Source organism: Rana temporaria, chromosome 1 (genome assembly GCF_905171775.1).
Source record: "Rana temporaria chromosome 1, aRanTem1.1, whole genome shotgun sequence".
In the NCBI taxonomy this organism is placed as follows: domain Eukaryota; kingdom Metazoa; phylum Chordata; class Amphibia; order Anura; family Ranidae; genus Rana; species Rana temporaria.
The window spans coordinates 34,770,259-35,025,135 of NC_053489.1; the positions used below are offsets into that span (position 1 = coordinate 34,770,259).

At 46.9% G+C, this 254,877-nt stretch overlaps 2 protein-coding genes across 2 annotated transcripts; one reads left to right on the forward strand and one right to left on the reverse strand.

Annotated features, from left to right (window-relative positions):
• The first annotated feature begins 22,130 nt into the window (after window positions 1-22,130).
• SIGLEC15 (sialic acid binding Ig like lectin 15) lies at window positions 22,131-37,378 on the forward strand. Its single transcript, XM_040335807.1, has 5 exons — window positions 22,131-22,379; window positions 25,935-26,318; window positions 27,034-27,405; window positions 31,614-31,644; window positions 37,125-37,378. The coding sequence occupies exons 1-5, from the start codon at window positions 22,328-22,330 to the stop codon at window positions 37,171-37,173; spliced, it is 888 nt and encodes a 295-aa protein (XP_040191741.1). The 5' UTR covers window positions 22,131-22,327; the 3' UTR covers window positions 37,174-37,378.
• Window positions 37,379-54,055: 16,677 nt separating this feature from the next.
• On the reverse strand, window positions 54,056-240,309 carry EPG5 (ectopic P-granules autophagy protein 5 homolog). The gene is given in 47 exon segments (XM_040336244.1): window positions 54,056-54,739; window positions 59,563-59,677; window positions 67,250-67,465; window positions 70,181-70,400; window positions 74,608-74,850; window positions 78,118-78,262; window positions 85,177-85,386; window positions 89,696-89,881; window positions 92,861-93,036; window positions 93,158-93,261; window positions 95,601-95,676; window positions 96,962-97,169; window positions 103,803-103,963; window positions 110,229-110,310; window positions 110,312-110,332; window positions 110,334-110,387; window positions 110,390-110,446; window positions 111,809-112,003; window positions 116,667-116,823; window positions 119,784-119,926; window positions 125,658-125,820; window positions 128,780-128,954; window positions 131,635-131,733; window positions 139,261-139,405; window positions 148,284-148,407; window positions 154,015-154,242; window positions 155,924-156,090; window positions 170,050-170,169; window positions 170,396-170,506; window positions 171,842-172,039; window positions 173,231-173,375; window positions 177,623-177,763; window positions 180,368-180,606; window positions 185,657-185,776; window positions 189,656-189,820; window positions 191,094-191,234; window positions 200,044-200,198; window positions 203,387-203,544; window positions 205,589-205,744; window positions 208,083-208,233; window positions 212,164-212,278; window positions 213,424-213,529; window positions 217,422-217,495; window positions 222,601-222,708; window positions 230,500-230,636; window positions 234,085-234,328; window positions 239,424-240,309. Coding segments are annotated over 47 exon segments (7,338 nt in total). The 5' UTR covers window positions 239,925-240,309; the 3' UTR covers window positions 54,056-54,556.
• Window positions 240,310-254,877: the final 14,568 nt, after the last annotated feature.

A 254,877-nucleotide genomic window follows, 5' to 3' on the forward strand; every position in this document is an offset into this window, starting at 1 on the left:
AAATTATAGCGTTTACAAAATAGGGGATAGTTTTATTGCATTTTTATAAATTATTATTTTTTTACTACTAATGGCGGCGATCAGCGATTTTTTTCGTGACTGCGACATTATGGCGGACACTTCGGACAATTTTGACACATTTTTGGGACCATTGTCATTTTCACAGCAAAAAATGCATTTAAAATGCATTGTTTACTGTGAAAATGACTATTGCAGTTTAAGAGTTAACCACAAGGGGGCGCTGATGGGGTTATGTATGACCTCATCTGTGTTTCTAACTGCAGGGGGTGTGGCTGTAGGTGTGACGTCATCGATTGTGATTCCCTATATAAGGGAACACATGATCAATGACGGCGCTACAGTGAAGAACGGGGAAGCTGTGTTTACACACACCTCTCCCCGTTCTTCAGCTCCGGGGACCGATCGCGGGACTCCATCGGCGATCGGGTCCGCGAGTCCCGCGGCCGTTGTCACGGAGCTTCGGAGCTTTGCGACCCCACGGCTGGGATTAAAGGGCAACGTACAGGTACGTTGATGTGCCCAGCTGTGCCATTCTGCCGACGTATATCGGCGTGAAGGGGTCCTTAAGTGGTTAAGGCTTACCTGTAGGTGCTCGAAAAATCACCTAAACCTACACGGTTTAGGAGATATTTACAAAAATGACGGGCGCTGATGCCTACGGCGCATGCGCCGTAGAGAACGCACAGGCTCACATTAGCAACGGCGATCGTGCCGTCCCTAAAGGATGCCGCACCGCAACTGCGTAGGAGTGATGTCATTGCGGCTCCAGCCAATCACTGCGCTGGAGCCGAGATACCCAGAACTAACCCCCGGGAGAGATGTCGGCCGCCCGTGCGGTGCACGAGGACGGCTGCAGGGGCTTCGATCTGAAGTGAGTATTACATAATGAGCTAGTATGCTATGTAAGAGGGTACTTCACCACTGATCACCATTCCCCTGACCAACAGTGTAAAGGGGCACTTCCTCAATGCCCACCACTGACCACCAATGTAAGTGTGTCATTCCACTGGTCACCAGTGTAAAGGGGCACTTCCTCAATGCCCACCACTGACCACCAATGTAAGTGTGTCATTCCACTGGTCACCAGTGTAAAGGGCCACTTCCTCAATGCCCACCACTGACCACCAATGTAAGTGGGTCATTCCCCTGACCAACAGTGTAAAGGGGCACTTCCTCAATGCCCACCACTGACCACCAATGTAAGTGGGTCATTCCCCTGACCAACAGTGTAAAGGGGCACTTCCTCAATGCCCACCACTGACCACCAATGTAAGTGGGTCATTCCCCTGACCAACAGTGTAAAGGGGCACTTCCTCAATGCCCACCACTGACCACCAATGTAAGTGGGTCATTCCACTGGTCACCAGGATAAGATCAGGTCACCAGCCTTGCTGTACTATCTGACAGTATACCACCGAAGTGCCTTTTTTATATTATACTGTACAAAACTTAATTATTTTTCTATAATATCGCAACCAAATTTTCCACCTTGTAACTTCTGTTTTGTCAACATGAAACTATTTCGGAGTTATTTTTACAAGCTGGCAGTGCAAGTCATTGTGTCACAGGAACCACTGACAGAATTATCTCCGATCTCAGATTGGCGTCTGTCCTCCCTGGAGGTGTGCACCTTAATGGTAATGTTACTGAGTATTAGACCCCTTTCACACTGGGTCATTTTGCAGGCGCTATTGCATTAACCACTTAAGCCCTGGACCTTTAGGCAGCTAAATGCCCAGGCCAGGTTTTGCGATTCGGCACTGCGTCGCTTTAACAGACAATTGCGCGGTCGTGCGACGTGGCTCCTAAACAAAATTGACGTCCTTTTTTCCCCACAAATAGAGCTTTCTTTTGGTGGTATTTGATCACCTCTCCGGTTTTTATTTTTTGCGCTATAAACAAAAATAGAGCAACAATTTTGAAAAAAATGCAATATTTTTTACTTTTTGCCATAATAAATATCCCCCAAAAACATATATAAATTTATTTTTTTCCTCAGTTTAGGCCGATACGTATTCTTCTACATCTTTTTGGTAAAAAAAAATCGCAATAAGCGTTTATCGATTGGTTTGCGCAAAATTTATAGTGTTTACAAAATAGGGGATATTTTTATTGCATTTTCATTAATTATTTTTTTTTACTACTAATGGCGGCGATCAGCAATTTTTTTTCGTGACTGCGACATTATGGCGGACACTTCGGACAATTTTGACACATTTTTGGGACCATTGTCATTTTCACAGCAAAAAATGCATTTAAATTGCATTCTTTATTGTGAAAATGACAGTTGCAGTTTGGGAGTTAACCACAAGGGGCGCTGTAGGAGTTAGTGTTCACCTAGTGTGTGTTTACAACAGTAGGGGGGTCTGGCTGTAGGTCTGATGTCATCGATTGTGTCTCCCCTATAAAGGGAATGACACGATCGATGCGCCGCCACAGTGAAGCACGGGGAAGCTGTGTTTACATACGGCTCGCCCCGTTCTTCAGCTCCGGGGAGCGACCGCGACGGAGTGGCTATAAACGAATAGCCGCGCCGTCGTCCCAGATCGCTCCCCGAGGGAATCCGCACGCAGCGGGGGGGGTCCCGATCGGACCCCCCACCCGCGCAAAGGCAAGGACGTATATATACGCCCATCTGCCTGTCCGTGCCATTTTGCGGACGTAAATAGTCGTGCGGCGGGCGTTAAGTGGTTAAAAATAGCGCCTGCTAACCGACCCGAAACAGACGCTGCTGTCTCTCCAGTGTGAAAGCCCTCGGGCTTTCACACTGGAGCGGTGGGCTAGCAGGACGGTAAAAAAAGTCCTGCTAGCCGCATCTTTGGAGCGGTGTGTATACCGCTCCTCCACCGCTCCTGCCCATTGAAATCAATGGGACACCACGGCAATCCCCCCGGTAATGCGCCTCTGCAGAGGGCACTTTGCGGTGGTTTTTAACCCCTTCTCGGTAAAACCGCCGACGCACCTCCCGCCCCAGTGTGAAAGGGGCCTTACCGAAACCATGCACAGTAACCAACTTCTGTTACTAGCTCCCAAATGTCCTCCTATATGTCATCAGCAGGAATATTTCAGAGGACCATTCACATTAATACAGCGATCAGTGCTATAAAAATGCATTGATTACTGTATAAATGTCACTGGCAGGGAAGGGGTTAACACTAGGGGGCGAGGAAGGGGTTAAATGTGTAACCTGGGAGTGATTCTAACTGTGGGGGGAGGGGACTGACTGGGGGAGGTGACCGATACTGTGTCCCTATGGGACACAGCATCTGTCTCTCCCTGACAGGACGTGGAGCTCTGTGTTTACACACAGAGCTCCACGTCCCTGCTCTGTCATTGCCGATCGCGGGTACCTGGCGGACATCACGGCCGCCAGACGGGCGCGTCGGCATCTCGGGGACGCGCCGGGTGCACGCGCGCCCCCCAGTGGCCGGAGGACGCGAAGACGTCGTCCCGGATTTATAGAGCCACCTTGAGGCCGTCATTTTACTACGGCCCGGGACTCAAGTAGTTAAAAGACTTGCAATCAATAAGCATAAGACAGGTATATAATATACATAAATACAGTGGAACCTTGTATTGTGAGTAACGCGGTTAACGAGCATTTCGCAATACGAGCATTTTATTTTTAAAAAATCCTAACTCGGTTTGCGAGTAATGTCTCGCAAAAGAAGCAGGATTCAAGCCAAAGTGGTGTGCAGTACCGCGTTTGGCCTGAGGTGGGGGGGGGGGGCATCGGCGCCCGAACAGTGTAGTTTTGAGCCGTTCGGAAATGCTCAGAAAGACTCAGAAATACGCCGTTCCCGAACCTTTCCAAGGTTTGCCGAGGTCAGCCGAGCTGTCCTCGAGCCTCTCTGGTTGTTCCCGAGGCTCTCCGGCGCCCCCCCACCTCTGGCCACATGCGGTATTGCATGCTATTGGAGTCAATGCAGAACTAATTGTTTTCGTTTCCATTGACTTTAATGGGGAAACACGGTTTGATATGCGAGTGCTTTGGATTACGAGCATTCTCCTGGAACGGATTACGCTCATAATCTGAGGTTCCACCTACATATTTACATGAAAAAGGAAAAGAATTGGAAGCAAATTCTGCTCTCAAAGGATGGCTTTACAGCAAATGCAAAACTCTCATCATGAACATGTCATTACCGGGGAAATAACCTTACTATGGCTCACACCACTACACCAAACAAACCTGCGCGGTCAAACCTGCGATAATTAACCACAGAGGCGAGCCGGGGGTAGCACTTAGGTGTGTGTTCCAGTGAGCGTATTAGTTACACCTAGAGCAGTGAGTTATTTTCATTTAATCTGGCACTGTGCATTCCATGTGAAGTAACGAACAACTATACCAACCAGAAAAAGTGTATCCAAATCAAAATCCCAGCGAGTCGGGAATGCCCCGTACACCCACTCCACATATCTCATGCGATAGAGAAAGGGAATGCCTAGAGCCCTCCCCCACCCTTTTATACACCTCTATATTAAAGGGACACTGCAGCAAAAAGTGGTCCATAGACTCCACTTTACCAACACACTCCGCTCTAGGAGAATCCGGATCATCCACAGGGCGATGCTTCAGGTTCCCTCTCACAGAGCCTTCTATGGAAAGCAAGCCAGGCTTGATTCCTAAACTTCAAAGGGATTCTTTCCAAATTGATTTAACGCAACACCTCCCTCATTCCAGAGCCTGGGCAATCCCTTAAAGCGGAGGTCCGGCTTAAAAAAAATAAAAACTTAAAGTCAGCAGCTACAAACACTGTAGCTGCTGACTTTTAAAAAGGACACCTACTTGTCCAGGGTGGCCGCGATGTCGGCAGCCGAAGCCGAGCAATCGCTCGGGTCTCGGCTGCCCCGCTGCCATCCTCGGTGAGGGAATCAGAAAGTGAAGCATTGCGGCTATCTGGTGGTGTACTCAATGTTAAGTATGGCCGTCGTTCCCGCGTATAATTTTGAAAATTTCACGTTGTTTGCGTAAGTCGTCCGTAAATGGGGCTGGACGCCATTTACGTTCACGTCGAAAACAATGACGTCCTTGCGACGTCATTTGGAGCAATGCACCCTGGGAGTTTTGACGGACAGGGCATGCGCAGTTCGTTTGGTGCGGGGACGCGCTTCATTTAAATGAAACACGCCCCCTACCCGCCCAATTTGAATTCCGCGCCCTTACGCCGCGAGAGATACACTACGCCGCCGTAACTTACGGCGCAAATTCTTTCAGGATTCAAAGAAAAGAAAAGTAAGTTACAGCGGCGTAGTGTATCTCACATACGCTGCGCCCACGCAGATGTATGTGGATCTGCCCCATAGTGTTTATAAAATAGGGGATAGTTTAATGGCATTTTTATTAATCATTTTTTTTATTTACTACTAATGGCGGCGATCAGCGTTTTTTTTTGTGACTGCGACATTATGGCGGACACATCGGACAATTTTGACACATTTTTGGGACCATTGTCATTTTCACAGCAAAAAGTGCTATACAAATGCAGCGATTACTGTGAAAATGACAATTGCAGTTTAAGGAGTTAACCACTAGGGGGCGCTGTAGGGGTTAAGTGTGACCTCATGTGTGTTTCTAACTGTAGGGGTGCGGGGCTGGACGTGTGACGTCACTGATCGTCTTTCCCTATATCAGGGAACAGACGATCAGTGACACTGCCACAGAGAAGAACGGGGAAGCTGTGTTTACACACACCTCTCCCCGTTCTTCAGCTCCTGTGACCGATCGCGGGACACCGGCGGGGATCGGGTCCGCGGGTCCCGTGGCTGCGGACATAGAGCTTTGGACCGGGTCGCGTGACCCACGGCTGGGCACTTAACCGGTTAACGCCCGCCGCATGTACATATACCTCCACAGAATGGCTCGTACAGGCAGATGGGCGTACATGTACGTCCCCTCCTTGCCGCGGGTTGGGGGTCCCCGACCCCCCGGTAAATGCGGCGGGCGCTTACCCGCGGGGAGCGATCCGGGACGAGGGCGCGGCTATTCGTTAATAGCCACCCCGTCACGATCGCTCCCCGGAGCTGAAGAACGGGGAGAGCCGTATGTAAACACGGCTTCCCCGTGCTTCACTGTAGCGGCGCATCGATCGAGTGATCCCTTTTATAGGGAGACTCGATCGATGACGTCAGTCCTACAGCCACACCCCCATACAGTTGTAAACACACACTGGGTGAACCCTAACTCCTACAGCGCCCCCTGTGGTTAACTCCCAAACTGCAGCTGTCATTTTCACAATAAACAATGCAATTGAGCCCTGGTTCACACTGATGCTACTTTGAAATCGTGCTACTTTACTTGAAGTAGCGCGATTTCAAAGTAGCAAGGTCAGCGCGATTTCAGGTGCTACTTGATTGACAATTGTGTGGCTTCATACACAGATGTCTATAGAAATCGCACCTGAAATTGGCAAAAGTAGTGCAGGAACTACTTTTGCAAATCGGTGCGGCGCCGCAAAATCGGTGTCGCACCGATTGGAACAGTGCCATTGCCGCCAATAGGCTGCGACTTGTCATGCGATTTGATCTCTCAAATCGCATGACAAATCGCTCCAATGTGAACCTAGGCTTAAATGCATTTTTTGCTGTGAAAATGACAATGGTCCCAAAAATGTGTAAAAATTGTCCGAAGTGCCCGCCATAATGTCGCAGTCACGAAAAAAATCGCTGATCGCCGCCATTAGTAGTAAAAAAAAAAAAATAATAAAACTATCCCCTATTTTGTAAACGCTACAAATTTTGCGCAAACCAATCGATAAACGCTTATTGGGATTTTTTTTAACAAAAATAGGTAGAAGAATACGTATTGGCCTAAACTGAGGGAAAAAAAAACATTTATATATGTTTTTGGGGGATATTTATTATAGCAAAAAGTAAAAAATATTGCATTTTTTTCAAAATTGTCGCTCTATTTTTGTTTATAGCGCAAAAAAAATAAAAACCGCAGAGGTGATCAAATACCACCAAAAGAAATCTCTATTTGTGGGGAAAAAAGGACGCCAATTTTGTTTGGGAGCCACGTCGCACGACCGCGCAATTGTCTGTTAAAGCGACGCATCGCAAAACCTGGCCTGGGCATTTAGCTGCAAAATGGTCCGGGGCTTAAGTGGTTAAAGAGGACGTACAGGTACGTGATTTTGCCGAGCCGTGCCATTCTGCCAACGTATGTTGGCGTTAGGCGGTCCTTAAGTGGTTATGGTTCAAATGAAAGAGAACGGCGAGATTGCGGGCAGCCGGTTCTCAGGCCTTCGGTGTCTGTTTTGTAGCAAAGTCAGCGGACCTTATCTGCTGTCATTACACCGCGCTCCCTACTAATCCCATCATTTCATCATTTCTTGTTATGTCAACAAGATTGGGAACATGCGGCAGATTTACTGCATTGTGCCAAGAGAGATGAGAGGAGACCGTCGCATACTGATCTGATGTCCCTCCTGATCCTTCATCTCACTACAGTTATTTATTTCCTCCGTATAACTGATCTCATTCATGAAAAAAGACGACTGGGTTGTGTTTTCTTTAGCAGCCATAATAAGAGAATGTAATAAAAGGAAGCGCCCAGAGGCGATTCAGTTCGCATGCGTTGCGCTATACAAGTCATTCATTCATTCAAAAGGCCTACGTTTAGGAAAAAAAAAATATATATATATATTTTTACCTACTTTAAGACCAGGCCTATTATTATTTATATTACCTTTTATTTTTATACTGTTCTTCTTAACCACTTACCCCCCGGACCATATTGCTGCCCAAAGACCAGAGTACTTTTTGCGATTCGGGACTCTGTCGCTTTAACAGACAATTGCGCGGTCGTGCGACGTGGCTCCCAAACAAAATTGGCGTCCTTTTTTTCCCACAAATAGAGCTTTCTTTTGGTGGTATTTGATCACCTCTGCGGTTTTTAGTTTTTGCGCTATAAACAAAAATAGAGCGACAATTTTGAAAAAAATGAATATTTTTTACATTTTGCCATAATAAATATCCCCCCAAAAATATATTAAAAAACATTTTTTTTCCTCAGTTTAGGCCGATACGTTTTCTTCTACATATTTTTCGTAAAAAAAAATCGCAATAAGCGTTTATTGATTGGTTTGCGCAAAAGTTATAGCGTTTACAAAATAGGGGGTAGTTTTATGTCATTTTTATTATATTTTTTTTACTAGTAATGGCGGCGATCAGCGATTTTTTTTTTCGGTACTGCGACATTATGGCGGACACTTCGGACACTTTTGACACATTTTTGGGACCATTGGCATTTTTATAGCGATCAGTGCTATAAAAATGCATTGGATTACTATAAAAATGCCACTGGCAGTGAAGGGGTTAACACTAGGGGGCGGGGAAGGGGTTAAGTATGTCCCTTGTGTGTTCTTACTGTGGGGGGGGGGGTGGATTCACTAGGGGAAACACTGATCCTCTGTTCATACATTGTATGAACCGAAGATCAGCATTTCCCCCGCTGACAGGACCGGGAGCTGTGTGTTTACACACACAGCTCCCGGTCCCCGCTCTGTACCGAGCGATCGCGTGTGCCCGGCGGTGATCGCGCCCGCCAGGCACACGCACGGGAGTCGGGGGCGAGCGGGGGGCGCGCGCCCCCTTGGCGGCGCGAGCGCGCCCCTAGTGGCGGCTGGGAGAGAGGACGTCATATTACGTGCTCTCGCCCAGCAGAGCCACCTTGTGGACGTATTTCGACGGTGCGGCGACGGCAAGTGGTTAAAGTGGAGTTCCACCCATTTTTTTATGTTTGTCTGTGCTGCATGCTCTAATCTCATAGTGTTCAGAATGGACAATTTTTTTTTAATTTGTTGCTTGTAAATACCTTTATTTTGTAGTCCTTCATTACTTCCTCCTCCTTATTTGCCTAGGCTATTTGCAAGTAGTGTTGAGCGGAATACGCCATATTCGATTTCGCGATATATCACGAATATATAGCCGAATATTCGAGAAATATTCGCTAAATTCGAATATTCGTGATATTTTATCGAAATGAAATGTTTGCGAAATTTCGCTATTGCGAATGCTAAAATAATTGCATAATTTCGACAACTGCGGTAGGAGCACTCTGATTGGCTCAGAATATTCGTGATATTTTATCGAAATTTCGCAAAATGCGAATGCGATATTTATTGCGGAATTTCGACAACTGCGGTAGGAGCCCTCTGATTGGCTCAGAATATTCGTGATATTTTATCGAAATTTCGCAAAATGCGAATGCGATATTTATTGCGGAATTTCGACAACTGCGGTAGGAGCCCTCTGATTGGCTCAGAATATTCGTGATATTTTATCGAAATTTCGCAAAATGCGATATTTATTGCAGAATTTCGACAACTGCGGTAGGAGCCCTCTGATTGGCTCTGATGCAAAAGAAGGGCGGAGAAAATAATCGCGCGATATTCCGATTGCCGAATAATCGCATTGCGATTTTTTCGGCAAGATAAAATGATTGCTTCAGCTACTCGGCCCAAGGTCTCTAATCATACCAGCAATGCTTTTAGACGTCGATGGAGATCTCTAGGATGTGATCTGTTCTAAAAATAAAATTGAAAAAATTCGAATATTCGGAATAGCGAATATTCACCGCGAAATTCGAAATATATCGCGAATACTCGAATATGCCATATTCGAGCCGAATATTCGCAATACGAATATTCGTGAGCAACACTATTTGCAAGGGTTTCTGGGATAGGCATCACGTTTCCCAGTAGTCCTTGCAAACCTGACTGAAACCTATTACATTTCTTGTGCACTGAGCATGTGCGAGATATGCAAAGCTGAAATCCAGGAAGTCATACAGTCTGGCTTCATGATGCCCACACTTAAGATGGCCACGGTCTATTTCTAGATTATAAACTATCTAAATGCTGTAACAACCTAACAAAACGGACCTTAGTTTACAGACTAACTTTACTAGAATACATTAACCACTTCCATACTTACGCAGCTTCCCACCCAAGCCAATTTTCAGCTTTCAGCACTGTCGCACTTTGAATGACAATTGCGCGGTCATGCTACACTGTACCCAAACAAAATTGGCGTCCTTTTTTCCCCACAAATAGAGCTTTCTTTTGGTGGTATTTGATCACCTCTGCGATTTTTTTTTTTGCGCAACAACTAAAAAAAGGCTGAAAATTTGGAAAAAAAATTACGTTTTTATTTTTTTCTGTTAATTTTTTTGTAAATAAGTTTTCTCTTTCAATTACGGGCACTGATATGGCGGCACTAATGGGCACCGATGAGATGGCACTGATGGACATCGATGAGGTAGTACTGACGGGCACAGATGAGGTGGCACTGATTGGCGGCGCTGGTATGCGACACTGATGGGCACTCATAGGCGGCACTGATGGGCACACATAGGCGGCACTGATGGGCACACATAGGCGGCACTGATGGGCACACATAGGCGGCACTGATGGGCACTCATGGGCGGCACTGGGCACTCATAGGCGGCACAGATGGGCACTCATGGGCGGCACTGATGGATACTTATGGGTGGCACAGATGGGCACTGATAGGTGGGCACTGGGCATGGATGGGCACTGTGGGGTGGCACTGATGGACACTGGGGTGGCGCTGATGGACACTGGGGTGGCAGCACTGATTTTTGCCAGGTTGCCAGTCAGTGCCCATTTGTGGGCACTGACTGGCATCTTTTTTATTTTTTTTAATGCTTTTTTTTTATTTATGTTTTAGACTTTTTTTTTTTTTTTTCGGGCTTTTTTTTTTTTTTTTGCCCACCCTGGTGCTCCAGGGTGGGCATCCCTGGTGGTCCAGTGTGGCGATCCGAGGGGGGGCTGCGCTGATAAACAATCAGCGCGAACCCCCCCTGTCAGGAGAGCCGCCGATCGGCTCTCCTCTACTCGCGTCTGTCAGATGAGTGAGGAAGAGCCATCGGCGGCTCTTCCTGTTTACATCGTGATCAGCCATGGTTGGACACGGCTGATCACGTGGTAAAGAGTCTCCGCCGGAGGCTCTTTACCGAGATCGGAGATGCAGGGTGTCAGACTGACACCCCGCATCACCGATCGCCGCGATGCGCGCCCCCACGGGCGCGCGCGGCATGAAATCCTGCAGGACGTTCTAGAACGTCCTGTCAGGATTTCATAACCACTTCCCGGACGTAAATCGGCCATAGGCCGGGCGGGAAGTGGTTAAGCTTGTGTATTACAGGGGTATTTATATTTAAAAAGTGAAATTGTGGGTGGAACTCCCCTTTAAAAAAAAATGATGTCAATTTTATTCCTATTACAATGAATCTAAACATCCCTTGTAGTAGAAAAAAAGCACAACAGGGTCTCTTAAAAAAAAGATAAAAAAAACCTCAGATGTCATTTTTGCACTAACATGCAAAGAAAAATAAAATAAATATTAAATGTCATTTTTTTTATTATTATTATTTATATTACCTTTTATTTTTATACTGTTCTTCTTAAAAAAATTATGTCAATTTTATTCCTATTATAAGGATTTTAAACATCTCTTGTAATAGGAAAAAAGAGACCCTAGGCAATAAAATAGCGGTTGTTGCAATATTTTATGTCACACGGCATTTGCGCAGCGGTCTTTCAAATGCAATTTTTGTGGAAAAAATACACTTTAATGAAAAAAAAAAAAAAACAGTAAAGTTAGCCCGTTTTTTTTTTTTGGTCCAAAAGTTTTGATTACCTGTTTTTGTGCCTGCTTCCTAATTCCCTTACTGAAGATGGCCGAGGGAGAGATCGGCTTCGGGTGCCGACATCGCGCGCACAGGACAGGTGAGTATCCATATATTAAAAGTCAGCAGCTGCAGTATTTGTAGCTGCTGACTTTCAATATTTTTTTTCCGGCGGAACTTCCGCTGCTTTCACACTGGAGCGGGCAGGCTTTGACGGTAAAACACTGCTACTTTTAGCGGCGCTTTACAATCATTTTAGCGGCGCTATTCGGCCGCTAGTGGGGCGCTTATAACCCAGCTAGTGGATGAAGAGGTTAAATGCGCCTGTGTAGCACCGCTGCAGAAGCGCTTTGCAGGCGCTTCGGCAGCAGTGCCCATTCATTTCAATGGGCAGGAGTGGTGGAGGAGCGGTATACACCGCTCCAGAGATGCTGCTTGCAGGACTTTTTTTTTAACGTCCTGCCAGCGCATCGCCTCAGTGTGAAAGCACTCGGGCGTTCACACTGAGACTGCAGGGGAGTAGTTTTGCAGGCACTTTACAGGTGCTATTTTTAGCCCAAAAGCGCCTGAAAAAAACCCAGTGTGAAAGGGGTCCAACTGTTAGATTTTATAAGATGAAGGAAAAAAAAAATCGGCCTAACATATCGGGCCAAAAAAAAAAAATCAGCATCATATATCGGCCGCCGCAATTTCTAAATATCGGCATCGGCCAGAGAAAAACCCATATCGGTCGACCTCTAGTCCTTAGGCTGCATTCACACTGAGCGTAGCGTTTTTGGTCGTTTTTTTCCGGCGTTTTGTCGCGCGTTTGCATACAGCGTCGTCCGACGTTTTTGAACTTCAACGTTTTTTAGCCAATAGGAAAAATTATCATCTTTTCATCACTTGTTGCTATGTTTGTAGATTTTTTTATCTTCTGCCTGGGTGAAATATTCTATTGATTAAAGCGACAAAACGCCCATAGAAATGCTAGTTGTCTCGCTAGACGCTTAAATTGAGCGTTTCCATTACATTCTATGGGAATACAAACGTTTTAAAACACCCAAATCCGCCCAATTCGTGCGGCAAAAAAGGGTCCGGAACTTGTTTGAGCTTCAGGCGTTCGGCGTCAGGCGTTTTGGAGTGGAGATGTGAACCATCTCCATAGAGAATAATGTATTTTTTCCCCTCTAGCGTTTTGGAGCGTCGCGCTTCAGGCGACAAAACGCTCAGGTGTGAATGCAGCCTTAGGCCCCATACACACGAGAGGATCCATCCGCTGAAAAATCTCAGCGGATCGTTTTCAGCGGATGGATCCCCTGGTATGTATGCTCCAGCGGATCTTTATCCGCGGATATTTCCGAATTCCAGCAGATAAAAATTTGTTGACATGCCAACAAATCTATCCGCTGGAATCGGATCCCACGGATCGATCCGCTGGTCTGTACAGACTCACCGGATCGATCCGTCCGAGGGGATCCCCCGCATGCGTCGTAATGACTCGACGCATGCGTGGAATTCCTTATATGACTGCGTCGCGCACGTCGCCGCGTCATCATCGCGGCGACAGCGCGACACGTCATCGCCAGAGGATTTCGGCGCGGATTTCGATTCGATGGTGAGTACACTCCATCGGATGGAAATCCGCGCAAATCCTCGAGAGGATTTATCCGCGGATAAATCCTCTGGTGTGTATGGGGCCTAAGACCTTACAGCTCACAGTGCATGTCGGAGCAAATGAGGATCCTGAGGTCAAAGGAACTGCCTGAAGAGCTCAGAGACAGAATTGTGGCAAGGCACAGATCTGCCCAAGGTTACAAAAAAATTCTGCTGCACTTAAAGTCGTGGAATTCACCACACAGAGCGTCACGACTTCCCGAAGGAAGCTCGGGTCGGCTCGGCTGTATTCGGTGCCTGCGCACCGGCGCCGAATAGAGCCGAGCCGACCCGAGCTTCTTTCGGGAAGTCGTGACGCGCTGTGTGCGCCGTCGTTTAGCATGTCAATCAATTGGCATGACAATAGGAACGCCCACTCCCGCGGGATTCCCTACCCGGAAGCCGCGGTGAATTCCACGACTTAACGCTATCTACGGCAAAGAAAAAAAAAAGGTCAGTGTCATTTTATATGCAGGACTGGGTTGGATTTAGTGTTAGAAATTTTTTATAGGGTGAACCTCCACTTTAAGGTTCCTAAGAGCACAGTGGCCTCCATAATCCTTAAATGGAAGACGTTTGGGACAACCAGAACCCTTCCTAGAGCTGGCCGTCTGGCCAAACTGAGCTATCGGGGGAGAAGAGCCTTGGTGAGAGAGGTAAAGAAGAACCCAATGATCACTGTGGCTGAGCTCCAGAGATGCAGGCATGAGATGGGAGAAAGTTGTAAAAAGTCAACCATCACTGCAGCCCTCCACCAGTCGGGGCTTTATGGCAGAGTGGTCCAACGGAAGCCTCGCCTCAGTGCAAGACACATGAAAGCCCGCACAGAGTTTCTAAAAAAAAACACCTGACGGCAGAGGCGGCTCTCTAATTAGGCAAAGTAGGTGGTGGCCTAAGGCCTCGCCCCCACAAGGGCCTTGCACCCGCCTACTTTGCCGAATGTGTGAAAGGGAATATGCCTGGCAGAGGCGGCTCTCTAATTAGGCAGATTAAGGCCTCGCACTGCCAGGGGCCTCGGGCCGCCTAATCTGCCTTACACATGTGTAGCAGTGTCAGGCAATGTCCCCCGAATGCCAGGGCCGTCCTTAATGCGGGACCCGCAGGGTGCCTGCGGATAGTTTTCTCTGGCCAGGGGCGGGCACTGCCTGTCTGGGTAAGTGGGTGGCTAGGAGCTACTCCCTTCCTCCGTCTCCTCATCTTCTGTCGCACTCTGCGGATCTCTGCCATGTGCAGAGCACAGATAATGTCCGCAAGTTTAACAGCCATGCAGCTCAATAATCTTCTCTCCAGGATGGACCTGTAACCTGCAGAGCTGGCGCCGCAATCATCGAGGAGCCAGTCAGCCTGGATAGGAGACGCTCCGGTGGATGGATCGCCTCCATGCGCCTGCTGCTGCCTTGCCGACCACCCAGAGAGAAGGTGAGTGCAGAGGCGGCTCTAGGCTTTGTGAGGCCTTAGGCAAAACTTAGACATGCGGCCCCCACTCACACCCATGATGGGAAAAATAATTCAAGCAAGAAAAATGGCTGCAGAAAACGCACGGATCTAGCACACAGGTGATCAGCACCACTTCTAGGGCACGTTCCTCACCCATCAGACATATTCAGCCAATGCAAGAGGGGGGGAGGTGAGAAAGAGAGAGGGGTGATAGAAAGATCCGATGGCGGCGACATTAGTATTCATTACAGGCAAATTAGGCGACCGCGAGGCCCATGTGATCGCGAGGCCTTAGGCAACCACCTAATTTGCCTAATTAGAGAGCCGCCTCTGCTGTCACATTTTGAATGACAATTGGGCGGTCATGCTACACTGCAACCATGTGACATTTTTATCATTTTCTTCACACAAATAGAGATTTCTTTTGGTGGTATTTACCCACTTCAGCCCCGGACCATATTGCTGGTCAATGACCGGGCCACTTTTTGCGATTCGCACACTGCGTTGATTTAACTGACAATTGCGCGGTCGTGCGACGTGGCTCCCAAACAAAATTGGCGTCCTTTTTCCCCCACAAATAGAGCTTTCTTTTGGTGGTATTTGATCACCTCTGCGGTTTTTAGTTGTTGCGCTATAAACAAAAATAGAGCGACAATTTAAAAAAAATATATATATATTTTTTACTTTTTGCTATAATAAATATCCCCCAAAAATATATATAAAAACATTTTTTTTCCTCAGTTTAGGCCGATACGTATTCTTCTACATATTTTTCGCAAAAGAAAAATCGCAATAAGCGTTTATTGATTGGTTTGCGCAAAAGTTATAGCGTCTACAAAATAGGGGATAGTTTTATGGAATTTTTATTAATATTTTTTTTTGTACTAGTAATGGCGGCAATCAGCGTTTTTTTTTCGGTACTGCGACATTATGGCGGACACTTCGGGAACTTTTGACACATTTTTGGGACCATTGGCATTTTTATAGCGATTGATGCTATAAAAATGCATTGATTACTGTAAAAATGTCACTGGCAGTGAAGGGGTTAACACTAGGGGCGGGGAAGGGGTTAATCATGTTCCCTGGGTGTGTTCTAACTGAAGGGGGGGTGGGACTGACTGCGGGAAATGACAGATCGCTGTTCATACATTGTATGAACATACAATCAGTCATTTCTCCCCCTGAAAGGACCGGGAGCTGTGTGTTTACACACACAGCTCCCGGTTGTCGCTCTGTAACGAACGATCGCGGGTGCCCGGCGGAGATCGCGACCGCCGGGCACGCGCGTCGGGGTCAGGGGCGAGCCCATATTGGCTGAACGGCGAGATGAGGTATAGCTATGTGATCTCGCCCAGCCGTGCCGACCTGCCACCTTATAACTGCGGCGGCTGGTCGGCAAGTAGTTAATCACTCCTAGGTTCTTTATTTTTTTTTAACCAAAAAAAGGACCAAAAATCTTGAAAAAAAAAGTTTTTCTTAGTTTCTGTCAGTAAATTTTGCAAATAAGTAATTTTTCTCCTTCACTGATGGGCGCTGATGAGGCGGCACTTATGGGCACTGATTAGGTGGCACCGATAAGGAGGCACGACTATGCCGCGCTTATGGGCATTGATAGGCGGCACTGGTGGGCACAGATAGGCGGCACTGATGGACATTGATGGGCAGCAGTGATGAGCATTGATGGGTAGCACTAATAGCCAGCACTGACTGGCATCACTTGTGGGCACTGATTGCTGGCACTTTTGGGCACAGATTGGTGGCAATTATGGGCACTGGTTGGCACTGACTGCTGGTAGTGGTGGGCAAGTATTGCCAACACTGGTGGCACTTAATTGTAATCAGGGCACTGATAATTAGTGCCCTGATTACATCCCTAGATGTCCCCTGTGAGGCGATGTCGCTGATCGTCTCTCCGCTCCACACTCTGTCAGTACGAGGCGATGAGAGCCGATTACCGGCATCTCCGTGTTTACATGTTACCGGCTGTGATTGGTCACAGCCAATCACATGGGTCAAGAGCCACGGGCCTTTACACCGATCGGGGTCGCGCCGTGTTGCTAGAATCGCCGCACTGCCCGCCCCCGGGGGTGCGTGAGAGCAGTCGTTCTGGGCGCCCGTCAAATGACGTCCACCCAGAACGAGAGCCGCGCCGCCCCGCCGTCATATGACGATGGGCGGGTGGCAAGGTTAAGTAGTGGAATGTGTATGGATTCTTTTTGGAAAATAAGGAGAGTGTTTAACCACTCAAGGACCCCTTCACGCCGATTTACGTCGGCAGAATGGCAAGGCTGGGCACATCAACGTATATGTACTTTGCCCTTTAAGCCCATCCGTGGGGTCACGCGCCAGCACGCAACCTGGTCCGAAGCTCCGTGACCACGGCCGCGGGACTCGCAAACCCAATCGCCGCAGGAGTCCCGCGATCGGTCCCCGGAGCTGAAGAACAGGGAGAGCTGTGTGTAAACACAGCTTCCCCGTTCTTTACTGTGGCGCATCATTGATCGTGTGTTCCCTTTTATAGGGAATCACAATCGATGAAGTCACACCTACAGCCACACCCCCCTACAGTTAGAAACAGACATGAGGTCACACACAACCCCTTCAGCGCCCCCTTGTGGTTAACTCCCAAACTGCAATTGTCATTTTCACAGTAAACAATGCATTTTTAATGCATTTTTTGCTGTGAAAATGCCAATGGTCCCAAAAATGTGTCAAAATTGTCCGAAGTGTCCGCCATAATGTCGCAGTCACGAAAAAAAACGATGATAGCCGCCATTAGTAGTAAAAAATAAAAAAATAATAAAAATGCAATAAAACTATCCCCTATTTTGTAAACACTATAAATTTTGCGCAAACCAACCGATAAACGCTTATTGCGATTTTTTTTTTACCAAAAATAGGTAGAAGAATACGTATCGGCCTAAACTGAGGAAAACATTTTTTTTTTATAGATTTTTGGGGGATATTTATTATAGCAAAAAGTAAAAAATAGGTGAGATGATCAAATACCACCAAAAGAAAGCTCTATTTGTGGGAAAAAAAGGACGCCAATTTTGTTTGGGAGCCACGTCGCACGACCGCGCAATTGTCAGTTAAAGTGACACAGTGCCGAATCGCAAAAACTGGCCGGGTCCTTTAGCTGCCTAAAGGTCCGGGTCTTAAGTGGTTAATGTCATTTTAGGTAAAAAAAAAATCAAAACAATGGCAGATGTCCGCCTCTTGAAAATTTTCTATTAACATTTTTTTTATCTTTTTCCAGCCAATTTGACCCCAAAAATACACAGGTAGCTCTAAGATTGTGAACAGAATTCTGAGCATAAAACTTTTCCTCTGCACTGTAGATGTAGATTGTGGCTTCATCCTGCCGTATGCGATTCTCTTCTCGCTGATCTTCTCTGTAGATGTGAGTCACGTCATGTGACTGCGGTTATGGTGATTGTCTGATGATGGCCACCCCTGGCTGCAGCAAATTCTTGTCATTTCAACTTATCTTGGACTGAACAATGTCTCCCTCTAGTGGCAAAATAAGACTATTACACCTCTGTTTTATAGTCTGAAAGAAGTGTTAGGACTGCACCTGTGCCCAGACTATAGACAAATAAGGCTTTCTTTTGGTGGTATTTGATCACCTGCATTTTGTATTTTTTGCGATATTTAACCGCTTAAGCCCCGGACCATTATGCAGGTTAAGGACCTTGCCCCTTTTTGCGATTCGGCACTGCGTCGCTTTAACTGACAATTGCGCGTCGTGCTACGTGGCTCCCAAACAAAATTAACGTTTTTTTTCCCCCCACAAATAGAGCTTTCTTTTGGTGGTATTTGATCAAAAAACAAAACAAAAATAGAGCGATAATTAAAAAAAAAAAACTGTATTTTTTACTTTTTGCTATAATAAATATCCCCGAAAAATATATAAAAAAAAACAAACATTTTTTTCCCTCAGTTTAGGTCCATACATATTCTTCTACCTATTTTTGGTATAAAAAAAAAAATCGCAATAAGCATTTATTGATTGGTTTGCGCAAAAGTTATAGCGTTTACAAAATAGGGGATAGTTTTATGGCATTTTTATTAATAATATTTTTTCTACTAGTAATGGTGGCGATCTGCGATTTTTTTCATGACTGCGACATTATGGCTGACACTTCGGACACTTTTGACACATTTTTGGGACCATTGTCATTTTTACAGCAAAAAAGTGCTATAAAAATGCACTGATAACTGTGAAAATGTCAATGGCAGTGTCAGTGGCGCTGTAGGGGTTAAGTGTGTCCTATTGGATGTTTCTTACTGTAGGGGGGCGGGGCTGGATGTGTGACGTCACTGATCGTCGTTCCCTATGACAGGGAACAGACGATCAGTGACAGGCCACAGAGAAGAACGGGGAAGGTTTGTTTACACTTACCTCTCCCCGTTCTTCAGCTCCTGTGACCCGATCGCAGGACACCGGCGGCGAACCGGGTCCGCGGGTCCGGCGGTCACTGAGCTTCGGGCCAGGTCTCGAGCGTGCCGGCGTCGGCACGCTCGCGATCCATGGCTGGGTTCTTAAAGGGGACGTACCTGTACACCCTTGTGGCCAGCCGTGCCATTCTGTCGACGTACATCGTTAAACAAAAAAGTTTGAAAAATATATATATATATATATATATATATATATTTTTTTTTTTTTTCCGCTATAAAACAAATCCAACAAACAAAAATCGTAAAGAAATTTCTTCATTTTGGCCATAATCTATTCTACTACATGTCCTTGTTTAAAAAAAAAAAAAAAAAAAAATCCCAATAAGTGTATATTAATTGGTTTGCATGAAAGTTATCACGTTTACAAACTATTGTGTATATACTGGAATTTTTTTTTTTTTTTTTTTAATACTACTAATGGCGGCGATCGTACGACGGCCAATCTGACATTAACTGACGCTGGGGGACGATGACGACGACTGACTAACTGCCACTGACATCACCAGTGAGATTAACCACTTTAGCTCCGGAAGATTTACACCCCCTTCATGACCAAGCCATTTTTTTGCGATTCGGCACTGCATTACTTTAACGGACAATTGCGCGGTCGTGCGACGCTGTACCCAAATACAATTTATGTGCTTTTTTCCCCACAAATAGAGCTTTCTTTTGCTGCTTTTGATCACCTCTACGGTTTTTAATTAACAATAAAAAAATATATATATATTTTTTACTTTCCGCTATAGAACATATCCAATAAAACAAAATGTAGAAAATCAAATTTCTTTCCCAGTTTTGGCCGATACGTATTCTGCTACATATTTTTGGTAAAAAAAAATTCCATCAAGCGTATATTGATCGTTTTGTGCAAATTTATCGTGTCTACAAACTATGGGATATTTTTATGGATTTTTTTTTTTTTTACTAGTAATGGCGGCGATCAGCAATTTTTAGCGGGACTGCAACATTACGGCGGACAAATCCGACACTAACTGATACTTTTTGGGGACCAGGGACACTAAAGCCGCGTACACACGATCAGTCCATCCGATAAAACCGGTCTGATGGATCGTTGTCATCGGTTAACCGATGAAGCTGACTGATGGTCCGTCGCACCTACACACCATCGGTTAAATAAAAAAACGATCGTGACAGAACGCGGTGACGTAAAACACAACGACGTGCTGAAAAAAACAAAGTTCAATGCTTCCAAGCATGCGTTGACTTGATTCTGAGCATGCGTGGATTTTTAACCGATGGACGTGCCTACTTACGATCGGTTTTGACCTATCGGTTAGGAATCCATCGGTTAAATTTAAAGCAAGTTGGCTTTTTTTTAACCGATGGTTAAACCAATGTTTCCCAACTCCAGTCCTCAAGGCACACCAACAGGTCATGTTTTCAGGATTTCCCTCAGATGAAACGGCTGTGGTAATTACTAAGGCAGTGAAACTGATCAAATCACCTGTGCAAAATAATGGAAAGCCTGAAAACATGACCTGTTGGTGTGCCTTGAGGACTGGAGTTGGGAAACACTGGGTTAAATAACCTATGGGGCCCACACACGATCGGTTTTGACCGATGAAAACGGTCCATCAGACCATTGTCCTCTGTTTAACCTGTCGTGTGTACGAGGCCTTACACAGTGATCAGTGCTAAAAAATATGCACTGTCACTGTACTAATGTCACTGGCAGGGAAGGGGTTAACACTAGGGGGGCGATCAAGGGGGTTAACCGTGTTCCCTATGCATGTTCGAACTGAAGGGGGGATGGGACTCAGTAGGGGAAATGACAGATCACTGTTCATACATTGTATGAACAGACGATCAGTCATTTCTCCCCTAAGAGAACCAGGAACTGCATGTTTACACACACACACAGTTTCCGGTTCTCGCTCTGTCACGAGCGATCGCGGGTGCCCGGCGGTCATCGCGCCCCGCCGGGCACTCGTATCGGCTCCAGGGGCGAGCAGCAGGCGGGTGGGTTCGGTGGCGAGCGCGCGCGCCCCTAGTGGCCACAGGGCGGAGCGACGTAACATAACGTTGCTTCGCCCAGCCGCACCATGTTGCCGCAGTAAATCTGTGGCGGCTGGTTGGCAAGTGGTTAGTAAATCCCCCCCCAAAGTGATTTATTCATATAATGTGAATTTCTAAGTCTAGTCACTGTGGGGGAGATTCAGATAGAGATACGACGGCGGATCTCCCGATACACCGTTGTATCTCTGAGTTCCGTCCGTCGTATCTATGCGACTGATTCATAAGAATCGGTTACGCATAGATCTCCCTAAGATCCGACAGGTGTAAGTGACTTACACCGTCGGATCTTAGGCTGCAATCTCCCGCTGGCCGCTAGGTGGCGCTTCCATTTGTATACGCGACGAATATGCAAATGAGGAGATCCGCCGATTCAGAAACAAACGCCCGCCCGTCGCTTTTTTTTTACGTCGCTTGCGTTCGGCTTTTTCCGGCGGATAGATACCCCTGCTATATGCGGCGTATCCAATGTTAAGTATGGCCGTCGTTCCCGCGGCGAGTTTTGAATTTTTACGTCGTTTGCGTACGTCGATTCAGAATATGGCCGGATGCAAGTTACGCTCACGCCGAAACCACTGACGTCCTAGTGACGTCGTTGGGAGCAATGCACGCCGGGAAAAATCGCGGACGGCGCATGCGCATTTAAATCGGCGCGGGGACGCGCCTGATTTAAATACTACACTCCCCCTACCCGTAGAATTTGAATTCCGCCGGGGGATTTACGATCCGCCGGCGCAAGTTTCGAGGTAAGTGCTTTTTGAATACTGCACTAGCCTCTCAAAATTGCGCCGGCGGATCGTAAATCAGATAGATTACGCGGATCTAAAGATCCGCTAATCTATGTGAATCTACCCCTTTAATTTCTTCCTTATTTTTCCGCAGCCATAGATAAATGCACAGAGTCCCTCCATTAATCATCATGATGAGAAGGATGTGACTAAGCTGGAAAATGACAATCCTGAAAATAGCAGCTCTGAGAGTCACAGGGTGTCCGTTACAGAGGCACTTCCCGATTTTCTAGAACTTCAGTTTATTATAGCAAAGCTATTGAGTCCGGACAGACAGACAGCCTGGAACCCAGAGATGAGGACTCTTCTATTCCTGCCCGTGTTCTTCATCATCCCTCTAAGTGGTGGTAAGTCTCTCTGTTTGGGTGCCGTGTACTTTTACATTTTCATGTCGAAGTGTCATTAGTAGAATGATGAGTGTGACGGACCGCCGTACTCAGGATGTGTCTGTCCGCCGTTTCGCTCCTCTGTCCGGTACCACACAATCCAACACCCCCTTAGCTCTCCCATTCACTAGTCGTAGCTCAGTGTAGGGTACAACAGCAGACAGTTTATTAGAACCAGAATACAGTCTTATATACAGTAGAAGAGGAGGAGGTGCCCCCCTCCTGCTCATATTACTCTAACAATACACCTGTAACCAAAAACATAAATTGACATGAGCTAATTAACTAATCCCTTAAAGCAGCCAATGTGACTCCCTAACTACAATACACATTATCATACATATCAACACAGAACTCCTTCATACAATTGCAGGGTTAATTAGCACAACCAACAATGGGTGAAAGACTCTTAGAAGTTTTACTAGACTCATTTACAGTGCTATAAAAATGCACTGATTACTGTGTAAATGTGACTGGCAGGGAAGGGGTTAACCACTAGGAGGCGATGAAGGGGTTAAGTGTGTCCTAGGGAGTGATTCTAACTGTTAGGGGGCGTGGCTTACTGTGACATGTCACTGATCGATGCTCCCGATGAGAAGGAGCAGACTATCAGTGTCACTAGGCAGAACAGGGAGATGCTTGTTAACAGAGGCATAACAGAAGTCCAACCTCTGGAGTATGAGGTACCTGTAAATGTAACTTGTTAGCAAAAAAATCAAACATATCTGTCAAAAATGCCTGAAAGCTCTGGACACGTCCTAGTGCAGTCCTCCTTCACTTACCTCATCCTTCCACATTTTGCTTTTAAATGTCCTTATTTCTTCTGAGAAATCCTCACTTCCTGTTCTTCTGTCTGTAACTCCACACAGTAATGCAAGGCTTTCTCCCTGGTGTGGAGTGTCGTGCTCGCCCCCTCTTTTGGACTACAGGAGAGTCAGGACGCCCAATAACACACAGCTCCTTTCTCTATCTGCAACGTAGAGAGCGTCCTGACTCTCCTGTAGTCCAAGGGAGGGGGCGAGCACGACACTCCACACCAGGGAGAAAGCCTTGCATTACTGTGTGGAGTTACAGACAGAAGAACAGGAAGTGAGGATTTCTCAGAAGAAATAAGGACATTTAAAAGTAAAATGGAAGGATGAGGTAAGTGAAGGAGGACTGCACTAAGGTAAAGGAAGATATTTAGGAAAAAATTGTACCTTTACAACCCCTTTAAGTGGTTAACAAACTATGAAAATTGTATTTATTTTTCCAAATTTCCGTTTGTTTTTTGTTTGTTTAGATAAAAATAAAAAGCTCAGTGGTGATTAAATAACATCAAAGAAAGCTCAATTTTTGTGAAAAAAAGTCATATGGGTACAGTGTTGTTTCAGGACCGCGCAATTGTCATGTGAAGTGTGACAGCGCTGAAAGACAAAAATTGGCCTTAGCAGGAAGAGGGTAAAAGTGCCCGGTAGGCAAGCGGTTAAGAGTATGGGGCGTTATGTGGTCTCCTTTCCTGAAGCTGAAGCCTAGGGGACAATAGCTAGGTGCCAGCACTTGCACATTATGGAGGGGGTGATGTCACTGGTTCCTCTAGGCCCTCAAAAGGGCCGGTTGTATCTGTAAGATTAGATGTCCAGTACATCCCCTCCCCATACATTAGATGTCAAGAGCCACCCCCACCATCAGAAGTTGAGACCCCCACTCTCCCTTACATCACAGTGCACCCCTCTTTCCTTATGCTGCTGCTGGGAAGAAGCTGGATGCATTGCTTGAAAGCAGAAAGTAAGGGTCCGGAGGAGGACCAGAGGAGGGCTGGAGCGTTTCTGCAGCTGCAGGAGAGGTGCGAGGGCCACATAAAAAGGCCTGAAGGGCCGGATTCGGCCCACGGCCCTTGTGTTTGACACCTGTGCTCTAGGCTCTGACATCGGGGTCAAGTGGTTTGCTTGTTGCATTGATGTGTGGAGGACTTTTAATCTAGTACGACCAACAGTATGGCAAAAGAGAATATATGCCACAAAGTATACATGTGCAATGCTGAAAAATGTGTTTTTGTTTCATTCTTTTTTTTGCTTTTTTCGGAAATTCAGGAAATTCGGAATTCCGAAAACGAAAAAAAAAAAAAAAGAATTTTTCGAATTTCTGAAAAAAGCAAAAAACGAATGAAACGAAAATGAAAAAAACGAATTTTCGGAAATTCAGAAAATTCAGAAATTTACCATTTCCGAATTTCGAAATTTCGAGATTCACAAATTTTAACCACTTAAGCCCCGGACCAAAATGCAGCTAAAAGACCAGGCCAGGTTTTGCGATTCGGCAGTGCGTCGCTTTAACAGACAATTACGCGGTCGTGCGACGTGGCTCCCAAACAAAATTGACGTCCTTTTTTCCCCACAAATAGAGCTTTCTTTTGGTGGTATTTGATCACCTCTGCGGTTTTTATTTTTTGCGCTATAAACAAAAATATAGCGACAATTTTGAAAAAAATGCAATATTTTTTACTATTTTCTATAATAAATATCCCCCAAAAACATATATATAAAAAAAAAAAATTTCCTGCGTTTAGGCCGATACGTATTCTTCTACCTATTTTGGGTAAAAAAAATTGCAATTAGCGTTTATAGCGTTTACAAAATAGGGGATAGTTTTATTGTATTTTTATTAATTGTTTTTTTTTTACTACTAATGGCGGCGATCAGCGATTTTTTTCGTAACTGCGACATTATGGCGGACACTTCGGACAATTTTGACACATTTTTGGGACCATTGTCATTTTCACAGCAAAAAATGCATTTAAATTGCATTGTTTATTGTGAAAATGACAGTTGCAGTTTGGGAGTTAACCACAAGGGGGCGCTGTAGGAGTTAGGGTTCACCTAGTGTGTGTTTACAACTGTAGGGGGGTGTGGCTGTAGGTCTGATGTCATCGATTGTGTCTCCCTATAAAAGGGATCACACGATCGATGACGCCGCCATAGTGAAGAACAGGGAAGCCGTGTTTACATACAGCTCTCCCCGTTCCTCAGCTCCGGGGAGCGATCGCAGGGGGGGGGAGGGGGTGGCTAGAAACTAATAGCCGCCCCCTCATCCTGGATCGCTTCCAGAGGATTACCGACCGCTGCATGTACCGGGGGGGGGGGGGGTCCCGATCGGACCCCCGACCCACGTCTAGGCAGGGACGTACAGGTACGCCCATCTGCCTGTACGTGCCATTCTGTGGACGTATATGTACATGCGGCGGTCGTTAAGTGGTTAAAATTCAAAATTTCGAGATTCGAATTCTAAAATAAAAAAAATTTGAAAATGCGATTTTATGAAATTTGGAAATACGAAAATTCCGAAATTCTAAAATTCGGAAATACGAAAATCTGGAAATTTGAAAATTTTGGAAATCCGAAAATTCGGAATTAACGAATTTCTCAAAAAACGAATTAGAAACTAAAGGAATTGCACGTCTACCACAAAGTTAGCTGACCAAATATGGAAGTTCTCTCCTATTTATTACACATTTGTGTTCTTTACTTTGTCTTACAGGAGTATTCGGAAACTCTTGGTCTCTTCAAGTATCGAGAGACGTCAGCGGCGAGATCGGTAAAGCCGCCTCTTTGCCATGTTCCTTTTCTCCCCCTCACAAGAGCCACCCTGGTGGGCTGACTGTCATCTGGCGAGTCAGACAACCGTACAACGGAACTGTGGTCTTTAGGTGCTCCAGCGACCACATGAACGAGCCGTGTAAAACCACCGTGAACTACATGAACAAATTCCGGCTGATCGGAAACCCAAGAAACAACAATATCTCCATCAGCATTGGGAACCTGACTTGGGAGGACAGTAATCGGTATTATTGTCGGGTTGAACTGTCTAGTGATCGACACGACAAATACGAGACCAAATCTGGGACTTGGCTGCATGTATCTGGTAAGATCTGTGCTTCTATTATATATAAGCTGGCAACATGATCTGACTATACTGCCTCTTTCAGATCTACCAACAGTGGTGGCTGGTGCTCAACATTTTTGGGGGGGTGCAAACAAACACTTAAAAAAATAAATAAATCATCAATTGCAGCCACTGTTCCCATCAAACGCTGCCACTGTGCCCATCAAACACTGCCACTGTGCCCAAACACTGCCACTGTGCCCAAACACTGCCACTGTGCCCAAACGCTGCCACCCTGCCCATTAAACACAGCCACTGTGCCCATCAAACGCTGCCACTGTGCCCATTAAATGCTGCCAGTGTGCCGCCTTGGGATACCATGCATGGGAAACCATGCAGTCTGTATTGCGGAAGGAGAACCTGCCCCCTCTTTGCTCTGCCACTGTGCCCAAACACTGCCACTGTGCCCAAATGCTGCCAGTCTGCCCATTAAACAAAGCCACTGTGCCCATCAAATGCTGCCACTGTGCCCAAACACAGTCACTGTGCCCAAACACAGTCACTGTGCCCAAACACAGTCACTGTGCCCATTAAATGCTGCCAGTGTGCCCATGAAATGCTGCTTGACTAAATACAAATTGAATAACTTCTATTAGAGGAGATTGCGCCAAGGTTCCCTGTATACCCCCCAAAAGACAGAAATATAAGCGAGAACTAGGCAGATGGTAATAATAAATTCTGCATCTCTTCTCAGCCCCTCCCAGGATCGTCAACATCTCAGTGGGATTTGACCACAGGCGGGGATACCATGCAGTCTGTATTGCAGAAGGAGAACCTGCCCCCTCTTTGCTCTGGATCGACCCTCAGAACCATCACCATGACAAACTCCCAAGTAGCTCCACCTTGAAGCATCAGATGAGCACAGAGCTCCATTACCTGCACCAGGATGGGAAGTATACCTGTGTGGCCACCAACAGTCATGGCAGAACGGAGGGCACTGTGTTCTTCTTCAAGTTCAGACCACAACCCAACAACAGCTCGCCATATGTGGCGCTGTGGGCCGCTCTGGGAGCCAAACTGCTGATGTTGCTACTGATGTTTGGTGCAGCGAGCTACTACAGCAAAGGTAGGTAGCTATGTCTTGTTAAAGGGGACCTTACAGGGGGATTACAATGTGGCTTAAGCATTAAGCAGCATGGCAGGAACTGGGAGGCGGATGGAAGTACCTGTTGGTTGTAGCAACTAACGAAGGGGGAAAATGACAAATCAGTAGGGTGGGGGGGGGTGGCGCTTGTACTGGAGACCGACAGGGGAAGGAGGGCTTGTGGGGCTGCCTCTGCTGACTTGAATCCTCAATCTCTGAAAACTGAGGATATGCCACTAGGCCTAGCTGTGGGTCAGACAGGGCAGCCATCGCAAATTTTGGGGCCCCTTACACAGCTTTAGGAAAAAAACAAGCGTAATCTCTTCTATCCTGATGTGAGATAATAAGCGTGTGGGGGGGGGGGGGCCTGGGGGCCATCGGGCCCCTTACAGGTTTAATGCAAAAAAAAACGGGAGGGGGCCGGCCCTGTAAGGGGCCCTGGGGATCCTTGGGCCCCTTACAGGTGTAATGCAAAAAAAATAAAACGGGAGGGGAGCCACCCAGGCCTGTAAGGGGCCCTGGGGATCATTGGGGCCCCTTACAGGTGTAATGCAAACAATAAATAAATAAAAACGGGAGGGGGGCCACCCAGGCCTGTAAGGGGCCCTGGAGATCATTGGGGCCCCTTACTGGTGTAATACAAACAACAAATAAATAAATAAAAACGGGAGGGGGGCCAGCCGGGCCTGTAATGGGCCCTGGAGACCATCGGGTCCCTTACAGGTGTAATGCAAAAAAAACAAAAAACGGGAGGGGGGCCGGGCCCCTGGGGATCATCGCCCTTCCTTCTTCCTCTGCCGCCGGGCCTGTTAGATAGCGTGGCGCTGTAGGGAACCGGCTGTGAACCTACCAGGGAGAGCTGATCCGAAAATCGGTTGGGGTGCCGACATTGTGGGAACCTTGGACAGGTAAGCATCCTAATATAAAAAGGTCAGCAGTATGTGTAGCTGCTGACTTTTAGTTTTTTCGTTTAGGGGGGGGGGGGGGCTCTGCTTTAATTATCCTTTCACCTGCACCTGCAGTGAAATGTTACCATTTTAGCAGAACGCATGGAGTTCTTTAAAGTAGAACTATGCCCCTGCCCCCCATTAAAAAAAAAACGATGTGCTGCAGCACTTAATTTATAAGCTCGGCCGCACTTCGTTTTCTCTTGGTCGCTCACCAAAGCCCCACCAATATCTTTGGATCCAGCCACTACGCTACTAAGTCCACCTAAGGCAGCTTCCTGTGATGGGGAGGAAATGATGATGCCCTGCTCCTGAATTCAAAGTCACTACTTTCATGCAGGCTGTGCCCATTTGTACTATAGTGAGAGGAGAATATGTAGCAGGGGGCGTAGTCGTCAGCATTGGCACTGTTGATTCATAAACCAGTAGCTTGTCCATCAACACCAGGCCACGCTCCAGTCCTGCCCACGGCTTTCTGGATTGCCAGCACTGCCTCTGCTAATGAAACCCTCCCACTGGGAGCTGCAGTGTCTGGGAGGGGGGGCATATGAGACACAAATGAAGGAGGATTTGGCTCAGTTAGGGAAGGTAAAGGAAGATTTAGGCCAGGTTCACACCTATGCGAATTGAGTGCGGCTTAAACCGCATCCAATACGCAGAACATTTCTAAATACATTGTTTTCAATGAGGCTGGTTCACATATGTGCGATGCATTCGCACTGCGCATTGCAGTAAAACCGTGTGCGTCTTTTAGGCATTGCGGTGCGGCTCAGGTGCGAATTCAAGCCCATTATCTTCTATGGGTACGCAGCTGATTCGCAGATGTGTTCAGTTCTCTTCAGGAATTTCTCTCATTCAGCTCAATACACTTCTCCCCCACTCTCCTCTCACCCGCAACTTCTCCCAGGTCTCCAAATTCGCATCTAAAACGTTGCTAATCTGCTGAACACTTCTCTTATCTCTCTGCAGAGATAAGAGAGCTGAAATTCGCACCGCACAAGTGTGATTCCGGCCTTACACTGTAAGTTCAATTGAGCTTTAACTGGTTCCCGCCCAGCCTATGGCAAGGTGACGCCGGCGGGAAACTCTCATCAATCCATCATAAGTATTCTAAATACCTTGGACTGTCTACTTTCCAAAAAGGGGTCAATTGGGGGGGGGGGGGGTGTGTTTGTATTGTCCTGACATCAAGAAATTAGATCGGCCGTCAGTACATCAGGATTGATACATTTCCAGATATATATCATAGTTTGTGGACTCTAGAACTTTCCTACACACTAAATAATATACACTAATTTGGGTTATTTTCACCAAAGAAATGTAGCAAAATACATTTCAGCCTAAATTCATTAAGAAAGAGCATTTATTTGCACGCCTATTTACGCCGACAGAATGGCATGGGCAGGCAGATTGGCTTACAGGTACATTTGAATCTGCCGCCCAGCGGGCGCGCGCTGCGTGCCTCTCGAGTGCGGCCACGGGTCCCATGGAACTCGATGTTCCCGGGAGTCCCGCGATTGTAGTCGGCAAAAGCAGAATGGGGGAATGCCTTTGTAAACAAGCCATTCCCTATTCTGCCTAGTGACATGTCACTGATGACCGTTCCCTGTGATCGGTCATCAGTGACGTGTCACGTGTAGCCACGCTCCCTAACAGTAAGAATCACTTCCTAGGGTACACTTAACCCCTTCACTGCCAGTGTAATTTTTACAGTTTTTCGCTGAAAAAATGACAATAGTCCCAAAATAGTGTCAAAGGTGTCCGATGTGTCCACCATAATGTTGCAGTCTTGATAAAAATCGCAGATCGCCGCCATAACTTGTAAAAAAAAATAATAATTATTAATAAAAATGCCATAAATCTATCCTATATTCTGTAGAAGCTATAACCTTCACACAAACCAATCAAAATGTTTATATATATATATATATATATTGTTGGGGGATATTTATTATAGCAAAAAGTTAAAAATAATGGGGTAGATTCAGGAAAGAATTACGCCGGCATATCCATAGATACGCCGCGTAATTCCAATGCTGCGCCGGCGTATCTACTTTCTGTATTCAGAAAGCTAGATACGCCGACAATAGCCTAAGATACAACTGGCATAAGTCTCTTACGCTGTCATATTTTAGGGTGCATTCTGACGCTGGCCGCTAGGGGCGCTTCCGTTGTTGTCGGCGTAGATTATGCAAATTAACTAGATACGCCGATTCACAAACGTACGTACGCCCGGCGCAATTTATTTACGTCGTTTACGTTAGGCTTTTTCGGCGTAAGGTTGCTCCTGCTATTAGGAGGCGCACGCAATGTTCAGTATGGACGTCGTTTCCGCGTCGAAATTTGAATTTTTTATGTAGTTTGCGTAAGTCGTTCGCGAATAGGGCTGGACGTAATTTACGTTCACGTCGAAACCAATACGTCGTTGCGCCGTATTTGGTAGCAATGCACACTGGGATATGTACACAGACGGCGCATGCCCAAAACGTCAATCACGTCAGGTCATCATACATTTACATAAAACACGCCCCCCCTTCCACATTTGAATTAGGCGCGCTTACGCCGGCCCCATTTACGCTACGCCGCCGCGACTTACGGAGTAAGTGCTTTGTGAATACTGCACTTGCTCCTGTAAGTTACGGCGGCGTAGCATAAATACGATACGCTGCGCCGCCGTATCAGTGCGCGCCCCTACCTGAATCTACCCCATTGAATTTTTTTAAAAAATTGTCACTCTTATTTGTATATAACGCAAAAAAAAAAAAATGATCAAATACCATCAAAAGAAAGCACTATTTGTGGGAAAAAAGGGACGTCAATTTTGTTTGGGAGCCACGTCGCACGACCGCGCAATTGTCGGTTAAAGCGACGCAGTGCCGAATCGCAAAAAGTGGCCCAGTCTTTAACCACCCAAATGGTCCGGGGGCTTAAGCAGTTAAATACCACATAAAGAAAGCTCTATTTGTGGGAAGAAATGTATAAAAATGTCCATATGGGTACAGTGTTGCATGACCGTGCAATTTTCAAAGTGTGAGAGCGCTGAAAGCTAAAAATTGGCCTGGGCAGGAAGGGGGCGAAAGTGCCCGGTATTGAAGTGGTTAAATACTTTACTTTGAGGGGGGGGGGGAACTTGCTTTTAATTGCAATTCTTTAAATCAAACATCAGTCTTCTCCAGCAAATAACTGATTCACAAATTAGTATTCTTGTATAATGATATTTGTTTTTCTTTTGTTGCCATACAGACACAGCAGAATCTAAAGCCGACTCTTTTCCGTAAGTAGCAGCTTTTAATGTTGATATTAAATTGTTGCAGAAATGGGATAAATTAAAGTAAAATTCCAAGTAAATATACGTTTTGGGGGGGCTTCATAGAGATCCCCTCACAAGGAAAAGGGTTAAAGGGTTTGTACAGATACAATTTTTTTCCCCCCTAAATAACTTCCTTTACCTTAGTGCAATCCTCCTTCACTTACCTCATCCTTCCATTTTGCTTTTAAATGTCCTTATTTCTTCTGAGAAATCCTCACTTCCTGTTCTTCTGTCTGTAACTCCACACAGTAATGCGAGGCTTTCTCCCTGGTGTGGAGTGTCGTGCTCGCCCCCTCCCTTGGACTACAGGAGAGTCAGGACTCCCACTAACACACAGCTCCTTTCTCTATCTTCAACGTAGAGAGCGTCCTGACTCTCCTGTAGTCCAAGGGAGGGGGCAAGCACGACACTCCACACCAGGGAGAAAGCCTCACATTACTGTGTGGAGTTACAGACAGAAGAACAGGAAGTGAGGATTTCTCAGAAGAAAAAAGGACATTTAGCCCTGGTTCACACTGGGTACGATTTGGAACGATTTGAGATGCGATTTGACATGTCAAATCGCATCTCAAATCGGCGGCAATTGTCGGCAATGGCACTGTCCTAATCAGTGCGACGCCGCATCTGCGATTTCAAAAAGTAGTTCCTGTACTACTTTTTGCGATTTCGGGCCGCGATTTACATTAAATTGCGGCCGAAATCGCGTCAAAATCGCGGCATTTTACCGCGATTTTGAATTCGCAGCAGTGTGAACCTAGGCTGAAAAGCAAAATGGAAGGATGAGGTAAGTGAAGGAGGACTGCACTAAGGTAAAGGAAGCTATTTAGGAAAACAAATTGTACCTTTACAACCCCTTTAAATGCTTGCTATGTCCAGGGATACAGGAATCGGGTGTAAAGCCTCGTACACACGACCAGTTTTCCCATCGGGAAAACTGCCATGACAGCTTTTGGCTGGGAAAACCGTCCGTGTGTATGCTCCATCGCAGTTTTCCCAACAGGAAAACGGCCGGGAATCCCAGCGGGAAAAATTAGAGCATGTTTTCTTTTTTCCTGCCGGGATTCCCGGCGTTTTTTAAGCCGGCAGTTTTTCTATGGGGAAAGCCTGCGGTGGAGCGTACACACGGCCGGGTTTCCCGACCAAAGCTCTCATGGCAGTTTTCCTGCCAGGAAAACCGGTCGTGTGTAGGGGGAAAAATCTAGCGAGCAGGTCCTCGGTATGCCTTTTTACCGACAGGAAAACCGATCACGTGTACAGGGCATAATACCGTATTCCTGGATGCTGTGGGCTCCCTCTATCTGTGCAAGCTGGTCCCTGCAGCCTCTTCTTTAAGCCAGTCGCGGACAAAGTCACACATGTGCCACTTCCACACACAATGTACGGTTACTTGTAGTCCTGAATTGTACATGATGGGCCAGATCCACAAACAATTTATATCTATTGATACGCCGCGTAATTTAAAAGAAGCGCCGTTGTACGTTTTTTCCGTATCCTCAAAGCCAGATACGCCTGAATGTTGGCTAGATCGGACCGACGTAAGTCTTAGTACGCCGTCGTATCTAGGCTGCATATTTACGTTGGCCGCTAGGGGCGCTTCCGTAGATTTCCGCGTCGAATATGCAAATGAGCTAGATACACCGATTCACGAACGTACTTGCACCCGGCGTATCAATATACGCGGTTTACGTAAGGCGTACGACCGGCGTAACTTTACCCCCCATAAAGCAGGGGTAAGTCATGTTAACGTATGGACGTCGAAACAGCGTCATTAGTTACATCGTTTGCGTAAGTCGTACGCGAATAGGGCTGTGCATAAGTTACGTTCACGTCGTAGGCAGTGTTCGACGTATCTTAGGCATTCTATCCGACGCATGCGCACTGGGATACGTCCACGGACGACGCATGCGCCATTCGTTCGGCCATGCATCTACAAGGGGTCACGCTTAATTTAAATACAACACGCCCCCTACCTGCCTACTTGGAAATACGCGCGCTTACGCCGGCCCATTTACGCTACGCCGCTGTAACTTAGGACGCAAGTGCTTTGAGAATACGGCACTTGCCTCTCTACGTTGCGGCGGCGTAGCGTAAAGAAGATACGCTACGCCTGCACAAATATACGCTCATGTCTGTGGATCTGGCCCGATGACTGTGATGACCCAATCACATCCGGGAGCTTTGGGGAGAAGAGGACAGCACCAAACCTACTGGAGCAGGGAATTGGGGTAATACTGCTACCCCCTAGACATTACAAACATTTAACCATTGTAGTGTGGGGGGGACCCCACTGTAAGGGTATTATTTTCTTACAATCCCGGAGTTCAATTTTAACACATTTACATTAATTCCTGGCATGGCACAATATACCCAAACCGTGTCACTCCAACTTTTAGAATTATAAACAGTCCTTGAGGTTTAGCCCAGTGTCTTTCTCCTCCTCCTCTATCCCCAAAGTAGCGTGGATTACTTTGAGGGGTCCCCCTACCTCTTAGAGGCAGCATCTGTCTCATTTTCCTCTTCCTCAGAATCTGTCCCCTCTTGAGAAGTATCCTGGGAGGTCGGACCTTCCATCTGTATCAGAAAATCCCCCCCCGAGACTCCGATAATGGCTGCAGAGCCCTGGGTTCCCCTTAGGGACTTTTCTCTCAGATTTGACCTGAAAGCTTGAAAGTTGGCCCGGAGCTCTTCCTTAACCACTTAACCCCCGGACCATATTGCTGCCCAAAGACCAGAGCACTTTTTGCGATTCGGGACTGCGTCGCTTTAACTGACAATTGCGTGGTCGTGCGACGTGGCTCCCAAACAAAATTGGCGTCCTTTTTTCCCACAAATAGAGCTTTCTTTTGGTAGTATTTGATCACCTCTGCGGTTTTTATTTTTTGCGCTATAAACAAAAATAGAGCGACAATTTTGAAAAAAATGAATATTTTTTACTTTTTGCTATAATAAATATCCCCCAAAAATATATAAAAAAAACATTTTTTTCCTCAGTTTAGGACGATACATATTCTTCTTCTACATATTTTTCGTAATAAAAAAAATCGCAATAAGCGTTTATTGATTGGTTTGCGCAAAAGTTATAGCGTTTACAAAATAGGGGGTATTTTTATGGCATTTTTATTAATATATTTTTTTTACTAGTAATGGCGGCGATCAGCGTTTTTTTTTCGGTACTGCGACATTATGGCGGACACTTCGGGCACTTTTGACACATTTTTGGGACCATTGGCATTTTTATAGCGATCAGTGGTATAAAAATGCATTGGATTACTATAAAAATGCCACTGGCAGTGAAGGGGTTAACACTAGGGGGCGGGGAAGGGGCTAAGTATGTCCCTGGGTGTGTTCTAACTGTGGGGGGGGGTGGGACTGACTAGGGGAAACACTGATCTTCTGTTCATACATTGTATGAACAGAGGATCTGCATTTCCCCCCCTGACAGGACCGGGAGCTGTGTGTTTACACACACACAGCTCCCGGTCCCTGCTCTGTAACGAGCAATCGCGAGTGCCCGGCGGCGATCGCGCCCGCCGGGCACCCGCACGGGAGTCACGGACGAGCGGGGGGCGCGCACGCGCCCCTAGTGGCCGCAAAGAGAGCGGACGTATAGCTACGGGCTCTCGCCCAGGAGAGCCGACCTGCCGCCGTATAATGACGGTGCGCGGTCGGCAACTAGTTAATAGTTGTAACCAGATCTCCACAAATGGACTGAGACTCATCCTTGACTAAATCCGAGATCTAATTCGCACAAAGAGGCTTTGTCCAGCATTCACTTAAAGGGTTTGTAAAGAAAAACATATTTTTATGGAAAATAACAAACATGTTATACTTACCTCCACTGTGCAGCTCGTTTTGCACAGAGTGGCCCCGATCCACGTTTTCTGGGGTCCCTCGGCGGCTGTCTCTGGTCCTCACCGCAAGAACTCCGCACATTCATGCGAGCTCCCTCGCATTGTGCGGAGTCTTTGCGGGCGCGCTCCCGTTATACAGCGAGCGGCCATGGCCGCTCACTGCATCACTCGGCCCCACCCCTCGGTGCGCCACGTCATTGGATGTGATTGACAGCAGCGTCAGCCAATGGCTTTTAATCCATCCGCTCTATCCGCTCCATCCGCTAATCAATGGCCAGGCTGAGCGGCAAAGAGAATGTCGGTGCCGAGCGTGGGACTTTCGAGGGGTCAGGTAAGTATAACGGGGGGGGCGGTACAGTTGGATGTTTTTTCACCTTAATGTATAGAATGCATTAAGGTGAAAAAACGTATTCCTTTACAAGTCCTTTAACTTCTCTTTACTGGCTGAACAGAACATTGCCTCGGCTAAGGTGATGTCATCATTTTGCTGCACGCAGACGTAAGCAGTTTAGTCTCCTCTTAACCACTTAAGGACCCATTCACGCTGATATACGTCGGCAGAATGGCACGACTGGGCACGTACATGTACGTGGCTCTTTAAGCCTAGCCGTGGGGTCGCGGGCACGCGACCCGGTCCGAAGCTCCGTGACCGCGGGACTCGCGGACCCGATCGCTGCTGGAGTCCCGCGATCGGTCCCCGGAGCTGAAGAACGGGGAGAGCTGTGTGTAAACACAGCTTCCCCGTTCTTCACTGTGGCGCTGACATCGATCGTGTGATCCCTTTTATAGGGAACCACAATCGATGACGTCACACCTACAGCCACACCCCCCTACAGTTGTAAACACACATGAGGTCACACATAACCCCATCAGCGCCCCCTTGTGGTTAACTCCCAAACTGCAACTGTAATTTTCACAGTAAACAATGCATTTTTTGCTGTGAAAATGACAATGGTCCCAAAAATGTGTGAAAATTGTCCGAAGTGTCCGCCATAATGTCGCAGTCACGAAAAAAAAATCGCTGATCGCCATTAGTAGTAAAAAAAAATAATCAATAAAAATGCAATAAAACTATCCCCTTTTTTGTAAACGCTATAAATTTTGCGCAAACCAATCGATAAACGCTTATTGCAATTATTTTTATACCAAAAATAGGTAGAAGAATACGTATCGGCCTAAACTGAGGAAAAAACATTTTTTTTAATATATTTTTGGGGGATATTTATTATAGAAAAAAGTTAAAAATATTGAATTTTTTTTTAAATTGTCACTCTATTTTTGTTTATAGCGCAAAAAATAAAAACCATAGAGGTGATCAAATACCACCAAAAGAAAGCTCTATTTGTGGGGAAAAAAGGACGCCAGTTTTGTTTGGGAGCCACGACGCACGACCGCGCAATTGTCAGTTAAAGCGACGCAGTGCCGAATCGCAAAAACTGTCCGGGTCCTTTAGCTGCCTAAAGGTCCGGGTCTTAAGTGGTTAATGATCAGACTACTGCAGCAAGGATTGATCTGTGTCAGATATTTGTGAACACAGCCAAGAAATTAATAGGCACCAGAATTGGCATGATTGTATACATGTCTCTGTTTTAGGAGGGCGCAGGATTCAACCTATGAAAACTACACTCAGAGAACTCCATAAAGAATGATCTGCAGCATCTGAGGAGCGATCTTACTGAAGAACTCCAGTCTGTTAGTATTTCTTCTCTTCTTGGGTGATAAATGGCTATAACACAGTTCCAGATTTACAGAGGCATACTTAGCTTGGCCAGGTTTGTCCCTGGAAATTGTCTATCTTTGAATGTAACTTCACAATAAAATTGGGAATACTGGTTTTGGGAATGTTACATGCAGTTCTGTCTTTTTTTCTTATTGTGTAAGCCAGGGAATGTGACAAAGGTGCATCTCTAGCCAAAACCTCTTGTTTTCAATAGAGAAGGGGCTTTGTCCTGTTGGGGTTTTTGTTACGGCATTGTCCCATTGGGGTTTTACATAAAGTTACATAGTTTAAAAAAAAAGACACAAGTCCATCCACTTCAACAGATTTGTTTTGGCTAGAGCAGGGGCTGTGTCCTATTGGGGCTTTTTATTTCAGCAAGCTCAGGACCGTGTCCCATTGGGGTTTTCCTTTCAGCGAGAGCAGGGGCCGTGTCCCGTTGTAGTTGTTCTTTCAGATAGAGCAGAGGCGGTGTCCCGTTGGAGGTGTTTTGGCTAGAGCAGGGGCCAGGTCCCGTTGGGGCTTTTCTTTCAGCGAGAGCAGGGGCCAGATCCCATTGGAGTTTTGTTTCAGCCAAAGCAGGGGCCGTGTTCCGTTGTTTTTTTTTCTTTCAGCGAGAGCAGGGACCGTGTCCCTGTTGGTGTTTTTCTTTCAGCAGGAGTAGAGGCTGCTTCCCGTTTTTTTTTTTTTTTAAAAGGGACCGCGTTCCGCTGTAGTTGTTCTTTCAGCGAGAGCAGAGGCGGTGTCCCGTTGGAGGTGTTGTTTTGGCTAGAGCAGGGGCCAGGTCCCGTTGGGGCTTTTCTTTCAGCGAGAGCAGGGGCCAGATCCCATTGGAGTTTTGTTTCAGCCAAAGCAGGGGCCGTGTTCCGTTGTTTTTTTTTCTTTCAGCGAGAGCAGGGACCGTGTCCCTGTTGGTGTTTTTCTTTCAGCAGGAGTAGAGGCTGCTTCCCGTTTTTTTTTTTTTTAAAAGGGACCGCGTTCCGCTGTAGTTGTTCTTTCAGCGAGAGCAGAGGCGGTGTCCCGTTGGAGGTGTTGTTTTGGCTAGAGCAGGGGCCAGGTCCCGTTGGGGCTTTTCTTTCAGCGAGAGCAGGGGCCAGATCCCATTGGAGTTTTGTTTCAGCCAAAGCAGGGGCCGTGTTCCGTTGGGGTTTTTCCTTCAGCAAGAGCAGGGGCCGTGGCCCGTTGGGGTTTTTCCTTCAGCAAGAGCAGGGGCCGTGGCCCGTTGGCATTTTTCTTTCAGCAAGAGTAGGGGCCGCTTCCCGTTGGGGTTTTTGTTTTTAAAAAAAACAGGGACTGTGTCCCATTGTAGTTCTTTCAGTGAGAGCAGGGACCATGTCTCTTCTGGGTTTTTTATTCTAGCAAGATCAGGGACCGTGTCTCATTGTAGTTTTTTCAGATAGAGCAAAGGCTGTGGGAGGTGTTTTTTGGCTAGAGAGCAGCGAGAGCAGGGGCCGTGTCCCGTTGGGGTTTTTCTTTCAGTGAGAGCAGGGGCCATGTAACAGTTTTTTTTTTCAGTCAGAGTAGGAGCCGTGTCCTGTTGGGGTTTTTCTTTTAGCAAGAGCAGGGGTCGTGTCTTGTTGGGGTTTTTCTTTCAGCGAGAGCAGGGGCTGTGTCCTGTTGGAGGTTTTGTTTTTGGCTAGAGTAGGGGCCATGTCTTGTCTGGGTTTTTACTTTAGTAAGATCAGGGGCCGTGTCTCATTGTAGTTGTTTTTTCAGATACAGCAAAGGCTGTGTCCTGTTGCAGGTGTTTTTTGGATAGAGCAGGGTTTTTCTTTCAGCGAGAGCAGGGGCCGTGTCCCGTTGGGGGTTTTCTTTCAGCGAGAGCAGGGGCCGTGTCCCATTGGGGGTGTTCTTTCAGCGAGAGGAGGGCCGTGTCCCGTTGGGGTTTTTCTTTCAGCGAGAGCAGGGGTCGTGTCTTGTTGGGGTTTTTCTTTCAGCAAGAGCAGGGGCCATGTAACATTGAAGTTTTTTCTTTCAGCCAGAGTGTGAGCCGTGTCCTGTTGGGGTTTTTCTTTTTGCAAGATCAGAGACCGTGTCCTGTTATAGTTTTTCATTCAAATGGATCAGAGGCTGTGTGCTGTTCGGGGGATGTTTTGGCTAAAGTAAGGCCCATGTCCTGTTGGGGTTTTTTTTTTAGCGAGGGCAGGGGCCGTGTCCCATTGGGGTTTTTCTATTCAGCCAGAGCAGGGGCAGTGTCCTGTTGGAGGTTTTGTTTTTGGCTAGAGCAGGGGCCGGGTCCCGTTGGGGTTTTGTTTCAGTTGGAGCAGGGGCTGTGTCCTGTTGGTGTTTTCCTTTCAGCGAGAGCAGGGGTCATGTATTGTTGGGGTTCTTCTTTCAGAGAAAGCAGGGGTCATGTCCCGTTGGGGTTTTTGTTTTAGTGAGAGCAGGGGCCGTGTCCCATTGTAGTTGTTCTTTCAGATGGAGAAGGGGCCAGGTCCCATTGGGGTTTTGCTTTAGCTAGAGCATGGGCTGTGTCCCCATGGGGTTTTTATTTTAGGGAGAGCAGGGGCTGTGTCATGTTCAGGGCTTTATTTTAACAAGGACAGGGACCATGTCACGTTGGGGTTCCCACCCACTGTCATTTCAATCTTGATCTCTGTGTATACTTGCTCACACTCCTCATTGCTTTTGGTAAAATTCATGACATTTCTTTTGATTTGACATTATAATTCTTTATTTTTTGGCCAGGTTTCCAATGTCTGCAAAATGATTATAATTGAAATGATTAAAAAGCTAATTTACCCCAAAAAATATAAAAATAATAATAATAGGGACATGCATGAGATTATATTTTTTATTTTGATGCTTATCACAAAATACACAATAATGGCTACTGGACACAACTGAGCAGCTTAATTCTCACCAACATGTTTACATTGTCACAGAATGTAAAGGGAACCTGTCACCTACGCAAGTCATGGAGGCCTTGTTGTGCAGTGAACCAATGTTCATGAGAATGCAGGCCTATCCATTTAAGAAACAGTGCTATTGCTGAGGCACGGATTTTAGGTCATAGGAACCCTTAAAAAAAAAATTAAAAAAAAACACATACAACTGCTATTCGTGTTTTTTGACAACCAGACTACCTAAAAAGTGATATTTCAGCCTCAGGTAGATGCTGGCATTTTAAGGTCAGGGTCTCCAGTGGCAAAATCTCTCCCGAGTCCCCCAGCTCCATCTATAGTATAAGGAAGTCTCACCTACCCTGTTATATATATACTCAATCTGATTAACATTATGGCAATCGCAGTAAGCATGCTGAGACTCCTCCCATTTAGCGGAGGGGAGAGGGCAGAAGACCAATGGAGAGATAATGCTGCTGGATTCTTATGTACACCCAGCCGGTGAGTAATTCATCTCACCATAATCACCAACCATAACAGACATTTCATCTAAAAGGTATATGCAGGCATCATTGGCTGCCTGCTATAGCTATATATTTTTTTTATTGTCTTATAAAAAATTTAAATGTATCCAACGTTGACCCACCCCCTTATTTCTCAGATCACTCGGGAGCAATAAAAAAAGGATTTTTGTACTCACCGTAAAATCCATTTCTCTGAGTTCATAGACGGACACAGCCTTCATTGACCTTAGGGTTATGCTTCTTCCTACCAGGAGACTCCTGGTAGGAAGAAGCATAACCCTAAGGTCAATGAAGGCTGTGTCCGTCTATGAACGAAAGAGAAAAAAGGATTTTTGTACTCACCGCAAAATCCATTTCTCTGAGTTCATAGACGGACACAGCCTTCATTGACCTTAGGGTTATGCTTCTTCCTACCAGGAGACTCCTTGTAGGAAGAAGCATAACCCTAAGGTCAATGAAGGCTGTGTCCGTCTATGAACGAAAGAGAAAAGCTTTTTTTTTTTGTTACGCACTGGCATTTGTGAATTTAAAGCGGAGGTTCACCCTAATCACATGTATATCTGACCAACTTCCTTACATTCGTAACAAGCAATTTTTTATTATGCTTTACGTACCTTGTAATCCATTTTTCAATCTACTTCTCCCCGCGGGAGTAGGCGTTTCTATGCCTAGGGGGATTGTCATCCAGGTCGCCCAGATGACGGACGTCTTCCCCCGGCGGTTAAGGCCCCGCCCCCCGTATTGCGTAGGCCTGCACGAGTTGCAGGGTTTCCGAAAGAAGCCGAACATGCAGAGATGTGAGTCGGCTCTATACGGCGCCTGCGCTCTCCATGTTCGGCTTCTTTCGAAAACCCCGTAACTTGTGCGCGCCTACACAATTCGGAGGGCGGGGCCTTAACCGCCGGGGGGAACAGACGTCAGTCATCTGGGCGACCTCCCGGATGACAATTCTCCTAGGCATAGAAACGCCTACTCCCGCGGGGAGAAGTAGATTGAAAAAAGGTGGATAACAAGGTACGTAAAGCATAAAAAAAAATAAAAAAATTGCGGCCTATACTTGTTACGAATGGAAGGAAGTTGGTCAGATATACATGTTATTAGGGTGAACCTCCACTTTAAGTTGGAAAGTGCTATAGGTAGATTCACATAGAATGGCCTATTATTAGGACGGCCTAGCCTAGTCTTTTTAGGCCACACCGCCTTAAACGAGCCTAAAACAAGCGGGCGTAAGCGCGCCTAATTCAAATGACTGGGAGGGGGGCGTGTATTATTGAAATGAGGCTTGACCTCACGTTTTTGCGTACTGTGCATGCGCCGGGCGACTACATTTCCCAGGGCGCATTGCGGCTAAGTACGCCGTACGGCCCTATTGATTTCAACGCCGACGTAACTCCCGATTCGCGGACGACTTACGCAAACGACGCTAAAAATTCGAACCTCGCGGCGGGAACGGCGGCCATACTTAACAATAGTTAGTCCACTAGAGCATAGCTCTAAATTTAGGCGGCCTAAAAGGACGTAACTCGGCGGTGTAGGCCCGGTGTACGCTCGTAAATCGTCGGGAATCGGCGTATCCCCTCATTTACATAATCTAGGCCGGCCGCATCTAGCGGGCAAAAGAAACATTGCAGCCTAAGATAGAATGGCGCAAGCCAGCCTATCTTAGGTATGTTTAAGTGTATCTCTGTTTGAGAATACACTTAAACATAGGCCGGCTTAGATTCAGAGTTAGGTCGGCTTATCTGTAGATAAGCCGGCCTAACTCTTTGTGAATCTACCTACTAGTTTGTAGCTTTAAGTAAGCTTTTAGCTGAAGCTCCTGAAACGCGCTAAGATCTTGTTAAAAGCTACAGCCTGCACTTCCATCAAGATCTGTATCCATCAATGGAAGCTGTACATTTACTTTGAGGGCTTCAAGAAAGCTTCTCAAAGACGGTTAATGTTTTGTAAGCGCTTTATTAAATATGATGAGTGCGCTCGCAAATGCCCGTGTTCTCATGTCCTAACCATTTAAAATATTTCACACAAAAAAAAAAAAACTTTGAGTTATAATGCTCATCAGTTTATACATTAAATATACAATCACAACTATTATAACACACATATCTCCACAATGTCATGAGATGTAAAATGTATAAAATTAATATATATCGTAATTACATATAATACACCATGTAAAGATTATAAGACATCTGGTACTTCACAATGAAATAAAAATTGCACAAAAAAAGGAAAAAAAACAGCAGTTTAAATGAAGATGCATAAAAAGTAGGCGCACCTCCCACAACACGCCTGGCAGCTACATCCTCCAGATGGCACAGACGCTGGTACCGCTTGTGAAGCTCCTGCCTTGACTTAGAACTGGCAGGGCAAGCTGGGACTTGTAGTAGCTTAGTAAAAGGTGAAGTAATCCATCCTTGCTCTAAAGCAGAGGTGTATGGATAGTTGTTTGGGACCCCAGAAATAACGGCCAACATTCTCAGATCAATACAACTATCATTTCACCAGATTCGGTTAGGGGCCCAAATATTTTGGGGTCTTAAAAAATAAAAAAAGCAGCCATTACTAGGTACCCGTCTTTTCCTGGCCTCAATACTTTCAGAAGTACCGACTGGAACAACCCTGCCACCTTTTATTAGTTCTTTTCCCTTCCTCACCCCTACTTTTTTATTTTCCTTCCTCACATCCCGTTCCTAATTTATCATTTTTTCCACCCCATCTCACCATCCAATCCACAGAGTACCCCACCCCCGAGAGGCCTTTCACACATTATGTTGCTGCCAGTACTCTGGAACCCAGGGCCGGGACAAGGGGTGGGCAGAAGGGTTGGCTGCCCTGGACGCAGCATGTATTGTAGGGATGCGGGTGCCGCAAGTTCCTTCTACTATAAAGGCTGAAAGGAGTAGTGACAGCGCCATCATTACGTCTATCAACCCAGTGCTGGAAATGGCAAGGACAGGAGGAGAGAGCCGGGAGAAGGTGCAGGTTGTGCTCTTCTGCCCCCTTCACCTCATAAGCTTGCACATAATGAAGAGGGGGAGAACTTGGACATCTTTGATCTTGTCCCGGCACTGCTAGAATCTATTCTGTCCCACCCTGTTGGAGTTTATTACTCCTCTATGTCCTCTTCCTTCCACTAAAGTTGTCTTTTTGCACTGTTAAACAGTATACAGAATGCACATGTATGATGCTGCGCCCACATGACCGTTTTTCATGACGAGAAAATAAGCATTAAAAATTTAGAACCTGCTCTATTTTCTCGTAGTTTTTCACGTCGTCGTTTTTCTCGTCGTGAAAAACAGTTGTGTGTAGGCTTTAACGACGGGGGAAAAAAAACAAGCATGCTCAGAAGCAAGTTATGAGACGAAAAATTAGCATATTCAGCCCAAAGAGTGGCGCCATTCGAATGGAACTTCCCCTTTATAGTGCCGTCGTACGTGTTGTACGTCACTGCGCTTTGCTCGAGCATTTTTTATCATGATCGTGTGTATGCAAGGCAGGCTTGAGAGGAATCTTGTCGAGAATTTTTTTTTTCTTTTCCATGTCTTGAAAACGGTCTTGTGTACGCGGCATGAGATTGTCACAATTCTATGAAATCTTTTGCTATATGGTTGTCGGTGTACAAACTGTACACCTAAAATGAATAAAAACATATTACACATCTAGATACAGAGCTCAAAATATTGCACAAACCTATAACAAATAATCAAAATTTGTCGAATATTAGTGAGAAAATATTTATATTGGCTGCAGGTAGGTGTAAGAGACAGTCATCTTCTACATCTACCTCCTGGTGGTCCATGGGGAGGACAGAGGGAGACATCTCCAGACTGGGGACATTCCTCCTCTTTCGGAGGCATGAGTTGCTTGCCATTTGTAAGGATAGTTGTATCCTACTGGAAGGAGGACATTTGTGGCCCATTTTGAGATCGATACTACAAACACCACACCAGTTCCTTTGTAGAAAAGGACCTTTCAAGAAACACATGAAGAACCTAAAAATGGTTCTATGTATTAATGTAATTCAGCGAGGAAAAAAAATAAAACATGGATGATATAATCATATCATACCTCGATGGTCTGTACCGGACTCTTTACGCCTGAAGAACCCTTGAAATCATTTTTAGGTCTTGGGGAAACCCTACTGAACAGGATTATATCTACAGCTCATTGTACATTACCGTGATCAAAAAGCTGAATGACAATCAGCAAACGTTGTTGTGTCCTCTTACCCCTTAAAGGGTTACCCCCCTACTTTGGTGGTTAGTGGAAATCGCCCCATTGAATCTGTGGTCAATCTAGAAGTAACCCCTTGCATTTGTGATCAGTGTAAGTGGGAAATCAATCCACCGATGTTCACTGCTCAATGAATCTCTACCAAAACTCAAGAGGGACTCTTTAGCCCTGTACACACGATCGGTCCATGCAATGAAAATGGTCTGATGGACCGCTGTCATCGGTTAACCGATGAAGCTGACTGATGGTCAGTCGCGCCTACACACCATCGGTTAAAAAAACTATCGTGTCAGAACGCGGTGACGTAAAACACAACGACGTGCTGAGAAAAATGAAGTTCAATGCTTCCAAGCATGCGTTGACTTGATTCTGAGCATGCATGGATTTTTAACCGATGGTCGTGCCTACTAACAATGTTTTTTTTTCCATCGGTTAAATTTAAAACAAGTTGGCTTTTTTTTAACCGATAGATAAATAACCTATGGGGCCCACACACGATCGGTTTGGACCGATGAAAACGGTCCATCAGACCGTTCTCATCGGTTTAACCGATCGTGTGTATGCGGCCTTAGGGCTCCACGGAACCTTGATCAATAAAAACTAAAAAAAAATAAAAAAACTTTAAGGAAGCTGGATTTGTGAAAAATCTAATTTTCTCCAGTTCCAGTCCAGGCCAATTCTGACATTCCTCTCCTAAATTTTCTTATTTTTTTTTTGCTAGAAAACTACTATAAAATGATGGGTGTTGCAAATTTTTATGTCACACGATATTTTTGGGCAAAAAATACACTTCAATGAATTTTAGTGCACAAAAACACGGTAAAGTTATGACAGGAAAGCCCAGTAAAAGTGGTGGAAGGAATGGGGGGCTCTTCTGCCGCCTGTGAGGTCCAGTGCGCTGTATAGCCCTTTGGAATACTTTTAATAGAAACAAAATAGAAAAAAAAAAAAAAAGAGTTGTTGCCTCAACCGTAATCCCGTTATAAACACTTCAATGGTTTGTAAATGAACCAAGGACAGTAAGAAAAGAAAAAAAAAAAAAAAGATTTTAAGGTTTTTTTTCCTTCCATGGTTTTCCAGGGGGCACCGTTTGGTGCAGAATATTCATTTTTAGAAATTTGATCGGCACTCTAAATCCAGGTGATTGGTAAAATGGCAAATTGGATCACGGACATCTAAAACACCTAATAAGATACTTACGATTAAATACAAAACACCTGATGGCTCCACAATTCCAGGTCTGTATGGTCAGAAAACCGATATGGGTAATTGTCCTAAATTTTTGGCATAATTTATGCCTTCAAAATTATAAATATAAATTTTGCCACACAAGCCAACCTGTCAATTAATATTAACATTTCCTTTTTAGTCTACAAACTGGCTTAATTTTCTAAAAATTTGTCGAAAAACTCTCTTCCTTCCAACCGTATTCTTTACACGGAATCCCCTCCCCAACTCAAGTGATTGGCTCGCTGTTTTTTCCAAAAGCCTGCACACAGTTTGAAGTCACATTGTAGGCAGTCCCTGCACCAGGAGTTTCATCTTTGGTAAGATACTTTCTAAGACAAGTACTGGGAAGTTTATCTGTAAGTGTGTACCCATCAGCTGTTACCGGCCTTTTGGGGCAAGTCCCTGCCTGTAATCCTACACCAGTTATAAATGTGCCCAGTGCTGGGTGGGAGACTTGGCAAGGATAAACAAGATTTCATGCGACAGGTACCTTTAACATGTATCATTAAATTAAAGCAGAGTTCCACCCAAAAATTGAACTTCCGCTTTTCGGAAATTCTCCCCCCTCTCCGGTGTCACATTTGCTACCTTTCGGGGGGGGGGGGGGGGGGCAGATACCTGTCTAATCCAGGTACTTGCTCCCACTTCTGGGCATAGATCGCCACAGGCTCCACGGTGATCTACGCCATGTTCGGCACCTCCCGCCCACACAAAGGTCCCAGAAGACAGCAGCGCATGCGTAGTAGGGAACCAGCCTGTGAAGCCACAAGGCTTCACTTCCTGATTTCCTTATCGAAGATGGCGGGCACCTCCACCTGAGACTTGAGGGACAATTCAGCTTCGGGGGAGGACATCGCAGGTGCCCTGGACAGATAATAAGTGTCCATATTTTTCTAAAAGCCTCCAGTCTACAACAGCCCCATACAGCATCCAAAGCAACTTGCCTAAATATGATACTTTCATTCAAATAAAGTATACATCCTTATGGCAGCAGTCCCTGAGAGTTATATAGTGAGCCTAGGTGCGGAGCCAAAAGCTGGGAAGTGGGGTCCCATGATGCACATTTTGGGTCCCCAGATTGCTGGAAATGGAATTTGCTGAGAAAGGCACACTAAGGGAGCAACAATGATGGCAAATGTGGAGACCCCAGAGAATGGTCTATAGCAGTGGTTCTTAACCTGGGGGTCGGGACCCCCTCGGGGGTCAAATGATGATCTGCCAGCGGTCACCGAATCCTGGGCTGTTCCTGAAGCCTGCATCACTCTCCCAGCCTTTTTGGAGCCACCCATCAGGGGCTATCCCTGGAACCCGCGGCCGCCCACTCAGCCCTTTCGCAGGTGCCCATTCAGTTCACAACATGGCTGGGGGGCAAAGACTAGAGGTCAGCTGACTGGTGAGGAATGTGAAATAGGAGGGGCTGGAGGAGACCCTATCTCCTGATTTCAGCATAGGTGTCACTGCTACGATACACCACAAAGTCGGAAACACAGTGAAGCCGGAGACAGTGAGTGACACTACCTGCGATTATAGTTGCCATTAAAAGGACTCAGAGAGCGCTAAATGTCTGTGGGTTAGGGGCGCAAATTACTTTTCTTGCCTTGGGTGCTGACAGCCCACGCTACGAAAATAATTTTACTGTTAGGGGTCCCCACAACTTAGGAAATTTTATCAAGGGGTCACGGCATTAGAAGGTTGAGAACCACTGCTCTATAGACACGTGGGGCCACTGCCTCTGCTTTATAGAAGATACTTCAACTAGACTACGTCAATATATCAGCATCTGACATTTATAGTACACAGATCTTTCTGTGATTAAAAAAAAAAAAAATCATATACTTATTATTATATTTATATAGTAGCTATCTCTCGGTTATAGAATACTGATTAAACTCTGTTTTCTATTAAAGATTATATAAATACAATAAGATTCCAAAGGCAGCCACAGGCTTAAAACAGCAATTGGCACAACCATTCGGCAAACAACCTCCTAGTTTTAGGTCTTGGCAGAATCCACCATGGAAGGTTGGTTCTTTCTCCAAGACTGGTTAACCCAAAGGCAGGTTGACAGAATCCAGCACAGAAGGTTGGTTCCATCTCCAAGACTGGTCAACCCAAGTCGAGGAGAAAGCCACCACCATAGATCTGAGGATTCTCAGCCAGACTGAGCAACATCTCAGGTATCTGGGTGCCAATACAAAGGCCTCTTACATGTTGCATCGATTTGAGATCAGTCATTTACCAGCAACAATCCGTCATCTTCAGGGAACAATAGATGTAGACATATTAGCAAATTATTTAAAGTAGGGGCTACAGCAAGTGGCATGAGTTCTGCCAGATGTCCAACAGAACTGTGTACTTGTCTCTGGTCCGTATGGGATGGAGGCAGTGTTCCCGTCTGCTGATATTCCTAGAACACAAGTGCAAGCATCAAACCCGAAGTAAGGGTGGTTGGTCCAATGGCAAACCTTACACAGTCTCCCCATTTGCCTCCCAATACTCACCCCTTGTGTTAGTACAAGAACGTGAGCAGATGGCAACACTGCACCGGCCACTCAAAGGACAGGCAGCTGGATCAGCTACATATGGCAACCCCTTCCATTTTTTATTTTTAACCCACATTTACTCTTTGAGACATGCACGAGTACTCGTCCACAGCCACTAAAATAATGCTTACAACAAAAATGATAACTGTGCTTTTAAAGCACATTATCTCCTGTAAAATAACCAGGAACAACAACTACCCTTGCAAATATATAGGTCCAAGCCTATTGCTTTGCTTGCATTAAAGTGTTACTAAACCCAGGACTCTGAATTCACTATATCTGGTCTCCCACAGTACACAGAACATGGAAATGCAATTATTTTAGTAAATATAAATTGCTAAATATTTTTTTCTCATCAGCAGTATATAGCAGTCATGTGACTTCTATCAGTGTTAAAGCGGGAGTTCACCCGAAAAACAATTTTTAACATTAGATTGAGGCTCATTTTGTCTAGGGGAATCGGGTGTTTTTTTTTAAATCGAAGCAGTACTTACCTATTTTAGAGATAGATCTTCTCCGCCACTTCCGGGTATGGTCTTCGGGACTGGGCGTTCCTATTTGATTGACAGGCTTCCGACGGTCGCATACATCGCGTCACAAGTAGCCGAACGTCGGTGCGGATCTATACGGCGCCTGCGCACAGACGTTCGGCTACTTTCGGAAAATCGTGACGCGCTGAATGCGACCGTCGGAAGCCTGTCAATCAAATAGGAACGCCCAGTCCCGCAGCCCATACCCGGAAGCGGCGGAGAAGATCTCTCTCTAAAACGGTAAGTACTGCTTCGATTTAAAAAAAAAACCACCCGATTCCCCTTCACAAAATGAGCCTCAATCTAATGTTAAAAATTGAGTTTTTGGGTGAACCTCCACTTTAAAGCTTGTAGGAAGAGTTTTCATTCTACTCTGACTGTCCTATAAGGCTGCATGACCACGACCTTCTGTCTGGACAGTGGTGATTGGCCCTGTGCTGATCACATGCACCCTTCCAAAAAAAAAAACTCTCTAGCAATACACAACAAACTGAGCATGTGCAGAGTGCCCCCAAGGATCTTTACTATCAGCAGATGGATTGGGGACAATAAAATAAGCTGAGGATTAAAAAAGACAGGATCAGACAGCCCCACAGTTAGTATAAAAAAGCATGCTTTAGTGCATATACAGAATGATTTTACTGTTGTGGGTTTAGTAACACTTTAAACCTGTCTGCAGTTCATACTAATCAACAGCACAGTGTAAACAGCAGCACATCTTCTGTGGTTATGACTAAGGCCGTATAGGCTGAAACGCGTCAACTGTTTTTATGTGCGTTTGTTCACAGTGGCTTGTCAATAAAAACAGATTTTTTTAAAGAGCAACGACCGGAGTGCGGATCATTTTTTCTTCATTACTGTACTCAGCCAGCGGGTGTGGATCGAGCACCCGGGACCTTTGCTATCTATGTGGTGTATGGGTAGTAGCACTGACATTTCTGTTTATACTTGGCACATCTTCTGTGCCAGGCTGAGAATAAGGAAGGCCTCTCGATCCCTCTAGTTCAGGGGTCTCAAACTGGTGTCCCTCCAGCTGTTGCAGAACTACAATTCCAATGAGGCATTGCAAGGCTAACAGTTACAAGCATGACTCCAATAGGCGGAGGCACAATGGGACTTGTAGTTACCCAACAGCTGAAGGGCCACCTGTTTTAGACTTCTGCTCCAGTTATTCATTCAAATTTCTGGTATTGGCCGGCTGGAATTACACAGGAATGAGAGGAGCTTATCCAATATCAAGCGGCTTCTCATCTGAGTCTTCAGTGACTACATGTACTTCCTGAGTGCAGTGCAGTGCAAAATCATGTATGGCTCTAGGCACTGAAGATATTCAATCAAGTAGGTACAGGGGGCATATGGCTTTCTTGTTCTCAGTACTTCACTAAAGACTTGCTGCTGCTTCTTACACCATAAAGTAAAGCGTACAAACACTTAAATGGAGAGCTTGTCTGCAGCTAATACTATGTAGATATTTCCCAATAGGAATATGCTGGGCAGGGGCAGGAGGTAAAGAAATGATGAGGCATTTTATTTAATAATCTGCTGTCTCCAACCCAAGGCAACAAAAAGAAAATTTCTTAGTATACAACAGAAACATTTTGCTGGTATACAACAGTAAGCAAATGCACCAAGTCTAAGGCCGACCATACACAGTGCACATTTCTTTCCTTCAGCCACATAGACAGTGCTGACAGCGGAATCCCTCCTGCCCAGTAACAGCGAATGTCGCAACAGAATCTGGTAGTACATTCAGCCTGCCCCTCAACGGAGAAGTCCAGCCTGAGCTCATTTTGGCTGAGCTTCTCCTATGGGTCACAGGAGTGCAATACATTTTTAGCGGAGAGTGGTCTGAAGTCCGCTCTCTGCAGACGCCACCAAGATCAGTCCAGGCATCACGTCAACCCGACAGAGTCTGGATCCGCCAGGTGCCTGGACTGATATCAACGAGCTGCTGAGACACTGAGATGGCCGCTCCCCACCCCTCCACAGCTCAGCGCTCCAATGAGCGTGGAGGAGCAGGGCAGGAGAGCTGCTGGTTGACAGTCAGCAGCACTCTGCTCGGGAGGTGAGAGAACTGAGCCATCGGCGATGTTTGGTGGCTCAGCTCTCAGTGTAGAGGTGCCGGGGGACAGATACAGCATTGGACCAATGCCGCATCCACCTAGGCAAGTATGATTATGGGATAAAAAGAAAATCCCGTACTTCTCTTTTAATGGTTTGAATCTCGGCCGGTTCCTGATAAACTGGCTGAGATTTAAGCCGTGTATGGCCAGCCTAAGTTGGAGTTGGGTAGAATTGCAGCTTTTGGGAAACTACAAGTCCTAGCTATTACACTGTTGCATAAAAGGTTCTTCTGAATTGGATTAGAACACAAAATGTATAATAGCATGGAGCTGTCTTACCAAATGTTATATTTCTCCAAGACTTTAGTAGCTAAATTTCATTGCTGTAGCCAAGTGTTAAGTCTCTGCCTTCTTTAAGTTTTCAAAGACTATGTCTGACAGTTTGATTGCTGAATTATTTGTACTATCTAAACAGGGATGCCATCATTTGCAATTGATGCAGCTGCTAAAATCTGGCGGATGTATTTTACCAACGGAGTTCCCGAGAGAAAAAAGAATGGCCGTGAGGATTGTGAATTATGGCCATGAGGATTGGGAAATATGGCCGCGAGGATTGGAAATTATGGCCATGAGGATTGGGGATTATGGCCATGAGGATTGGGGATTATGGCCATGAGGATTGGGGATTATGGCCATGAGGATTGGGGATTATGGCCATGAGGATTGGGGATTATGGCCATGAGGATTGGGGATTATGGCCATGAGGATTGGGGATTATGGCCATGAGGATTGGGGATTATGGCCATGAGGATTGGGGATTATGGCCATGAGGATTGGGAATTATGGCCATTCGGTTTGGTGAGTTGGCTGTCCCTGGCAGACAGCATAGCCAAGTCCTTGACCACTAGAGCAGCAGAAGCTCAAACATTGGCCATATACACACCCCTGGCTATCTGATTGGACAATAAAGAAGCAGCACAACTGTGAGGTCATTCCTCTGCTCACTTTGTTCCCTGCCGACACATGTAAAGGAGATTCCAAGAGGTAACATTGAGGCAGACTTGCTTACACATGCCTTGCCTTTAAATACATTTTATGACTACACAGCTCCATTAATTGGTGCTTTTTTATATATTCATTTGCATTGCCCAAGCTAGGAGAAGCAACAGGTTCACTTTAATGATGGCTTCACCCGCAGCTTCTACTGACCATCCCTTGGCTACTCTATTGCACTATTTGCCCCTCGAAAGCAAAGAGAGGAATCCCTGAGTATGTTCCAAATCCTGTCTGACGCAGGGCCCGAGGACTTCCGTCACACTCATGAGCAAGCAACCACCAAATCATCAGAACTGTCACATGGGAGCGGTTCCCACATGCAAAAGCACTGGGTATTTGTCTTTGCACCCAGTAGCTGAGCAGAGTATTGGGGGAGTAAATAAAAGAAAAGGTATGGGGCCAGATTCACAGAGACGTGCCTATCTATAGGCGGGAGTAGCGTATCTCAGATACACTACGGCGCCGTAACTTAGTGAGGCAGGCCCCGTATTCTCAAAGAACTTGCGCCCAAAGTTACGGCGGCGTAGTGTAACTGTGCCGGCGCAAGCCCGCTAAATTCAAAGTAGGTTAGTGTGGGCGTGTTTTATGCTAATAAATCGTGACCTGACGTGATTGACATTTTTAATGAACGGCGCATGCGCCGTCCGTGAACGTATCCCAGTGCGCATGCTCAAAATTACGCCGCAAATAGTCAATGCTTTCGACGTGAACGTAACTTACGTCCAGCCCCATTCACGGACGACTTACGCAAACGACGTAAAATACGACGCTGTTCATACGTTTCCGACGTCCATACCCAACATGACTTACCCCTGCTTTATGAGTGGAAACTTTACGCTGGCGTATGTCTTATGTAAACGACGTATCTTGCTACGCTGGGCGCACGTACGTTCGTGAATCGGCGTATCTAGCTAATTTACATATTCAACGCGGAAATCTCCAGAAGCGCCACCTAGCGGCCAGCGTAAATATGCAATCAAGATACGACGGCCTAAGAGACTTATGCCGCTCGTATCTTAGCCGAATTTATGCGTAACTGATTCTAAGAATCAGCCGCATAGATACGACGGCTCTCATTCGGACGCCATCGTAAGTCCTTTGAGAATCTGGGCCATGGTGGTTTTTTTTGGTCGGTAAAGACAACAGGAGGGAATACTCACAGTCCATAGTCAACTTTTTATACTCTTACTTTACTCTTAAGCCTCGTACACACGATCAGATTTTCAGACTGGAATTGTGTGATGACAGGCTGTTGTCGGAAATTCTGACCATTTGTATGCGCCATCGGACAATTGTTGTCGGATTTTCCGCCATCAAATGTGAGATAGCAGGATTTAAAATTGTTCACCAACAAATGTGGGATAGCATGCTTTAAATTGTCCACCAACAAATGTGTGATGTCGGATTATCTGATCGTGTGTACACACAAGTCCATCAGACGAAACTCCAAAGTACAAACACGCATGCTCAGTAGCAATGCTCACCATAACACAACATTAGCAGAAGTTGCCCAAAGGGTGGCGCTAAAAAACGGAAAAACCACTTAGTTTCATGTTTGTTGACAATTCTTTGCCGTTTGTATGCAAGACAAGTTCCTGGCAAACGCCCTTCGGACAAAGGTCCTGCGCAGAAAATCCGATCGTGTGTATGAGGCTTTACTTGTAGCCACACATATACAGCAACGCTGGTAAAAATGGCAAGGGTCCTTCTAGGCTACTACTACTCTTCTAGTGCAACATTTTTTTCTTTAATACAGAATCAAAATGGTTGTGCCAAGGCAAATTCACAGCCGACATTTTAATTTGATACTGAGCATAAAAAGTTGATAGGCAAAGGGTGATTGGACAGTAACGTAAGACTTCACTTACTTTTGTGTTCTGTATCGCACTGATTCCTTCTGTACTATGCCAAGCACAGAATGGCCGGCAGGAGGTGAGGGTTCTGCCTTTCTCCTTGTGGATTACTTTGCATCATTAATGGCTAATAGTAAATGAGCCCAGTGACCGACTTTTATGAAGAGGTATGTAAACAAAGATTGCACACACTACATACACAGCAGGACTTACAATATTAACTCTTACCTATCTATTAAAAGCGCTGGATGTTCTGCCTGTACAACCCCCTTTTAAGAATAAATCACTACATCTGCATTCACTTCTAATGTCTCTTACATGTGAGCACACCTATACAGGATGTTGTAAAAAACATGAAATGCGTGATATAAATAGCTACAAAAACTGAAAAGCATTTTAAAAAAGCTTCCACGGGTGGGAGATTGGCAGTTCATCGTATGATATTCAGATAATGCACTTCCGGGTACAAAGAGTTGATGAGCAGAGCCAGCAGTGTGTTTCCGTCCTGAAGGCAGTGACCTGGGTACCGGATGAACTGCACGGCCTGGGAGATCTGGTCCTGGTACTCCGCATACTGCTTGCTCGAGGTCAGAGACTCCACCGCACCTAAAGCCTGTAAAACAAGTCATTATTTAGAAGTACAAAAAAAAAATGATAGGACATTGGCTTCAGTGTATAAAGCATAGCAGATGCACTACAAAGCTATCGAAGCAAAGAAAATAATATCTATACAATATGGCCACACGTTTGTGGACACATGACCATCACACCCACCTATATTGACCAAAGTTATGTGGACAACCCTCGAAAGGACGAAGTTCAGGGATTTCCAGTGATGGGTAATGTTCGACCCCCTTGCACACACGTGTCATCATTTACTGATGTGACGCCTGTGTGGCCTGAGTAATGTTGAAGTGACTGTAAAAGCTTGTTTAAAAAACAAAAATGTTATACTTACCTGCTCTGTGCAGTTGGTTTTGCATAGAGCAGCCCAGATACTCCTCTTCTCGAGTCCCTCTTCGGTGCTCCTGGCCCCTTCCTCCTGTCGAGTGCCCCCACAGAAAGCAGCTTGCTATAAGGGCACCCGAGCCGAGTCACAACTCTGTGTATACATTCAGACACGGAGCGGTCATTCGGCCCCACTCCCTCTCTCCCCTGATTCGCTAACTGACTTTGATTGACAGCCACGGGAGCCAATAGCCCAGCTGCTGTGTCTCAACCAATCAGGAGGGAGAATCCTGGATGGCTGAGGGATTCCTGGACATCCCTGGGCAGAGAGGGGGCTCAAGTAAGTATTAGAATGCATTAGGATGAAAAACCTTCTGCCTTTACAACCCCATTGAGTATAGACAAGTAAAGGTGTGCAATTGTATAGACAAGTAAAATTCTTCTTCATTGCTAGTGTTGTAATATATGCACTTATAGTCACATATACATTAAGCTCCTTTCACAAGGGAAATAAGATCAGGCGTGCTTGTTAGTTTTGCAGGCGGACCTAATTAGACTTTCCAGTCTCTTCAATGAAGTGGCAGATATCAGTGGACACATGTCCGCTGACACCCACCGCCATCCGATCCAATCCGCCAAAAACAGACGGATGGGGGACCTATTCCCCCATCGGTCTGGTGGATTTGATTGCATGGCATTGGATGGAAACGGACAGGTGGTCCATTTCCATCCGATTGCCCCATAGACGAGAGCAGGCTGTGTCTGTGTCGGCTCTGCATAGTGAGGGAGGGAAGGGGAGGGGGGGAGGGGGGAGGAGGGAAGGAGGGGAGGGGAGAAGGGAGGGAAAGGAAGGGGACGAGGGAGGGAAGGGAGGGTAAGGAAGGGGAGGGAAGGGAGGGAAGGGAGGGTAAGGAAGGGGACGAGGGAGGGAAGGGAGGGTAAGGAAGGGGACGAGGAAGGGAAGGGAGGGTAAGGAAGGGGAGGGAAGGGAGGGTAAGGAAGGGGACGAGGGAGGGAAGGGAGGGTAAGGAAGGGGACGAGGAAGGGAAGGGAGGGTAAGGAAGGGGACGAGGAAGGGAAGGGAGGGTAAGGAGGGGGATGAGGGAGGGAAGGGAGGGTAAGGAAGGGGACGAGGGAGGGAAGGGAGGGTAAGGAAGGGGATGAGGGAGGGTAAGGAAGGGGACGAGGGAGGGTAAGGAAGGGGACGAGGGAGGGAAGAGAAGGGAGGGAAGGGAGGAAGCGGGAAGGGGAGGAAGGAAGGGGAGGGCGGGAGGAAGGGGAGGGCGGGAGGAAGGGGAAGGGGAGGGAGGAAGGGACCCCCCCCCCCCCCCGGTACACAGAAAGAGAGCTGAGGCTGGTAAATCACAGGCTATGTGCTGGAGATCCCTCCCCTGTTATCTTAGTGTCAAGATAACCTGTCAGAAGTGGAGGTAACAGAGGAACAAAGCAGCAGACAGAAATTACACTTAGTGCTCTGCATTAAGACAAAGACACAGTTTGTTTGGCTGTATTTCTCCTGTAGATCACAGGAGTGCAGTTTGTCCTGCACTCCTGTGAACCATATTTCAGCAGACAGCGGGCTGAAGGCTGGGGCAAGATTGCAACAATATAGTTGGGATCCGCCCACAATCCTGGACCAGCACCCGGCTGTCTTAGCCCCCACGAGAGCCTGAGCCAGCCGCTCCTGCCCCCTTCACAGCCCAGCGCTCCAGTGAGCAGGGTGGGAGAGAAGTCGGAGCAGTCAGTGGAGACTGACAGTGACCAGTTCTCTGCTCATGGAGCTCCGAGAACCCCTCGATCAGCGCCAATTGATCGCTTAGCTCAGAATCCACCTAGGCTAGTATGATTTTGAACAAAAAAAAAACATAACTTCTCTTAAATGTAAATAGCATCCCTTAGGCAGATTTAAAAAGAATATTCCTAAACTTAATACTAATAATTTCTGAATAGGATGTCAAAAGTTCATATATGTGGGCTAGTGAGATGTCCACAAAACATCTGGTCATATACTGTGAGCCAATTATCCCGAATAAGCGGGCAAAGCAAAGAAATAAGACTTCACTGGCTTTAGGATCTCTTCAGGTCACATGGCTCAACAAATAGTGGACATGGGTGGCAACGTGTAAGCCTACAGAAATATTTGTGATCTTATGGTTCACTTTAAAGCCCGACTTATTTTTTATTTATTTTTTCAGATTTGGATAGAGTAGTTTCAACCAAAGCCCTGAAGAAGTGAGAGCTGTAATTCTCCAAAACACATTGGCTATTTTTTATGTCATACACTTATAAACCGATCATTCTTCTCCAACTAGCTGCAGTTTACAGGACTTTCTATTCACACACACTACTCCTCACTCACCTCCACAACCTTCACAGGTTTTTCATTTTTGTCTGTGACCCCACTGGGGAAACTTCCCCTTACTTCCTGTTCCTGTTATACACATACAATGAAAGTAGGGAGCAGTTATCACCAGAACAGGAAGGAACAGATACCAATAATAACATTGTGTGACAGACCCAACCGGGACGAACCTACGAACTATGGGCCCTTTTGAGGGGGGGCTCTATTCTTTAAAAGCTGCGTGCTTGGGGGACCCTTGGCGTGTTTTTTCTTCGGATTCGGGTCCCCCCGAAAAAAACACAGACTCTGGGAACCGAAGACTTAGATACAGATTTGGGGCCTTTGCACCCAAATCAGCAATGACTGCTTCCCTCCCTTCCTAGACTAAGAATAGATGTTGAAATAATCATCTCAAAACAACCTGATGCTGAAGTCTCCTGCTATAATCTGTTTATCAAGAGGTCTTTCTCTCATTGTATAATGCCCCTTTGTGTGTCTCCTAGTTGTGAATCTCCATTGTTAATTGAGTCACCTATTGTTTCTGACTGTCTTCTAGCATTGTGTGCACTTCACCTTGTTACCGCACCATTGTGCGATGTTTATGTGTTTATGTTTACTGTTCATTAGATGTACTGAACATGTTACGGTTTACATTTTGCACTGTTTAGGATAATGTGATCAAGCTCTTATCTGATTTTGTGTGGTATACATTCTGTATGAGTTTACAATAAAGTCAGTTCCAGTTTGCACCTAAGCTAGTGTTGTCTAGTTCTTGGGTGCAATATTCAGCTATAATACCTGGTTCCTGGTTCTAGAGTAGAGAAAGCTGCATCTTGAAGGAAGTACCCAGGCTGGGTGCCAGGTGATCCGTTACACATTTTTTAAAGCAGAACTTCACCCAAAAGGGAATGTCTTTTTATTGGGGGGGAGTGGGTACCCGATTTTGACAGGTACCCACGCTAACCACCTAGGTGATCAGAGTGGAAGTTGACCCACCCCCCTCCCTCACAGCCTCTTGGGACACATTACAAGCTCCAGGGGACTGCGGAACCATTCATGGGCCACAGTGAGCAGCCGGCTGTGAAGCCGCAAGGAGTCACAGCAGGCTGCCCAGGGTTTCAATGCTGCCGCAGGGGACCTGAAACCTGGCAAAGCCCCGGGTTAGGTGAGCACTTCGCTGGAACCTGGTACAGGTAAGTGTGTGTTTTTTTAAAAGTCAGCAGATACAATATTTGTAGCTGGTGACTTTGAATTTTTTTGTTTACAGGGTAAAAAAAAGTGTCCTTGCTGGAGAGATTTCCTAAGACTTCCTGCCATGACCACCTTCCTCTTAAAATTGATTAAACCAAACTGGCCCTACAAGATGTGTATGAGCACGGCCTGAACATTACCTTGTAGATCAGGGATATGCAATTAGCGGACCTCCAGCTGTTGCAAAACTACAAGTCCCATCATGCTTCTGCCTCTGGGTGTCATGCTTGTGACTGTCAAGAGTCTTGCTATGCCTCATAGGGGTTGTAGTTCTGCAACAGCTGGAGGTCCGCTAATTGCTTATCCCTGTTGTAGATCATTTGGAGCAACTGCTTTCATCTGCACAGTGCTTCTGCAAAGTGTTGGCTCTGCAGGTTTAAAAATAAAAAAATCTGCTCTTCTTGACTTGTCCACTCAGCAATATGCATAAAAAAAAAAAAAAAAGGATATTTTTTAGCAAACAATTCTTGTATGACAGTGGTAGAGAAATTGGAGTGTAAGCCCAAGTCAGCAGTTACAAATACTGTAGCTGCTGACTTTTAATATTAGGACACTTACCTGTTCAGGGATCCCACAATGTTTGCACCCCAGCTGATTTTCCGCTCTCGGGTGCTGCTGCCGCCATTCGTGGTAAGGGAAACCGGCAGAGAAGTCTTTCGGCTTGACTGCCGATTCTCTACTGCGCATGCGCGAATGCACTGTGCTTTCTAACTGGCCAGGCAGTGGATGAAGGAGGCCGAACTTCTGGGGGGACCTCGCCGCAGCCAGGTCTCCCGGAAGTGGCCACGGGTACTTCTCCCCCGAAAGGTGCCAAATGAGGCACAGGAGGGGGGGGGGAGCAAACAAGCAGAGCTTCCAGTTTTTAGTGGAACCCTGCTTTAATTTGATTTGCTTACCTGTTGAGCTTTTGGCGACATGTAAAGGCCAGATCCCGCCCTAAGGCGCACTTGGTTTTCGGCAGGAATCTGAGCTAAAATGAAGGCAGCCAAGCTACGAGCGATAATCCGAAATCTGAAAACAAACAGGACATATGAGACACAGAGGGTAAATATTTGAATGATGTAAGAACAGACATTCACTTGGCTGCACTAGTTCAGAACTGTGTATCACTCATAGAACATTTCTTAAAGCAGACATGAACTCAAAAGGAGAACATTTTTAAACATTATAGGGAACATTTAAAAGTGTTGAATTATGCCTAACCAGTACCCTAAAAAACACAATTTTTGTACTCACCATAAAATACTTTTCTTGTAGTCCAGTGAGCTACACAGAAAGTCTTAAGGTAGAAGTCCGGTCAAAGTCTGAAGCATAAAACTACTCCCACCTTCACTGTAAACCCTATGCTGACTACCCTATAAAAGGAAAGATGTGTTACTTACCTAATCCCGTCCAGTCACATGATCTCCTCAGTGGCCAGGTTCAGTTTAGAGCAATGGTCTCCAAACTGCGGCCCATTGCTTGCCTTTATCCGGCCCTTGGGGCACTATCCTTCCCACTGATACAAGACCCTATTCTGCTATCTGACACCGACAATGGAGCACTATTTCTCCCACTGACACCACTAATGGGGCACTAATCCTCCCTATGATACCAGCAATGGGACGGCACTATTCCTCCCCCTAATACCAGATGTTTACTCCCACTGATCACAAGAAAATTTCCACTCCCACTGGCCAAAGTCCGGCCCTCCAAGAGTCTGAAGGACAATAAACCGGCCCTTTGTTTAGAATATTTAGAGAGGCCTGGTTTAGAGAAAAGAACAACGACAACAGCAGTAGAGCCTGGGCAGTGACATCACCCATTGGATTACTATGGAGTGTCTGCTGTCCCTCCTCTCCTCTGAAGCTGGTGCTTGGGGCCTGATCACGTGACCGGAACGGACAGGAGCGCCCTTAGATTGGGTGAATCCAAACATCTTTCATTTAAAGGGTAGCTAGTCCAGGGCTTGGAATGGGGCTGGGAGTAGGTTGAAGCTTAGTAAGATTTTGACTGGACTTCTACTTTAAACCTTCAGGTTATACTGCCTGCCAGGATGTTCAAAAGTAGTCTGAAGGGTGGGCAACACAGCACACTAGAGGTGCACAATTAATCGTTATTAAATGGTGATCTCGATTCAACCCCCCGAGACGATCTCCAATCAGTGGCGGCCGGTGCTCAAATTTTTTGGGGGGGCGCAAACGGAAAGAAAAAATTGCAGCCTCACTGTGCCCATCAATTGTCACCACTGTGCCATGCCATCAAACGCAGCCACTGTGCCATCAATTGTCACCACTGTTCCATGCCATCAAACGCAGCCACTGTGCCATCAATTCGCACCACTGTGCCATGCCATCAAACGCAGCCACTGTGCCATGCCATCAAACGCAGCCACTGTGCCATCAATACGCACCACTGTGCCATGCCATCAAACGCAGCCACTGTGCCATGCCAGCAAACGCAGCCACTGTGCCATCAATTGTCGCCACTGTGCCATGCCATCAAACGCAGCCACTGTGCTATGCCATCAAACGCAGCCACTGTGCCATCAATTGTTGCCACTGTGCCAATTGTCACCACTGTGCCCTTTAATTGTCACAAGTGTGCCCATTGTCGCCCTTGTGCCCATTGATGTCACTGTGCCCTTTAATTGTCGCCACTGTGCCCATTAATGCCGCTGTGCCAATTGTCGCCACTGTGCCCATTGTCGCCACTGTGCCCATTGTCGCCACTGTGCCCATTGTCGCCACTGTGCCCTGTATAAGCTTCCGGGGACCCGAGGGCTGTACTCGGAAAGCCTATCAGAGCCGCTGGCTCTGATAGGCACTTCTGTACAGCCAACCAGCTGCCGTTATTCAGATGGCCGGCGCTCATGTCTGGCCATCTGAATAGAACAGCAGGAGCGGCGACAATAACATAGATTCGTGCAATGCATAAATCTATGTTATTAGACTCAGTGGCGGTATTAGCCAGAGGGGGCGGCTCTCCAGCTCCCTCTATGGACGAACCGCCACGGTCTCTAATGCAGTTTGCCGATTCTTCCATATAACAAGTGGAGAGACTTTATCTGCTCACTCAGCTGTCAAAAGAAAATATCCGGGCAGTCTGCCAAGTTTAGATCAAAGGGATAAACTTCTGTGTGTGTGTGTAAAGAAAAAAATCAGGCAGACTGACAAGTTTTTAACAACATGAAACATTGTAACTAACTTCCTTCTTAGATCAAACTTCGGTGTGTAAATGCATGAAGTTTAACCACTTAAAGTCCAAATCTTTTTCTGACACTTGTTTAAGTTAAAATCAATATTTTTTGCTAGAAAATTACTTGGACAGCAAAACATTATATATATATATATATTTTAGCAGAGACCCTAGGGCAGTGATGGTGAACCTTGGCACCCCAGATGTTTTTGAACTACATTTCCCATGATGTTCATGCGCTCTGCAGTGTAGTTGAGCAACATGAGAAATGTAGTTCCAAAACACCTGGGGTGCCAAGGTTCACCATCACTGCCCTAGGGAATAAAATAGCAATTGCTGCAATATTTTACGTCACACTGTATTTACCCAGCGGTCTTTCAAAAGCAATTTTTGGGGAAAAAATACACTTCAATGAATAAAAAAAATAAAAATAAATAAACAGTAAAGTTAGCCTAACTTCTTTTGTTTTTATGTGAAAGATGATGTTTCGTGAGAGAATTGTGATCTACCTTCTAAACAAAAAAATTGCGATTCTTATTTTAGCCAGAATCGTACAGCTCTACAGCATACAAATGGCTAACAGGTCCACGATTAGCAACAAGAACTGGGGACAATCTAAAACTAAAAGCAGCCCCTGATGGACCTTTCGCCAAAAGCTGGAATCAAATAAGGCAGAAGTGCCAACCTGTTAGAACTTAAAAAACATGTAAACAAAAGACCAGGTGGCAGGCTTGAAAATCTGGGAAAGAGGCCTGATGCCAAAAAGCCCAAGAGGGGCTCTCTGCCCATTGCCCAGGAAAGGGGGGGAACCTGATACTTTATATGAAGAACCTGAACAATGGTCTGTCTAAAGCACCTAGAGATGGTGGAACAAAGTCAGGGTGTCCTTTCACAGGGAATTAATCAGTGAATGAGGCATACTGTAAATCTGAATAGCCACATCCGGATAATTGGAATATTGCCTTTTGATGAACTTAAGCCAGACAATAGGATTGGAAGGCAATGGCTTGGGTAGGGTGAAGCCTCGTACACACGATCAGTCCATTCGATGAGAACGGTCTGAAGGACCGTTGTCATCGGTTAACCGATGAAGCTGACTGACGTCACGCCCACACACCATTAAATAACCGATTGTGTCAAAACGCGGTGACGTAAAACACAACGACGTGCTGAAAAAAATTAAGTTCAATGCTTCCAAGCATGCGTCGACTTGATTCTGAGCATGCGTGGATTTTTAACTACTAATGATCGGTTTTGATCTATCGGTTAGGAATCCATCGGTTAAAATTTAAAGCAAGTTGGCTTTTTTTATAAACCGATGGTTAAATAACCTATGGGGCCCACACACGATCGGTTTTGACCGATGAAAACGGTCCATCAGACCGTTGTCCTCTGGTTAACCGATCGTGTGTACGAGGCCTTAAAGGCACAGACTACCTAGGGGCAAGAAGGAAATCCTAGGCCTCAACACCGTCATACCCCTCATGCAACCAGCTCAGACACTCATCCTTGCAGAGGTGATAGCTACAAGGAATACCATCTTATGGGTGAGAGTAGAGAGGAATGTATCCAACTGGTTCAAAAGGCATTTTTTAAAGTGCTGAAAGAACCGATTCCCATCGCATGGAGACAAAGGGGAGACCCTATGGTCTTAATAATGAAGGAGTCCAGAAGGGTTAAGACATAGGTCCAAACCCACCTGAGCTATCCCGCTAGGAACCAGTTAAATCAGACAGCCAATCAAAGGCGGCGGAAGCATGCTCTGCGCCACACAGCCACATGTATAAAGGGGGCATGTATACATGCTGCCACAGGGCAGAAAATGACTTGCCTTGTGAAGCTTCCAGAGGATGGGAAGAAACGACTCCCCTCACTATAAAGCTAGACTCGAGAGCCACCAATCCAGGGATAACGAGAGACAGGATTGATTTGTTCCATAATGACTGAATATCTTGCTGCAGGTGTCTAGTGTGAAATTGGGCAAAATGAAATACCTTGAAGGGCAGTGCCATCAGCCCCACTACCCTTAAGCAAAAGCAGAAAGTTGGACAGCTTCTGGATTGATAGGTTTTTTTAAACACTCATGAAGCATTTTAAACCCTGGAAGAAGGGTTTCTCCTGAGGAAGGAACACTCTGGCCTGAGATATTTCCAGGACCAAACACAGATACCCCAAGTCATAAGTCAGTTCCATTGATAATTTCTGAAGGTTTAGGATTAATTTGAGGCTCTGTAACATCTGGACAGTCAGATATACAGTACACTGTGCTTCAGAGCCCACACCTGCAGTTTCCTCAACAGGAGGTCATCCAAGTACCCCACGATGGAGAAAGAGTGCAATGGGGTCAACACTGCAGCCAGCACCAAAAGTGCAAAAAAAAAAGTCAAATGGCAGGGCAACAAACTGGTTGCACAGTGGCCCTACAGCAAGACACAGAAAGTGCTAGTGAGCTGGAAAGATGGGCACAGGTGAGCATCTTTTATGTTCACAGAAACCAGAAAGTCTTCTTATTGAAGGAGGCAAGGTTGTTTCTCTGGAACTTGCGGGCCCACAGTAAACAACTAATGCCTTGAGGTTCAAGATGGGGTGCCAGTTGGTTATGGAACAGTGAAAAGTTTGGAATAAAACCACCGAAAACCCTGCTGGCACCTTTTGTCCAGAAATCCTGATAGGACTTAATGGATATCTGCAAGTCTGTGAGCAGATTATTTCAACATCAAGGCCCTCCAAGCTTGACTTTCTGTCCATCCATAAAGTAAGAGCTAAGGCGAGAAAATGAGGGGCAAGAAAAGAAACTTGAGTTTGTAGCCTGGGACTTCCCTTATTACAACCAGGCATCTGAAATGCAAGATGTCCAAACCAGTGTTAATTTAGTCGACTAAAACAGTTTAGTCGACTAAATAAATAGTATTTTAGTCTACTAAAATACGACTAAAACAAACAATTGTGATGACTAAAACGAAAATGCCATTTTAGTTAAAAGACTAAGGCACAGATTCACATACGGCCGCTCTACGTTGCGCGGGCGTAGCATATCGTATTTACGCTACGCCGCCGCAACTTAGATAGGCAAGTGCTGTATTCACAAAGCACTTGCGTCCTAAGTTACGGCGGCGTAGCGTAAATGGGCCGGCGTAAGCGCACGTAATTCAAAGGAGGCTGGTAGGGGGCGTCAAAAACGACAATGTTTAAAACGTCGTGAAAAAATAGAGCATGTTCGAAAAAAAAAATGTGCCCGTTTTTCAGAACCCGAAAAATGCTCTGAAGCCCACACACGATAGTTTTAAATGACATTTTTAAAAAATGTCGTTTTTTTACAACCCAAAAAATGATCGTGTGTACGCGGCATAAGACTAAAGCCGCGTACACACGATCAGTTTTCTCGTTGGGAAAACCGGCCGTGTGTAGGCTCTCCAGCAGTTTTCGTGACGAGAAAACTGCAGAGAATCATGACCAGAAAACGTAGAATATGTTTTCATTTTTCTTCCTCGTGATTCGCTGCGTTTTTTTCCTCAGCAGTTTTCCCATAGGGAAATACTGCGGTGGAGCCTACACTCGGCCGGTTTTACCGACCAAGAGAAAGCAACATGTCGGGAAAACCGGCCGTGTGTACACGGGAAAAAGGGACCAAGCCGGCCTCGGTATTCCCGGCGGTGTTTTCACCGCCAAGAAACTTAATCGTGTGTACGTGGCATAAAACTAAATGGAAATTTGCTGCCAAAATTAACACTGGTCCGAACTGCCGCAAAGGTCAAAAGATCTTACCCTACTCTGCAAAGTCGTGGATGGCTTATGTGAGTATTTGGCAGACCTGGAATGCCAGACTTTGTGGGCGAATGGGGAGTCTAGTTAGGAGAACCTTGGCACTGAAATAGATGGGGGCCATAATAAAAACTGCAAAGGTCCTTATTGCAATACAAGTTGTGCAAACACAGGACCTACACTACCAGGGCATGTGTCTGCTGTAGGGGATTAGAGCAATGATGGCATTGGCATTACCACAATTAATTGTCTTTAAACAAATCTATACATTTTGAAGGAGCCAAAACACATTTTATAGATTTCCGCCAACCCCCAAGTACCTACACGAGTGCTCAATCGATCCAGCGCTGTGCACAGCTACATCTCTGCTCTACCTGCTCTTCCTCTTCACACAGGGACTTGGCAAGCAGTAGGAGCCATTGGCTGTTAATCAAATGCTGTGTGTGTCTATGGAGCACTGCTCCATAGACACACACAGCGTGGGAGCAAGCATTCAATCTATGCCCCTATAGCAGGCAGCCTGCTATGGGGGCACATGAAGAGGAAAAGCCAAGATCGCTGACGGGGGAGCCCAGAAGAGGACATTTGGGGCCACTCTGTGTGGTTTTGCACAGAGTGACCCCCGAACCTCCTCTTCTGGGCTCCCCCAGGTCAGTATAACATGTTATATTTTTATAATTGCTTTTAGTAACACTTTAAAGTGTATTGGTACTTATACATATTTATAGAGCATATTTATAGAGCAGTCATTGTATTCTCCTCAGGGTGATGTGCAACTACCTCATACAACACATTTTCCATTTTACAATTTACCTATTTGTATATCTCTTAATTTGTACTTGAAAAAAATGAATCAATATAATACAAGCAGGCACCAAGTGATCTTATTTCGAATTACTGTATATACTCGAGTATAAGCCGAGTTTTTCAGCACATTTTTTGTGCTGAAAATGCCCCCCCCCCTCGGCTTATACTCGAGTAACCTTTTTGCGCCTGATCTCCTGGACTTTGGGGACCCGGTACCCCAAACTTAGCACACATGTAGCCCCACTCTTCTACATGTGTGCAAAGTTTGTTGTCCGGGGGACCTACGGCCGGGGAGCACCGATTTTTCAAAGCTGGGCACCCCTTCCATAGACTCCCATGTTAAATGGTAATTTCTCCTGTGACTTTGGGGATCTGGTACCGGCTGGTCATAGGTCACCTGGACCCAGAGCTTGGCACACTTGTAGCCCCATTTCACAAGGGTGCAAAGATGGTTGTCTGGAGGACCTACGGATGGGGAGCACCGATTTTTCAAAGCCGGGCACCCCTTCCATAGACTCCCACGTTAAACGTCAGTCTAGTCATGGGCACAGTGAGGCATGGGCACAAAGAGGCATGGGCACAGAGAGGCATGGGCACAGAGAGGCATGGGCACAGAGAGGCATGGGCACAGAGAGGCATGGGCACAGAGAGGCATGCACATGGACACCCTAGGCTTATACTCGAGTCAATACGTTTTCCCCGTTTTTTGTGGTAAAATTAGGTGCCTCGGCTTATATTCAGGTCGGCTATTACTCAAGTATATACGGTATTTACAGCAGCCCTATAGTGCAATTATGTTCTATTAAATATACATTTTTTTCTAAGGGCGACTTTTACCTTGCAGACAGTGGCGATTTCCTCCCGAGTCCAATGGCCCCCAGAATCCCAGCCGTCATCCTCTCCTCTCCCAAAAAGCACAGTCTGGTCTGAAAGGACAGCAATATTCTTATAATTGTATCTGTCACTGTGCTGTCATTCTGCTCCACCTGGATCAAGGATAGCTGGAGAGTTTTGTGGAACCACAGGAAGAGTTTGGGCTCGTCATTCACAGAGCTGCGGGAGCAGAAACAGAATTAGACTAAATGGTTTTAAAGCAGAACTAAAGTTTTTTTTTTTTTTATGCAAACACAATGAAACTAATCTAAAGTAGTACATGCATGCATACTTGCAAATCTGTGTTAACTTTTGCATTAGTTATATTTTTTTGGTATCCATATGCCATCTTGTACAATCTGTTCCATTACCTTTGCTTGAAGGTGATAAAGGAGTTACTGCGGTCTGAGAAAAGTGATGCCATTATTCCCTCACAGGAAGTTCCATGAAGGAACTATTATCTTTGCTAAGAACTAGGCATGATTCATACCCACGCCTATCGTTTAAAAAAAAAAAAATAACAGAACAATACCTTCACTGTGCAGCTCGCTTTGCAGAGTGGCCCCGAACACCGACTTCTGGGGTCCCCCGGCGGCTCTCATGGCTCCTCCACACTTCAGATAACCCCCTAAGAGAAGCGCTCTCCCGGGGGGGTTACCTTACGGGCGTGCTCCAGAGTCCAGCATTCTATAGACACGAATGCCGGACTCGGCTCTGCCCCCCGCATCATTGGATTTGATTGACAGCAGCGGGAGCCAATGGCGGCACTGTTATCAATCTATCCAATCGGGACACGAGAAACCAGCTACAGATGGTGTGCTTGTTCCCGAACAGCGGATGGCAGCGTTCAGGTAAGTAAAACGGGGGGCTCTGGGGGACTGCAGCACTAAAAAAGCTTTTACAACTTAAAGTGGAGTTCCAGACGTTTTTTATTAAAAGTCAGCAGTTACAAAAAGCATAGTTGCTGGCTTTTAATAAACACTTATCTGCTCCACTGTCCAGCGACGCGACGCCCGGAGAGCTCCGCTCCTCTCCGCCGACGCCTCCATCCTAACTGTGGGCACCGGGCTGTGACAGCTTTCGGCTTCACGGCCAGACACTCACAGGGCATGCGCGAGCGGCGCTGCGCTACCTGATTGGACAGGGTGCCTGGGACCTGTCACGTGTCCCAGGCGATCGCCTACAGGGAGGGGCCGCCAAAGGCGATATGACCTATCCGGTCTCTGGGCGGAAGGAGGAAGTGGGACAGGAAGTCCCACTGCTCCTGAAGCCCCCCCCAAAAAATTACATGCCAAATGTGCCATGTAAGGGGGCAAGGAGTGGATTAAGTGGAAGTTCCACTTTTGGGTGGAACTCCGCTTTAATGCATAGAATGCATTAAAGGGGTTGTAAAGTTAAAAAAAAAATGTTTTTAAATAACAAACATATTATACTTACCTTCACTGTGCAGCTCGTTTTGCACAGAGTGTCCCCGAACCCTGTCTTCTGGGGTCCCTCGGCGGCTGTCTCGGCTGCTCCACGCAAGAACTCAACACCTTCATGCGAACGAGCGAGCATGGTGTTGAGTTCCTGCGGACGCACTCCCGTGATACAGCCAACGGCTATTGCCTCTCACTGTATCACTCGGCCCCCGCCCCCGGCGCGCCGTGTCATTGGAAGCGATTGAAAGCAGCACGAGCCTATGGCTGTGCTGCTTTCAATCTATCTAGTGTAGCCAATCAACGGCCAGGCTCACAGACAAGGAGGATGACGGGGGCGAGCGCGGGACTTTCGAGGGCTCAGGTAAGTAAAGTGGGGGCTCGGGGGAGCGGCATTGTCGGATGTTTCTTAGGATGCATTAAGGTGAAAAAACTTTTAACTTTGCAACCCCTTTAAGGTGAAAAACCATGAGGGTTTAACAACCCCTTTAAATGCTGCTGTCAAGCAAAAAGTCAGAGCACAGATCAGGATTGGGAGGAGACACATTGGAGTTAATTCACTAGGGAAAAAAAGAATGTGCGCTTTGCAAATTGCAGTTGAACTCTGCAAGAGCAGCTGCTCCAGAGCTAAGAAAATTAGCAAAAGCTCTGCCGACTTCCATCATCCAATCATGTGCAAGCAAATTGCTGTTGTATTGTTTCGCTTGCACATTATTGGTTGCTGGAAGTCAGCAGAGCTTCAGCTCATTTACTAAGCTCTGGAGCAACTGCACTTGAAGAGTGCAACTGCACTTTGCAAAGTGCACAGTCTATCTGCCTTTAGTAAATCAACTCCATTGCTCTGTTCGTAATGCAATGTAGGAGGATAATGACATGCTAGGAGGGAAGTGTGGAAAGCCTATGAGCTCTCATCTTTTATCAGCAGAAAATGTACAGTAGAACCTCGGATTACAAGCATAATCCGTTCAAGGAGAATGCTCGTAATCCAAAGCACTCGCATATCAAAGCGAGTTTCCCCATTGAAGTCAATAGAAACTAAAATAATTAATTCCGCATGGACTTCAATGGCATGCAATACCGCATGTGGCCAGAGGCTGGAGAGCCTCGGAAATGGCTGGAAAGGCCCGAGGACAGTTCGGCTGACTTTGGCAAATCTTGGAAAGACTCCGTTCCCGTGCCTTTCCAAGGTTTGCCGAGGTCAGCCGAGCGCTGTCCTCAGGCCTTTCCATGCATTTCTGAACGGCGCACCCCCACCTCAGGCCAAACGCGGTACTGCACACCTCTCTGGCCTGAATCCTGCTCGTTTTGCGAGACAACAATCGCAAACCGAGTTAGGATATTTTAAAATACAGTGCTCGTATTGGGAAACGCTCCTTAACCGTGTTACTCGCAATCCGAGGTTCCACTGTATTTTTTTTTAGGGAAAAAACAGGACTACTATGTGTTGTTGACACAATATACATAGACAGACTCCTACCTTGGCTGCACTTGCTCCAGCCACTTGGAGAGTCTCACCAGCACCCTCAGCTCATTGGTCAGGGTCTGTTCTTTGTTTAAGCACTGTAGGACATAGACGTGGAGAGTCAGGTAGCTTCCGAGAGTCAGGCATTCCTGTAGAAACTCCTCAGTGGTGAGCTCTGGCACTTGCAGGGATGCCAGTATCGGACCCCAGCCTGGGTTCTGGTTATGAAGCGTGTCTACAGTACAAGAAGGAAAAAAAATGGAAGCGCCTACATGTGTCTGTTTGCCAAAATTCAAACAAAATTTATTTTTAAAGCAGCTACAGCAACTGGAAATTATAAACACACAGCCTAAAGGGTAGTGCGCCCAAAAATTATTTCTAGATTAAAGCCTAGTACATACTAAGGCCCCGATTCACATACATTGGCACATATTTATGCCGGCATAGCGTATCTTTTTTACGCTACGCTGAACCAGCGCAGAGAGGCAAGCACAGTATTCACAAAGCACTCGCTCCCAAATCTATGCTGGATTCCCTCGGCGTAAGCCGGCGTAGGTGGAAGTGGGCGTGAGCCATGCTAATGAGGCGTGACCCCATGCAAATGATGGACTGAGCGTCATAAAGATATAATTAACGTACGCGCATGCGCCGTCCCGTGGACGTATCCCAGTGCGCATGCTCAGAACCAACTGCCTAAGTAACGTCGAATCACTGCCTACGATGTGAACTTAACCTACGACTAGCCCTATTCACGTACTACGTAAACTACGTAAAATACGACAGCTGTGTTCCCTTGTCCATACCTTAACATGACTTGCGCCTCATATATGGGGAATAACTTTACGCCAGATGTACGACTTGCGCAAACCGCGTATATTATGAGCCGGGCGCAAGTACGTTCGTGAATCGACGTATCTCCCTCATTTACATATTTGAAATGTAAATCAATGGGAGCGCCCCTTGCGGCCAGCGTAAATATGCGCCTAAGATACGACGGCGTAGGAAAGTTACGTCGGTCGGATGAAGCCTATTTTCCAGGCGTATCTAGTTCTGTGGGTATGGCGCACAGATACGACGGCGCATATTTACACTTACGCGGCGTATCTCGAGATACGTCGGCGTAAGTGCTTTGTGAATCCGGGCCTAAAAGTTTATTTCGCTCAACGCAGGGGGCTGAACCAAAGAAAAAAAAAATCAAGAGCTCGGGAGCCAATCGGATGCCAATCAGCAGACTTTTTTAGGTCATGCCCCTTCAACAGAAGCCGGACGTTGTACCCGCTTCTGTCAGACCGGCTTCCGAAAACACGGGCCAAATGTCGGCCATTTCCTATTGAATCGGCCGATACGCTCCATATTCAGCCCGTGTGTACGGGGCTTAAGGCTGGGGGCTGCCAAATCTGACCCCGAATAATTAGGTCTTTGATATTCCAACAAGATCTACCTGCCATAACTCCTAACGTTAAGGTGACCAAACGTATTTGTTCCAGCTCCTCCTGCTGCATTCTCCACTACATAAAACAAATATAGTAGGCAAAGTGGACCCCACCTGCGCAAAGTTTATGGAAATAGACAAGTTACAACCACATTGGAGGGGGTGCAATAAAACTGTCAAGATTGCCAAAATGGAGACTCACTGAATATATAATATGCAAACACTTGAACCTTTGGGTCTTAATAAAGACCTGGATATCAATTGTTGTATTAACAGTTAAATCCAATAGGATGGTGTTGGGCCTCCCCTGTTTGAGTTACTAGTTTAATGTATGCTTTTTGATCTGATTTACTCAGCTTTTTCATTTTAATAATTTTGGCTTTAGCTTTTTGGCTGCCATTTTCGGGGTCTCCAATAAAATGGCTTTAAAATGGTTCTCTAGCGTTTAATGCGTTTCTTTCTCTGGGACAATGGCTACTGGTGTCTACAACAAAATGGCACGTGCCTGCTATTGGTCCTCTAGCGCTCAATGAGGTTTGTCCCTGGGATAAGTGCAGCCGTTACTGGCCTCCACCCAAAAAATTGGCACCCACAGAATCGATGGTCCTCTAGCACGAGTTTTGCCCCTGGGATCATGGCCACTGCTATTGGCATCTACAATAAAATGGTGCCTGCCGAGTTGATGTTCCTCTAGTGATTGGGGCGTCTGTACCAGGCTATTTAAGGAGGTTTGCTTTAGAGGTCAGCGTTCCAAATGCCCTCTGAGGACGTGCTCTTGCCAGGGCTGGACTGGGACAAAAAGTTGGCCCTGGAATTCTTCCAGACTGGCCCACTTTGACAGGTCTCTCCCATGGCGGCCGGACAACCCCCCCCCCCCCCCGGCCACCCAAACCCAAGCCCCCTCTCCCCCCTTTACTCGCCATTTTACTTTATTAGAGTAGAACAGCTGGCACTGGTACTCTTATAGGCAGTACCGGTGGGGAAGCTAGACATGATTTCACCCGGGGCAAAGAATCAGTTTGGTGCCCCCCTTATGGGACACGATTAGGCAGAAATGAGAAACTCCCAGGCCATAGCTGTTGAGTCAGCTGTCTGTCCCCTCCCCCATGCTCCTCTGTCGTCCCCCCTGCTCCTCTGGTCCTCCCCCTGCTTCTCTGTTCCCCCCCAGGTGAGCGCTGCAGGAAGGGAGAGACAGAGGAGCGGAGGGGGGCAGCAGTCCGCTGTCACTGAAGCCGGCCCACTGAGCCATCGGCCCACCGGGAAACTCACTGTAGTCCCAATGGCCAGTCCATCCCTGGCTCTTGCACAACATTTATTAGGGCGGGATTACATTCTAACGTCACGCTGCCACTTCCATACCCGGATCTGGTGCCTATCTTAGAAAGTGGATTGTTACATTGTGTTTTATCACTGTGTGTTGGCCATTTGTTCTTGTTTCATGTGAATTTTAAAACTTCAATAAATGACTACACTATATGAGACCTCTCCGGTGTGGCTCCATGCAGTGAGCACTTTCTTTTCATGCAACCCCTACGTGCAAAGTGTGATGCTTTCCGTTGGTAGACATCGGCACCACCGGACACCTGTGCCGTATTATAGCAGATGGATAGTTGTGCACGAGAGATTGGGAATTCCTCTGTTATTGACACGCTCTTTGCTGATGAAAAAACAGAACAGAATCTGGTGAGCGTGGTGTCAGCACTGAACACAAGCGGTGGTGCGGAAGCCTTTCTTGGACACCAGAGGACACTAACAAATACAGATGGTGCAGCGCTCAAATAAAATAATAAAAGATGAATAGAAAGTCCATAAAATCGCAGTACACCTCCAGTGAGTGCCAATGTAGACAGATGACTGTGTAGGTAACTTCACACGTGCTAGACACACATCCACCACAAACATGAAATGGCCTCTCACCTCACCACCTGGACCCTTTGATTATGAAGGGTCAAATGCGCAAATGAGGGTGTAAATATCAGCAAATCCAGCAGTAGTAGAGACGTCACAGAGAAACCGATAGGTCATCCCAGGTCATGTAATAAACAAATGCCAAAACATAGTGCTCTCCGTTTGGATAAACGATTTAATCGTAATAAAGGTAAAAAAACACTCACAATGAAGGCACCACGACCGGTGCCGATGTATACAGCGTGTATATTGAGCAAAGTGATAGCCGCGGGTGACGCCACAAACCTCCCTCCGTACGCGTTACGTCTTCTATGGGCGGGGACTTCTTAAATCGTTTATCCAAACGGAGAGCACTATGTTTTGGCATTTGTTTATTACATGACCTAGGATGACCTATTGGTTTCTCTGTGACGTCTCTACTACTGCTGGATTTGCTGATATTTACACATAAAGCGCATTTGACCCTCCATAATCAAAGGGTCCAGGTGGTGAGGTAAGAAGCCATTTCATGTGGTGGTGGATGTGTGTCTAGCATGTGTGAAGTTACCTACACAGTCATCTGTCTACATTGGCACTCACTGGAGGTGTACTGCGATTTTATGGACTTTCTATTCATCTTTTATTATTTTATTTGAGCGCTGCACCATCTGTATTTGTTTCTCTGCAGGAATTTTGTGATTATTGACCCTGGTGTTAAGCTGCTATACAGGGGTTCATTTGTCATTTTTGCGCTGATTTATTTTCTTTTTACCAGAGGACACTACTCTATATACAGAATATACTTTCACTACTGGGACTCTACTATCTATAACAGTTGCCATGGTTATATAACGAGACTTATGTATACATATTTTGACTTATTTTTCATTTATTAGGTGCTGCATACTTATATCTAGGGTCACCATCAAGCCCATAGACATGCAACTGGCACGCTGGTTTAAAAGACAAGGGGCATAGAACACATCACCCACCCCTTATGTACTCTAGCATCTACCAAATGCCAAAAGATTTATAGGTGGACTGACCTTGAAAAAGGAATCTATGGTCTTTTAAAAGTCTGCGTGGAGAAAATGAAATAGCTGTCGGGAAAGAATCGGCTTACCATCCTTGAAGTAGGAGAGGATACAGGCTTCAGTGGCTTCTGCCATATGTTTGATGGAGGCCAGGCTCTGACAAGCTGCAGTCAGCAGAGGCATGACCATCAAGCCTTGTACTTTAGAGTCAATCCATTGTACCAGGGCCCCTCGTAGTGACTCAGCTGTGGTCACGCTGGCATTGTTCATTAACATCAGAAGTTCCATGAAGAGACTGCTCACTGCCATGTGACGCTTTTGCATTTCCAGATCTGAAAGACAGCCAGGGTCATGTGACTCCATGGTCAGACATTTTTGTTATGTACAGTAAATAAGACAGTAAATATTGGCTAAAGCTTTCAACGTGGACCTGATTTTCTATTATACAGTGCCGTGAAAAAGTATTCACACCCCTTGAAATTTTCCACATTTTGTCATGTTACAACCAAAAAATGTAAATGTATTTTATTGGGATTTTATGTGATAGACCAACACAAAGTGGCACATAATTGTGAAGTGGAAGGAAAATGGTTTTCAATTTGTTTTACCAATTGCCTTCAGAAGTCGCCTAATTAGTAAATAGAGTCCACCTGTGTGTAATTTAATCTCAGTATAAATACAGCTGTTCTGTGAAGCCCTCAGAGGTTTGTTAGAGAACCTTTGTGAACAATCAGCATCATGAAGGCCAAGGAACACACCAGACAGGTCAGGGATAAAGTTGTGGGGAAGTTTAAGGCTGGGTTCACACTTGTCCTACAAACGGTCCTACATTGGGAGCCTCATGTAGCATGACGTGTGAAAATCAATGTTTCCCTATGAGAGCTGTCTTAACTGGTCCTACACAAGTCGGTCCGACTTAAAACAGGGTTAGGTTATAAAAAAATATCCCAAGCTTTGAATGTCTCTCGGAGGAATGTTTAATCCATCATCCAAAAATAGAAAGAGTATGGCACAACTGCAAATCTACCAAGACATGGCCGTCCACCTAAACTGACCGGCCGGGCAAGGAGAGCATTCATCAGAGAAGCAGCCAAGAGGCCCATGGTAACTCTGGAGGAGCTGCAGAGATCCACAGATCAGGTGGGAGAATCTGTCCACAGGACAACTATTAGTTGTGCTCTCCACAAATCTGCCCTTTATGGAAGAGTGGCAAGAAGAAAGACATTGTTCAAAGAAAGCCATTAGGAAGTCCTGTTTGCAGTTTGCGAGAAGCCATGTGGAAGACGCAGCAACATGTGCTTTTTGGCCTAAAGGCAAAACGCTATGTGTGGCAGAAAACCAACACTGCACATCACCCTGAACACACCATCTCCACCGTGAAACATGGTGGTGGCAGCATCATGTTGTGGACAGGTGCTTTTCTTCAGTAGGGACATGGAAGCTGGTCAGAGTTGATGGGAAGATGGATGGAGCCAAATACAGGGCAATCTTAGAAGAAAACCAGAGGTTCCCCTTCCAGCAAGAAATGATACCCTAAACATTCAGCCAGAGCTACAATGGAATGGTTTAGATCAAAGCATATTCATGTGTTAGAATAGCCCAGTCAAAGTCCAGACCAAAATCCAATTGAGAATCTGTGGCAAGACTTGAAAATTGCTGATCACAGATGCTCTCCATCCAATCTGACAGAGCTTGAGATATTTTACAAAGAATGGGCAAAAATGTCACTTTCTAGATGTGCAAAGCTGGTAGAGACATCCCCAAAAAGACTTGCAGCTGTAATTGCAGAGAAAGGAGGTTCTACAAAGAATTGACTCCGGGGGGCTGAATACAAATGTACCCCACACTTTTCAGATATTTACTTGTAAAAAATTTGGAAAACCATTTATAATTTTCCTTCCACTTCACAATTTTTTCGCTCATTTGAGTTGGTCTATCCCATAAAATTCCAATAAAATAAATTTCCGTTTTTGATTGTAACATGACAAAATGTGGAAAATTTCAAGGGATGTGAATACTTTTTCAAGGCACTGAGCCTCCCGGGGGTTACTTCCGGGTATTGCGGCTCTGGCATTGTGATTGGCCGGAGGCACGATGACGTCACTCCCACGCATGCATGCGGGAGCCACCGATAACGGCACATGGACTGAAGCAACGGCACATAGGTGCCATTGCTTCAGTTTGCTTTAGTGTGCATGTGCTGACGACATCGGCACATGCAGGGGACAGGGGATAGCTCTTAAACCTTGCAGGTTTAGAGATATCCAGGGTAGCTACAGGTAAGCCTTATTATAGGCTTACCTGTAGCATAAAGTGGTTGCGAAGGGTCCTTCATTTCTTCCACTTCTGCCTGATTATAACAGTCATTAAAGGACAGATCTGAAATGAGGAGGCAAAGTCCTTCCTCTACCAAGATGGGTGCCACCACACAGAGACAAAGTGTAGAACAAGGTATGGTGAGTTAGTAATCGGGAAGAGGTACGTTGTAGGAAATTCAACAATATTGGTGATTAGTCCTTTGCGTGTATTTCAGATCTGAAATGAGGAGGCAAAGTCCTTCCTCTACCAAGATGGGTGCCACCACACAGAGACAAAGTGTAGAACAAGGTATGGTGAGTTAGTAATCGGGAAGAGGTACGTTGTAGGAAATTCAGGGGCAATATTGGTGATTAGTCCTTTGCGTGTATTTCTTGCGCACAACTTTCACAGCGGTGAAAACGGTTCGTTTTAAAGGGCATGTAAACCTAAAATAATAACCGGCAAAGAATCGCTTTGCTTCACATTTTGGCCCGGATTCAGATACATTGGTGGATCTATTGGCGGGCGCAACGTATCTCAGATACGTTATGCCGCCGTAAATTAGGGCGCAAGTTCCGTATTCAGAAAGAACTTGCGCCCTAAGTTACGGCGGCGTAACGTATGTGGTCCGGCGTAAGCCCGCCTAATTCAAATGTGGATGATGTGGGCGTGTTTTATTTAAATTACATGTGACCCCGCGCATCTGCCGTTTTTTTCGAACGGCGCATGTGCCGTTCGTGAAAAAGTCCCAGTATGCATGCTCGAAATTACGCCGCAAAACGTCAATGCTTTAGACGTCAACGTAACTTACGTACAGCCCTATTCGCGAACGACTTACGCAAATGACGTAACATTTTCAAAAGCCTCATATAGCAGGGGTAACTTTATGCCGGAAAAAGCCTAACGTAAATGATGTAAAAAAATGCACCGGGCGGACGTACGTTTCTGAATCGGCGTATCTACCTAATTTGCATATTCCTTGCGTAAATCTACGGAAGCGCCACCTAGCGGCCAGCGTAAATATGCAGCCTAAGATATGACGGTGTAAGACACTTACGCCGGTCGGATCTTAGGGAAATCTATGCGTAACTGATTCTATGAATCAGTCGCATAGATACGACCCCGCACACTCAGAGTTACGATGGCGTATCCGGAGATACGCCGCCGTAACTTCTCTCTGAATCCGGGCCTTTGAGTTTAAGCCCACTTCATATTAAAAAAAAAAATTGTTCAGAAATGTATTAATCTCCTGTGAAAGTGAGGTTTTCCTTTAAGAACCCGGGAATATGCAGTGAACTCACCTGGTGGACTGAAAATGGAAATGTCATCCAACAATTTGGACATCTCTTGCTCTAGGGCTGAAGTGCTGATTTTGTTGCTCTGTTCCAAAGAGCCCAAAAACTGAACCATCTGCTGCACAAATATCCGACACTTGGGAGTCACATCCTAGAGATGAGTGAAAAAAACAAGACACTGAATGGACCAAACTTGCTTGTATGGTAGGAAGTGTGCTCCCTTCCCTAACCCTAAAGTACACACGACGAGTTTTCCGAACGGGAAAACTGTGAGGAGAGCTTTTGGCCGGGAATCCCGGCCGTGTGTATGCTCCTCGCAGTTTGTCCGATGGGAAAACTGCCCAAAAATCGCCGGACAAAAAAAAAACCAGAACCAGTTCTTTTGTCTGTCGGTTTATGGGAAAACAAGCCGTGTGTAGGGGAAAGACTTGGGAACTTTTCCCATCGGAAATCCTGTACGTGTGTACGAGGCATCAGAATTTCTTCCCTTTTTACCTCTTCCAGGATTATGACACCGGCTGGTAACCTCTACTCATACCTTCTGTTCTCTATTAGATAGTAATGTTTAAAGAACAGACTCCTCATGCCTCCTTTCTCTATTAGGTAGTAAGTAAGCTCTGAAGAACAGATCCCTCATATACTTTCTGTCCCCTATTAGATAGTTGGTTCTAAGAAACAGAACCCTCATACCTCCTGTTCTCTATTATTTTATTTCCCCCCCCCCCCCCCTACTTCAGACTTAACCATGTACAGAGAGAAGGTAGCGAGGCTTGCCCGCCATTCATTTACCCGCCATGTCTCCTTCCTGGTTTCGCATCATATGTGGTTTTTTTTTTTGGTTTTTTTTACCCTCTCCCTTTCCTTTGTTAAATTTATCTTTATCATTCTTTTCATTTCTTATTCCATTTTATTTCTTTACTTACTGTTACTTTTTTGTTTTTTTTTAAAAAGGGAGAGCAAATTACGTTGTCACTACATAAGCATCTTTCCATAATCCAACTCTCTCCCCTCCACAACACCCCCTCCCCGCCCCCACCCCCACCCAACCCCCTGGCCTCTCTTATCTACGTATCAACCGGTTTTACCTGCTCTAGTCCTTATGGGTGCTACCTCTTGTCATTTATAATATATTATGTTAAGCGTCCAGCATCTCTGCATATTCCATTGTGGACTTAAACCTTTTCCACTCTTTCCATTTCTCTTCAAATTCGTCCCATTTTCCTCCATCTCTGAATCTCAGATATTCCATACTATAGATTTCGTCTATTTTTTTGGACCATCCTGCCAATGTTGGTCTCTCCAGTTGTTGCCAGTTACTAGATATTTGATTCTTGGCTGCGTTCAAGAACTGTGGGATTAATGTCCTCAGATATTCTTTGGTTGGCATTTGAGCCCCGTGTAAAATACAGACCCACGGGTCATCTGGAAGATCTAGGTTTGATATTTCTCAAATTTTTCGTCTTATCTCCACCCAGTATACTCTAATTTTGGGGCAGGTCCACCAAATGTGGGTCATTGTACCAACCCCACCGCAACCTCTCCAACAAAGATGTGTTGTAGTTCCTGGACTCATATGAATCCTATCTGGTGTGAGATACCATCGTACCATGCATTTGTAATTCTGCTCCATAATATTATTATTTGCCGATGTCGCATGAACTTTATTAATTAACTGCATAATCTCGTGTTCATTTACAGATGAACTCAACTCCTCTTCCCATTTCTTGATGAACGGAAATACGTTATGCAATTTCGGGGTATTCAGGATTTTATAAATCTTTGAGATTGTCCCCTTTTCGGTCTTATCCACACATAGTTTTTCAAAGGGCCGAAGATTTATTTCCGATTTAATCGGTTGTGGGAGACTTGTGTTTCAATTGCGCGTACCGCCATTCATCAATCCGTATAGTTTCTTTCCTATTTTTTAATTCCTGTAGTGTTAAAAGCTTGTTTTGTTCCATAAAGTCTTTTAATTGGGTATTGTCATTAATTATCCAATTACCAAATCTTTTTACAACTCCTGGTGGGAAAAATTTTGTGTCCTTTAAGGGTATAAGTGGTGAGTTATATTCCCATTTTTCTCTCCTGTGTATCTGATCCCAAAGTTTTAGTGCGTGACTTGTGATGTAGTGAGCTTCGGGACTTAATCCTCTAAACTGTGCCAGAACCCAAATTAGTTTCCCCAATAATATTTTACTAAGTTTATTTTCCATATTTACCCATCCTTTTTCTTTATTATTTTTAGCCCAATCTATTATTCGTGAAAGGATAATCGCGTGATAATACTTCCTAATATCAGGTGCCCCTAACCCCCCTTGTGTCCTATCCTTATCCTGTTCTCCATTAGATAGTAAGCGCTGAAGAACAGATCCCTGTTGAAGCCACAGAGATTTGTGAAGAGGGGGTATGTAACGGCTACCCACTGGTGTGAGGGTCTCAGCCGTTGGAGACGTCCTTTTCCCTGGCAAGCTGCGATATGCAGGTACCGCCGGTATATCCCATCGAACGCCCTTCCAAGAAACGAGACGTACTATGTTTGAAGGGTCAAGCAGACTGACTTTATTTGGCATATTTCACCTGCTTATATCTGCTTACAACCGTTACAAGAACAATGACATCTCCTTGAATTAATCACTTGGCCAGTTTCTAGCCGCTTCGGCACCGCACCCCACTTAACATTTCCTGGCCAGGCACATTCCTTTCTCAATAGAATTCAATTAACCTTTAAAACAATTATCACTCACACATAATCCCCATCAGCATACACCTCACAGGGGGGCTGTTTACCTGCACACAAGAGAGAGTTCATTATCTATGCGAAGGGAACATTAGCATTCAGCAATGAAAAGAGACTTGTCCAATTAACCCTTTGAGCTCAGAATACAATGTGGTAGATCCAACTGTAACAAGTCCTGCAGTTATTATCAATGTCCAGGCAGAATAGTCCATAATCCGTTACACTGCCCCCCTTTTGTGGAACACTCCGGCAGACTCGGATTGATCCTTTTCGGATCAACTTGGGGATGTCCGGTCTGCTGTTAGGGTAAAAGTTCCGTTTGCCTGGACAGTCCGTCGGCCTTCCCATTGGCTTACCAGGTCGGTAGCTGATGGTGACGGTGAATAATAGAATTCAATTCTGGAACAGTCACTTGCTTTGCTCTCTCAATGGCTCCCAAAACCTGTTGCTGATGCTCTTGGGACAGATACGGCACCACCTGGATGCAAATCCCATTTAATCTTTTGACAATTTCCGCCTGTTTGTGTATTTCAATGTTCAAGCCACGGGACATCTCATAATACATGGCGTAGTGTCGTTGCATCTCTGATTTCTCACTGGCCAACTTGTCACATTCCCATTTTAGACTGTGATATTGTGCCGGATCTACAGTACATGTCGGGGAAGGTAGTCTTACCCGGTTCTCAGCAGCAAGCGGGTTGATTCCAGCAACACGGGTGGTCACGGGACAAGCCGCAGCAGGTGTAGGTAAATAAGCCGAAGTCAGAGGGCCAATGTCGTTGCCCAGCACCACCTCGGCAGGTAGGTTGTCCATGATACCAACTGTGGTCTTTCCTGACCCGGCTCCCCAGTCTAAGTGCACTCGGGTGGTGGGTACGCGAAATACAGCACCCCCTGCGACCCGGACGGCAACTGTGCGAGTGGACACGTTCTCTGGCTTTACCAGATGTTTTTGAATCAGAGTGATAGTAGTCCCGGAATCTCTTAGGCCTTGTGCTACTTGTCCATTCACTCGTACCTCCTGACGGTGATGCTGACGGTTATCCGGAGAGGCAGCTTGTATTGGGTCTGCCTCATACCAAATTCCCAGACATTCCTCAGGGCCCCCCTCGGTCTCCAGGCAGTGGGCCGCAGAGGGACGTGATGGAGTGACCTCTGTGTTGGGTGTTGTGCGTCTCCAATTGTTATTTGTAGCTCTCAAAGTGCAATAACGAGCAATATGTCCCGTGTCGCTGCAGTGATGGCACGTCACCCTAGGCGAATCCCGGGGGTAGTTGCTAGGCCCCTGAGGACGTGGTGGGACTGGAGCCCGAAACTCTGGGCGTGGGGTGACGGTTGGAGTACGCGGTTCTACCTTCTGAGCCAGCCGCATAGTACCCTGGCTTACTTTCCTTGTCTCCGCGTACTCATCTGCTAGCCGAGTCGCCTCGTTTAAGTTAGCGGGACGGCGATTTCGTACCCAGTCTTGTATGTCTGCGGCCAGGTCTTGGAAGAAATGTTCCATTAGGAACAGCTGCAATACTTCCTCCTCGGTGTTGGCCTTGGACCCAAAGGGATGCCACCCTTTGTAACTGGTTGGCCCATTCCATGTGGGAGTCCACAGCCTTCTTCTTGGACTCCCGGAAGCGACGGCGGTAGGCTTCTGGAGTTACAGCGTATCGGGTTAGCAGCGCCTTTTTAACTTGCTGATATTGTAAAATATCCTCTGGAGCGAGAGCCCGAAAGGCTTCATTGGCTTTGCCCGACAATTTCCCCGACAAAATAGTGACCCATTGGTCTGGTGGTACCTGGTGTAGTGAGCACTGCCTCTCAAAATCTGCCAAATATCCATCGAATTCCTCCTCACTTTCTACAAAAGCTTTAAATGCAGTGAACGGTATTTTCTTTCCTGTTGCAGCAGGTGGGGGGGTAGGAACTGCAGGTGTAATGGGCTGTCTCGCTCTTATCAGTTCCAGTTCTTGTCCCCTCTTCGTTTGCATCTCTTCCCTTGCTTCCCGAAACAGCTGGTTGATTAGTTCCACGGACGTTTCTGGATACAACGATAATCTCCGCTGTACAATCCCAGTAATTACATCTTCTTTGCTGGCCGGTGCAAGGGGCTCCGTTCCTTCCATGGATCCATCCATTTCGTCCAGCTCCAGCAGTTCAGCTATCAGCTCCCTCTGTGGTCTGTTGCTGGCGCTCCTACCACGACTCTCTAATAAATCTTTCAGTGTGGATCTTTTCAGCCTGGCGTACTGCGACTCCATTCAGCACTTGCTCTTTGGATAAAAGGACCATCCCACCGCTGCCAACCAATGTAACGGCTACCCACTGGTGTGAGGGTCTCAGCCGTTGGAGACGTCCTTTTCCCTGGCAAGCTGCGATATGCAGGTACCGCCGGTATATCCCATCGAACGCCCTTCCAAGAAACGAGACGTACTACGTTTGAAGGGTCAAGCAGACTGACTTTATTTGGCATATTTCACCTGCTTATATCTGCTTACAACTGTTACAAGAACAATGACATCTCCTTGAATTAATCACTTGGCCAGTTTCTAGCCGCTTCGGCACCGCACCCCACTTAACATTTCCTGGCCAGGCACATTCCTTTCTCAATACAATTCAATTAACCTTTAAAACAATTATCACTCACACATAATCCCCATCAGCATACACCTCACAGGGGGGCTGTTTACCTGCACACAAGAGAGAGTTCATTATCTATGCGAAGGGAACATTAGCATTCAGCAATGAAAAGAGACTTGTCCAATTAACCCTTTGAGCTCAGAATACAATGTGGTAGATCCAACTGTAACAAGTCCTGCAGTTATTATCAATGTCCAGGCAGAATAGTCCATAATCCGTTACAGGGTATTTGTGGAGTGTAGTGGGTAATGTTAATAGTGAGTCCACTGACACCAGTTCTCGGGGGGGGGGGGGTTAGGGGGTAATAATGCGTCAGCTGACACCGGTGCTGGGGGTTAATAATGCGTCTGCTGACACCAGTCCTGGCGGTTAATAATGCGTCCGCTGACACCAGTGCTGGCAGTTATTAATGCGTCCGTTGACACCAGTGCTGGCGGTTAATAATGCGTCTGCTGACACCAGTGCTGGCAGTTAACAATGCGTCCGCTGACACCAGTGCTGGCGGTTAATAATGCGTCCGCTGACACCAGTGCTGGCGGTTAATAGTGCGTCCGCTGACACCGGTGCTGGCAGTTAATAGTGCGTCTGCTGACACCAGTGCTGGCGGTTAATAATGCGTCCGCTGACACCGGTGCTGGCGGTTAATAGTGCGTCCGCTGACACCGGTGCTGGCAGTTAATAGTGCGTCCGCTGACACCAGTGCTGGCAGTTAATAGTGCGTCTGCTGACACCAGTGCTGGCAGTTAATAGTGCGTTTGCTGACACCAGTGCTGGCTGTTAATATTGCGTCCGATGACACCAGTGCTGGCGATTAATAATGCATCCGCCGACACCAGTGCTAGCGGTTAATAATGCGTCCACGACACCAGTGCTGGCGGTTAATAATGTGTCCACGACACCAGTGCTGGCGGTTAATAACGCGTCCGCTGACACCAGTGCTGGTGGTTAATAATGCGTCCGCTAATACCACTGCTGACGGTTAATAGTGCGTCCGCTGACACCAGTGCTGGTGGTTAATGCATCCCCTGACACCAGTGCTGGCGGTTAATAATGCGTCCGCTGACACCCATGCTGTTTTTTGACGTTTGAAAGTTTGCATGCGGACCCCATGGGATAGGAAAACTTGTCTTGTGGCCCCCAGGAAATTGAGTTTGAGACCCCTGCTCTACATGATAGTAAGCTCTAAAAAACAAAAGCACTTCCTGTTCTATATTGGATAGTAAGCTCTAAGAAACAAGAAGACTATGCTGTGACAAGCAGGGCCCTATTTAGATTGGCAAGGACCCTCATACATCATGTTCACTATTGGATTGTAATAGTGGGAGTAATGATTAGGACCCTCGTACTTCCCGTTTCCTATTCAAGTATACACCGTAATGAGGACCCTCATACCTTCTGTTCTCTTAGATGCAAGTTTTAATAAGCAGGCCCCTTACATGTTCTGCTCTTTCTTAGATGATTAGCTGTAACGAGCAGAACCCTCATACCTTCTGTTCCCTGTTAGACTGCAAGCTAAAATGACCCTCATATCTTCTTTTACCTACAAACTGCAAGGTTTAATAAGCAGAACTCATGTTCATTATTAGTCTGTAAACCACAATTCGTAGAACCCCTAATAACTCTTTTATATGGAAACTGGAACATAATATTGTAATGTGAATACCAGGAAACAACAATAGCACATGGCCGCTTTCACTCACGGAATAGATACTGCAGTCGGGAAAAGAGGTGAGTCCTGCGGAGACTCGGAGCAGCTTCAAAAGGAGCTCATCTGCCAGATGGGAGCTCAGGATCACTGAAGGTGGGTAATGGCTGCTGAAATACCCAATGACGTTCTGGTAGGAGACGGCATCCACCAGGTGCCATGACAACGTGCCGGCTTGCCCTAAGAGATTGATCAGTGGAGCCCCCTGTCCAACCAAAAGATATCACAAGTAAATAACAGATAAACAAGAGGTTAGGAGCAAAACAGATTCGCAAGCAAAGCATAAAAATAAGACACGTAAAACAGTCATTGCCTAAAAAACAAGAATAACTTCAAATGCAAACTGTGCTCAGTTACGCCTCTGCTTTAGAAAACTGCGCTACACACTTCTTTCATTCAAAGCTTTACATTGTTAAAACGCATATGACATTTTTAGCAATTGGATTTATTAATTTCCAGCCAGTCGGGGAAGGAGGGATAGTATCATGTCATCCAAGCAGATGTCTGAAGGGAGATTATTTTACACAGGGTTTGCACAGCTGCTATCTAAGGATTGCTAGAGGAGAGCAACAGGAAAAAATGCAACAAAGAGCCTACAGCAGCCTCTATGCACAGGTACTATTAGATGGGATAACATGAGGAATGGCATGGTCACTTTAAATGCACATTATCTATACAGGGAAGGTGGGTGACAAAGAAGAAAAGGATCTGGAATCCACTGCACTTCTTCAACCTTTATTGAACTTTCTTTCAAATCATGGTATGGGCCTCCCATTAGATGAGATCAGTTTAATTGCTATACAGATAGGCCGGGATTCACGTAGCTCGGCGTATCTTTGAGCGGGCGTAGCGTAAATGGGCCGGCGTAAGCCCGCCTAATTCAAAGTAGGCAGGTAGTGGGCGTCTTGTATTAAAATGAATCGTGACCCCATGTAAATGAAGGGCCTAACGAACAGCGCATGCTCAGAAACACGTTGCATATACTCCCCAAGATACGACGGCTCAATGCCTACGATGTGAACGTAACCTACGCCCAGCCCCATTCACGTACGACTTACGTAGACGAAGTAAAATACGACGGCTGTTCTGACGTTTCCGACGTCCATACCTTAACATGACTTACTCCTGCTTTATGAGGGGTAAACTTACGCCGGACGTACGCCTTACATAAACGGCGTAGATTACTGCGACGGGCGTAAGTACGTTCATGAATCGGCGTACAGTATCTTGCTCATTTACATATTCAACACGTAAATCAATGGAAGCGCCCCTTGCGGCCAGCGTAAATATGCGCCCAAGATACGACGGCGTAGGAGACTTACGTCGGTCGTATCAAGCCAAAATTCAGGCGCATCTTGTTTTCTGAATCAGGCGCATAGATACGACGGCGCATCCTAGAACTTACGCGGCGTATAAGAAGATACGTCGGCGTAAGTCGTACGTGAATCTGGGCCATAGTGTGTATGTATGTATATTTTAAGCCGATTTTTCTTTTTTGGCAGGTGGCACTGATAGGTGGCATTGGTTGGCACTGGCAGGTGGCAATGGTTGGCACTGGCAGGCACCGATTGGCACTGGCAGGTGGCGCTGATTGGCACTGGCAGGTTTCACTTTACACTATTTGTAACTGAATGCAGAGAGAGACCAGCTGTCAGAATTCATTGTGATGTCGGGGCTCTGCAGCTATCAAACGCCAGTAAATGATTGGGCTGCTTACACGTAGCGGCCTGCCCAGATCCCATCCCATTGGCTGGTGTTTGATAGCTGGGTCCCACCCACAACCCGACATCACGCTGAATTCTGACAGCCCATTTCTGCATTCAGTTTCACACACTGAGCGGCAGAGCCTCTCAATGTGTGAAACCGTCAGTGGAGTGTGGGGAAGGGAGGCAATCGGCAGAATTTGTACAAAGATCAGCCGCTGCCAATTTCTTAAAAAAGGCCAAATATCCGCCGATATATCGGTCGACCTCCAATATATATATATATTGGTGCGAGTCCTGGAAATAGGAGATTATGAGCAAGTGCTAACTGTATTGCCAAACAAGTTATTTTTCAGCTGGTACCCCACCTGGTCGGTGATGATTTTAACCACTTCCGGACCGCCGCATGTAGATATACGTCGGCAGAATGGCACGGACAGGCACATTGGCGTACCTGTACGTGCCTGCCTAGACGTGGGTCGGGGGTCCGATCGGGACCCCCCCCCCCGCTACATGCGGCAGTCGGAAATCCTCGGGGAGCGATCCGGGACAACGGCGCGGCTATTCGTTTATAGCCGCCCCATCAAGATCGCTCCGCGGAGCTGAAGAACGGGGAGAGCCGTATGTAAACACGGCTTCCCCGTGCTTCACTGTGGCGGCTGCATCGATCGTGTCATCCCTTTTATAGGGAGACTCGATCGATGACGTCAGACCTACAGCCACACCCCCCTACAGTTGTAAACATACACTAGGTGAACCCTAACTCCTACAGCGCCCCCTGTGGTTAACTCCCAAACTGCAACTGTCATTTTCACAATAAACAATGCAATTTAAATGCATTCTTTGCTGTGAAAATGACAATGGTCCCAAAAATGTGTCAAAATTGTCCGAAGTGTCCGCCATAATGTCACAGTCACGTAAAAAAAAAATCGCTGATCGCCGCCATTAGTAGTAAAAAAAAATAAAAATAATAAAACTATCCCCTATTTTGTAAACGCTATAAATTTTGCGCAAACCAATCGATAAACGCTTATTGCGATTTTTTTTACCAAAAATAGGTAGAAGAATACGTATCGGCCTAAACTGAGGAAAAAAAAATGTATATATGTTTTTGGGGGATATTTATTATAGCAAAAAGTAAAAAATATTGCATTTTTTTTTTCTATTTGTGGGGAAAAAAGGACGCCAATTTTGTTTGGGAGCCACGTCGCACGACCGCGCAATTGTCAGTTAAAGTGACGCAGTGCCGAATTGTAAAAACCCCTTGGGTCATTTAGCAGCATATTGGTCCGGGTCTTAAGTGGTTAAAAGAACATTCAATAAAAGGTTGAGGAAGTGCAGCGGATTCCGGATCCTTTTCTTCTCTCCGGCTTACAGACCAGCTGTGCTAGCACCTTCACTCTGGGTGGTAAGTAGGTGGACTGCTTATTACTCACCTGGAGTGGCTTTGCTTGTATAGGGAAAGTGGGTGGTTAAAGTTGATTTTAACACGTTTTAATTAGCCATATATAATTTCAACAGCCAATAATAATAAAAAAAAAATAAAAAAATCCATTTGACTGAGAGGGGTAGATCCTCGTTTAATGGCGCATTATTGCGCCGGGCGTAGCGTATCTAAGATACACTACGCCGCTGTAACTTACTTGGCTTTGTTTCGAATCCTCAACGAATTCACGCCGTAAGTTACGGCGGCGTAGTGTATCTGTTGCGGCGTAAGGGCGCGGAATTCAAATAAGAGTGATGGGGACGTGTTTTATGTTAATACGTCGTGACCCGACGTAAACAACGTTTTTTTTTAACTGCGCATGCGCCGTCCCTGGGGGTATCCCAGTGCGCATGCTCGAAATTAAACCGAAACCCGCCAATGCTTACGACGGTGACGTCATTCTACGCAAATTTCTATTCGTGAATGACTTCCGCAAACGACATAAAAAATTCTAAATTGTACGCGGGAAGGACGGCCATACGTAACATTGAGTACGCTTCAGTATAGCAGGTTTAACTATACGCCGGAAAAAGCCGAACGCAAACGGCGAAAAAAAAAGCGACGGGCCGGCGTACGTTCGTGGATCGCCGTAAATAGCTAATTTGCATACTCAACGCGGATTTCAACGGGAACGCCACCTAGCGGCCGCCGAAAAATTGCATCTTAGATCCGACGGCGTACGAAGACGTACACCTGTCGGATCGATCCCAGATGCCGACGTATCTTGTTTTGAGGATTCAAAACAAAGATACAACGCGGGAATTGCAAAATTACGCCGGCGTATCAGTAGATACGCCGGTGTAATCCTTTTGTGGATCTGCCCCCATATCTTTAAATTCTCATCAATGGCCGGGTTTCCATGGTTGGAAATATCATACTTAAGCCTCATACACACGGTCGGATTTTCCAACGACAATTGTGTGATGGCAGGGTTTTGCCGGATAATTCGACCGTTTGTACGCTCCATCGGATAATTGTTGTGGGAATTTCTAATTTTCCGACAACAAATGTGTGATGTCGGATTATCCGAACGTGTATACACAAGTCCAAATGATACAAAAAAATCCAAAGTACAAACACGCATGCTCCGAACCAATGCTAACCATAACACAACATTAGCAGAAGTTGCCCAAAGGGTGGCGCTAAAGAGCTGTAAAACCACGTAGTTTCATGTATGTTGGCTGAAAAAGTTCTGCCATCTGTATGCAGAACAAGTTCACGGCCAACGCCCTTCGCACAAAACTCCACGGATTTGTCCGATGGAAATACGATCGTCTGTACGAGGTTTTTTGATTGCAAAGTCACAGACAAGCCATAATACTTACCGGCTCATCAATGAGCTTTTCCTCTTTGGTGAGGAAGACCATCATATAGAGGAGACAGACCAGCATCCGGTGCGTTTCCGGGCGAGGAACGGGACCCCAGGCGTCTGCTAGGACACTCACCCAGTTCACGTCGCACAGCACAGCTCCCAGGAAGAGGAAGCAACTTTTGGGACTACCTCGCTCGACCTACAAGATGAGAACAAGCAGGGGATAAAGGATGAAGGAAGAGTGACAAACCAAATCAGAGCATTGGTGGGAATAATCAATTCCTATTGGTTTGGTGTGTTTGTATTACCTTGGGAGCAGGAAAAGGCAGGGTGGGAACAAACAAGAGGGTAAGTGAACCCAGACAAGAGGTAAGTGAACCCAGGGAGGGTGTTTACCATCACTGGACATGGGGAACGTGGATATAATGACTACCACTACATATAGCACCAGCACTGTAAGCCAGGCTGTGACCACCTTTACAGACTGGAAGTGAACGTTGTTCTACCCCAGGAAGTGAACGTTGTTCTACCCCAGGAAGTGAACGTTGTTCTACCCCAGGAAGTGAACGTTGTTCTACCCCAGGAAGTGAACGTTGTTCTACCCCAGGAAGTGAACGTTGTTCTACCCCAGGAAGTGAACGTTGTTCTACCCCAGGAAGTGAACGTTGTTCTACCCCAGGAAGTGAACGTTGTTCTACCCCAGGAAGTGAACATTGTTCTACCCCAGGAAGTGAACGTTGTTCTACCCCAGGAAGTGGACGTTGTTCTACCCAGGAAGTGGACGTTGTTCTACCCAGGAAGTGGACGTTGTTCTACCCAGGAAGTGAACTTTGTTATACCCAGGAAGTGAACTTTGTTATACCCAGGAAGTGGACGTTGTTCTACCCCAGGAAGTGGACGTTGTTCTACCCCAGGAAGTGGACGTTGTTCTACCCAGGAAGTGGACGTTGTTCTACCCAGGAAGTGAACGTTGTTCTACCCAGGAAGTGAACGTTGTTATACCCAGGAAGTGAACTTTGTTATACCCAGGAAGTGAACTAAACTGCAGCAAGCAATTGTCACCACAATATTCACATAGCTCTGCAGTTTCCTTCATCATCCGCCTGCACACTGGACAATAATTCAGAATCATCATAACACTGACAATAGCAAGGTGGTGACACAGGAAGCTAAAAGGTGGACATAGGAAATGGTGGTGTCACCCTTCTGTGGGTGCAGTGTGGCAGAAGTGAATGAATCACAAACCTAAAAATAGAAGAATTTCAAGTATTTAGAAGTTTGCCTTAAATTGTAAAGGATTTTTTTTTGTTTTAGTTTTTTTTAACAATCATCTCTATAATTTACCTGCTCTATGCAATAGAATTGCACAGAGTGGCCCTGAACCTCCTCAGGTTCCCCACCAATGGTCCTGGCTCCTCCTCTCTGTCCAGTGCCCCCACAGGAAGCCGCTTCCCATGGGGGCACTTGTCTATGCTCGCGCCCCAGCCCTGCTGCTGCATCTATTAACACAGACAGCAGGACTCGGCCCTGTCCCGTCACTGGCTTTAATTGACAGCACTGGGAGCAAATGGCTCCTGGTGCCCCAACAAAGCCAGTGAAACCCGGAATGGAGGGGAGAGAAAAGCTGCAGACGTGCACAGTGCTGGATCAAATGAGGCTCAGGTAATTATAGGAGGGGATTAGGGGGCCAAAATTGATGCCTAAACTTTTTTTACCCTAATGCATGGAATGCATTAAAGGAGAAGTCCAGCCTGAGCTTGTTTGGCTGGGCTTCTCCTAAGGGTCACAGGAGTGCAATTCGTTTTGCACTCCTGTGACCCTGAAGTCTGCTCTCTGCTGACGTCAATGGAATCAGTCAAGGCACCGCGTTATCATAACAATGGAAGTCTGGATCCACCAGGTGCCTTGACTGATGCCTGTCTAAGCCTCTCAGCAAGCTGTGAGAGCCAAAGACATCCGCTCCCCGCCCCTCCACAGCTCAGCGCTCCAGTGAGCGTGGAGGAGTGGAGAGATGCTCATTGACAGTCAGCAGCTCTCTGCTTGGGGATCCGTGAGAACCGAGTCATCTGAGATGTTTGATCGCTCGGTTCTCAGTGTGGAGGCGCAGAGGGACCGATGCTGCATTCATCTTGGTAAATATGATGGGGGGAACAAACACATACCGTATTTATCGGCGTATACCGCGCACTTTCTTCCCCTTAAAATAAGGGGGAAATCGCGGGTGCGCGATATACGCCGACACCCGCTTCCCGCGCCTAGTTCGAATGCCTGCGCCGACATATACCGAGCGCAGTACACTCAGGTACATTTGGCCAGGCTCGGCTTCGCTCGTGCTCACGCATAAACGTCACAGAGCGTGAGCGATGCCGAGCCTGGCCGAATATAGCCGAGTGTACTGCACTCAGTATATGTCGGTGCATGCATTCAAACTGAGCGCGGGAAGCGCCGATTCGACGGGGAGACAGCGCGAGAGAAGCCGGGAGGACACCACCGAAGCCGCAGACGGACACCGGACCCGACAAGACCGCCGATGGACGCCGCGCAAGACACCAAAACGGTAAGTACTAAAAAAATTTCTTTACAGGAATTGCGGGTCCGCATTAGGGGTGCGCGCTATACGCCGGAGCGCGCAATACCCCGATAAATACGGTACTTCTCTTTTAAAGCGGAGGTCCGCCCAATTTTATTTCAAAATACAAATACAGCCGACTTTAAAAATAAGGACATTTACCTGTCCAGCGCGCCCGCAATGTCAGGCACCTGAGGCCGACCCGTCCCTCGGATGCTGCCGCTGCCATTCTTCGGTAAGGGAATCAGGAAGTGATGTCTTGCGGCTTCACTTCCTGGATCCTTACTGCGCATGCGCGACTTGCGCTGCGCAATGCCACTGGTCCCTACTGACTTCTGGGACCCGTGCGTCTCCCAAAAGACAGCGGGGGGGACATGGCGTAGACTGCGGCAGATATGTGGGGGTCTATGCCCGGAAGTGGGTGCAAATATCGGTCTTAGACAGGTGTCTGCTCCCCCCTGAAAAGTGCCAAATGTGACACCGGAGGTGGGGAGGAATCCGGACAGCGGAGGTCCCATTTTTGTGTGGACCTCCGCTTTAATGTAAAAGATGTTTAGGCTGTAGAACCACTGAGTTGCGCTGTAAATGAAAACGCGCGTGTTGACTTACTTTGAAGAATTCCTCCATCAGCGTCTGGTCGGGGTACATGTCTTTCCAGGGTAACTTTATGTATTCTGTGTGGTAGGCAAATAGGATGTACTCTGGGCTCATGGGGGCCGTACAGGATTCACAATAGTGCATTAGGTGCAGCCACAGCGCCCCTCGCTGGCCGGGCAGCAGGTGATCTACAAGAAGGTCATATAAATTGTTAATCAACCACACTGAAATCGGTGTGAATAAGGAGTGCAGGTGAACCACAATAACAAAAGAGATGAGACGATACAAGCGCTTTAGTACTTTACTCACCCTGGAATTTCTGGTGTAGGGCGAGGATACAATCAGAAAACAGCTGGACCATTCCCATTGCAGTGGGCGTGTCATTCTCTAGCCAGGGGTAACAGCGCTGAGTGCTAAAGAAAATAAAACAGATTTAAGCAAGTCAAGGGAATTATTATTCTATATCTGCTCCTGGTTTTTTTTTTATCATCAAAAGAAAACCGACCCAAAATCGTAAAAAAACAAACAAACAAAAAAAAAACATTTATTATTATTTTTTTTTTTTGTATTTAGCTGAATATTTCTATTATGATTTGCTGTTATCAAAAGAACGACCCAAAATTATTTCTCCTTCTGATTGCAGCAATTCCACATATGTGCATGTTCTTTGTTCACATTTTTCTTTTCTTCCTACAACACAGGGGGCTAGATTCAGGTAGGGGCGCGCATAATTACGGCGGCGCAGCGCATCGTATTTACGCTACGCAGCCGCAACTTACAGGAGCAAGTGCAGTATTCACAAAGCACTTGCTCCGTAAGTTGCGGCGGCGTAGCGTAAATGGGGGCGGCGTAAGCGCGCGTAATTCAAATGTGGAAGGGGGGGCGTGTTTTATGTAAATCTATGATGACCCGACGTGATTGACGTTTTGTACGAACGGCGCATGCGCCGTCCGTGTACATATCCCAGTGTGCATTGCTCCCAAGTACGCCGCAACGACGTATTGGTTTCGACGTAAACGTAAATTACGTCCAGCCCTATTCGCGAACGACTTACGCCAAAAAATTCAAAAATCGAAGCGGGAACGACGTCCATACTTAATATTGCGTGTGCCTCATAGAAGCAGGAGCAACGTTACGCGGACAAAGCCTTACGCAAACAAAGTAAAAAACTACCGCCGGGCGCACGTACGTTTGTGAATCAGCGCAACTAGGTAATTTGCATACTCTACGCCGAAAACAACGGAAGCGTCCCTAGCGGCCAGCGTAAAAATGCACACAATTAACACGCCGCCGCATTCAAGTTACGTCGGCGGAGGAAGCCTATTTTTTCGACGTATCTGCCTTGGAGAATCGGCGTAAAGATACGCCAGTGCAGATTTGAAATGGTACCTGAATCTAGCCCACTGACACCGATACCAATTTAATTTTACTTTTTTATTCTACCCAAAATATGCGGACTGTGGCCTTTGACCCCCAACCTTAACCCTTGATCTTGTCATTTTTATTTTTTTAATAAATTTTTATTCTTCAGGGTCCTTTCACACAGGCTTTCCGATCAGGCGGACCGGATCAAACCTTGCAGTCTCCTCTATGGATCGGCGGATGTCATCGGACACTGCTGGCACCCGTCGATATCCGATCCTACTCGCAAAAACCAGATGCTGGTGCGCAGTCATGTTGAAACAGGAAGGGGCCATCCCCAAAATGATCTTACAAAGTTGGGAGCATGAAATTGTCCAAAATGTCTTGGTATGCGGACGCCTTAACCACTTAAGACCCAGACCTTTTAGACAGCTAAAGGACCCGGCCAGTTTTTGCGATTCGGCACTGCGTCGCTTTAACTGACAATTGCGCGGTCATTCGACGTGGCTCCCAAACAAAATTGGCGTCCTTTTTTTCCCACTAATAGAGCTTTCTTTTGGTGGTATTTGATTACCTCTGCGGTTTTTATTTTTTGCGCTATAAACAAAAATAGAGCGACAATTTTGAAAAAAATGCAATATTTTTTACTTTTTGCTATAATAAATATCCCCCAAAAATATATATATAAAAATGTTTTTCCTCAGTTTAGGCCGATACGTATTCTTCTACCTATTTTTGGTAAAAAAAATCGCAACAAGCGTTTATCGGTTGGTTTGCGAAAAATTTATAGCGTTTACAAAATAGGGGATAGTTTTATTGCATTTTTATTAATTATTTTTTTTTTACTACTAATGGCGGCGATCAGCGATTTTTTTCAATACTGCGACATTATGGCGGATACATCGGACAATTTTGACACATTTTTGGGACCATTGTCATTTTCACAGCAAAAAATGCATTTAAAATGCATTGTTTACTGTGAAAATGACAATTGCAGTTTGGGAGTTAACCACAAGGGAGCGCTGATGGGGTTATGTGTGACCTCATGTCTCTGTTTCTAACTGAGAGGGGTGTGGCTATAGGTGTGACGTCATCGATTGTGATTCCCTATATAAGGGAACACACGATCGATCACCGCGCCACAGTGAAGAACGGGGAAGCCGTGTTTACATACAGCTCTCCCCGTTCTTCAGCTCCGGGGACCGATCGCGGGACTCCAATTTATTTTCGCAGCACAGACCAGTTCAAAGTCCTTTTGAGAGTGCACTAGCCAATCACATCAGTCTAAGACTTTTTGGTCTAAAGCCTGCCCCTCATGTCAAAAGACAGACATACCCGGGTGTATTCATGTGGTAAAAAAAAAAAACAACAGCAGCCAAAGGGGACATACCTGTTCTCTCCCGAATCCAAAACCATCATCCAGGGCTTGAAGAGCTCCGTGAGCACTGAATGCAGCGATTTCAGTCCTGGAGGCAATAAGAATGGGAGTATAGCACATATTATAGTTTTTATTTCTATACAAAAACTGTACACAGCAGGAGTCTGTTAGCAGGTCCCGGTCAATGATTCAGGTACGTCGGTTTGCGCAGCCAGGCCGCCCAGCCACAGTATATAAGAGGTTAATGCATTAAGGTAAAGGAAAAACTTCTGCATGCAGCTTCCCCCCACCCCCGGCCCTCTGAAATAAATACTTGAGCCCAATCTCAATCCAGCTGTGTGCACAAGAACTGAGGCTCTCTCCCTCTTCATTGGCTCAGAGACAGCAGTGGGAGGCATTTGCTCCCACTGCTGTCAATCACAGCCATTAAAAGGGGGTGGGGCAAGGCATGTATCAATGGACACGCAGTGCCGGTGTTCTGCCGAGGTGTGTCCCCCTGGCGGATAATGCCCGCCCTGGACTGCGCAGGTGCAGCGCTCTAGCTCCGAAAATTACCGAACATAAAGAGCTGGTCATGAGCTGTAGACTGCGCCTGCGCAATTAACAGGGCATAGTGACAGTCGTTGCCGCACGCTGCCGATGCTCGCTCCACTCTTCAAGGGGGGCGTGTATATTACAATTATATCGTGTAAGGGGCGGATTCCACAAAGTCGCCCATCAACAGTGCAAAACTCGCCCTACTTTTCATACACCCGCCCCCCCTATCAGACGATATAATAGTAATACACAGGCCACGGGGGGGTGTGTGTATTACTATTAAATCATCTGCAAAAGGGGGTGGGTGTATGAAAAGAAGGGCGAGTTTTGCACTGTTGATGGGCGACTTTGTGGCATCCGCCCCTTACACAATATAATTGTAATATACACGCTCCCCTTGAAGAATGGAGCGAACATCGGCAACTAGAGTCAGCGTGCGGCACAATATTGTGCTCAATGCGCATGCGCCGTGTCCAGGCGGTTGAGAGGCGTGTTGAGGTTCGCCAATTCTCGTAGGTCCACTGCGCCTGCGCAGGCAAAATCCGCTGGGGGACAATTCTCGGCAGGACACTGGCTCAGAAACAAGCATGCACGAGTACACCCACAACAAGCGGCTTGCTATGGTGGGCACTCAGCAGGGAGGAGGAGCGCCAGCGTGGGACCCGTGAAGAGGATCAGTGCTGCTCTGTGTAAAACCATAGAACACCAAGCAGGGAAGTATAACATGTTTGTTATTAAAAAAAAACAAGAATTGACTTTAGAATCACTTTAAGCTGGCCTTTATCCACCTATATCACAGCATGGTATGGGGGAATACGAATGAAATGGGTCATTACCTGTCTGCACAGCATGGCTTCCCATGGGCTCCAGTTTGATGCCGAGGACCTCGTAGTCTATTAGACTTTTCACCAGATATTCTAGGAAGATCTTCACTTCCGCCATGTACAGACTCCACTTGGACAGTAAGCCGAAGCTCTGAAAGTCCGTCTTGGACAAACGCAGTTTGGAGAAGAAGTCTGAAAGCCATTTGATAGTCTCCAGGACCTGAGAATTTAATGACCATAAACAATCCATAAAAGCAGAATTAGTATGTACACAACAATCAGAAATATGTTGAAGACCAATTTCGGGCATTTTTTTTTTTTATATTTTAATTTATATTTTTAGACTGCGGAACGCAAAGAACTGCAATCATGTTTTCACTGCGGTCTGTGACTCAATTGTGAAGTTCTTCCCTTAGAGTCAGTTTACATAACATGCAACCCTGCGCGTTTTTTTTTTCTTCTGCATCAAAAACACTTGTAGCCAGATTCAGAAAGACTGTCATATCTTTGAGGCGGCGTAGCGTATCGCATATACGCTACGCCGCCGTAAGTCCGAGAGGCAAGTGCTGTATTCACAAAGCACTTGCCTCCTAAGTTACGGCGGCGTAGCGTAAATGGGCCGGCCTAAGCACGCCTAATTCAAATGTGGAACAGGGGGGCGTGTTTTATGTTAATAACTGGTGACCCGACGTGATTGACGTTTTTAACGAACGGCGCATGCCCTGTCTGTGGACATATCCCAGTGTGCATTGCTCCAAAGTACGCCGCAAGGAAGTATTGGTTTCGGCGTGAACGTAAATTACATCCAGCCCCATTCACGGACGACTTACGCAAACGACGTAAAATTTTCAAATTTCGACACGGGAACGACGGCCATACTTAACATTGGCTAGGCCAGCTATTCGTTCGACTAACTTTACGCCGGAAAAAGCCGTAAGTAAACAACGTAAAAAAATGCGCCGGGCGCACGTACGTTTCTGAATCGGCGTATCTAACTCATTTGCATATTCCACGCCAAATTCAACGGAAGCGCCACCAAGCGGTCAGCGTAAATATGCACCCTAAGATACGACGGCGTAGGAGACTTACGCCGCTCGTAACTTAGGCTAATTTAAGCGTATCTGGTTTCCAGAATACGCTTAAACGTACGACGGCGTAGATTCAGAGTTACGACGGCGTATCTACTGATACGCCGGCGTAACGGTCTCTGAATCCAGCTAATGGAAAGTAGATTATATGGTTTCCAATGGCGTAGTTCACACCAGTAACTCAAGTCAGTTCCAGTGCTTTCCAGAAAAAAAAAAAAAGTAGAACTGGAACACGGTAAAAATGCACTGGAATGTGTCTAAACGCACATCTCCATTTAACGGTCAGTTCACACCATAGAAATGCAGTCTGGATGCATTTTTGCAAGCATGTTTTTAATGCGTTTCCGATGCATCCCCCCCCCCCTCTTTTTTACTTAAAGCGGTGGTTCACCCTCCATAACAACTTTTTAGCATAAAATGAGGCATAGTAGCCCGAGCTACAGTAGGGGAGTCGTAATCTTGTCTCTACGATTGCACAGTGAGTACGGGGATAAAAAAATAAAGACAGGCATACTGTAGCTCGCGCTACTATGCCTCATTTTATGCTAGAGGAAAAAAATTTTTTTTTTTATTAATAGGGTGAACCCCCGCTTTAACTTAAAGCGGAGGTCCGCCACATTTTTTTTTTTTTTAAAAGTCAGCAGCTACAAATACTGCAGCTGCTGACTTTTAAAATAAGTATACTTACCTGTCCAGGGAACCTGCGATGTCGACACCCGAAGCCGATCTCTGTCTCGGCTGCTGCCGCCGCCATCTTCCGTAAGGGAATCAGGAAGTGGCTTCACTTCTCAGTTCCCTACTACGCATGCGCGACTTGCGCTGCGCAATGCCACTGGTCTCTGCTTTCTTCTGTGACCCCTGTGTCTCCCAGAAGACAGCGGGGGGAGGGCGGACGTGACGTAGACCCCCGCAGATAAGGCAGGTGTCTATGCCTGGAAGTTGGTGCAAATACCCGCTTTAGAACCCCCCCCCCCCCTGAGAGGTGCCAAATGTGACACCGGAGGGGAGGAGGAATCCTGACAGCGGAGGTTCCATTTCTGTGTGGGCCGCCGCTTTAAATGGGGACATTCCAGTGAGTCCTTTATGCGTTTTACCGCGTTCCACTACAGCCCAGTGCATAAAAAAATTAGGCATGTTCTACTTTTTTTCTGGAACTGCAAGCACTGGTGTGGATTATGCTATTGGAGACCATATAAGCTTCTATCCTTGCGTTTCTGATGCAAAATAATAAAAAAAAAAAACACACTGGACTGAATGTGGTGTGAATCGGCCCTTAAGGTGAAGTAAATAAGAGGGGGGAAAAGCAGATGTAAAGCATCAAAAAGGCACTGGGAATGCGCATGCAGAAATGCATCCAGACTGCGTTTCTATAGTGTGAAGTGGCCCTTACTGTATGTTTCAATGACACCAGTGTCACAATAAGAGAATATAGTAGATGACTAGGTGTCAGGGAACAGGAATAAAAACCTGACTTCCCTCAATGTCCTAAAAAGCTAAAAATTCAATTAACTAGAAATAAAAAAAAAGGCCCAGATTCTCAAAGGGCTTACGATGGCGCAACGCCTTGTACGCCGTCGTAAGTCTTAATCTGGGCCGTCGTATCTATGCGACTGATTCTTAGAATCAGTTACGCATAGATAACCATTAGATCCGACAGGCGTAAGGCTCTTACGCCGTCGGATCTTAAATGCAATTTTTTTTGGGCCGCTAGGTGTCGCCTCCGTCGTTTTCCCCGTTGAGTATGCAAATTAGCTAGATACGCGAATTCCCGAACGTACGCGCGGCCGACGCAGTGAAGTTACAACGTTTACGTTAGGCTTGTCCCGGCGTAAAGTTGCCCCTGGGTATATGAGGCGCAATCAATGTTAAGTATGGCCGTCGTTCCCGCGCCAAAATTTGTAAATTTACGTCGTTTGAAGTCGTCCGTGAATGGGGCTGGACACCATTTACGTTCACGTCGAAACCAATGACGTCCTTGCGACGTCATTTGGAGCAATGCACCCTGGGATATTCTTCGGACAGCGCATGCGCAGTACGTTCGGCGCGGGAACGCGCTTAATTTAAATACTACACGCCCCCTACCCGGCTAATTTGAATTAGGCGGGCTTGCGCCGGGTGATTTACGCTACGCCGCCGCAACTTTACAGGCAAGTTCTTTGAGAATAAAGCATTTGCCTGTAAAACTTGCGGCGGCGTAACGTAAATCAGATACGTTACGCCCGCCCAGCTTTGCGCAATTATACGAGAATCTGGGCCAAAGTGTTTTTGTTACCATCTCTGTTCCCATTGGAGAGATTGTCCATCACCTCTTTACCTCTGACACCCTATCACCAAATCTTAACAATAAGTATTGTAATAAAAAAAACAATAGGAGATGTTTGAACAATTTCCCCCTTAAATGCAAAATAGAATAGCTTAACCCGAGTTGAACTTTAAAGAGCTTAAAGAACTTTAATATATGGACACTTACCTGTCCAGGGAGCCCGCAATGTCGGCACACCAGCTGACCTTTGGCTCGGCTGTCTGGTGCAGCCGCGGCCATTCCCGGTAAAGTAACCTGGCCTTTCGGCTTCACAGCCGGTTCCCTACTACGCATGCGCGAAGCGCGCTGAGCTTTCCAATTGGTGAAGCGGTGGAGGAAGATACTGTATCTGCTGATTTTTAACATGAAGACACATACCTGTCCAGGGATCCAGCGTTGTCCTCACCCAAACTGATTCTTCAATCGGCTTCAGGTGCAAGTGCCGGCATCTTACTTAAAGGAACACTAAAGGTTTGTTTTTTATTAGATCAATTGATTGCTGTAAGCTAGAGCATTTAAATATCACTTACCTCGTTTTTCTCTTTGACCTCCAAAATACAGTAATCCAGGTTTGAAAATGCCATTTCCTGTCTCTCCTCTTCTTGCTTTCCACCAGCATCTGAGCCGTTTTGCATGGTGGAAAGCAGAATGTGCTCACCCCCTCCCTATGACTACAGCCCTGCGTGAAGATGCTCTCTTATCCCTCACAGGCATGGAGGCTAAGCCTAATGGGAACTGTAGTTCCCATTAGGCCGTGATGTAGCAAGAATGAATGCGCACCGCAAACCAGGAAGTTAGTGAGAATAATGATTCAGGAGTGCTGGAGGTGAATAAAACAGCTCAATTTCAACAGGTATCAAACTAGTTATAATGCAAAACATTACTTTTTACTTTATCAGCTACTGTCAGACTTTAATTTAAGAGGAAAATATTTTTGTCTTTACAACCCCTTTAAGGGAAACTTTCTACTGCACATGCACGGGTTGTGCTGCGCTTTGTGAGTTGTCCCGTAGTCTTCTGGGACCTGTGAGTGTCCCAGAAGGCTGCAGGGAGGAGAAGGAGGGGGGCCGAACATCCTCGTAGATCACTGCAGTGATCTGACCTGAATGTTTGAGCAGGTATCTGTCACAACCAGGTACCCCCTCCCCCCCACAAAAAAAAATGCCAAATGTGGCATTGGAGGGTGCATACAAATGAGGCTTCCCCTTTTGAGTGGAGCTCTGCTTTAATGCCTTTCCATGCAAGCCCAACAACCCCTTAACAGGGTCTTTAGGCCAGGGGGGCAGGAAGGATGGGCCAACTTCATGACCACTGCGATTGGTTGCCACAATGATTACATGATTGGGAGCTGGACCTGCCAGAACTTGATCGCCAATAGAGAACAAGAGCTGTCTTTGCTGGGGTGCAATGAGCATGCTCTCAGAACAGACATCTCTGCCACCCATGTGCAGCATGTGGACTTTAAGTGGGTGGCAAGAGGTTAATTGAACAAGCTGAAGCTAGAAGTTGAGCGGTTACTATACTGAAAAAAAAAAATCAAGAAATCAAGCCCTGAGGAAGTCACGTGATCTGTGACGCAACACGTCGGAAAGAGCCAGGTGACGTCACTTTTGGTTGCGGCCAAGTCTGGAAGTTTTACTTTTCCGATGTTCTCTGGTGACTTGCCAATACGGGCATTTATTTGGTTATATGCAAGTTACTATTTTTAATAAATTTGTTGCTAAAATTACTGAACTGCAATTGCAGGCTCCCTACTGACAAAGCGGCGATCTGCCTGGTTTACATAGGCAGATCGCCGTTCTGGCTCCCTGCGTAATGATCAGCGGGTGCCGGTGGACATGGAGTCCGCAGTACCCGCAGATCACAGCAGGAACGGGTCACCAGCACGCATCCACGCACCAGATCCAGAAGTGTTGGATCACTTACCCCAGGGTTTGACAAATTTGCTTGGAATCTAGGAGCCAGCTAAAAAAGTTAGGAGCCAGAAAACGCGCCCTGTCGCGACGAGCTTGCGCGCAGAAGCGAACACATACGTGAGCAGCGCCCCCATATGTAAACGGCGTTCAAACTACACATGTGAGGTATCACCGCGATTGGTAGAGCGAGAGCAATAATTCTAGCCCTAGACCTCCTCTAACTCAAAACATGCAACCTGTAGATTTTTTTTAAACATCGCCTATGAAGATTTTAAAAGGGTAAAAGTTTGTTGGCATTCCACGAGCGGACGCAATTTTGAAGCGTGACATGTTGGGTATGAATTTACTCGGTGTAACATTATCTTTCATAATATTAAAAAAAATGGGGATAACTTTACTGTTGTCTTATTTTTTACCCAAAAAGTGCGCTTGTAAGACCGCTGCGCAAATACGGCATGACAGAAAGTATTGCAACGATCGCCATTTTATTCTCTAGGGTGTTAGGATAAAAAATATATATAATGTTTGGGGGTTCTAATTAGAGGGAAGAAGATGGCAGTGAAAATAGTGAAAAATTACATTAGAATTGCTGTTTAACTTGTAATGCTTAACTTGTAATACCAACGGCCACCACCAGATGGCGCCAGCTTACACATCTGGTGGTAATAACTTGTAATACCAACGGCTCACCACCAGATGGCGCCAGCTCACAATTTTTTTTTTATATATATATATATATATTTTTTTTTTTGCCCCCCTTCCAAGCCAAGTCGCCAGGACCCTATTTCTAGTCGCCATGGCGACCTGGCGCCCGGGATTTGTTGAGCCCTGACTTACCCTGCTGCTGTATATATGCAGTGGGCAGTTTTAAAAGTGGTTAAAGTGGCACAGTGCCCAATAGCAAAAAAATGGCCTGGACATGAAGGGGGGGGGGGGTATAAGTGAGTGAGTGAGAAACTTATATAGCGCAACACATGCAAACTGAATCGCCTCTGGGCACCTCTGTTGGGGTATGTTCCTGACACTCATTGGAAATTAAGAAGTGGCTTAGTAAGCGACGTCATTACAAAAATAGGATTTTTTGTACTCACCGTAAAATCCTTTTCTCTGACGTCCATGGACGGACACAGCTCCTTAAGTCTTGACAAGTGGGTTATGTTCCCTGTTTACAGGAGAACTCTCCTGGTAAGAAGAAGCATAACCCTAATGTCAATGAAGGCTGTGTCCGTCTATGAACGGAAAGAGAAATAGGATTTTTGTACTCACCGTAAAATCCATTTCTCTGAGTTCATAGACGGACACAGCCTTCATTGACATTCGGGTTATGCTTCTTCCTACCAGGAGAGTTCTCCTGTAAACAGGGAACATAACCCACTTGTCAAGACTTAAGGAGCTGTGTCCGTCCATGGACGATAAGAGAAATAAGTCCAGTTGAATGCGACCAACTACTACTTGCTGTAGTTCATCATGCATCATGTACTGTTAAGTACCACATGAAATCTTGCAAAAAGGGATTATAGACTTGCAGCCCCAAGGAATATCATTACCTGCTCAGCCGATAACATTGTTTTATTGGTGCAGTTTGGAAACATGAGCGGGTCTTTGTTATCCGGTTTCACGTTGTTCGGGGGGACTCTGGGGCTGTAGCATCCAATAGCTTTCAATGACGTTCTCCAACACTCCGGGCTCAGAAGCTGTTCGGAGGAACCTGTGTGCCACACAGAAAACCACATGTCACAAAAACTATTTGCAAGACAATCGATTTCATTTAAAATTCATTGCAAGACTCCTACTAAAGCAACCCCCCCCCCTCCACAACAAGTAATTTTACAACTTTAATAATAATAATCAGTCATATCGACACTCAGAAAATGGGGGGTGGGGGGGAGTAGAAGATTTTGGCACCAGGAATTTTGTGCTGGTATCTTTTGGTGTAGAGGTCTTCAGCATAAGGGGTTTATTCAGATGGGTGCCGAGACCCATTCTCTGTGGGGTATGTTAGTATTAGGTATGGTTAGTGGAGGGTAAGCTCTGGGGTACGGCATCGCTCGGCGTGCCAAAAACGACCAGTATTCTGAAAGCTAATGGATCACGGCGGCAGAGCTTCCTGTAATAAAGACCGGTCACTGCTGCTCTCTCTCTCCTTGTGCTGGGCGACTGGTCTCGTCCCCCGCCCCCCCCCCCCCCCCGTAGTTTTCTACAGGCAGCCTGTAGTGGGTGGAGCCTGCTGCTTTGCTCACGTTATGTACCATCCATTGATGATGTCACGGTCACTTTTATATGGCAATAATATAAATCTGGGTTTGGAACACACAACAAATCTATTTAAAGTGGATCTTCACCCCCCCCAGGGAATGTTGCCTCCCATCCACCCCTCCGCTACAGAAAACAGGCACCTTTTTTTTTTGTCCTTTATTTTGTTTTTGTTTAACCACTTAAGGACCGGACCAATATGCTGCTACATGACCCAAGGGTTTTTTACAATTCGGCACTGCGTCGCTTTAACAGACAATTGCGCGGTCGTGCGACGTGGCCCCCAAACAAAATTGGTGTCCTTTTTTCCCCACAAATAGAGCTTTCTTTTGGTGGTATTTGATCACCTCTTCGGTTTTTATTTTTTGCGCTATAAACAAAAATAGAGCGACAATTTTGAAAAAAAAACAATATTTTTTACTTTTTGCTATAATAAATATCCCCCAAAAACATATATAAAAATGTCCTCAGTTTACGTATTCTTCTACCTATTTTTGGTAAAAAAAAAAAAAAAATCGCAATAAGCGTTTATCGATTGGTTTGCGCAAAATTTATAGCGTTTACAAAATAGGGGATATTTTTATTGCATTTTTATTAATTTTTTTTTTTTTACTACTAATGGCGGCGATCAGCGATTTTTTTCATGACTGCGACATTATGGCGGACACTTCAGACAATTTTTACACATTTTTGGGACCATTGTAATTTTCACAGCAAAAAATACATTTAAATTGCATTGTTTATTGTGAAAATGACAGTTGCAGTTTGGGAGTTAACCACAGGGGGCGCTGTAGGATTTAGTGTTCACCTAGTGTGTGTTTACAACTGTAGGGGGGTGTGGCTGTAGGTCTGACGTCATCGATCGAGTCTCCCTATAAAATGGATGACGCGATCGATGCAGCGCCACAGTGAAGCACGGGGAAGCCGTGTTTACATACGGCTCTCCCCGTTCTTCAGTTCCGGGGAGCAATCGCGACGGAGCGGCTATAAACGAATAGCCGCGCCGTCGTCCCGGATCGCTCCCCGAGGGAATCCGACCGCCGCATGTAGCGGGGGGGGGGGGCTTGTCCCGATCGGACCCCCGACCCACGTCTAGGCAGGGACGTACAGGTACGCCAATGTGCCTGTCCGTGCCATTCTGCCGACGTATATCTACATGCGGCGGTCGGGAAGTGGTTAACAAAGCCCTGGCCGCCCATGAGGGGAGAAGGGCCTCAGTCAGGGAGGTGACCAAGAACCCGATGGTCACTCTGACAGAGCTCCAGTATTTCTCTTTGGAGAGAAGAAAATATTCCTGAAGAACAACCATCTCTGTAGCACTCCACCAATCAGGCCTGTATGGTAGAGTGGCCAGACGGAAGCCACTCCTCCTTCACTCCACTAAAAGGCACATTAAAGCCCATCTGGAGTTCGCCAAAAGGCACCTGAAGGATTCTCAGACCACGAGAAACAAAATTCTCTGGTCTGATGAAACAAAGATTGAACTCTTTGGCCTGATTCGCAAGTGTCATGTCTGGAGGAAACCAGGCACCGCTCACCACCTGGCCAATACCATCCCTACAGTGAAGCATGGTGGTGGTAACAGTATCATGCTGTGGGGATGTTATTCATCGGCAGGAACTGAGAGACTAGTCAGGATCGAGGGAAAGATGAACGCAGCAATGTACAGAGACATCCTTGATGAAAACCTGCTCCAGAGTGCTCTGGACCTCAGACTGGGGTGAAGGTTCATTATCCAACAGGACAACGACCCCCAACACACAGCCAAGATAACAAAGGAGTGGCTACAGGACAACTCTGTGAATGTCCTTAAGTGGTCCAGCCAGAGCCCAGACTTGAACCCGATCTCTGGAGAGATCTGAAAATGGCTGTGCACCGACGCTCCCCATCCAACCTCATGGAGCTTGAGAGGTCCTGCAAAGAAGAATGGGAGAAACTGCCCAATAATAGGTGTGCCAAGCTTGTAGCATCATACTCAGAATAACTTAAGACTGTAATTGGTGCCAAAGGAGCTTCACCAAAGTATTGAGCAAAGGCTGTGAATACTTATGTACTTGGGATTTTGTTTTCATTTTTTTTATTTTTTTATAAATTTGCAAAGATTTCAAACAAACTTCTTTCACATTGTCATTATTGGGTATTCTTTGTAAAATTTGGAAGAAAATAATGAATTTAATCCATTTTGCTATAAGGCTGTAACATAACAAAATGTGGAATAAGTGAAGCGCTGTGAATATTTTCCGGTTGCATTGTCCTTCACTGGGAAAGGAGGAGGGGGGTGGGGCCAGGTGGCGTGTCATCGGGAAGCTGCCTGCTTAACACGGAATAGCTGGCAGTTTTCCAATGACGTCACAGAAGTGGATCTCAGCAGGACAATGCTGGATCCACTGGCCAGGTGATGACCTTAACCTCGCTGGCGGTCTGATTATGTGAGATTTTTGAATCTCAAAGTGGTACAATTGTTTTGCATAGAAATTTGTTGTTTTATATTGTAGGCCTGTAATTCTTAGTAATAACTCACTTAAATCTGTCCAATCAAGAGTCTAGTAGACATCCCGGGTATGATAAAGTTTAAAACATGAAATCATAAATTATAATATAATAAATACCTATAAAGAATTATCAAAAATAATAATAATACAAATTACCATACTTATCGGGGTATTGCGCGCTCCGGCGTATAGCGCGCACCCCTAAAGTGGACCCGCATTCCTGTAAAAAAAAAAAAGATTTTAGTACTTACAGTTTTGGTTTCTTGCGCGGCGGCCTCGTCGGGTCTGGCGTCCGTCTGCGGCTTCGGTGGTGTCTTCCTCGTCGGGTCCGGCGTCCTTCTGTGGTGTCCTCCCCGCTCGATCCCCGCGCTGAGTTTGAACTACTGCGCCGGCATATATCGAGCGCAGTACACTCGTGTATAGTCGGGCAGGTTCGGTTCCTCTCGCGGTCACGTCCTGTACGTCCAGGACGTGACTGCGAGAGAAGCCGAGCCTGCCCGACTATACACGAGTGTACTGCGCTCGATATATGCCGGCACAGTAATTCAAACTCGGCGCGGGATACGGGTATCGGCGTATATCGCGCACCCATGATTTTGCCCTGAATTTCAGGGCAAAAAAGTGCACGGTATACGCCGATAAATACGGTATTCAATAATGTAATCAAATCAAAAACACTAAAATTTGCTCAGTCGCAGAATTGTCGCTGTCATTACTTTCAGTGTCTGATGACGAATTTCCCCACGAATTCTGCAAGTGATTCTAATTTATTATCGCTGTTTTCTAGCTGCTCTAAACCGCTTTTGACATAAAGGGACACTTTTTGGTTGCTATGGACAATCTCAAGTTTTCAGGCAGAAAGAACAGTATACTGTATATAATATAAAACTGCATGCAGGGCACTGAACAAAGCATTAGGGACAAAAGGGATGTGAAATTATTTGATACAGTGTAAGATGTAGATGGAAGATTCCAGTGTATTATGTGTGTGTATGTGTTTTGTACTTTTTGAATTTACCGCTGGGCTCCACTCCCATGCGTTGCGACGCTCGCAGGGAACAGAGCCCAGAACATTGATAGATCGGACGGATGATCCGGCGGAGGATACAGCGGGGGGACAGGATCCTGGGGACAAGGTAAGTACACTGTACCAGGATACTGCGATGCAATACCATGTGTGGCTCCAGGTTACCGCTAATGGTACTGAAATTTAACCCCGAGCCTCACTCGTGATTACCGATAGTAAGGGTAAATGTGTAGGATCTGCAATCAGGTAAAAGGGGGTTTAACCACTTGCCGACTGCTAAACAACTATTCACGTCCACAGAATGGCACGGGCAGGCAGATTGGCGTACAGGTACGTCCCTTTAAAGCTGCCGCTCAGCGGGCGCGTGCCTCGCGAGTGCAGCCTCGGGAACTCGATGTTCTCGGAAGTCCCGCGATTGCGGTCAGTAAGGGCAGAACAGGGGAATGCCTTTGTAAACAAGACATTCCCCTATTCTGCCTAGTGACACTGTCACTTATGACTGTTCCCCGTGATCAGGAATGGTCATCAGTGACGTGTAGCCACGCCCCTAACAGTAAGAATCACTTCCTAGGGAACACTTAACCCCTGCAGCGCCACCTAGTGGTTAACCACTCCACTGCCAGTGTCATTTTTACAGTAATCAGTGCATTTTTATAGCACTGATCGTTGTAAAAATGACAATGGTCCCAAAATGGTGTCAAAAGTGTCCGATGTCCAGGTATCTGCACCCCCCTCCCCCCTGAAAGTTGTCAAATGTGACAACGGAGGGGGAGGGGGGTTTCCGATCAGCGGGAGTTCCACTTTAGGGTGGAGCTCCACTTTAAAGCACAAATTCACCTTTACAGAAAATCTGTCTGTCAGACACCGGAATGCTGCTTCACTAGTCCAGAGATTTCTGTAAAGGTGAACTTACCCTTTAAAATGTAACCTGAATTTGGCTTCAACTCCAATCTAAATCAATATTTAGTGACACCCTGGTAAATTGTCATTAGTGCTATTGTAGCGTTGTCCCATGCTGCCCGCAATTTATAGGGGAGAGGAAGAGAAAGGAGAGCGGAGCATGAATGGGTACAATGGGAAAAATAACAGATGGCAAGGGATGAGGGGAGAAGAAAATGGAAAGGGAGGGAGCATAAGGCAAATGGAAAAGAAAGAAAGGCAATAGAACAGACAGAGGGGAATGATTTCACATCAGGAAACATGAATCTAGGATGGAAAAGGGCCTGGGGGGCCTAGTAGATGACAGGCTCAGCAATGGCATGCAATGCCAAGCTGCTTGCTAACTAAGCAAACAGAATATTGGCATTAAAAAGGGGGATTAACTCCAGAGATAAAATTATAATTCTCCCCGCTCTACAAGACTCTGGTCCGGCCGCACCTGGTATGCTGTCCAGTTCTGAGCACCAGTCCTCAGGAAGGATGTACTGGAATTGGAGAGAGTACAAAGAAGGGCAACAAAGCTAATAAAGGCTCTGGAGGATATTGGTTATGAGGAAAGGTTGCGAGCGCTGAACGTATTCTCTCTGGAGAAGAGACGCTTGAGATGGGATATGATTTCAATGTACAAATACTGTACTGGTGACCCACCATTGGGATAAAACGTTTTCACGGAAGGGAGTTTAACAAGACATGTGGCCACTTACTCAAATTAGAAGAAAAGAGGTTTAACCTTAAACTACGTACGTAGAGGGTTCTTTACTGTAAGAGCAGCAAGGATGTGGAATTCCCTTCCACAGGCGGTGGTCTCAGTGGGGGGCATCGATAGTTTCAAGAAACTATTAGATAAGCATCTGAACGACCACAACATACAGGGATATACAATGTAAGACTGACATACTGTATAATCACACACATAGGTTGGACTTGTGTCTTTTTTCAACCTCACCTCCTATATAACTATGTATGTATATGAATATCAGAAGGGTAGCTGTGTAATTCGACGTCCAGATCAGACATGTGATTCTTAGAAAGAAAGCCGCTTTTAGCATCAGCTACAATCAGATTTCAGCTACAGGGTTTCTATTGCAGGTAAGGAAACAAAGCCAAACCTCTCGATGGTTGCTGTAAGGAAATTGCTGCCTTTTGCTTTTCTTCCAGGTATGAGCCCCAGAGAGGCAGAGAACACAACACTGATGCATGGCTCCTTCACAATGTAAAGACCGTGTGACTTTCAGTCACCACCATCCAGGAAGGACACTTACTCTGCATGAGAAGCCGCAGGCAGTCGCTGTAGTGATCCGGGAACTGATAGCGGAGGATGGAACTCCAGTGTTTGCAGAAAATAATTAAAGGGCATCAGCAGGTCTTTCCTCGGGTTCCAAGCCGCAGAGTGTCAGGGCCAGGTGCACAGACTCCAGCAAGCTTGCTGCGCTTCAGACATGGAAGGTTTCGCAGAATTCAGCCAATGGTTCAGATCAAACTACAACAATAAGAGGATTCAATTCAGATTAAAAGGCATAAAATAAGAATGTAAACAAGGGGGTGGATTTCAGGTAGGGGCGCGCAATGATACTGCGGCGCAGCGTATCGTATTTACGCTATGCCGCCGTAACATACAGGAGAAAGTGCTGTATTCACAAAGCACTTGCTCCGTAAGTTGCGGCGGCGTAGCATAAATGGGGCCGGTGTAAGCACGCGTAATTCAAATGTGGAAGGGGGGGCGTGTTTTATGTAAATGTATGATGACCTGACGTGCGCCGTCCGTGTACATATCCCAGTGTGCATTGCTTCCAAGTACGGCGTAACGACGTATTGGTTTCGACGTGAACGTAAATTACGTCCAGCCCTATTCGCGAACGACTTACGCAAACGACTTAAATAATTCAAATTTCGAAGCGGGAACGACGTCCATACTTAACATTGGCTGCGCCTCCTAATAGCAGGAGCAGCCTTACGCCGAAAAAGCCTTAACGCAAACGACGTAAAAAACTAACGCCGGGGCGCACGTACGTTTGTGAATCGGCGTATCTAGGAAATTAGCATATTCTACGCCGACAACAACGGAAGCGCCCCTAGCGGCCAAAGTGATATTGCACACAATTCTACGCCGCCGCAATCAAGTTAAGGCGGTGGAGGAAGCCTATTTTTTTAGCGTAACTGCCTTTGTGAATCGGCGTAACGAAACGCCGACGCAGATTTGAAATTACGGCGGCGTATCTGGAGATACGCCGCCGTAACAGGTACCTGAATCTACCCCAAGATCAACACATTAAAATATAGTGTGAATACAATTAACCTGCAAAGTACAAGAAATGTAGACAAAAGTTAAAAGAGAAGTATGGACTTTTTATTTTTTTAAGAATCACACTAGGTGGATGCAGCACCGGTCCCCCGCCAGCTCTAAGTATGAGAGCCGAGCGATCAAACTCCGCCGATCGCTCGGTTCTTCCCTGAGCAGAGAGCTGGTGGCGGTCAGTCACCGATGTCTGCTCAGTCACCCTCCTCCTCACTGGAGCGTTGGGCTGTGGAGGGGGCGGGATTGGCAACTGAAAAATAATTTTGAAAAAGAGTAGAATAGTGGCAAAATATTTCTTCCCATCAGTGTGCGCGCCCAGCGTTTTAAGGGAAAAAGTCATGCCCCAAATCTGTCTGAAAAAAAATTCCAGAACTTGTTTTGAGCTTCAGGCGTTTTGGAGCTTCTGGCTTCAGGCGTTTTGGAGTGGAGATGTGAACCATCTCCATAGAGAATAATTGATTTTTTTTTCCCCCTCCGGCGTTTTGTGGCTTCAAGCTATAAAACTCTCAGGTGTGAATGAAGCCCAAGAGACGGAGCAGAACGTACCTTGGTGAGCAGCATAAAGATGACGTCACTGTTGTCCTCAGAAATGGCTTCCACCACCTTCCCGTACAAGTGTACGAATTCTCCCGGCGAGGCGGCCGGGGTGAAATACGGAGACAGCAGGTTGCAGAGGCGCCGATTACGAAGAATGGTCTGGAGTATGGGCCGGCACTCCGACTGGGTCCCACTTATAAACACCTGGAAGCGAAAAGAAAAGCGGCTTCCATCAAGTCATGAACACTTACCCTTCGGATGTGAAGGTGCTGCAAACCATCTTATAAAGAAAACAAATCGCCGACTTCCAGGACGGCGTGCAGCCGGGAGGGAGGTTTGTTTTCTAAGGTTAAACACAGGCCTAGCCTTACATTTCGTACATCAAATTTCAGGTCCCACACTTTGAATGACAACTACCCGATCGTACAACACTGTACTCATGTACTCATGAAATTTTTATCATTTTTTTTCACACAAATAGAGCTTTTTTTGGTGGTATTTGATCATCTCTGTTTTTTTTTTTGCTAAACATTTATTTGTTGTTAAACTAAAAAAACTAAAATAAAAGCAAATGTCATTGTTTGTTATAAAGTTTTGCAAACAGGTAATTTTTCTCCACTGATGTGCGCTGATGAGCATGGATAGGTGACACTGATTGGCAGCACTGATGGGCATGGATAGGCGACACTGATTGGCAGCACTGATTGGCAGCACAGATTGGCAGCACAGATTGGCAGCACCGATAGGCGACACTGATTGGCAGCACTGATTTTGTGCATTACCAATAGTAACATGTATTTAAAGCGGAGTTCCAACCTCGCAAATAGAAACCCTCACCCCCTCCGGTGTCACATTTGACACCTTTCAGGGGGGAGGGGGGTGCAGATACCTGTCTAAAGACAGGTATTTGCACCCACTTCCACACAGTCTGCGGGGAGACTGCGGGCAGGACGTCACCTCCCGTCCCCCCGTTGTGTTCTGGGAAACACTCGGCTCCCAGAACACAACGGAACCAGTCAGCACGGCGCATCGCGACTCGCGCATGCGCCGTAGGGAACCGGCACTGAAGCTGGAGCACTTCACTTCCTGGTTCCCTCACCAAGGATGGCGGGGGGGGTAGCAGAGTGAAGAGCGATTGCTCGTCCTCTGCTGCGGACGGCGCTGGACTCCAGGACAGGTAAGTGTCCTAAAATTAAAAGTCAGCAGCTGCAGTATTTGTAGCTGCTGGCTTTTAATATTTATTTTTTTCAGCGGACATCCGCTTTAAAAAACTGTAAAAGCTTATCAGTCCGCCAGCAAATAGAACTGCGCCGCTGGACACCTGCAACCCGGACCGGATATTAGAGGGGCCAGATGGCATTGCAAATGGCTAACGTGTCGGCCAGGGCGTGTGGATATGTATAGAGGTAACCAGAGCAAGAAAGTTATTCACCGCTTTGGCTCTGAGGAAGAGGGTACGCCCTTGAAGCTTGTTAACCATTTGCGATGCCATCTGGCCCCTCCAATATCCGGTCCGGGTTGCAGGTGTCCAGAGACGCAGTTATATTTGCTGGCGGACTGATAAGCTTTTTTGTATACGCTCGTTTGTGAGTAGGACTACTGCTGTTACAGTTTTTTAATAAATGTTACCATTGGTAATGCACAAGGTCGGTGCGCCCTCCTTTCCTCTTTTTATGTTTCAGTTCTAAGGATACCCATTGTTCTGAGGAGGGCAGCAAGACCGCAGGCATCATTCTATTCAGAGGGTTGGCTGCACCACTTACCTATAGACTAAGCCCCCAACAGGGGCGGACTGACCATTTGGGCTCTCGGGCACTGCCCGAGGGCCCCATGACACTAGGGGGCCCCATCAGGGTTGCCAGCCTCAGTAAAACCAGGGACAGTATGTAAAAATCTGTGTTTTTTTAAAAAATCCCAAGATTATAGCTGCCCCACCTCTCCAGTACCTTTTCAGTGTGCGTGTGTATTCTGTGTGTATGTATACTGTGTGTGTCTATTGTGTGTCTGTGTGTGTATACTGTGTATGGATACTGAGATCATGTAAGGATCCCAGATTAATGAAGACTTCGTGGGGGAGCATCTCTGTGGTGGAGTCATTGCCATAGAAACATTTGTAAAGGGGAGGAGTTAGTAAAATAAGGACGCCCATGTGGGGGCGCCAGAAATATTTCTGCACCCAGGCGCCTGTGACCCTAGGATCGGCCCTGCATCTGTCCCCGATATGTCCGAAACCGACATGCTTTTGATGTGAAAATCCAGAGATTTTAGCTGCCCCGCCTCTGCACTGCCTCCTGGCGTGGTGGCCATCTGTAAGCCCGGGGGCCCCATAATCTTCTAGTGCCCGGGGGCCCCAAGAGTTGTCAGTCCACCCCTGGGTGGGAGCGGCCAGTTTAGGCTCTCATTTTCTCACCGAGAGGTTGAGCCAGGTGCCCGGTCCAGGCATGTGTGTAGATCCCGGCCATATGGTCGCGATCTTTCCCGAGCCTGGACTGTAGAATGAACTGCACTCCTGTATCCACAGGAGAAGTACAGCCAAACAAGATTTGGCTGTACTTCTCCTTTAATTCCATGACTATTGAAAACATTTTAATAATTTGTAATAAAAACATCTTTGCCATTCGGAAGCTTCCCTCCAACAATTTTGCATATTATTTTTATATATACGGCGACTCGGTACTTGCCAAATATACTGCATAAATCTCCCTCCACTGAGTCTGGCTGCAGCCATTTTAACTGTGGGCAGCTGAAGCTTCTGCCTGTTCACTTCCTGGATTTACGCACAGACACAGAGGCACACCTCCAGCTCTCATTGGCCCTCTTATAAATCACCATCCCCCCTCCCTTTCTGGCAAACTCTCACAAGAGTGAGAGAGAGAGAGCTGTGCATGATGCCATAAGCCTAGGCTATTGACCAGACAAGAAACATGAAGTGGGCTGTATAAGGTATTTACTTTAGAGTTTTACCATCTAAAGTTAAAACAAGGGCAGAAGATTTAATGGATGGAAAAACTATTGCCAAAACTATTTAGACATCCTCTCTTTGACTCTGCTGTGTGCGACTCTTCAGGCCGAGTCACACTGGACATGCTATGAAAAAGTCTGATTAATATTCCTATCACACACGTTCCTGGTACATATGGCTCATAAAATGGTGGGTGCTGCAGCGATTAACAGTAGGGTCCTGGAAACATCAAACGAGCGTACATATTCGCCAGCACACCATGGATCGACAACCTCCATCCAAAAGTTTTTAATGCAAGAGATCACATCTCAAATGAAAGTGCAAAGTTTCGGAGCCGCGCAGGACACCTTCGTCAGGCATGCCCGACGAAAGGGGTCCTGCGCGGCTCCGAAATGTTGCACTTTCATTTGTGATGTGATCTCTTGCATTAACCACTTCCTGCCCGGTCAATAGCATATTGACGTCCGGGAAGTGGTTGTGAAATCCTGACTAGACGTCTATTGACGTCCTGCAGGATTTCATGCCGGCGTGCGCTCGTGGGGACGCCCGGCGATCGGTGATGTGGGGTGTCAGTCTGACACCCTGCATCTCCGATCTTGTTAAAGAGCCTCCGGCAGAGGCTCTTTACCACGTGATCAGCTGTGTCCAACCACAGCTGATCACGATGTAAACAGGAAGAGCCGTTGATCGGCTCTTCCTCACTCGCGTCTGACAGACTCGAGGAGAGCCGATCGGCGGCTCTCCTGACAGGGGGGGTTTGCGCTGATTGTTTATCAGCGCAGCCCCCCCTCGGATGCCAACACTGGACCACCAGGGAGTGCCCCCAGTGCAAAAAAACACCAATAAAAAAAAAACACAATCGATGCCCACAAATGGGCACTGACTGGCAACATGGGCACTGGCTAAAATAATGCCATCAGTGCTACCCCTCAGTGTCCATCAGTGCCACCCAGTGTCCATCAGTGCCACCTCTTAGTGCCCATCTATGCCCAGTGCCCATCTGTGCCACCCATAAGTACCCATCTGTGCCACCCATAAGTACCCATCAGTGCCGCCTATGAGTGCCCATCAGTGCCTCCTATGAGTGCCCATCAGTGTAGCATACCAGCGCCGCCTATCGGTGTCCATCAGTGCCGCCTATCGGTGCCCATCAGTGCCGCCATATCAGTGCCCATAATTGAAGAAGAAAACTTACTTATTTACAAAAAAAATAAACAAACAAATAAAAATTGTAATTTCTTTCAAAAATGTCGGTCTTTTTTAGTTGTTGCACAAGAAATAAAAATCGCAGAGGTGATCAAATACCACCAAAAAGAAAGCTCTATTTGTGGGGAAAAAATGATAAAAATTTAATTTGGGTAACAGTGTAGCATGACTGCGCAATTGTCATTCAAATTGCGACAGCGCTGAAAATTGGCTTGGGCAGGAAGGTGCGTAAGTGCCTGGTATCAGGGCCGATCCGCCCTGTAGGCTCACTATGCAAGCCGCTTAGGGCCCCGCAAAGCTGTGGAGGGCCCCCCAAATTACTAGAGGCCCAGCCTGGTGAGAAGTCATCTTCGCCCCCTCAACCTGCTTCTCAACTCGCTGGCTGCATGGGAGAAGAGGTAAGATGCCAGCACCCCCCGCTTCTCACTTTAATGTAAGACGTCATTTCCGACAGCCCCCTCCCCCTGCTTCTCAACTTTAATGTGACATGTCATGTTGCTTAGGGCCCCAGGGAGGTCAGGATCAGCACTGCCTGGTATGGAAGTGGTTAAAAACGTTTGCAAGTTCCATTGCTGCTCCTTTGCTAGCAATCGACTTTTAGATTTGGACAACATTCTGGGGACAGATGATACCGGTCTAAATTACACTACAAAGTGTTGCACTATAGAGAAAATTAAAAACAATAAATCCCAAACCTACCTGTCCCAGTATTTCAATACAAGAGGTGAAGAACTGTCGGGAAGGAGGGTGGCGCTGCGTTTCGTCACACACAAACTCAACCACGGCAAAGAAGGCCCCAATACCGATTTTCTGTATCTCCACAGGAGAATGCCCCTTATAAGCATTGACGAGGGCCCTAAGCACACAAAAAAAAAAAAAACAGGGTTAGTGTGTTGTAGTGTAGCAGTAAAAACATGCAGGGCAGTCCAATACCCCTCTGCTAGCCACAGATGGAACCAGACCCCAGTGAACAACATCAGTATTCAAGGCCTAGAACGGCATTACAGTGGAACCTCGGATTACGAGCATAATCCGTTCCAGGAGAATGCTCGTAATTCAAAGCGAGTTTCCCCACTGAAGTCAATGAAAACGAAAATAATTTGTTCCGCATTGACTTCAATGGCATGCAATACCGCTCTGAGGTATTACCAGTGCCGGCCCAAGACATTGTGCTGCCTGGGACCAAGAATGAACTGCTGCCCCCCCCCCCCCCCAAAAAAATTGCGTCATGGCTCTATACATGTATAAAGAGGACCTGTCATGGCTCTATTCATGTGATAAAGACAAAATTGCTTAAGGAAAGCAACCAATGGCCGGACTTTATAGGCAACACAGACAGGAATAGTAAAAAATATATAATTTTATTACAAAGTAGTTACATAAAACAACATTAAAAAGAAAACCATACAAGATGTCAGGTATGTATGTTGCCTATAAATGTCCCCTGTGCATCTACACGTTTCGCCATGAGGCTTCTTCAGGACAGACAAGAGAGGAAAATAGTCAAAGTCATCCGAACCACATAGGCATAGATATATCCTGTACACAGGCCGTCTCCCGGGGGCAAATGCTGCTATCCAATCTGCCATAATGAGTAATAACATTGTACCGGGGACACCCACGGGGACGGGGCGGTATTAGGATCGTAAGAATTTGTGGGTAGAGTAGGAGGGAGCGGCAATGCAGAGGGCTGGAGAGGCGGAGTTCCGATCGGAGCCGAGAGCTAGGGGGAACAGATTCTGACGGGCAACCATTCTCGGCACAACAGGTTCCTCAGAGGGAGCGGCGCCTGCCTTTCTCACTCGCAGACTGCTCCCCTCCGGCTGTGAGTGTCATCACAGGCAGAGGAGTGGGCTGTCTTGCGGACGGCAGAATGCTGCCACCCTAAAAGTGCTGCCTGGTACCCATGGTACCAACCGGTCCCATCATAGGGCCGGCCCTGGGTATTACCTATCTAATCTTTGCTATGGACTACACGAGACACCTCCAGTAGCCGATAGACAAAGTCCTCCTGAATCTTCACTGTAACATTTTCTGCATTGTATATTTGTATGGATGTATAATGTACCAAACTGTTCATATCTAGATGCATGTCCTTGAACCATGTCCTTTGAATAAATAAAACATTTGTAAAAAATAAAATAAAAATGGGGATTCGGGTATGGCAAGCAGGAGCAGCAGAGGGTTATCAAGAGGACCTGGCACTTTGCCTATTTAGCTTTACAGTGAAACCTTGGATTACGAGCATAATCCGCAAGACAAGAATGCTCGTAATCCAAAGCACTCGCATATCAAAAGCGAGTTTCCCCATAGAAGTCAATGGAAACGAAAATAATTTATTCTGCATTGACTTCAATGGCATGCAATACCGCATGTGGCCAGAGGTGGGGGGTGCCGGAGAGCCTAGGAAACACCTGGAAAGGGCAGAGGACAGCTCAGCTGAACCTTGGAAAGGCTCTGAACAGAGCATTTCCGAGGTTTTCCGAACAGCTTCCGCTCGCTATGGCTCCCCCCCCCCACCTCAGGCCAAACGCGGTACTGCACAGCGCTTTGGCTTGAATCCTACTAGTTTTGCTAGCCAACACTCGCAAACCGAATCAGGATTTTTAAAAATACATGGCCAGATTCACGTAGAGGCCCGTATCTTTATGCCGGTGTAGCACATCTCATTTGCACTACGCCGACGTAACATAGAGAGGCAAGTACTGTATTCACAAAGCACTTGCCTCCTAAGTTACATCGCGTAGCGCAAATGGCCCGGCGTAACCCCGCCTAATTCAAAATAGGCAGGTAGGGTGCGTGCTCCATGTAAATTAGCCACGACCCCATGTAAATGAGGGCCGTTGGTACGGCGCATGCTCAGAATCGCGTCGCAAATACTCCTTGCTTTCGACGTGAACATAACTTACGCCCAGCCCCATTCACGTACGCTTACGCAAACGACGTAAAATTCGACGGCACTTCCGACGTCCATACCTTGCATGGGCTGCACCATCTTTTTTGTGGTTTATCTTTACGCCTAAAAAACACTTTACGTAAACAGCGTATCGGGCGCAAGTACGTTCGTGAATAGGCGTATCTTGCTCATTTACATATTCTAGGCGTAAATCAACGTACACGCCCCTAGCGGCCAGCGTAAATATGCAGCTAAGATACGACGGCGTAGGAGACTTACGCCGGTCGTATCTTAGCTACAGAGAAGCGTATCTCAGTTTGAGAATACGCTTAAAGATACGATGGTGCGCATTCGGACTTACGACGGCGTATCTACTGATACGCCGTGGTAAGTCTTTTTGAATCCGGCTAACAGTGCTCGTGTGGCCAAACGCTCGTTAACCGCGTTACAGTGAAACCTCGGATTGCGAGTACTTTGACTGTAAACACAGGAGATCCACGTCCTGTCAGGGAGAGGAGACCGATGCTGTGTCCCTTGTACATAGGGACACAGATCGGTCACCTCCCCCAGCCACCCCCCTCCCCCTACAGTTGGAACACTCACTAGGCTACACATTTAACCCCTTCCCCACCCCCTAGTGGTTAACCCCTTCCCTGCCAGTCACATTTATACTGTAATCAATGCATATTTATAGCACTGTTCACTGTATAAATGTGAATGGTCCCAAAAATGTGTCAAATGTGTCCGCTATGTCGTAGTCCCGAAAAAAAAAAAAAAAAAAATCGCAGATCGCCGCCATTCCTAGTAAAAAAAAAAAAAATAATAAAAAAAAGGCATGAAATACCTTGACTACACAACAAACATACGACATGTACACATGACAACAACAACGGCCAAACCTATTCTGGTAGAAAACTCACGTGATGAAGTTCTCCAGATGCACGGCAGTTTCTATAATGTTGAGTGCTGTGGGTTTGGTGGCTTCGGCTTGCAGCTGTTTCATCTCTCTGCGAAGGACATGGAGCTGCTGGGTCACAGCCTCATCCATCTGCATCCCTTCAAACTGCACAAAACAACACCTTGTGTTACAAGTCCCAAGTGCAAAAGACCAGACGCACACCAACGACCTCCATGTTTCAGTTATGGAGAAAAAGAAGCCTGGTCTTGTCTGGGACCTCCCAAATCTAAAGTATCTCACCCTAAGATCAGGCTTGATCATAGACCTCTACTATTAAAGAGGTGTCCCAAAAATTAGCCCGCGGCCACAGACAGCAAACAACCTTTAGGTAGATTCAGGTACATTGAATTAAAGTTACGGCGGCGTAGCTTAGCGTGTTTAGGCTACGCCGCCGTAAATTAGCTAGGCTAGTAATGATTCTCAATATACTTGCCTGCTAATATACGGCGGCGTAGCCTAAAGCGGGCGGGCGTAAGGGCGCCTAATTCAAATGTGTGGAAGGGGGGCGTGTTTAATGCTAATAAGGCTTGACCTTACGTTTTTTACGTTTTCTTTTAACTGCGCATGCGCCAGGCGCCTACATTTCCCAGTGTGCTACGTACGCCACACGGGCCTATTGATTTCGACGTGGACGTAAACAACGTAAATCCCGATTCGGCGGGAACGGCGGCCATACTTTAACATTGTTATTCCACCTAATAGGTGGAATAACTTTAGACCTACTAAAGCCTTACGGAAACGGCGTAAATCGACTGCGGCGGCCGGGCGTACGTTCGTGAATCGGCGTAACAACTAATTTACATATTCTACGCCGACCGCAATGGAAGCGCCACCTAGCGGCCATCCAAAATATTGCAATCTAAGATAGGACGGCGCAAGCCGTCGTATCTTGGATATGTTTAAGCGTATCTCTGTTTGAGCATACGCTTGAACATAAGTCGGCGTAGATTCTGAGTTAGGTCAACTTATCTACTGATAAGTCGGCCTAACTCTACCTGAGTCTACCTACTTGTATTCTGTGGCTGGTGGTACAATAGGCATTCACCGGATACAGAAGTAAGTGTCGGCCAGTACAGGCCCAAAAAATTAGCCCACAGGCGTTCACCTGAATTTGAATGAAACATGGTCTGCTGGTCACATGTGTTGAATTCCTCCGAGATCCATGCCTCATTCATTTTTATAAATGTGAGATAGTCAACACTGTTGTGAGCTAGGCGAGTGCGCTTATCGGTCACGACCCCTCCTGCTGCGCTGAACGTCCTTTCGGACAGGACACTGGATGAGGGGCAAGCCGACATTCCTTTGCAAATTGTGCAAGCTCTGGCCAGAGGTCAAGCCTGCCCACCCAGTAGTCCAGGGGTTCATCACTTCTCAGTGCGTCCACATCGGCCGTTAACCCGATGTAGTCGGACACCTGTCGGTCTAGGCGTTCCCTGATGCCGGATCCGGAGGACAGCAGTCGATGGGTCAGCTGAAAGAATGATCTCATATCATTAGTGACCAAGACATCCTCAAACCGCCCTCTTCTTGCAGGCGCTGTTGGATTGGTACCCCGAAACCGTTTCTCTGTGAGTGGAAATTCCTCTGCCAGCGGACGCAAAAGCAGAATGCAGCATTTCTCGAAGCAAGGCCTGGAAGTGCTGCATTCTGATAGCCCTCTGTGATGGTGGTAACATTTCCGCCATGTTTTGTTTGTACCGGGGGTATAAGTACGTTGCCACCCAGTACTGGTCCTTGTCCTTTATGCTTTTTATACGGGGGTCCCTCTTAAAACACTGGAGCATGAAGCCCCCCATTTGCACTAAACTGGAAGCGCTGTACCAGCCTGGCTCCCGTTGGCTAATTGGGAGCAGGACAGTGAGATACTGGCAAGATTAATAGGTTAAAGCGGGAGTTCACCCATAAAAATTTTTTTACCCTTAGATTGATGCTCATTTTGTCAAGGGGAATCGGCTAGTTGTTTTAAAATCGAAGCTGTACTTACCGTTTTAAAGAGCGATCTTCTCCGCCGCTTCCGGGTATGGGTCTTCGGGACTGGGCGTTCCTATTTTGATTGACAGTCTTCCGACAGGCTTCCGACGGTAGCATCCATCGCGTCACGAGTAGCCGAAAGAAGCCGAACGTTGGTGCGGCTCTATACTGCGAACCGACGTTTGGCTACTTTCGAAAAATCGTGACGCGATGGATGCGACCGTCGGGAAGCCTGTCGGAAGACTGTCAATCAAAATAGGAACGCCCAGTCCCGCAGCCCATACCCAGGAAGCGGCGGAGAAGATGCATCTCTAAAACGGTAAGTACTGCTTCGATTTAAAAAAAAACTAGCCGATTCCCCTAGACAAAACGAGCCTCAATCTAAGGGTAAAAAATGTTATTTCCGGGTGAACCTCCACTTTAATGTAAAGAAGGAAAAAACCTGAATATAAGGCCGGGCTCACATATGTGCAGCTGCGGTTTCATGCCTGTGGTTCGGTGCGTTTCTGTTCACCGGTTCACCCAAAAACGCACGCGACCGTTTTGCAATCTCCTATGCTGCCACCCTGGACCTGTGTGAACGGGCTCCATTCTCAGTCGGTCACACTCGTCTTGCATGCAAATTGGATGCCGTGAAAACCACATCCAATTCGCACATATGTGAACCCAGCCTAAAACGAACAAATGTACCCATGACATCGAAGGACTGTAAGGGCTCTTTCACACGTCCGTTCCGTTCGTCCGTTTTTTGGACGTCCGTTAACGGACCGCAATGCTTTCCTATGGGTTAGCGTCCGTTAGCGGATGAGCATCCGCTAACATCCGTCTCCGTTAAGCTCCATTTTTTTGAATGGAAGAAAACCCTATTTTTCTTCCGTCAAAAAAACGGAACGGACGAAAAACAGACGTTAGCGGACGATCCGTTTACCATCCGATCCGCTAACATCCGTTTTTCATCAAAATATGTAAAAAGCCCCCCCAAAAAAAATAAAAAAAACGAATGGAAAAACGGATCGGAAACGGATGTAAACGGACGGAAAACGGACGAAAAAACGGATCAACTGATGAAAAAATAAATTATCTAAAAAACTGAGCAGACGTGTGAAAGAGCCCTAAGTTGCACTATACATTGTTTTCCTTTTAGATACAGTACGATAGGGCTCGACAAATCCCGGTCGCCAGGTCTCCATGGCGACTAGAAATAGTGTCCTGGCGATTTGGCTTGGAAGGTGAGCTGGCGCCATCTGGTGGTGAGCCGTTGGTATTACAAGTTATTACCACCAGATGTGAGCTGGTGCCATCTGGTGGTGGCCGTTGGTATTACAAGTTAAGCATTACAAGTTAAACAGCAATTCTAATGTAATTTTACACTATTTTTCACTATTTTCACTGCCATCTTCTTCCCTCTAATTAGAACCCCCAAACATTATATATATTTTTAATCCTAACACCCTGGAGAATAAAATGGCGATCGTTGCAATACTTTCTGTCACGCCGTATTTGTGCAGCGGTCTTACAAGCACACTTTTTTGAGAAAAAATTACACTTTTTTAATTAAAAAATAAGACAACAGTAGTTATCCCCATTTTTTTTTATATTAAGAAAGATAATGTTACGCCGAGTAAATTCATACCCAACATGTCACGCTTCAAAATTGCGTCCGCTCGTGGAATGCCGACAAACTTTTACCCTTTAAAATCTCCATAGGCGAGGTTTAAAAAAATCTACAGGTTGCATGTTTTGAGTTACAGAGGAGGTCTAGGGCTAGAATTATTGCTCTCGCTCTACCAATCGCGGCGATACCTCACGTGTGTGGTTTGAACACCGTTTACATATGCGGGCGCTGCTCATGTATGTGTTCGCTTCTGCGTGCAAGCTCGTCGGGACGGGCCGTGTTTTCTGGCTCCTAACTTTTTTAGCTGGCTCCTAGATTCCAAGCAAATTTGTCAACCCCTGTGGTACGATACAGTTTAGATATGCTCTAAGCAGATAATCAGCTGTTTTACTTTGCAAAATTACAAAAGTCCAAACCATAGCAGGGTACAGGATAAAAAAACTAACACATTTTACACTCAACAGTGCTTAGTCATAGCCATGACCAAGCACTGTTGAGAGTGTGAAACGCATCAGCTATCCAGACCTTCCCTCTTCGAATTGCTATATGCTTAGCCTACACCTGTTGCTTCCACCTTGAGGAGAGTGCCATTTCCACACATCCACCTGGAGCGGTGATCCCTTCCCCAGATAATCAGCTGACCCGATTTATCCTTCTCCGGCAAAGCGCTATTTGAAAAACAGCCCACTAAACCATAAAGCTCTGCATGGCAGCCAATCACCTTCTAACTTCAGCTTGTTCAATTAAACTTTGACAAAATACCTGGAAGTTGATTGGGTTCTATGCAGAGCTGCACCAGATTTTGCACTCTCCAGTTGTAGAAACTCAACCCCAAAGCCTTGACTTCCAAGTCCAACGTTAAACCCAGCCCGCGGTCTTCCAAAAGTCCAATGGAAAAGCATCTACTGGCCATTGAAGTTCTGGACTGCTACCTAGTGGAGGTGGGCTTAAAGTTTACAAGGACAGCAGCTGTGGTCCTCTGTAGAGCCCGGGACTGTACTTTTCCCTTTACCTCTATTGCCATTTAACCACTTCCATACCAGGCACTTACGCACCTTCCCGCCCAAGCCAATTTTCAGCTTTCAGCACTGTCGCACTTTGAATGGCAATTGCGCGGTCATGCTACACTGTACCCAAACAAAATTGGCGTCCTTTTTTCCCCACAAATAGAGCTTTCTTTTGGTGGTATTTGATCACCTCTGCGATTTTATTTTTTTGCGCAACAACTAAAAAAAGACCGAAAATTTTGAAAAAAAATAAAGTTTTTATTTTTTTCTGTTAATTTTTTTTGTAAATACGTTTTCTCTTTCAATTACGGGCACTGATATGGCGGCACTGATTGGCACCGATGAGGTGGCACCGATAAGGTAGTACTGATGGGCACCGATGAGGTGGCACTGATAGGCGGCGCTGGTATGCGGCACTGATGGGCACTGGGCGGCACTGAAGGGCACTGATAGGCGGCACTGATGGGCACTGGGCGGCACTGATAGGCGGCACTGGGCACTCATAGGCGGCACATATGGGCACTCATGGGTGGCACTGATGGGTGGCACTGATGGGTACTTATGGGTGGCACTGATAGGTGGGCACTGGGCATGGATTGGCACTGTGGGGTGGCACTGATGGACACTGAGGGGTGACACTGATGGATCCATGTTGCCAATCAGTGCCCATTTGTGGGCACTGATTGGCATCTTTTTTTTTACTGTCTTTTTTTTTTATTTATATTTTTTTTACTATTTTTTTTTTTTGCCCATTTTTTTTTTTTTTTATTCCCTGGTGGTCCAGTGTGGCGATCTGAGGGGGGGCTGCACTGATAAACAATCAGCGCGAACCCCCCCTGTCAGGAGAGCCGCCGATCGGCTCTCCTCTACTCGCGTCTGTCAGACACGAGTGAGGAAGAGCCATCTTCCTGTTTACATTGTGATCAGCCGTGATTGGACACGGCTGATCACGTGGTAAAGAGTCTCCGTGAGAGACACTTTACCTAGATCGGTGTTGCGGGGTGTCAGACTGACACCCCGCAACAACGATCGCCGCGATGCGCGCCCCCGGGGGCGCGCAGCGGCTCAGAATCCTGAGGACGTCATTTGACCTCCAGCCAGGATTCTACAACCACTTTGCCGCCGTCAATCTGTCATTGGCGGGCGGCAAGTGGTTAAGTTGGCCCATAACAACTAAATCCAGGTGACCAGCGGAGACGATTCTCATTCAGATAACGTCACTGGTTAGGTAGGACCCCCTCACCTTAACCATCACAACGGCTGGCCCACTGCAGGTCTTACTGTGGTTGCTGCGGCACTCTATATTCATTTCGATCTGCTCCTCTCTGTTGACGTAGAGTTTAGGGATGGTGTCGAGCATCTCACCGTCTAAGGCCACTTGTTGGGACTCTCGCATGGAGGAAGTTCTGGAAAACACATAATGGCTGTTAAGGCAATCAGCAATGTGAATACAGAATAGGCATCCTGCACATCCAACACAAACTCTTGAAACTTGTGTAATTAGTAATGGCTTGAGCAGGAATGCAAGATCATAGGCAAATATTTGGGATCAGGACCAAACCGCCAGACTTCCCCCCCCCAAGTCCAGCTTAACCCTTTTTTTGCTGCAGTAATATGGCCATTAATACGGTGTTCCCCCTAAAAAAAAAAAAAAAAAAAAAAAGTCAGTAGCTGCTGACTTTTAATATATGGACACTTACCTGCCCTGGGCGCCCGCGATGTTGGCACCCAAAGCCAATCTGTCCCTCGGCTCTCGGCGCCGCCATCTTCGGAAAGGGAATCAGGAAGTGAAGCCTTGTGGTTCCTGGTTCCGTACTGCTCAGGCACGAGTCACGCTGCGCGATTCCACTGGTCCCTTCTGTCTTCTGGGACTTGTGTGTCTCACAGAAGACAGCGGGGGGGGACGGAGGAGGGGCCGGACGTTGCATAGGTCACAGAGGCAACCTATGCCCGGAAGTAGGAGCCAATACCTGGATTACACAGGTAACTGCTCCCTCCTCCCCCCTGAAAGGTGCCAAATGTGACACCGGAGAGGGGGAGGATTCCAAAAAGTCAGAAGGTTATTTATCCTAATGTATTCTTTGCATTAAGATAAACAACTTTCTGTGTATAGAAGCCCCCAGCCCATCTCTATCCAGTAACCAGTGCATTTTTATAGCACTGTTCGCTGTAAAAATTACAATGGCCCCAAAATAGTGTCAAAAGTGTCCGATGTGTCCGTCATAATGTCGCAGTCACGATAAAAATCGCTGATCGCTGCCATTACTAGAAAAAAATTATTAATAAAACTATACACCCCATTTGGTAGACCCTATAAATTTTGCGCAAACCAATCAATAAATGCTTATTGCGATTTTTTTTTACAAAAAATATGTAGAAGAAAACGTATCGGCCTAAACTGAGGGAAAGATTTTTTTTTATAATTTTTTAGGGGATATTTATTATGGCAAAAAAGTAAAAAAATATTGCATTTTTTTCAAAATTGTCGCTCTATTCTTGTTTATAGCACAAAAAATTAAAGCGGTGGTTCACCCACACTAACAACATTTGAGCATTAAATTAGGCATAGTAGCGCGAGCTACAGTATGCCTGTATTGATTTTTTTAGCCCGGTACTCACTGTGCAATCCTCTATAGAAGATTCCGACTCCCCGCGGGGAATGGGCGTTCCTATCAAGAGGGAGGATGATTGACGGCCGGCTATGGCACGTCACGCTCCCCGAAGATAGCCGGAACAGGTCTCGGCTCTTCACGGCGCTATACGGCACCTGCGCACAGACTATGCGCAGGCGCCATGCAGCGCCAAGTCCTATTTCGGCTATTTCCGGAGAAGCGTGACGTGCCATAGCCGGCCGTCAATCATCCTCCCTCTTGATAGGAACGCCCATTCCCCGCGGGGAGTCGGAATCTTCTATAGAGGATTGCACAGTGAGTACCGGGCTAAAAAAATACTGTAGCTCGCGCTACTATGCCTAATTTTATGCTATATAAAAAAAAAATGTTTCATTAGGGTGAACCACCGCTTTAAAACCGCAGAGGTGATCAAATACCACCAAAAGAAAGCTCTATTTGTGGGATAAAAAGGACGCCAATTTTGTTTGGGAGCCACGTCACATGGGCGCGCAACTGTCAGTTAAAGCGACGCAGTGCCGAATCGCAAAAAGTGGCCCGGTCATTAAGCTGCATAATAGTCCGGGGCTAACCCTACAAAACTCAATAGTGACTTAGCCCTTTCTTTAAAAAAGGGTCATCTTGGGTTGTCCACTATACAAGACTTACACGGGGTAATTATCTCATCTTTTAACCACTTGCCGACCTCCTCATGTAGATATACGTCAGCAGAATGGCACGCACAGGCACATCAACGTACCTATACGTCCTCTGCTAGACGTGGGTCCGATCGGGACCCCCCCCGGTACATGCGGCGGTCGGCAAGCCTCGGGGAGCGATCTGGGACGACGGCGCAGGTATTCGTTTATAGCCGCTCCGTCGCGATCGCTCCCCGGAGCTGAAGAACGGGGAGAGCCGTGTGTAAACACGGCTTCCCCGTGCTTCACTATGGCGGCGCATCGATCGAGTGATCCCTTTTATTAGGGAGACTCGATCGATGATGTCAATCCTACAGCCACACCCCCCTACAGTTGTAAACACACACTAAGTGTACACTAAATGTTACAGCGCCCCCTGTGTTTAACTCCCAAACTGCAACTGTCATTTTCACAATAAAGAATGCAATTTAAATGCATTTTTTGCTGTGAAAATGACAATTGTCCCAAAAATGTGTCAAAATTGTCCGAAGTGTCCGCCATAATGTCGCAGTCACGAAAAAAAATCGCTGATCGCCGCCATTAGTAGTAAAAAAGAATAAAAAAAATAAAAATGCAATAAAACTATCCCCTATTTTGTAAACGCTATACATTATGCACAAACCAACCGATAAACGATTATTGCGTTTTTTTTTACCAAAAATAGGCAGAAGAATACGTATCGGCCTAAACTGAGAAAAAAAAAAATGTTATATATGTTTTTGGGGGATATTTATTATAGCAAAAAGTAAAAAATATTGCATTTTTTTCAAAATTGTCGCTCTATTTTTGTTTATAGCGCAAAAAATAAAAACCGCAGAGGTGATCAAATACCACCAAAAGAAAGCTCTATTTGTGGGAAAAAAAGGACGCCAATTTTGTTTGGGAGCCACGTCTAAAGCACCTTCGCAAAATAAAGCAAACATTCTGCAGACTCAGCATTTAGCACACGAGAACGTATGACAATGTCAAAGCATTCCCCATGCCAAGAGTTCATTTCTCTGTAACTAAAACCAAACTTATCCTGCTCTATCAGGTTTTGCTATTGGTTTGTGGCTTACTTGGCATGCTGCTGCAGGACTGTCAGGTCTTTGTGCACAAGTTTCATGGCATCCTGGGAGTTGAGAAAACAAGATGGTGGAATGGCTGATACGGGGGGCTTCATCAGTTGCAATGTAGTACCAGGGACCGGGGCGTTGTGCTTCTTCAGGCTGATCAGGATTCTCTCCTTCGCACCTGGAAACATATCAAACAATCAGATTAGATAAATGAGATAGAAAGAGAAGATTGGCTGAAGATTGCTGAAATCTGCCCCAGAGCCATTTACAGATCTGACCATTATCACACTCAGTGACGATGGATATAAAAAAGTCTACACAACCCTGAAAAAATGGCAGGTTTTTTGAAAGGTTAAAAAAAAATCAGACCAAGATAAATCACTTCTGAATTTTGTCCACTTGTAGACCGCAATACGTACTTTTACGCAAGTATTTTAACTGGTTATATCGGATATATTAACCACTTGCGGACCAGCCGCTGCAGTTATACTGCGGCAGGTTGGCTGCGCTGGGCGAACCGTCGTAGCTGTACGTTGGTCGCTGCAGGGGGTGCCAATGCTCGTGACCGGCACCCCCGCGCTCCTGCACCGCCACTGAAAACAATACATAGATTCTTGCATTGCATGAATCTATGTATTGTCGCCGCTGCCCACTATTCAGATGGCCGGCCCCCTGGTGAGCGCCGGCCATCTGAATAACGGTAGCTGGCTGGCTGTGGAAGTGTCTATCAGAGCCAGCGGCTCTGATAGTCTTTCCGATTGCAGCCTGTGCCTGCGGCATTTTACGGGGTGTACTGGCGACAATTGATGGGCACAGTGGCGACAATTGATGGCACAGTGGCGACAATTGATGGCACAGTGGCTGTGTTTGGCATGGCACAGTGGCGAAAATTGATGGGCACAGTGGCGACAATTGATGGCATGGCACAGTGGCGACAATTGATGGGCACAGTGGCTGTGTTTGGCATGGCACAATGGCGACAATTGATGGGCACAGTGGCGACAATTGATGGGCACAGTGGCTGCATTTGATGGTATGGCACAGTGGCTGCGTTTGATGGTATGGCACAGTGGCTGCGTTTGATGGTATGGCACAGTGGCTGCGTTTGATGGTATGGCACAGTGGCTGCGTTTGATGGTATGGCACAGTGGCTGCGTTTGATGGTATGGCACAGTGGCTGCGTTTTTGATGGTATGGCACAGTGGCTGCGTTTTTGATGGTATGGCACAGTGGCTGCGTTTTTGATGGTATGGCACAGTGGCTGCGTTTTTGATGGTATGGCACAGTGGCTGCGTTTTTGATGGTATGGCACAGTGGCAGCGTTTTTGATGGTATGGCACAGTGGCTGCATTTGATGGTATGGCACAGTGGCAGCGTTTTTGATGGTATGGCACAGTGGCTGCATTTGATGGTATGGCACAGTAGCGACAATTGATGGGCACAGTGGTTGCGTTTTTGATGGTATGGCACAGTGGCTGCATTTGATGGTATGGCACAGTAGCGACAATTGATGGGCACAGTGGTTGCGTTTTTGATGGTATGGCACAGTGGCTGCATTTGATGGCATAGCACAGTGGCTGCGTTTGATGGGCCCAGTGAGGCTGCAATTGTTTTTTTTTTTTCTCGTTTGTTTGCGCACCCCCAAAAATTTTGAGCGCCAGCCACCACTGCACTGGAGTAGTAGCGTATATTTCAGTGATTTCTAGCTTCCAGGGGCATTAGCCAGGTAAGGTATATACATAGTTACATGGGCCGTTATGCCATTCCTGGAACACAGAAATATATTCCCTAGATTCAGATTCCACATTGGATATGCAACAAGTTGATACACATCAATAGCTGTGATGTATAAAGTCTGACCTCCTAGTGGGGGTTACTGGCAGTGCAGATTTCCACCAATAAAATATAAGTACATGTTAAAGCGGAGTTCCACCCAAAAGTGGAACTTTCGCTTATACGCTTCCTTCCCCCCTCCGGTGCCACATTTGACACCTTTCAGGGGGGAACAGGAACCTGGTTTTGACAGGTCCCCTCCCCAACATCAGGAGACAGAGCGAAATTTCCCCGGAAGTTCGACCCCCTCTCCTCCTTCCCCTGGCGCAGTAGGGAACCAGGCTTCACTGCTAGGTTTCCTTACCAGGAATGGCGGCGGCAGCACCCGGGAGTCAATCTGCTGGGGTGCCGTCATCATGGGCTCCCTGGACAGGTAAGTGCCCTAATATTAAAGGTCAGCAGCTGAAGTATTTGTAGGGGATAATAGGGGATAGATTCACTATTATCATTTTTTTTTTACTAGTAAAAGCGGTGATCATTGATTTTTAGCGGGACTGCAACATTGCGGTGAACAGATCGGACACTTTTTTTGGGACCAGTGACATTTATACAGCGAACAGTGTTATAAAAAAGGACTGACTGGGAGTTAAAGATGAGCTCAGGCGTATTCACAACCGCACGTGCAGGAAGTCGGCACTGCACAGCTCCAATCACAAGCAGTGAGACATTTCCTGATCTCTGCAGCCTTGGATTGGGAAAATGTCTCACTGCTTGTGATAAGCGCTCCTCAGTGCCGACTTTCTGGCGGGCTCTGCACGTGCGGTTGCGAATTATTAAATTATATATAAAATATATTAAATTGTTTATATTAATATATATATATATATATATATATATATATATATATATATATATATATATATATATATTTATTTATTAAAAAAAAATTATGAATATATATTCCCACGAAATCTCGAATTAACTATGTTGTATATAAAATTCTGCCGTAGGTGCCGGTACCCTTTTCCTTTCTTCCCTCTCACCTCCCTCATGCCGGGTGTTTTGTGGACTTTCTCTTCATATACCTGTGACCACCTGTAAGCCGCACGTAACGTCTTCCCTTGCGGGGTCTTCTCTTGGCGTCCCCGCCTGGTATGGGAGGCTCATCCGGGATCCTCTGTGGACTACATTTTAAATTGAAAACTCTGGTTCAAATCACTCATACCCACACACAGTAAATTGGTAACTTTGCAATCTATTTCTTTGATAAATTATATATTTTTTGCTTCTTCAGTAATTTGTAGAAGCAAATTTTTTACCCATGCATTTTGTTACAGCAGCATCAAAAAACCTCTGAAGAAGACCCCCTCAAGGGGTTGAAACGCGTCAGTTTTGTCTCAAACTTGCACATGTTTAAATACCTAGTTGTACGACAACCTTTTTGCTTGTATTGCTGTGTGTGTTATTGTACAAGATTTTTTTTTTTTTTCAATAAATTTTTAATGAGGTTATAAATAGGGTTACAGCAACTGCATACGAATCCAAAGAAACACAAAGCCCTTAGGGGCAGTACACTTCATTTTGCGAAATTTAGCAAAAAGTTACAAAGAAAACAATAATAAACAAATCCGGGGAGGTAAATCGGATAATAGTAGGACTTCAGTCTAGGGAGGGTACAAGATAAGTCAAAACGATGTGTAGTAGCAATACCCTTTAGGGGAGGGCCCGGGCCTAAGGGTAATCCGGAGCCTAAACCCTCAACACCCAATTTGGGGACCTGCTGTGCCAAGAGTAAGGCCCCCGACCCCCCCAACCCCCGTCCCAGTCCCGCACCACTCTCACTAATGCGGGTAAGATGCCTAAAACAGCCTAAGAGTAACAGAAGGAATACCCCCCCCCCCCAAAAAAAAAAAAAAAAAAAGAATCCTCATCAAACCATATTTGATAGCGTATTAAACGCTCAAGTAGGTAGTCATAAATATATATACCAAAAGAGATAGCAAAGGAGATAACTAAAAAAAAGGAAAGTAGAAAAAGAAGAAGAAGGGAATAGGGGTAAGGTAAGGAGGGGAAGTTTAATGCCTAACTGAAATCAAGAGTTCAGTTAAACTAGTACAGGTTCAGGGGCAAGAGGAATACCGACGAAGTCAGCCCAGGGAGCCCAAGTTTCATGGAATGTCACGGATGAATTAGCCAGTATGCTGGATAATTTTTCTTGGATCATGATCCATGAAATTTTCTGTCTAACAACCGATACAAGCGGCCTGGGCTGTTTCCAGGATTTGGCAATGGCAATTTTGGAATCAAGTAAAATAAAGTGGACCAACTTTCGGGTAGGTCTAGAAAGTTGTGGGACATGGGCATTTAGGAGGGCAACATTAGGAGTCCTAGGGATCCGGTGTCCTGTTACTCTGTAGATCATGTTGAAAATGATTCTCCAAAAGGAGCGGATCCTAGGACATTCCCACCATATGTGGGCCATGGTGTCCCTAAGTTGACACCCCCTAAAGCAAAGGGGATCCACATTAGGGAACATGGCTGCTAGTCTGGATGGAGTGAGGTACCATCTGGTAATAACCTTTACGCTTGCCTCCATCAGGGAGACGCCCTGAATGCCCCGAAATGATCTGAAGAAAGCTTTGTGCCAGTTCTCCAAGCTTATGCTACCTCGAAAGTCAGACTCCCAAGCCTCCATATAAGATGTTTTAACCGTTGGGTGAGTGAGGGCTGAGTAGATCACCAAGATGCCTCCTCCCCGCTCCATGGCTTGACCGCACCATATTTCATATGAAGTAAAGTCAGGGGGAAGGGGTCTAGATTTCCAGATGCTATGAAGGAATTGCGAAATTTGTCTAAAGTGGGCCTTCTCCGAATCAGGAAGTCTCAGGGTATGAATACAGTAAGCTAGGAAAATGGGACCACTAGAAGTAAAATACTGTCCTATCCGATACAGCCCCTTGTCCAGCCACCACTTAAACTCTGAAGATTGTAGTCCTGGCGGGAAATCAGGGTTATTAAAAATATGAGCTAAAGGACAGGTAGATGAAGTTAGACAGGTGTTGTTTCTGAGGCGATCCCATAAGGCAAAAGATTGAGATAGCACTGGGGATAGGATAGATGGGCGGGATCTGATAGGGGACCAGAGGAGATAGTCTAGGGGAGTAGTAGGAATAGCTTGCTTTTCAATATTGACCCATTCCGGTGTATTGAATTTGGAGTATAAGGTGGAGAATTGTGCTAATCTAGCCGAAAGAAAATATTTGTGAAGGTCAGGGAGTCCTAGGCCCCACTTGCTTCTATGACGAAAGAGCGTGTCCTGTGGTATACGATACCCCGAAGTGCCCCAAACAAACTTTAGCAATTTACTTTGAAAAGATTTTAGGCGATTCCTCCTTATTGGAATAGGAAGGGAGCGAAATAAGTATAGTAATCTTGGGAACAGAGTAATTTTAATTGAGTTGATCCTACCCATCCAGGAGAGATTTAATTTAGACCATGTAAGAAGATCAGCCTCTAGTTTTTTATAGATGGGGGGGTAATTAAGGTTGTATAGAGCCTCTGTCTTAGCGGCTAGGGCGATGCCCAGATATTGGATGGAGGAGTCACTCCAGTTAAAGTTAAAAGATTGTTTAAGGTCCGAGACCATTTGAGGGGATAGGGATATATTAAGTGCTTGTGATTTGGAATAATTAACCGAAAGGCCCGAAATTTTGGAAAAATCGTCTAGGGTACGGCATAAGTTGGGGAGGGTGGAGGTGGGGGAGGTCAAGAACAGTAGGATGTCGTCCGCAAAGAGGGCACATTTGTGGGTTTGTTCCCCACATTGGACTCCCGAGATATTGGGATTCTGTCGTATAGCAATAGCCAGAGTCTCAATCGCAAATGGCGAATACTAGAGGAGACAAAGGGCAGCCTCGTCGAGTGCCTCTCCTAATTTCAATGGGTTTGGAGTAATGGCCTTTGATCCTTATGAGTGCTCTAGGGTTCGCATAAAGGGCCCGAATAATACCCATGAACCTAGTCCCAAATCCCCAAATCTCAAGTATGTTGTAGATATAGGCCCAAGACACAGAGTCAAAGGCCTTCTGGAGGTCCAGTGACAATAAGAATCCCTTCTGGTGGGTCCCTCCCGTCCAATTGGTTTGTAGGATTGACACCAAATCTATTGCTCGTCTAATTTGGTCAGGGCCTTGTCTGCCGGGTATAAATCCCACTTGGTTCCCATGGACATATTGCCCTATGAACCCTGCTAATCTATTGGCTAGAATTTTAGTGAGGACCTTAAGATCATTGTTAATGAGGGAAATCGGACGATGGCTATGGACATCTTCCGGGTTTTTGTCTGGTTTGGGAATTACTGTGATAAAGGCTGTGTTAATCTGGGAATCAAAAGGGTTGCCCTTGGCTTTAGAATAAAAAAATGTGGCCATATAAGGTGTTAGAATGTCAACAAAGGTTTTGTAGTAAGGGATGGGAAGGTCATCCGGCCCCGGGGCTGACCCCTTGCGGAGACCCCTGATTACCTCCGTCACCTCCTCCTCTGTGATTGGGGAATCCATAATATCTTTGTGGGCTGTTGAAAGGGAAGGGATAGGGAGTCCCTCTAAAAATTTCGATGTTAGGTCAGTAGTAGGCAGGGCGTGGGAGTCGTAAAGGCGTGAGTAGAAGCTTTGAAAAGCCTCTAATATCCTGGATGGATTGGTCGTAGGAGGGTGCCCCCCTATTTTAATTTTGGGCATGGAAAGGAGCTTGGATTTAGGGGTAAGTTTGGACGCAAGGAGGGGGCCTATTCTATCTGCCTGGGTGTGGAATTTGTGTTTACTCCACCTGATTGATTTCTCTGCGCGGGTCGTAAGAGCCAGGTTAAGAGCTAACCTGGCATTGTCAAGCAGGGAGGTGGGAACTCCGGAAGGGTTTTTCTTATGCATTGCCTTAAGGGATATATATTCAGTTTACAATTTATCTATGTCAGCTATCCTTTCCCGTTTTACTCGCGAGGAGATCTGAATGAGCTTTCCCCTGATGAAGGCCTTGTGGGCAGCCCAAAGCGTTTCTTTGGACACTTCCCCTGTGTCATTAAGTTTAAAGTATTCCATCAGGGCTTTACCTATCTCCGAAACTCTGGCTGGCTCAGAGAGTAAAGACTCATTCAGTCTCCAGAACGTGCGCGACCCCTCCCGAGTACCCAACTTAAGAGATATGATAACTAAGGAATGGTCAGATAATGCAGAGTCCCTTATAGAGGCAGACAGGACAGCCGGGAGAGTGGTGGAAGGAGTGAGGATATGGTCTATGCGAGCATATGTAAGATGTGGGTGAGAAAAATTAGTGTAGTCTCTTTTAGAGGGGTTGAGTTCTCTCCATGTGTCAGCAAGGCCATAGTCGTGTAAAAGTTTTGCAATTTTAAGACTTTCTCTTGTTGGACGTATCAGTCTAGATCCAGGCGGTTTAGTTTTGTCTAAGCCCTGATCGAGGGCTGTATTGGAGTCTCCTCCGAAGACTATGGTGCCCTCTAGTTCGGGAGATAGGGTGTCAAGCATCGTCTTGAAAAATTTAGCTTGCCCCCTGTTAGGGGTATAATAAGATACAAGAGAGAATAATTGATCCCCTATCTTACCTTTCACTAATAAAAACCTCCCTTCTGGATCAGAAATATTAGATATTTTGACAAAGGCATATTTCTTGGAGAACAGAATTGCCACCCCTTTAGTTTTGTTTTCGGCACTGGCTAAATAGAATTGAGGGAAGTATGGGTGGAGAAAAGTAGGGCTGTATCGGATAGGAAAATGAGTCTCTTGCAACATGATGACATCAAGATGAAGAGATTTGTAGTGATCCATCACCTTTCTCCGTTTAATCGGAGAGTTTATGCCTTGCACATTATGGGAGGCAATGCGGAGGTTAAGATCTAACGTGTTAGCCATGGAGCATAGAGTTGGCACCCCGGCATAAGTGACCCCCACTCACCCTTTGTAGTTTCGGGTCCCGGGAGGAACTGGATCTAGAAGTATTCAAAGCCACGAGGACTGTACCCCTAGAGGTAAATTGAAGGAGTGATGAACCTGTAAGCATAACAGATGTTAGGCATATATGCAAATAAATAGGGATTAAAAGGGTAAGGTAAGGGCGGACAGGAAAGAATAGAATCAAACAGCTCTCCTAGAAGTGGAAGACTGAGCGCCGGGGAGGAGAAGCCCCAGTAGCTCAGGAAATTGAGACCATAGTCAGCTCCCCCTAAATAGGAGCGAGCTGTCCACCCCTCGGAGACCATTAGGTGTCCGACGGCTGGATGGAGGCGCATTAGAACCAGACCGAGACCGGGCACCCAACAATTAGGAATATGGAGCCAAAAAAAATAATGAAACGGTACACAACAGTAAAAGGGATCTCTATTGGTAAATAAGTGGCCCCAAGCAGTCGACCCAGGCGCCCACCACCCCCAAAATTGTGACGGCTGGGGCCCGAACCGACCACCGGATGGCCTCAGTGACGAAATGGCGTCACTCCTCCAAATAAGTACAGTAAATTTGTATATAAGAAGAATAACGAAAGGAACCTCAGGTCATTTAAGTAAGTGGCCATGAATGTAACCCCCCCCTGAGCTCAGTGGGGGGAGCTCCGACACAGGGAAACGACAAGGCAACAGGAGGAGCCCGTTAAAGGAAGAGGATAAACCTTGCAAAGCTAAAGGCATATGGAATAACTAAATAATTAGAGGAAACCAGTCCATAAGGTTCAGGACGAAGAGTTGGAAGAGTCACCAGAAAGTTGGAGGTAAGTCAAGGAAAGAATCAAGTCGGTTCGTTCAGTCCATCCAGGACCAAGCACTAAGGTTAACAGGAACACACTGTTAAAGTAGGAGAGTCACATCCTCAGGTAGCTCCATTGTCTCTGGCTTTCTTGTTTTTATTCTTCAGCCACAGTGGGGATGGGGGGCTGGTAGGGATAGCGCGTTTATTAGATCCTTGGCCAGCGCAGGAAGTGTCCATGTCCGATTCTTGCGCAATAAGCTTCAGGCGTAGGAGTAAGCTTTCCCCTTCAGACAGGGTGGAAAAAGTGTGAGGCTTGCCATTGATTGTAAACTTGACTGCAAATGGAAAAGCCCACTTATATTTGATTGCTTTCTGGTTTAAAGCTAGAAGCAGAGGCTTTAGGGATCGCCGTCTCTGAATAGTGGAAGGAGATAGGTCTGCATAAAGTTGTACCTGATGTCCCTGGCACATTATAATCTGAGCAGATCTTGCTTGCCTCATGACTTCCTCTTTAATGGAGTAATGATGGGGTTTGGCGATGATGTCTCTCGGAGAGCCATCTTTCCTGGGAGGCCCCAAAGCCCTATGAGCCCTGTCCAGCTCCAATTGCTGCGGGGAGACGTTAGGGAGGAGACTTTTAATTAGGTCTTGCACTGCTTCAGGGACAGTCCTCGGATTCTAATATTCGACCTCTTTGATCTGTTCTCTAGGTCGTCTATGCGGTACATTGCCATATCCAATTGATCCTGTAGTGTTTGTATTTGACTGTAGTTCTGGGATGTAGCTGCAATCGTCTCCTCCATCTTGTTTTCAATAGCCTCAATCCTAGTGCCCAGGGATTGAAAATCTGCCTTTAAGTCACCCGTGATTTTAGCTGCAGTTTGGGACAGTCCTCTTTCCAATAATGTTGAAAACTTGAGGAAAAGATCCTCCATTAGGATAGTAGAGCCCAGTGAATGTGCGTCATGGCTGAGGGGACTCTGCTGTAGTGACGCTATAGTTCCCTGAGATGAGGGAGATAAATCAGTCACCGTGGGCTTATTCAAATAGCCATTGATATCCGGGGACAGGGAGCACAATTGTGAGGAAATCCCCATGGCTTCAGGGGTGATTTGTTGGGGGGAGAAGGACTGCACTGACCTGTGTGTTCCCTGGTCATTAAGGCTGTGCATTTGGGCCTGAGGCAGCCGCGTGGCGGCCATCTTGGATTCTCCTCACGGTTTCCCAGCTTCCAAATGCGGCTATAAAACGCCGGTTTACTGCAGACCGGGAGGTGCCAACGTGTGCCCGCTGTCCTGAGGAGTCTGCCTGTGGTCTTACTCAGCCCTTGGGTAGCCGTGTACCGAGCTACGGGCGCCGCGGTGTAAGCCTGGAGCGGAGCTCACGGTTCAGGCAGCCATCACCGTTGCCCGCGCATGCGCACTCTGTACAAGATTTTATACCAGAGCTCGTATCTCAACCGTTTATGATTCTACTACATTTTATACAATAAAACTTTTTACTATACACCTTTGCAATTTTTACAATTTTGCTGCCTAAAAACCCCACTGGGGGATTTTCCCCGTTTTCTATTTTTTGCATCATGTGTCTTTTCTATTTCACTTTTCCGTTGTCTAATTTTTTTATTAAAACATGTGTTTTTTTCCCCAAAAAAAGTGCACTTGTAAGACAGCTGGGCAAATACGATGTGACGAAAAGTATTGCAACGACCACCATTTTATTCTCTAAGGTGTTAGAAAAAAATATATATAATATTGGGGGTTCTAAGTAATTTTCTTGCAAAAGTTTCAGCAGACATGTTCAGTTGTGTGTACGAGGCCTCAAGGGGAAAAAATGTTACCTTTACAACCCCCTTTAAGTGGGTTATAATAACCATGTGGCCTGACAGAAGTTTGGTCACGGTAAACAACTGTCGAGTCACAATAACCTTAGAAGAGTAGCTGGCACTTCATACGGTACCTGTGGCTGAGAGTGGAGTATCCACTGTGAGAGCCGGAGTCAGCAAACTGGTGTCCATCTCCACCTTGATTTGGGTCCAAGCATTGACAGCTTCCTGAATTTCAAACATGATCCGTTCCATGTTGATAAACTCCATCCATAGATTCTAAAGACAGAGCACATCATTAGTACTGCTAAGACTGTTCTATTTATCCTGAAGAAGGGCTTTAAATGATAAAAGAAATCTATAAAACATTTTGCTTCCTGGGGTAAAACCATAAAAGTACACACAGCAACATTAAAGCTGATCTGGATAAAAATATGTTTTCTTGTAATTGTTCTTATTTTATAAATGTTCTAGCAAAACGCCAAAACAAATGTAATAAATCACAGAATTTCTGAGAAAAATTGCATTTAAAGCGTTTGTTACCCCAACACTTCATATTCCTGATATGTGCCTGCTCTAAATTGGGGAGATGGAGGACGCCTCAATGGACTACAAAGTGTGGTAATTACTTCACTTATGTTCCATTGAGAAATACAAGTCTGTCTTCTGTGGCAACTAGGGTTGTCCCGATACCACTTTTTTAGGACCAAGTACCGATACTTTTTTTTAAAAATGTGTCCATGTGTCCCCAAATGCAGCCATGTGTAGCCTTGTGTCCCCAAATGCAGCCATGTGTAGCCTTGTGTCCCCAAATGCAGCCATGTGTAGCCTTGTGTCCCCAAATGCAGCCTTGTGTCCCCAAATGCAGCCATGTGTAGCCTTGTGTCCCCAAATGCAGCCATGTGTAGCCTTGTGTCCCCAAATGCAGCCATGTGTAGCCTTGTGTCCCCAAATGCAGCCATGTGTAGCCTTGTGTCCCCAAATGCAGCCATGTGTAGCCTTGTGTCCCCAAATGCAGCCTTGTGTCCCCAAATGCAGCCATGTGTAGCCTTGTGTCCCCAAATGCAGCCATGTGTAGCCTTGTGTCCCCAAATGCAGCCATGTGTAGCCTTGTGTCCCCAAATGCAGCCATGTGTAGCCTTGTGTCCCCAAATGCAGCCATGTGTCCCCAAATGCAGCCATGTGTAGCCTTGTGTCCCCAAATGCAGCCATGTGTAGCCTTGTGTCCCCAAATGCAGCCATGTGTAGCCTTGTGTCCCCAAATGCAGCCATGTGTCCCCAAATGCAGCCATGTGTAGCCTTGTGTCCCCAACTGCAGCCATGTGTAGCCTTGTGTCCCCAAATGCAGCCTTGTGTCCCCAAATGCAGCCATGTGTAGCCTTGTGTCCCCAAATGCAGCCATGTCCCCAAATGCAGCCTTGAGTAGGTCTCCAGTGGCCCACCTGTGTAGGCAGAGAAAAAGTGTGCGGGGAACATAACAGCTTTCATTTGAATAGCTGTGTTTTCCCCGCCACGCGTCGTCATATATTGCCCCTCCCCTTGTCCGAGGACACAAAAAAGTGTACACATGGACCTCCTCTGAAGAGGAAAGACCCTTCCCCTGATCCTCCGGGCTGCAAGGCTCCTGACAGGCCAAAATGAGGCAGGCCCCATTCTCTGGGAGGTCTGCCAAAACAGACCAACCCCAAGTCCTAGGTGGGGCTCCCCTGAAGGGAGACCCCATGAGAGAGGGTGAACCAGACCAGAAGGCCTTGTCCTGTCCACCCCCTCCCAAGACTTTCAGGGAAGGTCCAAGGAGCGGACCAACACCCTACTAATCACGGTGAGTAAAGTGCACAGTGCAAGTGACAAAACATAAAAGTGGGCAAAGCTGGGTGGAGAAGTGCCATTGTGTAATAACATAGCAGGTCCTTCCATCAGGAAACAAAAATTCCTCTGGTTCCAGCCAAAAGGCCCGGCCCTTGAGGCAGGTGTGAAAAAAGAGATTTTTAATACAGCTTACCTGTAAAATCTTTTTCTTGGAGTACATCACGGGACACAGAGCGGCATTCATTACTATATGGGTTATATGGAGTACCTTCAGGTGATGGACACTGGCAATCTCAAACAGGAAATGCCCCTCCCTATATAACCCCCTCCCATAGGAGGAGTACCTCAGTTTTGTAGCAAGCAGTATGCCTCCCAAAATGGTCCTCAAAAGAGGGGTGGGAGCTCTGTGTCCCGTGATGTACTCCAAGAAAAAGATTTTACAGGTAAGCTGTATTAAAAATCTCTTTTTCTTTATCGTTACATCACGGGACACAGAGCGGCATTCATTACTATATGGGATGTCCCAAAGCAATGCTTACAATGAGGGGAGGGAGAACATCTCCAAGACAAAAGGATTTAATTTAGAGAAATACTCAAATCATAATAAATCCAACTTAGTTGAGAAAAATAATCTTAAATTTTAAATTTAACTCAAAAAAGAGGAGCCCCCGGAATCCGAGGGTCTCAAACTGCAGCCTGCAGCACTGCCTGCCCAAAGGCTGTATCAGAATTCCTTCTTACGTCCAACTGGTAGAATTTTGTAAACGTGTGGACAGAAGACCAGGTTGCCGCCTTGCAAACTTGAGCCATAGAGATCTGGTGGTGTGCTGCCCAGGAGGCGCCCATGGCCCTAGTAGAATGAGCCCTTAATGATACTGGAGGAGGCAACCCTTTCAAGCCGTAGGCCTGAGTGATTAATTGCTTAATCCACCTAGAAATGGTGGACTTTGCAGCTGCCTGCCCCTTCTTGGGCCCATCCGGTAAAATGAACAGCACATCTGTTTTCCGGATCTTCTTTGTATCTTTAAGATAGGCCTTCATGGCCCTGACAATATCCAAGGTATGCAGCAACCCTTCCTTTCTGGAAGTAGGTTTAGGGAAGAAGGATGGTAATACCAAATCCTGGTTCAAATGAAAACTGGATATAACCTTCGGTAGGAAGGAAGGATGAGGGCGGAGAACGACCCTGTCCCTATGAAAAATAAGATATGGTTCCTTACAGGATAAGGCCGCCAGTTCCGATACTCTTCTTGCGGAAACTATGGCGACCAAAAATACTAACTTCCTTGTCAGTAGAATCAAAGGAATTTCAGCCAACGGCTCAAACGGTTGTTTCTGTAAACTTGACAGAACAAGATTTAAATCCCACGGACAAAGCGGGGATTTAACTGGAGGTTTAATACGCAAGACCCCTTGAAGGAAGGTCTTAACCAGCGAGTGGGTGGCCAGCGGCCGCTGAAACCACACTGACAGAGCAGAAATCTGTCCTTTGATTGTGCTTAATGCCAATCCTTTATCCACTCCTAGCTGGAGAAAACTTAAAACTCTATCGATGGTGAACTTGCGAGGAAGCCATAGCTTGGACTCACACCAGCCTACATAGGCCTTCCAGACCCTGTGATAAATCACCCTAGAGACCGGTTTCCTGGCTCTGATTAGGGTAGAGATTACTTTCTGAGACAGACCTCTACCCCTGAGAATCAGGGATTCAGCTTCCAGGCCGTTAAATTTAGATGCCGTAAGGCAGGGTGGAGGATCGGACCTTGCGATAGCAGGTCTGGCCGTAGAGGAAGAGTCCAAGGGTCTCCCACTACCATCCCTAAGATTAGTGAGTACCATGCCCTTCTGGGCCATGCTGGAGCTACCAGGATAACTGGTATGTGCTCCACCCGGATCCTGCGCAGCAGGCGGGGTAGTAACTGGAGCGGGGGAAACGCATAAAGAAGTTTGAACTGATGCCAAGGGCAAACCAACGCATTGGTTCCGCAGGCCATTGGATCCCTTGAGCGGGACATGAACCTGTCTAGCTTCTTGTTGAGTCTCGATGCCATGATATCCACGTCCGGCACTCCCCATCTTTGGCAGAGTGCTCGAAAGATTTGTGGATGCAGAGACCATTCCCCCGGCAATAGAGTCTGGCGGCTTAAGAAGTCCGCCTGAAAGTTGTCCACTCCTGGAATGAATATTGCCGATATGCAGGGCACATGAGCCTCTGCCCATAGGAGAATCAAGCTCACCTCTCTCTGAGCGGCTTGACTCCTGGTTCCCCCTTGGTGATTTATGTATGCCACGGCCGTGGCATTGTCTGATTGAATTCTCACCGGGAACCCCTGCAATTTTGACGTCCAAGCCCTGAGGGCTAGTCGAGCAGCTCTGAGCTCCAAGATGTTGATGGGCAACTGCCTTTCTGGCTTCGCCCAAGTACCTTGGCGAGTGCAACCATCCAAAATTGCTCCCCAGCCCGTCAGGCTGGCGTCTGTGGTCACTATCTTCCAAGCCACTGGGCTGAAAGACTTCCCCTTCAGTAGATTCTGAGGGTCTAACCACCAACACAGACTTTGTCGGACTCTTGATGAGAGCGGCAACGGGATATCCAAGGCCTGTGGCCTTCTGCTCCATGCTGACAGGATGGCTGCCTGCAGGATGCGAGTGTGGCTCTGGGCGTATGGTACCGCCTCGAATGTGGCCACCATCTTGCCTAGTAACCTCATACATAGGCGAATAGTCGGTTCCTTCTTGTTTAGAACCAGTAGGATTAATTCCTTGATGGCTTTGACCTTCCTCAGAGGTAGAAACACTCCTTGTTGTTCTGTGTCTAATCTCATGCCGAGATACTCCAACTGCCTTGTGGGCAGGAAAGCTGACTTTTCTCGATTTAGGACCCAGCCGAATTTCTCGAGGTATTGGACCGTGAGGGCCACTGCTCGCTCCAAGCCGGGAGACGAGTGATCTATGACTAGGAGGTCGTCCAGGTATGCTAGGATCGTGACCCCTTGGATCCTTAGCTTGGCTAGGATTGGAGCTAGGACCTTCGTGAACACCCGGGGGGCCGTAGCCAACCCGAAGGGAAGCGCCACGAATTGGAAATGACGCGAAGCCACCATGAAGCGTAGATATCTTTGATGTGGCTGATAAATTGGAACATGAAGGTAGGCATCCTTTATGTCTATGGACGCCATGAAGTCGTCCTTTTGGAGTGTGGCAGCTGCTGACCGCACGGATTCCATCCGAAATAAGCGGACTTTTAGGTATGCATTTACCATCTTTAGGTCCAAAATTGGCCTGACATCTCCATTGGACTTTGGGATGATGAATAGGTTGGAGTAGAAACCCAGCCCCTGTTCCAGGACTGGTACCTCTACTATTACTTCCTGGGAAAGTAGATGATTTAATGCCGACATTAATGCGGCTCCCTTCTCCGGATCGTTTGGAATCCTCGACTCCTGGAAATGAGGAGGAGGAAACTTTAGGAAATCTAATTTGTAGCCCGTGGCCACGGAAGACCGTACCCACTCGTCGGGAATGCTGACTTCCCAAACCTCTGAAAAGAGTCGCAGCCTTCCCCCCACCTTCGTGGGTGGGGGCGCCCCTTCATAAGGTCGGCTTGGGGGCTGGTCTTGCTGGTTTGCGAAACCACTGCTTTCTGCCTCTAGCAGCCTGTCCTTGTGACTTGCTGTTGAAGCCGAAGTTTGCTTTCGCAGGAGGCCGTCGATACTGTTTGGCATTAGAGGGCCCCTGCCCAGGGGAGTACTGTCGTTTAAACGCAGGCCCCTGAAGCTTCTTCTTAGTTGGCAAGAGAGTACTTTTGCCGTTTGAAATGGTCTGAATGTACTTATCTAGGTCTTCTCCGAAGAGTCGTCCTCCATGGAAGGGGAGCCCTACCAGGAGCTTCTTGCATGGGGGCTCGGCCTCCCAGCTTTTTAACCATAAGAGTCTTCTCATATGGATAAGGGATAACGATAAACGTGACGCTTGCTGGATAGAATCCTTAATTGCGTCTACCGTAAAACATATGGCCCTAGGGACATCCGAAAAATCTTCTGCCTGCTGGGCAGGAATAAGTTTAAGCATCTGCTTAATTTGATCCGATAATGCTTGAGCAACCCCAATCGCAGCCACAGCTGGCTGTACTACTGCCCCTGCAGTAGTGAAGGAGTTCTTAAGTAGTGCTTCCAAGCGTTTATCAACTGGATCCTTGAATACCTGTATGTTTTCTACAGGGCATGTTAACGATTTGTTAACACATGAGATGGCTGCGTCCACTGCAGGAGTAGCCCATCTCTTGGAAAATTTATCTTCCATAGGATATAGGGCAGAGAATCTTTTAGTAAGAAGATTTTATCTGGCTTGTTCCAATCTTGGAACAAAACTCCCTCTAGTAGAGGGTGGATCGGAAACACTGCATTGCTTTGAGGCGCCCTCAGTGAGCCCAAAGCTGAAACCGTCGATACCTGGAGATCTGGTACTGGCAAGTTGAATGCATTATGGACCAAGTCCGTTAAGGCTTGAATCCACCAGCTCTCCCCTTGGGAGACTGCTCCAGACTCCTCTGTATCCGGATCTTCGATCCCTGAACCTACTTGGTCCTTGTCCAAGAGGTCGTCCAATTCCCCTGAGGAAAGGACCTCCTCTTCTGAGGGTCCGCGCTCGGGCGACGGAGATCTAATCCGTTTACTGCCCCGCATAGCTGTGGCTATCATTTTTCCCATTCTTTTCTCCAACTCCTTTAAAGAGGTGAGTAATACCTCGTCCGTGACCATCTTAGGGTTGGACTGACCCGCGCCAGCTCCAGCCCCAGATCCCGATGGCCCCAAGGCTCCCTGTGGGGAAAGCAGCGGCATAACTTTGTCCGAGACCTCAGACTCTCTGGGGGAATCCCCACCTCTTGTACCCTCTGACCCGGATGCCATGGTACAATACCGAGGTACACCTGCTAGCTTATTGGTACTTGGAACTATAAATAGTTAATTGCCCAAACACCTGTTTGTGGGATAAAAAATGCTTCCTCTCCCCTAGATGACTTTTTTTTTTTTTTTTTTTTTTTCAATCTCTTTTTTTTCTTTTTTTTTTCAAATCCAGGAAAGAAAAAACATTCTGTCCCCCTGAGTAGTATTGCAAGAAAAACTATGAGATGGAAAAGAAACAGCCTATTTCTAGGCTTGAAAACAGTCTTCTGAAGACTGCAATATCCTTTCTGGCCACTGTGTGTCCTCGGCGCCCCGTGCTGCCGCTCTGGTCTTTCCTCCCCAGTTCCAATGTATCGAATGAGCTGTTTGGAACGAAAAAGGAAGGGCCGCCCCTTCCGTAAGCCACTGACCCGCCCTTCCCCCCTCAGCTAAACGGCGCGAATTGCGCCTATAACACGTGAAAGCGCGCGCGCCCGCCGATAGGGGGGGGGGGGTTGGGGGGAAGGGAGCCTCTCTGCTCCAGCCTGGAACCACGAGGAGGTCAGCGTTTTGCCTGCTTGAAGGCTCTGAGGAGGAAGACTGATGGAGCATCGCCTGGAGGCTTGCAGGTAAGCACAGCTCTCTGACACACACATACACTTTATATCACACAGGCCCCACTCAATGCTTTTCCAACACTACAAGGGAGGTCATTTCTTATGGGGAATAATACACATAGAGCCATCCTATCATTAAGATATGTGACTAGTTTGCCAGATGCAGCGCATAACTTTAGGCATGTCCCCTGTGACCCCCCAGAAAAAACCTGCTAAGAACCAAGTTCCGCAAGTTTTCCCCTCACTTACCTGCTCCATGCCGCAGGACTTTGCCAAGCAAGAGGCCCAATCTTCCCACATCTCCGTGGGGATGTCTAGACCTTCAGGCCCTGGGTTCCTATGAAGGATCCACTGTCCTGGGCCCATATAGCACTCTGGCAACAGAAACATTAGGCACCCAAAGGTTTCTAAGTTCTGGGCCCAGGGTCCAGCTCTCTAAAAAGAAAAGCATTATGGGCTATACCCCAAGGGTTTGGGGTCCGGTTACTGACCACTTTAGCGCTGAGGCCTTTGGACAGAACCGGTTAGCTCACCTAATCCCAAGGATGCGGAGGCAAGCTAAACCATGACCAACACCTAAGACACTGGCGTAAAAACTGAGGTACTCCTCCTATGGGAGGGGGTTATATAGGGAGGGGCATTTCCTGTTTGAGATTGCCAGTGTCCATCACCTGAAGGTACTCCATATAACCCATATAGTAATGAATGCCGCTCTGTGTCCCGTGATGTAACGATAAAGAAAAGTGTGTATATGGTGCAGTGACTTTGGTGCCAACAAAATTTAAGATCATCGTCCACACCTGTGAGATTTACAGCACCCTTGGACTGCCACTCCAGGGGCACATACACCACGGGCTTCTCTGACAGCCTTCAGCCAGACGACTGCAGCCACATCTCTACCAGAAGGAATCAGAATTTAGACAGTTTGCCTGCAACTAGGGACTCCCCTGTATGGTCACCGCATACAGGTGTCCAGCCTTTAGCTAGTTTGACCGATTGTTACAATAATTGGGACACCCCACAATATAACAACAATTAAGGGGTTTCACTTACCCGTCCAGGCACAGGGCCACTTAGAAACGAAGGGCCCAATCTTTACCCTTCATGGTGGATTCCAGTCACACGGGACCTTCAAGGACTGGGTACCCTTTCATGTTTAGGGTCCACTCCCTTGGACCTGTATAGCACCCTGCATGAAATGCTGTAGCACTGTAGTGTCCAGGATTTCCACTCCGCAGGGTCCAGCGCCCGGAGGTCACATTACAGGCAAAACCTTGCAGGATTAATAATCTTTTTTGAGAGACTCGGGTATCATTTTTTAAAGCATAAAAGCCTGTGTCAAATGGATCCAATTGGCTAATCCCTTGATTCATTGGAACCGTTTGTGGGAATATAGACCTGGAGCTCAGAGAGCTCAAACAAACCGTGCAATCCACCTTGAAGACACTGGTAAAAAACTGATGTGCTTCCCGTATGTATAGGAGGGGTTATATAAGAAGGGGCACTTCCTGTCTAAAGATCTTTGATCTACCAGTGTCGTTCACCTGATGATAAAGTATAACCCAGCAGGTAATGAATATTAGCTTGACTCTGTGTCCCGTGATGTATGAAAAATAAAAAGGCTCTCCCACCGCCATCACTATTCCTTACCAATTATATCAGAAAAGATACTCGCTAGCGCCCCCATACAGCAGGAGGAACAGACGGTCTCCTTTCCTTCCCAATGACTGATAAGAACAGATACTACACTTGATCTTAGCCAAAAGCCTGAGATTCCACAGTCATATGAATTATATCACAAGCTGACAGTCTGTATGGTGGTCTTTCGGTCATTTTTCTTCTCACCTGCTCGCCGCGCATGATCTTGGCCAATCGGTGCGGGTCGTAATGTTTGGTCAAGGATGGTATGTAGACATCTCCTTTCTGAAACTTGTCATCCTCCAGCCACACAATAAAAACATTAAACAACCTGTCGACGAAGAATAGATTGTCTGGGCTTTAAAGCTGAAGTATAATATAAACATATAATACCTTGGCCTTGATAAATCCCCACTTAACCACCCACCGATCGACATGCAATTAAAACATTCCAATCATCGGTAGTGGAGTGTTGTAACATGATAAAAAAAATGATATAGAGCCCACAGCTCTCATATGCGCTCCATAATGCTCCAGTCTGGATTCCTATCCATTAGCTAGATTCAGGATGGCGAGCGCATGCTTGCGGCGGCGTAGCATATGGAATTTACACTACGCAGCCGTAAGTTAGCGAGGCAAGTACATGATTCACAAAGTACTTGCCTGCTAAGTTATGGCGGCGTAGCGTAAATGCGGCGGGCGTAAGAGCGCCTAATTCAAAATAGGCTGAGGGGGCGTGTTTTATGCCAATTTGGGTTGACCTGACGTGATTGACGTTTTTTGGAACGGCGCATGCGCCGTCCGTGTACATATCCCAGTGTGCATTGTGGCTAAGTATGCCGCACAGTCCTATTGATTTTGATGTGGACGTAAATGACTTAAAACCCTATTCACGGACGACTTGCGCAAACGACGTAAAACTTTCACATTTCGACGCGGGAACGGCGGCCATACTTAACATTACTATTCCAGCTATTTGATGGAATAACTTTAGGCCTGATAATGCGTTACGTAAACAGCGTATCTGTACTGCGTTGGCCGGGCGTACGTTCGTGAATAGGCGTATCTAGTGATTTACATATTCTACGCCGACCGCAATAGAAGCGCCACCTAGCGGTCAGCCTAAAAATTACACTTTAGGATACGAGGGTGTAAGACACTTACGTCGCTCGTATCTGAGCCTAATTTAAGCGTATCTGGTTACCAGAATACGCTTAAATTAGCGCCAACGCTAATTCTGACTTAGACTGGCGTATCTACTGATACGCCAGCCTAAGTCTCTCTGAATCTAGCTACATGTCTTCAAAAAGTGCAGCACCATATTCTGTACATTGATAGGGAGGAAACAAATTCCCTGTATTAAACTGGAAGCTCTACAGCAGGGGTCTCAAACTCAAATTACCTGAGGGCCACAAGACAAGTTTTCATATGCCATGGGGGGCCGCATGCAAACTTTCAAACTTCAAAAACAACAGTACTGGAGTCAGCGAACACATTATTAACCCCCAGCACTGGTGTCAGCGAGCGCATTATTACCACCAGCACTGGTGTAAGTCAGGGTTTGACAAATTTGCTTGGAATCTAGGAGCCAGCTAAAAAAGTTAGGAGCCAGAAAACGCACCCCGTCCCGACGAGCTTGCGCGCAGAAGCGAACACATACGTGAGCAGCGCCCGCATATGTAAACGGTGTTCAAACCACACATGTGAGGTATCGCCGCGATTGGTAGAGTGAGAGCAATAATTCTAGCTCCTCTGTAACTTAAAACATGCAACCTGTAGATTTTTTTAAACGTCGCCTATGAAGATTTTAAAGGGTAAAAAAGTTTGTCGGCATTCCACAAGCGGACACAATTTTGAAGCGTGACATGTTGGGTATGAATTTACTCGGCGTAACATTATCTTTCATAATATTAAAAAAAATGGGGATAACTTTACTGTTGTCTTATTTTTTAATTAAAAAAAGTGTAATTTTTCCCAAAAAAGTGCGCTTGTAAGACCGCTGCGCAAATACGGCGTAACAGAAAGTATTGCAACGATCGCTATTTTATTCTCTAGGGTGTTAGGGTAAAAAATATATATAATGTTTGGGGGTTCTAATTAGAGGGAAGAATATGGCAGTGAAAATAGTGTAAAATGACATTAGAATTGCTGTTTAACTTGTAATGCTTAACTTGTAATACCAACGGCCACCACCAGATGGCGCCAGCTCTCATCTGGTGGTAATAACTTGTAATACCAACGGCTCACCACCAGATGGCACCAGCTCAAAAAAAAAAAAAAAAACATTTTTTTTTTTTTTCTTTTGTGCTCCCCTTACTTCCACCCTACCTGAGGGCCATTTATAACTGGTCCGCGGGCCGCAAATGGCCCGCGGGCCGGTACTTTGAGACCACTGCTCTACAGGAATCAAAGGACTTGGGTGGGCTGGCAGTACCTAACCCATATTACGATTACCTGGCAGCTCAATTGCAGCACATCACAGGCTGGCGTAACCTTGAGTCCTCTGACCCTTTCAGAAAACATTATCATAAGAGCGCCTTCACACTGAAAGTCGGTGGTAAATCGCCGCTATTTTTAGCAGCGCTTTACCGTAGTTTTTTCAGCGCTTTTCAGCTGCTAGCGGGATGCTTTGAACCCCCCGCTAGCGGTCGAAAAAGAGTTAAAATCGCCTGTAAAGAGCAGCTACAGCTTCACTTTGCCGGCGGTTCAGCCGGCATCGATTTCAATGGGCAGGGGCGCTTTAGGAGCGGTGTATGTTACTGCCCGATTAATCGATTATGAAAATAATAATCGATTAGTTGTTTCAGCCCTAATTGTCGTAAAATTGGATCGTGTGTACGAAGGCTTTCAGGGTTCTGTTTATTGCTAGAAATCTCATAGCGGGAAAATGGCTTCATTATCTGCATTATCCCCCGTGCATGGATTAACACTATAAAACAAGGCTTTCCTAACCTACAAACACTCACTGGTAATTGATTTTTCCTACATAGGACCCATACCCCATAGTGATTGACAACCTTATTCATTCACTTTTTTTTTTCCTTTACCAGTACTCATATGTGTGCCCCATGTGCGCCCACCTCACCCTTTGGCATTGTGCTGTGGTTGCTTTCGCCTTATCTGACTGATGTCCCACGTCTCTCTGTCCTTGGCTCTCCTCAATCATTGGTCTGTCCTTGGACTAAGGGGGAGTTATCCCCGCTTCAACTCCGGGGGAGACATCTCATTCCAGGACCATCATCCCACTCCATATTTTGGAACGCAAGGGCTATTCCACTTTGGGCCCAACATATAGGTAATATACCATACAACCAAACTCGCTTATGCTGCTACCATGATTCAATCACGCAGCTTGCACCTACTCACCTGTATGTTTATCCTTCCCCCCCCCCTTTTTTCTCTCTAGCTAATTGCTATGCACCCCACTCCTGATGACTGGCTTTAAACGCCAAGAAACGTGTCGAGTCTATGCTCAGGGATGCCAAGATTAAGCTTGCCCAATTTTGTGTTTTTTCATCATTTTGTTTTCATCTACCAATTTTATTGGATAATCATGTCTACTGTATCTATATGTCAATTTATTGTGATTGCTTTTAATGGTCATGTCCTGGATTTTGAATATTTATTATATCAATGTTATTATGACTACATGTATTATGCCTGATCTCTGTTTTATTTATTATGATACATATTACATTATCAAGTTTACATTTGACTCCTTCAATTTATTTTTTGGATTGATCACTAAGGGCCATATTCTCATATATTTCCCGCGGGCGGCGCGTAAGCCATTTACACTCCGCCGCCCCAACCTACAGGAGCAAGTGCTGTATTCCCCAAACACTTGCTCCGTAGTTTGGGGCGGCGGAGTGTAAATGGCCCGACGTAGCCACGCGTATATCCAAGGGGGCGGCTTCTATTTAAATTAAGCGCGCCCCCGATTCTAACGAACTGCGAATGCGCTGGGCTTAAAATAGCCCAGTGCGCATGCTCCAGTTCTCAGCGTAAAACGTCAATGACGCCGACGTGTGCGTCATTGACGTAAAGTCGTATTCAAGAACGACTTAGGGAAACGACGTGGCCGACGGAAAAACACGCCTCGGACCCGACGCCATACTTAACATGGCCTACGTGGGACTTGCGTAAACTTACCCCTCATATAGCAGGGGTAAGTTTACGCTTACGCAAACGACGTTAGCGACGGTTACGCGACGCGAATTAGTTCGGGAATCGGCGTATCAGGCTAATTTGCATAAACAAATGAGACCTGAACGTAAACGCCATCTAGCGGCGGGCGGAGTATTTACATTTAAAGGAACACTAAAGGTTCGTTTTTTATTAGATCAATTGATTGCTGTAAGCTAGAGCATTTAAATATCACTTACCTCGTTTTTCCTTTTGACCTCCAAAATACAATAATCCAGGTTTGAAAATGCCATTTCCTGTCTCTCCTCTTCTTGCTTTCCACCAGCATCTGAGCCGTTTTGCATGGTGGAAAGCAGAATGTGCTCACCCCCTCCCTATGACTACAGCCCTGCGTGAAAATGCTCTCTTATCCCTCACAGGCATGGAGGCTAAGCCTAATGGGAACTGTAGTTCCCATTAGGCCGTGATGTAGCAAGAATGAATGCGCACCGCAAACCAGGAAGTCAGTGAGAATAATGATTCAGGAGTGACGGAGGGGAATAAAACAGCTCGATTTCAGCAGGTATCAAACTAGTTCTAATGCAAAACATTATTTTTTACTTGATCAGCTACTGTCAGACTTTAATTTAAGAGGAAAATATTTTTGTCTTTACAACCCCTTTAAGATCCGACAGTGTAAGTGACTTACAGATGGCGGATCTTAAGTGTATCTATGCGAAAATGATTCTAAGAATCAGTCGCATAGATACACGGGCCAAAAAAGAGAGATACTCCATCGTATCCTTACTCAGAATATGGCCCTAAGCAATTTCTTTTGACCACAGAGATTTCCCTTGATGGGACTGTGATAGATCATTTACTGTTGATATCCTTAACAATTTTACAAACCCGTCCATGCCCCATTTAAAGTCCCACGACCCAATTTTTCTTATTCTATATGACTACAGGGATGGGGGCACAGTCAAGGTGGTTTTGGTTTCCAAACAGATCACTTCCTTTCTTCTACAAACATAGGGGCAGTCCAACAAAATTCAAACATATTTGGGGTGCCAGGCTAGACGTCCCCGGGGCTAGCTCTATTACAATTCGTTCACAATAGAATTTTTGGTGGTAAGACCTCCTCTGTTTATTTGTGGTACTGTTCACCGAGATTGGATTGCATGTAACATGGGTAAGTAAATATTGGCATTCTCTTTCTAATTCCACTAAATGCACTGCATATAGCATAGTGGCAATTTGACTTGCAGAGGTCAATTGTTATGTTATTTTTATTTTATCTGTGTTCTTATTTGTCTGTTTCAGGTACATGTTTGTCTATTGTGGATTGCACGCCATTTCCAGGGGTGAGAGCCTCCCTTGGCCTGCTCTCTGGGCCTCTGTTTTGAGGAACAGAGATAAGGGAAGAGATAGGTGGAGGACACACTATCTGCTGTAAAATATACTCAGGGTGGCTTGTCAAGCTCATCTTAGGCCCCTTTCACATGGGGTGGATTGGTTTGACGGACTCCGCTAGCTCAGTGGGGAATTGCTCTGTTGATCCCAGCTGAGCAGGCGGATGACAGGTCCGTCTTTGCTCACTGTGCAGAGATGGACCTGTGCAGAGATGGACCTGTCAGAGCCCCACTCTCCTCTATAGGGAGATCAGATGAAAAACAGACCGCCTGTCCACCAACACCGGATATACATAGTTGCATGCTGAACCAACCTAACTATGTAAAAGTATACCATGGCTGGAATTCATCTTTTTTTTAATATGGAATTTCACGAAATTTACAATTGCTGGACTCCTTACTTGACCAGCTCCTTGTGCAGATCTGGAGACGTCATACACTCCGGTGAGCTTCCCCCTGAGTCTGAGAAGACCGGAGATCCATCCATGGGGCCGAGGGCTCGGATGGCTTTGCTTGCCAAGTGGTGAAAATCAGCAACTTCTATCAGGCGGCGCTTCATCTGTTTAAGGAGGTGATGGTGGGCCGGGCTGCTGAAGAACCTCTTCCCGATACATCCTTCAACCGGTAACCTGTGCATAGAAAACATCCGAGCTACAAATTCATAATAACACAACAGCACATCCATGTGCTATTTAATACCCTGTTTCTCCGAAAATAAGCCCTACCCAGAAAATAAGACCTAGCGTGAGTTTCTGGGATGGCTGCAATATAAGCCCTACCTCAAAAATAAGCCCTAGTTAAAGTCCTTGTAAAAACATATAATCCGTTCTGTAAAAAGATTATATAATGTGCAGTGTGTCTCCCTTTTGTAACGTTATTGTGGAAAATACCTTATTTACAGCACTGCTGGGCGCTCACGTGACCCGCCGGAGCTCTTCTCCTCTCCTCCCGGCTGATGTCAGCTGTTTTTTTTTTCCAATAAAACTTTATTAAGCCCCTACCCACTGCAGTACTCAGAGTGGGGCTGACGTCATTGGGGATCTTGGCCCCTCCCTCTGCACTATTTGGAGTAGGAAAGAATAGCTCCAGCGGGTCACGTGAGCGGCAAGCAACACTGTAAATAATTTATTTTCCACAATAATGTTACACAAGGAGACACACTGCACATGATATTATCTTTTTACAGAACGGATTACATAATTTTATGAGGTCTTTAAACAAAGGTTTATTTTTGGGATTACAGAATTTCACAATGCTGACTCCAGAGCTGACAGGGGGAGAAACTTTTTTGTACATACCATAAATAAATAAGACACCCCCTGAAAATAAGCCCTAGTGTGTTTTTTATAGCCAGAATTAATATAAGACCCGGTCTTATTTTCGGGGAAACACGGTAGTAACCTTCCCCCATGTTAGCAGGCTGCTAAATGAAAGGGTAAATGAAAAGTAAAGCTGGGTATCTGCATATTCCATGCTGTGATATGAGTGTGATGTGACCCCAGATATGCAATTTCCAACAACTTCAATAATGCACCCTGAGGCAACCCAAACCAACCAGCAACCCAACCAGCTGAGGAATCAACAGGCAGTTTGTCGGCCTCCTGTTGGCTTAGACCTATAGATCTTCTCCAATTAGCCAGGCTCATGCGACACCGAGGGACACAGGGGGGCAGCGACACCGAGGGACACAGGGGGGCAGCGACACCGAGGGACACAGGGGGGCAGCGACACCGAGGGACACAGGGGGGCAGCGACACAGGGGGACAGCGACACAGGGGGACACAGGGGGGCAGCGACACAGGGGGACACAGGGGGGCAGCGACACAGGGGGCACTCAGGAACGATCGGTGCAGTGGTGGAGGAAGTTATAATCACGGATCTCCCTGTGTGGCTTTCAATAAAGCTGCTGAAAGCCACGAAAGACAGGGGAGGAGAAGCGGCTATCAGCTGCTTTATTGAAAGCCACAAAGGGTGATCATTGATTATAACTTCCCCCACCACTGCACTCATCATCCCTGAGTGTCCAGGTATAGGACTAGGCATTGGGAGCATTTGCAGGAGTACAAGTACTCCTGCAAATGCTCGGTATCGGTGCCAATACCGATAATAAAAAAATTCATCATTCAAAACATCATTCATACCATTGATACCATACTAAACAAAAAAACAAGCTTCAACAACAGCAACCAAGGATAACAGTCCATGGTTTCTGGATTACCTTTTGGTCTTTTCACCAGATGACACACAGTAAAATTAAAATATATATATATATATATAAAAAACGCACACACGTCTCCAGCTCCATCTTACCCATACTGTGGTCCTGGCCGGCTCAGGTAGAGAAGGAAAAACTTTTGCCAAAAAAATGGTAAGAGGGGGTGATCTGCTGGGGTAGCCATGGCCTGGTGAGCCCAGCGATAAATCAGCAACCTTTGTAAAGAAGGCACAATGGGCAACTTCAGCTGCTGCTGGGCTTTCTGCAAACACAATAGAGAGAGACGCCATTATACAAACTTTAAGAGAAAGCATTACAGAAGATATGAATCTAAGGAGCATCAATGCCATGATGTATGTACACACGTGAGGTACACAAGTAGCTTAAAAAACAGGTGGCAGAAAGAAGCTTGCCTCTAGGGATGCAAGATGGGTAATGAAGGATACCCTACATTAAGATTTTAAAGTTTATGTAAACCCATAATGTATTTTCAGTATGTTTCACATCATGTCTCACTGCATACAATTTTTTATTTTAGAATCTGTTGCATAGCTTTATACCTAGAGATCCTGCCAGTAACAGCGCTTCCTGTTGAAGGCTGACAATACTAAGCCATTGCAGCAATTTTGTCAGCCTGCCATAAGTGCTCCTTCAGTTGGCCACTGGGCTGCCAATCACGTTTGAAGCCGAATGGCTACTGAAGGATCCCTTATTACTGGCTGGCAACACTGCGGCTAATTGCCAGTCAGTGGCTTAAAACGATCAGCCTACAACAGGAAGTGCTGTTATGGGCAGGATCTCCACCAGGGGTGTTGAAATTTAAAAAACGACTTGTCCAAGGGACTAAATCTTGTCCCTCGTGATAATCTACTTGTCCTGATTAAAAAAAAAAAACTGTATTTAGATAAAAATTAGACAACTGTCTAATTCAGTTATAATACTACTGAATGAGACAGTTTCATCACTAGGGATTTTCAATGGATGTGTGTCCCTTTAACCACTTCAGCACCGGACGGTTGTACCGCCTTCCTGACTAAGCCATATTTTGCGATACGGCACTGCGTTACTTTAACTGACATTTGCACTTGTCAGTGCGATGCTGTACCCAAAAAAAAAGCGATATCCTTTTTTCCCCCCCTTTCTTTTGGTTGTATTTGATCACCTCTGCAGGTTTTATTTTTTGCGCTATAAACAAGAAAAGACCCACAATTAAAAATAAATAAATAAATAAAATAAGTTTTACTTTCTGCTATAATACACATCCAATAAATAAATAAAAAACAATCTAATTTCTTCATCAATTAAGGCCAGTATGTATTCTGCCCCATGTTTATAAAATATGGGATATTTTTATTACATTTTTTTACTAGTAATGGCGGCGACCAGCAATTTTTAGCGGGACTGTGACATTGCAGCGGACACAAGGGACACTTTTGACACTTTTTGGGGACCAGTGGCACCAAAACAGTGATCAGTAGACATGTGCAATTTGTTTTGTTCCAAATTCGTTATTTCGTAAAAATTTTGTGGGACGCGTCTGTGTAGATTATTGATTTTGTTCTGAAGGCACCACAGATTAATTTTGTTGAGTCAGTATCTCCAATACGATTGGTTCTAGATTGCGTGCACGGAAGTCCACTTCTCGAAAAATTTACCATCGTACGTGGAAAGCATACATCTCTATGTGTGAGGAGATGAAGTGGCACCCCCGTACTTACGTGGTGTCCCGGATCCTGCTGTTATTATTATACATTATTTATCATGTCTAGTATTCTTTTTTTATTTTCATTGTTTGCGCATTATTCTTTCACCTACCTTGAGCAGTGTAAAGCCTCCTACACACGATCAGATTATCCAACGTGGAATTGTTTGATGACAGGCAAATTGTTGTCAGATTTTCCGCCAACAAATGCTGGATAGCATGCTTTAAAATATTCTGCCAACAAATGTGTGTTGTCACAAGTCCGTTGGCCAAAACTCCAAAGTACAAACACGCATGCTCAGAAGCAATGCCCACCATAACGCAACATTTGCAGAAGTTGTCCAAAGGGTGGTGCTAAAGAGCTGAAAAAAAAAGGATTTTTGTACTCACCGTAAAATCCATTTCTCTGAGTTCATAGACGGACACAGCCTCCTTTGACCTTAGGGTTATGCTTCTTCCTACCAGGAGATTTAGGCAGAATTCTACAGCACTTAAGGTGTTAAAAACTTTCCTTCATGCCGCTCCTCCCAGGGGGCGTGGCTCCCCCAGGCATAACCCACACCCTGCTCCAGCAGCTTCAGTTCGTAACAAGCAGTACAAACCAAGGAGGGGTGGGTGCTGTGTCCGTCTATGAACTCAGAGAAATGGATTTTATGGTGAGTACAAAAATCCTTTTTTCTCTTTCGTTCATAGACGGACACAGCATCCTTTGACCTTAGGGACGTCCCCAAGCAGTGTCAAAAAACGAGGGGTGGGAAAAAACCACACAGCAAACAACAGGTTACACCCCAAACAAAACCGGAGTTACTCAACGGAGGAACTCCAACCTTAAACTGCCGCCTGCAACACCCTGCGGCCGAATGAGGCATCAGAAGATGCACTCACGTCCACCTTATAAAACTTTGAAAAAGTGTGGACCGACGACCAGGTCGCAGCCTTACACACCTGTAACACAGAGGCTTGGTGTCGGAAAGCCCAGGAGGCTCCGATCGCCCTGGTCGAATGCGCCGTGACCCGAAAGGGAGGCGCCCGCCCCTTCAGGGCGTAGGCATGAAGCACAACCTGTCGGATCCACCTGGAAATGGTGGCCGACGAGACTGCCAGGCCCTTACTGGGACCGGACACAGACACGAACAGCGAGTCCGACTTCCGGAACGGAGCTGTCGCCGACAAGTAAACTCGAAGGGCCCGAACCACATCTAGAGAATGTAAAACGGCTTCCTTCGGGTTCTTCGGCTGAGGACATAATGATGGAACAACAATGTCCTCGTTAATGTGAAAGGCCGAAACGACCTTCGGAAGAAAAGAAGGTCGCGGGCGCAGCACCGCCTTATCCTGATGGATGACCAAGTAGGGGGCCTTGCAAGACAGGGCCGCCAGTTCAGACACTCGTCTGATAGAGGTAATAGCTACCAGAAAGACCACCTTCTGCGACAAAGTCAGCAAGGGGATCTCCCGAATGTCCTCAAAGGGGGCACGCTGAAGCGCCGAGAGGACCAAGTTCAAGTCCCAAGAAGGCAGCGGAGGGCCCACCGGGGGGGCCACATGCCGGACCCCCTGCACAAACGTGCGAACCAAGGAGTGCGCTGCCACAGGACGCTGAAAATAAACAGCCAGAGCAGAAATCTGACTCTTGATCGTGCTCAAGGCAAGAGCCTGGTCCACTCCCCGCTGTAGGAACAGCAGGATCCGGGACACCACGTAAGTACGGGGGTGCCACTTCATCTCCTCACACATAGAGATGTATGCTTTCCACGTACAATGGTAAATTTTTCGAGAAGTGGACTTCCGTGCACGCATCATGGTAGAGATCACCGGGCCCGACAGGCCCCAGTCCTTCAGTACCTGGTTCTCAACAGCCACGCCGTTAAAGCCAGTGACCGTAAAGCAGGATGGAAGATCGGGCCCTGAGACAGGAGATCTTCCCTCAGAGGCAGGCGCCAGGGGGCGTCTGCCACCAGACGTACCAGGTTCGCGTACCAAGAGCGACGCGGCCAATCTGGGGCGATCAGGATCGTAGGAATCCCTTCGGCCTCCACCCTGCGCAGCAGGCGGGGTAGGAGCCTTAGAGGAGGGAAGGCGTAAATCAGGTGATATTGACCCCAGGGAGCCACCAACGCGTCTGACGCGTCTGCCCACTGGTCCCTTGACCTGGCCACAAACCGTGGCACCTTCCGATTGAGATGGGACGCCAGAAGGTCTACGTCTGGAGTGCCCCATTTTTGGCACAGGATCTGAAACACCTCCGGGTGGAGAGACCACTCCCCTTGATCCAGAGTCGTGCGACTTAGGAAGTCGGCTTGCCAATTCAGAACTCCCGGGATGTATACCGCCGACAGGGCCGGAACGGACCTTTCGGCCCACCGAAGTATGTGAGCGACCTCCGTCGCCGCGGCCGAGCTCCTTGTGCCGCCCTGATGATTGACGTACGCCACGGCCGTGGCGTTGTCGGACTGGATCCTGACAGGACGGCCCTGCAGCTCCAGGGACCACCTGACCAGGCACAGCTTGATCGCTCGGAGCTCCAGGATATCGATCGGCAGGCGGGACTCCTCCTGAGTCCAGCGCCCCTGGGCTGACTGGGTGCCCCAGACGCCCCCCCCAGCCGAAGAGGCTGGCGTCCGTCGTGACCACCGTCCAGCGGCACGGAAGAAAAGACTTCCCAGACCGAAGCACCGGAGACGTCAGCCACCATGCCAGGGAAGACTTGGCCAGATGGCTCAACCGAATCTGGTGATCCATAGAAGATGGGACCCTGTCCCATCGTGACAGAATCTCCTTCTGTAGTACCCTGGTGTGGGATTGGGCATACGGAACCGCCTCGAAGGAGGCTACCATCAGACCCAGAACCCGCATGCAGAAGCGAAGAGATGACCACTTCTGGGTCGACAACTGTCTCACTGCAGATTGCAGGGTCCGCAGTTTTTCCGACGGGAGGAACACTTTTGCCTCCCCCGAATCCAAAACCAGCCCCAGGTGTTCCAGCCTCTGGGACGGAACCAACACTGATTTTTTGAGATTCAGCAGCCAGCCGAACTCCTGCAGAGTCCGACATGTGATGGACACGTCCTCCTCTAACTCTGAGCCTGAAGAAGCTCTCAGGAGAAGGTCGTCCAGGTATCCCACGATAGCGATCCCTCGCTGTCTTAACAAGGCCAGGATCGGGGCGAGCACCTTGGTGAACACCCGTGGTGCCGACGCCAGCCCGAACGGGAGGGCCACGAATTGATAGTGGTCCTCTCCGATCGCAAAGCGCAGATACCTTTGGTGGCTTGTGCAAACGGGGACATGCAGGTATGCGTCCATGATGTCCAAGGACGCCATGAAGTCCCCCTGGTGAAGGGCCGCTATGATAGAACGGACCGACTCCATCCTGAATCGCTGCACCTTGACAAAGGAGTTGAGGGCCTTTAGGTCCAGGACAGGGCGAACCCCTCCCTTCTTGGGGACCACGAACAGATTGGAGTAGAACCCCCGAAACCGTTCCAGCGAGGGAACCGGCACAACCACCCCCCTGTCCAGAAGATCCTGGACAGCCCCGGACAGGGCTAGCCGACGATCCGGAGGAAGCTGGAGGTTGGATGGAAAAAAAGAGATTTTTAATACAGCTTACCTGTAAAATCTTTTTCTTGGAGTACATCACGGGACACAGAGCGGCATTCATTACTATATGGGTTATATGGAGTACCTTCAGGTGTAGACACTGGCAATCTCAAACAGGAAATGCCCCTCTCTATATAACCCCCTCCCATAGGAGGAGTACCTCAGTTTTGTAGCAAGCAGTATGCCTCCCAAAATGGTCCTCAAAAAAGAGGGGTGGGAGCTCTGTGTCCCGTGATGTACTCCAAGAAAAAGATTTTACAGGTAAGCTGTATTAAAAATCTCTTTTTCTTTATCGTACATCACGGGACACAGAGCGGCATTCATTACTATATGGGATGTCCCAAAGCAATGCTTACAATGAGGGGAGGGAGAACATCTCCAAGACAAAAGGATTTAATTTAGAGATATACTCAAATCATAATAAATCCAACTTAGTTGAGAAAAATAAAATTTTTAAATTTAACTCGAACAAGAGGAGCCCCCGGAATCCGAGGGTCTCAAACTGCAGCCTGCAGCACTGCCTGCCCGAAGGCAGTATCAGTATTCCTTCTTACGTCCAACTTGTAGAATTTTGTAAACGTGTGGACAGAAGACCAGGTTGCCGCCTTGCAAACTTGAGCCATAGAGATCTGGTGGTGTGCTGCCCAGGAGGCGCCCATGGCTCTAGTAGAATGAGCCTTTAATGATACTGGAGGAGGCAACCCTTTCAAGCCGTAGGCCTGAGTGATTAATTGCTTAATCCACCTAGAAATGGTGGACTTTGCAGCTGCCTGCCCCTTCTTGGGCCCATCCGGTAGAATGAACAGCACATCTGTCTTCCGGATCTTCTTTGTAGCTTTAAGATAGGCCTTCATGGCCCTGACAATATCCAAGGTATGCAGCAACCCTTCCTTTCTGGAAGTAGGTTTAGGGAAGAAGGATGGTAATACCAAATCCTGGTTCAAATGAAAACTGGATATGACCTTCGGAAGGAAGGAAGGATGAGGGCGGAGAACGACCCTGTCCTTATGAAAAACAAGATATGGTTCCTTACAGGATAAGGCTGCCAGCTCCGAAACTCTTCTTGCGGAAACTATGGCAACCAAAAATACTAACTTCCTTGTCAGTAGAACCAAAGGAATATCAGCCAACGGCTCAAACGGTTGTTTCTGTAAACTTGACAGAACAAGATTTAAATCCCACGGACAAAGCGGGGATTTAACTGGAGGTCTAATACGTAAGACCCCTTGAAGGAAGGTCTTAACCAGCGAGTGGGTGGCCAGCGGCCGCTGAAACCACACTGACAGAGCAGAAATCTGTCCTTTGATTGTGCTTAATGCCAATCCTTTATCCACTCCTAGCTGGAGAAAACTTAATACTCCATCGATGGTAAATTTGCGAGAAAGCCATCGCTTGGACTCACACCAGCCTACATAGGCCTTCCAGACCCTGTAATAAATCACCCTAGAGACCGGTTTCCTGGCTCTGATTAGGGTAGAGATTACTTTCTGAGACAGACCTCTACCCCTGAGAATCAGGGATTCAGCTTCCAGGCCGTCAATTTTAGATGCCGTAAGGCAGGGTGGAGGATCGGACCTTGCGATAGCAGGTCTGGCCGTAGAGGAAGAGTCCAAGGGTCTCCCACTACCATCCTTAAGATTAGTGAGTACCATGCCCTTCTGGGCCATGCTGGAGCTACCAGGATGACTGGTATGTGCTCCACCCGGATCCTGCGCAGCAGGCGGGGTAGTAACTGGAGCGGGGGAAACGCATAAAGAAGTTTGAACTGATGCCAAGGGCAAACCAACGCATCGGTTCCGCAGGCCATCGGATCCCTTGAGCGGGACATGAACCTGTCTAGTTTCTTGTTGAGTCTCGATGCCATGATATCCACGTCCGGCACTCCCCATCTTTGGCAGAGTGCTTGAAAGACTAGTGGATGCAGAGACCATTCCCCCGGCCATAGAGTCTGGCGGCTTAAGAAGTCCGCCTGAAAGTTGTCCACTCCTGGAATGAATATTGCCGATATGCAGGGCACATGAGCCTCTGCCCATAGAAGAATCAAGCTCACCTCTCTCTGAGCGGCTTGACTCCTGGTTCCCCCTTGGTGATTTATGTATGCCACGGCCGTGGCATTGTCTGATTGAATTCTCACCGGGAACCCCTGCAATTTTGACGTCCAAGCCCTGAGGGCTAGTCGAGCAGCTCTGAGCTCCAAGATGTTGATGGGCAACTGCTTCTCTGGCTTTGCCCAAGTACCTTGGCGAGTGCAACCATCCAAAATTGCTCCCCAGCCCGTCAGGCTGGCGTCTGTGGTCACTATCTTCCAAGCCACTGGGCTGAAAGACCTCCCCTTCAGTAGATTCTGAGGGTCTAACCACCAACACAGACTTTGTCGGACTCTTGATGAGAGCGGCAACGGGATATCCAAGGCCTGTGGCCTTCTGCTCCATGCTGACAGGATGGCTGCCTGTAGGATGCGAGTGTGGCTCTGGGCGTATGGTACCGCCTCGAATGTGGCCACCATCTTGCCTAGTAACCTCATACATAGGCGAATAGTCGGTTCTTTCTTGCTTAGAACCAGTAGGATTAATTCCTTGATGGCTTTTACCTTCCTTAGAGGTAGGAACACTCCTTGTTGTTCTGTGTCTAATCTCATGCCGAGATATTCCAACTGCTTTGTGGGCTGGAAAGCTGACTTTTCTCGATTTAGGACCCAGCCGAACCTCTCGAGGTATTGGACCGTGAGGGCCACTGCTCGCTCCAAGCCGGGAGACGAGTGATCTATGACTAGGAGGTCGTCCAGGTATGCTAGGATCGTGACCCCTTGGATCCTTAGTTTGGCTAGGATTGGGGCTAGGACCTTCGTGAACACCCGGGGGGCCGTAGCCAACCCGAAGGGAAGCGCCACGAATTGGAAGTGACGCGAAGCCACCATGAAGCGTAGATATCTTTGATGTGGCTGATAAATTGGAACATGAAGGTAGGCATCCTTTATGTCTATGGACGCCATGAAGTCGTCCTTCTGGAGTGTGGCAGCTGCTGACCGCACGGATTCCATCCGAAATGAGCGGATCTTTAGATATGCATTTACCATCTTTAGGTCCAAAATTGGCCTGACATCTCCATTGGATTTTGGGATGATGAATAGGTTGGAGTAGAAACCCAGCCCCTGTTCCAGGACTGGTACCTCTACTATTACTTCCTGGGAAAGTAGATGATCTAATGCCGATCTTAATGCGGCTCCCTTTTCCGGATCGTTTGGAATCCTCGACTTCTGGAAATGAGGAGGAGGAAACCTTAGGAAATCTAATTTGTAGCCTGTGGCCACGGAAGACCGTACCCACTCGTCGGGAATGCTGGCTTCCCAAATCTCTGAAAAGAGTCGCAGCCTTCCCCCCACCTTCGTGGGTGGGGGCGCCCCTTCATAAGGTTGGCTTGGGGGCTGGTTTTGCTGGTTTGCGAAACCACTGCCTTTTGCCTCTAACAGCCTGTCCTTGTGATCTGCTGTTGAAGCCGAAGTTTGCTTTTGCAGGAGGCCGTCGATACTGCTTGGCATTAGAGGGCCCCTGCCCAGGGGAATACTGTCGTTTAAACGCAGGTCCCTGAACCTTCTTCTTAGTTGGCAAGAGATTACTCTTGCCGTTTGAAATGGTCTGAATGTATTTATCTAGGTCTTCTCCGAAGAGTCGTCCTCCATGGAAGGGGAACCCTACCAGGAGCTTCTTGCATGGGGGCTCAGCCTCCCAGCTTTTTAACCATAAGAGTCTTCTCATATGGATAAGGGATAACGATAAACGTGACGCTTGCTGGATAGAATCCTTGATTGCGTCTACCGTAAAACATATGGCCTTAGGGACATCCGAAAATTTTTCTGCCTGCTGGGCCGGAATAAGTTTAAGCATCTGCTTAAATTGATCCGATAATGCTTGAGCGACCCCAATCGCAGCCACAGCTGGCTGTACTACTGCCCCTGCAGTAGTGAAGGAGTTCTTAAGTAGTGCTTCCAAGCGCTTATCAACTGGATCCTTGAACACCTGTATGTTTTCTACAGGGCATGTTAACGATCTGTTAACACATGAGATGGCTGCGTCCACTGCAGGAGTAGCCCATCTTTTGGAAAATTTTTCTTCCATAGGATATAGGACAGAGAACCTTTTAGGTGGTAAGAAGATCTTATCTGGCTTGTTCCAATCTTGGAACAAAATTCCCTCTAATAGAGGATGGATCGGAAACACAGCATTGCTTTGAGGCGCCCTCAGTGAGCCCAAAGCTGAAACCGTCGATACCTGGAGATCTGGTACTGGCAAGTTGAATGCCCTATGGACCAAGTCCGACAATCCTTGAATCCACCAGCTCTCCCTCAGGGAGACTGCCCCAGACTCCTCTGTATCCGGGTCTTCGATCCCTGAACCTACTTGGTCCTTGTCCAAGAGGTCGTCCAATTCCCCTGAGGAAAGGACCTCCTCTTCTGAGGGTCCGCGCTCGGGCGACGGAGATCTATTCCGCTTACTGCCCTCTTTTAAAGAGGTGAGTAATACCTCCTCCGTGACCATCTTAGGGTTGGACTGACCCGCGTCAGCTCCAGCCCCAGATCCCGATGGCCCCAAGGCTCCCTGTAGGGAAAACAGCGGCATACCATGGTACAATACCGAGGTACACCTGCTACCTATTGGTATTTGGAACTATAAAAGTTAATTGTCCAAACACCTGTTTGGGGGATAAAAAAATGCTTCCTCTCCCCTAGATGACTTTTTTTTTTTTTTTTTTTTTTTTCGTTTTTGTTTCAAATCCAGGAAAGAAAAAACATTCTGTCCCCCTGAGTAGTATTGCAAAGAAAAACTATGAGATGGAAAAGAAACAGCCTATTTCTAGGCTTGAAAAAACAGTCCTCTGAAGACTGCAATATCCTTTCTGGCCACTGTGTGTCCTCGGCGCCCCGTGCTGCCGCTCTGGTCTTTCTCCTCAGTTCCAAAGTATTGAATGGAACAAACAAACAAGGAAGGGCCGCCCCTTCCTTTAAGCCACTGACCCGCCCTTCCCCCCCAGCCATCTCAAACAGGAAATGCCCCTCCCGACAGGGGGGGGGAGGGGGGGGATTTTGGGAGGAAGGGACCTCTCTGTTCCAGCAAACTGCAGCCTGCAGCTTGGAACCATGAGGAGGTCAGCGTTTTGCCTGCTTGCAGGCTCTGAGGAGGAAGACTGAATGGAGCATCGCCTGGAGGCCTGCAGGTAAGCAAAGCTCTCTGACACACACATATATTTTTATATAACACAGGCCCCACTCAATGCTTTTCCAACACTACAAGGGAGGTCACATCTTATGGGGAATAATACATAGAGAGCCATCCTATCTTTATGATATGTGACTAGTTTGCCAGATGCAGTGCATAACTTTAGGCATGTCCCCTGTGACCCCCCAGAAAAAAACCTGCTAAGAACCAAGTTCCGCAAGTTTTCCCCTCACTTACCTGCTCCATGCCGCAGGACTTTGCCAAGCAAGAGGCCCAATCTTCCCCCATCTCCGTGGGGATGTCTAGACCTTCAGGCCCTGGGTTCCTATGAAGGATCCACTGTCCTGGGCCCATATAGCACCCTGGCAACAGAAAACTTTAGGTACGCAAAGGTTTCTAAGTTCTGGGCCCAGGGTCCAGCTCTCTAAAAAGAAAAGCATTATGGGCTATACCCCAAGGGTTTGGGGTCCGGTTACTGACCACTTTAGCGCTGAGGCTTTTTTGGACAGAACCGGTAGCTCACCTAATCCCAAGGATGCGGAGGCAAGCTAAACCATGACTAACACCTAAGACACTGGCGTAAAAACTGAGGTACTCCTCCTATGGGAGGGGGTTATATAGAGAGGGGCATTTCCTGTTTGAGATTGCCAGTGTCTACACCTGAAGGTACTCCATATAACCCATATAGTAATGAATGCCGCTCTGTGTCCCGTGATGTACGATAAAGAAAATCTGTTTGGGGGACAAGAGAGGAACTCTATCTTGTACCCCGAGGCGACCACCTCGCAAACCCAACGGTCGGTCAGAAGAGAATTCCACCGATCCGCGAAGTTGTGAAGCCGTCCCCCCACCCGAGACCCGGGCGGGGGCAGACCTTCATGCGGAAGCAGGCTTGTCCGCAGGCTTGTTTGGTTTGTTGAACCAGGGGCGCTTACGCCCGGCAGCAGGTGCTTTTGCACCTTGCGGACCTTTTCCAGCCGCGCTGGGCGCACGAAAAAAAACCGCTTAGGGGTAGTAAAAGTAGGACCTTGCTTGCGGCGAGGTTCCTTACCGTTCCCCGCCTGAGGGAGCAAAGTGCTCTTACCTCCAGTGGCATCCTTAATGATGTCATCCAGGGATGCCCCAAAAAGCCGTCCGCCCTTAAAGGGCAAATCTATCAAGGCCTTTTTTGAGGACTGGTCAGCCGACCAGCACTTCAGCCATATAAGGCGGCGCAGAACCACTGCGTAGACAGAAGCCCTGGAAAGCAAGGGAATCGAATCCATAGCCGCCTCACAGAGAAACTTCTGACCCTGAATCAACTGTTCAGCCAGGTCCCTAGAGGACTCGGAAGCACCTTGGACCTCCAGCTCCTGCAGCAGGAGCTTCGCCCTTTCAGTTAGCGTCTGAGCAACCAGGGCTCCGGCCAGAGCCGGCCTCACCACCGAACCCACTACCGAGAACAGGGCGCGGGCCACGGCCTCCACTCTCCTATCAGCCGGGTCCTTGAAAGCAGGAGCCCCCTCCATAGGCAACGTAGTAGCCTTACTCAGTCTGGACACAGGAGGGTCCACCGACGGAGGAGTGACCCATTTTTTCAAAAAGTCCTCCTCCAGGGGGTAACGGGTAGCAAAGCTTTTAGGAACAGTAAAAGCCTTCTGCGGTGTATCCCATTCCTTATACAACATATTGTCCAGATAAGGAACACAGGGGAATACCTTAGCGGTACGCGGTGGTTTGCGGAATCCAAAAGGGACTGACACCGCTGGTGTCTCCGCCACATCCTCTAAATGAAGAGTCTCACGTACCGCAGTAATAAGAGCTCCAACAAATTCCTTATCAGCAGACTCCGCAGCAGAGTCATCCTCGCTGTCCATGTGGGTTAAGCCCGCATCCTCTGACATGACAGAACCAGAAGCAGCAACAGCGTTATCAGATTCTGCGTCAGAGATATCCCCAGAAACAGCCTCCTGGGGGGGGGCGCTTTTTACCCCCCAACCGAGCACTGGCAGCTTCAAACCTGGTGAGAAAAGACTCCAGGACAGCCGACACCGACTCAACAGATGTGGCAGGGGAAGGGGCGCTAAGGGTTAATTCCGGCATTGTGAGGAATGAGGGGCCTGATTCAGGCTCCATATTGCAGCTGCCGTGTCACCCCCACTGCCAATGGCAGGAAAAAAGTCCCCCACAGGTCACCTCCCGGCCGCTAGAGCACAGTATGGGGCCCCCTGAGACTCACCACCCCCCTGGTACAGCGCGGTCTGTGAAGGACAAGTGTGTGCTGAGGAGAAGCTGCAGCGCTGCGTCTGTCCCCTCAGAGGATTCGCGGTCTTTTTTCTCCGCCGAAACGGCCACTAGAGGCCGAACTAGTGCTGAAAACGGCGCCGGCCACAAGAAAATGGCCGCCGAATAACACAAGCGCGGCTCCGGCAAAATGCCCGCCATGGCGCAGTTTTAAAAAGACAGTGTACCCAAAAAAGACAGTACACTAAAACAGCACACAGCACACACAAAAACGCCCATAATGACCACCACAGTCCCCTGCAGTGACACAGAACAGCCCCAGCCATACCCGGGTGAAAAAAAAAAAAAATGAGCCCCAGAGAAAAAAAAAACCTGCACAGCCGTCACCCAAAGGGGGAAGGAGGGAGAGGAATAAGGGAGAGAGGAAAGCAGGGAAAAAACCCTCAGTCGACCTCCCAAGGGAAAACATTCCAGCCAGACCACTTACCTGAGTAAGGGGCCACTACTTACCTGTCCTGCGACTACCCGGCTGGAGGTATCCCAGACAGAACCAACGTCCGCGAACGGCATGGTTGTCAGCCAGACACACTGTGACAAGGCCATAGAGACCGGTCATATGTGTGCCCTAGAACCGAAGTTCCCCGGCCGCCCCTGGAGCAATGGGGCCTGTCGTGGACATCCCAAAGCGGAGCCGGCACACACTCGAAGGCCGAACCTGGGGGGACTACACGGGTCGAGGACCCAGCCTGTCACCCAGTCGGCTGTTGATAGAAGAATCGCAGGATTCAAAAATAAAAATAAAATAAAAAAACGAGGAAAAAACTCGCAAAATGCAAAAAAATTTGCAAGAAAAAACTCCAGAGTCCAGGACTCCAGAGAGAGCCTGACTCTCCTGACGGTTAGGCAGAAACAAACTGAAGCTGCTGGAGCAGGGTGTGGGTTATGCCTGGGGGAGCCACGCCCCCTGGGAGGAGCGGCATGAAGGAAAGTTTTTAACACCTTAAGTGCTGTAGAATTCTGCCTAAATCTCCTGGTAGGAAGAAGCATAACCCTAAGGTCAAAGGAGGCTGTGTCCGTCTATGAACGAAAGAGAAACACATAGTTTTGCGTTTGTTGGCCAACCATTCTTTGCCGTTTGTATGCAATACAAGTTCACGCCCAACGCCCTTCGGACAAAAGTCCTATGCTTTTTCCGCAGAAAATCCGATCGTGTGTATGAGGCTTTAGACCAGGGATCTTCAAACTATGGCCCTCTAGTTGTTCAGGAACTACAATTCCCATCATGCCTAGTCGTGTCTGTGAATGTCAGAGGTTTACAATGCCTCATGGGATGTGTAGTTCTGCAACAGCTGGAGAGCCGTAGTTTGAGGATCCCTGATTTAGACTCTTTCTAGGCAGAGAATTTGGTTGGAATTTGCATTATACAGCAGCCTGGATTAAAAGGGCCTTAAGTTTGATCTTAAGCTCCTGGAGGCGATACCTTAAGAGCTTGATCTGGTGAGATCGATTTGCTGAGTAACTCATATTCCACAACCCGCCGTAGTTGGGAATCCTCTTCAAACAAAGATTCTGTGTTCAGCACAGTCCATGAGAACCAGATCTGAAAGGACAAATTAGTTTCATGAGAGTATTACAAATGGTCAAAAGAAAGCAGCCGTTCTCAACCTTTTCAACACAGAGGAACCCTTGAAAAGTTTTCAGTACCAGTGAACCCCTGCTAAAAAAAAGAAAAATAGGGCAAGCACTGCGCAGAATAACTTGTCTGAAAACAATGTTTATCAAGAAAAATGGGCCCGATGTTTCCATTAGGAAATTACTCTTAGTACCTGAGAAGGGTTGTAGTTGGAATCAATAAATGAAGGAGTAACATTGCCGGCGACAATCCAGCCAACGAAAGAGGAGAGAATGCCGCGGTCACAGTGATATCCAAGAGCATCCTAAAAAAACAAAAAAACAAAAAGGGAAGACAGAATTGGGAGAAGCAGGTCAGCCTTTCAATTGCCCCAGGTAAAGGAGAGACATCTATACTACACACGATACCCAGTCACAGGGCCGTCTTAATAGCATCATGGGCCCCTGGGCAAAGTAATGCTCTGGGGCCCCTACAATGGAGACAGTGCAGGTAAACAGAAATCACGTAGGTAGGAGGTAGGGGATATCTAGGGTGTAGAGGGGTCAGAGTGCTGGGGGAATATCTGGGGTGTAGAGGGGTCAGAGTGCTGGGGGGAGATCTGGGGTGTAGAGGGGTCAGAGTTCTGGGGGGATATCTGGGGTGTAGAGGGGTCAGAGTGCTGGGGGAATATCTGGGGTGTAGAGGGGTCAGAGTGCTGGGGGGAGATCTGGGGTGTAGAGGGGTCAGAGTGCTGGGGGGATATCTGGGGTGTAGAGGGGTCAGAGTGCTGGGGGGAGATCTGGGGTGTAGAGGGGTCAGAGTTCTGGGGGGATATCTGGGGTGTAGAGGGGTCAGAGTGCTGGGGGGATATCTGGTGTGTAGAGGGGACAGGGTTCTGGGGGGATATCTGGGGTGTAGAGGGGTCAGAGTGCTGGGGAGATATCTGGGGTGTAGAGGGGTCAGAGTTCTGGGGGGATATCTGGTGTGTAGAGGGGACAGGGTTCTGGGGGGATATCTGGGGTGTAGAGGGGTCAGAGTGCTGGGGGGATATCTGGGGTGTAGAGGGGTCAGAGTTCTGGGGGGATATCTGGAGTGTAGAGGGGTCAGAGTGCTGGGGGGATATCTAGGGTGTAGAGGGGTCAGAGTGCTGGGGGGGGGGATATCTGGGGTGTAGAGGGGTCAGAGTTCTGGGGGGGGGGATATCTGGGGTGTAGAGGGGTCAGAGTGCTGGGGGGGATATCTGGGGTGTAGAGGGGTCAGAGTGCTGGGGGGATATCTGGGATGTTGAGGGGCAGCCCGGGCTCAAGGACCAGCTGCTTTGAGAAAAAGGGTGGGGCCCCCCATGCAGCTGGGGCCCCTGGACAGTGCCCAGGTGTGCCCTCTCATTAAGACAGCCCTGCCCAGTCAGATATTTTGTTTCATTGTCAACCATAGAAACATCTAACTGGGTGCAAGTAAAACAGTCTTCTGTTATGGATGGTGCCCACTATGTACTCCCGGGTTACCATAGGTGTGCGCACAGGGTGTGCCCGGGCACACCCTAATCACCTTGTGCAGATTGCCCCTATGGCCCCTTCCCTTTGTGAATGAACACAGTAAGTGATCGCTACCATGTGTTTAAGCTTTGAAGCGCACACCCTAATGCACCTATGCCGGTTACCTTGTGCTGTTGGTAGAGCAGTTTCTGCACACACTCCTCCTCCATGTATCTGAATGCCGCTTTACAGAGCTGGTCCATGAGGTGCAGGCTGCCTTTATCTCTGTGCCACAGCTGCTGACTTATGAGGACCTGAGTCCAGAACTCCAGCACCGCCACCGGGCCCACTTCATTGGGATTAGTGCTTGCAGCAATGTGGGTCTATGGGAAAGAAAAAGAAAAGAAGACATGTCATTTCTCCAGAGATTGTGATACTTCCTCTCTAGAATGTTCCATTGCAGAAGAAGCGCTTGGACATCCCATCTTCTACCTCCTCCCAAAGACCATCACGTAGATTGTTAATATGTTATTATAATGAAAGAGAGAGAAAGCCAGAAGTGATAGCCACCATTTGAGTCTGCTCTAGGACCACTAAACTAAGGATCACATTTGCCCAAAATCCTGTTCTGGGTGGTGATGGCCTAAATCATTTAAACAGGTATGGCCAGCAGCGGTGCGTCCATAGTGGGCGCAGGAGCGCCGCCCCCTCTCTCCCCTGCGCCGTCACTCAAGTATTGTCGCCGGCGCCTCTGCCGCCCACTATTCAAATGGCCGGCCCCCTTGTGAGCGCCGGCCATCTGAATAACATTAGTTTGTTGGTTCTTGGAAGTGCTTATCAGAGCCAGCGGCTCCCATAGGCTTTCCGATTACAGCCTGTTGGCTCTAATCAGCTTCCAAATGGTTAACCAGGGGACGCACAGGGTTGACACCGGCACTCGTCTCAGCCAATCAGGTTCACCGGGTCTGGTTACCGGTAACCAGATTGGCTGAAGCGACATCGAGGGCGGGACTCGGGAGAAGACATCGAGGGAGCGAGGAGGGAGGATGACAGACCCGAGAACGGTAAGTGGGGGGTTTTGAGGGGGCAAAACTGGTGGCAATTGATGGGCACATTGGTGAGAATTGATGGCATGGCACACTGGCGACAATTGATGGCATGGCACAGTGGCGACAATTGATGGCATGGCACAGTGGCGACAATTGATGGCATGGCACAGTGGCGACAATTGATGGCATGGCACAGTGAGGCGACAATTGATGGCATGGGCACAGTGAGGCTTCAATTGATGGGCACAGTGAGGCTTCAATTGATGGGCACAGTGAGGCTGCAATTGATGGGCACAGTGAGGCTGCAATTGATGGGCACAGTGAGGCTGCAATTGATGGGCACAGTGAGGCTGCAATTGATGGGCACAGTGAGGCTGCAATTGCTGGGCACAGTGAGGCTGCAATTGATGTTTTTTTTGTTTTCGTTTGTTTGCGCCCCGCCAAAAATTTTGAGCACCAGCCGCAACTGGGTATGGCCTTCAATCCTCGGAGCAGCCAATCCTCTCCTCCAATTCCTGGACTCACCTGGACCATGTTAGTGAGCAGCTTGACATTCTCCCCGTAGTTGATGGAAGTCAGGTGCTGGGTGACCTTGTGAGTCATCTGCATAGTCATCCCCTGAGGAACCCCGCTGTCCAGCTGCAGGAAGAGCTGTATATAGGACAGGAACCTGAATAGGAGAGGACAAGATGAGAAATCTCAGGAGAGAAGAAGATCTCTATAAACATTAGAACCATCATCATCACATCTATAATACCAATACAGCCAAGACCCCTTTCACACTACCGCGACTTCAAAGCTGCATGATTTTGGCGTGATTTTGACACGACTTGGTGGAATGCCTATGTAACTCGCATCAAAGTTGGACCAAAGTAGTACAGGGACTTACTTTGAAGTTGGTGCGACTTGAAGTCGCACAGATATGAATGGTACTCATTGGATATCATGGGGTACGACTTGTCATGCGACTTTGTAGTCCCAAGTCGCAGGACAAGTCGCAACAAGTCTCAAAGGGGCCTAAATGTTATTCCTTCACAGGGAGAACAGTCCATCGCTATACGGTGTGTAGGTACCCACGTGGGTAGGTATCACATGGGTAGGTACAGAGCATGATGGGACTGTGAGGCCTATATAGGTCCGATGCAATGCGCGCATCCGTCATTTCAGCGAGGAGGACCGGCGTGTCAACATCGGGAGAAGAAGAGAAGTGAAGAACATGACGTCACAGCGCGGAAGAAGAACTCACAGCACGGAAGAAGACGTACAGCACGGAAGAAGGGACCGGACAGCGAGACGAAGAACCGGGGTGCGACGAGTCAACAGCGGAGAGCGGCGAGACCCCCCGGATAGCGGAGAAGACCCGTCGGGATAGCGGAAGAAGAAGAGCCCCGCCGAAGACGCCGGAGGAAACCCGCCGGGGGGGTGGGGGCTTTTTTAAAAGCCACCCCCCCCCGGCGGTGGAAGAGAACCAGACGGCGGCCCCCACCCACCCGAAGACGTCAAAGAAGAAGCCTCCCCTGGTAAAAGAGCTAATAAAGAAGACAGGGGAGGCCCCTCCGGAGCAGAAAAATAAAATATTTTAATACACTGTGTGGTTTATTTGTGTTTTTACCACTTTTCTTGCAGGTGAATGGGTAGGGGTACGATGTACCCCATACTCATTCACTTAGGGTGGGGGGCCGGTATCTGGGGGCCCCCTTATTAAAGGGGGCTCCCAGATTCCGATAAGCCTCCCGCCCGCATACCCCGACAACCAACGGCCAGGGTTGTCGGGAAGGGGCCCTGTCCTCATCAACATGGGGACAGGGTGCTCTGAGGTGGGGGGGCCGCAGTGCGCCCCCCTGCCCCAGAGCACCCAACCCCCCCATGTTGAGGGCATGCAGCCTGGTACGGCTCAGGAGGGGGGGGGGGGCGCTCGCTCGTCCCCACTCCCTTCCTGGCTGGCCGGGTAGCGTGCTTTGGATACGGGTCTGGTATGGATTGTAGGGGGACCCCCTACGCCGTTTTTTCGGCGTAGGGGGGCTCTCCTTACAACCCATAACAGACCTAAGGGCCCGGTATGCTCCTGAGGGGGGACCCATGCCGGATTTTTATTTAAAATCCGGCGGGGACTTCCCCTTCAGGATTCATAACAAACGCCGCACACGTGTAGAATTGGCGGGAATCCAAGTCGGATCTACCGTCGCTTCTATGACGCGCTTGCTGGGATGTGCTGTCACTATTCCAGTGAGTGCGATGTCGGCGAGATCTCGGCACCATGTCGCCGAGTATCAGCGCGACGCTGTCGTGCTAAAAGCACAATATCACAAACACCTACTGTAGGTCAACCAATAAAAAAATATACAATCACATATACACAAGCCTATACCCAACAGTTGATCCAGAGGAAGGCGAAAAACCCCAGCAAAGTATGATCCAATTTGCTACAGCAGGGGAAAAAATGTCCATCCTGATCCCCGAATGAACTTTACCTATAAATATTTCCCTGGGAAGGGAAAAAGGGGGTGCATCTGTAAGAGAATATAGCCGGGTGCTGGGGCTCCTGCACAGGAGTTACATCATCAGTAGTATTCCAAAGAGGAGTGATGGGAACATAGCATTTGACGGTGAGATGAGGGACATCCTTAAAGCGAAGTTCCATCCAAAAATGAAACTTCCACTTTAAGTCAAGGTGACCCCCTGACATGCCACATTTCGCATGTCATTTGTTTTAGGGGGGGGGGAGCCGAAACCCTATTTTTAGAGGGTTTCAGCTCCCACTTCCTCCCGGGGCAACCGGAAGGAAGTTCACCTCTCCCCCTCCCTCTCTGCAATCATCTGGGACACGTCACAGGTCCCAGATGATTGCCCGGCCAGTCACAGTGTGCAGCGCGGCTCGCGCAAACGCACAGTGCGTGCCCGGTCTGTGAAGCCACAGCAGGGCGCCACAGTAGTGATGCCAGCGCCGCTGAGGGTAGAAGAGTGGGGCTTCGTTCCCCCGCATCGCTGGACCCTGAGACAGGTAAGTGTCCGATTGTTAAAATTCAGCAGCTGCAGTATTTGTAGCTGCTGACTTAACAAAAAGTTTAAGTTGGAACTCCGCTTTAATCTGCCATCTCCATAAACAGGTAAATAGGCAGATGAATCTAATCTGAATTTAAATTGACCCAAAAAACATTTTAGCCAACCAAAAATTGGCTTCAGGTATGATGGTCCCTCTTGCTTCTGCCTTTAAAAAAGTCAAACTGACCCACCAAATCTTTGCCTCTAATGTAACATTTAGTCTAAACCATATTTTGAATAAAGTGTCAGTACTTTAGTCTGTAGTCTTTAGTCTTTAGTGTTGGATGCCTACCATAGAGATTTACGGCGAACCAGATGGTCGCCAAAGTCTCTATGATTGTTCGGAGGCCAGGCGCGATGTTATGACGTCACGCCCGGCCTCTGCATTAAAAAAAAACGCCGCCGCTTCGGCTGTGATCGTTTTTTTTTTTATTATTATTTCAGGCTTCCCAGCCTAGAGGTGAGATGTGAGGTCTTATTGACACCCCCCCCCCCCCCATATATTACTGTAAAGAGGACCTGTCATGCTTATTTCTATTACAAGGGATGTTTACATTTCTTGTAATAGGAATAAAAGTGATCACATTTTTTTTATTACGTGCCCCTGTCCCCTCGCACACAGAAGCGAACGCATACGCAAGTCCCGCCCACATATGAAAACGGTGTATAGTTCACACATGTGAGGTATCGATGCGGTCGTGCGACGTGACTCCCAAACAAAATTGGGGTCCTTTTTTCCCCACAAGTAGAGCTTTCTTTTGGTGGTATTTGATCACCTCTGCGGTTTTTATTTTTTGCGCTATAAACAAAAATAGAGCGACAATTTTGAAAAAAATTCAATATTTTTTACTTTTTGCTGTAATAAATATCCCCCAAAAATATATATATATAAAAAAAAATGTCCTCAGTTTAGGCCGATACGTATTCTTCTACCTATTTTTGGTTAAAAAAAAAAAAAATCGCAATAAGCGTTTATCGGTTGGTGTGCGCAAAATTTGAAGCGTTTACAAAAAAGGGGATAGTTTTATTGCATTTTTATTCATTTTTTTTTTTTTACTACTAATGGCGGCGATCAGTGATTTGTTTTCGTGACTGCGACATTATGGCGGATACTTCGGACAATTTTTACACATTTTTGGGACCATTGTCATTTTCACAGCAAAAATGCATTTAGAATGCATTGTTTACTGTGAAAATGACAGTTGCAGTTTGGGAGTTAACCACAAAGGGGGTGCTGAAGGGGTTAAGTGTGACCTCATTTGTGTTTCTAACTGTAGGGGGGTGTGGCTGTAGGTGTGACGTCATTGATTGTGATTCCCTATAAAAGGGAATACACGATCGATGACGCCGCCACAGTGAAGAACGGGGAAGCCGTGTTTACACACAGCTCTCCCCGTTCTTCAACTCCAAAGACCAATCGCGGGACTCCAGGGGCGATCGGGTCCGCGAGTCCCGCGGCCAAGGAGCTTCGGACCGGGTCGCATGCACGCGCCCGCGGTGCGCGCCCGTGACCCCACCGCTGGGCTTAAAGAGCCATGTATGTGGATGTGCCCAGCCGTGCCATTCTGCCGACGTATATCGTCGGTAGGGGGTCCTTAAGTGGTTAATTCATGAAACCTTTTTTTTTTTTTTTTTTTTTTTAAGCGTTTGAAAAATGATTGCGCAAATACCGTGCAAGATAAAAAGTTGCAATGACCGCCATTTTATTCCCTAGTGTGCTAAAAAAAAAACATATAATGTTTTCTAGCAAATAGAATATGATTTTTGCATGTAGGAGAGAAGTGCCAGAATAGGCCCGGTAAGGAAGTGGTTAAAAGAGTCTATCTAGTCCCTTTGAACACTTGTTTGTTCAGGATTAGAAGAGAGAAGACTCACAGTTCATTTTTCAGTAGATAGCTGGGACATGGGTAAAACATGGGCAGGATTTTATCCAGAATATGGACCACGGCACGCAGATGTCTCGCTTGCACCAAGTCCCCAAACATCATCACTCCTTCCGCGCAGAACTTGTCCACACTGTGGAGACAAAAGAAGTCAAACAAGATGGAAGACAAAGCCTAGATATGACCACACAGACATACAGAGGAAAACCTTTACTTCATAGTTTGACTTTTGATCCTCAAGCTGCTCTAAGATAAACATATATAACATTTTTCATAAATGAACCTGGGCAAGTAAAAACAATTAAGGCCCATTTGCACCACTGTGCTGCAGTAACACACGTTATGTACATTGGTGCACTGTGGTGCTGATCATTATGAATGGCATGCCAACGCACCTTAATGGGCAGTACCTCATGGCCCTTACACACGTTCCGAATATCGTACGAAAACTGTGGTCCGAGGAAGAATCATACGATAATCAGATCGTTAGTACAGAGCTTTTGAGAGCCATTATTCGATCGGACAAGCACGAAAAAATTTCCTCGTACGATACCAGATCGTGCGATTTTTGTTTAGTCTGTATAGTTGTACGAAAATACAATACAAATACACTACAACACATGACATCACTTCTGATTTTTTTTTTCTGTCGTACAAGAATTTTCGTTTATTTCAAATTTCCCGCGTCGTATCGTTGTTTTGAATCCTCAAAACAAGATACGACGGCATCTGGGTTAGATCCGTCAGGCGTACGTCTTCGTATCTAAGATGCAATTCTTCGGCGCCCGCTGGGTGGCATTCCCTTCGTTTTCCGCATCGAGTATGAAAATTAGCCATTTCCGACGATCCACGAACGTACGAGCGGCCGGCGCATTCCTTTACGTCGTCTCTAGTCGGCTTTTTTCGGCGTATAGTTAAAGCTGCTATTTTGTGGCGTACTCAATGTTAAGTATGGCCGTCGTTCCCGTGTATAATTTCTATTTTTTTTTTTTTTTGCGCAAGTCGTTCGTGAATCGGGATGGACGTAATTTACGTCCAGGTCAAAACCAATGACGTCCTTGCGACGTCATTTCGCCCAATGCACGGCGGGAAATTTAGTGACGGCGCATGCGCAGTTCGTTCGGTGCGGGGCGCGCTTCATTTAAATGAAACACGCCCCCTACCCGCCCAATCTGAATTCCGCGCCGTTACGCCGCTTGAGATACACTACGCCGCCGTAACTTACGGCGCAAAATCTTTATGGATTCGAACCAAAGCCAGGTTCGAATCTCAGATACGATGCGCCGGAGCAGATCTTTGTGGATCTGCCCCATAGCGTTTACAAAATAGGGCATAGTTTTATGGCATTTTTATAAAAAAAAATTTTTTTACTAGTAATGGCGGCGATCAGCGATTTTTATCGCCACTGCGACATTATGGCGGACACTTTTTGACACATTTTTGAGACCATTGGCATTTTTATAGCGATCAGTGATAAAAAAAATGCATTGATTACTATAAAAATGCCACTGGCAGGGAAGGGGTTAACATTAAGGGGTGAGGAAGGGGTTAAGTATGTTCCCTGGGTGTGTTCTAACTGAAGGGGGGGGTGGACTGACTTGGGGAAATGACAAATCGCTGTTCATACATTGTATGAACAGGCGATAGGTCATTTCCCCCCCTGACAGGACCGGGAGCTGTGTGTTTACACACACAGCTCTCGGTCCTCGCTCTGTAACGTGCAAACGCAGGTGCCCGGCGGCAAAACGCCCGCCAGGCACACGCGCCGGGATCGGGAACAAGGGGGGCGTGCACGCGCCCCTATTGGCTGCTCGGCGAGATGACGTAATATTACGTGATCTCGCCCAGGAGAGCCGACCTGCCGTCGTAAAACTGTGGCGGCTGGTCGGCAAGCGGTTAAGGCAACTTATAGACTTGTAGCTAGATTCACATAGAGTTAGGTCGGCGTATCAGTAGATACGCCGACCTAACTCGGAATCTGCGCCGACCTAAGTTTAAGTGTATTCTCAAACAGAGATACACTTAAACCTATCTTAGGGTGCAATATTTAGGCTGGCCGCTAGGTGGCGCTTCCATTGCGGTCGGCGTAGAATATGTAAATCACTAGATACGCCTATTCACGAACGTACGCCCGGCCGACGCAGTACAGATACGTAAACGGCGTAACGCATTATCAGGCCTAAAGTTATTCCATCAAATAGTTGGAATAGTAATGTTAAAGTATGGCCGCCGTTCCCGCGTCGAAATTCGAAAATGTTACGTTGTTTGCGTAAGTCGTCCGTGAATAGGGATTTACGTCATTTACGTCCACGTCGAAACCAATAGGCCCATACGTTGCCGCAATGCACACTGGGATATGTAGGCGGACGGCGCATGCGCCGTTCCAAAAAAACGTCAATCAGGTCAGGTCAAGCTCCATTAACATAAAACATGCCCCCTCAGCTAAATTTGAATTAGGCGCCATTACGCCCGCCCGATTTACGCTACGCCGCCATAACTTAGCAGGCAAGTACTTTGTGAATCATGTACTTGCCTCGCTAACTTACGGCGGCGTAGTGTAAACACGATACGCTACGCCGCGGCAAAGTTAGGACACCCTCTCTGAATCTAGCTATTGGACAGTCTGTCTGGAGCTTGGTTTTCTATGGGGGGGGGTCTGGAAGTCAAAGAAAACTTGTTTGGATAAAAAAAATAAGAGAATACAAAAATGAACAGACACTGGACTAAGCGAACTCACGTGTGCCCAGCCGAGGCCGCTGCCAGAGCAATGTAACAGCCAATGGGGACGCTGGATTTCACGGCCTTCAGAACGGGATGTAGTACATTCGCTTCCGTCAGATCCGGCACAGCATCGCACAGCTGCTCGGGACGATCGTTCCTGTGTAACTTAAGTCTCAAGACCAAATCCCAGGCCCACTGGTTAAAGGAGGCTTCCGGGGTCTGTCCTGTCCGGACGATGCTGGCCAGGTAAGAAACCTAAATGGAAAAGCATACAATTCCTGGAGTAAATTTGGTGTGATATTCAACGATTAGATCGTAAGCTCCCAGTAGCAGGGCGCTCCTAACCCTCCTGTAGTGAACTGTATAGTTGCTGTATTGTCTCCCTTTATATTGTAAAGCGCTGTGCAAACTGTTGGTGCTATATAAAAATTTCAAGGAAAAACCATCACTTTATTTTTAAATAAAAGATTTTATAAATTCAGAGGGCCAGATTCTCGTAGATTTGAGGCGGGCGTAGCGTAAGCCATTTACACTACGCCGCCCCAACTTACAGGAGCAAGTGTTGTATTCCCCAAACACTTGCTCCGTAGTTTGGGGCGGCGTAGTGTAATTGGCCCGGCGTGTCCTCCAGTTCTCGGCGGAAAACGTCAATGACGCCGACGTGTGCGTCATTGACGTAAAGTCGTATTCAAGAACGACTTCGTAAAAACGACGTACCCGACAGGAAAAGACGACGCGGACCCGACGCCATACTTAACATGGCATACGTGGGACTGGCGTAAGGTTACCCCTCATATAGCAGGGGTAACCTTACGCAAACGACGTAAGCGACGCGATTTCGTTCGGGAATCGGCGTATCAGGCTCATTTGCATAAACAAATGAGACCTGAACGTAAACGCCACCTAGCGGCCAGCGACGAATTACATTTAAGATCCGACAGTGTAAGTGACTTACACTAGTCGGATCCTAGCCTAAATCCGGCGTATATTGTTTTGTGAATACAAAACAATGATACGCCGGCGGGAAATTCGATTTACGCCGGTGTATCAGTAGATACACCGGCGTAACTTGTTTGAGAATATGGCCCAGAAAGCCTAATGTTATGACACCCAACGCTGTATCCTGGCCTAGGCCAACAAGGCCCAGGCCTAGAGCAGCACTTTGCAGGGGGGGGGGGGGGGGGCAGCACGGAAAGAGTGCCCGCCGGCTTGCGCTACACTGTTAGTGTAGCGCCAATCTTTTGGGGCAGACTGGGCAGAGAGGCAAATTAGTCTAGTGCCCCCATAAAGCGGCCACTCTGCTTCCAGTATGCAGGCGGCCAGCATTCCACAACTGTGGGGGTGCATCTAATTTTGACTGTCCCATCATCCTGGACTACAAACCTTCCTCACTACCTTCCTCACTGTGCTATATGTTTTCTGCTGCACCATTGGCATGGTTATATCTTCTTAGTCCTCCCCATAAAATTATCAGAAATGTTGTGTCCAACGTAGAACTATAGGCAACACTTTTTTATTTTATGTTGGATAGTGTAAGGAAGGGTTATAGCCCCTGTTTGTTTATTTTTTACCATCCCTGTCCCATTGCAGAGATTTCCCTTCACTTCCTGCCCCATAGCCAAACAGGAAGTGAGAGGAAATCTATGCAAATTAACCACTTAAGGACCGCCTCCTGCACATTTACGTCGGCAGAATGGCACGGCTGGGCACAAGCACGTACAGATACGTCCTATGCTTGTACCCAGCCGTGGGTCGCGGGCGTGCGCCCTGCCCGTGACCCGGTCGGAAGCTCCGGGACCCTCGGACCCGATCGCCGCTGGAGTCCCGCGATCGCTCCCCGGAGGGGAGAGCTGTATGTAAACACGGCTTCCCCGTGGCGGCGTCATCAATCGTGTGATCCCTTTTATAGGAATACACAATCGATGACGTCACACCTACAGCCACACCCCCTACAGTTGTAAACACACATGAGGTCACACATAACCCCATCAGCGCCCCCTTGTGGTTAACTCCCAAACTGCAATTGTCATTTTCACAGTAAACAATGCATTTTAAATGTGTCAAAATTGTCCGAAGTGTCCGCCATAATGTCGCAGTCACGAAAAAAAAACGCTGATCGTCGCCATTAGTAGTAAAAAAAAAAAGAATAAAAAAAAATGCAAAACAAAACTATCCCCTATTTTGTAAACGCTATGAATTTTGCGCAAATCAACCGATAAATGCTTATTGCAATTTTTTTTACCAAAAATATGTAGAAGAATACGTATCGGCCTAAACTGAGGAAAAACATTTTTTATATATGTTTTTGGGGGATATTTATTATAGCAAAAAGTAAAAAATATTGCATTTTTTTCAAAATTGTCGCTCTATTTTTGTTTATAGCGCAAAAAATAAAAACCGCAGAGGTGATCAAATACCACCAAAAGAAAGCTCTATTTGTGGGGAAAAAAGGACGCCAATTTTGTTTGGGAGCCACGTCGCACGAGCGCGCAATTGTCTGTTAAAGCGACGCAGTGCCGAATCGCAAAACCTGGCCGGGTCCTTTAGCTGCCTAAAGGTCCGGGTCTTAAGTGGTTAAGGGACTCCAATGCCCCCCCCCCACACACACACACAATAGTCCATGCCAGGATGATGCAAATGCCTCCATCTTGTATCTACCTGCCTGTGAATAGGCAGGTAGGAAAACTTTATTGCACAAAAGACACTGTGGGGGAAATTTGCTATGACTGGTGCACAAAGAATCTGGTGCAGTTGTGTATAGTAAAAGTAAAAGTAAAAAGTTGTCTTGTGTGTTTTATTTTTAGTTTGTCCTTGTCCCCAGACTATCTCGTCTATTTGTGATGTTTGGTGTAGAATTTTTTGCTTACTTTTTAACGATTGGTCTGTTTTTTCAATAAAAAAAATTTGATTCAACTGTTTAATTTTTGGTTATTATTTCCCTGGGCTCTCCTGTGTGGCACTTGGCACTGTGCCCTCTTTCTGACACAGTGCACATTTTTACATATTAATATTATTATTATACAGGATTTATTTAGCGCCAACAGTTTGCGCAGCGCTTTACAACATTAGGGAAGACAGTACAGTTACAATACAATTCAATACAGGAGGGATTAGAGGGCCCTGCTTGTTAGAGCTTACAGTCTAGAACAGGGCTCGACAAAGTCAGGGCGCCAGGTCGCAATTGCGACAAGAAATTGTGACCTGGTGCCCGCCGGTAATTGAGGCCGCGGCTTTGCGGCCTACAAGGCCGCAGCCTCAGTTGCTGGTCATCGCGCGGCGGGGGAGGTGGAGGCACACGGAGGCACAGTAGCGGCCCCGCGACGGCCAGTAATTGAGGCCGCGGCTTTGTGGCCTGGTGAAGTGCCAAGCTTCTTTCTGTGACCTGCGCCATCTGGTGGTGGCCATTGGCATTACAAGTAAAACAGCAGTTCTAATATGTAATTTTTCACTGCCATCTCCTTCCCTCTAATTAGAACCCCCAAACATTATATATATTTTTTATTCCAACACCCTAGAGAATAAAATGGCGATCGTTGCACTACTTTCTGTCACGCCATATTTGCGCAGCGGCCTTACAAGCGCACTTTTTTTTGGGAAAAAATACACTTTTTTTAATTTAAAAATAAGACAACAGTAAAGTCAGCCCAATTTTTTTTTATATTGTGAAAGATAATGTTACGCCGAATAAATTGATACCCAACATGTCACGCTTCAAAATTGCGTCCGCTCGTGGAATGCCGACAAACTTTTACCCTTTAAAATCTCCATAGGCGACGTTTAAAAAATTCTACAGGTTGCATGTTTTGAGTTACAGAGGAGGTCTAGGGCTAGAATTATTGCTCTCGCTCTAACGATCGCGGCGATACCTCACGTGGGGTTTGAATACCGTTTACATATGCCGGCGCTACTCACGTATGTGTTCGCTTCTGTGCGCAAGCTCGTCGGGACGGGGCGCGTTTTCTGGCTCCTAACTTTTTTAGCTGGCTCCTAGATTCCAAGCAAATTTGTCAAACCCTGGTCTAGAAGGGAGGGGTCTTAGCCACTGAGTGCCACTTGATTTGAGTGTGCGGATAAATACCTGGCGGGACCATGGTGTACCTTACTTTATTGGTTTCCTTTCCATCCCCTTTGTTATAGCAGATGTGCATAGTAACCAATCGGCTTCTAAGTTGTATTGCCAAAGCATAACTGAACAAACTGAAGCTATAAGCTGATTGGTTACAATGCACAGCTACACCGGACTCTGTGCGCACCAGTTTCTTCCACAAAAAAAAAAAAAGCCTGCCGGTTATAATTTTTTTTTACACTTTTAACCATTTATGGACCAGCTCACAGCGATATACGTCTGCACTTTGAAGAGGGACATCTTTGTTATGACAGCAGCTAGAGGCCATAACAAAGATATCCTCTCCTTCAGTGAGCGGTCTTCTTTCAGATAAAAGTGGTCTCTGCAGCAGATTTGCCACAAGATCACTTTTATCAGCAGCAGGAGTAGAATGTATTATAACCGCCATTTTATTCTCTAGGGTATTAGGAAAAAATATATATATAATGTTTGGGGGTTCGAAGTACCGTATTTATCGGGCTATAACGCGCCCTGGCGTATAGCGTGCACCCCCAAACTTGAAGGAAGATTCCTGCAAAAAAATAAATAATACTTACAGTCTGGATGCCCCTCGTCGGTGTCTTGCCCGGCGTCCTTCTGCGGCGATCCCCGCTTCCCGCGCTGTGTTCGAACCATTTCACCGACATATACCGAGCGGAGTACACTCGGGTATAGTTGGACGGGCTCGGCTCCTCTCGCGTAAACGACGTACAGGACGCACACGACGTGACCGCGAGAGGAGCCGAGCCTGCCCGACTATACCCGACTATACCCGAGTGTACTGCGCTCAAAAAAGGGCAAAAAAGTGTGCGGTATACGCCGATAAATACGGTAATTTTCTAGCAAAAAAAAATAATTGTTTTAACTTGTAAACACCAAATCTCATAAAGAGGCTCGGTCCTGGTTAATATTTTCTAACCGCACAAAACCCCATGCAACGAAAACCATTGCTAAACGCAGTGTGTGAATGGGGGGGCCATAGGAAAGCATTGTGGGAGTTTAGGTGCGGTAGATAACTTCATCTATCCACAGCTAAAAGCTGAATTCTATCCACCGTGTGAAAGGGGCTTCAAGTATTTTCTATAGCTGTATAACAAACTTCAGGATGTCCAAAAGGTGTTGTAGGACAGTCATACTCAGGGCAGCAGACACATCCAGAGATAACCAAAGAGAGAAAGTTCTTAATTTAGATCAACCAACCTGTTTAATACTCTCTGAGATGATTCCAGTGTATGGCTTGTCCGAGATAAACTTCTGATAAGCCTCCAGAACCATCAGCGCCACCTCTATATGTACAGTGTGATCCAGGAAGAGAGTTTCCTGTGTGGGGAAACAAATCGCATCCAATGTCATAACCTCATCGCAAAGGACATTATTCACATTTTTAAAGGGGAACTCCAGGACGCACCGTTGTCGCCCTACTTGCTCCAATCCCATGAACCCCCCCCACCGACAGTATTATAAAATATAAAAAAAATGATATATACAGCAATACCTCAGATTGCGAGTAACACGGTTAAAAAGCGTTATATTTGGATCATATAAAGATGCATTCAAACAAGGTGAAAATTTTAACAAATACCGTATTTATCTTCATATAACGTGCCCCGGCGTATATCGCGCACCCCCAACCTGTAAGGGAAATTTCAGAAAAAAAAAGAAAATACTCAGTTTAAATGCCCCTCGTTGGTGTCTCGCCCGGCGTCCATCGGCGGCCTTGTCCGGTGCGACAACCGTCTGCGGCCCTGGTGGTGTCCTCCCCGCTTCTCCTGCGCTGTTTCCGAGTCGATCCCCGCTTCCTGCGCTGTGTTTGAAAGCAACTGCCGACATATACAGAGCGCAGTACACTTGGCCAGGCTTGGCTCCCCTCGCGGTGCCGCACAGGGCGTGACCGCGAAGGGGAGCCGAGCCTGGCCGAGTGTACTGCGCTCGGTATATGTCGGCGGCGGCGTTCAAACACAGCGCGGGAAGCGGGGTTTGGCGTATATGGCGCACCCGCGATTTTCCCCTTATTTTAAGGGAAAAGAAGTGCGCGGTATACGCGGATAAATACGGTATATGACAAAAAATAAAAAACAAATGCATTAAATCCACTGGTCAATGGATCCAGTATTGCAGTACGTCAAAAAATCCATAAACAGTAAAGTTCATCAATATATAAATTGCCATGCCCAATAAGAGTGTCCATCCATCTCCTTAAAGTGGTTGTTAACCCACTATATACAATTCACACCATCGACTCTGTTTAATAATGTAATCTTCCCCTGCAGCTATATACCTGATTTCAGAGCAACGCTCACGTGACCGGACGCTTCTCTCCTCTCTCGGCCTGACAACTGCTGCGGGCGGGGCTGAGAATCCTCCGCTGATGTCAGTCAGGAGGGGAGGAGGAGAAGGACAGTCGGTCACGGGAGCGCCGAGCAGCGCTCTGAAATCAGGTATATAGCTGCATTATAAGACACGGGCAGATTACATTATTAAACAGAGTCGATGGTGTGGATTGTATATACTGGCTTAAACACCACTTTAAGGAGATGGATGGGCATGGTAGTTTATACACTGATGAACTTTTTGTTTATGGATTTTTTTACATAATACTGGATCCATCGACAGTGGATTTAAAGCGGAGCTCCACCCTAAAGTGGAACACCCGCTGATCGGATCCCTCCCCACCTCCGGTGTCACATTTGACACCTTTCAGGGGGGGTGCAGATACCTGTCTAAAGACAGGTATTTGCACCCACTCCCGGCTACAGTCTGCGGGCAGGACGTCACCTACCGTGCCCCCCCCCCCCCGTTGTGTTCTGAGAACACTCGGCTCCCAGAGCACAGCGGGAGTCAATCAGCAGGCGCAGGGCGACTCGCGCATGCGCCGTAGGGAACCGGGCAGTGAAGCTGGAGCGCCTCACTTCCTGGTTCCCTCATCGAGGATGGCGGGGGGGGCAGCAGAGTGATAAGCAGTATTTGTAGCTGCTGACTTTTAATTTTTTTTTTTTTTTTTCAGCGGACATCCGCTTTAATGCACTCGTTTTTTGTCATACATTTGTTAAGAATTTCACATTGTATGTTTGAACACATCTTTATAGGATCCAAATGGTGTGTAAAGTATAACACATTTAGACAGTCATATGCTTGATTGCAGCATTATCGCTATATTCATTTGTTTATCCACCAAGGGTATAGAAGTTTTGACACTTGTTTTCTGGCAGCGCACTTCATTCTTATTTTTTTGTTTTTAAAAAACAAACATGTCATACTTACCTCCTCTGTGCAGTTGGTTTTGCACAGAGTGGCCCGATCCTCTTCTTCTGGAGTCTCTCATTGGCGCTCCTGGCTCCTCCTGTTCTCGAGTGCCCCATTGGAGAGCCGCTCTCCCTGGGGCGACTTGTGCGGGCACGCTCCCCTGTCCTGCTGCTGCATCCATTGACACAGACAGCAGGACTCGTCTCTGCCCTCGGCTTCTGCGTCATTGGATTTGATTGACAGCAGCGGGAGCCAATGGCTGCGCTATCAATCTATCCAATCAGGACCCGAGACTCCCGCTGGAGCGGGTGTGCTCCTTCCCGGTGCAGGAATTATCAGGCTCAGGTAAGTAAAAGGGGGGCTCTAGGGGGCTGGTGCACTAAAAGAGTTTTTTCTCTTCAATGCATAGAATGGTTTACAACCCCTTTAACCACTTAACGACCGCCGCATGTACATATACGTCCACAGAATTGCACGTACAGGCAGATGGGCGTACCCGTACGTCCCTGCCTAGACATGGGTCGGGGGTCCGATCGGGACCCCCCCCCGGTACATGCGGCGGTCGGAAACCCGCGGGGAGCGATCCGGGACGAGGGCGCGTCTATTCGTTTCTAGCCGCCCCCTCGCGATCGCTCGGCATCCCCGTGCTTCACTGTGGCGGCTGCATCGATCGAGTGATCCCTTTTGTAGGGAGACTCGATCGATGACGTCAGACCTACAGCCACACCCCCCTACAGTTGTAAACACACACTAGGTGAACCCTAACTCCTACAGCGCCCCCTGTGGTTAACTCCCAAACTGCAATTGTCATTTTCACAGTAAACAATGCATTTTTATAGCATTTTTTGCTGTGAAAATGACAATGGTCCCAAAAATGTGTCAAAATTGTCCGAAGTGTCCGCTATAATGTCGCAGTCACGAAAAAAAAAAATCGCTGATCGCCGCCATTAGTAGTAAAAAAAATAATAATAATAAAATGCAATAAAACTATCCCCTATTTTGTAAACGCTATAAATTTGGCGCAAACCAACCGATAAACGCTTATTGCGATTTTTTTTACCAAAAATAGGTAGAAGAATACGTATCGGCCTAAACTGAGGAAAAAAAATATTTTTTATATATTTTTGGGGGATATTTATTATAGAAAAAAGTAAAAAATATTGATTTTTTTTTTAAATTGTCGCTCTATTTATGTTTATAGCGCAAAAAATAAAAACCGCAGAGGTGATCAAATACCACCAAAAGAAAGCTCTATTTGTGGGGAAAAAAGGACGCCAATTTTGTTTGGGAGCCACGTCACACGACCGCACAATTATCTGTTAAAGCGACGAAGTGCCGAAACGCAAAACCTGGCCGGGTCCTTTAGCTGCTTAAAGGTCCGGGTCTTAAGTGGTTAAGGGAGAAATTGAGGTTTGTAAATCACTAAACCAACATACTCGTCTCTATACTGCAGCATCGTTGTGATGCTGCAGCTATCCAAACGTCAACTCTAAGCCGGAGAACTGAATAATCACTGACTGCTGACCGCTTAGTTCTCAGTCTGCTGTAAGTCACCGCTCTCCGCTCTGCTCACTGGAGCGCTGGGGCAGGGGAGGGAGTAGGCGCAGGTTTCGGGCTCTTAGCTTTTTGAGAGTAAGCTGTCAATTAGGCAGCTGTGTGGATTCCGACTCAAATTGTAATGCAACTTCCAAAGCCTAGAGCGGTTCTGCCACGCCAGCTGATAGCGGGCAATAACTCCCCATCGGCTAATTCTGGATCACAGGAGAACAAAAGAAAATGCAGTCCTGTGACCCACAAGAGAAGCTTGGCAGTCCAGCGATTCTCCACTCCACCCATCCAACTGCAGGGACCAGTTTGGAGAGGACACTCTTCTTACTGGTCTCAATAAGGTGGGCGGAGTTTCATGTAAATACTCCCATTAAAAAGATCTTAATGTCTTGGCTCCTGTTTTCATACCGAGTCACTAGTGCCCCAGTTGAGGCCCTCCAGGATGATACAAGCCAGTTTGTTCTCCACTTCCGAGAGGTTGTAGTTGAGCAGCCAATTCCTGATGACGCCGATTTCTGCGGCGCTCGGCTTCCAGCAGTGTAAAGGCAATTCTTTAAAGAAGTACAATGAAACCTAATAAGAGGAACAGCAACACAAGTGACATTTTAGGATCCTTTTTAGACAAAATGTACAAAGAAAAAGGGAGAATGCCATTGCCGACATGTAGGCAAGACACAGAAAAAGTTTTAAAATTGACCTCTAAATTAATTGACCTTCAACGTAATACCAATTATAAACGCTATATTTATTCCTGACATATAAGATATATTTTTTTACGCCACAATGTTTACAAGTAGGTCATAATTGCCGTACTACCTATAGAGTTTAGACAGGCTTTAACAATAGAACTATATACCGTATATACTTGAGTATAAGCCGAGTATATTACATACACTTTTTTGTGCTGAAAATGCCCCCCTCGGCTTATACTCGAGTCACCTTTTTGCGCCCAATCTCCCGAATTTTAATCCATCAAAAAGATTTTGATCGTGACGCAATGGATGCGACCGTCGGAAGCCTCTCGGAAGACTGTCAATCAACATAGGAACGCCCAGTCCCGCAGCCCATACCCGGAAGCGGCGGAGAGGATGCATCTCGTAAACGGTAAGTACGGATCATATTTTAAAACATCTAGCCGATTCCCCTAGACAAAACGAGCAGGAATCTAAGGCCCCGTACACACGACCAAACATGTATGCTGAAACTGGTCCGCGGGCCAGTTTCAGCAGACATGTTTGGTCGTGTGTGGGCGCGAGCGGGCCGAATTCCAGCAAACATTTGCCCGCCGGGCCTTTTCCCAGCGGACAAATATTCCTGGACGTGTTTTAAAACCGTCCGCTGGAATCCTGCCCGCTCGGACATTTCTTTCGGAAACTGGTGACGCGCATTATGTGCCGGGGGTGAAGCTTTTGTCATAAGTCAATCACTTAGTCTCTGAATAGGAACGCCCACTCCCGCAGGATTCACAACCCGGAAGCCGGGGGGGGAAAATACCTATACTACGGTATGTAAACTGAAAAAAAAAAACCAGTATACTGTACATGTCGGCAGTATGCTGGATTGAATGGTATATACTTGTTTTTAGGGTGAACCTCCACTTTAACCTTAAACTACCAAGAGGGTTCTTTACTGTAAGAGCGGCAAGGATGTGGAATTCCCTTCCACAGGCGGTGGTCTCAGCAGGGAGCATCGATGGTTTAAAAAAACTATTAGATAAGCATCTGAATGACCACAACATACAGGAATGTACAATCTAATACTGACATATAATCACACATAGGTTGGACTTGTGTCTTTTTTCAACCTCAACTACTATGCAACATTAAAAATAAATAAAAAATCCCACCATTCCCACTTTATCGATGGTCTCTTGGACACGTTCCAGGATAATGGATATGAGGTCACTGTGTGCAGCAGTAATAGAGGCTAGAAGCTCACGTCCCACTTTGGAATAAGCCTCTCTTGTAGACAGACTCACATAGGATACCTGGGAAGAGAAGACAGAATTACGATTTTCCAGGAGAATGCTCGTAATCCAAAGCACTCGCATATCAAAGCAAGCATATACAGTAAGTGCGCTTAAAGCGATGTTTTTGTTTCTTTAAACCTGCAAGGTAAAGCCACAATGTGATAGTATGCATCGCATACCAACGCATTATGTGAAACGTACCTGAAAACGAAGCCCTCCAGCAGCGCGCTGCCACCTCCCCCATCTTCACCCGGTCTTCCTTTTCGGGAGCCGGATTCATCGTATCTATCCGGCCGGCGTAACGTATCTTAGATACGTTACGCCGCTGTAACTTTGGGCGCAAGTTCCGTATTCAGAAAGAACTTGCGCCCTAAGTTACGGCGGCGTAACGTATGTGTAAGCCAGCCTAATTCAAATGGGGATGTTGGGGGCGTGTTTTATTTAAATTTGCTTTGACCCCGCTTATTTGAAAAAAAAATTTAACGGCGCATGCGCCGTTCGTGAAAAAATCCCAGTGCGCATGCTCGAAAATTCGCCGCAAAACATCATTGCTTTTGACGTGAACGTAAATTACGTCCAGCCCTTAATCGCGAACGACTTACGCAAACGACGTAAAATTTCAAAACTCGGCGCGGGAACGACGGCCATACTCAACATTAGCTACGCCTCATATAGAAGGGGTAACTATATGCCGAAAAAAGCCTAACGTAAACGACGTAAAAAAATGCGCTGGCTGAACGTACGTTTCTGAATCGCCGTATCTACCTAATTAGCATATTCCTTGCGTAAACATACGGAAGCGCCACCTAGCGGCCAGCCTGAAAATGCAGCCTAAGACACTTACGCTGGTCGGATCTTAGGGATATCTATGCGTAACCTGATTCTATGAATCAGGCGCATAGATACGACCCTTCCGAACTCAGAGATACGACGGCGTATCAGGAGATACGCCGTCGTATCTCTTTTCTGAATCTGGCCCCGGGTGTGTGGATAATCGGAGGTGCCGCTTATGGCACAGGAACGCTGAAGGAACGGCCCGGGTGACATCACCAGCTGCCATATATAGTAAATATCTCCTAAGTTGCGCACGTTTAGGAGATATTCACAGTACATATAGGAAAACGTCATTATAGGCTTACCTATAGGTAAAAGGTCAGAGATGGGAGATTACTCCCACTTTAAAGCAGGCCTTGCACGTCATGCATAGAATGTATATGTGCCTCCCTCGTCTCTCCTTCCTCCCTGTTGCTGAAAGGCAAGCTATGGTCCAGATTCTCAAAGGGCTTACGACGGCGCAACGCCATGTACGCCGTCGCAAGTCCTAATCTGGGCCGTCGTATCTATGCGCCTGATTCTTAGAATCAATTACGCATAGAGAACCATTAGATCAGACAGGAATAAGGCTCTTACGCTGTCGGATCTTAAACACATTTTTTTTTTTTCGCCGCTAGGTGTCGCCTCCGTCGTTTTCCCCGTCGAGTATGCAAATTAGCAAAATACGCGAATTCCCGAACGTACGCGCGGTTGACGCAGTGAAGTTACGACGTTTACGTTAGATTTGCGACGCGTAAAGTTGCCCCTGCTATATGAGGGGCAACCAATGTTAAGTATGGCTGTCGTTCCCACGTCGAAATGTAAAAATTTACATTGTTTGCGTAAGTCGTCCGTGAATGGGACTGGACGCCCTTTACGTTCACGTCGAAACCAATGACGTCCTTGCGACGTCATTTGGAGCAATGCACCCTGGGATATTTTCAGGACGCCGCATGCACAGTACGTTCGGCGGGGGAACGCGCCTAATTTAAAATGCTCCACGCCCCCTACCCGGCTAATTTGAATTAGGCGGGCTTGCGCCAGGTGATTTACGCTACGCCGCCGCAACTTTACAGTCAAGTTCTTTGTGAATAAAGCACTTGCCTGTAAAACTTGCGGCGGCGTAACGTAAACCAGATACGTTACGCCCGCACAGTTTTACGCCCAGATACGAGAATCTGGGCCAATAAGTATAAACAAAAATTTTGATTTTTAAACTCATGTTTGCTCTGACTTCCATGGTACAAGGGGTGATGCCATCATCCTGCCACCAAGATCCCGGAGAATGCTGAGTACTCCCAAGATTTGCTAACTGAACTGCAGCACAGTGCTGGGAGCATGTTCTCCCCAAGATATGAGCTACTCAACACTTCTTGGGATCTTGTCAGAATGAGGACGACTAGGCACCTAAAGAGGTGCTTTTATATGCTTTAAAATTAGCATTTTAGGAAATTAACACATTTAAAAAAGTGGGTTTTGCACTTTAAAGTGGTTCAAAACCCTTACAAACCACTTTTCGGCACATGTGCAATGAAGTAACGGCATGCGTGGGAGTGACGTCATTGCGGCTCCAGCCAATCACAGCGCTGGAGCCCGCGATACCCAGAAATAACTCCAGGAGACATGTCGCCGGGCAGAGCAGTGTGTCGGGACCGCTGCAGGGGCTCTGATCTAAGGTGAGTATTTCATAATGAGCTGGTATGCTATGCATACTAGCTCATTATGCCTTTGTCTTGCAGTTTTTTTTTGGGTGGGGGGGGGTTTACAACTACTTAAAGTGGGGGGAATTCAGCTTTAACCACTTCCATACCGGGCATTTTAACCCCCTTCCTGCCCAGACCAATTTTTAGTTTTTCAGCGCTGTCGCACTTTGAATGACAATGGCGCGGTCGTGCGGCGTGGCTCCCAAACAAAGTTGACGCCCTTTTCCCCCACAAATAGAGATTTCTTTTGGTGGTATTTGATCACCTGTGCAATTTTTGCGCTATAAACAAAAGAAGACGACAATTTTGAAAAAAACACTATGGCCCGGATTCACAGACATCGGCGCATATTTATGCCGCCGTAGCATATCTCTTTTACGCTACGCCGGCGCAGCGCACAGAGGCAAGCACTGGATTCACAAAGCACTTGCTCCCACTCGCTCTTAAAGATACGCTGGGTTTCCTCGGCGTAAGCCAGTGTAGGAGGAAGTGGGCGTGAGCCATGCTAATGAGGCGTGACCCCATGCAAATGATGGGCCAAGCGCCATAGAAGTACTTAATATGAACGGCGCATGCGCCGTCCCGTGGCCGCATCCCAGTGCGCATGCTCAGAATCCCCTTATATATGGGGAATAACTTTACGCCGGACGTACGACTTACGCAAACCGCGTATATTATGTGACGGGCGCAACTACGTTTGTGAATCGGCGTATCTCCCTCATTTGCATATGTGCATAGAAAATCAATGGGAGCGGCAAATGCGCCCGGCGTAAATATGCGCCCACGATACGGCGGCGTAGGCAAGTTACGTAGGTCGGATGAAGCCTATTTTCAGGCGTATCTAGTTTTGTGGGCATGGCGCACAGATACGACGGGGCATAGTTGCACTTACGTCGGCGTAAGTGCTTTGTGAATCCGGGCCAATATCTTTTACTTTTTGATTTAATGAATATCATAATTTGTGATTTTTATTGTGACCGTGACATTGCGGCGGGCATATCGGACACTTGACACATTTTTTGGGACCATTCACATTTTATACAGCGATTAGTGCTATAAAACTGCACGGATTACTGTGTAAATGTGACTGGCAGGGAAGTGGTTAACACTAGGGGGCGCTGAAGGGGTTAATATGTTCCCTAAAGTGTGTTCTAACTGTAGGGGGGAGAGAGACTCACAAGGGGAGGAGACCGATGTGTGTTCCTCTGTACTGGGAACACACATCGGTCTCCTCACCGCTGACAGGACACACACAGATCCATGGCCCTGCCGTGATTGCGGGCAATCGCGGGTGCCCGGCGGACATCGCGGCTGTCGGGCACGTGCACCGGGCTCCGAGCAATGCGGCGGGGGCGCGTGCGCCTGCCCCCTAGCCACCCGGGAAGGCAAGGACGTCATATGACGTCCATCCTGAGGGAGGGTTCCCGCCGACGTCATTTTACAATGACTCGGTAGGGAAAGTGTTAAAATCGATCCTTGCACTTAGTCACAGAGCAGCCATACTATGAATTAAGCCCAAGGAGTTCCATGTCATATCCTGATCTAATCTCGATTATTTATATCCGACAGGTTTATGGCTCTCCCAGAGCATACACTGAAGCCCTGTACACACGGGCCAGAATCTCGTCAGGAAAACCCCTTGTTTTTGAAAGGCAAGAACGCAGTGATGTCATCATGTACGACGAGCATGCGCTCGTCAAATTCGATGCCGTCGCCGCCATCTTGCTGCACCCTACCTATGCCTAGGAAGTCAAAGTCATTTCGAGCATGCGCAGGTTTCCACGGCGACAGGCAAGTATACACACTCTCGGGTTTCACTGCCGAGAAAATAGAGAGCCGGTTCTCTATTTTGCTCGTCAAGATTTTAGGCAGTTTTCTTGACGAGAAACCTGAAAGCCTCGTACACACGCACGGTTTACTCAGCAAGAAAGCTCTGCCAGCAGTTTTTTTGCTGGTTCTTGCCAAGTAAACCTAGCGTGTGTACGAGGGTTGACACTCAGAGCTGTGAGAGAGGAGAGGGGTATACAGAGCACCTACGCCTGCCCCTCCCCTGCCCATTCAGAGAAGCCTCTGTATTTTGTGAAGGAGTCCTAACTTGAGATCTTTGGTTCCAACCCCCGTGTCTTTGTGCGATGCAGAAAAGGTGAACGGATGGACTCTACATGCCTGGTTCCCACTGTGAAGCATGGAGGAGGAGGTGTGGGGGTGGTGTGGGGGTGCTTTGCTGGTGACACTGTTGGGGATTTAATCAAAATTGAAGGCATACTGAGCCAGCATGGCTACCACAGCATCTTGCAGCGGCATGCTATTCCATCCGGTTTGCGTTTAGTTGGACCATCCTTTATTTTTCAACAGGACAATGACCCCAAACACACCTCCAGGCTGTGTAAGGGCTATTTGACCAAGAAGGAGAGTGATGGGGTGCTGCGCTAGGTGACTACCTCTTGAAGCTCCTCAAGAGAATGCCAAGAGTGTGCCAAGCAGTAATCAAAGCAAAAGGTGGCTACTTTGAAGAACCTAGAATATGAAATATATTTTATTTATTTCTATAATTTAGTTTTGATGCCTTCAGTGTGAATCTACAATTTTCATAGTCATGAAAATAAAGAAAACTCTTTGAATGAGAAGGTGTGTCCAAACTTTTGGTCTGTACTGTGTATACCTGGCGCAGCACCCCATCACTCTCCTTCTTGGTCAAATAGCCCTTACACAGCCTGGAGGTGTGTTTGGGGTCATTGTCCTGATGAAAAAGAAATGATGGTCCAACTAAACGCAAACCAGATGGAATAGCATGCCGCTGCAAGATGCTGTGGTAGCCATACTGGTTCAGTATGCCTTCAATTTTGAATAAATCCCCAACAGTGTCACCAGCAAAGCACCCCCACACCATCACACCTCCTCCTCCATGCTTCACGGTGGGAACCAGGCATGTAGAGTCCATCCGTTCACCTTTTCTGCGTCGCACAAAGACACAGGGGTTGGAACCAAAGATCTCAAGTTTGGACTCGTTAGACCAAAGCACAGATTTCCACTGGTCTAATGTCCATCCCTTGTGTTCTTTACCCAAACAAGTCTCTTCTGCTTGTTGCCTTTCTTTAGCAGTGGTTTCCTAGCAGATATTCTACCATGAAGGCCTGATTCACACAGTCTCCTCTTAAAGCGGAGGTTCACCCGCACATGACACTTTTTACCCTTAGCTTCATGCTCCTTTTGTCTAGGGGAATCGGCTAGTTGTTTTAAAATATGAGCCGTACTTACCGTTTACGAGATGCATCTTCTCCGCCGCTTCCGGGTATGGGCTGCGGGAATGGGCGTTCCTATTTTGATTGACAGTCTTCCGAGAGGCTTCCGACGGTCGCATCCATCGCGTCACGATTTTCCGAAAGAAGCCGAACGTCGGTGCGCAGGCGCAGTATAGAGCCGCACCGACGTTCGGCTTCTTTCGGCTACTAGTGACGCGATGGATGCGACCGTCGGAAGCCTCTCGGAAGACTGTCAATCAAGAAGGAACGCCCGCTCCCGAAGACCCATACCCAGAAGCGACGGAGAAGATGCATCTCGAAAACGGTAAGTACGGATCATATTTTAAAACAAATAGCCGATTCCCCTAGACAAAACGAGCAGGAAGCTAAGGGGATTGTTTGAAAAAACAGTTTTATGGGTGAACTCCCGCTTTAACAGTTCTAGAGATGTGTCTGCTGCAAAAGCTGGCTACTTTGAAGAACCTAGAATATGAAATATATTTTCCGTTGTTTCACACTTTTTTGATATATGTATATATATATATATATATATATATATATAAATAAAATATATATATATACACACACACACACACACACACACACACACACACACACACATACATACATACACACGATTCTGTGCAGAGCAGCTGCCCTGTAGCAGAAAAAGCTTGTTCAGAAGAAATAAACGTCTCTGCACCATGGTGTGAATGAGGCCTTAATCTACTATGAAGCGGTCGGCAACTGGTTAAGTAGGAAGTAAACCTGGGCTGTATTCTTGCCACTCTCCCCAGTAGCATAAACTCATCCTTCAAGCTTTAAGACACTCTAGTTGGAGATGACGACTTTCTCTCTGTCCTCATTGCTGGGCCAATCACCAAGCATCAGTGCCGTCACATGAAAAGGGGAGCAAATTAAATGCTCTTCCATACCTGGAATTACAAGTTACTATCCTAAAAATAAAGGCTGCCAAATATTTGCTTCCTTGGTCACCCCTTCTCATCAGTCTGACAAAGGAGCAGAAGCAGACAAATGAGATTACACGCTGTGCTCGCTCCTCATGCATAAATGTTTAGGCCTCATGCACACTGGACATAAAATAAAATAAAAACACCTCTTTCACAGGCGTCTGACATTTTTCTTCAGCCTGTAAACGCAACTCTGTGTCGGCTTACATTTACAGGCTAGAAAAAAAATGCTCCATTAGCATATTCAGGAGAGGAGCTTTTAGGCAGAAAAAAAAGTTGAACATGCCCTAAACCATACAAACGCCAGCTGCATTTAGCGTTTAAGCGTTCATTTGTTCCAATGGTCAGAATAAATGAATATTCCAGCCGACGGAATCAATGAACGCTTAAATGCTTGAAGTGGCTAAACACGTCACATGTGCAAAAAGCGGCTTTAGGCGTGCTTTTTAACCACTTCCCGCCCGGCCTATAGCAGAATGACGGTGTTTAGACACTTCAAGCATTCATTGATTCCATTGGTTATCCTAACTGGGCATCATATGATGTCTTTTAGCATAACAGCCGGTGTGTGCCCGTGGGGGCAAGCAGCGTGGCGTTCGGTGGTGTTGTGTGTCAGTCTGACACACCGCAACAACGATCTCAGGAAAGAGCCTCCGATTATCAGCACAGCCCCACCCCCAGGAGGGTCAATCTATGCCACCAGGGATACCCACAATGGATGGTCACCAGGGATGACAGTCAGTGTCCAGACAGATGCCAATCAGTGCCCAGGTGACAGTGCCACCCATCAGTGTCACCCATAATTTCCCATCTGTGCCACTCATAAGTGCCCATTAGTGCAGCCTTTTAGTACCACCTATCAATGCCACCTATAAGTGCTCATCAGTGCAGCCTATCAGTGCCTGTCAATGAAGGAGAAAACTTACTTATTTACAAAATCTTATAACAGAAACAATGGGGTAGATTCAGGTACCTTCGCTTGTTCTTATGGCGGCGCAGCGTATCATATTTACGCTACGCCGACGCAACTTACAGGAGCAAGTGCAGTATTCACAAAGCACTTGCTCCGTAAGTTGCGGTGGCGTAGCGTAAATGGGGCCGGCGTAAGCGCGCGCAATTCAAATGTTGAAGGGGGGGCGTGTTTTATGTAAATATATGATGACCTGACGTGATTGAAGTTTTGTACGGACGGCGCATGCGCCGTCCGTGTACATATCCCAGTGTGCATTGCTCCCAAGTACGGCGTAACAACGTATTGGTTTCGACGTGAACGTAAATTACGTCCATCCCTATTCGTATTCGCGAACGACTTACGCAAACGACGTAAAAAATTAAAATTTCAAAGCGGGAATGACGTCCATACTTAACATTGGCTGCGCCTCCTAATAGCAGGAACAACCTTACGCCTAAAAAGCCTAACGTAAACGACGTAAATAAATTGCGCCGGCCGTACGTACGTTTGTGAATCGGCGTATCTAGGTCATTTGCATATTCTACACCGAAAACAACGGTAGCGCCCCTAGCGGCCAACGTAATATGCACAATTATACGCCGCCGCATTCAAGTTACGTCGGCGGAGGAAGCCTATTTTTTTAGCGTATCTGCCTTTGAGAATCGGTGTAACGATACGCCGGCGCAGATTTCAAATTACGGCGGCGTATCTGGAGATACGCCGCCGTAAAAGCTACCTGAATCTGCCCCAATGTCTTTTCAAAATTTTCTGACTTTTTTTTTATTTGTTTAGCAAAAAAAAAAAAAATGCAGAGGTGATCAAATACCACCAAAAGAAAGCTCTATTTGTGGGAACAAAATTATAAAAATTCAGTTTGGGTACAGTGACACGACCGCGCAATTGTTATTTAAAAAGTGACAGCGCTGAAAGCTGAAAATTGGCCTGGGCAGGAAGGGGGGAAAACACAACGTCCTGTGTGCATGATTCGCCGTAGTGCCACACTGTGCAGTCAGCAGAGCCCTGATTGGCACAGAGTACTGCCCATCTCTCTCTCCCTCTGTGAAGGCAATTTCAGAAAGCGGATATAAAATCAGTTTTTTACCCAAAAAGCATTTATAAAAAAAAGAAAAAATTCTCACAACATACTTCATAGATCGCCAAGGTGATGGTCTTGATCAGGTCTTTGTCTATATCATACTGCTTGGTCTGTGCCATCTGGGCGAATGTGGTAAGAAGACAAATGGCCTCTGAAGTGTTCATGGTGGAGAAATACGCCTCAAATTTGTCATGATTTACCAGATCTAGGAGTAAAATAAAAAACATATGGATTATAGAGAAATTAAAACAGCCATCAGAGTTTAACAAACAAGGTTATAAAAAGGTGCAGACAGGTGGGGCCAAGTCACCCGCTGGATGCTTGCATTTCTTTAAAAAAAAACTTGCCCCTGACATACCCTGTACCAGCTGCCAGTGTTCTGTCAATATCGCCAACCCATCAGAAACTCCAACCACGTCACTTCCGGTTTATTTAAAACCTTAGGGGGTAATCCTCAAAAACCCGGCGCAACGTAATTTTGACCATTTAAGTTACACTGCCAGAAAATTTCTACCTAAGTGCCCGATCCACAAAGCACTTGCCTAGAAATTTTCGGCTGTGTAACTTAAATCCGGCCGGCGCAAGGCGTTCCCAATTCAAATGGGGCGAGTCCCATTTAAATTAGGCGCGCTCCCGCGCCGGACGTACTGCGCATGCTCGTGACGTCATTTTCCCGACGTGTATAGCGCGAAATTACGTTACGCCGAGCTTCGTGAATCGCGACGGGTCAAAAAAGTTGCGTCGGGAAAAAAAAAAAAAATACAGCGTCGCTGGAAAGAAGGGTCTGCTTTTACATGGTGTACTAACTTTACACTTTGTAAAAGCAGCCCTAATTTTACGATTGCAAGCTAATACTTACGGAGAAAAAACAAAGCTGAAAAGCTTTGTGGATCTCCGTAAGTGCTAATTTGCATACCCAAGGCGGCATTTAGACACAAAATGCCCCCAGTGGCGGATGCGGTACTGCATCCTAAGATCCGGCAGTGCAAGTCTCTTACACATGCCGGATCTTCTGTCTAACTATTGGAAACTGATTCTGTGGATCAGTTCCAAAGATAGAAACAGGGATACGACGGCGGAACAGCAGATCCGCCTGCGTATCTCTTTTGAGGATTACCCCCTTAGTAATCAGAGATTTTGATGAATTGGTGGTTGGACACAACACCGACAACCAAATAGAGTCCGGTAAAAGAAGACTGGGTGGTTTTGACAGAATAGCGGCCAACAAGGACAAAGTTGTTGCTGTCAAAGAGCAAACTAAAGTCACAGGAGCAGTGCAGGAAACCGCATGCGATTTGGACAGTAATAGCACTGCATTTCTGTTCAAATAAGCGATTTGAGACCATTCATTTTAAATGGGCTCAAATCGTGTCGCAAAGGTATCGGAGCTCATGCAAATATATTGGCACTGATACTGGTATGAGTGCAACCCTAGTTATAATAGTGATTTCTAGCAGCCTCATGTAATAATATATATGTCTCCAGTCTACAAATATTCCCTGAAGCATGTCCTGTCTCAAATGACTCTTATAGAATGTTTACAGTCAATGACAGTCTCCTGCAAGTCTAAAGTTCCTGGCCAATGCTTGCATTAGGTCTGCAATCTTAAAACATCTCCTGTATTATGTCCACAGTCTCTGACCATCGCTTGTACGCAATCTCTGACCATCTCCTATAGTATGTCTGCAGTCTCTGACCATCTCTTGTATCTTGTACGCATCTTGGCCCAGATTCACAAAGCACTTACGCCGACGTATAACAAGTTACATCGACGTAAGTGCAAATGTGCGCCGGCATATGTGTGCGGCAGACCCACGAACCAACATGCGCCTAAAAACAGGCTACATACCGCCGACGTAGCTTGCACACGCCGGCGTAGGGTGGGCGCACATATGGGCTGGACGCATGGTGCCGCTCCCATAGATTAGCCATTCAAACATTCAAATGAGGGAAATACGCCGATTCACGAACGTGCGCATGCTACGGGAGATGCGCGTAAGTTGTACGTCCGGCGTAAAGTTATTCCTCATAAATGAGGTGCAACCCGGCAACAGACATGCACAGGTCGGCACCAGGGAACACAAGCCGGCGTATTGTTCGTTGGATGTGTGTCTGGCTGGGCGTAGGTTACGTTCACGGCGTACGCGGTGATCCAGCGTAGCTTAGGCAGTTGTGCCGGCGTGGTTGTAAGCAGGCGCAGGGGGGTGCTGTGTATGCGTCCACGTCACAGCGCATGCGCAGTTCGTTATACGTACCCGTTTGGCGCTCGGCTCATCATTTGCATGGGGTCACGCCCACTTCCACCTACGCCGGCGCGTGCCTTCAAAACATACGCCACGCTGACGCATCGTTGGGAGCACTGGCCTGCTGAATGCAATGCTTGCCTCTCCGCGCCACGTTGGCGTGGCGTACGGTGTGTGCTCTACGGCGACGTAATGTGCGCCTTGCTCTCTGTGAATCTGGGCCTATATGTCTCCAGTCTACAAATATTCCCTGAAGCATGTCCTGTCTCAAATGACTCTTATAGGATGTTTACAGTCAATGACCATCTCTTGTATCTTGTACGTAATCTCTGACCATCTCCTGTAGTATGTCTGCAGTCTCTGACCATCTCCTGTAGTATGTCTGCAGTCTCTGACCATCTCCTGTAGTATGTCTGCAGTCTCTGACCATCTCCTGTAGTATGTCTGCAGTCTCTGACCATCTCCTGTAGTATGTCTGCAGTCTCTGACCATCTCCTGTAGTATGTCTGCAGTCTCTGACCATCTCCTGTAGTATGTATGCAGTCTCTGACCATCTCGTGTAGTATGTCTGCAGTCTCTGACCATCTCGTGTAGTATGTCTGCAGTCTCTGACCATCTCGTGTAGTATGTCTGCAGTCTCTGACCATCTCGTGTAGTATGTCTGCAGTCTCTGACCATCTCGTGTAGTATGTCTGCAGTCTCTGACCATCTCGGGTAGTATGTCTGCAGTCTCTGACCATCTCGGGTAGTATGTCTGCAGTCTCTGACCATTTCGTGTAGTATGTCTGCAGTCTATGACCATCTCTTGTATCTTGTATGCAATTTCTGACCATTTCCTGTAGCATGTACGCAGTCTCTGACCATCTCCTGTCTGGATATCTCTTCTATCATGCCCATAGTCCTGTTGGATGTCTGCCATCTCTGATAATGAATATTCACTGAATTTAATGTGCGGCCCTTCGGTGACCGCACTGGAGGTCTGCCCATATCAAGAAAGTTGACCGCCACTGCCTTAGACTATTTACACTTTGATTTACATTGAGACTTTTTTCCCCCAGTGTGTGAACTATGTACTGCTGTTACTGTATTGGACATGTAAAAAGCACCTAAAAAAAAATAAGAGAAATAAAGCAAAGAAAAGGAGAAATACCGCTGAGAGAAGACTTGCATGTGGCTGCATCTACCACAGAGTACAGGCTCTCCACATTCTCGCTCTCCGCATGGTGCATGAGGTAGAAGAGCTTCCAAAGCATGCCGTTGGACAAAGTCCCATAAGGCATCTCAGACATGAAGAGCCAAATCCCCAACCTGCAGAGCAAGAGAGAAGACGGAACAAATCACATGGCCATTGTTTATACACTGAACATACTATGATGTCATACTGTCTGGGTGTGACTTCAGTGTGCCAATCATTCCTTGCATTCCTTCCTGACCAGGGACATCCCCCCCCCTCCCCCACATCCTTAAAAACATTATTGCATTAAAGTGGCTGTAAACCCAAAACCCTCAAAACGCCATTTTTTTTGCACAGTTTAGCAGATAATGTTGTTAGAATCTAATTCACATTGGGTGTAATTTACAAAAAGTCGTCATCATTTAGTAGTAGTTCTCAGAAATCTGCCAATCTGTGGGCGTGGTATAGCAACAAAGCTTGGGGGATGGAGACCTAACATCTCACTACACACACACACGTCCGTCCCTCTCTTGCACACACGTCCCTCCCTCCCTCTCTTGCACACACGTCCGTCCCTCCCTCCCTCTCTTGCACACACGTCCATCCCTCCCTCTCTTGCACACACGTCCGTCCGTTCCTCCCTCTCTTGCACACACGTCCGTCCGTTCCTCCCTCTCTTGCACACACATCCGTCCCTTCCTCTCTTGCACAGACGTCTGTCCCTCCCTCCCTCTCTTGCACACACGTCCGTCCGTCCCTCCCTCGCACACACATCCGTCCCTCCCTCCCTCTCTTGCACACACGTCCCTCCCTCCCTCTCTTGCACACACGTCCCTCCCTCCCTCTCTAGCACACACGTCCCTCCCTCTCTTGCACACACGTCCCTCCCTCCCTCTCTAGCACACACGTCCCTCCCTCCCTCTCTAGCACACACGTCCCTCCCTCCCTCTCTAGCACACACGTCCCTCCCTCCCTCTCTTGCACACACGTCCCTCCCTCCCTCTCTTGCACACACGTCCCTCCCTCCCTCTCTAGCACACACGTCCCTCCCTCCCTCTCTTGCACACACGTCCCTCCCTCCCTCTCTTGCACACACGTCCCTCCCTCCCTCTCTTGCACACACGTCCCTCCCTCTCTTGCACACACGTCCCTCCCTCCCTCTCTTGCACACACGTCCCTCCCTCCCTCTCTTGCACACACGTCCCTCCCTCCCTCTCTAGCACACACGTCCCTCCCTCCCTCTCTTGCACACACGTCCCTCCCTCCCTCTCACACGTCCCTCCCTCTCACACCGTATCACCGGAAGAGAGAAAAGTGAAAGTAAACACGGCTTAGATGTCTCATAACACATGGTGTCAAATCAAAGTAGAAGGGGAGGGGTGCCACCAATTTCTTCATGGTGTCTGTTTTTTTTTTTTTTTTTTATTAGTACAGCTGGGATTATTCCAAATAACAGGCTGTTCTTCCATCAGCCATACTATGCACAGAATATTTGTGCCCTTGATCTTTATTAGATTTATTGTTCTATGTGTATTTCACTTTCCAGGTTTAGGGAGGTTTTTTTTCATCACTTTATGCGATTTTTAAAAACGACACTTTAAATTACCGTGTGGGGGAAAACGTCGTTTTAGGTCTTGTGAAAAACGACAAAAAAAAATTGAAGCGTGCTTCAATTTTATGTGTCGTTTTTTAAAACGTCGTTTTTTACTTCACAGAAATTAACCTTGTGTAGCAAAAAACAACGTTTAAAACGACGTTTTTAAACCCGCGCACGCCCAGAAGCTAGTTATGAAGCGAGCTTCAATGGAAAAACGTGGTGAACGTAACCTCGCTTTGCTAGAGCATTGTGAGAAAAACGATGGTGTGTAGGCAACTTCGTCTTTGAAAATTGAAGTTTCAAAAACGTCGTTTTTTTACTTCACAGAAAATGTCGTTTTTTTTCATCACATAAAGTGATGGTGTGTACGCGGCATCAGGCTCTACAGAAAAATACTGCATACTTAAAAAATAAAAATACACAGGAAAGGAGGGCGATGCATTTCCTGCAAGTGTGATTTTCTTTATCTCTTCAATTGGCAGGGCATTTAGTACACATGCTTGGCAGTCGAAAGGTTATTATGATATGTAAAAAAAAAACACACACACAACAGGGGTTGCCCGGTGTCCTGGCTTTCATACCTCTTGGCCTTCAGCACATGAAGAACGGTAGTCAGGAAGAGCTCATCATACACGGCCTGCAGCTTCCCCAGCGAGTAGAGCTCAGAGGTCTGCTCCTTGTCACAGTTACTTCTCAAGTACAGAGCCCAGTGGTCACTGATATAGCACAGCGTCATCCTGCAGAAACATTCCAAACGTAAAGCATTAACTTACATAAATAAATTAAACTAAATAGATAAAATCTTCCCATTAAATTGGAAATTTTGTACCCCTCTCATGCCAGTTTATATTACCGGCGAGATACCAGTATTGAATATACAATACCATGGCACTGGCATTCAGGCAGCATTGCCCAAACATCATTACTTTAGGGCAGTGATGGTGAACCTTGGCACCCCAGATGTTTTGGAACTACATTTCCCATGATGCTCTACTACACTGCAGGGTGCATGAGTATCATGGGAAATGTAGTTCCAGAACACCTGGGGTGCCAAGGTTCGCCATCACTGCTTTAGGGTCTGTGCGTCTTTTTCTTGTGTGTGTTGAGGCGCGTTGCAGCACATTCATTTCTGCAACGCACCTCAACACAAAAACGTGAGCTGCAGCCCGGTGTGGTATGAAAAGGACCTTAGGATCGTCCACCTTCCATATTAACCGCTTCAGCCCCGGAAGATTTTACCCCCCTTCCTGACCAGAGCACTTTTTGCGATTCGGCACTGCGACAATTTAACTGACAATTGCGCGGTCGTGCGACGATTGCGCGGTCGTGCGATGCTCTACCCAAACAAAATTTGCGTCCTTTTTTTCCCCCACAAATAGAGATTTATTTTGGTGGTATCTGATCACCTCTGCGGTTTTATTTATTTTTTTGCGCTATAAACAAAAGAACAGCGACAATTTAAAATACAAAACAAAAAAAAAACAATATCTTTTACGTTTTGCTATAACAAATATCCCAATTATTATTTTTTTTACTTTTTTTTCCTTCAGTTTAGGCCGATACGTATTCTTCTACATATTTTTGGTAAAAAAAATTGCAATAAGCGTTTATCGATTGGTTTGCGCAAAAGTTGTAGGGCCAGATTCAGGTACAAATACGTATCCCATTTACGTTACACCGCCGCAGGTTTACAGCGTAAGTGCCTTTGCTTCACAAAGCTCTTACCTGTAAACTTGCGGCGGTGTAACGTAAATCCGCTCGGCGCAAGCCCGCCTAATTCAGATGGAGCGGGCACCATTTCAATTAGGCGCGTTCCCGCGCTGAACGTTCTGCGCATGCTCCGTGTGAAAATTTCCCGATGTGCTTTGCGCGAAATTACGGCGCCCCAACGTTCTTTTTTGAACGGCGACGTGCGTTACGTCGTTTCGTATTCCCGAACGTCTTACGCAAAAAAAAAATTGAAATTTGACGCGGGAACGACGGCCATACTTTAACATGGCTGTTCTAAAGATAAGCCATGAAAAAGCAGGCCTAAGTTTGCGACGGGAAAAACCGACTAGCGACGACGTAAGAGATTTCGACGAACGCGCGTATCTTCGTGGATCGTCGTAATGAGCTAATTTGCATACCCGACGCTGGAAAACTACGCAAACTCCACCCAGCGGCCGCCGGAAAATTACACCTAGGATCCGAAGGCGTACGAAGGAGTAAGCCTGTCGGATCTTAGTCAAAAGCCGTTGTATCTTTTTTGTGAATTACAAATAAAGATACGATGCGGCAAATTTGAAAATACGCCGGAGTATCAGCAGATATGTCCTCTGTGAATCTGGCCCATAGCGTCTACAAAATAAGGGATAGAATTATGGCATTTTTTTTATTATTTTTTTTTACTAGTAATGGCGGCGATCTGCGATTTTTATCGGGACTGCGACATTATGATGGACACATCGGACACTTTTGACACATTTTTGGTACCATTGTCATTTATACAGCACAGTGCTATAAAAATGGACCGATTACTGTAAAAATGTCACCGGCAGTGAAAGGTGTTAACACTAGAGGGCGATCAAGGGGTTAATTGTGTTCCCTAGCTGTGTTCTAAATGAAGGGAGATGGGACTCACTAGGGGAAATGACAGATCGTTGTTCATCCTAAGTATGAACAGCGATCCGTCATTTCTCCCCCTGAAAGAAGTGGGAGCTGTGTGTTTACACACACAGCTCCCAGTTCTCACCGTGTAACTTGTGATCGCGGGTGCACGGCGATCTTCGCACACGACAGGCACTCGCATCGGCTCTGGGTACATGCTGCGGGCCCGCACCCCTAGTGGCAAAGCGACATAAGGTAACATCGTTTCGCCCATTCTGCAGCAGTAAAACTGCAGCAGCTCCGGGGGGAAGCAGCAGGCGCGTGCGCGCCCCTAGTGGCCACAGGGCAAAGCGACGTAACATAACGTTGTTTCTCCCAGCCGAGCAATGCTGCCGCAGTAAAACTGCGGCGGCTGGTCGGCAAGTGGTTAATGCTTTTTCAGTAAATTGTTTCTGACATTCATAAGACTCGAGCAACGCTGATTACCTGATAATGCGTCCGATTCTTTTCACAAACTGACGGTATCGCGCCCTGTTAAAAGTTTCCAAGCCCAATGCCAGAAGCTCAACTAAGGAGTTGGCAAAGGCAAAGATCTTCATCATTTCTTGTGGTGTGGTTTTCTCAGGGCAATATTCCCCTAGGGAACAAAGGAGATACAAAATAAAATAAAAAAGTCAAATGAAAAATACCATTAATACCACTGCCAGTAAAGCCAGACATAGGTGGAGCGATTTTCCACAGTCTGCAGGAAATGAGAATCAGAATCAGCAACTCGTGATGCGCTGTATTGGACAGGCGCTCGCCTACAGGGAGGGGAAGTAATAAGGCGATTAAGCTCTTCGCCTTACCAGCCCCTCGGTGGAAGGAGGAAGTGGGACAGGAAGGCCCACTCCTCCTGACCCCCCCCCCACTCCCCCCCCCCCAAAAAAAATTACATGCCAAATGTGGCATGTAAGGGGGCAAGGAGTGGATTAAGCGGAAGTTCCATTTTTTAGGTGGAACTCCGCTTTAAGTTCAGTAGCTACAGTGTTTGTAGCTGCCGACTTAAAAAATAAAATAAAATTGGGCTAGAACACTGCATTAATAATAATATTATTATTACAATGAAGGATTTATATAGCGCCAACAGTTTGCACAGTGCTTTACAACATCAGGGAAGACAGTACAGTTGCAATACAATTCAATACAGGAGGAATCAGAGGGCCCTGCTCGTTGGAGCTTACAGTATAGAAGACGTATCTCTCTCCAAAGCTCTTAAGTGCCGTGTCTTTCTGTTGCTCTGTTCCTCTGTTATCAGCATAACTTCTGACAAGCTCTGACACAGGCGATAAAAGCCGCTGGAAATTTGAGGGGAGGGGAATGTAGAGCTAAATAAGCAGAGAGCTTGTCTATTCACAGCATGTTTCGTCATTCCTCTGCCTATGTGGAGGGGAGGTGTGTGTGCTTTTCCTCCAATCAGCTCTCACACAGTGTATGCCTAGACTCCCCTCCCACTGCTGAAACAGGAAGGAAGATTTTTAACACAATCTGCACTTTCTAAAGAGTGTAGAAAGCTGAAGACAGCAGATATACCATGTAAAACTTATGTAGGGAGATTAGCTATATCTCTATGTATCATCTGAGGCTGTCCACTTCACTAGGTATAGGAGAGGGTTTACGCATTAAGATAAAGAAACCTGATTTTAGAATCGCTTTAAATAAAAAGGGACATGGATTGCTGTTTGTCACTTTCAAATAAAACCTATGCCGCGTACAGACGGTCGTTTTTTGTGATGAAAAAAAACGTTGTTTTTAAAAACGTCATTAAACTGACCGTGTATGGGGAAAACGTAGTTTTATGTCTTCTGAAAAACGACAAAAAAAAAATCGAACATGCTTGAATTTTTTTGTGTCGTTTTTCAAAACGTCCTTTTTTTGTGTCAATTAAAATGATAGTGTGTGGGCAAAACGACGTTTAAAACAATGTTTTTAAACCCGCGCATGCTCAGAAGCATGTTATGAAGCTAGTTTCAATGGAAAAGAGTGCTGAACGTAACCGCGCTTTGCTAGAGCATTTTGAAAAAAACGATGGTGTGTAGGCAACGTCGTTTTTGAAAATGAAGTTTCAAAAACGTGGTTTTATTTCAGGATTTAAAACGCGGCATTAGGACAAGTGAGAGAGAGCTGTGCATGACGTCATTAGCCTAGGCCAGTGATGGCGAACCTTGGCACCCCAGATGTTTTGGAACTACATTTCCCATGATGCTCATGCAATCTGCAGTGTCGTTGAGCATCACAGGAAAATGTAGTTCCAAAACATCTGGGGTGCCAAGGTTCACCATCACTGGCCTAAGTTAATGACCAGGCAAGAAACAGGAAGTGGGCTGTATAAGGTATTTACTGGCATTAAAAAAAAAAATATGTTTTACTATCCACTGTTAAAACAACAAGGGCAGAAGATTTAAAGTGGATGTAAACCACTTTTTTTTTGCTTTTTTTTATGTTGCAACGTAGAGAATACGATTTCCTATCATCTGTGCCCAGTCTTGCCACACAGAGTTAATCCAGCTCTGAGCAATCCTCTTTTTATTGTTCAGTGAAATAAAATAGACTTCCAGATAAAGACCAAAGTCCTTGCTTCGAGTGACAGGTTATTTACATATCGTGTGCACTAGCTTGCAGACATGCACAGCTTCTTGTATATTCTGATTGCTGTTTACACTGAACTGTGGATCACCCCATATTTTGAAAACATTTAATCAAAACACAGGAAAGACAGCCAATCCTGGGAGAGCTGGATGGGAGAGGAGAGGGGAGGGGGATGTGAGTTGTGCACTTTACAGAAGCTGTGCATGTCTGCAAGCTAGTGCACGAGATATGTAAATAACCTGTCACTCAAGCAAGGACTTTGGTCTTTATCTGGAAGTCTGTTTTATTTCACTGAACAATAAAAAGAGGATTGCGCAGCGCTGGATTAACTCTGTGTGGCAAGACTGGGCACAGATGATAGGAAATCTTATTCTCTACATTGTGACATAAAAAAAAAATTAAAAGATGAAAAGATGAATAGATGAAAAGTAAAAAAAAAAAAAAAAAAATCACTAAAGGTCCACTTTAACTACAGCAACCACTTTCCTGTATACCCCTTTGTCATTAAATTCTATTGTAATATTTATTTTGTGTGACACAATACGAGGCGTGTGCTGGTCAGGGACTTGCAAACATCACCCATGCCGAACCTTTGCTAAGAGATCTAGTATTGGGCTTGCTGCCCAATCAGGGTGGAGGTTTCAAGTAAACAAAACAATTGCTGTACAGCAAAAAGCATGCAGACAGGAATGAAAAAAAGCTTGGGTGGCAGAGGAAACTGCAGTGAGACTGGTGGAACCCTTTATAAATGGAGTTCTGCGTACTGACCGATTGGTTGGTTGGTTTGCAATACTGACTGACAAGCTCTGCACTGACCTCACTGTCTCAGCAAACAGTCATTTGGATTTAGCATTCTTGTAACAGAGCTGAACTCAGGCTGCATTCACACCTTGGCGTATTTACGCCCGACGCCCGTGCCGCTGGAGGGGTGATTTAACATTGATGTCTATGGAGATGGTTCACATCTCCACGCCGAACGCCGAAATGCTGTACGCCTGAAGTTCAAAACAAGTCCCGGACCCTTTTTTTCAGGCGGCTTTCGGCATTCGGCATAGACAACAATGTTTTGTAAAAAAAAAAAAAAAAAAAAGAAGGTTAAAACGACTTGTTTTGTCGCGGCAAATCGCGGTACAATACGCCGCAATTTGTCGCGGCAAAATACGCCGCGTTATAGTGTGAATGCAGCCTCATGGGGCCAGATTCAGAAAGGAGATACGACGGCGTATCTCCGGATATACGCCGTCGTATCTCTGAGTGTGCGGGGTCGTAACTATGCGACTGATTCAGAGAATCAGTTACGCATAGATTTCCCTAAGATCCGACCGGCGTAAGTGTCTCACACCGTCGTATCTTAGGCTGCATATTTGCGCTGGCCGATAGGTGGCGCTTCCGTATAGTTACGCGATGAATCTGGTAATTAGGTAGATACGCCAATTTAGAAACGTACGTCCGGCCGGCGCATTTTTTTACGTCGTTTACGTTAGGCTTTTTTTGGCGTAAAGTTACCCCTGCTATATGAGGGGTATCCTATGTTAAGTATGGACGTCAAGTTTTGAAAAGTTTACGTGGTTTGCGTAAGTCGTTCACGAATAGGGCTGTACGTAAGTTATGTTCACGTCTAAAGCAATGACGATTTGCGGCGTTATTTCGAGCATGCGCCGTTCATAAAAAACGTAAAATACGCGGGGTCACCATTCATTTAAATAAAACACGCCCACATCATCCCCATTTGAATTAGGCGAGCTTACGCCGGATCACAGACATTACGCTGCTGTAACTTAGGGCGTAAGTTCTTTCTGCATACGGAACTTGCGCCCTAAGTTACGGCGGCGTACCGTATCTGAGATACGTTTCCCCCGCCAAAAGATATGCAAATGTATCTGAATCCGGGCCATGGAATATACATAGAAGAACAAGCTCACAAGTAGAGCCAGCTTACCTCTTGAATTGAACCCTAGAACATTCTTGAAAAGTTCATGAAATGGGAACTGTCCCAAAAGGCAAATAAGGTCTTCTTCTGAAAGTAACATCCAGCTGGTCTCTGGGTCTTCATCCTATGACACAAGGGACAAAGGCAATGATAGCATCTCTGTATACAGTGCTACAGGTGCTCAACCTACGGCCCTCCAGCTGTTGCAGAACTGCAAATCCCATCATGCCTCTGCCTTTAGGAGTCATGCTTCTTTATTTGCAATGCCTCATGGGACTAGTAGTTCCGTAACAGCTGGAGGGCCACAGGTTGAGCACCCATGGACCAGGGGTAGGCAACTTAGGCACTCCAGCTGTGGTGAAACTACAAATCCCATCATGCCTCTGCCTCTAGGAGTCATGCCTGAGATTGGCAGGGTCTTGCAAAATCTATAACCATCTTACTCTACCCAAAATGGAAAAAAAAAAAAAAACTGAACTTCCCTAACATTTCTGACAATTTTTATTTTTTTGTATTTATTTTTTTAAACACACACACACACACACACACACACACACACTTCCACAATCCTCAGCTAGAAGAAAATGACATGCACTTAGGCATGCCCCCTAGCTAGAATCTTGAAAAAAAAAATCTAAACTAAAAGAGTTGGCGTTTTCCTACTTGAATTATGGTGTGCTTTGTGTATTTCTTTCAGATCGTGCCTAGCTTGGCATGTACGGTAATTCTGGAGGGGGGAGCGGCAGGTACCTAGTAATGACAGTTCTCCTTCCCCCTTCCCTCCCAGCAGTCTTCTGTGACATGTGCATGCGTAGTGCGCAACCTGGGGCTGTGAAGCCAAAAGTCACACACCCGGATGCCCACAATTAAGATGTCGGCACCGGGAAACCTGGGGCTAGTGGAGAACAAGCCCGGGTGAGGATGACACGGGATTGCTGAACAAGCAAGTGTCCATTTATTAAAAGTATTTTAATAAATGGATTTGTAGCTACTGACTTATTATTATTTTTTTTACAGACTGGACAAACCGCTTTAAACCTGCCAGGACGAATTAGAGGGGTAACAGTGGTCACTATGACCAGAAACAAAGAAATATTTCCCAAGCGAGGACACAAAAAAAAAAAGTTTTTCTTAGACATATACTTTAAATATTTATTTTTACTTCTCTTTACTGCCGTCAATAATATTCTTCCAAGCCACAATAACGCATCTATCAAAAAAAAAAAAAACACACAAGAGCGGCCAGCACTATGCAGATGCATATCTTACCTCCTCGCCTCCCTCGTCCACCAGTGTCCAGTTCCCAGACTCTTTTCCCGATGAGGATCCTTTTCTCTCATTGGGTTTCATGTGACACAGGAAGTCAGTGCGGTTTCTATAACAGAGGTCAAGAAAGCAATGTTACCTCACATCAGACGATGGTTGCACGCGCTCTGCTGGTAGAGAGCCAAGAAGCAGGATTTATCTAAACATTCTGAATTTCTGTCCAAAGTTAAAGTTTGGGGTTGTTAGAAAAAATAAACATTATACTCACCTCCATTCTGCAGCATCAGTGTGATGATGCAGCTGACCCCTGCCAGTTTTAAGACCGAGAACTGTGCGATCACATGATCACCGCTCGGTACTCCGACTGTCACTCATCGCTCAGTACTCTGCTTCTCCGGCGCTCACAAGAGCATCGGACTGAAGAGGGTGGGGGGGAAGCGGCCAGCTGAGAGACTGAGCCAGTTGCCGGTCAGGCTGCGAAGTGGATTCCGACATTGTCGGGATCCTTCCACAGTCTGGAGTTGCTCTGTGACGTCTTCGATTCTGGGTCACAGTGCACACCTGTGATCCACATGGCCAAAAAAAACTTCACACGCTGGGTGTGGGCAGGAAAAAGAACACATAGGCCCAGATTCACGAAGCACTTACGCCGACGTATAACAAGTTACGCCGACGTAAGTGCAAATGTGCGCTGTCGTATCTGTGCGCCATACCCACAAACTAATATGTGCCTAAAACCAGGCTACACCCCGCCGACGTAGCTTGCTTACGCCGGCGTAGGGTGAGCGCACATTTAGGCTGGGTGCATGGTGCCGCTCCCATTGATTAGCCATTCAAACATGCAAATGAGGGAAATACGGCGATTCACGAACCTGCGTGCGCCCGACGCAGGCTACGCGAGGTGCGCGCAAGTTGTACGTCCGGCGTAAAGTTATTCCTAATAAAGGAGGTGCAACCCGGCAGCAGACATGCAAAGGTCTGCACCAGGGAACACAAGCCGGCGTATTTTACGTTGGACGTGTGTCTGGCTGGGCGTAGGTTACATTCACGCCGTACTCAGTGATCCGGCGTAGTTTAGGCAGTTGTTCCGACGTGGTTGTGAGCAGGCGCAGGGGGATGCGTCCACGTCACGGCGCATGTGCAGTTCGTGATACGTATCAGTCTGGCGGTCGGCTCATCATTTGCATGGGTCACGCCCACTTCCACTTACGCCGGCGTACGCCTTTGAATCCCACGCCACGCTGGCGCAGCGTTGGGAGCACTGGCTTGCTGAATGCATTGCTTGTCTCTCTGCGCTGCGTTGGCGTAGCGTACATTGGTTACTCTACGGTGGCGTAATGTGCGCCTTGCTCTCTGTGAATCTGGGCCATAGTTACTAAAAATCCAGAAAATCACGGGAGAGCTAGATATAAATAGGTAGTAGGGCTGCACCTGGTATTTACTAAAGCTTGCCTGTTAAATTCACAAGTGCAATTATGCTTTAGCCCTGGTTCACACTGAGGCGATGCGGGTAACGCACAAGATTTGCCGTGTCCCCCCCCCCCCCCTCGTATCACACGGTGTCCATGCAATCTGCTGCAGGTGTCAACGTTAGATTAACAACTCCCCGAAACAGATCGCGAAAGGCAGTGCGATTCCCCCAATCGCAGCGCATGGGTGTGAACCCATTCCTGTGCAAATTGCATAAGGTTTCCCCACCGCTCCTGTGTGGACCCAGGCTGAAATCACTATGACAAGCTTGGATCCACACAGGAGCGGTGGGGTAACTTTTATAGGCGGTTCTAAGCTCATACTGGTATCCAACTACCTCACACTATTGGTTCCCAGATTGAGGCTTGGAACCCATGTCATCATGGGACGGGTTTTTCACCAATCAGGGATCTTATCATTGTCAATGTCATAATTGATTGTTTTTACAATTTATATGTTACTTACCGTATTTACTGGCGTATAACGCACACTTTTTCCCCCTGAAAATAGGGGGAAAATCACGGGTGCGCGTTATACGCCGATCCCTGCCGTCTCCGAGGGAAGAGGAGGAACGAGTGCCGCTGAATTACAGAGCCCCGATCTACTGTGTACCGGCCGGGCGCTCCGTCACTCACAGCCACGCCTCCTGGCCTGCATTGGGCAACTGGCAACAGGAGGTGTGGCTGTGAGTGACGGAGCGCCCAGCCGGTACACAGAAGATCGCGGGCTCTGTAATTCAGCAGGAACGGAGCGCCCGGTACACAGAAGATCGCGGCTCTGTAATTCAGCAGCACTCGTTCCTCCTCTTCCCTCGGAGAGGGCAGGGATCTGACACTGGCAAGGCTGCAATGATGGAAGGGTTTCCAAGGTCAGTGTTTCCGGAGCAGTGAGGGGGGTTATATATCATATCACTTGTGGTCTAATTCAGTGGCACTGGTTCCTCCTCTTCCCTAGGAGAGAGCAGGGATCTGACACTGGCGAGGCTGCAATGATGGGGGTTTCAAAGTTCTTTAATTAAAATGTTTTTTCCTTAAACTTCCCTCCTAAAATTGGGGTGCGCGTTATACGCCGGTGCGCGTTATACGCCGATAAATACGGTATATATATTTATGTGCAATGTGTGGGAGCCGTTAGATGCCCCAGTAGAAGTCCCATTAGGACGAAACGCGTCAGGCTTGGTTCACCGCTCCCCACATTGTTTTTCTCTTGTGATCAAATTTCAGGTTTGTCGTTTTTTTTGTAAATAAAAACCTGCTTTTTTTACCTACATCATTGGAGGCATTTTTTCTTTGCATAACCTCCTGGGTGTGAGTTTTTTGACTATCCTATCTGGTCATCGGCTTTCCAGCTTTGCAGTCACCCACAAGATCCATACGAGACGCTTTTGGAGACCCCTGGGCTCCTTTGATCGACTTGCCAATCTGGATACCTATGCTTTACCGACTCGTTGTCCACCTTTTCCCGGTAAGAGTAAATATTCTTATTGTTTGAATGACATATCACTGCGGATGTTCCATACACCTGCCCGTTTCATCAATACCTACCTGGGAACAACGACTTGTCGCAATAAGCGTTTATTGATTGGTTTGTGCAAAAGATATAGCATTTACAAAATAGGGGATAGTTTTATGGCATTTTTTTTTTTTTTTCACTAGTAATGGCAGCGATCAGTGATTTTTTTTGTGACCGCGACATTATAGCGGACACATCGGACACTTTTGATACATTTTTGGGGACCATTGTCCTTTTCACAGCGACCAGTGCTATAAAAATACACTGGAAATTGTGAAAATGACACTGGCAGTGAATAGGGTTAACCACTAGGTGGCGCTGTAGAGGTTAAGTGTTCCCTGCATAGTATTTCTTACTGTAGGGGGGGATGGGCTCTGTGTCACATGACACTGATCTCCGGTCCGAGCACAAGGAGCCGAGATCAGTGTCATTCTCACTAGGCAGAGCAAGGAGATGCTCGTTTACACAAGCATCTCCCCGCTCTATACCTCTGTGAGACGATCGCAGGGATCCCTGTGGCGATCGGGTCAACAGGACCTGCAGTCCGACTCACGGGGAAGGCGGCAGGGAGGGCCACGTACAGGTACGTGATAATGCCTGTCCGTGCCATTCTGCCGACGTATATATGGCGTGGGCGGTCCTTAAGCGGTTAAATAAGCCCGGGTTCATACAGGAGAAGTGAGGAAACTGCATGCGACAAGCCCAGGTTTACATAGGAGCGTTGTGGGAAACCGCATGCGATTCGGACAGGAATCGCACCGCATTCCTATTCAAATAGCATGTGATTCTTTGCAGTGTGATTTGAGCCCATTCATTTTGTATAGATGCAAATCACACTTCAAAAGTATCTGGACTCAAAATCGGCGAGTATTTTACCAAAAGTATATGCACCCGCCAATAAATAAAAGGGCGTCCCTAATTCTCCCAATATGAAATCAGATTGTAGGCAAACACTTCTTTTGCCAATGCCCTGGACCAGCCTCTCTCGGGAGTTCTCGTGTCATCTGAAGACCACTTACCTGATCGGACACATGAGCACGGCAAGCTGCTGCATGAAGTGGAAGACGCCGGCCGGATTGTGCAAAACTCGGACCTGAAAAACACACAAATGGAATCTCAGGAACTGCGTGAAAATCATTCTGTATCATCATCTGCATTGAAAGGCATCATCAGATGTTGGGCGCTTTTCTGACGCCATGTAAAATCTGCAGGGCTGTATTGTTCCCGGGCTTACCATCAGCATAAGTCCTTTCTTAGAGCCCTTTCACACTGGAAACGCCTATAGCGGTGCGTTAAAATAGCGGTAAAAGACTGCTATTTCACTGCGTTTTTACCGCGATTTAATTCATTTCAATGGAGAGGGGCGTTTTTGGAGCGTTTTTTTCAGCGCTTAAAAGCTGCTCCAAAGATGCTGCTTGCAGGACTTTTCTCAACGCTCCTCCAGCGCAACGCCTCAGTGTGAAAGGCTCCATTGAGATGCATGGGGAGCGTTTCATGAGCGCTATTTTTACCGCGAAAATGCACCAGTGTTAAAGGGCTCATAAAGGGGTAAAAAACCCAAAAGCAAATTTTTTTAATTATATTGCCGCTTACCAATTCTTAGATTTGATTAATTTTCTATTTTAACCACTTCCCTACCGAGCCTATTCTGGCACTTCTCTCCTTCATGTAAAAATCATCTTTTTTTTTTTTTGCTAGAAAACTACTCAGAACCCCCAAACTTTATATGTGTTCTTTGTATTTATTTTTTAATTAGCAGATACCCCAGGGAAAAAAATGGTGGTCGTTGCAATTTTGCAAACACTTTTTTTGGTAAAAAAAACAAAAAACTGTTTAACCACTGTCCCGCTGTCATGACGGCGGGACGATGAGCCTATTGCTCTGGGTGGACACCATATGACATAGCGCGTTCTCAAGATGGCGCGTGCGCTGCGTCACTGGGAACCCGATGCGTGTGCCCGGCGGCCCCAATGTCCGCCGGGCACCCGCGATTGCCCAGTAACTGAGCAGGACCGTGGATCTCTGTGTGTAAACACACAGATACACGTCCTGTCAGGGAGAGAGGAGACCGATCTGTGTCCCTTGTACATAGGGACACAGGTGATATAGCGTGGGTTAGCAGGAGACCTCCACCAATAGTAACGATGGCCGCTCACCTCACTGATAATAAAAAATCGCTTTCCCATAAGGGTCAATCCCAGGCATGTAACAGCATAATCCAAGCAGGAAAGGAATACATCTCAGGTAATATCAGCATTGATAGCAGCCATGGAATCCGATGTAAGAAAAACAAAACATAGTGTTTCTCCGCAATAACCAATATAACATTTAATAGTGAAAATATACTTACATAAAAAGCACTATATCCAGTGCTAGGAATCAAATGTAAACAAAAACGCACAGCATGGTCCGATAGATGGCAGCGGGTGACGTCACGTACTTCCCTACCGAGCGTTGCGTCCCAGGGGCGGGACTTCTTCAGCAGATGTAGGGGAGAGGAAACGTGCACCCAGTTATATACATGCATGTTGCTATATATACATGTATGTTGCAACATACATGTATATAACTGGGTGCATGTTTCCTCTCCCCTACATCCGCTGAAGAAGTCCCGCCCCTGGGACGCAACGTTCGGTAGGGAAGTACGTGACGTCACCCGCTGCCATCTATCGGACCATGCTGTGCGTTTTTGTTTGCATTTGATTCCTAGCACTGGATATAGTGCTTTTTATGTAAGTATATTTTCACTATTAAATGTTATATTGGTTATTGCGGAGAAACACTATGTTTTGTTTTTCTTACATCGGATTCCATGGCTGCTATCCATGTTGATATTACCTGAGATCTGCCATCCATGCTGATATTACCTGAGATGTATTCCTTTCCTGCTTGGATTATGCTGTTACATGCCTGGGATTGACCCTTATGGGAAAGCGATTTTTTATTATCAGTGAGGTGAGCGGCCATTGTTACTATTGGTGGAGGTCTCCTGCTAACCCACGCCATATCACCTGCATGCCTCATATTGTCAGTCACTTATAAGAGAATCACCTGGATGATCTTTATTTGGACTTTTCCTCTAGCGCTGCACTATCTACTTTACATTGACTCTTAAGGAATTTATAAATTGAATCCTAGTGCATAGCTGCTGATTGTGTTTTACCTGTATATTGTGCTGATTTTTTTACTATTTTCATACATAGGGACACAGATCGGTCACCTCCCCCAGTCAGTCCCTTCCCCCTACAGTAAGAATCACTCCCTAGGGAACACATTAACCCCTTGATCGCCCCCTAGTGTTAACCCCTTCCCTGCCAGTCACATTTACACAGTAATCAGTGCAGTTTTATAGTATAAATGATAATGGTCCCAAAATAGTGTCCAAAGTGTCCGCCGCAATATCGCAGTCGCGATAAAAAAAAAAAAAAAAAAAAAAAAAAAAAACACAGATCGCCACCATTACTAGTAAAAAACGAAAAAAAAGGCATAAAACTATCCCCTATTTTGTAGCCGCTATAACTTTTGCGCAAACCAAAAACCAAATCAATTTACGCTTATTGTGATTTTTTTTTTACCAAAAAATACGTAGAAGAATACGCATCAGCCTAAACTGAGGAAAACATTTGGGTTTTTTTAGATATTTTTGGGGGATATTTATTATAGCAAAAAGTAAAAAATATGTTTTTTTTTTCAAAATTGTCGCTCTATTTTTGTTTATAGTACAAAAAATAAAAACCGCAGAGGTGATCAAATACCACCAAAAGAAAGCTTGGTTTGTGGGGAAAAAAGGACGTCAATTTTGTTTGGGAGCCACGTCGCACGACCGCGCAATTGTCATTTAAAGTGCGACAGTGCTGAAAATGTAAAATTGGGCAGTAAGGGGGTGAAAATGCCCGGTATTGAAGTGGTTAATGAATTAAAAAAACACCACACTAAAGTTAGCCCAAATTTTTTCTATAAATAAATGTAAAAGATGATGTTACGCCGTTTAAATAGATACCCAACAGGTCACGTTTTGAAATTGCGCACACTTGTGGAATGGCGTCAAACTTTGCTACTTCAAAATCTCCATAGGAGTGTCTTACATTTTTTTTTACCAGTGACCAGTTTAGAGTAAAGGCCGGTACAGACGATCGGCTTTTCCGACGGGAATTGTGTGATGACAGGCTGTTGTCGGAAAATCCGACCGTTTGCACACTCCATCTGAGAATTGTTGTTAGATTTTCCGCCAACAAATGTTGGATGCGTGATGTCAGATTTTCGGATTGTGTGTACAGAAAGTCCTTGGGACAAAACTCCAAAGTACAAACACGCATGCTCAGAAGCAATGCTAACCATAACACAACATTAGCAGAAGTTGCTCAAAGGGCGGCACTAAAGAGCTAAAAGGCCACCTAGTTTTGTGTTTGTTGGCCGACAATTCACTGCCGTTTGTATGCAAGAAAAGTTCATGGCCAACGCCCTTCGGACAAAAGTCCTACGCTTTGTCCACGGAAAATCCAATTGTGTGTACCAGGCTTAATTCTGCAATAATGCAGTGTTCTGCTTTACAGAGGAGGTTTTGGCCAAGAATTGTTGCCCTCGCTCCAATGTTGGCGTTGATACCGCACACGTGTGATTTACAAACTTTGCTTACATATGTGGGCGCGACTTACGTATGCGTTTGCTTCCTATTATAAGTAATGTAAAACACCCCTTGTAATAGGAATGGTGCGTAACAGGTACTCTTTAGGGAGAGATTTGGGGTCTACCAGACTTTGAATGTGACAGAACACCTCTGATTTTAAAATTCAATATGAAAACGGTCCGTGGGATTTCCAAATACTGTATTTAACCACTTCCGGACCGCCACATGTACATGTACGTCGGCAGAATGGCACATTGGTGTACCTGTACGTCCCTGCCTAGACGTGGGTCGGGGGTCCGATCGGGAGCCCCCCCCCCCCGGTACATGCGGTGGTTCCCGTGGCTTCAGGAGCGATCCGGGACTACGGCGCGGCTATTCGTTTCTAGCCCCCCCCTCGCGATCGCTCCCCGGAGCTGAAGAACGGGGAGAGCCGTATGTAAACACGGCTTCCCCATGCTTCACTGTGGCGGCTGCATCGATCGTGTGATCCCTTTTATAGGGAGACTCGATCGATGACGTCAGACCTACAGCCACACCCCCCTACAGTTGTAAACACACACTAGGTGAACCCTAACTCCTACAGCGCCCCCTGTGGTTAACTCCCAAACTGCAATTGTCATTTTCACAATAAACAATGCAATTTAAATGCATTTTTTGCTGTGAAAATGACAATGGTCCCAAAAATGTGTCAAAATTGTCCGAAGTGTCCGCCATAATGTCGCAGTCACGAAAAAAATCGCTGATCGCCGCCATTAGTAGTAAAAAACAAACAAAAAAACAAAACTATCCCCTATTTTGTAAACGCTATAAATTTTGCGTAAACCAATCGATAAACGCTTATTGCGATTTTCTTTACCAAAAATAGGTAGAAGAAGAATACGTATCTGCCTAAACTGAGGGAAAAAAAAAATTTATATATGTTTTTGGGGGATATTTATTACAGCAAAAAGTAAAAAATATTGCATTTTTTTCAAAACTGTCGCTCTATTTTTGTTTATAGAGCAAAAAATAAAAACCGCAGAGGTGATCAAATACCACCAAAATAAAGCTCTATTTGTGGGAAAAAAAGGACGTCAATTTTGTTTGGGAGCCACGTCGCACGACCGCGCAATTGTCTGTTAAATCGACGCAGTGCCGAATTGTAAAAACCCCTTGGGTCATTTAGCAGCATATTGGTCCGGTCCTTAAGTGGTTAAGCATATAAGCTCAGTTTTGTGTTAAAAATAACTGTGAAATGCAAAACTCCAGTGGGTGTAACAAGATGTCCGCTTGCCTCCTTCTCTGCGTATCATTACTATGGAGGAGTTTGGGGTGTAGCAAGATGGTGGTGACGGAACGTCACTTCCGTTACCAATTCTGACAGGTCGCCAAATCTGACGGAACACCGGGCAGCTGGGACTCTCGTACACATCGCTGGATAGAGAGTAGGCTCAGGTAAATATTAGGGGGGGGCTGGGGGGTCTGTTGCACACAGAAGTTTTTTTATCTTATTGCACAGAATGCATTAAGATAAACAACCTTCTGCCTTTAGAAACACTTTAAGCTTTATATCTACTTCTACCACAGCTTACCTGTATGAAGGGGACAGCCCATTTATTAATGCCAGCAGGACAGCGCAGGACATGGTTTAGGAGAAAGAGATGGTCCCCCAAACATCCGACCTTCAGCAGCACAGAGACCTAAACAACAAGAGAAGGATTATAAATGTGGATCAATAATATAACATATATCGTATATACTCGAGTATAAGCCGGGGCACCTAATTTTACCACAAAAAAAATGGGAAAAACGTATTGACTCGAGTAGGGTTGTCCCGATACCACTTTAAGACAGAGTAGAGTTTTTTTTTTTCCCCAAGTACTCACCGATACCTTTTTTTTTATCTCATGTGACAGCGGCACATGTGTCAGTAATTTTTTTTCTTTTTTATCTCCAACAATTCGTTTTAAATTATTTATTTTTTTTACTATTTTTTTTATTTATAATGCTTTCTTTTTTTTAAGGGGGGTGGACTGTGTCAGTGTGTTTTTTCTTTTATTTTTTCATTATTTTATACAATAACTTTTTTTATTCTTTTTTTTTTGAGACAGGGAAAGGGACTAGGGACACAGATTCTCCAGTCCCTTTCTCAGCAGCATCAGCTGCGCTGAAAATGAATGGAGTGAAGACAGCGTCTTCTCTTCATTCATAAACTGAAACATTGTAATCACAGTTTACAATGTTTCAGTTATGTGAATAGACCGAGTCAGTGATCACCGACTCTGTCCATTCGGAGCAGATTTACCGGCTCCTACCTCCGCTCTCCATCCTGACAGTTCCAGGGGGTGGAGGAGGAGCACGGAGGGAGAGAGAAACACGGGGGGGGACACGGAGGGATACACGGAGGGAGAGAGAAACGCGGCGGGGGACACGGAGGGATACACGGAGGGAGAGAGAGAAAAAGAAAAAAACACAGCGAGGGACATGGAGGGAGAGAGAAACAAGACGGGGGACACAGAGGGAGAGAGAAAAACGGCGGGGGACACGGAGGGAGACTGCAGCAAAACGGAGGGGGGCTGGAGGAGGACACGGGACAGTCAGCGGTGAGCGTGTGTGGGGGAGTTGCAAGCACCGACCACCGCTGATTTTAAAGCAGCTGAAAGCTGGGGGGGGGGGCGGGAGAGAGAAGCAGAGAAATTACTTTTAAATCTAAACAGCAGTGATCGGTGCTTGTAACTTCCCCACGCACTGATCACCGCTGACAGTACAAGTATCGGGTGAAGCATCGGGAGCATTTGCCCGAGTAAATGCTTGGTATCGGTCCCGATACCGATACTAGTATCGGTATCGGGACAACCCTAGACTCGAGTATAAGCCTAGGGTGTCCATCTGCATGCCTCACTGTGCCCATGACTAGACTCACATTTAACATGGGAGTCTATGGAAGGGGTGCCCAGGTTTGAAAAAGCGGTGCTCCCCGGCCGTAGGTCCCTCAGACAACAAACGTTGCACACTTGTAGAGGAGAAATGGGGCTACATGTGTGGTAAGTTCCGGTTCCAGGAGACCTACGACCAGCCAGTACCGGTTCCCCAAAGTCACCAGAGAAATGACCGTTTAACATGGGAGTCTATGGAAGGCGCCCGGATTTGAAAAATCGGTGCTACCCGGCCGTAGGTTCCCCGGACAACAAACTTTGCACACTTATAGAGGAAGCGTGGGGCTACATGTGTCCAACCCCAATTTGGGGTCCAGGGGACCTACGGCCGGCCAGTACCGGGTCCCTAAATTCTGGGAGATCAGGCGCAAAAAGGTGACTCGAGTATAAGCCGAGGGGGGCATTTTCAGCACAAATAAATATGCTGAAAAACTCGGCTTATACTCGAGTATATACGGTACATTAAATATTTTGTAAAGCCCAATACCAAAATGATTTATAGCCTGCTATTGGCTGTTACCGATGGGTGGTCTGCACGCAAATACAGCCTGCCAAGAAAAGACCCTCCTCCAGACTCACACCCACCTATCAAGACAGTTTGATATTCACATAACTCCTCCCAAGAGCCTTATAAGGGAGTCATCTGGCTCTTGGGAGGAGCTATGAGGCAGGGTGTACAAAGAAAAAGATCCGCTGCTCCAGGTGTATGATGATAACCTGAGGTGGAATCAGGGCCGTCTTAATAGCATCATGGGCCCCTGGGCAATGGAGTGCAGGTAAACAGAAATCAAGTAGGTAGGAGGTAGGGGACATCTAGGGTGTAGAGGGGTCAGAGCGCTGGGGGGATATCTGGGGTGTAGAGGGGTCAGAGTGCTGGGGGGATATCTAGGGTGTAGAGGGGTCAGAGTGCTGGGGAGATATCTGGGGTGTAGAGGGGTCAGAGTGCTGGGAGGATATCTGGGGTGTAGAGGGGTCAGAGTTCTAGGGGGATATCTAGGGTGTAGAGGGATCAGAGTGCTGGGGAGATATCTGGGGTGTAGAGGGGTCAGAGTGCTGGGGGGATATCTGGGGTGTAGAGGGGTCAGAGTGCTGGGGGGGATTATCTGGGGTGTAGAGGGGTCAGAGTGCTGGGGGGGATATCTGGGGTGTAGAGGGGTCAGAGTGCTGGGGGGATATCTGGGGTGTAGAGGGGTCAGAGTGCTGGGGGGATATCTGGGGTGTAGTGGGGTCAGAGTGCTGGGAGGATATCTGGGGTGTAGAGGGGTCAGAGTGCTGGGGCGATATCTGGGGTGTAGAGGGGTCAGAGTGCTGGGGAGATATCTGGGGTGTAGAGGGGTCAGAGTGCTGGGGGAATATCTAGGATGTAGAGGGGTCAGAGTGCTGGGGGGGATATCTGGGGTGTAGAGGGGTCAGAGTTCTGGGGGAATATCTGGGGTGTAGAGGGGTCAGAGTGCTGGGGGGGGGGGGGAATATGTAGGGTGTAGAGGGGTCAGAGTGCTGGGGGGATATCTGGGGTGTAGAGAGGTCAGAGTGCTGGGGGGATATCTGGGGTGTAGAGGGGTCAGAGTGCTGGGGGGATATCTGGGGTGTAGAGGGGTCAGAGTTCTGGGGGAATATCTGGGGTGTAGAGGGTCAGAGTGCTGGGGGGGGGGGGGATATGTAGGGTGTAGAGGGGTCAGAGTGCTGGGGGGATATCTGGGGTGTGGAGGGGTCAGAGTGCTGGGGGGATATCTGGGGTGTAGAGGGGTCAGAGTTCTGGGGGAATATCAGGGGTGTAGAGGGGTCAGAGTGCTGGGGGGATATCTGGGGTGTAGAGGGGTCAGAGTGCTGGGGGGATATCTGGGGAGTAGAGGGGTCAGAGTGCTGGGGGGGATATCTGGGGTGTAGAGGGGTCAGAGTGCTGGGGGAATATCTAGGATGTAGAGGGGTCAGAGTGCTGGGGGGATATCTGGGGTGTAGAGGGGTCAGAGTTCTGGGGGGGATATCTGGGGTGTAGAGGGGTCAGAGTTCTGGGGGAATATCTGGGGTGTAGAGGGGTCAGAGTGCTGGGGGGGATATCTGGGGTGTAGAGGGGTCAGAGTGCTGGGGGGATATCTGGGGTGTAGAGGGGTCAGAGTGCTGGGGGGGGGGGAATATGTAGGGTGTAGAGGGGTCAGAGTGCTGGGGGGATATCTGGGGTGTAGAGAGGTCAGAGTGCTGGGGGGATATCTGGGGTGTAGAGGGGTCAGAGTGCTGGGGGGATATCTGGGGTGTAGAGGGGTCAGAGTGCTGGGGGGGGGAATATGTAGGGTGTAGAGGGGTCAGAGTGCTGGGGGGATATCTGGGGTGTAGAGAGGTCAGAGTGCTGGGGGGATATCTGGGGTGTAGAGGGGTCAGAGTGCTGGGGGGATATCTGGGGTGTAGAGGGGTCAGAGTGCTGGGGGGGGGGATATGTAGGGTGTAGAGGGGTCAGAGTGCTGGGGGGATATCTGGGGTGTGGAGGGGTCAGAGTGCTGGGGGGATATCTGGGGTGTAGAGGGGTCAGAGTGCTGGGGGAATATCTGGGGTGTAGAGGGGTCAGAGTTCTGGGGGAATATCTGGGGTGTAGAGGGTCAGAGTGCTGGGGGGGGGATATGTAGGGTGTAGAGGGGTCAGAGTGCTGGGGGGATATCTGGGGTGTGGAGGGGTCAGAGTGCTCGGGGGATATCTGGGGTGTAGAGGGGTCAGAGTGCTGGGGGAATATCTGGGGTGTAGAGGGGTCAGAGTGCTGGGGGAATATCAGGGGTGTAGAGGGGTCAGAGTGCTGGGGGGATATCTGGGGTGTAGAGGGGTCAGAGTGCTGGGGGGATATCTGGGGTGTGGAGGGGTCAGAGTGCTGGGGGGATATCTGGGGTGTAGAGGGGTCAGAGTGCTGGGGGAATATCTGGGGTGTAGAGGGGTCAGAGTTCTGGGGGAATATCTGGGGTGTAGAGGGTCAGAGTGCTGGGGGGGGGGGATATGTAGGGTGTAGAGGGGTCAGAGTGCTGGGGGGATATCTGGGGTGTGGAGGGGTCAGAGTGCTGGGGGGATATCTGGGGTGTAGAGGGGTCAGAGTGCTGGGGGGATATCTGGAGTGTAGAGAGGTCAGAGTGCTGGGGGGATATCTGGGGTGTAGAGGGGTCAGAGTGCTGGGGGGATATCTGGGGTGTAGAGGGTCAGAGTGCTGGGGGGATATCTGGAGTGTAGAGAGGTCAGAGTGCTGGGGGAATATCTGGAGTGTAGAGGGGTCAGAGTGCTGGGAGGATATCTGGGGTGTAGAGGGACAGCCGGGCTCAAGGACCAGCTGCTTTTAGGGAAAGGGCAGGGCCCCCCCCATGCAGCTGTGGCCCCTGGGCAGTGCCCAGGTGTGCCCTCTCATTAAGACAGCCCTGGGTGGAATGTCTCGTAGAAGGCCAGCCTCCGTGGGAAACTTGTAAGAAAAGAAATGGCTGCACATCCAGGAATTCCGATTGCCTTTTATTGTTCAAAGTGACAACACCAAAGACACCAACACAAGGTCACGTAGACGTGTTTCACACATACATCTTGTGCTTAATCATCACCATTAATGATTAAGCACAAGATGCTTGTGTGAAACACGTCTCCGTGACCTTGTGTTGGTGTCTTTGGTGTTGTCACTTTGAACAATAAAAGGCAATCGGAATTCCTGGATGTGCAGCCATTTCTTTTCTTACAATGAGGTACGGTGTGGTGAGGTTTTCAGGAAGTTACAATATGTACAGCACCCAGCCGGGCCACTCCCACCACCGAAGACCACCCACTCCCACCACCTAAGACATTACATAGAGAACCAGTGATGACATCACTGGATAAAAAAATAAAAAAAGTCATGAAAACAGAAAGGTTGCATTTATTAAATTTGTTAGCGTGTTGGCAGGGGGAGGGGGGGTTGAAACCTGGAAAGGCAAAATAGAAGCAGATACAATTTCAGCTTCAGGTACCCAATGGACGACCAAGTACAAAGCACACCACATAAAGCAGCCGAGTCATTCTCCAACCCTCCCCCCTGTGTAGAAGATTCTGAATAATATAATGAGGGGGAAGGGCAGAATGGTCCCTTCTGAGCACAAGAATAAATGTGTGTCAAGTGGCCCCCGTCCTCCATTAGAAGGAGAAGTTTCTATGGGAACCTCATCTTTTCATTATCTTCATTGTGTGGCACATCATACTGGAGAGGGTTCTGTGCATGCATTTCCACAGTACCCCCTGTGTGTTCTTTGTATATTCCTGAATCCACTTCCCTGGAGATTCACCTAAAGACCAGAACTGCTAAATGAGACCAGAGTACCCTCTACAGACCCATGGAGATTCACCTAAACACCAGAGTACCCTCTACAGGTTCATGGAGATACACCTAAACACCAGAACTGCTAAAATGAGACCAGAGTACCCTCTACAGACCCACAGAGATTCACCTAAACACCAGAACCGCTAAATGAGACCAGAGTACCCTCTACAGACCTTTTAAGATTCACCTAAAGACCAGAACTGCTAAAATTAGACCAGTGCAGCCTCTACAGACCCATGGAGATTCACCTAAAGTCCAGAACCGCTAAATGAGACCAGAGTACCCCCTCTACAGACCCATGGAGATTCACCTAAAGTCCAGAACCGCTAAATGAGACCAGAGTACCCTCTACAGACCCATGGAGATTCACCTAAAGACCAGAGTACCCTCTACAGACCCATGGAGATTCACCTAAAGTCCAGAACCGCTAAATGAGACCAGAGTAAACTCTACAGACCCATTGAGATTCACCTAAAGACCAGAACTGCTAAATGAGACCAGAGTACCCTCTACAGACTCATGGAGATTCACCTAAAGACCAGAGTACCCTCTACAGGTCCATGGAGATTCACCTAAAGACCAGAACCGCTAAATGAGACCAGAGTACCCTTTACAGACCCACAGAGATTCACGTAAAGTCCAGAACCGCTAAATGAGACCAGAGTACCCTCTACAGACCTTTTAAGATTCACCTAAAGACCAGAACTGCTAAAATTAGACCAGTGCAGCCTCTACAGACCCATGGAGATTTGCCTAAAGACAAGAACTGCTAAATGAGACCAGAGTACCATCCACAGACCCATGGAGATTCACCTAAAGACCAGAGTACCCTCTACAGGTCCATGGACATTCATCTAAAGACCAGAACTGCTAAATGAGACCAGAGTATCCTCTACAGACCCCTGGAGATTTTCCTAAAGACCAAAACTGCTAAATGAGACCAGTGCAGCCTCTACAGACCCATGGAGATTCACCTAAAGTCCAGAACCGCTAAATGAGACCAGAGTAAACTCTACAGACCCCTGAAGATTCACCTAAAGACCAGAACTGCTAAATGAGACCAGAGTACCATCTACAGACCCATGGAGATTCACCTAAAGACCAGAGTACCCTCTACAGACACATGGAGATTCACCTAAAGTCCAGAACCGCTAAATGAGACCAGAGTAAACTCTACAGACCCCTGAAGATTCACCTAAAGACCAGAACTGCTAAATGAGACCAGAGTACATCTACAGACCCATGGAGATTCACCTAAAGACCAGAGTACCCTCTACAGGTCCATGGAGATTCACCTAAAGACCAGAACTGCTAAATGAGACCAGAGTACCCTCTACAGACCCACAGAGATTCACCTAAAGACCAGAGTACCCTCTACAGATCCATGGACATTCATCTAAAGACCAGAACCGTTAAATGAGACCAGAGTACCCTCTACAGACCCCTGGAGATTTGCTTAAAGACAAGAACTGCTAAATGAGACCAGTGCAGCCTCCACAGACCCATGGAGATTCATCTAAAGTCCAGAACCACTAAATGAGACCAGAGTAGGGATGCAACTAACGATTATTTTCATAATCGATTAGTTGGCTGATTATTGTTTCGATTAATCGGATAATAGCCTTAAAAAAAATTTAAAAAAATATAGAATTTTAAAAAAATTTTGGGCCAATTTGTTGTTGGGCAGATTACAAAACACAAATTGCCGCAAAAACACATTGCATGCTTTTCTGCAGCTCCTACATTGAAGTATATTGAACAAATAAAAAAAAAAATAGCACCATTTTGCGTTAAAAAGTCCTCGCCCTTTCCAAATACGCAGCAGCTGAAAAAAAATCATGGATGTGAACGTGTCCCATAGAAAAACATGTAACTGAACTATTTTTAAAGAAATAAATGTAACTGTTTTACTCAAATGCGTCTGTCTTTATAACTAGCATTATAGCCTTAAGCCTATTACACTCTGCTCATACATATTAGCAAACAAGGGACACATTAATACATTTATGCGATAGCTATATATATATTATAGGTTACAATAGAGGATATATATATTATTGCATGATATTACAGTAGGCAACCTCGGCCCTCCTGCTGTTTTGAAACTACAAGTCCCATGAGACATTGCAAGACCCTGACAATCCCAGGCATGACTCCTAGAGACAGGAGGCATGATGGGATTTGTAGTTTAACCACAGCTGGAGGGCCGAGGTTGCCTCCCCCTGATTTAGGACATGAAAAGCACTCACCAGCTTTTGAAGCCACAGCAGAATGTCGTTCTGGAACTGGGTGTCCTCGATGAGGCGCCGGGTGAAGCTGAACAAAACGCTGATACATTCCTTCAATAAGATGAGATCGGAGTGAGATCCCTCCAACTTCTGAGGAGCTGCAGGAAACATGGAGGAGAGCATGAGGGGAAGAACAAAAGGAACGCCAGGAACAGGATTTCGCATAGAGCCGCATGGAAAGGACCAAAATATAAAGCAATCATTCTTACATCCAATGTGCCAATCCATGTATGTTGGGCAACATCCCATTAACAATTTTAACCACTTCAATACCGGGCCTTTTCACCCCCTTCCTTCCAAGGCCAATTATAAGCTTTCAGCGCTCTCGCATTTTCAATGACAATTGCGCGGTCATGCTACGCTGTACCCAAATGACGTTTTTATCATTTTGTTCACACTAATAGAGCTTTCTTTTGGTGGTATTTATTCACCACTCCGTTTTTTATTTTTTTGCAAAATAAGCAAAAAAATAAAAAAAAAAGAGTGGAAATTTGAAAAAAAACAATATTTTCTACTTTCTATTTTTAAAGAAAGACAATAAAATCTAATTGTGTCATAAATTTTATGCCAAAATGTATTCTGCTACATGTCTTTAGTATAAAAAAAATCCTGTTAAGTGTATAATAATTGGTTTGTGTGATCACGGACAGATGTGCGCAGATGATCATCGGGACACATGTATGCATTGCAGATGATCACCGGGACACATGTATGCAGATGATCATCGGGACACATGTATGCAGAGGATCATTGGGACAGATGCATGCAGAGGATCATTGGGACAGATGCATGCAGAGGATCATTGGGACACATGCATGCAGAGGATCATTGGGACACATGCATGCAGAGGATCATCGGGACACATGTATGCATTGCAGATGATCACCGGGACACATGTATGCATTGCAGATGATCACCGGGACACATGTATGCATTGCAGATGATCACCGGGACGTATGCATTGCAGATGATCACCGGGACACATGTATGCAGATGATCATCGGGACACATGTATGCATTGCAGATGATCACCGGGACACATGTATGCAGATGATCACCGGGACACATGTATGCAGATGATCATCGGGACACATGTATGCATTGCAGATGATCACCGGGACACATGTATGCAGATGATCACCGGGACACATGTATGCAGAGGATCATTGGGACACATGCATGCAGAGGATCATTGGGACACATGCATGCAGAGGATCATTGGGACACATGCATGCAGAGGATCATTGGGACACATGCATGCAGAGGATCATTGGGACACATGCATGCAGAGGATCATCGGGACACATGCATGCAGAGGATCATTGGGACACATGTATGCAGATGATTATCAGGACACATGTATGCAGATGATCATCGGGACACATGTATGCAGATGATCATCGGGACACATGTATGCAGATGATCATCGGGACATGTGATTTTACTGTTCCATATGTGGGGGACAGGTGTTTTTACTGTGTGGGGAGATTATTTTGGTGACATGTGTGTGTTTACACTGTGTGGGGGCACTGGGCCGGTGATCAGTGTGTAAAAAGATGTAAAAAAACACTCACTGATCACCAGCCGACTGCAGAGATCCGCTCTCCTCACTAACAACTTCCATGTGAGGAGAGGAGAGCTGATCGCCTAGCAACCCGCTCGCTATTTACAACACATGACGGCTGTGATTGGACACAGCCATCATGTGACCAGGAGGGCCAATCACAGAGCCCTCCTGCCGATCGGAGATGCGCCGTGTCCGGGTGACACAAGAGCATCGGGGCTGCGTGAGCACACGTGCGTGCGATCCCCCTCCTGAGGGACGTTCCTGAACATCCACTCAGAAGGAGGAAGCACCCACCCATGTGCAGTGGCACGGGGAGAGGTGGTAAACAAATTACATTTTGCACATTTCTAAGGCTGAACTAAAAATACTCTTGCAGGTGCCCCCACCTGCCCTTTCCACACTGCAAGGGTAAGGGTGTTAGAAGAAGACACCAATACTTATTCCTTGCATCAGCTGATTTCTAGCACTTTCTCTTTTCTGATACTCGGGGGTTGTGGATGAGCCCTTGTTGCCATCATGTACACTGCAGCACTACTGGCCCTGCACTGTACGCCATTACATAAGGGTGCAACCTACAGCCACAGAGAAGAGGCTCCAGGGGACCTGTTGCACAGCGTGGTGGAGCCTGTCAGAGCAAGGTATAAGGCATTACAGCTTATTCCTCTACCCCCAGACTTAACAAGCATTAAGCCATTGTAGCAGCACTTCACACTGAGATATCAGGACACAGCACAGGACTAAAACTTCAAGGGACAAGGGAATTTAAACTTGGATAGTTGGCAAGTATGAGGCAGCTGCTTTGGGCCGCACAACAATGACAGGGCCCAGGGCAGCTGCCCCTTTTTCCCTGCCTTAAAGACAACCCTGCACACATCACAGTTTAGATGAGGCAGGCTGTCACCGACAACTGCCTGGTGTCCAGAAGTGGCTTTGGGCAATGACCAGTGTTTTACCACGTTGTCAAACACAGGTCACCGCTAGGACACACAGAAAACTATTTTTTTTTTCTGTGTCCTATTCACACTGCAACTCAGCCCAAAGCTCTGGAGCAAATCAAACCATATTGGCAACAACCTTGAATTGGGCTCCATTTTCTGTTCTGCGGTGTTTTTGGCATATAATAACTGGTAAAGTACATACACATCTAGGGCCAGATTCCCAGCCAGCGGCGTATCTTTGCCCGGGCGCAACGTATCCGATTTACGTTACGCCTCCGCAACTTAGACGGGCAAGTGCTGTATTCTCAAAGTACTTTCTCCGTAAGTTGCGGCGGCGTAGCGTAAATCGGCCGGCGTAAGCCCGCCTAATTCAAATTTGGATCAGGGGGGCGTGTTTTATGTAAAACTACTGTGACCCGACGTGAGTCACGTTTTTGAGGAATGGCGCATGCGCCGTCCGTGGAATTTCCTAGTGTGCATTGCTCCAAAGTACGCCGCAAGGACGTCATTGGTTTTGACGTGAACGTAAATGACGTCCAGCCCCATTCACGGACGACTTACGCAAACGACGTAACTTTTTCAAATGTTGACGCGGGAACGACGCCCTTACTTAACATTGGTACGCCGTACTTATGCCTCATATAGCAGGAGCAACTATACGCCGGGAAAAGCCTAACGTAAACGTCGTAACTTTACTGCGTCGGCCGCGCGTACGTTCGGGAATTCGCGTATCTAGTTAATTTGCATACTCGACGCAGAATTTGACAGAAGCGCCACCTAGCGGTCAAAAAAAATGCAGTTAAGATCGACGGAGTAAGAGACTTACGCCTGTCGGATCCAATGAATATCTATGCGTAACTGATTCTAAGAATCAGGCGCATAGATACGACGGGTCGGATTAGGACTTACGACGGCGTACATGGCGCCGCGCCGTCGTAAGTCCTTTCAGAATCTGGCCCATACTGTTCATCCATTGCATGTATCCACAGAAAGAAAGGAAAAGAAAACAATTTGTGATTCAGACACTTTTAGGACACTCACCATAGTCTGGATGGTAGACGGCCACTGACCGGAGGAAGGGAGAATTGTTGACCATTCCGTAGATATAAGACTCAACCTGCAGCCGAGATAACACTGATGTATAGGAGTGCAGAGCGAACGTCTGATATAGGTGATCGGACTTCAGCTCAAACAGCCGTTTCATGTCTGCCAGTGCCGACGTATTGACCTCCGCCGTCTGATAGTGGTGATACCCAACCACCTTGGCTTGATCTTCACAGAGACCCTGTGGAGGAGAATGTGCACCAGTCAGTCAGTCTTTACTGACCCAGTCCTCTGCTGAGCTTTTCATTTCCAAGGGCTCATTTACACTTGCTTCGGCTCCAACAAGGCTTCGGACAGGCTTTGTTAAAGCTCTCTGAACGCCAGTCAAAGCTCCTGTCACCAAATAAAATGGTTAGTTTGCAGTCCTCTTTACACCTTGCTTTTGCTTTGCTTCAAAAATTGTACCCAGGGATGGACTGGCCATTGGGACTACAGGGAGTTTCCCGGTGGGCCGATGGCTCAGTGGGCCGGCTTCAGTGACAGCGGACTGCCGCCCCCCTCCGCTCCTCTGTCTCTCCCTCCCGCATCGCTCACCTGGGGGGGAACAAAGAAGCAGGGGGAGGACCAGAGGAGCAGGGGGAGGGGACAGACAGCTGACTCAACATCTATGGCCTGGGAGTTTCTCACTTCTGCCTAATCTTGTCCCATGGGGAGGCACCAAACTGATTCTTTGCCCCGGGTGAAATAATGTCTAGCTTCCCCACTGGTACTGCCTATAAGAGTACCAGGACCAGCCGTTCTAATAAAGTAAATTGGCTAGTGGCTAGTGAAGGTGTAAACAGGACTGTAAGCTAACCATTTTATTTAGTGACAGGAGCTTTGACTGGAGTTCAGAGAGCTTTAACAAAGCCTGTCCGAAGCCTTGTTTTGAAGCAAGTTTTCTTTTTTTACTGAAGATAAGCTGGAGGAAAATGCCTTGTTGAGGTCAGAGGAGAATGGGCAGACTGGTTAGAGATAATAGAAAGGCAACAGTAACTCAAATAACCCCTCGTTACACCCAAGGTATACAGAATACCATCTCTAAACGCGCAACACATCGAACCTTGAAGCACATGGGCTTAGTACCAATGGCCTTTGGGATGTGGAGGCAACTGTGTGAGGTTATCAGGTCACCAGGGCCGCCATCAGGGGGGTACAGGCAGTACACCTGTAAGGGAACCGGAGGCCCACAGGGCCCAATATGGCAACACCCCTTTTTTCATTTATTTTTTATAAAAAAAAATATTTTTTTTAATATATTTTTATTTAATTTTTTTAACAAAGGGACAATTTTTTTTTTTTTTTTTTTAAGAGGTCCGGAGGTCCCCATGGCCCTGGATGGGAACCCCCCCCCCCTTTTTTTTTTTTTTTTTAATATTTTTTCTAATATATATATATATATATATATATATATATATATATATATATATATATATATTTATTTATTTCCAATATATATATATATATATATATATATATATATATATATATATATATATATATATATATATATATATATATATATATATATATATATATATATATATATTTTTTTTTAAAGGGCTCAGGAGGTCCCCAGGGCCCCATGTGGCAAACCCCCTTTTTTTTTATATACATGTTTATTTTTGTTTATATATATTAATTTTTTATTGTTTTATTAAAGGGCACAGAGGTCCCCAGGGCCCTGGATGGCAACCCCCCCCCTTTTTTTTTTTTTTATAAATGTTTATTTTATTTTATTTTTTATATATTTTTTTTATTTTTTTTTATTAAAGGGCCCAGAGGTTTCTTTTTTTTATTATTATTATTATTATTATTATTATAGGGCTCACAGGTCCCGGATGGCAACCCCCCTTATTTGTAATTTATTTTTATATAAAAAAAAAAAAAAAAAATTTGTATATATATATAAATTTCTTAACCACCTCAATATTGAGGGTCAGATGTGCCTTTATCTGGTCTTTGGTATGATATGGGCCACGATTCCTCCCAATGATATGAGCCACTATTCCTCCCAACGATATGGGCCACTATTCTTCCCAACGATATGGGCCACTATTGCTCCCAACGATATGGGCCACTATTCCCCCCAATGATATGGGCCACTATTCCCCCCAATGATATGGGCCACTATTCCCCCCAATGATATGGGCCACTATTCCTCCCAATTATATGGGCCACTATTCCCCCCAATGATATGGGCCACTATTCCCCCCAATGATATGGGCCACTATTCCCCCCAATGATATGGGCCACTATTCCTCCCAATTATATGGGCCACTATTCCCCCCAATGATATGGGCCACTATTCCCCCCAATGATATGGGCCACTATTCCTCCCAATGATATGGGCCACTATTCCTCCCAATTATATGGGCCACTATTCCCCCCAATGATATGGGCCACTATTCCTCCCAATGATATGGGGCACATTTCCTCCCAATGATATGGGCCACTATTCCCCCCAATGATATGGGGCAGATATCCTCCCAATGATATGGGGCACATTTCCTCCCACCGATACCAATGATGGGATACAATTGCTCTTACCAATAGGGGCACTAGTCCTCCTCGTACTGGTCACCAACCCGGAAGCCATATTTATTCTCACTGATGCTTGGCCCGGGACATGTTCTACCCCAGCTGGCCACAATCTGGCCCTCCAGAAGTCTGAAGGACAGTAAACTGGCCCTTGGTTTGAAAAGTTTGGAGACCCCTGGTTTTCAACTAACGCCAGCCATTGATGGTTCTAACACATTCAATTCATTTATGGGCAGGCTGGTTGTATTAAAGTCAATCCATTGGTTTACTTAAAGCGGAGCTCCACCCTAAAGTGGAACTCCCGCTGATCAGAACCCTCCGGTGTCACATTTGACACCTTTCAGGGGGAGGGGGGTGCAGATACCTGTCTAAAGACAACCACTTCCGGCCACACAGTCTGCGGGTAGACTGCGGGCAAGACGTCACCTCCCGTCCCCTCCCACCCATTGTGTTCTGGGAACACTCGGCTCCCAGAGCACAGCGGGAGCCAGTCAGCATGCACAGCGTGACTCGCGCATGCGCCGTAGGGAACCGGGCAGTGAAGCCGGAGCGCTTCACTTCCTGGTTCCCGCACCGAGGATGGCGGTGGGGGCAGCAGAGTGACGAGCGATCGCTCGTCCTCTGCTGCGGACGGCGCTGGACTCCAGGACAGGTAAGTGTCCTAATATTAAAAGTCAGCAGCTGCAGCATTTGTAGCTTCTGACTTTTAATATTTTTTTTTTTTAGCGGACATCCTCTTTAAAAGAGGAAGTAAACCCTGATGGGTTTTACTTCCTCTTTTGCTCCCTGCAAATTAAAAGCATTTAATGGGCTAGTATGCATTGCACTTTCCTGCAAAAGAATTCAGCGCTGTCCCCTGTGCAGGCTGCGCCCATCTTCTCACCCCTCTTCCTTCCGGGCCGCGGACTCCAGCTCTGATTCGCCGGAGCCTCGTGATGTCACTCCCGCGCATGCACACAGGAGCCACCAGTAACAGCACACACTAAGGAGGAAACGTCACGGAGGTTCGTTTCTTCCCAGCGCATGCGCCGTGTACATTATCAGGGCACTACAAGTGAAATATCTCCTAAAACGTTGCATGTTAAGGAGATATTTCCACTACCTATAGGTAAGCCTTATTCTAGGCCTACCTATAGGTAGAAGTCACACAAAAGGGTTTACAACCACTTTAAGTACAACCAGTCAGTTGTATTTGTTGCATGCGATTACTGTCAGGAACTATAGCAGTAATCACTGTCCTTCCAGCCGTGCCCCCGCCCCCCTTGGTCTCCGCCCGCCGGCAGAATACAATAGCGCTGAAGGAGGGATCCCCCCTATCAACACTGACTACGATTTTCTTTTCCTCACCAAATTGCTCATATACCTTCCAGGAAATTAGATAGAAAGAAAAGTAACCGCTCAGATGTAACCAAAGAGCCTCTTCACTGGATCCAAACCCTGGGTGCCGGCAATGCAATGATATTGCAAAATTATAGCGGGAAACTTGGACAGCCGCACTCCAAAAAATGTTCCTTTTATTAAAACTGGTCACAAAAAATACATGCCACAGCAAAAAATAGAACAGAAGTTGACGCGTTTCACACTGTATCCCAGTGCTTAATCATAGCTATGATTAACCCCTTAACGCCCGCCGCACGACTATTTACGTCCGCAAAATGGCATGGACAGGCAGATGGGCGTATATATACGTCCCTGCCTTCCAGCGGGTGGGGGGTCCGATCGGGACCCCCTCTGCTGCGTGCGAATTCCCTCGGGGAGCGATCCGGGACGACGGCGCGGCTATTCGTTTATAGCCGCTCCGTCGCGAACGCTCCCCAGAGCTGAAGAACGGGGAGAGCCGTATGTAAACACGGCTTCCCCGTGCTTCACTGTGGCGGCGTATCGATCGAGTGATCCCTTTTATAGGGAGACTCGATCGATGACGTCAGTCCTACAGCCACACCCCCCTACAGTTGTAAACACACACTAGGTGAACCCTAACTCCTACAGCGCCCCCTGTGGTTAACTCCCAAACTGCAACTGTCATTTTCACAATAAACAATGCAATTTAAATGCATGTTTTGCTGTGAAAATTACAATGGTCCCAAAAATGTGTCAAAATTGTCCGAAGTGTCCGCCATAATGTCGCAGTCACGAAAAAAAAAAAAAAATCGCTGATCGCCGCCAATAGTAGTAAAACATTTTTTTTTAATAAAAATGCAATAAAACTATCCCCTATTTTGTAAACGCTATAAATTTTGCGCAAACCAATCGATAAACGCTTATTGCGATTTTTTTTACCAAAAATAGGTAGAAGAATACATATCGGCCTAAACTGAGGAAAAAAAAAAAAATGTTATATATGTTTTTGGGGGATATTTATTATAGCAAAAACTAAAAAATATTGCATTTTTTTCAAAATTGTCGCTCTATTTTTGTTTATAGCGCAAAAAATATAAACCGCAGAGGTGATCAAATACCACCAAAAGAAAGCTCTATTTGTGGGGAAAAAAGGACGCCAATTTTGTTTGGGAGCCACGTCGCATGACCGCGCAATTGTCTGTTAAAGCGACGCAGTGCCGAATCGCAAAACCTGGCCTGGGCATTTAGCTGCAAAATGGTCCGGGGCTTAAGTGGTTAAGCACTGGGATACAGTGTGAAACGCAGCAGCTTGTGTTCTATTTTTTTGCTGTGGCATGTCTTTTTTGTGACCAGTTTTAATAAAAAGGAACGTGTTTTGGAGTGCGGCAGTCCAAGTTTTCCTTCCAGGAAATTACCTGTACTGTCATGTGCTCTTCCTTAAAATCCCAGACTTTGCTCTTGATGTTCTTCCAGTCGGAAATCATGATCTGAAGCTTGGAATCGGCCAGCAGAAGCTGCTTCCTGCACCGGCCATAGTTCATCAGTAGCTCGTGGAACTCATGGCGGTCCTGATGTGCGATCCTCTCAAACTCCTCGGTGAAAGAGTCCACGTTCTCCAGCCAAGAGCACGGCTCGAAGATCTTCAGCTGTTCCCGAGTAAACGCCGCGGGCCTGGGCTGCTGCGGGAGCTCCGGATAGAGCCTCTCACTGGCGACAAGGGGCTTAATGGTGGCCACAGCGCTCGTGTGGTCAAAGATCGGCTCGGGTAGCTCCGGGTACAAAGACTTAACCTTGGACAAATGCAGAATCTCTTTGGCTTCCACAAAATGCGGAGTGTTGACACGATCCACCTCTCTAGGTCTTATTTCAGGGACCTCTATGGTCTCGTTGTCCAAGGAGGGGCTTGTCCTTTCCATGCATTGAGCCACATTGGTGGACAATTCAAGGTCATGTGCAGGATAACTAACACTGGGATCGGTTTTCTCTCTTGTAGGGTCCGGACCCTCAGGAACAGGCAGCTCTTTGGACCCATCTTTGTCCTTTGCATCTTTGATGCCAGAAGAGTCTGCCAAGGACAACTCGCTTATCCGATTTATTTCCGATGTCCCCGTGTCATCATTCAGCTGAATTTCTGTAAAGTGGTCAGGGGGGTCACAGTCTGTTTTCAGTTTTTGGGAGGATGATTTAGGGGCGGAAACTGTAACAAAGGCATCATTCTCTTCCTCCAGTACCGGGGTCTTTTCTGATTTCAATTCCGAGATGGCTTGTTTTTTCTTTGCCTAGAGAGATAAGATGCAAATGGTCAATGATAGCCTTATAATGGTTAGAGGTAGGGTTGTCCCGATATCACAACGATTTTTTAGGACTGAGTACAAGTACCGATACTTTTTTTATGTACTCGCCGATACCGAATACCGATACTTTTTTTTAAATGTGTCCCCAAATGCAGCCATGTCCCCCGTACAGCAGCCATTGTCCCCCGTACAGCAGCCATTGTCCCCCGTACAGAAGCCATTGTCCCCCGTACAGAAGCCATTGTCCCCCGTACAGAAGCCATTGTCCCCCGTACAGAAGCCATTGTCCCCCGTACAGAAGCCATTGTCCCCCGTACAGAAGCCATTGTCCCCCGTACAGAAGCCATTGTCCCCCGTACAGAAGCCATTGTCCCCCGTACAGAAGCCATTGTCCCCCGTACAGAAGCCATTGTCCCCCGTACAGAAGCCATTGTCCCCCGTACAGAAGCCATTGTCCCCCGTACAGAAGCCATTGTCCCCCGTACAGAAGCCATTGTCCCCCGTACAGCAGCCATTGTCCCCCGTACAGCAGCCATTGTCCCCCGTACAGCAGCCATTGTCCCCCGTACAGCAGCCATTGTCCCCCGTACAGCAGCCATTGTCCCCCGTACAGAAGCCATTGTCCCCCGTACAGAAGCCATTGTCCCCCGTACAGAAGCCATTGTCCCCCGTACAGAAGCCATTGTCCCCCGTACAGCAGCCATTGTCCCCCGTACAGCAGCCATTGTCCCCCGTACAGCAGCCATTGTCCCCCGTACCTACTGTTATCACCGCGGCAGGGAACATTACAGACAGCGTTCGTTTGAACAGCTGTTTTCCCCACTGCGCATAGACACTCCCCCTTGGACGGATCTGTCCAATCGCGAGCAAGGGGGAGTCACATAGACACTCCCCCTTGCTCGCGATTGGACAGATCCGTCCAAGGGGGAGTGTCTATGCGCGGCGGGGAAAACAGCTGTTCAAACGAACGCTGTCTGTAATGTTCCCCGCCGCAGTGATTAACGTGGCAGCGGCGGCGGTTTTGGCGGCGGCGGGGGGTGGAAGTATTCTATTTTAGTATCGGGGGTATTAGCGGGAGTACGAGTACTCCCGCTAATACTCGGTATCGGTCCCGATACTGGTATCGGGACAACCCTAGTTAGAGGAAGTATTGAAAGTCACCAATTCAGGGCAAAACGCTTGCCAAAAACAACAACATAAAAATAAACAACCCTTTAAAAGATATATAGGTAGATTCAGGTACATCGGTGCAAACTTGCGGCGGCATAGCTTAGCCTGTTTAGGCTACGCCGCCGTAAGTTAGCTAGGCAAGTACATGGTTCTCAATGTACTTGCCTGCTAATATACGGCGGCGTAGCCTAAAGCGGGTGGGCGTAAGGGCGCCGAATTCAATTGTGTGGAAAGGGGGCGTGTTTAAATGTTAATCAGGCTTGACCTTACGTTTTTGATGTTTTTTTGTTACTGCGCATGCGCCGGGCGTCTACATTTCCCAGTGTGCATTGTGGCTAAGTACGCCGTACGGGCCTATTGATTTCGACGTGGACGTAAATCGCTATTCGCAAAACGACGTAAAAATTTCGAATCTCGCGGCGGGAACGGCGGCCATACTTTAACATTGCTATTCCACCTAATAGATGGAATAACTTTAGGCCTGATAATGCCTTACGGAAACGGCGTAAATCTACTGCGGCGGCCGGGCGTACGTTTGTGAATCGGCGTATCAACTCATTTACATATTCTACGCCGACCGTAATGGAAGCGCCACCTAGCGGCCATCCGAAATATTGCAATCTAAGATAGGAGGGCGCAAGCCGTCCTATCTTAGATATGTTTAAGCGTATCTCTGTTTGAGCATACACTTAAACATACGTCGGCGTAGATTCTGAGTTAGGTCGGCTTATCTACTGATAAGCCGGCCTAACTCTTTCTGAATCTACCTAAAAATAACTAAACCAGCTTTTGCTGCAATATTCACCTTCAATGCAGGGATTTCCTCTGCAGTACTTTTTTGTGCCATTACCCTGTTTCCCCCAAAATAAGACCTACCCTGAAAATAAGACCTAGCGTTATTTTCCAGGAGGGCTGCAATATAAGCCCTACCCTGAAAATAAGTCCTAGTTAAAAATGCTTGTAAAATCCTATAATCCACTCTATTACAGCAGTATATAATGTACAATGTGTGCGTTTCTGTAATATAATTACGGGGAAGAGAGCTCAGGCGGGTCACAGAAGAGCAGAGCGGCTCTATAACGAAGGTATTTGGCACAATTATATTACAGAAACACACACATTGTACATTGTATAATATTGTAATAGAGTGGATTATAGGATTTTACAAGCATTTTAACTCAGTTAACACTGGGGATTCCTGTCAGGCAGGGAGCGAGAAGACATCACATTACATGGAAAGACCTACCCCGAAAATAAGCCCTACTGTGTCTTTTGTTGGCATAATTAATATAAGACCCAGGCTTATTTTCGGGGAAACACGGTAGATGTCCTCTGAAGGCCAGTATCAGTCAAGCCACTTCCTCTTACCCCAGGTTGTCCTGACCCCCCCCCCCCCCCCAGTGTGTGACTGGACCGTGAAAGAAGCAGCGGCACAGGGACAAGCTCATCTCTCAGCATCCTCCTATCGGCATGCTTCTTGTTAGAAAACAAATTGGTTCCTTCTACTGTTTCTTCCTCACAAGCCTCGTACACGCGGCCGGTTTTTCCGACGGGAAAACTGCGATGGAGTTTTGGTCGAGAATCTCAGCCGTGTGTATGCTCCACGCAGTTTTTCCGAAGGAAAAAAAAGGCCCAAAATACGCCTGACAAAAAAAAAAAGAACCAGATCTCTTTTTTCCCGCCAGGAAAACCGGCGGACTTTTGCCCGGCGGTTTTTGGCAGTTTTCCTATGGGAAGAAATGTGATGGAGCATACACACAACCGGGACTCCGGGAAAATCAGCCATGTGTAGGGAGGGTGGACTGACCGAGCAGGTTCTCGGTTTTACCCTTGGGATTTCCGACTGGAACTTTTCCCGTCGGAAATCCCGCACATGTGTACGGGGCATTACACTCCAGCTCTTCTCTACAGGGACTGCAAAAGGGTGATTCCAGGTCCAAGTTAGGTACTTACACTGCTTCCATCTAAAAAATAAACTTAACCGCTTCAGCCCCGGAAGATTTTACCCCCTTCCTGACCAGAGCACTTTTACAATTCGGGACTGCGTCGCTTTAACTGACAATTGCGCAGTCGTGCGACGCTGTAACCAAATAAAATTTATGTCCCACAAATAGAGCTTTCTTTTGGTGGTATTTGATCACCTCTGCGGTTTTTATTTTTTGCGCTATAAACAAAAATAGAGCGATAATTTTGAAAAAAAAAAACACACAATGGGGTTTATTTACAAAAAGGCAAATCCACTTTGCACTACAAGTGAAGTGCAGTCCCTGTAAATTTGAGGGGGACATGCAAGGAAAAAAAAAAAAAAAAAAAAAACAGCATTTTTGCTTGTACATGATTGGATGATAAAAATCAGCAGAGCTTCCCCTGAGATCTACAGCGACTGCACCTCCAAGTGTACTTGTAGTGCAACGTGGATTTGCCTTTGGTAAAAATCCCCCAATATCTTACTTTTTGCTACAATGAATATCCCACATTTTTTTTCAAAAAAAAATTTCCTCAGTTTAGGACGATATGTATTTATTCTACATATTTTTGGAATTACATTTTTTTTTTTTTAAATTGCAATAAGCGTACATTGATTGGTTTGCGCAAAAGTTATAGCGTCTACAAAATGGGGGATAAAATTATGGCATTTTTATTATTTTATTTTTTACTAGTAATGGCGGTGATCTGCGATTTTTAATCGGGACTGCGACATTATGGCGGACACATCGGACACTTTTGACACATATTTGGGACCATTGACAATTTTACAGCGACCGGTGCTATAAAAATGCACTGATTACTGTAAAAATTTCACTAGCAGTGAAGGAGTTAACACTAGGGGGCGATCAAGAGGGTAATTGTGTTCCCTATAGTGTATTCTAACTGAAGGGGGGGTGGGACTTACTAGGGGAAAGAACAGATCGCTGTTCAAACTTTGTATGAACATACGATCAGTCGTTTCTCCCCTGAAAGAACACTAAGCTCCCGGTTCTCGCCCTGTCTTGAGCGATCGCGGGTGCCCGGCGGTCATCGCACCCGCCAGGCATTCGCATCAGCTCCGGGGGCAAGCAGCGGGCGTGCGTACATGCCTCCGGCGGCGCGTGCCCCTAGTGGCCACAGCCATGTTGCCAACCCGCCAGGCATTCGCATCAGCTCCTGGGGCAAGCAGCGGGCGTGCGTCCATGCCTCCGGCGGCGCGTGCCCCTAGTGGCCACAGAGCGAAGCGATGTAACATAACATCGCTTCACCCAGCCAAGCCATGTTACCAACCCGCCAGAAGGATGAAAATTAGGACCACCATTGGATCAGATGGTGGCGGATATCAGCGGACATCCGCCACTCCATAGAGGACACTGCAAGGTCTAATCAGAGCCGCCTGAAGTGACTGTTCGGAAAGCTTGTGTGAAAGGACCCTTAACGATAAAAGAGCTGTTACATTTCTACAAGCCATCCAACCAAGTTGTCCCCTGGAAGACAGAACACTGGAATATTGCAGAATTAAGCCTCTTCCACACGATCGGATTTTACGCAGACAAAGTGTAGGACTTTTCTCCGAAGGGCATTGGCCAGGAATTTGTCTTGCATACAAAACGGCACACAATTGTTTGCCATCAAACACGAAACGATGTGTTTTTTTAAAGGCTCTTTAGCGCCACCCTTTGGGCAACTTCTGGTAATGTGTTATGGTGAGCATTGCTTCTGAGTGTGCGTCTTTTTACGTGTACACACGATCGGATAATCCGACAACACACATTTGTTATCGGAAAATTTTAAAGCATGCCATCCGACATTTGTTGGCAGAAAATCCGACAACAATTGTCCGACGGAGCGTACAAACGGTCGGATTTTCCCAACAACAGCGTGTCATCACACAATTCCCCTTCAGATAATCCGATCGTGTGTATGAGGCTTTAGACTCTTGCACCGTCAAGGAGCCTTGTTGGAAAAACCTGCATTTCGCTTCCTCTTCCCCTTTTTTTTTCATAGCCGCCGACTGTATCACTCTGCCCCGGCGTGCCGCGTCATCGGATGTGATTGACAGCAGCGCCAGCCAATGGCTGCACTGCTATCAATCCGTCCAGCCTAGCCAATCAACGGCCAGGCTGGGAACCGAAGAGGATCACGAGGACGCGCACGCGGGACATTCGAGGGGTGAGGTAAGTAAAACGGGGGTTCGGGGGGGGGGGGGGGACGGTACCGTTCGAATGTTTTTTCACCTTAACGCATAGGATGCATTAAGGTGGAAAAACATTAACCTTTACAACCCCTTTAAAGCGAAGCAGTGCCGAATCGCAAAAAATGGCCTGGTCATTGAGCAGCCAAATCTTCCAGGGCTGAAGTGGTTAACAACCTATAATTGCCATCTTTTTCAGCTGTCAGTGGGGGAATCCTGCTGACATGACAGCTGAAAGAACCATCTCTCTGGGACCCCTTGGTCCTTATGGTTCCATGTACACCCCTATTTACTGCTGTTGTGTTGGGTCTCGTTTTTCCTGTTTATGTATAAAAAACTAAAGTACCGTACTAAATATCTTAGCCCAGAAGATTCTGTTTTGGTGAAAACGTCGAAAATTTTACTAATCACGGAGATAAAAGAGAAGTCTGGTTTTATTTTAGATTCATACTTCCCTCGGTGGATGGAGCATCAGACCGATGCTCCATCTGTCCCCCGCCGTCTCTGCACCGAGAACCGAGCCACCGAACATCGCCCATGGCTCGGTTCTCACAGATCCCCGAGAGGAAAGCTGCTGCCTGTCAGTAAGCGTCTTTCCTTTCTGCTTCGCCAGGCTCATTGGAGCGCTGAGCAGTGGAGAGACGGGGAGAGGCTGTCTGAGCGGCTCGCTGAGACTGCCATCAATCAGGGCAGCTGGCGGATCCTGACTTGGAAGTCGTGATGACGCGTTGCCCCGAATGATGGCAGTGACGTCAGCGGAGAGCAGACTTCAGACAGAGTGCAAAATGAATTACACGCCTGTGACCCAGAGGAGAAGCCCAGCCTAAAAATCTCAGGCTGGACTTCTCCTTTAACCACTTCCCGCCAGTTAAATGGACCATTGACGTCCGGGAAGTGGTTGTGAAATCCTGACTGGACGTCTATTGATGTCCTGCAGGATTTCATGCCGGCGCGCGCCCGTGGTGGAGCGCATCGCGGCGATCGGTGATGCGGGGTGTCAGTCTGACACCCTGCATCTCCGATCTCGGTAAAGAGGCTCCAGCGGAGGCTCTTTACCACGTGATCAGCCGTGTCCAATCACGGCTGATCACGATGTAAACAGGAAGAGCCGTTGATCGGCTCTTCCTCACTCGCATCTGACAGACGCGAGTAGAGGAGAGCCGATCGGCGGCTCTCCTGACAGGGGGGGTTTGCGCTCGGATGCCCACACTGGACCACCAGGGATGCCCACACTGGACCACCAAGGAAGGGCAGTAAAAAAAAAAAAAAAAAAAAAAATAGAAGAGATGCCAATCAGTGCCCATGGGACACTGACTGGCAACATGGGACTGGCACTGGGATAAACAAGTGATGCCCAGCAATGCCATTAGTGCCACCCCACAGTGTCCATCAGTGCCACCCCTCAGTGCCCATCCATGCCCAGTGCCCACCTATCAGTGCCCATCTGCCACCCATAAGTACCCATCAGTGCCACCCATAAGTACCCATCAGTGCCACCCATGAGTGCCCATCAGTGCCACCCATGAGTGCCCATCAGTGCCACCCATGAGTGCCCATCAGTGCCACCCATGTGTGCCCATCAGCGCCACCCATGAGTGCCCATCAGCGCCCCATACCAGCGCCGCCTATCAGTGCCGCCTCACCGGTGCCCATCAGTGCCCGCCTCACCGGTGCCCATCAGTGCCCGCCTCACCGGTGCCCATCAGTGCCCGCCTCACCGGTGCCCATCAGTGCCCGCCTCACCGGTGCCCATCAGTGCCCGCCTCACCGGTGCCCATCAGTGCCACCTCACCGGTGCCCATGATCGAAGTAGAAAACGTACTTATTTACCCAAATAATTAACAGAAAAAAATAAAAGCTTAATTTTTTTCAAAATTTGCGGTCTTTTTTTAAGTTGTTGCGAAAAAAAAAAAAAAAAAAAAAAATCGCAGAGGTGATCAAATACCACCAAAAGAAAGCTCTATTTGTGGGAGAAAGATGATCAAAAAATTCTTTGGGCACAGTGTAGCATGACCGCGCAATTGTCATTCAAAGTGAGACAGCGCTAAAAACTGAAAATTGGCCTGGGCAGGAAAGTGCGCAAGTGCCCGGTATGGAAGTGGTTAATGTGACCAGGATAAGTGCGGGACACACTGTTCACATTTCAGCCCTGATTGGGTCATTTATAGGAGGATCCATACGCAGAATGACCTTGTCCTAGGTCACTGGCAGAGGGCCAACGTCACGCACTGCCGCGCACATGACTCATTCAGGGCCGACATGTAAACAATGTGTAATCAGTGGCGTCAGCGCCCGAATATCGCACACCGTCATTTACATGTCTGCCCTGAGCAGTGTCTGCCAAGTGAATGACTCATTTCAGTTCTTCACCAGGCAGGGAAGAAGTGGCTGTAGAAGCTGCCTTTACACATCTCCACTTTACAGATTGGCCCGGATTCACATACATTGGCGCATATTTATGCCGGCGTAGCGTATCTAATATACGCTACGCCGACGTCGCGCAGAGAGGCAAGCACCGAATTCTCAAAGCACTTGCCTCCCAAACTGTGCTGGGTTCCCTCGGCGTAAGCCGTCGTAGGTGGAAGTGGGCGTGAGCCATGCTGAGGCGTGACCCCATGCAAATGATGGGCCAAGCGTCATAGAAGTACTTAAAACGAACCCGTCCCGTGGACGCATCCCAGTGCGCATGCTCAGAATCACGTCGGAACTACTCCCTAAGATACGACGGATCACTGCCTACGACGTGAACGTAACCTACGCCCAGCCCCATTCACGTACTACGTAAAATACGTCGGCTGTGTTCCCTGGTCCATACCTTAGCATGAGTTGCGCCTCATATATGGGGAATAACTTTACGCCGGACGTACGCAAACCGTGTATATTATGCGCCGGGCGCAAGTACGTTCGTGAATCGGCGTATCTCCCTCATTTGCATATGTGCATAGAAAATCAATGGGAGCGGCAAATGCGCCCCGTGTAAATATGCGCCCACGATACGAGGGCGTAGGCAAGTTACGTCGGTCGTAGGAAGACTATTTTTAGGCGTATCTCAGATTGTGGGCATGGCGCAAAGATACGACGGCGCATAGTTACACTTACGAGGCGTATCTCGAGATACGTTGGCGTAAGTGCTTTGTGAATCCGGGCCATTGTATTGTCCAGCTTTCCCTCTCCTTGCAGAGAGATAAAAAAAGTGCGTGTAAAAAAAAAAATACAAACAACAACAACGAAAAATACCTAGATCAAGGTTTGATCTAGGACGGTGCCAGGGTCAGGACCCTTTCATATTTGCGGATCGTTCAGTTCCGCCAGTCAGTTTTTTCAGACGGACCTGGATGGACGCTCAATGCATCTCTATGTAGCGGTGACATGTCCGCCGACATCCGATCTGCTCCACTAAGTGCAGACGGATGGTGGTCCCATTTTCCATTCGTCTGGCGGATCGGATAAAAACGGACAGGCGGTCCATTTTCATCCGATCTCCCCATAGAGGAGACCTGACTGGTCTGTCCCTGCACAGTGAGCGGAGATGGACCTGTCATCTACCGGCTCAGCGGGGATCGATCCCTGCTGAGCAAGCGGCAGAGTCCATCCAACAGATCCGCATGTGTGAAAGGGGCCTTGTGCCCCGTAAACGATCGGATTTTCCATCCGAAAAACCTTGGATGGTTTTTCCGACGGAATTCCGCTCAAGCTTGGCTTGCATACACACGGTCACACAAGTGTTCTCTGACCGCCAACAATGCGGTGACGTACAACACTACGACGAGCCGAGAAATGAAGTTCAATGCTTCCGAGCATGCATCGAATTGTCTCAGAGTATGCGTCGGAATTTTGCGCGTCGGAATTGCCGATCGGAATTTTTTCCGTCGGAAAAATTGAGAACCTGCTCTCAATCTTTTGTTGGCGGAAATTCCGATGGAGCGTACACACGGTCGACATTTCCGTTCAAAAGACTTTTGCCGTCGGAAAATCCGATCGTGTGAACGAAGCATTAGTGTTTGGGTCAAGTGAGGGGTCAAAAGGTTAAAGTCAGTATATTTTGTGCAGGATTTTATTTTTTTTAAATAGTATTAGGCCTAGATTCACGTACGGCCGATCTACGTTTCGCGGGCGTAGTGTACCGTATTTACGCCACGCCGCCGCAACTTAGAGAGGCAAATGCTGTATTCACAAAGCACTTGCCTCCTAAGTTACGGCGGCGTAGCGTAAATTGGCCGGCGTAAGCGCGCGCAATTCAAAGTAGGCTGTAGGGGGCGTGTTGTATTTAAATGAAGCTTGACCCCATGTAGATGCATGGCCTAACGAACGGCGCATGCGCGCGCATGCTCAGCATCACGTCGTATTTACGCCCAAAGATACGTCGGCTCAATGCCTGTGACGAGAACGTAATTTACGCACAGCCCTATTCGCGTACGACTTACGCAAACAACGCAAAAAGATACTCTTATTCCGACGTCCATACTTTGCATGGGATGCGCCACCTAGAGACCAGCTTTATCTTTACGCCGGCGTATCTCTAACGTAAACGGCGTAACTAATTGCGATGGGCGCACGTACGTTCGTGAATCGGTGTATCTAGTCATTTGCATATTATCCGCCGAACTCAACAGAAGCGCTACCTAGCGGCCAGCGTAAATATGCACCCTAAGATACGACGGTGTAGGAGACTTACGCCGCTCGTATCTTAGCCTAATTTAAGCGTATCTGGTTTCCAGAATACGCTTACATTTACGACGGTGCAGATTCGGACTTACGACGGCGTATCTACTGATACACCGACGTAAGTCTCTGAGAATCTGGCCCTTAGTGTCATTGCTGGGCGATTTTAGGTAGGAAAAAAAAAAAAAAAAAAAAAAATGCAAAATGCGCACTATTGTTTCTGGGCTGTACTACAAGTACATACAGCAAAAACACACACATATGTGGTATCGCTGCAATTGTCAGGAGCAGGAGAATTTATTTTGGGTTGTTCTTTGATGGTAGGTTATGAAGATAGGAACAAGAAATATACAGCTAAATAAAAAAAAAATGCTTTTTCTTTTTTTTACCATTTTGGGCCACATGGTTTTCCTTTAAAAAAATTAAATAAAAAATAAAAAAAACACAACAGGGAGGTATCCATTACCATTTACCACCAAATGAAAGCCCCATTAGTTAAAAAAATAAAAAAAAATAAAGTATACTGTATTTATCTGGCTATAACGCGCCCCGGCGTATAGCGCGCACCCCCGAACTTGAAGGAAAATTCCTAGAATAAATAAATAAATAAATACTTACAGTTTGGATGCCCCTCGTCGGTGTCTTGCCCGTCGTCCATCGGCGGCCTCGTCTGGTCCGGCGTCCTTCTGCGGCCATCGTGGTGTCCTCCCCGCTCGATCCTCGCTTCCCGCGCTGTGTTTGAACCACTGCGCCGGCATATACCGAGCACAGTACACTCGGGTATAGTCGGGCAGGCTCGGCTCCTCTCGCGTAAAGGACGTACAGGACGTGACCGCGAGAGGAGCCGAGCCTGCCCGACTATACCCGAGTGTACTGCGCTCGGTATATGCCGACGCAGTGGTTCAAACACAGCGCGGGAAGCGGGTATCGGCATATATCGCGCACCCACGATTTTGCCCTGATTTTCAGGGCAAAAAGGTGCGCGGTAAACGCCGATAAATACGGGTAATCCATTTTAAATGCACAAAGTAGTTGTGATGGTCTGTACCAAACACACGTCAAAGTTGCAAAATTGTGCTTAGGCATTAAGATTTGTTTACCCTTAGGCGTGAAGGGGTTAAAGGGGTTGTAAAGGTTTGTTTATTTTCTAAATCCCCCACTTATGCAAATGACACCCCACATTGACACCCATCTCAGGAATGTCCTGTACATGCCGGGCCGGCGATAATAAAGTCCAGGTTGTCACCCAGAAGGACACCATTCACCTCTATAGATAAACCAGCCCCCCCCCCCCCCCCCCCCCCCCCCCGGACAAGATCTACTTTGCACAAAGAGCTGACATCAATGCAAAATGAAGGAGAGCGGGGGAAGGGTGCAGAGGGTTTGCATGAACTCTTAACACTCAAAAAAAAAATTAAATAAAAAAAAACATACAGACACTGCTGCTGCTTGAAGAACAGAGCATCATGGGAATAAAACTTTGTTCCATAAGCTGTTCCCATGGTGACGATGCAAGTGCCATAATTACAGGCCACATTCTTCTAATAAATGGATCTGAAGACGGCAAATTTATATCGCTATTGCTTTTTTTTTTTTTTTATACATTTAACAATTGAGCAAAACATGATAGTTTGTACAATTAGAATTCACTCGCTCCTCCATATAACAAATGTCAGTGTGGGCAACTGTCCCCATCAGGAGCAGGTCCATGAATCTGTCACATAGAAGGGGGGGCGGGGGGGTCTATATGACCAACAATTTATCCAGGGGCCATGTTTAGCCCCTTGCTTGGTAGGGAGTCGTTGGCTGTACTGGCATCCTGCACAGGGCTTGCCGTTGCTAGGGTGCCAGCGACCCACCAGCTTCCTAGTAACCAATGACTTATTACCAGCCTTAATATTACTTAAAGCGGGAGTTCACCCGAAAAACTATTTTTAACATTAGATTGAGGCTCGTTTTGTGAAGGGGAATCGGGTGTTTTTTTTTTTTTTAAATCGAAGCAGTACTTACCGTTTTAGAGATAGATCTTCTCCGCCACTTCCGGGTATGGGCTGCGGGACTGGGCGTTCCTTTTTGATTGACAGGCTTCCGACAGTCGCATACATCGCGTCACAAGTAGCCGAAAGAAGCCGAACGCCGGTGCGGCTCTATACGGCGCCTGCGCACCGACGGAAGCCTGTCAATCAAATAGGAACGCCCAGTCCCGCAGCCCATACCAGGAAGGGGCGGAGAAGATCGCTCTAAAATGGTAAGTACTGCTTCGATTTAAGAGGGAAGTATGACATGTTTGTTTTTTTGTTTTGTAACCTTTAGATATCCCTTAAGACTGGGGTCGTCAACCCTGGGTCCGCGGCCCACTACCGGGCCGCGGAACCTTCTGCAGCCGGGCCCCGGGTGCGAGCAGGCGACATGAGAGAGCTCGGCGGCCGGCTGTAGGAAATGGCGTTCCTCGGAGTAGATCGGGCATCACCACATGCGGCCCGCGGCACTGTGCCATTCGGACCGCCTGGGTACCGCGATGTAGGAGACTTTTCTTCCTCCTGCCGTCGCTCTGTAATCCTCACAGAGCCGACAGCGGGAGGCGGAACAATTCTGGGTGGAGGGCGGAGCTGCCCCAGGTTATCAAACAGGCGATTGGCTGCTAGGACTGTCCTTCATCCTAGCAGCCAATCACCTGTTTGTTACCTCGACCCTCCATCCAGAACTGTCCCGCCTCCCTCCCTGCAACTCCTCTCCTGTCCCTATCCACACATGCTGTGCCTCCCTCCGATCTGTCTCTGTAAGGTAGGACAGTGAGGGGGTGAAGTAAAGAGCTAACATCTGAATGTGGGAGGAGGATTCCGAGCCTCAGGATTGCAGTGATGTGGAGGGAGGGGCTGAGGACATCAAAGAGGAAGAGCTGAGGACTGGAGTGTGGGGGGAAGCTGAGGACTGGAGTGTGGGGGGGAGCTGAGGACTGGAGTGTGGGGGGGAGCTGAGGACTGGAGTGTGGGGGGGAGCTGAAGAAGTTAAATTGGGGTGACCAAGAACTGTCATGTGAGGGGGGCTGAGGATATTAAAGTGGAGGACTGTAATGTGTGGATCATTTAAATTAGGCGCGTCCCCGCGCCGAACGTAGTGTGCATGCTCCGTCGGGAAACTTTCCCGACGTGCATTGCGGCAAATGACGTCGCAAGGACGTCATTTGCTTCAAAGTGAACGTAAATGGTGTCCAGCGCCATTCACGATTCACTTACGCAAACGACGTTAAATGTTAAATTCGCGACGCGGGAACAACGGGTATACGTAGCATTGGCTGCCCCTGCTAATAGCAGGAGCAGCCTTACGCGGAACCCGACGAACGGAAACGACGTAAACTACGTACGCAGGGCTCGCGTAGGGTTGTGAATCGGCATTAGTATGCAATTTGCCAATGAAATCTGCACCTAATGACCGGGAGAGAGATTTCGACTGAGAGAGATTTGGGGTAGATTCAGGTAGGAGATACGACAGCGTGTCTCCAGATACGCCGTCATATCTCTGAGTGTGAAGCGTCATATCTTGGCGCCTGATTCAAAGAATCAGATACACCAGAATTTGTTTAAGATACGACCAGTGAAAGTCTCCTACGCCGTCGTATCTGAACTGCATATTTACGCTGGCCGCTAGGGGCGTGTACGCTGATTTACGCCTAGAATATGTAAATCAGCTAGATACAGCGATTCACGAACGTACGCCTGGCCGTCGCAGTACAGATACGTCGTTTACGTTAGGCTTTTTTCCGGCGTAAAGTTACCCCTGCTATATGAGGCGCAGCCAATGTTAAGTATGAACATCAAGCCTGCGTCGAATTGTCTGTCGATTACGTCATTTGCGCAAGTCGTTCGCGAATAGGGCTGTGCGTCATTTACGTTCACGTCGAAAGCATTGGCTTTTTGCTGGTTAATGTGGAGCATGCGCACTGGGATACTTTTACGGACGCGCATGCGTCCACTTTTAACACTGGACAGATTTTTTTGTTTTTTTTGTTTTTCTTTTTACCTTGTTTGAAAATCGATCAAACTGCCCGGCGTAAGGGCGCGTAATTTAAATGATCCCGTAGGGGGCGTGGATCATTTAAATTAGGCGCGTCCCCGCGCCGAACGTAGTGTGCATGCTCCGTCGGGAAACTTTCCCGACGTGCATTGCGGCAAATGACATCGCAAGGACGTCATTTGCTTCAAAGTGAACGTAAATGGTGTCCAGCGCCATTCACGATTCACTTACGCAAACGACGTTAAATGTTAAATTCGCGACGCGGGAACAACGGGTATACGTAGCATTGGCTGCCCCTGCTAATAGCAGGAGCAGCCTTACGCGGAACCCGACGAACGGAAACGACGTAAACTACGTACGCAGGGCTCGCGTAGGGTTGGGAATCGGCATTAGTATGCAATTTGCATACTATACGTTGACCACTACGGGAACGCCCCCTAGCGGCCATCGTGAGAATGCAGCCTACGATACGACGGCATAAGAGCCTTATGCCAGTCATATCTTAGGCTGCAGTCGGCGTATCGAGCTCTCTGAATCAGGAGCAGTCGATACGCCGGCGCACGCAGT

What these genes read in the sequence shown, in the direction of transcription:
- SIGLEC15 (XM_040335807.1), top strand. Translation starts at nt 22,328, where the DNA reads ATGAGGACTCTTCTATTCCTGCCCGTGTTCTTCATCATCCCTCTAAGT. An exon ending in GACTTGGCTGCATGTATCTG is followed by an intron (nt 26,319 to 27,033) that starts GTAAGATCTGTG and finishes ATCTCTTCTCAG; the next exon opens with CCCCTCCCAGGATCGTCAAC. An exon ending in TCTAAAGCCGACTCTTTTCC is followed by an intron (nt 31,645 to 37,124) that starts GTAAGTAGCAGC and finishes TCTCTGTTTTAG; the next exon opens with GAGGGCGCAGGATTCAACCT.